Consider the following 288,358-nt stretch of genomic DNA (forward strand, 5'->3'; position numbering starts at 1 on the left):
CCACTGACCGCTCACTCCTCGATGCTGCCACACGCCCCCCCCCAGCCCATGAGGGGAGAGCGCCCGTCGTGGATTACCTCCCTGCGTGCAGGAGGTGGGCCCATAGTCACTCCGGACAGCAGGAAGTCCTCCCGATGCCAGCGAAGTAGACATGAGCTGCAACTTTCTGTCACTCGTACCAAGGTCTGCTTGTTGTGCACTGCAGACAGGCGTAGCGCAATCAGCCACCGTTGAAAAGTTCGTAAGTGCAGTAGTCCCAGCTGAATGACTGCGGTTGCTGCTGTGAGCAGTCCTGCCAGTCTCAGTAGTTGAAGGTAAGGTATCCTGCATCCTGTGCGGATTCTTGTAAGGGCATGTTGAATTGAATCCAGTCTGGTTCTGGTGAGAGTGGCCCGCATTGTCCTGGAATCCAGGTGCATGCCCACAAAATTCACAGATTGGGAAGGAACGAGGCAACTTTTCTCCCAATTGACCCTGAGGCCTAGGGCTGTGACATGGCGTAAAAGGCGATTGGCATTGGCTGTCGCCTGCTCTGGGGTTGCTGCACACAGTAGCCAGTCATCCAGGTACGGTAGCACTAAGATGCCTTCCTGTTGTAAGGGTTCTAGAGCCACCTGGATGAACTTTGTAAAGACATCGGGCAAGAGAAAAGTCCAAGGGGAGTACTTTGAACTGATACGTTTTTGCAGAAAACTGAACCGAAGAAACTGCCCGGTGCTCCACCGCAATGGGCACATGAAAAATAGGCCTCCTCTAAATCTATTGTGATGAACCATGCACCTGGTTCTATGGCTCAATCACATCTGCTGTTCGCAACATGCTTGGAACGGCAAGCGCTTTGAGGAACATGTTCAAGCGTCTCAAATCCAGGATGGGTCTGAACCCCCATCCTTTTGGAACCAGAAAATAATGGGAGTAGAATCCCTCCACATGAACCTGAGGGTCTACTTCCACTATCGCACCCTTCTGCAACAGCTGCTGAACTTCCGCAGGTAAGGGCAAGAACTTGAAGAGGGTCCTTCACTATGGTGGGGCGAACATGAACACCACGGTGTAGGTCGGCGGCGAAACTGCAGGCGGTAGCCCTTCTCGAGAGTCTCGAGAAGCCAACTGTTTGTTGTTATTGCCCTCCAGCATTGCAGCTGAAGTGTTGAAAAAAAAGCCACCACCCGACCTTGAGCAGTCAGTAGCGTCTACCTGTGGATTCATTGGTCTTGGGAAAATGGGTGGCTGCCTTGCCTTGCGGTGGTTGTGGTCGTCAGTACCATAGCCGCATCGGGTGGCGTATGGGCAGACCTGCGGTGTTGGCCATAGGGGTGCCGGCCAAGATTGTGCATTGGTGCACGCCATTTGTAGGCATCTGGTGGGGTGCTGATACGCCTACCTGTGGCTCCTTGAAGGGCGGCCGGCGCTGAACATGTTGCGAACGCGACTCGGTCACCCGCGTCCTCCTTTCCAATGCCTTCCTCCCAGCCAGCTGGCCCAAACAGGTGGCCAGGCAACAGCGGTAACTGGCGCCAAGTTGTTCGACACACTTCTGGCAGGGGTGACTGTGCTAGCCAGACCTGTCGTCTCACATGGACAAGGAGACCCAGAGCTCGCCCGCATTCGCTGGCCATTGCACCAAGTGCCTGTAGAGAGACATCAAGCAGACCAGACGTAGCAACGGCTGGAGTGGCTGTGTCCAAAGTAGAATGTAAGGCCAGGAGCAAATGCCCCATTGAGTTGCCCACACGTCCAAGTCTTGCAACCGTGTTGTAGGTTTTAACCAGCATGCCATCAGTGCGCCTGCATTCCTTGTTGGGGCATCGCACATCCTGGCGTAGGGCTTCATCGGGCGACACGATGAGAGAGGCTACACAGGGCTCCAATGCCGGCATTGATCCAAGACCGATGGTATCTGGCGCGCTCATGGCCGCCAACGTGTGAGCAGCACGATCAGGCCGAAAATTCAAAGCTGACTGAAATGCTGAAGACACAACTTCAGTGAAGTCTTTGCAGTGAGGCACGTGCACGTCCTTTGTCCCTGGCACTGAGCGGCACAGGAGGTTGGTAGGGCCCACTGGGGCCTGAGGCAAGTCCAGTTTCAACCTGGCAAGCGCCATTTTGATGTTGTCACGGATTGATAAGTGTATGGAAGATGTGTCACTTTCATACTCACTGCCACTCGCTGAGTGCAATGAGGACCGCTGTGATGGCGTTAGCGGTGTGTCAGTGGGTGGCTGACCATTGGGATCAATAAAGAGAGATTCTGAGGCTGCCACCGACATAACATCCACTTCTTGTGGCTGCCGGTGAAAGGAATCATTAAGCAATGGGAGAGTGTGGGCACTATGCTGTGCTACACCGCCAGTCTGATCGGTGTGGTCTTCAGCGGCTTTGATGACAGGATCCGATAGGAGTGCCTGCAATTTCAGAACAGTAGTAGCAAGCTCATCCATTCGCTTTTCTAACTTAGCAGAAGAAGATCTGCGCTTGGATGTCGATTGCTCCAGGTCTTCAGAATGTTTACGTTTGACACCACGCATATTGCCTGCAGCTTTAAGCGAAATCTCCGATGCCTTTGGATAGGCAACTGACAACCGGATTTGCCGTTGTTCAAGGGGCATCATGCTACACTCAGGGCAGGGGTTAGATAAGCCTCCATAAGATGCTCCATGCCCAAACAGGATGGACAGCGTCATGGCCATCCAACATGTCCATTCCGCAAAGCATTGTGTACAAAAGCAGAGTGCTCCATGTCACGGAGGTTCAGCACCGACACGGCCGGGTAATCAAGAGTCGAGCTAACGCAATTCACAATATCCACTGTAGCTAATGGGGCTAGCAACGAATAGCAGATGTAAATAGCTGTGAGCTATTATCTACACCAACAAGGGAACCCTGGAAACCAAGGGTGTTCGTTGGAATAGAAGTAATTGTTGGCTTGCCCGATAATGTAGCTTACTCACCTTCGTTGCAGCTAGCACTGGTCGTAAGTTAGCTACTACTGTCAACAAACGAAGTGACCCTGGACACCAAGGGTATTCGTTGGGAATAGCAGTGAAATACCGCTTTGAGGAACCCTGGATACCAATAGGTACTCGCTGGCAGAAATAGTGTACTTACCAGAGAAGAGTTCAGTCACTGCTATATCCACAAGCCGGTAACGTTAACGTCTCCAACCAGATCCTGGAAGCCGAGGGTAGGTTGGGAGACGCGAAGATTCCGAATCCGATTGTGTTGATAAACAACAGCTAATGGGGGAGCATGTACTACTCAACCCAAGTTCAAGTCGAAAAAACAGTTCTCAGCTAGGCGAGAATGAAAAAGAGAAAGATCATGACGAATCTGTAGGCTTATATATTGTAGCGTCATGATGTCACCAGATGACAACCAATCAATAAGTTCTCGTAGCCAATGCGTGAGCGCATGATATCTTCCACTATGTTTTCATCGCCTCTGGCGGTCTGTAACTATGAAATAGAACCTCAATCTAACAGGCTACAGATACGTATGTTTTGGTGTTGTTTTTTTCTCATGGATTAGCCTACCATTTTGAAAAAGTTTGAAAACTGTTGAAAAATAGGCAAAATGTTGATCAACTAGTCTACAAGCTGAAATTTGGTAGCCTAATGGATAGAATTGTAGACACAGAATCGAGGGGTTTGGAATTCTGGCAGCTAATTGGACGTTTTTCAAGCGATTTTGGACAGAAACGTGAAGCTAAAGACAGGCAAGCCGCCCGTCTGGCTCATCCAAACCACACACTGAATGCGTGAAACAAACACTATTGGTTGGAACTCGGGCTATCTTTGCGATTTTCCCGGAATCGTTCAAAAGTTTAAATTTTGATTCCTAGTTTCGATTCCCAGTCCACTGACTGGAAGAAGAACCGGCTGAACACCAACGAAGAAGCGCATAGTTCATAGAAGTGCATAGTTAAAATTCATGGAGAAGGTCAGAAAGCAGGGTTACCGCGGATCCTTAAAAAGTCTTAAAGGCACACTAGGCAAGCCTGATGCTTTTTCTCTACGAAACTCCCCCTCGCTCGGTCTGAAGCTCTTTTCCTTTTCTTTGCGTCTTCCGTCAAGGCTTCTTCGCCGGCTCTGCCATTATACACACATTTGCAACAATCTCTAACGTTTCGTTAGCCTGCCTCTGTGCTGTAAACTGATCCTGCTTCGGTCGGCGGGTAGGATACGCCGAACTTGCAAGTGGGATATTCTTCCTACAGGCAGTAGGGGCGGGCGAGAGAGCCTTCATTCGCCCCGTAATGAGTCATTTAACCATATACCGACTTACGAAGATGATTAATTAACACGAAAACGTTGCCTGGTGTCCCTTTAAATACAACTGAATTTTGCGAAAGAGAGGTATTAAATGTGCGTATGGGACCGCCAGCGAGTGCAAGAGAGCGATGTGATGTCTCCATCCAGTTTCGTGTATTTAAAACGCAATTGTATAAGTGACTAGGCTATTAGGCTACGGGAGGAAGTGTAGTGGTTGCAGAGTGAAGATGTTTTTCATAGTAGGCCTATGTACAAAATAATATGCCTAAAAAATATCTGTCTAAGTTATAATAGCCTACAGTACCTGTAATATCTGCCAGCAGCTTGCTTGTCAGCGTTTCCCAGTAGGCCTACTTTGCAAAAGTTGTGAAATATAACCGCATATTTTTTGAATGTCGGCGACTGCTACATAAAAAAAAAATATGTAAAGCTTCATAATGCGGCGTGCTTGAGATGAAACCAGCAGTTTTCAGCAGGATCATGCGAGGAGGACCTGTCTCTTAATTAATCAATGGTCAATGGTTTTACAATGTTTCAGTCAAGCTTTGGTTGGTTTAGATACAACTGGTATTCAAAATGTAAAGTAGTGGATTAACTTTAATTTGCTGTTCTGCATATTGGACAATAGATGCACATAGTAGGCCTAAATTATATAAAGTAGGCTTATTAAAATATGTAAATAGCTTAGTCTAACTTTGAAAAATAAGGGAATCCAGTCCAGTGCACATGTCTTTGGCAAGTAGCCCTAGGCTACTACAGACACAGGTGAAGAGCAGTCAGCCTCAGCAATAAGCAAAACCAAATATGTACAGCCAGCTTCAAAAGCAAACAGCCCAGACCCTAAAATTGGGCATTTATAGCTGTGAAGGTAATTCACACACAATTATTTTTCTTTCACCAAAATATATTTGGGAACTTCTGTAGACATCCAAAATGGGGTGGGGGTTAAAATTAGTAGGGAAAAAAAACTCTTCCATAAACAGTCATATTTATCTTTTTGCCGTTTTCATTTAGATGTCTTGAAAAGGTCTTAAAAGTCTTTAAATTTGCACTTGGAAAATGTGCAGATACCCTAAGAAAGACCGTTGGTTAGCTAGCTCATTTAAAATATCCTAAACTTTTTTTGACCCTGCCATCGGAATCGAGAATCGTTAGGAACCGGAATCGAAATAAGAAATCGGAATTGGAATCGGAATTGTTCCAATTGAAACGATAGGTGTAGGGAGCTTGTTACTTTCGTGTCGCTGGCCCTTGTCTTTTTCGCGTTATTCCTGTTTTTCTGCGTTGTTTTTTCCCAGAACCTTTGATAGGAACGGAAGATTGGAAATGGGCCTGTAGTTGGAGAGAACTTCTAGATCCAGGGTGGGCTTTTTCAGTAGAGGTCTGATGAAAGCAGTTTTTAACGCAGATGGGATATGGCCGGCCAGGAGGGAGTGGTTTATAATCTTGGTGATGAACGAAGAGACGGCAGAGATGTTAGCCTTCAGCAGTGCTGAAGGGAAAGAGTCCAGGGCACAGGTGGACGGCTTAATTTTTTTGATGACATCCTCCACTTCTTCCTGTGTGGCATCGGAGAAAGAGCAGAGGGGATGGACACTCTTAAACGGTGGGTTGGCAGTTGGGAGGGGCAGGACAGCAGTGGTGGAGAGGTATGAGCAGATAGCTTTTTGTTTGAAAAAAGTGATGTGCATGTTGCACCTCTCCTCGGTGGTCTCAGAATGGGAGAGTGAGGGGGTTGTTGATGATGGTGGAATAAAACCTAGGCCGCGCATCCCTCAGAGCTTCTGCATACACCCTCTTGTGTTCCCTGTATGCCTGTTTGTGAACAGTCAGTCCAGAGGCCTTGAGCCGCTGCTCAAGTACCAGGGTGTTGAGCGTGAGAATGAGACTGACCTGGATGTTTAGGGGGCGTGGAGGTCCAGGAGACAGCTACAGAGAGGAAGTCAGTAGAGCCAGAGGAGAGAAGTTGAAGGTCCAGGACGAGGGCATCCGCATTGATGTTTTTCAGCTTTCTGAAGTGTATCTGTCGCTTTGGTTTGGTGTGAGGGGAAGGAAAGGGCAGCTCAATTGAGATGACCGTGTGATCTGAAACCATGATCGTAAACCTGTAGGTTGCTGATGGGGGCGGAGTTAGAGATCACCAAATCGAGTGTGTGTCCCCTGGAATGTGTGGGGAGAGATCTCGTAATATTTCCAGTGTTGATGGTAGCTGGAGCGACAGTGCTCTGAGGAAGCATCAGACGTGTGACGGATGACCAGAGAGATGGGATGTTTGTAGCAGAGCAGCTTGGCAGGTTATGAAAGATGAATTCTCGACTGGAGCCTCTATGAATGTAGGGTGGCGAAGAAGTCCAAGTTCTTTAATGATGGGGATCCAGGGGTGGTTGCGGTTGTGCCATTCATCATGCTATGAGGTTATGTGCCATCCAAATGATTTTGGAAACATTATGCCTTTCTAAAGTTGCCTTTAATTTTGCTTGAAATGCTAATACAATTATATCTACTTTTAATCAGGGTGATCTGATGTTTTGCAGACCGTATTATGACCTACTGCTGTACACCACCTTTGCTGATGCCAACATGCCTAAAAATAGTCATATCAACAGAGAGAGGAACTGTAAGGCAATGCGTCATGCACGTCAGTCAAAGCCCAAAATGCAAACCTGGAAAGCAACGCTGCGTGTCAGACAAGGCACTGTGAAGCTGAGGCAGACCATGAATGGCGCGCTTGGCTGGCAAGCAACGCTGCGCTTCAGACAAGGCGCCGTGAAGCTGTGGCAGATGACGCATGCCATGCACGTCAGGAGAGGGCAAGGCGCTGTGGGATTGAGACAATGCACGCAATACTCGCCAGATGAATGCCTGTCAACGACACAACCATCAACAGCAGCAAGAGGAACGACGAGCAAAGGATGCCATGTGCCATCAGAATATGTGTCGCGCATGTCTGAAAAAGGCACGAAAACACAATCACAACCTTGCTCAGTGTGATGATACAGACTTCTTCCAAGAGGAACTTCTAATTATACCCAGTTCATAACAACAATTCAATTAGATATAGTCACCTACAAATGAAACAGAGGGCGCTTGTTTTATTTTTTAACAGGTCTTGCATAGAAGCCATAATAAGGCCATATCTGTGTATTATTTGAAGTTTTAGGCTATGGTATGTTTATTTTTTCTTCACACAGGATGTTAGTGTGCCGTGGGACATTTTAAGTGTCAAAAAGTGTGCCGTGGCACAAAAAAGGTTGAAGAAGGTTGAGAAATAGAAAGGTTACTTCTATTTTAGATAGATAGATAGATAGATAGATAGGTACTTTATTGATCCCCAGGGGAAATTCAAAGATTAATCTCCCACAAGAAGATTTTGAGTAAATTCAACCGTTTTTATCGGACAGCCAGACATTGGTTCTGACAGCCTCGGTAACCATCTTGATTTCAGCGAGTAACAAGATGACAGGCGCGGGAACAGTGCCATAAACACTTCAATTGCAACGGCGATCTCTACCAATCAAAGGCTCTGCTTTTACCGGCTTTTACACATTACAATTTTGGGTAATGTAGTACTTTTCCTGTAAATCGTGAATAAAATATTTTTTTCTCAAAACAAGGTTGATGCCCCATTAACTTTTGGCGTCTATATGAGCATGTACAATCGCTTAGTAATGTTGTAGCTGGTTTTAAGTCTACCATGGGAGGTTACGATTTTATGGCTTGTACTCCAGTTGTAAGTATGGGGAAATTGTATTGAATTCTTACTTCTGTAATCAGCAGTGGGCGGGACTGTTGCAGTCTATCGGGGAAAGGGCTAGAATGTACTAATACCCTGGAAATCCAGAGCACAATTTGAATAGACCTCTTAAGTTCGCCTACAAAAAAGCTGCCATCTTTGACATCCGGTATCTGGCGATTTTTCCTATGGGAAAATAACATGGGGATTTTGAATTATCGCACCTGTTAAACTCTCGCGGGGATGAAAAAGTCTGAAATGCAGACGTTTTCCTGAACACACTTTTGTCCTCTGCCTTCGAGTGGATATTGTGATCTCCGGTGCGTGAAGGCGGCACACTTAGATTTTTGCTACGCCTGAGCTAACTTGCAACGCAACTTGCCATAGTTAGCTTCAATTAACAACCGGATCTCCTTATATGGGCAAAGATGTCCGTTTTGGTTATTTTTTGTAGGCAAACTTCAGAGGTTTATTTGCTCAGTGAGTGACTCTGGCGATGAGTAATGATGCTCATTACCTGGAGCCGAGCTGCACCAATCACATTAGTGTATCTGATATAGGCGGGCCAGAGGCGAGCAGATCAGATCAGATCAGAACAGATGACGATAGCGCTGCGACGTTGAAGTCCGGAGACATTGGTCATAGTGTTATCCAATTGCGTCGACGTCCGGAATCAGTCAGTAAACATTGGTCGTAGTGTTATCTAATTGCGTGCAGTGATATTTTCAAATTCATGCTTGGTGCTGCCTCTCCAGTTGGGTCATTTTCATTACTTGTAGCCAGACCCTTAATCTTTCGGATTTTGGTCTGGATTTTCCAGGCTAGAATGTGCAGGGTATGATGTTCATCTATAGCCTGTGGGCCAGGTTAGGGGTAGTATCCCTAAGTGTGTTTCTTGCCCTCTTTCTCTTAGGCTACATTTACACGTGGCTGGCTATTTTCATAAATGTACATTTCACCCTCTCCGTTTTCAGAAATAACATTGTGCACACCTGTCAGTTTTCAGAAAAGTTTTCGTTGACACTAACCCGTGTATATATGTGTCAGGAGCATGCCAAACCTGTAGGTGGCAGTATAACGAGAAGCTCAAGCCCATGTTAACCAATCAGAATCCCGGAAATAGCAACAACAGCAACAAATACCTTCTTCTCTCTCTTTTGAACTGTATTTGCAAATGCAAACAGACGAAAAGGGTTCGCACCAACATAAATGTGACTGCTACTCTGAATGCATCCATCAGTGTTTCCCATACATTGACTTATTTGTGGCGGCCCACCACAAAATCAACATTGACCACCACACAATGATTTTCCAGGTTGTACTAAATTGTGCTTAAATCTGGTTAGCATCATAACCACGCTGTGCTAATTTGTTAAAAACTGTTGTATTCAAGTTAATTCTGCAAACCAACCACCACAAATGGAATTCCATTCTCTGGGAAACACTGCATCCATGATCACCATAGCCAAATGAAAATGTAAACATAGGTTGCACTTTTAGTGCAGGTGAAAGTTCTGTACTGTGACGTTGGCTGCCTAAAACTCCATTTTTCTCAGTTTACATGCAAACGTGCAAACAACGTTTTCCAAAGACCCTGTATACACATATGGTTATTTTGAAAAACGGAGACATTTCCCTTAGTTTGTGCCCTTCGTTTACACTCAAACGGAGAATTCGCCTCTGAAAACGATTTACGATATTCTTTCTAAAAACGCAGCGGGTAAATAGTAGCAGATAGTAGCATCCATCAGGCAAGTGTTAAATAAACTCCTGGTGTACTTACAAACTTTTCAATGCCTCGTTTTATGAGTAAAGAACATAGTTGTACTACTGTAGGAGTTTCGTACCATTCAGGGCATTATTAGTGGGGTAATTTACGAGATACTAAGTTGGTTCCATTACGCCTGCAGAAAGTCATTCGTTTCTGACAGCGCTACTCGACCAGGGTCCGACCAAGGGAAAACAGGTTCTGGGAGGGCGTTTGGCTCGGGGTCATGGTGCAAAGGACCCTAGAGTGAAATTACTCCGAACCATCGCTTTAAGAACCAAACCAGATTTTGTGCAAATCTACACACCTATAACTACTGAAAAATGTAAGGTTCATTTAGCAAATGTTATTTTGAAGTGTTAAAAAACATCGTTGTTTTAGAATTTCCGAACAAAAGTGGTGATAATTGGGGGTGTTACGATACATGCTCTCCGCGAAAATGAATCATGCTTGTCAATTTGTCTCCATCTCTTACTCCATCACCTACTCTTACAACTTTTGTGTATGCTTGGATGTGTGTGCCTTATATGTGTGTGTGTGCGTATGTGTGTGCCAGTGTGTGCGTGCACGCGTGTGAGTGTGTGTGTGTGTGAGTGCAATGAAATGCAAGAAAATGAAGACTGAAACTAGGGTGTAGTAGTGGGTGTTTGGGAATGAACGTTAGCTCAGAAGCTCACATTTATGGTTATGGGACTTTGCAGACGCCTTTGTCCAAAGCGACACACAAATACAAAAAACAACATAATATTTAAAATATAACAGGGAACAGATTAGAATGTTGGTGAAACTATAATAAGGATAATAGCAATAATAAACAACAATGTCAACTCAATAAATAGTCTAATAAAATAAGCAATGAAAATGAGGGAAAAAGCAATGATAAACAATAGTGTCAATCAATAATATAAAAAAATTAAGGAGAATATCAATAATAAACAATAACGTCAAATTAATCAACAGCCTAATGGAAATAAAACAATATTATACAAACCATAACGCATAAGAAGCGCTTAAAGAACTAAGTGCATGTTGAACAGGAACGTCTTTAGACCCCTCTTAAACGGCCCAAAACTACCACAGGAACGGAGAGCACTGGGCAACTCATTCCACCAGCATGGAACCACTGAGGAAAAGAGTCTTGATTTAGACCTAGTGTTTATGACTGGTCGACATAACAGACGCTCATCAGAAGACCGCAGTGGGCGGTTGGTGATGTATGCCTTGATTATTGAATTAAAATAACTAGGAGCAGATCCAGTCAGTGTCCTATAGGCCAAAGTGAGAGATTTAAATTTAATTCTGGCTACTATAGGGAGGTAGCCTGGGTGCCATTCCGAACTTAGTCCCGCCCACAACGTTTGAGGTCGGGAAGTGACTCAATTCTGACTAGAATTGAGTATGACTACGTCAGGCTAATAGGGAGCCAATGAAGAGTAACTTGGAGAGGAGTTACATGTGTAACTGATTGAAGACCAGGCGTGCTCCAGCATTCTGAATCAACTGTAATGATGTTATTACATAAGCGGGTGAGCCAGCTAATAGTGAATTACAATAGTCCAACTTGGAGATGACCATGGTTTGAACAAGAAGTTGTATGGAATCTTGTCGGATAAGGTCTGATCTTCCTAATGTTGTAAAGCATAAACCGACATGATTTTGCAATAAAAGCTACATGCTCAGAGAAGTTAAGTCGGTCAACGCCCAAGTTACGTGCCGATCTAGTTGGGGTCAGTGAAGTTGAGTCAAGCTGGATGTTAATCTGTTGGGGAATAGCTGTTTTAGCTGGAAACACCAAAAGCTCAGTTTTTGAGAGATTAAGCTGAAGATGCCGATCTTTCATCCAGGCTGAAATATCCTTAAGGCATGCAGAAATCCGGTGGGAAACGCTAGAGTCATCAGGTGGGAAAGACAGGTAAAGTTGAGTGTCGTCTGCATAACAGTGATAGTCAAATCCATGGGAGCGAATGGTCTCGCCTAAGGAAGTGGTGTAAATAGAGAAAAGCAAGGGTCCTAATACTGATCCCTGAGGCACACCTGTGGTGAGTATTTATTTCGTGTAGCAAGGACTGTGAGCGAGTCAACAGCAGAAAAAAAACTATTTAGCAAGCAGAAATGTCCCAGCCCGGTGTTTAGGATGCATCATAGACAGGTTATCTTTCATGTATATCTTCTATTAGCAAACCATCGCGTTAGCGAATGTTAGTGTTGTGGCTAACTAACTTAGCTCCTGTCAGTATGGTCAGAAAAGAATGGGATGACAGTCAAAAGAGACAATTACAGTGCTGTTATCAATTTGCTTGGTATAACCGCGTTTATGTTTCACAAATACACCAAGAATCAAACTAGCCTCCATTGCTCAACCAGTGCTAACGGTAACATTATTTTACCTATGGATATAACATTAAGCTGGTGTAATATTAATGTACCTAGAGTAAAAACCAAGCATTTCTCAGGTTTATTTTGGCTTCAAGAACAAATGGGAATTACATTTCATGTGAAAATCATCCTACCATTACACAAGCCACAAAGCTGTGAAACCGTAAGCTACTCTTGCATTGTCCTTGTAGGAAGTGAGTGAAGTGGTAACAAGTCTAGTAAAGCATGTGTGTCTTGCAGCAAGATGCTGCACCATCTGGTGGACAAACTATGGAACGCAGCAGAAATGCAGCCTAAATGAGGGATCAATATTCAGTTTTGCTTTACTGAATTTGTAAATATTTATCGGCCATTATAATTGCCGATACCGATAGTATGTTTGTGCCTGTATGTGTGTGCATGTGTATGCATGCATGTGTGTGTGTTTATGTGTGTGTGCGTGGCTGTGCATGTGGATGTGTGTGTGCATGCGTGTGTGTCTGTGTGTGTGGATGTGAGTGTGTATGCGTGTGTGTGTGTTTGTGAGAGAGAGTGTGTAAAACAGTCCTGCCTTGTAGCTCCTCATCATCCTCTACCAGCAACCCTTCACTCAACACCACCATCTACAGGCTGATGGGTGTACAGTCACTAAATGTACATATAATGTACATATAATGTACCCCCATGTCAGGTTAATCATACACATAACAATTGGGTGCAGTTCAGAGCATCTCAACTGAAGATTATAGGGGAGATTAGCAGTGTAATATTGCATTTTCCTTTTTTGCCGTGGGGGGTGCAAATCACAAATTAGTGATTATGGGCTAGGTTGATGTGAGCCCTTGAGACCAACAAACCATAAAAAAATAGTGCAAACTGCACTACATAACCTGCAAAAGTGTGTATCTTGCTCAATGTTTAGTTTATGCCTCAAAAGCAAATATTTATGCCATTGAAATTGTCAGTGCAATCAAAATGACAAGTCATGATGCCATTGTTTATGTCAGGATAGTCAAACTCTTTTGCCTTGTTGTCAATATGACAGTTTACTTTGTAAGTATTTTCTATGAACAATGCTCAAGGCAGTACTATTTTGTATTTAAAAACTACAGTTACACATTGTGTGTGGCGGGGGTTGACAGTGGATATGTAAAAATGGATATGTTTAAAGGTTTTTTTGTTGACAGATATTGTGACAGTATTAAGAAATTAATGAAAAATGACCAATACAGTAAAACACCCCTTGGTCAGATCTGTGCACCACTGTACATCTTTCTATACATTCTGACGTTCCTGTCTGTCAGGTCACATATATTTATATTATTATAATCCACAGGGAACCAGTATAGTGCATTAACCATTGAAAATAAAAAAAAAACAGCAGACATTTGTACAAAATGAGTGGCATGGATGTACTAAAGCATTGCTATTTGTTCAAGATGGGGAGAAACTGCTTCAGTGATGTGCACAAGTGATACGATTATATGGAGTTTGAACAAACAGTTTAGAGAATTACAATTCTGATCTGAGAAATGTGCCAAAGCAACTGAGAAAAACTGCAACTAAGAGGTCCAGTTCATGCATGTAACCAGCAATCAACTCTCCAACACTGCCACCTACTTCCCACACATGAAAAGTAAAAATATCTAAGCAGCAGTAAATTATAGGTCTGTCTGACCATAACCTCACTCTTATAGCCAGAAAGCTCACTAAATCCCGCTTTCATTTAAAACCTAACACCAAATCTAGTCAGTTAAGAATACCCAAGTGTGATGTTGATGAATTTGACAGGGAAATCAAAAATATTTACTGGGACCAAATCATAACTTGTGTAGATGTGGATAATGACACAAATGTCCTTATGTCCACAATCCAAAACATAACAAAGCGATTCATAAAGGAAATAGTAGATATACCCTCCCTTGGATCTCTAGTGACATAAGGAGATTAATGAAGGAGAGAGATAATGCTTTAAAGCACTCTCTCAAGTCCAACTCATTGACTGACAGGCATATATTTGTGTCCTTGAGAAATAGAGTAATAAAGGTAATCAGGGCAGCTAAATCGAACTTCTTTGTTGACCTCATACGGGACGCTAAGGGTAATCATAAACAAGTCTGGGACTGTCTGCATAAACTAACAGGGAAAGGACATAATAAAGCAACAAAGCAGCTGGAGATCAAAGACAATGGTACCCTATATAAGGAACCAGCTAAAATAGTGACTATTCTTAATAGCCATTTTGTCAATTCTGTGAGATTGACTGTGATCTCCAAATCAAAAGACATATTTGGACTGGATTCAATGTTTTTAAAGAAACATGCTGCCTCCTTCACAGGGCCTGTTACTAAAATCATAAACACCTCTTTTAAAGAGGGAAAATTCCCAAACGACTGGAAGTCAGCCATTGTTGTGCCAGTGTATAAATCAGGAGATACAACTGATATGAATAACTATAGGCCAATTAGTATTTTACCCATCATGTCTAAGATCGCTGAAAAATGTGTGGCTGAGCAAATGACTGAGCATCTTAATTAACAGTAGTCCTTTTAAACTGCACCCCATGCAATTTGGCTTTAGAGCCAATCACTCCACAGACACAGCTAATTGTTTCTTTGTGGAAAACATTAAATCAAAATTGGACAAAGGAGGCATAGTTGGAGCAATTTTTTTAGATTTGAAAAAAGCTTTTGACACGGTCAACCATGAAATACTTATCCACAAGATGTCTTATTTTAATTTCTCATCCAGTGTTACTGACTGGATGAGATCTTACCTGTCAAAGAGAGTTCAGTGTGTGAGTTAGTGGTGAGACATCACCACCCCTGAGGAACGAACTTGGTGTACCCCAGGGATCTGTCCTGGGCCCTATTCTGTTCAGCATCTACATAAATGACCTGCCATCAGTGTGGACTAGATGTGAGGTACAGATGTATGCTGGTGATACAGTCATATACAGTATGTTCATGCAAAAACTAAAGCCCAAGCTGCTGCCAAGCTCAGCGATACAATGGTACATGTACGTAAATGGCTTACTTGCTCTCAGTTGTATCTCAATGTTAAGAAGACAGTTTGTATGTTTTTTAGCAAAAGCAACACTGTATCTCACTGTGAACCCACTGTCTGTGTGTCTGGGGAGGTCATTCAAACAGTTACACAGTTTAAATATCTGGGCATTATTCTTGACTCTACCCTATCATTTAAACATCAAGTGAGAAAGGTAGTGCAAATAACCAAATATAACCTAGCGAACTTTAGGTATATAAGGAACTGTTTGACAACACCTGTAGCAAAGCTATACATGAATACTATGATAATCCCTCACCTAACATATTGTATGACAAGCTGGACCCAGGTATGTAGCACAACATTAAGGCCTATTTTATCACTCCACAAACAAGCACTTAAAGTCTTGGACAAAAAAACAAACTTTACCACTACTGTAACATTCTTGACAAATATAACCTACTTAGTTGGGAAAATATTTTAAAACACAGTGATGCATGCCTAATTCAAAGATCATTAATGGGAAGGCTCCCCCTGCACTCAGCACTTTTATACAGCAAAAGTCATCTAGCACAACCACAAGGTCTGCCTTAAGAGGGGACTGTGTAGTCCCCCTTAGGTCCAGTTCCGTTGGCCAGTTATGTTTTTCTGTGAGAGCCTCTAAACTATGGAATCAATTGCCAGTGGACATTAGAAACTCCACCTCTCACCATACATTCACACACCATCTTAAGGACTGGCTTTTGAGCATACAAAAATGTGAGCACTTCTCATAATACATTAATGTTGGTCTGCCTCTATAGTTTAGCTGTCCTGTAACCCATGGTGTATGTATGATAGATAGATGATAGGTGGTTACTTGATTGATCCCTTAAGGGTTATATGGCTGTATGGTTATATGTCTTATGTTTTAAATGTTTTATTGGAGCTAGTATTATGGCATTATGTTGTATTGCTGTATGGCAATTGCTATGTGACTTAATATGTTTTTTTTTAGCCACCATGTGCCTAGTATAACATCTTGCCAATGGACTACAGTTGAAAATTAGCCTGCTGGCTAACACTGGCACATTTACAGAAATGTTGATCAATGTGTGCTGTCCTTTAAATAAATAAACGAAATGAAATGAGAAGTTAGATGTTAGATTATTCATTTACCTTGTAGGAATATTGCAAAGAACTACAAGCAGGCCTAAACAAGAACCGTATTTCTAATCGGGAGAGATCCAGAATTTAAAACAGCAATATGTGTGGCACCCACCAATGTAACCTTGAGAAATATAAGCATGGGTGTTAGTTAAATTATAGATATGTTTAACATAAACTCCCACACCTAATATGTGCTTGTTATAAAAACAAAAATGCACAAATCTTACTGTGCATCCTAAGGCTATAGTAGTAATTGAACACATCATCATGTCTGTGAATATTGAACCTTTATATCACATGAAATGGCCCCATGCCTGTCTTAACATGTACCTCTTTAAACAAAGAAGATCACAATATTAGCACTAGAAGGTCTGCCTATAGTAGGAGCCATTCATTTATTTTGGGTTACAATATAAATAAAATGTGTTATCTTTTGTGTTAGTGTACCTTCACTATGAGTATACCCATCTATATCTGTAGGAATATTGCAAAGAACTACAAGTAGACCTAAACAAGAACCGAATTTCTAATCGGGAGAGATCCAGAATTTAAAACAGCAATATGTGTGGCACCCACCAATGTAACCTTGAGAAATATAAGCATGGGTGTTAGTTAAATTATAGATACGTTTAACATAAACTCCCACACCTAATATGTGCTTGTTATAAAAACAAAAATGCACAAATCTTACTGTGCATCCTAAGGCTATAGTAGTAATTGAACACATCATCATGTCTGTGAATATTGAACCTTTATATCACATGAAATGGCCCCATGCCTGTCTTAACATGTACCTCTTTAAACAAAGAAGATCACAATATTAGCACTAGAAGGTCTGCCTATAGTAGGAGCCATTCATTTATTTTGGGTTACAATATAAATAAAATGTGTTATCTTTTGTGTTAGTGTACCTTCACTATGAGTATACCCATCTATATCTGTAGGAATATTGCAAAGAACTACAAGTAGACCTAAACAAGAACCGTATTTCTAATCGGGAGAGATCCAGAATTTAAAACAGCAATATGTGTGGCACCCACCAATGTAACCTTGAGAAATATAAGCATGGGTGTTAGTTAAATTATAGATACGTTTAACATAAACTCCCACACCTAATATGTGCTTGTTATAAAAACAAAAATGCACAAATCTTACTGTGCATCCTAAGGCTATAGTAGTAATTGAACACATCATCATGTCTGTGAATATTGAACCTTTATATCACATGAAATGGCCCCATGCCTGTCTTAACATGTACCTCTTTAAACAAAGAAGATCACAATATTAGCACTAGAAGGTCTGCCTATAGTAGGAGCCATTCATTTATTTTGGGTTACAATATAAATAAAATGTGTTATCTTTTGTGTTAGTGTACCTTCACTATGAGTATACCCATCTATATCTGTAGGAATATTGCAAAGAACTACAAGTAGACCTAAACAAGAACCGTATTTCTAATCGGGAGAGATCCAGAATTTAAAACAGCAATATGTGTGGCACCCACCAATGTAACCTTGAGAAATATAAGCATGGGTGTTAGTTAAATTATAGATACGTTTAACATAAACTCCCACACCTAATATGTGCTTGTTATAAAAACAAAAATGCACAAATCTTACTGTGCATCCTAAGGCTATAGTAGTAATTGAACACATCATCATGTCTGTGAATATTGAACCTTTATATCACATGAAATGGCCCCATGCCTGTCTTAACATGTACCTCTTTAAACAAAGAAGATCACAATATTAGCACTAGAAGGTCTGCCTATAGTAGGAGCCATTCATTTATTTTGGGTTACAATATAAATAAAATGTGTTATCTTTTGTGTTAGTGTACCTTCACTATGAGTGTACCCATCTATATCTGTAGGAATATTGCAAAGAACTACAAGTAGACCTAAACAAGAACCGTATTTCTAATCGGGAGAGATCCAGAATTTAAAACAGCAATATGTGTGGCACCCACCAATGTAACCTTGAGAAATATAAGCATGGATGTTAGTTAAATTATAGATACGTTTAACATAAACTCCCACACCTAATATGTGCTTGTTATAAAAACAAAAATGCACAAATCTTACTGTGCATCCTAAGGCTATAGTAGTAATTGAACACATCATCATGTCTGTGAATATTGAACCTTTATATCACATGAAATGGCCCCATGCCTGTCTTACATGTACCTCTTTAAACAAAGATCACAATATTAGCACTAGAAGGTCTGCCTATTGTAGGAGCCATTAATTTATTTTGGGTTACAATATAAATAAAATGTGTTATCTTTTGTGTTAGTGTGCCTTCACTATGAGTATACCCATCTATAGGAAGCAAGATAATTGTCTATTTAAGGTGGTGCAGTGACGCGGGCCAGACGGGGGTAGCAGTTGCATGCAGAGAGAGTTATTGACCGTGTCTACCAGGTGCGTCGAGTCATGCATCGAACTTGAATCACCTTAGGATCTTTACTTTTGGACTTTAAGTTAATATTGCAGTTGTACAGTTTATTCCTTTTTTTTAAATAAGTTCATTCATCAAGAGGAAACCAATAACGCATCTCACCTTCTTCTTTTAAACACGCACCAGACTACACCCCTGCCTACTCCAAAGTAAGGGAACTAAAGTGAAAGTGCCCCCCTCCCCCTCCCCACACACACATTCTACAAAAATCAACACACACACCTAAGGTTCCTGACCACTTAATCTGATGTAAATCTGGTGAATCATCTAGAAATGGTATGGCCAGGCCAGGACTACCAAAGCCATTCCACATTATGCCACATGATGGCACTATGCCAGACATACATTTTGTAGCCATACTAACAGATAATGTCAAATCAACCAATACATTGTAACATATTTCATGTTTATTTAGCAACTAAAATTCTTTGCATCACATTTTCAACACATTTCATCATAAAAACACACACATAATGATAACGCATGATAACACATGATAACACATAAATATCTATAGCCCATGTGTGTGTGCACCTGTGTGTTTATTGATTTGGGTGTAAGTCTGTGTATATATATATATATGCTGCTCAGTCCCTTGTAATACCAAAAAAATAAACAAATGCATACATCAAGGACAATGTGTTTCGGTATTTTTGGAATCTTGAACAGAACAAGTCTGTGCATGCTGTGCATGTGTTTGTGTTTAATCTTGAAGTGAAAAACATAAAGATTTAACAAATTAAATGAATGTTCTTCCTAAAATCTTCTCAGACCTGGAGTCGACTGATCCCCTAATTGCCTGGGCAAGGATGTCTGTGATGTCTTTTTCATTCAGGACACCTCTATGCAAGTGTAGGATCAGGGCACATTTTGGTGGCAAATGGCAGCCGCTTGCTTCCACTCTCCTGATCATAAAACGAGACCTCCAGTTGGTTGGAAAAGCTGAGTGGGGAACCGCATCTGCACCACTCCAAATGATTGTCCCAAAAGGGAAGGGGAGCTCTTCCCTCTGTAAAGGCACAATGAAACCGCATACAGTATCTATTTCTATTTTATAAGGGATAATTATGCACCAGTATACAACAATATTATCCTGAGTATCAAGCAAGACCCCAATATGGATTGCCAAAACAGCAGTAGCACAGCAAACTATTGGATGCATACACACACACACTTTAAATACTTCCAAACGGGTGCTTGACTTAATAGAACTGGTTACTTATTTGTACTAAGTATAAGACCTATAAGACGAGTGCACACCTCTGTTCACCCCCATAAAGAGATAAATTAGTGCCTATAGCATGAACAGTTCGAACATCTATAAGGCACAATTAATGCTGAATGATGCATACAGGTTTGAGCAACTATGCTATTACCATCCAGACAACTTCCAGGGAAGGCCTAGCCTGGCGGGCCATCCTATCATTGAAATGTATAGTCTGGAATCAAACCATTCACCTCGCTTAATCCAAGGGGCGGGCAGAGAATTGTCTTTCAAACTGCGTGGCATGCAATAGGCCAGCGCTTACGACCATATCCGTATCGATTCGTGCGAAACGGCAAATACATCCTTCTTGAAAGGAATGACTTAAGTGCATTGTGTTGCTCAACTTTCAAAAAAAAAAAAAAAGTCCAACTCCTCCAAAGTTGGCGCCAACGCCGATTCAAACAACCGCTCTTAGTTAGCCATAGCCACCTTCCTTGTTGTTCACCGTCGCAGGACTGTCGTTATCCTGTTAAGCCCGCCTTAAGACTCTCTAACAAAATAGAGCGCTGTGATTGGATGACGTCCACGGCGTCAACCAATAGAAATCCCTATGGTTTGATAGACGTACAGGCTGAGCAAATTAATTTGCCACCGCTAGGGTGCGTCTAGATTTCTAGGCTTAGGGAAGGCCTTAAATATTTCAGAAAACAAGGCCAAACAGCAATCTGCATGACCACAGTACGGATCCACAGTAGAAGAGATGGTCCTGGTGCTAGACCTGTCACATTTGGTGCAAACATTATTAAGAAGGCCCAGACTGTTGAGCATTTCATGTGACAAAAAGAAAAATATATGAATGGGATACTTCTTATAAACAATTTCACTCACTAGAGAAAATGTGAAAACGTTTCTGCACATACACAGTCGGACTGCACCTAATTTCCCTTGGTCTTCTGCCATTTCTCCCGAACACTCGACTTGCCACTTGACAGTAAAAATAATTTTGCTTAAGATAAACTAATGGGCATGCATTTGTAGGCTCGGTAGCCCATACCCTACTGTAGCTTGTGTGTAGTGACAGTCTCAATTACTCCAATGTTTAACCTCTTGAAGTAGTTCGAGGTCTTCCTTGACATTTTACAGGAGCTTATGTTGAGAAACATTAAATTCGGTAGACAGTATGGAAACCAGGTAAACATGGATGACAGACAGCCAGGAAGGGACATGATCAACGTGGGCTGAGCTCAACGTTGAGCTCCGCCCCCCATTGAGCCCGGCCCCGATCTGCACACTGCAGCCAGGCGTACTTGGAGATGGAGACTGTCGGGATGTGACCCCGGAACAGGACGCCTCCTTAGAAACAACACACCATTCAAATAAAATCCAAACGACAGAAAGCTGGACCAGGAGAGGTAAGCTATAATTAGTCTAAAGAAATTCCAGTTTCAATACTTGCAACGAAATCATCGTAGGTCCTGTAGTTCGCTAGCTAACGTTACACCGAGTGTTTGCGCTCGGGCTTCGCTACCTGGATGGAACTACCCTCTCATAGGAACTTCATTCAGGCTTTGTTAGAGCTTCCCAGCTAATGCACACTTGCAGTAATTAAGAAACAAAGCTTCTCGATTGTCCTATACCAATACAGACCGTTAAGGCGTTAGTGGGCATAATGTATGTGTTAATGTGAATTCGGAGTGTTGTCAGTCGCCTTTCGGTGCATATAGACCTTAACGTTACCCGTTTCCATGAGTTCGCTGGAATAACGTTTAAGCTGCTGGCTAGTTGTAGAAGACAGGAAGCGGCGTTTCGGCTAACTAGCCAGCTAGCTAGCTTGCTAGGTAGCAGTACAGAAACGTTTAAGTTCTACGTAAAGTAAAACTTTCATTATTTCGTCTGTTCATCAGTAACTAGGTTGTACTTCGGAGACTCTTGGGGTGTGGTGCTTACTAGGACTGTATTTTCACGTCTGATTGTTTAGTGATTGTTATAGCTATTGCTAGCTTTTTGTTTGCATACAGATGTGTGTGCAGACTCTATGCTCATTTTTATGATTGTATGTTAGTGGAACGCATGAAATTACTTATGCGTACGCCTTATGTTGATTTCATACTCAACGACTATGCTACCAGCAGTAGGCTATAACGTTAAAGGACATGGCTCTTTGTAACCCAGCCTCCTGTTTACGTTGTAGTTGTTGTTTTCCAGGGCAAGTATTGTCATATTTTGAGTGTGATTCAGTAACTTTAAACTAACAGTAATTAAATAACTTCACTACTTGTTGGCACGAGCCATTGGACGGCAATGCGTCTTGGTACACCCATCACTTTGCACCTACTGTTGGTTTCGGACGAATTCTATTTTGGGCGCTCCACACCCATGCATTCATTGTGCCCACAAGATGCTTGATTCCTCCAATGGTCCGCTAACGAATCGCATTCAGCCGTGGATTCTAACACGCTGCCTGTAGCAGGCACTCCAAGTGTGATGTGGGTGTCTGGGTTGGCCCTTCTCTCCTGGCTACTTGTGAACTTTCAAATGAACTACGCGGTTTATCTCCCGCTGTCTGCACATTCCCCTGAGCTATTGCTTCATGTTAGAATAGATTAACGTCTGACCGGATCCATCTCCTCCACCTCGCCTTCCCATCTGTGCCATGACGGGGGGCACGTCCCACGCAATCTAAATTCCTTGTGCCCCTCCATAATGCAAACCATGGGTTGGACCAGTTGGCCTTGGCTGACTGCATGAGTGCCTGTCTCACACACCTATGTTTGACACAAAATACCCCCCCATGCTCATTTGTGCAGTGCAACAAGATAATCAGTGCCTCTCCTTGTCCTGAGTTTAGACAAAGCATCTTTATGTCTTGTGAGTAAGTGACTGAAGGGTAATACAGTAATGTTGTCAGTGTATCCTGATTTAAAACCCTTTTACCATAGTGAGTAGAAAGGAAATGTGTGTAGCATTGTGTAGTAGGTCTCTAGAGTTATGCCTGCCAGTAGCCTTGTCCAACACATGTGCAGAGAAGGCTTTCAGCCCAACATATTGGTGCTACCACAAACCACAATGGGCTCCCTGTAACCTGGCCGCCGTGACGCACAGGCGGACTTGTGGGTCTTGTGAGGGTGCAGTTGGGAGTTGCCTGTGAGTTCATGCCTCGCATGGCGTTAACAAGACATTGACCTACTTATCAATCATAAGTTCACGAGCTAGTTCATCGCCATTGTCCGCAGATAGTGCGGCCATTGTGTAGCAACTGTAAATGCAGAATGGTAACTGTGCTATAAAAATAAAGGGAACTCGGCAGCATCGCACAACTGTAGCTCGGCGCTGCTGGTGGGTGTGTGGTCAGTTATGTCAGTATTGTTTGCATGTCCCAGTCACATGCCTAGGAGTAAAATAGCCTAGTGGTGATTGCGTTTGGTCATCCTTGAAGAAATATTTTGTTTCAGAACCCCAGCAATCTTTGCAGCTGCCATGGTCCAACTTCTCAACTGGCAGATCATGGTGCCACCACCCTTGGCCCTGGGTCAATACCCAGATATATAATACGCACAAGCTACTGTATTGTGTATGAGCATCTGCCAGGTGCTCATACACAAGGTGACATGAAACATCGATAGAGAGTTTTCTTCTAGTCAGTATATTTTTCTTGGTTAGACCTAATTGCCTATTCTGAAGTGCCGTTTGTTGCTCATTGAGCTCAATGCAAATCAAACCAGCTAATAGGCTAACTGAAATAACACCATGCCAATCTCTAGGTATGGTGAAGGGTATGTGATGATGTGGGGCTATTTTAATTCCAAAGGCCAAGGTAACTTTATCAGGATGCACAGTATTCTGGATCCATGAAATAACTGGCCTTTAAAAATAAAAATCTGCCTGGGAATTTAACATAGGGGTGGCAATACTTATGACCCCTGTATTTTAAGGAAGAACATTTATTTATGATACATTATTCATTCACTAAGAAAATTGGTTAGATAAAACCTAAAACCTAAAAGTTAGGTTAGATATTTCCTCATTTTTCACTTAAGGCATTAAGATCAATTTCCAAAAGATGATTTTATATTCCTCTTTTCAGTCAACTTTAGCATGGGTGCCAACACTTTTGGCCATCACTGTAATGTAGTTGAGTGTCAAAAGCGGAGTGCGCCGCACTCATGGCGGCGCCGGTGTGCGTTGGTCTTTATGCCTCTGTAAAGCACCCTCAGCTGTTTGTGGTGTCTGGAGGAGAGCCCTCTACTGACCAGCTGACCCACTTCATATTTTGTTTGGGCCGTCAACAACTGCAGTGCAAGCCTCCATCCACTCCAACACTCATTCATCTTGCCTGGGAAGTGGGAGTGGGAAGACTGAGGGTGACTAAATGGACTCATGGGTGCAATAGTAATGTTTGGAAGGAGGCTGAGCGTGGTATATCTCCAGTGATCTTGGCTATTCTCGTCGGGCTGTGCCGGCTCATTGACTCTGTAAGATGGAGATTTTCTTGACTACTCTTGAGGACATTGATGAGGCATTCGCTAGCTGAGTTTAGTGGACGTCTTGTTCCCTCGCTGGGCCTGTGTGCTGAGGAAATTGTGTGATGGATTGGGTTAAGTGCACACAGAGTGAGTTGTGTTTCTCCCAGCTGCTGCTGCTGGAAGGCAGGGATGGTGGTCTGTGACCTCCCTGACCCCCGTCACATGCAAGGGCCTATCGCATTTCTAGGGGTAATCTCTCGCAGCAGGCATTCGCTGCGTTCCCAAAGCCAGAGCTGGTGTAAGGGGAGCAGGCCATGTCAAAACATTCACCACAGAATCTCTCTCTCGCTCTCTCTCTCTCTCTCTCTCTCTCTCTCTCTCTCTCTCTCTCTCTCTCTCTTTTGTCATTCATTTGTCCAATCTCTTGTTTGCTTACTCTTTTGCTCTCTCTTGCTAGACTGTCACATGCTCTTTTTTTGTTTGAGTTTTTTTACATTATCTTGCTATTCTTTTCCCCCTTCCTTGTCATGCAGTCACTAACCAGTTGCCTTAAAATAGAATATTAATGTAGGCTTTCTGTTTTGCAGCCTTTCTTGCAAGAGTCTATCTTGAGTTTCATACCTCCTCTGTAAAAACCTGTTATTGTCATTGAGAAGAGCTGGAGACATCAGGAAAAATCATAGTACTTTTTACTCACCTTATCAGCGGTTTAAAAAAGTACCTTTAACAAACAACACCAGAGGGAAACGCTGCCATACTAAGTGTTTATTTTGTGTCACACAATATTTAGCAGTACATTATGGTAGGATCTCATGATTGTGACATACCTAGTCTTATAGCCTGCTGTATGGTGTGATTTGTGCGAGTTCAGTCAGTTCAACACTGTGCCAGTTGGCCCATTTTCCATGACAAATGGATCAGTATCAAGCCACAACACACATTGTGTGTATAGCCAAGAAACATATTAGTGCCACTGTGAAATGTCATGACCCTAGGAAGACGGTACAGATGCTTTCCAACTAAAAGCAGTTGGTGGCTGCCAGGGCATGGGGTTTGCTTCAGTTTAGTGTGACATTAAGCCAGGGTAAGCTGAGATTTACTGGCCAAACACAGACCCCTCTCAGGGACTAGTCAGTCTGTACGTGGAGGATCTTTGCTGATTACCTCTCTCTCTCTCTCTCTCTCTCTCTCTCTCTCTCTCTCTCTCTCTCTCTCTCTCTCTCTCTCTCTCTCTCTCTCTCTCTCTCACTGTGGCCGCTGCGTTGTCAGCCTTCTGGTGCATACTGGCTGCTGTCCATCACCCAGGTGGGTGCTACACATTGGTGGTGGTTAGTGAAGTTCCCCGTTCACTGTAAAGTTCTTTGGGTGCCTTGTTAAAAGCACTATAAATGCAAGTTGTTAACTCTCCTGAGCTAAACTCACAATCAAGAGCTACAGAGAGGGACGAGATGGCAATCAGAGGTTGAATGTACTGACAGTCTGGTTGGCTGAGAGCAATTTGAATCCTGATCTTCTGACAGCCTTTGCATTTTGGGTGGCAGGTGGTCTTCATGTTTTTGGACTGTTGTGCAGCGGAGGCGATCAGTTCCATGGTGATAAGCCACGTTATTGAAACGTATGGTGATGTGCCAAACATGTGCCATTTTCTACATAGTGTTATCATACTGTATTGCATAGCAGCTGCATCATAATGTTGCCAACTGCCCGAATAAATCAAACTGGAAGAGGAAGACTGCCTTGCAGTAGACAGTTTGGAGATGCTTAAAAAGCACCAAACAAGCGTTGTGTGTGTATGTGTGAATATTTGTTTCCATCCGACCTACACCTTTCTCAGTCTGACTCTAAAGCAATGGGGGCATCATGCTAACACTGGGTCCTAGATTGCTAGGGCCCTACCCTGTTCTTCTCTATGATCCTAACAAGCTAGTCACGCACACACATCTGCATTGCCTCCTCCTCTCTGCAGACGTCTACTCCTGTCTCGAGATGAGAGAGATGTAGAGAGAGAGAGAGAGAGAGATCTTTAATGTTTACCAGTCTGGCATCAAGTGTACTTGAACAGCATGGTGAAATCATCCCCAGTTCGTTTGTAAAACGGGTTGGAGACATGTCTTGACAACTGTTTGACGTGTGCGTGGGCGTGTTTCTTTTTTTCCTCTCTCCTTTTTCCCCATTTGCATTGTGTTCCTCATCCACAGAAGCATTTCCCTGTGGAATTCTCCAGAAACAAGCACATCATCTTCTGCTACAGATGAATCTTCTCTGAGCTGAAGTAGGGTATGGGTGAGGTAAAAAAAATATATATATAAACAAGTTCGGAAAAAAAGTGAAACATCAAACCCAATGTGGAGCTGTAGCCAGAGAGGCTCCAAAAGTGGCTTATTTTAGAGCTTCAAAAGGAATTCTGAGGATGGAGAACAAAAAAGAACATGTCTGAGCCATTTTAGGTACCTCTTCAAGCTGAGTAGAGTGTTCGTATTTCTGACCAATTTTCTCTGTCTCTGCCAGCGGGCGTCTGCTGCAGTTTGTCAGCCTGAGGAGAGGACCTGTCTGGATGAAAGGACCTGGGGGCCCTCCGGCACACTGGCCCTAGTCTTGCCCGAAGAGCGGGTGCAGTTAGCACTCGCTTTTAGCATTTTAAGCAGATGTCACAGATGACACTCGATGAGAGGGCGCGAGGGCTTTGAATTAAAAAAACGTTGTCTGATAGCGAGCACTAAAAATTAAAAATAGATGGCGCCTCTTTCACATTGATTAGGCCCGTCCTCTCTCATGTCCTCAGTGACATGACTCTGAGTCTGTGCTACCACTGGCAGGAGACTACACTCACTCCGCCTTTGTAGACTTCTTGCTAATGATTTTGATGACAGCCTGCATTTAGATTTGGGAAAGCTTTGCCGACAGTAGTGCTTAGTCTGTGTCTGTGCGAGGCCATTTTGTGTGTTTGTATGTATTGTGTGTGTGTGTGTGTGCGTGCGTGTGCGCCCTCGCTGTCTGAAAGCTCCCTGCCTCCGCTGTTGTTTTCACCTTCGCCAATCCTCGCAGTCATCAGCTGGTCTGCCTTCTCCCCCGTCAGAGGCCAGAGAGCGCAGACATGATCAAACGAGCCCGCTCTGTCGTTTCCCTCTCAAGAGCTGCCTCCCCCCAAGGTGTGCCTGGTCACACACACACACACCCACACACGCACACACACACACACACACACACACACACGCACACACAGGCAGCCCCCCACACAGTTTCTCTGTCTTTCATGTCCCCTTTCTTCCTGTTCGCTTTGAAAAGTCATCACCCCAAGCACATATAGTCGTTTTCTTTTTGTTTACTTTTTTGTCTGCCCTTATCCGAAAAGACAAGACAAGGTCCTTTTGAGACTGAGCTTCTTGACTTATTAGAATGACTGTTAACAGAGACCATGGATAATTATGCTTGAACTAGTAGCTGTTATGCAGTCTGTGATATTCAGAGCTGCAACAATTAGGGAGTATTGAATTGATCAATTGTTTTTTAAGGAAAATAAATATCTGTTTCAATTTTCTTTTTTTCTCTACTCATCAGTGACAGTTAGGCTAGTTACCTGAATATTCTTCCAGTACGGCCCAAAACAAGACATTTGAGGACGCCATCCTGAACTTGGGGAAACACTGATGTAGATGTTTTCACCATTTTCCGATATTTTATAATATAAAATTATACCAAATAATCAAATAACTATTTAACAAATAACTAATTAAAGAAAACAACTGACAGATGAATGGACAATGAAAATAATCATTAGTTGCAGACTGTAGACACAACACACTATGTGTTGGAACCATCGCAAAGGAAATGCCCATCAGCTGCACTGCCACCCCTGAAGTAGTGGCAGTAGAGTTTAAAGGATGAATATGCACCTGTCCTTATGTTGATTGTAAAGCATCACCTGGGCCCATCTGAATGAGGTCATCTCAATGAGGTTGTGGTGCTGAGTTAGGCCAGTCCAGACATGCGTGAGCATCTTTGTGTGGCTTGTTATGGTGATGGGGGTTGAAAGCAAGAGTATGGGAGGAGGTTGGGCTTTTGGGGGCCTAAGTCAGCTTTTCAATTAAATATAAGCCTAACATCAAACAGGCTGTCAACATATATTACAAGCCCTTGAGAGAGGGCTAGACGTATCAGAGTTGGGGTGTCTCCTGGGGGATTCTCTGTGACAGATTGAGAAATAAAAGGGTGTGTGTGTGTGTGTGTGTGTGTGTGTGTGTGTGTGTGTGTGTGTGTGTGTGTGTGTGTGTGTGTGTGTGTGTGTGTGTGTGTGTGTGTGTGTCTACGTGTCTACCCTGCTGTCTTCTTTATTTTCCCTCTATGGAAGCAGCACATCTCTTGCTAGCTACACTTTCATTTAACAATACTATTTGTCTCCAACTGGAAAATCAGCTTGGGTTCCACTGTATTTTCCACTGATGTGGAGTTCCTCCCCTACAAACCCACGACGAGAGCTGAAAAAAACACATGCTGTCATGCATCTCTTTGCAGTCAGCAAATAACACATTTCTCTCTCTCTCTCTCTCTCTTTCTCTCTCTTTCTCTCTCTCTCTCACTCTCTCCCCTCTCTCTCTCTCTCTTTTTCTCTCTCTCTCTCTCTCTTTTTCTCTCTCTCTCTCTCTCTCTTTCTCTCTCTCTCTCTCACTCTCCCCTCTCTCTCTCTCTCTCCCCTCTCTCTCTCTCACTCGCTCTCTCTCCCCTCTCTCATTCTGTCCGCACAGCCTTCTCTGCTTCCTACTCTTCATCTCCTCATATCTTCCCTTCCTCCTCCTCCTCTTCTCTTTCTCCCCCATCTTCCTCTCTACAATCTTTTTTTTCCTTCTCATTCTTTTGAAGGCCATGCAGAGTCTGACTGTGAAAATAGGTCATTAGCGAGCAGGGTGGATGTTGAGTGTGTGTGGGGGAGAGCAGGGCAGGGTAGGGTGAGTCGCTCTGTGAAAACTCCCATGAAATATTGATGAGGACCATTTCTATTGCTGTGCCAACCTGCACAACCACTTCCATCATCACAATTGGGCTGTACCCTGCCCCCATCGGTGTCTGGTCTCTCTCTGTGTGTGTGTATGTTTGCCTGTGTGTGCTTGCATGAGAGATGGTAACCTATAATCTACATCTGACTTGTGTTGTTTTGTTTGTGTATAAACACATAATTCATTAGTCCGGTCATCTGTGTGTAGGGCGGTGGGTGTGTTGTAAGCTACTGAACAAAACTGAAATGATATTCTCACTGCTGCCCCTACTGCCTTTAAGCTCCCAGATCTCGGTAACGAGGGCAGCATCTGTCTTTGCGCTATCATTGCATGTACTGCAGCTCAAAGCCCAAACAAGAATCCCCCAAAGCCTAAAGATATGTCTAAAAGCTTTTGGTGCATTTGGTGGAGATTCATTTGGACATCGGGTGGATTAAGTTGTTTTTCCCTCTCTTCTAAAAAATAAGAAAAAAATAAAAAGCCTGAAGCCCCAGAAATGTTTGGCGGTCACATATCCAAACTGGTAATTAGGTTAACTGGAGGATGTGGATCCAGGCGAGGTCAGGAGTCATTATAGGGCCATGTTTGCGTTGGTTTGGGTTTGTGGGCTGCCAGCAGGTTCAGGCTTTCCATAAAAGCTGGATGTTTTACAGTAATGGGCTTGTCTACAACAGCCTGTTGACGGGATGTTGATATTTGTTATGTTGTAACAGTGAGGTGTCGGTCTGCCATGCACTTACTTTTGTTGTTGTTGTTGTTGTTGTTTGTTTGTTTGTTTGTTTGTTTGTTTGTTTGTATTTGTGTTCAAAACATAGCAAAAGGATCAAACTTTATAAAGGATGTTAGCGTGTGTGTGGTGTGGTGGAGTGTTCTAAAGACTAAAAATTAATGCATTAGAAGAATTGGTAGAGTGGAGAACTGGGATGGTGTGTTAACGCATCAATATGCAACAATTAGTCACCTTTTCAGATGTGTTTTTTTCTCAAGCACAAGTTTGGCACAAGTTAGGCACAATGTGAAGCAGAGTGGTTTAGAACTGTTTTAGAAGTTCTTTTATTTGCATTGTAATGAACCCTCTCTTTCTGTAGCCTTTGCTTCAATCAGCTAGCATCACATATGTCATTCCTACCAGCCACCCAGGATATGCACTATGAAGTTTTGTCTCCCAGACAGGAACACACTGCAAAAATGAAATAAAACCTTGCGCAGCATAACATTGCTGACTGTATCGGCAAAGAACACCAGTTAGCAAGCTTCTGGTTGGTGTTCGCAAGGTTTTGCATGTCTTTTAGTTAGCTAGCACGCTAGTGTGAGAGAGAGAGAGAAGCTCCAGCTGTGCTGAGCTGTGCTCTGCTGGTGTGTGTGTCCCAGCAGTGCTGCGGGAGCTGGGGGGATGAACCGCGAGGAGGCCCCTGGGAAGACTCCGGAGGAGATGTACATCCAGCAGAAGGTGCGGGTGCTGCTAATGCTCAAGAAGATGGGATCTAACGTAAGTATCTGATTGCGCACACACACACGCACACACGCACGTTTGCCGATGCGGTCACACACACACACACACACACACACACACACACACACACACACACACACACATGCACATGCATGCTGACATGCTCACACACAGACACATACAAGCACGCACGCATACACACACACACACACACCCACACACACACGACCCCCCCAGATCCCACACTGATAATATGCATGCATGTACCTCACACCGCTCATAAATCAAATAGATAGATAGGAGATAGATAGTTTTATCGTCTTTCAAGAGCTGTTTATTCCACATTGATAAATGGGCTCTAGGCCTTGTTGGAAAAGGTCCTCTGCAACACGTTTTAATGCAGTGTGATCCAGTAAACCATGTTTAGTATTTCAAATCCTGCTTGAACCCCGACCCCTTTTTTTTCTCTCCCAGGCTTCACACGTAACGTTATTTCAACAAATAAGCTGTCATGTTGTTGTCGTTGTTACTAACCTGAGCTGCTGTTGTCTGCCATCCCTCTGCCGTAGCTGACGCCCAGTGAGGAGGCCTTCCTCAGGAATTACGCCGGTGTGGTGCACAGTCAGATGAGCCAACTACCGCAGCACCCCATTGACCAGGGTAAGATACCACCCCTCCCTTTACTGAAAGGAATCTACAGGGCATCTAACCTTCCTAACCTTCTCTGCCATCCCCTACACAGATGGTCACTGTGTGTGTGTGTGTGTGTGTGTGTGTGTGTGTGTGTGTGTGTGTGTGTGTGTGTGGCTGAGATGAGCGGTTAAGTTATTTAGATTATTGAGTTGCATACGTAGAATCTTGTGAATAAATGAAGTACCAAATTCGACATTTGGAATAGATAATGGCAGCCAGATGTTAAATATTACAGCAGTGTTTATGAACATTTGTGTTAGAAATGATATTTGATCACAGAGCTACATTAGAGACCTGCTTTTTTTCTTTTTCTCATTTAATATACATATCCACCACATGGGGGCGCCAGAGTAAAATAAATGAGTTCACCATGTGCCGCTCAGTAGGGCGGAACATGGCTTGCAAAACGGCTGGGATTAGTTCCCTTGATTTGACCAATCTTATCGGCAGCCCACCAGTTTCATGGCTTGCAAAACGGCTGGGATTAGTTCCCTTGATTTGACCAATCTTATCGGCAGCCCACCAGTTTCATATGCCAAATAATCTTCAGTGGAAAGTTTCCAAGTCCCTGTCAGACTCTGTCTATAAGGCTTTAGCTCTTCTCTGTTCGCTCAGCTTGTATTTACACAGACAGAATGGTTACCACTCTCGGACCACCTTTTCTGGCTGGTGGTTGAATGGGGTGCTATATGCTATATGGTTCTTTGCAGAGGATGCGACATAGATCAAGAAAGATATTTTTGAGTGTTTATGAGCGTATCCAGACCCAGCATCCGTGGAATTGCATGTCAAATTTAGCCCCACTTTAGGGTCATGAAATATGCATGAAAGCTTGGCTCTTCGTGAGCGGCGCTGTCAAGACTCTGCACTCTTCTTTTTCTGTTTCTTCTTCCTCTTCGTTCTCTTTCCCCAGCGCAGTCTTCATCAATAATGCACAAACAGGGTTGTTTAAGGTACATATAAATCTGCATTCCTAATTGTTCTGGGAAGACTTAGTGTGGATTTGTAGCACCAGTGCACACATATTGGAAGGTTTGCTTTCTTCTGTACTGCAGATAGTACTTTGCATCTTGAAACACTGGTGCTTTTGGTATGCTTGGTTTTCATTATTATTATTACTATTTAAATACCCATTTTAATGCAATATAAGTGTAAACGTAGGGACTCAAGCAATTGTTCATATTATCACGTATAATCATGTAGAATCTTCCCGGGGAGGAATTATTTTTCTAGAAGCTTCGCTCAGTGCACCCAAGCAGTCGATGAAGACCTTCTATCTCATTAAAGCCATACCAGTGAATTCATCATCATTTCATAGGAATAAACAGGGTTATTGATTCCCTGCAGGAATCTGAATTCATATGTCCTGGCTAAATTCCCGACCTGGCTCATTCAATCTGGCCCCATAATCATCCCTCAATGTAATTGACTAGTTCATTCATTCCCTCAATCTCCACCTCAAGCTGATGTGTTGTGAGAGTGCGTTATGGCTGCCATGCATCACTCAGGTGAGTGCTACACATTGGTGGTGGTTAGTAAGATACCCCTTGTGTTGTTGTTGTTGATGGTGGGATGGGAACATTGCTGCCTGCTCCTCCATGGGTGAAATGCACTTTTTTTGTTCTGCTTTCTTTCACACACTGTGACAATGCCACAAAAACAGCCACCAATAACTGGCCATATCTGGATTTCTGTGGGCTTTTGTGTCAGCTGAACTCACAATAGCATTGATGGCCGTGTCCTTTTGTGTTTTGCACTGGTGCACAGCCCTGGTTGGGAAACACGATAAGCGCCTCATTACAGTATCTGGTCACCAATCATTGGGCTGAACTCGTCTGTGGTGTTGACCTCTTCTCCTTAAGCATGGCCTTAAATTAGAACAGCCTCTCGACACAATATGGTTGGTGTGTCGTGGAGGAGAGAGAGAAGTGCTGAGCAGGCAGTCAGGGTTTCTAGTAGTTTCCCCTAGGGAGACCCCCTATATCGTATTCTCTCCACCAATACAAATATTGATCCAGGGGCCCTAACATGAGAAGCTACTGTGCTCTTGGGAGAGAGAGAGAGCCTACCTGACTACCCACCCTCAGGGAAGCACAAGTGAAAGTCATATCTCTAAGAAGAGTTACAAGAGGACAAAGATCTAAAAAAAAACACACACAGAATGATTGCTCATTTAGTAAGCTAATGCATGGTTCCAAATACCATAACAAAAATGATGACTGTGTTTGACATTTGACATGGTACATGCAGTTCATAATTGCGTCTGCCACAGATATTCACAGACCACTAGACACTGTTATGGCCAGTGATTGTATAGAAACAAAGCATGAATGCTGTTGAGTGATTCATCCTTTTCTTCATTCACTCATTCATCCACAGTGTTCCCTCTCTTTGGGGAAACCAGAGCGATTGTGCCTCTGTTGGAGGGAGAGTGCCGTCGCTGTCATGCAAGAGTATCAAATGTTTGCCTGAGTAAATGGAAGTGGCATCCACGCGGTTAATGAGAGCCCTGTGAAAGAGCCCCCAGTTCATCTGAGGCAGGGGGACAGTAAGGCATTTGTGTTTGTCGCACAGAGAGGGGGAGGTGGCACAGTGAGGGGCCCCAGTCGAACGCTCTCTTCAGGCCCTTCCTCGCCCGCTTTTGTTGCGCCACATCCACAAACAGGCCTGTATGTGCCTGGCCGCAAGCATCGGAGGTGCTGCTTTGTCATCGTGGTAGAATGCAATGTACCATGTTGCACCATACACTGACTGTTGTAACGAAAGGAACAAGCGAAAGGAAATATTTGTGAGCGGTGGAACAGTTCAAACAGTTTTCTGAGGAATACATTTTTGTGCATCTCTCTCTCTCTCTCTCTCTCTCTCTCTCTCTCTCTCTCTCTCTCTCTCTCTCTCTCTCTCTCTCTCTCTCTCTGCTCGGTTGCCGACGAGCAAACGGGCAGAGCCTCATTTGCATTCCAGATCATTTTAATTGGCACATTAGCATACACACAAATTATGAATCCTTTAATCCCGCTTTAATTTATTCGGGTGCCTTGAAGTTGAAAGTTTTTTTTGGGTGATGATGGGTGGTGCATTTCAGGAGGAGAGGCAGTGGGCGGAAGGGTCCCTTTTCATGCCGCATCAAAATGCACAAGGCACTGCGATGACCAAAAACGCATTAAATGGGGCCTGCAGAGAATTCGACTAGCCTGCTGAAGTTTGGCCACAGCTGAACACTGCACTCACCCCCCACCCCCTATAAATGTCTCTATTGATGCCCACCACTGGAAGATGAAAGGGAGGCTACCTCAGGACTTGAAGATACAGATAAGGCACTTAAAAGTGTGGCTGAATTCTGTGATTCCCTGGCTAGGGTCTAGTGCACTCTCTGTTGTAGCAGAGCTTAACGGTATGCTAATTACTGCACCGGCCTTTCTCCCCTGCTGTGACACCTGATGTGGGGAAATCAAACCCTTGGAAAAAAACAGAGATAAGATCCCTGAGACAGGGGGTGGGCGCAAAGATGAAACCTGATCCTGCAGTCATCGCAGACCATCTGGGGGGGTCAGAAACAATTGGTGAGTATGGTGGGTGGTTGTCATGGGGACGCGGACGGCGCCTAGAAGAACGCAGCTCCCCAATGGGGAGGACAGCGTCAGCGCCATGCGGTGGCAGGAGAGGTGTGGGCCTCATTAGGTGGCCTCCAGGAAGGGAGGCAAGCCGGGGTGCAAATTGGAAAAAAGGTGGTGTGAGAAAGCTGTGGCAGCAGGCGCGACAGTTTAGCTTTTTATAGCTGCACACCAAAACATAGTGTAGGCAAGAGGTGCAACTTTGTGTTGCTGTCTCTCGTACTTCACACACTTGCATGTGAAACAATGAGACAAAAAAAGGTGGGAAGCTGAAGCATCACAGCCATCTCTGGGTCTATCTTTTCTTTTCTTTTTTAATCGAACACCTGATGTGTCAGCCATGTTCAATGTCAGTGCTGCCCCCAAAAGCACAGATGGCTTCCAAGGAGGTGCGCAACACAGACACACATGGGTGTTTGTGCTCTTCGATCGGAGGCAGAAACAATAGGACGCTACCTGGCATTGTCCAGGCTGACTCTGCTCACAATACCACACTCTCCTCATGTATCAGACATCAGCGGTTGTGGAATCGAGCCTCTTTTGTGTCCCCCCCATAATCCCCTCTGGCAGCCTAATCCCCTCCCCTGTAACACTGAAGGGACACAAAGAGGGCTCTCGCCTCGGTCACATTTCCCTCAGAGGACACAAACAGGATTGCTACTGTTAGTCATCATCTAAAATGGCAGCTCTGACATCTTCCCTCTTCTTTTTACACCTTCCCCGTCTTATTTACTGTCAAAGCAGTAAATAAATGGATTTACATTGCATATTTAAAATGTACATAGTTTGTACCTATTATTTGAACATAGTTTGTTCTCATTTTCTGTTGAAGAGTGAAGGCTGGCAGAGAGGTTACAGAGTAGGAATAGGTCGAGGGAGCCAACCTTATCCCCTGGGCCTGGCTTTTTTACGGAACTTAAAAGTGCACATGTCATGTTCTTGTGGCTGTACACGCTGGCCGGTAAGTGGAGGTGAAGTATGTCCTCAGCCCCTCTATTCATCCAGATTGTGTCCTTAACTGCGTTCTGTGATTCCCCCTAGCACAGCTGTTACACTCGTTCGATCTGCCCTATTCGGAGTGTCTCTCTTCCCTTCTCAATGGCTCTGTGGCATTTGGGGACACGTCTAAGGACCCAGTCCCAACGAACAGATTGGGTGGCTTTGTTGTCGTCACTCATTTTTGACCGTTAAGATTCTGCCTAGACCCTAAAATAGAACTCGAGAAGACAGACGTGCGTCAAACTTACATCATTGATCTGAGTAACTCAAATCAGTGTAACATTGTAATATTATTTAACTTTGTTTCATGGAATATTCTGAGAATTTGGCATTTAAGATTGTTTCGTAATTCAAGGCGATTTCAGATTTAAGAAACAAGTACTTGCTTAAACTAGGCTGTATGTAATATGCAAACTTAAGTCTTGCACTATAATTACAGTAAATATTAAACATAAGCTGCAAATAAACTGCAAGTATTCCGTAATTGTGGATTACAGAAAACGGCCATATTGCCCCCACCCAGTCTCTTCAGCAGGATGAGCACATGGTGGGACAGTGGGGTCTGGAAGAAATGTAGAGAAAGGAGGGCAAGAAAGAGAGGGAGACAGAGAAGGAGGGAGTTACTGCAAGGTGGATTGAAGCTCGCCCGCAGCTGTTTGTTCACCGGCCTAAGCAGCCTGCTGGGTGGTGGTGATGCAATCTGATTCCATGATCTGTTGCCGGGGCAACGGGCTCAGAGGGGCCTGACGTCTGTGGTGCATTGGCTGAGGGCGTGCGAGCGCGTATGCGTGTGACTCTCCGCGCTGTGCCGCGCCTCGCGTCCTAGGGAGGGGCTCGCTGCCTTACTCGTCGTTAAGGAAGCCAGGACCATGAAAGGCATGAAGGGGAAGCGTTAGCGACTAGCGTTGCTCTGCTGCCTCCAGTTTAACGCGGAGCCCAGAACAGATGCTGCCAAGACTGAAGGCCAGAACTGATGTTCACTGACCTGTGGCCAGTAGCATTCTAACCTCTGCTTGTTTCGAACACACACGCGACACACACACACACACACACACACACACACACACACACACACACACACACACACACACACACACACACACACACACACAGCTCGTTATGCAAGGTTGAGCCCTCATTACGCAACTCACAGATGATTCTGGATCAAAGAGATGCTGATTGCCAGATCGAGTCTCTGCGCGCTATGACACACTGTTCCTATCAGCTTGGGTTGGCTGCTGTTGATGTTGTTGTTGATAGGGGGCCCGTATGCAGCTCTGCTCCAAATATCCCTGTTGCTTATGTGTCGATCCTGATCCACGTGAATCCCTACACACGGCTCCTCCCATCTCCACGCTCTCAGGAACGTCCCCCTGCGCAAGCCTTGAAGAGCACTCAATAATTCATTTAACAACAGACAGACAGAGGCAGAGAGAGAGAGGCCGAGGGGACCCGCCAGCATGTTAACCATTAAGCCCTGACAAAAGTGATATCATCTTTACATTTATGTGGAATGTTTGATTTGAGCGTGGCAGAGATATGGCCAGAGAGTCTTTGAGTCATGGAGGACGAGATTGGAAGTGAAGGAAAATACATGTGTAGATTAGAGAGGCCAGTGGGTTTTATTTACTTCCCTGTTCATGTTGAGAGAATATCTCAAGGCCCTTAGTACATAAGCCATAAATCCAAGTGAGTTGATGAACTGAACTTTGACTATGACTTTGACCTATCATGTTTGTCATGTTTGGTTATGGCAGTTCATAAAAAGGCTATACATATATATGAGTTATTAACCTTTTGCTGCTGTGTTAATTGGCATAAATTATTCCTGTCACTCATCTTTAGAAGGAGGTCAGTTTTTTTTATTGATCTAGATAATGCTCCCTGGTCTACGTGGGTGATGTCTCTGTGACTGATAATCAAGGGTAAAGAGCACTGCTTATTCACCCAGAACCATCCTTACAAAGATCAAGCCATACAGACCTAGCCGTTACTGGAAAGGATAATAGAAATCATGTCCCCCACCCCCCACCTTGACTGTGATGCAGAGGCCATTCCTACCATCCCGGTGGTTGGCAGGGGCACTGTTGCACTGTGGCGACTGCGGCTAATGATTACTGGCAGTGCCCTGGGGGAAGCTGAATTATGTCTGAGCTTGGCAGACTGCTGTGGTGGTGTAGTGGAAGATGGGTCTGCAGAGGCTCTTGGAGGACAGAGTGGCCTTCACCCCTGAAGCTGGTTCCGCAGCGTCTGTAGCTGTAGCTGCTGCTGCTCCTGCTCGTGCGTGTGGACTGGACTGCGGGGACATTGTGTTCTTCCTCAGGGCCTTGTGTGGAAGGAGTACAGGATAACACCACTGGGGCAAATGCTTAGAAAAGGAGACGGATACATATCTGAGATGATTTTGTTTGTGCCTCAATCCATCGAGTTCAGTTGTTTTCTTGTACTGACATACATCATGTATACTGTGTGTGTGTGTGTGTGTGTGTGTGTGTGTGTGTTTTTTCTCCTTGAGCACGTACTCCTGGCTGAAAGCTCTGCAGTTCCCAGCGTGACAACCTGTCACCGAGGGGCTGTGTTTATTTTTGGCATCACCTTGCGAAAGAGCAGGCGGTCTTACCGCAGTCACCTGCCTGCGTGACGGAGGCGGGCACGTCTGAAGTGTGCGTCCCCCCCTCTGCGCGACAGACAGCGGGATTACAGAAGGACGTTAATCCCGCACCCAGCAGAGGGGGATTGGGTGTATCAGATTGGACCCGGCAGTCTCCTCCCACATGAAAGACGGATTGAGTCCACATGAAAGGACCCTCCCCTCCCACCCCAAGCCCACCTCCCCTCCCCCACCTCTTAACTCCTGTCCCCCCCGCCACCTCCCCCTGCGCTTATGCCCATTAAACTCAGGTCGACCTGAACTTGCTGCGGAAACCTCCTAATTATGGCCCTTTTTGATGTGCTGGGCAGACTCCTAGCCCACCGTGCAGGGGAGCCTTTTAACCAGCCTGTGAAAAAGGCTGGCTTCACTCCCCCTCCTCATTCTCCTCCTCCCATCTCTTAGCCCCTCTCTCTCCCTCCCTCCCTCTCTCTCGCCCCCCCCCTCCCTGTGTGATGGATGTGTATAATATAGTCTGTGGCCTACTTTCATCTACCTCATAATCAAATCCAACAGAGCATCATAGGAAGCATGTGCAGCCCTCTTTTTTTTTTACAGGGAAGGTGAGCAAACATTCACCTTCCCCTTCCCTTTTTTTCTACCACACACACACACACACACACACTCTCTCTCTCTCTCTTTCTCTTTATTTCTTTCTCTCTCTCACACACACATTGGAGCATTCAGCTCTAGAGCATATCCAAGTGTCTCTTGGAGATGTCAGCGACTGATTTGGCTGTAAAAATAAGACATGCGTGTGCCACCTACTCGGTAGGGTATTTTTACTGTCACTCGCCAAGCAACAGCAATTATGTGTCTAATGGACACCACCCCCCACCCCCATTCACTCCTCTTGTCAGTTTGTGATTGGTTTAGCACAAGATAATTTATAATGGAGCTGTTATGGCCACATAATGACAAAATTGCACCAAGCTCAAAAGCACATATCTTGTCAATTACGTGTATACAGTAAGTACATAAAAATGCCTATGCAGAAATGCATACTGGATGTGACATGAGGAGGATGTGGGGTTAGCATTTCTTGTCTCTGATGGAGGAAAAGCTGCGTTGCGGACCATAAACTATTCTGCAGTTAACAAGACAAGGGCCAGTAGTGAGTGATGCGTCTATTCTGAGAGAAATGATCCTGTTATGAGAGCCCCTGAAACATGTCTTGACGCCTCATTATAAGACTTTACAGGGCACCTTAGGGCACTTTAACTGATGAATATCGCTCTGTTTGACCCCAGGTGTGTCCTGTTTGGTCTTTGTGCTTGTTGGCTTCATGGACAATGGGGCAGCCTTTGTTGACTCTCTGTGTGTGTGTGTGCACGCATGTTTGTTTTCCCTGTCTGGGACGGCATTCGTAATCCAGGATTTGAATTGATTCGCTTCCATCCCTGTCGGTATCTGGCGTCAGACCTGACTGAAATCACAAGTGGGTCTGCCGTGTGCTCGCACAGGCTGTCATCCAGCTCAGTGTACGGATACTACCCCTCCTAGAAAACACACGCACACACACTCACACACTCACCACTAGGAAATAACTCACCTGCAAACGTCACAAACACACACATACTTTTTGCGGTCGGAGTTGGTGTCCTTTACGTGTATGAGAAGTGATATAGTGGCTGTCTGCCTGTTGATTGGTTCGTTGGTTGTCGGTGTTGGGTCGTTATTTTCAGCCTCAGCAAACCATCCGTCGTCGAATGTTGTCAGGGTCAAAGGTTAGAGTCAACTACTCCTGGAGCGCTGAGGGGGTTGGATGCTCCATAATGTGTGCCCGTTTTTCAGGAAGTGCCTCTTCTGTTTATGATTGGAAAGTACAGTCTTTGGGAAACAGCTTGGTGGATTATTTAACAAAGCCACTTTAAAGGGTGGAAATGAATATTGTGGCATTAGCGGTTCCCATGTGAATTTGGGGACCATGGTTTAAAAGACCAAAAAGCGTTTAGATATTGGACATGATACTTCTGAACAATATTACAGTATCCGACATGTATACTTTACTTGCATAGGTATGCTTTTTGTTTCCGGTTGATGAAAATGCTTTCATGCAGTAGTGGACACACACACACACACACACACATATACACACACACACACACACACACACACACATATATACACACACACACACACACACACACACACACACACACACACACACACACAGCCTTCCATATTTGTATGCCCTAGGCCTAAATGTTCTCTATTTTGGTAGTGAGTGTTTTTATATTTTTTGCTTTGAGGCCAAATGAGATTTTCGACAGTGGAGAGCTATAAATAGAAGAACTGAACGGAATAGAATCTTAGTAGGCTAAAGTGTATTGGACCATCTATGCCAAAAGCAGTGATGTATGTCAATCCACCAGGGCCAGCGCCTGTGAAATGATAAATAGTGTGTTGTGGGTGAGATTATCAGTGGATTAAAACACACAAACAAAAACAAAAGCCGAGCTGATCACTCGCTGACTGTGGTGGTTGACGTGTAGCCAACAGTCATAGATTCAAACAAGACTTGTATCCTCTAGGACAGTCATTGCATGATTTTTTTGTGTTGCCTATGTGTGAGACGGTTTTGCTAGGGATTAGTGTCTTTGATGCAGAGCGTGACGACTGCCTGCTCTGGCTTTGTGTTTTTTTGTCCTCTCAGAACAAGCTGAAAATCCTCCGTCATTTATCATGACTCACTCACTCGCACTATTTTGCCTGAAATGCACCGACGTGTAATCACGACAACACCAATCAATGCCTGTCCCAGTTGTATAGTCTCAATTTTCTCCTCAGCAGTTAATGTTGTTATTTTGTGTGTGTGTGTGTATACGTGCGTGCATGTGTGTGACTCCAAAACAGCCCAGAGTGTTTTGATGGAGGGTTATTATTCATATCCTCGTAGCATCAGTCGGCAGATTGGCCTGCGGCTGGAAAAAAAGCTCTCTGTCTCAGATAATAGAAATGCTTACGCTGTGATCTCTCTGCTGCTCTGGCAGGCGCAGAGGACGTGGTGATGGCCTTCTCCCGACAAGAGACGGAGGACCGGAGGCAGTGACGTCCCACCAGCCTGCTGCGACACGCCGCGCCCTGCTGTGCTGTGCTGTGTCGTGTCGCGCCTCCAAACCTAACACTGTGGATGGAACAGGAGAGTGGACGAGCGTTGGGATAGGGATGGAAGGGGGGGGGGTGAATCCATCATGGGCACTTTGCTGGGTCCTTCCACTCCTTACCCTCCCTCTCTCCCTCTCCCCTTCCCTTTCTCTCTCTCTCTCACCTTTCTTCCTCTCCTCCTCCTCCTCCTCCTCCTCCTCCTCCTCCCGATATGAACTGCCACACTAAGCACCCTCACTCCAGTGGTCCCAGGCCATGGTGATGGGGGAAGGCGCCGAGAGAAGAAATGGGAGAAACTGTTGTGAGTGCATAACCATTTCTTTGTTGGATTTTAGTCATTGTTTTGTGAGGAGTTTTTTGTTTGTTTGTTATATGTTTTGTTTTGCATCATGTATTATTGGGGCAGTGTTGTGTTTGATGTGTGTATGTCTCAGAGTGTGTGAATGGACCAACATTATCCATTTGTTTGGTCAAACTAAAGGGGAGACAGTGGTGGGGTGGGGGAGGGACTAGATGTTTTTCAAGGGTGTCCTTAGAAGGGCCGTCATATTATGTTCATTTGTTGTGTGATTGTTATCGACAGAACCAGGCAGGCAAAGGGGGTGTTTATGTGACGTGTCATGTTTTGGTTTTCCTCATTCAAATGAATGAGAAGTGCTCTTTGCATAGTTTCTTTTTATTTCACACTAAAAGCTAAAGTGCTGAGGCGCCTACAGACTGTCCACAATGAAACCGGAAGAATCCACACATAAGCAAGCACATTCTTTAAAAAAAAAAAGGTGCATACAAATTTCCTTCACAGAAAAAGTCTTTTCACTGAAATGTACTGACTTAACCTGTTTTTTATTGTATAAACAGTAAGAAAAATAGGACAATGAATGACGTGTGCCAACTGTGTTTTTTGTAACATTTTAAGAATCTGATGAATGTCTTAGTTCTTAATTTATTGTTTATCTTGTTAAACTCTAACTCCAGTGAAGGGTGTTTTGCTCATGACACAAGGCCTGATGGACTGTAATTTACAACCATACTCATCATCCTGGTCATGTTTGCAAAAATTCAGACACTGTGGAACTAGGCGTTGTATAATGTTTGATCAGTAGCCGAAAAATAAATGAATCTCCTGACTTGTGAGATGTAATTAGCAGAGTATTTAGCTGTTGTTCTTGAAACCCCAAATCAAAGCTCCACTGTGCTATGAGACAGAGGTAACTAAAGACCAGTCACACTTATTCAGAACCTCAGCCTTAAAACATCATGCACACATCCTTGCACCAACAGCAAGAGAAGCACGGACACAGTACATAGTTAGCTCCCAACTCTGTAATCTTTTAATTGTTGTAGTTATGCCAATAGCATGAAGAGCTAAAAGGGAATATCCAGAACAGTGTTTTAAACACCATTAAGTTACCCCCTGAGACCTCAAACAGAAACACTTGATAATCGTGTTCGTTAGTTAGTTTCTTCTGAACTGGAATGTCAAAAATAATTTTTCATTTCTTTTTTTTCTAATCTGCATTATATTTTTGGTCTTTTTTGGTGATGACATGGCACCATGGGCAATATTTAATGTGTATAAATATATTTTGTTAACATGCTTAACTTAAAAAAAAAACAAGTGTAACTTAATGTTTTATGAAATTAAGCATGCTTGCCTTGGGGTTTTTAAAGTGTTCATTTCAGTAGTTCTTCAAAGAATCGTGACTCATTGACCATCACTTGTACATCCCTGATATCTGCGGAAGGTCGTCCTCTTGGACATCATAGGTTTTTATCATTATTGTTGTCGTCCATTTTATCTTGTTGGCAATAATGGCAGAAATCTTGAAACTGAATGTCCTCAGTGTTATGGCTAATGACATATTTCATTTCTCTGTCAGTGACAAGGAAGTCTGTTCTTTATATGTTTACTTTTGTTTTTATTTGTTTCTAAAACATTTTTGCCTATGCATTTTTGTCCCTTAATCAACAGTCTTACTGTGATGACATCAGGTTTTGTACATTTAGGCCCAGCATCTCTAGTCTCTATTAGTATAAGAATGTCTGTTTACTTACATTGGACTTAAAGTCTAAATAATTGACAGCATGCTGTTTATGATCCCTAGTGCTGTATATCTTTTAATGTGATGGCCTGATGTTGCCTAGCTGTCGTTCTTTGGGTTCTAAAAATTGTGTTGCTTTTTTTGTATTTTGATTTTTTTTTTTTTTTTTTTTTTTTTTTTTTTTTTTTTTCATTGATAACTGATTAGTTGGTTTTTGCTATATGGCTGCTGACCATGTCTTTTGACTAAATGCTTCCAAAACCTATACCAACTGAACCATTAAAAGAATTTAAAGAAGGCTGTCATACTGTTCTGTCTTTTTCTTTTCATTAGCATTGTCTCAAATAGACAAACAACTGACAAAGCACACGTGTAAGCTACAATGTTATGGTGCTGCCGCATGCTTTGTGGGGTTATTATTAGGAGTGTGTGTGTTATGTTCCCTTAGTCACGTTTCCCTGTAGTGCAGTGTGTCTGCGGAGACTGCAGAGTGCCTGTGCTATGCTGTGCTGTGCTGTGTTAGCTTCGCTCCTCCTCCACGCCTCAGACAGCCAGGGTCTCTCCAGGAGATGGTTCATGCCGTGCCGGCCTCATAATCAGGCCATATTTTCTCAGCTTGGTGGAAGTCCCGTCATCTCCAGGCACGGGGCACCAATCAGATAAGCCTCGGGGACTGGCGTTGGCCATATCTGCAGCGGCGGTGCAAGCACAGGACTGCCGTCCTGCAGGACACGCCACTGAGATAACGCTCCATCTAGGGCCGTGTGGGAGTGAACCATCAGCTACATTAAAATGATTGTCCAAAGAAAAGAATTTTGTTTTTCTTTCCCCATCTTTTTTTGCCTCTTATCTTTTGTACTCTTCCCATTTCTTCTGTTCTTTACTTTCCTTTGTTTTATCTCCCTGGCCCTTTCTGCAGCACATTGTTTAGGATTTCTGACAAATTCTTGGAAGCTGTCTTGGCTGCTGTGGTTGTATTAATAAGGACTTTGTCAGCTCTCTGCTGCACTCAGTCTGATTCTCTCTCCGTTCATCGACTGAGAGGTATGCAGAGAGCTGTTTGCTCACACGTGAATGCCTTAGGTGACATTCATCCGCCTTAATGTCAACAAGCATGGCTCTTTTTATTTTTGGTGTGTCCTTGGAGAAATGTTTTGTTCTCAGAGTATTCCATCAGCTCGATCTTGGCAACCAATGATGTCGCGCACCAAACCACAGAAGGTGACAGTGGTAGTCTAAATCATTCAGTGTGTGTGTGTGTGTGTGTGTTTTCTCCTGAAAAGACCAACATCTCTTCTGAACGGTTTCTGAAGCCGCTTCTCACAGATGCAATAAATCCTGGAGCTTTAGAGACGGCCGGCTCGGGAACAGAGCCCAGCTGTCATTGTGTTTAAACAAGCGCGTGTCACCGCCGACTGCATTACGCGTGGCACATCATGGGCTGAGGGGTTCACCTCATGCCATGCACTTGACTTTCACACACAAGCTGGCAGAATGACCCATGTATTTCAATCTGAAAGGTAATCACAAAATTGGAATGGATTTTTTCTTCATGAAAACATTCTTCCAAGGTTTCAAAAATTGTATTATTCTGAAGTGGTAAGAAAGGATTAGACTGACTGGCTGGCTGCGGTGGTAATGAATTGGTTTGCAGTGTTGCGTGCCTTCACCTTCAGCTGAACTGCGGCCATGCTAAGCCCCCAGACTGGCTGAGGGGTGCCCTGGGAAATCTGAGCTGTGTGACTAACGGGCACCACTGGCAAACTTACAGTACAGTAGATTTGAGCACCCCCACACACACACACACACACACTCTCTCTCTTTCTGTGTATGTGTGTCTCCAATGTGAGGTGATAACTGCCTCCGGCATGCCACATTACGCAACAGTGAGGGTCTGGACATTATAGCTTAGCACACACCACTCCGTTGAGACAGCAGTCAACAAGCCGAAGCAAGCACAGCATGGGCCAGCTTGCGACTCTAAACCATCAACCCCTGCCAAGACAGTGAGAGAAGGATGTGGGGGGGGGCTTCACTCTATTTGGTTGGTTATGAGATGCTGATTAGATTAACTGAAAGAAAGGCATGGAGATGTCTTATCTGATGCAGGCCTAGACAAACTATGTCTGGGCAGTGGGCAGAAGTACAGCCCGATCGATGGTCTGCCATGTCCATTAAATTAATCTTTTTTTTTAAGTTCCACTCAGCTTTTGTAACCAACAGCAACGTTCTTGAGGAAGGCAGCTTCAGTTTGAGTAACAATTAGAGGAACTAAGACTGGATTCTTTGCCCACCACTTGCTGTGACCCTTTAATGACTGCACACAAAATGGAAAGGTTAAAAGCACATGACATCACAATCACTGCATACTTACTGCAGTCTTGGGTCTTTGTTGCCTCCAGTTAAGCATAGTCTGTTGCTGGCAAGACTATCAAGATGTGGCATTAGTCCATGTTCTCCTGAGGGTGCAACAGGCACAGGGAGCCTCTGAGAGGCATCAACATGTTTGCATTTCTAACTGAAAGGCCCCTGCACGAAGGGAAGCACTTGAGCGCACACAAAGCGGACACCGAAGCCATTGTCAGCTTGGCACAAGGTGTTTGAATTTGGAGATGTTTCAACTATCAGTTACTTGCCATCTATGCTACTGTCTTTGCACACACCATTCCACAGGCAGACCCTATGCTATTGGTTTAGCTTAGCTGCACAACATTCGAAGATATGCTGTATTTTTATGAAACGCCTCAATTTCATCTCACAACAGGACTTTCTTGTCCTTTCTAGCTTATCTTTTTATTATGGAAACTTGTCAATGTGTGCATAGGGAGTCAGACAACACATCATTACTTACGGAGCAGCATGCAATGAATTTGACTTTGCGGTAGTGTTGCTAGCCATCCCCTAATTACCGAGACATGATGCTTCTATGAAAGCATTCATTAACAGAGGCTTTGGTGTGGAAGACTTTTCCGTATTTCAACTCAGCAGGTGTCTCATTTGCATTTAGTTATCTGTTTTCCTTAATGGTGTGTGGGGAGTCACCACTGAACTGTGTTTAGTTTGGTGTACTCCAGACAGAGGCATAAACAAGGAGAACCATTTAGCAGATGATGCATTTAAGGAAAGCAGTAAATTAAAAAACAACCCAGCACCATCTAGACGGCCATCTCAAGTAGCCTGCTTGAGGCCGACTGCTACCATTTCACATGATTTGTTGGATGCTTGGCTGAAGTTCTGTCTTGAAAAGATGCGAGGGAAGCAAAAATGAATTGTATAATGCTCGGAGAAGCGAATGGGAGGGAGATATCTGCTAAATTAATCATAAGCTTAGAAGAGAGCTGAAGTGAATCTGCAGCATAATGCTGTGTGTGTGTGTGTGTGTGTGTGTGTGTGTGTGTGTGTGTGGGGGGGGTCTGGTGCAGCCACCCTCAACCCCTCCTCATTGTCCTCAGCAATGTGCCAAATGGCTTTGTTGATAGTGATGAGCCATGGCGAGCTGGGGGTGAAGAGGGATTGGAGTCTGGGCCTGTCTCATCGTGAGGGCCCTGATGGATCCTCCTCTTCTCACAGTGGAGATGAGTGGCGATGGGCATATACTGTGTGTGATGGAGATTGGGAAGAGGGAAAAAAGAGAGGGAAAGTAACACCATCTGGTCCCTCAATTTAGCCATACAAGCTTTCAGTAAACCGGTGGTGAGTTTCTCCCTACTAGTGAGCTTTTCACTCTATTTTTCATTATCTGCTATATATTTATAGCTATCTATATCTATATTTCCCCTCAGTTTTTTTTCTATTGGTTTGATAATCTATTGTTCTATTTAGTTACTGTAAAGCAACTTGTACTTGTACACATTAACTGGTTCACGGATAACAAGGTCAAATGATTTTAGATTATTCAATGGAAGCATTATACCAGAAATAAGTCACACTTTCCATAAAGGTTCCTTTAACCAACATTAGTTAATGCATTAGTTCACATGAACAAACCATGTCATACGTCAGTATTTATAAACCATACGTGACCTTATTTGTGCTTTATTCATGTTTGCTACAGTGCGTTGACTTTTGTGAGGAGGTCATTTATGTAAAGAATTAACAGCAATTCTGTGCTGTAGCTGTTGGGTTGCTAAAAAATGACAGCTGAATAAACCACAAGACTGAAGTAGCTTGTGAATATGTTTCATAATATTCCAAATTAACCACCATGTTCAATTAAGTATGAACACAGACAAGAAGACTATTAACAGTTGCCCTGGTATTATATTCAGACATTATGCCATTAGGATAATGTGCATTGAAAAGCTTTATACAATCATTACTTTGCATATTAGCCATTACTTAAATGGCAAAAGGTTCTTTATAAATGCAGCGGCTTGCAATCTGCTTAGGCACAACCCTATGTTGCTGTTAATGCAATCTCCGAAACTGTCATTCAGGTCTGACCCCCTTGTCATCTTGCACCTCATTCACTGAAATGGACCAATTATCTTCTAATGGTTGGTGGATTTGAAACTTCCAATCACTGAGGCACAATGTAGCACAGCCAAAAAGTTCGTTCCTTTCCTTCTACTGTAATTACTGGGACGATTGGGAACACACACACCTGCCAGTCAGTGTGTGTGTTTAAATTGCAACTAGTGTCTGTCTAGAAGTCTTTCCCATGCTATGTGCCTCCCACAGACTAATGGCTTTTGCTATCAGGAAGCCTTCCCACTTCCTTCAGTGGGTTGATATGTGTGTGGGGGGAGAAATTATGGAGATACCATCTGTGTTGAGAAGTAATTGCTCGGAAGGATTGTGAGGAAAAACATTTGTAGATATCAGCGATCCTGATGAGCACTCCACATGACGGAGTCCATGGACATTTTCTCCCCTCACCCTTTCAGGTATTCAAAAGCCATTTTAGATAAGCCGAAACATTTCTCTATTTTTTTTAAGATAGTGGAAAATTGAATAAGAATCTCCTATGTGAGGTCCTCTGTTATTGTTCTTACTCACTGAACAGTGCCCTGAATATTTGTTGTATAGCCTTATCTGTGATCTGGTCACTCGCCTTGAACTGAAGAGACACAGTCTGCATTTGCAATGATGATCAATTAAATATTCATTGCTGAATTTTGTTTGTTTTTCTCTGTTCAATCAAAACTAACAACAGAGTGCAGGAACACCTAATCTACATCCAAATTGTCCTAGGCCTCTTTTCAATTTCAGTAGATAATTTGCCATGTTTATGTCTAGCTGAGATTTTGAAGCAGCTCAGAAACACAAGCAGAATATTAGACTGCCTCATTATACTTTTAAAGTCTGCAGAACTGATGAGAATAAAAAAGACAAAAAAGTACTTATAAATTAAAGGATATTGACCTAGTGTATTGAAACATACCAGTGTGAACGTATAATTCACATTCAGTTGTTTTGCACTCCAAAATCTGGGTGCCTGGTTAGCCGATAACAGTTTTTCAATGGTGGTGCCAAATCGGCTAGCCATGTAAATAAATCACTGTTTTACTTATTATTTATTTAGGGCTCAATGTATCCACACTTCATTGGTAGACTTCGGGGGCCTGACATTTTAAGCGAGAAACTTTGAAAAAAGCACTGGTAGTTTACTTACAAGGCGATTTATACAGACGGTATCTTCCGCGAGAAGTTTAGCGTTTGCAGCCATCTTGAATTTAGTCACGATAAATCGAGCAACGGTAAGAATGAACAGGTAGATAAGGGATCAGATTCCAAAATAACCAGGAAATGCATGGATTCCAGCTGCTGCTACCGGAAGAAACTGGAATCCATGCATTTCCACCGAATTATTTTTGAATCTGATCCCTTATCATACCTGTTCATTCTTACTGCTGTTCTAATTTATCGACTAAATTCAAGATGGCTGCAAACGCTAAACTTCGTGGAAGATACTGTCTGTATAAATCGCCTTGTAAGTAAACTACCAGTGCTTTTCAAAGTTCTCAATGTCTCGCTTTAAAATGTCAGGGCCCTCGAAGTCTACCAATGAAGTGTGGAGATACATTGAGCCTCGTGAAATGGGTGCAAAACAGTGATTTATTTGCATGGTTAGGCCCGGATGTCGGGCACCACTACTGAAAAAGCTGTTGGTAGCATCGCTAACTAGCCAGATTTTGGAGTGCAGGGGACAAGTCGAGATGGGCTATGAGACATACGTTCACACTCGGTATCATGTTTCAATACACTTTAGGTCAATATCACACCGGAATTCTCCTTTAAGGCATGTAAAGTAGTATGTACCCACCACCCTCAATGAACAAACCTGCACAAAAATTGAACTGAATTGAATTGAATTGAATTGAAAATCTTTTTTTTATACCTCCACACACAGAGAGCCCCCATCCCATACACACCTGGGCGCTAGCCCATCTCCTAACCATAATTACACAGCAATCAGCGAAGCAGTGCCATCCGAGCCAAGGTCCAGGGCTACCTGGCAATCAGCACGCTCTATCTCTTTTTAAAGTTCACCCTGATACATCCTAATTATGAGTGAAGGGTCAGACTGAAGCGTCAGGCTTCACAGCTGATTAGGCTCCAGGACGCTCCGATGGTGTTGTGGGGGGCACACATGTATAGGACACACATGGGCCGCAAGCACAAGATGACTTGCGCTTCCATAAATACACAGAGAGAGCCTGTTGAAAAATGTTGAGTGCTATTTCCAATGCAGCTTGTGGGCTCTCCAGACTATCATTTACAGCCCTGAACTTTCACAGCTAAATATTAGTCTACCAGTTTATCGTGATGGAAGGAGATATGTTTAAGAGACTGAGCTCTGTTGCCTTAAAAAAGACAAATGGGACTATAAAATGTCAGTAAGTGGTAATCACGTGGCTCAGTGCTGCTTCTAGACTGACTGGCAAAAGGGATAATGACACAGTAGTGAAGATCGTCGTTGGACATCAGCCTGTCTGTGCATATCTTATTTATTTTATATATATAGGCCTACAAGTAAAACAGACCAATTTAGACCAAAGAGCATATGAGACTGTCTAACCATACTGAGCTCAGAGTTGTATACCACACATAGCACACACAATTGCTGTCCTTACCACCTCTGTGCACTTGAAAAGGAGAAGCCAGGAGTGATCATAGACTGTAAAAAAATAGGGAGTGATAAACTGCACGCGGAACGGGAAAAACAGAATGATACTCTGCAAGCAGTTGCCATGGCAGTGAGTAATGAAAGCTGCTACCGACTTGAAAGTTCAGAGCTGCAGTTATTACACTCTTTCCCCCTCCACATTAGATAAGGGCTTGGAAGCACAACAGAGAGGGATGCAGGTGGGAGAGGGAGAAGGGGGGTGGGGGTGGTGGTGGGGGGGTACAAAACACTGGCAGATTCAGCCATTTCCTGTGTGGAAATGTGGCTGCTACGCACCTGGAGGAAAATGGAATTGACCTGATTGAATTCCTCTGAGAAGGCAGGCAGGCAGGCAGGCAGGAAATGTTTGAAGAAGACCCAGTGGTGCACCTGAAAAGACAGACTGCTTAAGCGGGAGGTATTTCTTCTAAACAGAGTGTACAACTCAGGAGTTTTGCTGGGTATTGATGGAGTAATACTGAAATTCCTGGATTCCAAGTTTTGTTTCTATTCTTACATTAAGCCAACAGAAATCATGACAAAACCAAAAAACATCTATTATAAAAACAGTCCAACTCATCTCTGTCAATAATTACCCCCTCTGCCACCTCCTGTTTATCAGTGTAATAGATCAGCATCTGTCGTGTGGTGTGTGAACAGGAGCAGGACTCATGGTGACTCAGCAGCCTCAGGAGGAAGAGGAGGAGGAGGAGGAGGAGGAGGACGGCTGCCTGGGAACTGGCAGCGCATCTGCAGGGCACCCTGAGGCGCCCGCCGCAGAAGGGAGCTGCTGCTCCTTTGACTGGCTGACCGTGCCTGCTCTCCCACTCCCTGCCCTCCTCTCGTTTCTTTGCTTCATGCATGGCACTTAAAGTATGAATGAAATCATTTCATTGAGATCTATGGAAGTCTATTGGACTGCCCTTCATAATGGAAAATGATGCTAAAGGGGCAACGTTGAAAAAGGGGCCTCGTTTCCTGCTACACCAAAGTTACCACACAGTGGCAATGACAGACACCATTCAAAATGTCAATCCATGAGTGTGAATCTATTATTTCATGGTAAAACTCTACACTGCATACAGGAACAGAAGCAGGATTCGGTCAGTCTCTTTAGCTTCTTAGAGTGCTAGACCGAACTTGTAACTAAGGGGGAAAAGGGAGAAAAGACCACACTTTGCATAAGTTCAATTTTATTGCACAGCATATTTTTTTATTTCAGCGCAGTGCCTTCATCAGTGTGCTCCTACATCTTGTTGGTTTAATAACCCCAAACATCAACAGAACAAGTGGCCATGGCAAAGCCAGTCGTCCCCCATCACCACATCAAAGATACATTATCACGATCCCATCAAAGAAGCATTCAGCCCCATCTTTCACCGTGAGGGACGTGTGTTTACTTTCTGCAACATTATGAGATCAGTGTGTTGCCATAAGTCTGCGGGAGATGTGTCTGTGTGACGGGCCTCTTGTTGCCTGTATAAACACACGGCTGAAGCCATTTCCGCACCACCAGCTGTTCAGCTCCTGTGCAGAGAAGAGCAAATGGCTTTTCAGTTTTGCTGAGAGATAACGTTCCAGCAGGCAATGAAGATCTTTTTCACCTGCCCGGAATAACTGGGAGAGTGTGTGTGTGTCTCTCTCTGTGTGAGTGTGTGTGTGTGTGTGTGTCTGTGTGTGTCTGTGTGTGTGTGTGTCTGTGTGTGTGTGTGTGTGTGTGTGCACAGCTTTCCAATAAGTCTGGGTCAAGAAGAGCGCAGGTGAGGGTTAGAGAGATAATAATGAGATGGTCGGGCTTTGCAGAGTGGAATGCATTAAGATATAGTGTTCCCACAACACTGTATACTGTATGTGCTCATGCTTACACAGTAAAAGGAGACTTACAAAAATACAGTGTGTGTGTCCACTCAGGTGAAGGGCAGATAAAACAAGCAGAGGACAAATGTAAGACACACACGCACACACACCCAAGAGAGTCATGATCATTCTTTTTAGTCAGCATGTACAGGTTGTGTTGCTATAGTAACCATTATTCCAATATGGGGCTGTCATTGCTTCACTCAGGGACACTCAAGTCTGTCTCCTTACTCCATCAGTCGCTCCCCTCTCTGTTGATATGTTCCTTCCGAGCACGGCCCTGTTCTCTCTGTAGAGCATCTGTCTGGTATAAACGGAGACTATTTGCTGAGACGTCAGCGGGCCGAAATCAGTCTTGTCTCTGGGACACATTGGTTCCTGAGGCACCTCTATCCCTAGGCGTCCAATTTAAAATTAGAGAGCAGCTGTCCCTGTGTTATCTCATCCTAAGACGGATTCCTAAAATACCTCACCACATTTATCAAGGCGCGGGCTTGCTGGCTGACTGGCCAGGGGGAAATGTTGAGTGGGAGACTATTTCAGACGGGAGTGAGTGAGCGGTTATTTTGGACAGGTTTGCCACCATCCACAAGGCTTGCCTCTGTGTGTGTGTTTGTGTGTGTGTGTGTGTGTGCGTGTGTGAGTGCAGAGGTCCAGGGCAACAAGGGTTTTTACGGCAGCTATGGACAAGTGGACTATTTACAGACTCCCTGAGGGCTGGCTGGGTGGAAACACATGCCCAGTTCTCTCCCATGGGTGTTGGAGGGAGTGACGTAAGATTCATCTGGACACTGTGAAATTACACAAATTCCTCCATCTGAACCAACACAGCTATTTCAGCTACTACGAAGGTCATGTATTTTGAGTTCAATACGAATGCACTGTACAGATGTTGATGTCAATTTCTGACCCCAAATGTTTGAGTTGTTCTGCATTAATTTAAAATAAATATAATACATGATATCAGGAAATTACAAATCTGCATTTCACATTCTATATCCTGACCTTTCAAGACCTGAGAGTGGTACTGGGGCATTTTGCATTAATGGTATATGGGGACATTTGGTGAGGTGCAATGTGATGATGTATGAAGGCATGGTCTCTCTTCACGACCGGCTTCTGTTTCTCTGCCTGAAGCTTGGAAATCGCCTCTCATTTCTCATATATTGTGCTGGCAGCCTTGTATGAATCACTTTACGCTTCCCTCTGCTGATACTGCAAGTACACACAACCACACCTTAGAGAGAGAGAGAGAGAGAGAGAGAGAGAGAGAGAGAGAGAGAGAGGTGCTTGATGCTTGAGGGGGATCAATAATTGAAAGGTCATTCAGTGAGCCCCGGCTTGGTGGAGCAGACATGACAGATAGTGTCACTTGGGCGGCTGATACAGTGGAGAGGGATCTGCTCACCACAGCACCATCCCCTCTATTAGTCTGTCAAAACTGAATAACACAGAGGAACATATCATTTGGGTCTTCAGTGGTCGCACAGAAAAACACAACATGTTTGAGCTTTGCAGACACTGTTGCCCTTAGCAATAACATTGCATGTCTCAGGTGTTTCGCCACGCCAATAATCAGTGGAGGCAGGTGTGAACTTCCCAGGACACAAAGCAAACAGTCAATCATGGAGTGCACCGACTTTCACCATCACAGAAATCACCAACCATCACTGGCATCCATTACATCACCTCCTTGACCAAACCAACTGTCTCTTTCCATCCAGTCGAGTCTGTCTGGTAGTTAGCCTGGCCACTGCCAGACTGTCCAGACCATTGCTCTCTGACTATTTCAGTCTTCAGCCAGAACCAGCCATGAGACAATTTCCTCTTTCTGTTTTAGGAAAATGTGACATTGCCTCATACAGGACTCCTGACATGACTCATGGCTGACTTGGGCAAAGACAGCAGCTCCACTGGCTCCATCTTTCTCTGTCTGTATGACTGACTCACACTCTCTCTGAGCAGAGCGTGTGTGTGTGGGGGGGGGCATGGGGAGAAGCTGAGGCCTAGTGACAGGCGTTGGCAGCAAGTCAATGCTGCTATGGCCCGAGGCGCGGTGCTGTGTCATACCACGCCGCACCATGCCACGCCTCACCTGACTAAGCACTGACCCCCTTTAATGGCCGATGCCAGTCTGATCCACCCCGACTGGAGTCTGCTGCCCAGCCTGTGGCCTTCCACACCCAACTGCACACACAACAGAGAAGCAGGAAGAGAGAGGAGTGAGGGAGATGGAGGCAGTAGGTGGTGGAGGAGGAGGAAGCTGGCATGAGTCCCATTTCTTCTCTCTTCTGGTTTTCTGTTATATCACCCACTTTCCTCTGAGCGGTGTTGTGGGGATAATGAGTGGGCTCACTTCCTTCATCTGGACGACAGGTTTTCTCATGCGGCAAGTGAACGTGATCGCAGATGTCCCACATATTGTCTAAGCCGCTCTCTTTTCTATTTGTTTTGCTTTACAGAGCTCTGCCTCTCTTCAGATGAGGGTATCTGTGTGCATAGTCGTGCTAGGCACAGTATTTGTTTTGGTCATCCTAATTTGTGTGGTTTGAGGGAGTGTGCTTCTCTGATTCAGTCTTTGATTTTTCAGCCTTTGCCCTGACATCACTCGGAGTGTCAGTCGACATTTGCGTCTGTTTCCTTATCTGTGTGTGTTTGTGTGTGTAACTTATGTGCATGAGTGAGTAAGTGTTTGGGTGTGTGTATGTGTGTGTGCATTGTGATTGTGTGTTTGTGTGCAGATGAGTCTGTGTCTATTTGTGTATAGTGAGTGTGTGTGTGTGTGTCTGTGTGTGAATGCATACCTAGGCATGTGAGTCCATGCTTGCAGCCATGTCAGAAGTGCCCCCTTGAGTCCTTGTGCCCAATAAGAGCAGACGTGGTAGTGTGGGTCCAGCCCCGAGGCTCTATGCTGATGGAGTGGAGAGCATCTGAATAGCAGCACACCTCCATCTCAAGAGGCACCAGTCACAGGTGACTGATTGGTGACTGGAGAGTGTGTGTGTGTGTGTGTGTCCTTCAGTGGAGAACAGTCCGGTGAGCAGTGGCTGCAGAGGGACCACTGCTGGGGCGTGAAATGGTGTGTCAGAAGCAGTTCACAGAATTTCAGTTCAGCAGTTCACAGCAGTTCAAAGGTCAAGGTCTTAAAAGAACACAACTGTCAAAACCTTCCATCGGCCCTCATCACACCCCTGACCCCACCAAGCCAACAAGTTTCCCATATGGACACATTCCCATTCAGAGCCAGGGCGAGAAAGTCCTGAATGTTTAATATAGCCTGGAAAAGCAATTAGGAAAACATACAGTAAATTCTTAGTTAAAAATATAAAAGTTACAATCTACAAGATCACCGAAGGTATAAGTAGAAATGTTATGTAGGTCTCACAGGATGTACTGCCATATTTACTGTTCTATTCACTGTATATACAGCAATACTGTCAAATTAGACCTCTAGAGAAATGTGTTGCTTATGTGTGACCATACAGGAAGTTATAAACAGCACACTAACGGTGAGGAAGTTATAAACAAGTTGTTGAGACCTTCAAGAAAGAAAGCCTCAAGGAGTTGTTTCTATAGCACAGGCCATTTAACTCTTAACTTCCCATTTTCCCTGTTAACCATCTGCCTTGTTCCCACACATGCACAAACACACACACACACACACACACACACTAAACATCTCAATAGAACCTGCACATGTGTGTTCAGATGTGTTCTCCCCAATGGGACCTGCCGGCTCCTGAGAATACGACTCTTCATCGTCAACCCTGTCACACTAGCAACCTCCTCAGCTTCGCCCCTGTTGTCAAGGGACAGGCAACCCAGCAACAGATGAAGACGTTCTGCGCAACTGAGCGACTTAAGGACGTTGCCGCACTGCAGCTGAGCCCTGTAATTGGCAAGGTTGTTATTTCCCCCCCCTCACTTCTTCACTCTCTCTCTCTCTCCTACTTTCATGATCTTTGGCTTTATGTGATGTGTTGTGCCTCTGTCAGCCAGAGCCAGTGTGTTTACTTAAAAATGAACTCTCTCCCACAGCCCCGGTGCTCTCCCAGAGGCATGCATACATCGCGCAGCAATGATGAATGTTGAGTCAGGCATCACATATCAAAATTCATGTATTCCTAAAACTTCAGAACCCGCTGCCCCTACCATGTATTAATCAGTGCAGCACACCGCCTGGGTAGACTTTGCAGTGGGTCCCCTGTTTATATGAAATATGCATTGGCAAATTATTAATCAATCAAAGGAGGAAGGTTTGAATATATGAGTCAGTGGAGTCCATATTGTTTCTGCACGTCTGATTTCACAGATGTGAAAGGTTACAGTGTGGTTGGGATTAAAGGTTTGTAAAAATGATGGTGTTTATTGGCTGTCTTGTATTTGTACTGTCAGGTTGCTTCCAAACAAGCTCAGCTGTAATGTGGACAGCTGACTTATTTTGGCTTTGTTTTCTCTGCCTCTCTATCTCTCTCAGATAAAAATGTTACTCTTTTACTTTGGGACATATTTCTCTCTATGTGTGCTCTGCTTAATACATAGAAAAGACAAACTGTTCACCTTCTAAGCTTAACGAAATGCTTCTGCTGGAGGTCGTTTTAGAATTCCTAGGCAACCATGTCTCTCTTTGCAAAGCTTAATACTCCTGGCCAAACTGCATGAGGTATTCAAACTGAGACACTTTTAATTAAGAAAAAACTTGTCTCAGATAATGAACATCCAGTTTAACGTTAAGTATTTCAAAATTGAGATAAATTCCAGATCGATTATCATCAGATAGATTATTATCCTGTTTCAGGAGATACAGTAGAAATATTATTGAGTGGTTGAAACTAACAAACAAAGCAGAAATAACAGTATTGCCTCACTTAATATACAATAATTGCTATTCCATTTAAATAGCTTTAAAACTTTTTTTACGTACATAAATGGGTAATTACCGATACATTAGCACCACTGATTTTTGTGTTAATATTGTTTCTGAAATCTTTGATGGATAATACATGAGAAATCACATTATACTAATCATCCCTGTTAATTTATTCCCTCATTTGACAATGAAATTCCATGAAGCCACCAGGACGTCATGCAGAGTGCCAGCATGCTGGTGGGTGGAACATGTAGAAATTGCTGGGAAGATATGGTTATCTTTTTTCATGGCACCAAACATACATCACTCTGCTGCGAATAGAAACACACACACACACACACACACACACATTAAACATGTTGGAATGTTTTGAGGACACTGAAAGCCAGTGGGTACAAACAATGTTTGATGTTTACAGTTTATGGATTCTGAGACTATGGGATGACTTCAAATTATACAATTCTGCACAAACTTAACCATCAGCAAGTCCTGTAGTCATTTGGGTGATCTATTTTTCTGCTTTCAGCTCTCCGGTGAGTTTTATGGTTGACTCACACCGTTCTGTAATCTGTAGCCGCAAGCCGACGTGCTGACAAAAAGGCAGCCTGACAGCGCTGAGGATGAGACAGCGCGGAATTTGGGGGACACTTCCGCAGCTTAAGCTCAGCTCCCTCTCACCCAAGGAAGTTCATAAATCAAATCCTCAAATCCTGTCTGCTGTTTCTTCTACGGGGAAATATACTCTTGCACTGTGAGGATCAAAGATCCTTCTCAGCCCCATCCCCGAGGTTGGCATGAGAACAAAGTCTCTTTCTGAAGTGTTTATGGGTGTTTCTATGACCCAGGATATAAAAGGTAGCTGTGTACCCGGAGGAAGTGCCCTTATCCCGCTCAAGTCTCACTGTTGTGGCAAACACTCAGTCTGGCCTAGACAAGCTATTGTCTACGAGCATCCACAAAGAGCATTCTGTTGCCCCCATTTTCTCCAGAGGAATGGACATCTGTAGAGGCTTCGGCTTTGCTAGCAGTTAGTTCATGCCTTGCCAGAGAGGAACAAATAACCATTGTGCCACGGCCCTGCTGCCGGGGGAAGGCAGCTCCGGTTTAATAGACCCGGCAGTGAATTGAGGCTACATGAGTGTGCTCGTGAGTAAGCATTCCTCTTTACCTATATTTCCCAGGCATTACTAAGCTATTTCGAGCTGAGAGAGAGTCTTGTGGTTCAGCGTGCACAAGAGCATTGTGTTCATGTGCACCTAATTCATCAGGATTACTTCCCTCTGAAATGACAATGTGCAAAAACATCACTGAACTGTTCACCTGTGCTAAATCCCTGGCTTTTACGTCACGGGTATTTCCCACATTTACCCCAAAGTCAGTGTTGATTTTTATATAAATCTTGATGATGGGAATCACATCAGATGCAAGTCAAAGGCATGCAGAGGGTTATGACAAACCTCTGTGACCTTCACCATTTTTCAGTCAGCACTGAAATCTCTCGTCGATTAATGCAGCCCTCTGCTGTGAGCCACACAAATTCTTTCACTCAGCAAACTGTGAGCACTGTAACCTTTAAAACCCATGCGGCCGTGACTCATCAGTCTCCTGTGTGATCGCATTCCCCAGCATTGTTTTATCCGGCAGCATGCTGCAGTCAGGCGACGAAGAAGAACAGCCCTGCTCTCTGAGCATACCTTTTTCCCCTCTGTGAACCTTGCCACGCTCACACCATGGTGCGGTTTAATTAAAATTTTACTGGAGACAGACAGACTGAAAGGGAGGAGTGAAAAAGGGCAGGAGGGAGGGAGGTAGAGAGAGCGATGGAGAGAATGGTGAGAAAGAGAGTGAGGGGGGAGGAGATGCTTACTCATGGTGGGGGTCAGTGCTCTGTCTTTCTAGAAGTGCACAGTGCTTCATCAGATGTGGAAATCTGAGACCCTGATGAGAGTATGACAAATGACTGCAAAACTGCAGTTATGCACTCTTTGGGTTCCTCCATGGTTCAGTCCCATGCCCTTCTTTTTCAAATACAAAGACAAATACAAGACAAAGACTTTGGTTTTAAGTAACCATACATTTGACTAAGGTAAACACATTTGCCATGCATTCAGACATGCACCGCTATATTCCCTGCATCCAACCTGTGTGTGGTTATAATAATGTTTTGCAGTAAGAGTGAAGGTTAGAAAGTCTTCAAAGCCAGGATGAAATTGCTCTACATTCAATCTAGAGATAAATGAAATAACAATATAACACTGGCCACAAAATGATTTCCCCCCAAAAGGTTGATAGCATAGGCTATACAAACACTACCATACAAATTTTACTTTGGATAATCATCAAATCATAATATGTATATTTCAACATATTTTTTTATGTATTATCTGTTTAAGCGATGGATCTACAATAATAGACTATTTAAATGTGTGTATAGGCTAAAATGATGTAGGCTATGTGCAGCCGGACTGAAATATAGCTATATGCCTTAGGCTACGTGTTCTTTAACCCGGGAGATGATAAAAAGCAGAGCAGGTTCACCACGGATGTAGAGATCTAGATCAAAAAACAGTGCGCACTGCCCTCTACAAACAGACTTCTTATTGCCCCCCTCCCTGGGTCTCGGTTAGTTGTCTGGTTGAGCACTGGGCAATAGGCACAGCAAGCACTCCCACAATAACAGTGTTGACGTCACGCTACCACCGCTCCCGTTGGATACAGCTGCAAAACTGCAAGAGAGGGGTGATTGAAGGGAATAGCTAAGCGGCGGTGGCGGCAGCCATCTTAGAACTATCGCGGTTGCAGAATTACATCTTATGGATATTTATTTACAGGGTGAATTATAATTGATTGCGTTGACGAGGAATAGAGAAGAGTGTTTACGTCTCTCGTGTTTTTTACTTATAAAACGGGATGCAGTTCCGTAGGTATAAACCCTTCGCGTCTGCAATCGGACTGGTCCTTGGACTATTATGTGCGGTGGAGGCAACCAAAGGTAAGCCGCAAGACGCTGCGTTTATCCCTCACTGTCTCGTTCATTCAGAGGGATTGTTTCCGTGGTAAAAATAAAAACTATTCATTCGAATTATTTGCTTTCAGGGGGCTGATTTGTGCTTGATATAATAAATACTTTTTAAACCACTGATTTAGGCTCAGTGGGGATGCCGGATGGGCGACGTACTCAGCCGATAGGATGGTCTCGCACCCTAATAGGATGGATGTTCATTCCCAAAGTATCTGTGTAGCTTATAATATGTTGCAAAATGTAAAGCGCATTGGTATTTTAAAACGACTGAATTTACAAAACATTTTGTTGGCAATTTTCCCAGAGGTATGCAGGTGGTTTGTCGTATTTTCAGAATGCCATCCATTTAATAAAATCTATGCAGGAATGTCCTTTGCTGTAGAAGCCAAGCTATCTGAGGGTTCTTAATCGGGTAAAACAATATCCGTCGGCAACTCCCCGTTAAGGGTTTTGTTATTATTGGCTAACCAACGCGGTTGTGAGCCAGGGTTGGCATATAGCATACTTATTTTATTACAGTATTTATTGATACCTGCGGTTCTCACCGCTGTTAGGCTAATAGTGACATTGGTTTTACATTCGACTCGCCCCTACCCAAGTGCCAATGGCAGTGTAGTTTAGTTGTGTTTGATTTATTGTGTAGCCTAATGTCAAATAAGCCCTCAAACGAACACCATGCGGATGAAGTGATCCATCTACCAATGTACGCATTGCAGATCCACTTGCCAACACTTGTATGGTAATTTAAAAATTCATGTGTATCGCATTCTCGAGCGCAGCTAAATCATCGCAGCAGGTGCGCCAAGCCGCTCCGTAGATGATGAATATAGCGTGAAAGAGCCGTCTGAACTTAGCCCAGTGGCAGCAGGGCGGTCAGTCTCTCATCGATACTTCAATGTGGAACTAAAGCACAGAACTAATTTAATTGAATGGTTGGTGGTGCCGTGTAAATGGATTACCCACCAGCGTTGCTCTTCTCTGTTCTGTGAGGCTATAATCGAAGTTTCCATTTTCACTGGCGTTACAACAGCTAGCCCTCAAGTCTTCTGGCGCTCCCCCTTCTTTCTAAACGCAAATCGCAGGCAGGTCCCCCTCCCCCATATTTTATATAGCCCATATCATCCATTTTATTGGTTACAGTTATATGGCCTCGATACTTTAATAGAACACGGTCCCACATTAGACTGTCTCCTGTGGAAGTGGTGTAGCTAGGACTTGTAAAAGGAACATATTGCAATGAGAAGCAGCTGGGAATGAATGCATGCACCATCTCCACCAGCATGAGATCAGATAATTAAACAAATTGCTGCACAGTTGATGGTTGATTATTTAAAGCCTTGGTGTCAAATGTTGACAGTCATTCAAGATTCCAGATGACCATCTGAAAAGCAGACACAATACCTGGGTAGTTTATCCTTTTACAACAATTTTCCTGTGCCTTTTCTACTTTACTTAAATTAATCAGTTGTAATTTTTTATAGAGAAAGAACAAAACATCTACCAAGATATAGGCGTAGATAATGAAAGCATTTGGGAGAAAGAATAAAATAAGCCAAATGAAACACTGGGAAGAATAGAGATTTGCTGTTGGGTTTATGGGCAGATGACACACTCCTGTGAAGTCTGTTACTCTAGTTGACCAAATGTGTTTGCATAGCACACCTGCTTTGTTCACAGCCATTACATGGAAAGCAAGCAACATGTGCAATTTCCATATTTGGATGGTGCTTGCCTTTCTCTCTGGCTGAAAAAACATTCACTTTCAGCTCCATGGTTTGACCTAAGGGTGTTGGTTTACATTATTTGTGGTCCAACATAGCAGTCACAGAGTCTAAACATAGAGGATATGTTGTCATTTGGCATATTTCTCCCAGCAAACCTCTTCAAGGACTTGAGGAAGTGTTTGGCACGTGGCTTGCAAATGCAAATCCTATTTTGTTGAATTGGTGAAGGTGAAAAAGTACCTGGCCAGAGACATCAGGAAATGAGTATAGTGTGGGATAGTGTGTTAACACTTTAGAGATTCATTGAGGTAATAGAGATCATATTTTATTCCTTTGAAATGTTATGACTGCCATGATCTTGAAATCTCCCTGAAGAACTGCCTACCTCCAAACAACATTTAATTCAGGTGTCTGTTTTTATTAATGTATTTTATTCTTGGTTTTGATAGGAATAGGCCTAGCCTACATACCGTATTCTACTCTACTTACTGTATGTTTCTGTTCTAGTCACAGCATGTTGTACAACCCAAATTTCTGTTGCCTCAGTAAAGGAACCTCATTTTTGTTTCACACTGATCCTCAAGGCTATATAAAACTTTTTTTCGAAGCATGTTGTTCATATAAACAGATGCAACCAGCTGCATGCTCCTCTTTTGTGGCCTCCGGTCAAATGCTTGGCCTGTCCCAGTAGAGGTACAGCAATGCAAGGTGCTGCTCTGTTTGCTATCTTTTCCACACTCCTCTCAAGTTCAAGCAGGCAGCTCATAAGCAAGCAGATATGTTCATGGAGTGACTATTTCATCCCAGTTGTGTCATTTAATTATTCTCTGGAAAATTGTGATTGGTGGTATTGAAGAACCAGAGGTTAATTGACTAATAGCTTTTGTCTCATCCTGTGTACTATTTAACATACAGTCGTTGTTAATGAGTTCCACTGGTCGTCATACTGACAGGAAAGCACCCTGGACGCAAGTCTTGTGTGAAATGAACTGACCGTCCTGGCTCTCCAGGGAAATGGCTGTCCGCTCTGACATAAATCCAGGCCTGCCTGGACACATACATTAAGAAACTTTTAATCTTTAATTTGCACATTTTTAAACAGCATGGTTCTTAACACATGGAAAGACCTGCGGTCCTGAAACGGCATGGAATGGTCATGGCAACAACTCTGTCAGCTTACGCTCAAGATAACTCACAACGCCTAGCATTCACTACCACACTAAATATACCCAGTGGTTTGCATTTAACTCTCACAGAGGAATGTGTCATGGCTTGAAGTTGAGAACAAATGTAGCATGGCCGTGTCAAGTCTTTATGGTTTTGCTCAGATGCCCAGAATAAAAATGATGTTGATTTGTGTGAAGTTAACCTTCAGTAGTTTTTATTTGATTCGCTTCATCTCCCACACACACTATTTCACTGGCTTGCCTATGAGCTCCATGTTGCGCAGCTACCTCTCGATTTGTTGGCCTATTTATTCAAGGAATCTCAACAAGGGAGGAACAAAGGGGTTTCTTGGCCCACAGATTGGAGCAAAGTTGTGGAATGACAGCCTCACAATGTGTCCACTGTTACATGGGGCTTAGACATGGGCATTTTAGCTTTCATTTGTCGCCAAAGGTCGCTTAAACCAATAATGTACTATTCAGGAACTTATTAACTTGCAGGAAATGTCTACCTTACTGTGTGCGTGCCGTGTGTGGGTATGTATGAGTGAGTGTGAGTGCTTTTGTATTTGTGCGTCAGGTTTGTGAGGAGGCCGCTTTAACCATTACTAGGGCCATGGAGAAAGCTCTCATCTGTGTTATGTTGGTCACTTCCATGTAGTTGGTCATGTAGACAAGTGTTTCCTCTTGAGATGCCCTTGATAAGAAAGTCATGATGATAATGATTGCAGGCAGATAGCCGGGCAGAAATTGTTTTGACTGACAACAAACCAAGAAGCGGTATAATCATTCCTCATTAAGATATTTGCCATATTACAATATTTGAGAAAACCTCGGAAGGATAACTCGCTCTCTCTTGGCAGGGGCAGCAAATTTAATCACAACGTAATTGCAAAGATGCAGATGCAGTACAGGCACATGATGACTTTCCAATCTGAAACTCCCCTGGAGCGCTTTGTCACCATAAGAAATATTGCGCCCCTCTCTTTACTCTAGACCAAATGCGTCACTGCATTGACGCTCCATGGGAACGAGGTAACTAGAGAGCACATTCACCTGCAGGCGAGGCACCCAGTGGCCTCTACAGCCACAGGTGGGAATGAAAACCAGCTTTGTGTGCTCTCTTGGGTTCCACAGGGCCTGGGTCCTCCTCCTCCTTCGCCCCCTCCTCCTGCTCCACTCTCACTTTCACTGGCTCTTTTGTGTGGCTGGCGCTGAATGCTGATTGAGGAGCTTTCACACCGTTCGTAGCTGCCTCCACTACGCCCCACCCTTCCCAACACCCCCTCCGTGCACCCCCTCCTAAGGCCTCCACCCCCAGTGAAAATGCCTTTGCGTTGTTTGTGCGAGCCCTGATTGCCCACTGAACAAACAGACGTTTGCTTGAGCATACATTGACCCCCTGCCTGCCCTGGTGTGGCTGTGAGGGCTCCTCTGTTTGCGGAAAAGAGAGGGGGGAGGCATTGGAGGCTTTGACCAGTGGGGGAGGGATATTTTGGGGGCGCCCCCACCCACAGGTTTGTCTAGAGAGGGCCGTTAGGCTGCTGTGAACAGTCAAGGCTCTGTGATTGACGAGGGCCTGCTTCAACAAGCTCTGACACTTCTCAATTCAACCGCAAACAGAGGAGTGTGCGCCTGTATTTTTGACTGTGGACAAATTGACCAAGGGATTATGGTAGCATTTCCTGTCTTAAATCTAATTCTCTATGCAGGCGTCTGAAATGAAAAAAGTACGAGCTGAGTTTTGACAGTTTAATTAAATGAATTTTTGATGCCATCACAAAAAACTCTTCTGGGTCACGCCAGTAATGCAAAGGGGGTGGCAGAGTTATTATAAAAGAGATCAAAGATGATCTGTGGAGGAATCGCATTGAATGACTAATGCAGTTTTGTCATCTACTGGCAGCATCTTGAATGCCTCTTCGTGTCAACTGTGTTTCAATAAGCACTGTTCAGGGAGCCCATATTCCTTCTTCCTATTTGTCTACTTGTAGATGAATGTTGTACAAGGGTGAAAGGGTGCAATGATGGTGAATATCATTCCCCACTTTTCACAATTCCTTTCAAAGGTGTGGCATAGCCATTGCTTGTGGGCCACGTTGTGTGTGGGCAGGCTGGCCATTGTAATGCAGGATTAGGACAAGCCCATTGTTCGGTTGCCCATTCTCACGAGTAGCAACTTGCTCTGTGAAGACGTCACATAACTGTGACAAATTTGTATGTCGGGTCAAAGAGACGGTTCCTTTGCTGAAGAGTGCTTGAAGCCGTTACTGGACACCTGTAAAGAGGCATTCAGGTTTTTGTCTCTAGTGCAACTTGACAAGGTAGAGATCTTACGACAATGATGACCCCCTGCCCCATCCACCTACCCCCACCACCACTGCTCCACCCACCCATAACCCATTTTCACCCATCATTTGCAAACAAGCTCCTCTCTCCTATCTGATCTTTAACACCTCTCTCGATAGATCTCGCACCTTACAATCGTCAGAGGTGTGGAGCAGGGAGGTGTCGTGTGCTAATTGGTACAGATTGTTGCCATTGTGTTCACCCCAAGCAGGGTGCAAACACCATCACCTTGCAGAGTAGTGTCATCCTGACTGGAAGAAAAGAGTCTTTCAAAAATCTAGTTAAATCGGTCAGCGAGATTAGCCTACACTTTTTTTTGTTAAGCATTACTACGGATTCATTCAATACACATGTTACACAGGCTTTTCTCTGGGTTTGAAAAGGATCACAAAAGGTTGAATGCCATGTTAGATTCTCAAGTTTGGCTGACCAATAAGAAAAGACCTCTGACAGGATAAGACCGACCTGACCTGATAAACAGTATTGTGTTGCAACAGTGAGGATGTAGTACTCAAAGTGAGTATAAAAATTGTGAGTGTAGAATTGAGTTGGAACCATCAATGCATTGTAGGTATCATCAATGCATTGTAGTTGCCATCAGCATTTTTGCCAACGTTTCCTCATTCTACTGAAAGCCACCACCCAACTGATGTCTGAATAAAGCTCAGGTCAGACAACGGAACCAAGCGAATTGTGACACGCTTGGCTGCAACAGCAAAATATGCCCCATGGGCTGAACGGCCTTATCAGATTCCTCATTTCCTTTCCTTTTTTGCTTTCTTTAGGTCTCTGACTGTTTGCCAATTACCTCCTTAGTCTGTCAATGAACTGCAGACTCCTTAAATGTTCCGGTTATTATTCGGGCAGATATGCATGCATTTGACCTTTTCTGGCTTAAACCCTGACCCAACTTGTTTTGTTGATATTTTGAAACCTTAGACGTGGGAAAACAATTGGCACAGAGCAGCACAAAACCTTTCAAACCACTTCACAAGCAATTTGAGATGCATGCACCAAGCAAGCCTTGAACCTTGACCCATGAGAGCCATCCTGTTGGGGGACCACCTCCATGCTTTGTTGCGGCGTCTCTGCATTCTATGACCTTGCAAGTGAATGAAACGGGTGCACATACCATTATAAGATTAGGTGTCACTAGGTTTACATGATGGGTAAAAGGATTGCATGTCATGCATGGCAGCACTGCTACATTATCCTGACCCACCAAACCCCACTCCAGCCACCAATGTCTGTACATGACCCATGCTGTCTGACTTCAGCCCATTTTTGATCGATCATGTGCATTGATCATGTGATCACATATCAGTTGATGCATCTGCACTGTAGCAGAGCGGTGACAAAAGAGAGCGCATGCACTAGAATGCAAGATGGCTGCTGATAGGAGCAGGAGGCAGTCGCAATTGTGACCAGACGGCTCTCCCACCCACGATCAGCCGCAGTCTATGTCCCCGGAATGCTGAGGATAGCAGTTAAGCGTTGTACTGGAGTGGGGCGTTGGAGGGGGTGGTTGTGGCAGGCTTGGCAGGGGTATTCCGGATGCCTCCACTTCCACAGTGGCAGACAGCCCATTTAACCCATTCCCGAAAGCCTGTAACCACACACACACCCCGCCGACACAGATAGGGAAAGAGAGAAAAGTAAATAGTTGCCTCTGTCCCTGTCCCAAAGCCTTGCATTGTTTTTTTCAGCCCTTGTGCTGTCATCAGAACTAGGCTGCATTCTCTCCATACTCTAATGTGGAGCAAATAGCTTAGTTGGCTTCATGATAAATTAAATGAATTCATATCTGCAATCAAACAGTACTGGAGGCATATGTGGGAGTTTTGAATGATTGTGACTCACACAAACTTAATATCATCATGTGAAAAGAGGTGCTTACATGGTCAGAAAGTACCCTGATACGCTGCGTCAAAATGCTCAAAGTGAGATGTTAAAAATAGAAGTATGTCCAGAAAATATCCATGCTGTGATTATTTTGCTAAAATGTAAACGTGTGCTTCAGCATCACTGCAGTATCGGGATATTGTGTGTGGAGATGAAACAGGAAATGAGCATTCACAGCAGACCGTTTGCACCTTGTCACGCATGTTACGCAACTCTCTTTCAACCCCTTAATGTGACCCCATGCCATTCACCCATACATTGTTTGCTACGTGTTTCACAGTGCCAGGAGGATGCATGCAAATTAAGCTATTCACTTTGCCCTTGGGAGCTAAATGGATGGAGTGTAACTTACACGTCTGTGTGTGTGTGGCATCTGCTCCTATGTATGGAGTTAAGCAGTATGTCTGATGCAGTGAAGGGCTCTCAGCTCTAGCAATGGATGTTTTCAATGCCACCAAATGATAGCTCGAGGATTAGTATAGAATAATGGAAAAATAGCTTGGTTGTTTGCGTGGGCTAATTTTTCATTTTGGTCCATATTACCTGAAAGCAAATGTTTTGTAGTACGCCTAGCCTGTGACTAAATGGTTCTATGTTTCCGCCATTTTGTGTGATTTGCAGATTTTAACTGCTCTGCAGGAGTTGGCTGGCTGGGACTACTTTAGTGTGACCCTGCCATGCTGAAAGGCTTTCGCACAAAGTGCATATGAATGATAGAATTGAGAAGAAAGAGTTTGAAAGAGAGGCAGAAAAGATAAGAGAGGCTGGCACGACGCCAACCCAAACAGGCTGGCATGTGCCTGGCATACCAGGCCCTGGAGCTCTTTAAAAGTTATCAGCCACATCAGAAATGCCTCGGTAATCTTATTCACCACAGCATCCCCCAGAGAGCCACGCGGGCCGCTTTGAAGTTTAACTCTGCCCTTAATAATTATGGTCCTCATAGCCCCAGATTGGAAGTGTGTGGCCGGCTGTGAGTAAAAGGTTTGAAATGGCTGGTCTAGTCGCGTCAGGAAGAAAAATAGCAGTGGCACCACTGCTAATTTGCTCCTAATCAGGGTGTGATTGTTGGTGAGTGGGTGTGTGTGTGTGTGTGCATGTGCAGCAGATGTTAGAGTCGAGCTGGTGTGTTGTTATTCGGCTTAGCTTTGTGTGAGGTGATGTATAAAGCTATGGCTCTGGGGATCATGAGTGTGTGTGTGTTTGTGCTTGTGTGACTGCAGATGTTGAACGTATGTATTCTAGCTCCTCTCAAGAAGAACAAAGTTATAACTCATGGGTCTTTCTAGTCATTAATAACGCTTGTAAATGATCAAATGAATATTTTATTCTTTTCATGTGGTGTGTGTGTGTGTGTGTATTCCCTGACGTGTACTGTTTATAGGATTAAGGTTAGCTAGTGCCTGACATGAACCTGCTCCACACACCACCTGTTCTGGACATGTACTACAAACATGGGTATGTGCTCATAATGAGCATCCCAGTGTAATGCCTAATTGTATGCTATATTTGCCCACTGGCCTCTACAGATGTTATGTGATATCCTTACTGACATCAATGACAACATGATTTCAACTGACAACATGATTTTATCCAATGGCCAGTGATGTATATTGAATAAGTGTACCAGGTATGATAAGTGTATAGTTATTCAATACAGGGCCCACTTTGTTGTTTTAGGTATTTTTCAATAAAATTGATTAAACATTTAAACTGATTTCAAAATCTTGATCGGACAACATTGTTGAATTGTAGGCTACTATATTATTGGATGTTCATGCTAGTCAGAATCCCAGACTGGTTGTTTTTAAGTCCTTGTTATTCAGTCCTCTTTCAATGAATGAGAAGACAGAAAAACAGCAGCTTGGGCACCCTATCCTGGCACTGACCTCATGATTAAGAAAAAAACAAGTCACATTTGGTCTCCCTCCCTCCCTACCAGCCATGTGACATAGCTAACTATGCCTCTTAGGGTTTGACCCCAGGGCCTAAAGCAGATTATCCCCGTAGTCTGGCCTGGCAATCTGTCCAGAGACGGCCATCAACCACAGTGGCACACTTCAGGTCATGTGAGCGAGCCGGTGCTAAAGATGACTCATGGGCGTGGCTACTATGCTGAACCATGCCAGATTGGAACTCAGAGGCAGACCCTTCAACAACGCCCCACCACCAATCCCCCCTAAAGACTCACACCACCAAAACAGGATGGTAATCACAACACACTGGTGTGTTTTGTGGTCACAGTGTAGTATTTAGCCTTTTTGTTGCTAGCCTTTTGTTATCTGTTGGCATTTGGCTCGAGTTGTTTAAATAGATTTGTGGTTGTTGTGCCAGAAGCCATAGACTGATATCATGTCAGTTGGCTCATTATCAGTCCTCCCTTGAGTCATAACTGGGGGGCAGTGAAATTAATCTTTCAGCTGGAATCATTGACACCCCTACCCCCTTCCTGCCTCTGTTTCTGTCACGGTGAAAGATTTATTGTCTTTAAAGTCATAGCGATGGCATGTCATGAAATCTGATCTGAAAAAGCAAAGGATTAGCTACTAACGGCACTCAAAGTCACACGTACCACTTCATAACGAGCAGATGCAACGATTTCCTAGTGTTGTGTCTAAACAGCCATTTTTCATGGGCTCCCTGTGAGATGGGAGACTTTAGCCTTGGGGTGAGTCTCTGGTCCCAGGTGCATATAGCCAGCTGAATATAAGCCCAAGCTCATACATTTCCAGACTTTGCTAGAGCATGTTTGTTGCAGCTGCCAAAATCTCTGCTATTCCCTGCTGGCTGATTTATTTTTAATGTGTGGGGATGAATTTCCTTTGAAGCAGATGCTTTCATTCTGCTGCTGCTGGAGATGCTCTGTCCTCAGAGGAGGCATAGTGGTGTCAGATGTCACTGCAAAATATGCAATATGTTTTTTGTTTTTCTGCAGTTTTAAACTGATCTTTATGAAAGTGCTAAGTGCCCCCTTCTAAAATGGCTACTGTGCTGTTGTTAACAGGTCTGGGGGTCATGAGACCAGCGGGCTTAACATGGATTTCTGGGCTAGAAACCAAAAGGCATAACCACAGCTGCTGCCTCTGAGGCCTCCTGTTAAGTAGCAGCGAAGCTGAGCTTTGTAGCCTCATAAACGCGGCCAGTCTATGGGCACTTGCATTGCTATGGTTACCTGAAGGATGTGCCTTATATAAGATGGAGGCTGCCTTCTGTGGAGATCAGCGGCAAGCATTCAGTGATGTTCGGTCAGGCCCATTAGTAGTACAGTAGCAGTGAAATGATCAGTACATGCTGCGTCTGGTGCAAAGATATCAGGTTTCGCATGAAAACTGCTGAGACTCTGACAATAGGAATAGGATAGGCTGATGTCTCTCTGTGGAGGAGAGCGGTCTGCCCTTCACATCCACTGCACTGCACTGCCCTCCTCTCCTCCCTTTCCTGCCTCCCCATCCCTCCCCATTCCATCTTTTGCTTCCAGGCCTGACATTGCAGCCAGGATGTGTTTGGTAGGGAGGTGAGGTGGGGGGATTGCTGTCTGGAACTGACGTTTTAAAAGCGAGCCGGTGGCAGCACTGCTGCACAAACAACGAACAGGCCCTTCTAATGAGATCCAATACTGATCTTACACACACACACACACACACACACACCCCGCTGTGCCAGCGTTAATGCAGGGAAGTGTATACACACATACGCACACATACACACTCTCTCTCTTTCTTTTTCTTTCTCTCTCTTTCTCTCTCTCTCAAAGGCAGCTGTCAGCCCTGTGGTGCAGCTAGGATATGTCACACAACAAAAGCAAAAAGGCGCTGTCATGCCGTGTTGCAGATGTATTGCAGGATGTATTGCCCCTGGAAGATGCTTATTAAGATTATTTTCTCTATGGCAAAGAAGACTGAGGGGGAGTTCTCTCTTAAAGTTCACCTCAAGCTGTCATGAATACTATTATAATTGGATCTCAACATCTCGTCAACCCCGGGGTCAGATCAGTCACGCTGGTCAGTGTGGTCAGTCCCTGTATCCTCACGATCTGACGACTGCTCTGTCTCCTTTTCCTCACAGTTAATAAGCATAAGCCATGGATCGAGACCACATATCACGGCATCGTCACAGAGAATGATGACAAGGTGCTGCTGGACCCTCCTCTGATTGCCCTGGACAAAGATGCCCCACTGCGCTATGCAGGTGAGAGTGCTGTTTTCAAATTGTGTTGTGAATTGTGCTGTTTTTTTTTTGTAGTGTCGGTCACCGTCGTATGCAGACCCCCATGTCTCCAGTCTGTAAGGGGAGGGGGCCCTCTTTGGCCTCTGTGGAGCCCCCACACTGAGTCTGTGATGTCAGATTCTGATCTGCTAATTCACAGTAATTACCTCAATAGAACCCCACCCACTTTTTCATCCACACATCCACCCAACCACCCACAGTTCCCCCTTGGGCTCGATAAATGATCTGTCAGTCTCCATGCAAGCGAATTAATTGTCTTCTGATAGCCTGTCGTTTAACCCATTAAGTCAAGTGGAAACTAGACATCAAACGGTAAATCTAAAGTCATAGCTATTGATGGTTCAGTGCTTCTGAACAATAACTTCCTGCTGGAATCTCTATAATATGTTTGCTAATGGATCCCTTGATATTAATGTAATGTTTATGTAGCTACTGTATGTATGACTTATTTGTAGTGTTACTGTTGAGCCATTTCTCTGGTATCCAATACCCACCGCAAATGTAGACATGCACACAAGTGGCCACATAGTCCTGCTTTTGGACTATTACTGACATTGTGTTGTATCCTGAAAGACGGCTGCGGCCCCTTGACAAATTTGATCTTCATGGATTTTTCTGACAAGATTGCTTTTTAAGCTGTAAATGTCAACACTGTTCGACTGAAATGGAATGTTCCCCATTAATTTCCCCAATGAATACCAATGAATAGGCCAGCTTTAATTCATTATAGTGAAGACCTGGGTTTTGCCTTTGATTATTCTTTTGTAATACCTCTTTGGAAAAAAAGATTGTTAACACAGTCATTGTTTTTTTTTTGTAGATCTATTTTGATACACAGTAAACATCATCACATTTGTATCAAAGCTGTGATGGCTTATTCATGAAAGTGCTTTATCGGTAGAATTCTAGGGTCCAGTAATGCTATGGAGTTAGTCAGCATTTAGGTTAGCCCTCCATGCTGCCTGTCCTGGTAAAGACACAATTACCGGGCCCTGGCAGTGGTAAGCCATGTCTCTCATTAATGACATTAAGATCACATCGAGATGGCTTTGTTCCAGGGCCCCTGGTGGGTCTGCTCTTGATGCAGACAAGCAGTGAGCACTCGGCTCCTGCCGACTACGCCAACTCGCTGCCGCCACCACCACCACCACTATCACCTTTGGGCCCGCCTGCTCACAGCAGCCCTGCTTTCATGTCACTTCCAACTCCTCGGCACATGTGCTAAATGATCCTTCTCCATGGCCTACTACAGGATGCATTCATTCTGACTGATGTGGTGGTGGTGGTAGTCCCAGTCCCAGCATGGGTGTTCTGTGTTTCCTTCCGTCTTAATCAAGCCCCCATTCTACCCATCTTCAAAAACCTGCATCTCAGTGGACTTTACTTGACCCAATTTGTTTGAAAATCCACTCTGAATTTCGAATAAACTGATGCAGTCATCTTTGTTGTATTGTTTTTTTTAAGTGCTCATTTATATTCTCAAACCTGGAGTAGCTCCGTGGGGAATGTTTTTTTCCCCCCCTAACCAAACTGGGCTGGTTTGGCACTGAGGCACACCCTTCTGATCATGCGACGGAGAGCAAAGAGCCGGACGATCTGTCCCTGTTGGCCAGCGCTCCTCTCTCTGACCGAGTCACGTGGCGGTCGGGGTGACTGACGTTGCTCTGGCGCTGCACTGCCTCTCCTTGTCAGCAGATCAGCCTGGTGCGTCGCCGGCCAACACTCTATGGGTGGCCGAGCAAGGACTTGGGTCTCTACTCCGTTTGTGTTTGTGAGTGTGAGTGTGCCTGTGTTACTGCCTGCCTGCGAGCCTCAGAGGGGCCCCTGCTAGCTGACGAATAAGCACAGTCATCCTCTGTCATGCCTGTGTGAATGTGCACCTCTCTGCAGTTAGGGGCCGAGGTACACAAGTGAGGCTTTCAGCCCCAGGCCTCCCTCCCTCCCTCTGTTGAGCTCAGGTTCACCTCCCCTCCACTCTCCACCCATATTGGGGGCCACCACACTCTAGAATATTAGGGGCCTCCACTCTCCACCCATATTGGGGGCCACCACACTCTAGAACAACACAGTACAATGTCATACATAACACAAGAGACAACATAGTTATGACTGTTGTGTCTTATTATTTTATTGTCTTAAGATTTTTTTAACGATTGTGCAGATACAGTTCAAATCAATCAGGCATTTATCACCAAACATTTCCCTTTATGGATATTGTGCTGTGGGCTAGAGGTGACCTCAAGTCTAAATTGCGGAGTGGGGGTCCTTTTTTTCTTTTCCCAGACAGTTTTATCCCCTATTCTGTCAATTCTGGACACTGGCACGAGAATGCTGACCCCAGATCATCTCTGCTGAGAGGAGGCCCTGGAGCTGAATTGGTAATACGCAGCCATCAGCTCTTCATATAGGGCAGCCATTTCAGTGCATCGCTCCGTCCATACACCCTCATAAAGAGGGCTCATAAAAACCTAAATCGGCCATCATGCCCGAGATGAAAGTCAAACAGGGACAAAATAGGAACCTTAACAATGTGGCACACAGCAATGCCAGTTCCTTGTTATTATTTTCACCCTTTGTCCCTCACAAAGACTTGTTTGCTCCCAGTAGATCAATGTTCTTGGGATCGGAGTCTCGTGGCTGAGTCGATATTCTTTGTGGTTGAGGTTGATGGGAACCACCCCCCACCCCCACCCCCTCATTCCACCCTTAACACCCCCCCTCCTTTTAGTTGACATTTGGCATGAAGCAGCTGAAGCCTCTTGTCTTCCTGGAATGGCGCTGAGGTCGTCGTTAAGCCCTTGCCTGGACATTGGGGGAGGCACAAAGGCCCACATTGCATGACTTGCTTTGAACAGCAGCCCCTAATGGGAAATCCATTTTGGATTGTTGAGGTGAAAACCTGGGTGGACAGCCCGGCCAGCGAGAGGCCAAGGGGGAGGCTGGGGTAGAGGGGTAGGGGTGCCAAAGCCAGGCCTCAGCATAGGCAGCCAAGCAGAACTAACCCTTTGCGCAGCACTGTCGACGGGCCGGCTTTAAAGCCTCCTGAGCTTTAGCACAGTACACTAAACATTTGAGCTATGTTGGTTTTCAGCTGCCTTTTTGCCTTTTTTTTGCCTTTGTCTTATTTTGTTTTGTTTTGTCTGTTCATTTTGTGTGGAGGTGGTGGTAATGAAATGGTTCTCTGAGACTCAATCTAGAGCAGTCATGGCTATGAGAGTCACAAAACATGATGTCCATCTGAAGTGGCTGAATTTCTATTTCCATTTGTTGAATATCCGCATTCGTATTCAAAATACCCAAAGGAAGTCCATTTCTGTTTTCCCTTCCTGTATATATGAGGAAAATATGAGCATGTGTGCCCAATACTTGTGGAAAAGAATAACATACCCCCCCTCCTCCCCACTCACCCACCCTGCCAACCATTATTTATGGACCACTTGCTCTATATCAGTGCTCTCTGTCCCTTGATAAAAAAAAAAAAAAATGTCCTCCATGCATTCACCCTGGTCTGACGGAAACTGCAGTGTCTTTCTGTTTGTCTTTCAATGTTGCTGTGCCATTTGTATGTTCTGTCCACATGATAAACTGTCCATCCTTCTCTCCTCTTTCTTATCTTTTCTCTCTGCTCATCGGTCTTTCTCGACTTTTCTTCCCTCTGACTGATCTGGGTTTATCTTCTCTTCCCCTCTTATAGAGAGTTTTGAGGTGACCTTCACCAAAGAAGGTGAATGACGGGTTCTTTCTACTGCTTTGTGAACTGTTGTTTTGATTAACCCCCCACTAACGCAAACAAAACAAAAAGCATTGGCATTTCACACAGAAACTCCTGTTATGCTCTGTGATCTCTTCCTAGTCTTTTGATTTCACTTCTGTTTGGTTCAACTTTCTATTTTATTTGGGGTTTTTTTTCACTCACCTTAAATTTGTTGTTGGAAAAAGAACAATAACTGGATGAAAAGTGTGTTGTGGGGAAGAACGTATCTAGAAATATCTGTGCATGAGACTGACATCCATTGTAGTTTGCAGACCCTAACAGTGCTTCAGCAGTGTATTCTCCTTACGGGAAAAAATCTCTCCATGCGGGAAAAATCCACAACTAAGCATGTGCATATGTCTAGTATTACAGACAGATATGAATTCTCAGTAGGTAAAAGTAGTAATACTAGGTTATGGCCTATAACCTGTAAATAGGTTGCATTTTACAGGTATAGAGTAAGATTTAGTGGTAAATTTTGAACATCCTAAATTGAGGAATCTGAATGGTTAACCATAGACTAGTGATACTCCTTTATGACAAGAAGATTGGAAATATTTACAATATCTAAACAACCTTACAATAATTACAATATTTTGTGATGGTCTTATGCAAAACATGGCATGCTGATCTTTCAATTGTTACCATGTTATATGCACATGCACAACAATTCTGGTGATTGTTCTAAAATCTGATTCCCGAAAATAAAAAAATAAAAAAATAAAAAAAGAAGAAAGAAAAGTGGAAGTGAATGTCCAGTTTCTAGAAGGTTCCCAATGCGTTCTATCTTCTCCTGGAGCCCTGCGCCAGCCCGAAATTTTGCTGAGATTGTTAACTGATGCAAACTCTCGAAGCTTTCTGTCGATTCACCGTAGCAAACACCTCGTCTGGTCTCGTCCACCCTCCTCACCATTAACCCCTACCTGGTCACAGCATGACTGCAGCTGGTGTTTTGGATGTGGATGTCAAGCAAGTGGATATTTCTAACCCCCGGGCTCTCATCCAGTGCTTACGTTTTTTGATCACTCCTACTGTTCTGCTTTTTTGTTTGTTTTATTCTTCTCATCCCTTTGTTTCTTAAAAGGGTGTGGGAGAGTCGACATTGCACAGGAAGACTTCCATCATGCCAAAAGCCTAGCTTTAGGTGGAAAATGGCCTCTCAGTTTAAAGATTTACCCTTTGTTTATGTTTTCTTCCATTCTTTTGTCATAAATTCTGGATAACAGTAATTGTATTAGAAATAATATGTGCCACACTCCTTCATTAATACTTGTCCATCAACTATGACCATAAATGGAATATTTTAATCTTCTATTTTTCTGTTGGCTTCCTCAAAAATTCAGAATTTTCTGAGGCTGTGAGATTTTTCACAGACATCGATTATCACTTTTACTTGTTTATTTGTATTTTTCTGTTGTTTCTCTTGATTTTGTTGACTTTGTATTAAAGTATTCCTGTGAAATGCCTTTCCACATCTTTCTTTCTCTGTCTTTATTCTCTCTCCCTTTCTCTTTCTCTATTTTTCTGGGTTACTTACTGCATGTCTGGATGCAATGTGATCAAAGTGGCTTGGATGAAACACTATGCTTTAACTCGAACCCCTGCCCACAACACCCCCTCCCCTCCTGCTCCCAAATACTCACCCACCCTACAGTGCTACCAGCTTTCTTCACAGACCCCTCTCCCTCGCCTTCCCACCAGTGTACAAACAGTGTACAATCCCTTGGCTGCCAAGAGAATTAAACACAGAACAACTTTGGCTGTTCTTTATTTATGTGTGGTGTGCTCTTGTTTTCATTGTGTTATTGTTTTTGGTTGGTCAGTTGGTTGGTTGGTTTGTTTGTTTGTTTGTTTGTTTTTCCCACATGATCTGCCGCAGTGGGTAGCTTCTCTTTTGCCGTGATGCCCTCCCCAAACCCCCCCCCCCCCCACACACACACTTACCCCGCCCTTCCTACTTCCTCCGCTCCCATCCCTCTCCCCTCCTCCCTTCCCTCCCTTTCTCTCTCCCTCCCGGAGTCATGGCCACGCTCAACTCACGCCTCCTTGCTCTCCATCTTTTGGCGTACCCAGGAGAGATCTGTGGCTTCCGGATCCACGGACAGAATGTCCCCTTCGAGGCGGTGGTGCTGGACAAGTCCACGGGCGAGGGGGTCATCCGGGCCAAGGACAAGCTGGACTGTGAGCTGCAGAAGGAGCACACCTTCACCATCCAGGCCTACGACTGTGGCGAGGGTCCCGACGGAGCTAACATGAAGAAGTCCCATAAGTATGTTTTGTCAGACATGTCCAATTTATCACACCTCCATAAACCCAGGCTGTGTGACTTCAACTTACACTTACTATATTCGTTGTCTCTTTTTATTAGGAATTGTATTAGTAAATGTTAGTGTATTAGTTAATGGAAAAATAGTAATTAGCTACATGAAGATTTCCTTGGTTCAGACAAGCCAACCGTGACATAATGTGATTTGAAATCCTGGGGGAGAGAGGTTGTCACACAGATGACCCAAAATCATTACATGTCCGTCCAGCAGTTCGATGCAGGCTTCATCCAATTATCTGCTTTTGAATGAAACATGCGTCATGTCTGTGGCTCATGGCTGTACCCTTCAACTCTGATCCTCTCCCAATTCAATCTTGCACCAACCCCCGTCCCCTTTCCTCCCTGTACAGGGCCAATGTCCACATCCAGGTGAACGATGTGAACGAGTACTCACCTGTGTTCAAGGAGAAATCCTACAAGGCCACCGTCATCGAGGGGAAGAAGTACGACAACATCCTGAAAGTAGAGGCTGTGGACGCCGACTGCTCCTTCCAGTACAGCCAGATCTGCAGCTATGATATCGTCACTCCCGATGTGCCCTTCTCCATTGACAAGGACGGTAGGAGACCGGGATGAACAGGCGGGGGTGGGAAAATGTCACCCTAGCTGTAATTGCTGCCACTCGCTGGTACATTAGACATGGCATCAGTGACACTGTTGGCGATCAGGGCAATTCAGAAGTGTTTTAGTTTGTGGTGCTCGAAGCTGCACCCATGAAATTGATTTCTGCAAAGCAGTGGCCTGCTTTAAAATTCAATACGACATGTAGCTTTGAAGTGAACGCCTGTCACCTTGAGGTGTGATCTGAATGCAATGATGGGTTTTGACTCTTGGCTCAGGGCTTTGAACACAGAGAGACGGCTTTAGCTCTGCTGCATATTGTGCCAACTTCACTGAACAGTGATGTTTTCAATCTCCTGTTTCAATCTCTGATGGAGATGGAGTGCAAATACAAGATGAGGTCGGAATTTACTCATCTCCTGTTCAAACACTCTAATACATACCCAGCAGTTCCAAGAGTCAGAGCTTTCTTTTGGGAAGCCCTCTAACATGGAACCCAGCATTAGTCAGCACCCTCTGTTTCACCCTTTTCTGTTCTTATCAGTGCAAGGTTCATGCAGAAATGTGAATATTTTGAGCAGACAGTCTTTTGTAAGTATAAGAATTATGAGTTAAAATTGTTAGGTGACGGGTATAAATAGACAGGTTATGTTCAATTGCTTTGGCACTTACAGTATTCCATTCTAAGGCAACCCTACTGGTAAAAAGGAAATAACATCTAAGGTTCCTATTTTTTTTATATCAGGCAACATCAAGAACACAGAGAAACTCAACTACAGCAAGGAGCGCATGTACAAGCTGACCGTGACCGCCTACGACTGTGGAAAGAACCGGGCCTCCGAGGATGTCCTCGTCAAGATCAACATCAAGCCCACCTGCAAACCAAGCTGGCAAGGTAGCACAGGCTGCCGCTTCACTACACTGCCCAACACATTAGCAGATTTTATTTTTGCTTTGATCTTCAGTGAACCGAGGTGATCCTATCATGTAAACAGTACATAAGCCACTTAATCTCAAAAGGGGTAGCCATTTGTTTGGCCCGGAATGGACAGCAACACAGACATAAACTGAAGTAATCGTTTTATGCAATGATTTTGCTATTTTTGTTGTGTTGTCGCTGCCGAATAACAAATGTTTTCTTTTTTCCTCATCCTGGGGGGACAGGATTTAATAAGCGAATTGAGTATGAGCCTGGCACTGGGAGCCTGGCCCTGTTTCCCAGCATGCACTTGGAGACCTGCGAGGAGCCAATCACCTCTATCCAGGCCACCATTGAGCTGGAGACCAGTCACATTGGCAAGGGCTGCGACAGAGACACATACTCTGAGAAGTCCCTGCACAAGCTGTGTGGTGAGTACAGCACCAGAACGCCTCATGCCATCTCAAATTGCACTATGGCCAAACAAATATTAACTTTCTGGTTGAATGCTTCTGTCCTGAACAAACACTTCAGGGGGATTATAGTGTCACGTTTGAGAAGCTGTGTTTGGTTTGAATGATCTGTATGAGTTTTTGTTTGTTTGTTTTATCAGTAACACATTTAAAAGCACATTTATGAAAACGTATGCCTTACCAGGCCCATTGTGCAACCACTTTCGATGTATTCTGTCATGAGTCACACATGGTGTTTTGTGCCTGTCGCAGGTGCCAGTGGCAACACCGTGGAGCTGCTGCCCACTCCCAGCAGCACTGCCAACTGGACCGTGGGCCTGCCCACAGACAACGGCCACGACAGCGACCAGGTGTTTGAGTTCAACGGCACACAGGCCATCAAGATCCCCGAGGGCGTGGTGAGCACTAGCCTGAAGGAGCCCTTCACCGTCTCCGTGTGGATGAGGCATGGTCCTGGGGGCCGCGAGAAAGAGACCATCCTCTGCAACTCTGACAAGTCAGGTGTGTGTGTGTATGTATGTATGTGTGTATCTGTGTGGTTGTATGTACTAGAAATGTTTTGCTTGATACTGAATTCCTATCTTCAGTGGGTGGAAAAAGGCCTGAAAATAAAACCCACTATGTCAAGGAAAATGGCACCATCATCATGTTCTGTAGGTTCCTTAAAGGCAAGGGTCATGTCAGGCTGTGTAGGCTGCAATACTCTCAGCGGTTCATCCTCATAGTATACTGTGCAGTATCTCCCAGTCTTACTACAATCCAATCTTGTGCAAGCAGTGAGCCGTATAGTACTTATGTAAGTAGGATTACATCATGTGGACATTAGCATGTAGCCATCACAGGCTATTCTTTTAGCTAAGGCTGGGGCCAGTGATGGGATTGTGGCCAATCTGATTGTCTGTTGTGAGGGTTTTGTTTACCTTATGGTTAACTGCCCATATGGCCTAGTTATTATGCAATTCAGATGCCTTAATGTTACCAAAGAATTCTAGATGAAGACTTAAATAATTCTTTGAAAACAAATGTCATCTTGAGTGTTTTTCTTGGCATTTCAAGTGTTTGTCTGTCATACTGAATAGTTTCATTTAATCTCCTGACTTTTATCCACATTGCCACTCTTATCAAATCTTATCATGAATGCTGTATGTATGAAGCCATAACATTATTCTGGTGGTGGTTGTTGCAGAGATGAACAGGCACCACTACTCGCTGTACGTCCACAACTGTCGCCTGGTGCTGCTTCTGAGGCAGGACCCTACAGAGGCCGAGAGCTACAAGCCTGCCGAGTTCCACTGGAAGCTGGACCAGGTCAGTTCTGAGTGAGAGTTAACCATGGTGCACAGCTTCTTCATTGAAAGGTTTTTCATGGGTTCCTTCACAAAGCTGAAAGCTCCGCAGAGAACCTTTGTTGACACCCATAGAACCTTTCCTCAAAGGAATGTAAATAGAACCATTGAGGAGTCCACAGTGGAAACAAGCCAAGAAGCTCTTGATGGTGCCCTTCTCTTTGTGAGTGCACACACAGTGCCCAGTGGTTGGGTAGAATATTTGCTGACTGTGAGCAAAAGGGCTTGCTGGAGTAATTTGGCTTAAAGCAGATCCAACTCCAATCTGAAAGCAGACGACGAAACCCGTCTGACCCAAGGAGGAGATCTTAATCCTGCTTTTATTCAGCTAAAACGTTAAGTTAGGCAGTCGTGTTTTAAGCACTAATTGGATAAGGTTGGTAATTGTGTGTTCGTTCTTTTATCTTGGCTGCATAATTATTCCAGCTTCTCAAAACATTGGTAAATCAAATGAATCTTAATCTGCTGATGTTGGAACTGCATAAAGACCTAAGAATGGGATATACCAGAGCAGAGTTACTCTTTCTGGCATGTGCAGCCGATCAGAATAGAATCCACACTCGTTAAATCCTTTTTTGTTAGCATTACTGTACTTCGTGTAGGGGTTTAAATATTTCAAACTGGGAAGTGGCTGCAAAGTACAAAACTAGCCTGAGGTGGGTTCATTTCCCACTGGAAGAAAACTGCTGGGGAGGTGAGTTCAGGAAAGTAAAAAAACCTCCAAAAGTCTCTGTGCTCCCCTTAGCAGTCGGTTTGGGCTTTGATGTGGGTTTTCATATTGAAAAGCCCTTTTGTTTGAAACTTAATAAAGCACCAAATCACCCAGACGGAATCGGAAGGAAATTGTGTTTGAGTGAAGGGCCCTCTGCAAATGCAAAAGGAGGAGGGAGGAGGTGTGTGTGTGTGTGTGTTCTGCATCCTCATGCTTCAAAGGCTTGCATTTGTTTGGGTGCTCATGATGCGGGTTGCAGTTGTTTTGGCTGTCAGACAGTCACTGCGCTGTACTACTGCAGAGTGAGCTGTACTAGAAAAACTGCACTGCAGGATGATCATCATAAATTGAAGCCCCTTTCTCATGAAATTCCTTGTTAACCCCCGAGCATTTTCACCCAATAGGATGAGATGAAGAACAGTCTTCAAAGTAGATTTTATGTACTCTGGCAAGCTGCTGTCAGATTAAATGATGACTGCACAGCCACAGTTTCTACCGTAACAGGCACCATGGCACTCATATCTCCACAGAGGTGAATTTTTCAATCTGATTTGATCTTCTCTCCCTCTTTTCCCTTCCTCTTTATCTCTCTCTTTCAATCTCAGGTCTGCGATAAGGAATGGCATCATTACGTGCTGAACATCGAGTTCCCCTCGGTGACCCTGTTTGTCGACGGAGTCACCTTCGAGCCGTTCCTGGTAACCGAGGACTACCCCCTGCATGCCTCCAAGCTGGAGACCCAGCTTACCATTGGAGCCTGCTGGCAAGGTAATGCGCGGCAATTGGCTTTCGTTACTCTTTGTTTCCAGACAATGCCTCTTATTGGGTAGATTCTCTTTGTTTGTTGCTCCTGTTCTTTCTCTCCTGTAGATTTAGGTAATCCATAGAGCATGTTGTCACCTGAGGCGACATATTCTGCATGCATAACAACGTAGGCTGCTAGCGTAGCTAAGTGATGATCATTAGACGGATAATTTAATGTAGCTCTAAGTGAAATGCATTCATTGGAAAGAGACTCTTGTTTCTGGAGGCAAGAGTCCTACACACTGGATGTAATTTGTATGAAAGAAATAACCCAGGCTGTGTTTCTCAAACGTTGCATTGTGCTGCAGCCTTCATTAATGAAAGCGAGAGTGCTCAGAAATGCATTTGCATTCATTTAGCAGACACTTTTATCTAAAGTGACATACAAAATAAGGAATAACATTCCTGCAACAAATATGCTATATAACTTAACGTTTGTTGCAGCAGAATGAAACCTTTTGGGAAACACAGTCCGAAAAGTATATCTTGACACTCTGACATGTTTAACTGAGTCCTTCTTTCTGTTGGTTAACGAAGACTTGGTCTCTCCCTGCTTTTCTCTCTTCTTGTGTGTCACCTCCACAGACGGCTCAGGAGTTGACAATGAGACCGAGGCCGTGTCTGAGCCTCCCACAGGTTGCGCACACAATCCTTCCCTCAAACGTCTCTCAGACATGTCGATGCGTGTACACACACCTACACATATGCAGTGTTAACCCTTCATGCTTATGCAAGCCAGCCTCCTCCCCCAACTAAAACGACCCACACCTCGGGAACGTTTTAGTTGCTCCGAGGAGTCGCACGTGCTTCTTAACTCGCGTTAACACTTCATAGCATGAGACAGTCTTCAGTTTCGCTCGTTTGTACTTCCCTTGCTCTTTTACGTTCATCCATTTCTTTCTTCTTTTCTTTTCGAACCACAGTTCAGCTGCTCTGCCTGTTTCTGTTTTCAGGTCACAGGCTGGCTGGTTTGATACAATGCACAATAGAGGAGAAGGCAAACATTTGTTTCACTGCCGTAAACACACTAGACACGGTGTCTAGTATTTTTGGCCTGTCAGGGCTGGCCAGCACTCTGCAGTGCTACTGTGTCACCTTGAGAGAGAGAGAGAGAGAGAGAGAGAGAGACAGAGTCCTGAAATAAACTTCCTCTCAGCTCCATTGGCCAGCATGATCAGGCAGTTTTGAGTCCCTGTATTTTAAAGCCAGCTCCTGCTAGCCAGCATGACTGGGCCATTTTTAGAAACCGCATCTGAATTTTAAATCAGTATAAAAGGTACATTTCACATATGATATCGAGGGTTATATTTTGTATATGTACTCTATGGATTTAAGCCATATCAAGGTCCAAGGTGAATTGTATACCCAAGACACTAAAAAGTAAAATGGAAAAATTAGCTGTGTATGTTTATGGAATGTCAGTGTTTTTCACTCCATCTTTACCCACCTCTTCTTTGTTTACTTTGAACCATGCATTGGCATTCCATTCTGTCTCGACATCACAGTAACTCTATTGTTCCTCCATCTTGGTTGAGAGACGTGCATGTGGCTCGGGGCCAGTTATCAGCTCAGCCCATCTCATCATTTGTTTCTAAGCAAAGCCTCTGGGCAACGAACGCTCATCCTGACAGGGCACACTAACCTGCATGGCCATCAATCACGCAGGCAGTTCTTGCAGAGGTGGCATGCTCAAGTTATCAGACCAAAACAGACTTTGCCAGTGTGTGCAGGCTTTTGCTCACCATGCCCCTCTCCGTTCTGTATCATGTAGGTGGCAGTGCCCACATGGCTCAGTACTTCAGGGGCAACCTTGCCGGGCTCATGATCCGCTCGGGCAAGCTGGACAACAAGAAGGTGATCGACTGCCTGTACACCTGCAAAGAGGGCCTGGACGTGCAGCTTCCTGAAGAGGTGGCCAACACTGTGAAGGTAAGGGTCAGGGTTCAGAGGTCAGAGGTGAACATCTCGGAGAATGGAAAGCAGTTTCCCTTGTGATTCACCACCTTTCATTTAGCTATTCCTTGGAGAAAATGGTTTTGGTCATACTAACTCCCTGTCTCTCTTTCTTTTTCTCTATATTTTTAATCCTGTGCAGGTGCAGTTAAACCCCAACCAGTCTTCTCTGACCCTGGAGGGTGATGACATTGAGAGCTTTGAGAAGGTCATGCAGCACATCTCCTACCTGAACTCCAGGCAGTTCCCCACACCTGGCATCAGACACCTCCGCATCTCTACCACGGTCAAGTGAGTGGCATTTTCAATCCCGTTTCTTCATCCCACTCCTAATTCATTTCATCCTGTTATCTACATACACAAACATATATTATTTTTCTAGCTATCTATCTTACTCTCTGTCTTAGTTCAGTATTATTATGCCAGTGTACATATGCATGGGAACTTTATGCAGATTATGATGCAGAAAACAGCACTCTCAAGCTTATCATAAGTCTTTATTGCACCATGTCTTCAACATACATCCATCTTGGAGCAAATGCTTGAGAGTGCAGTTTTCTACTTTATTTTTAGTTTAGTGTGCCTGTTCCTATGGTAACCCTCCCCTGTCCTCCTCCTCCTCCTCGCCAATGTCAGGTGCTTTAACGAGGAGACGTGCATCTCCGTGCCGGACTCCGAGGGCTATGTGATGGTACTGCAGCCCGAGGAGCCCAAGATCAGCCTCAGCGGCATCGACCACTTCGCCCGCGGCGCTGCCGACTTCGAAAGCACCGAGGGCGTCACCCTCTTCCCCGAGATGCGCATTGTCAGCACCATCACCCGCGAGGTGGAGCCAGAGACTGAGACCGAAGGCGAGGATGACCCCACGGGTATGTCTGCTAATGTCCATTACATTAACGGGCAGTTATTTAGCAATAGGAGAGAGCTTGCTGAACATAACAGGATCAAAACAAACAATGGTTATGAAACAAAATGAATATCTACAGTACAGTGCAACCGGAAAGTATTCAGACCCTTTCAAGTTTTCCACATTTTGTTATATTTCAGACTCATTTTGAAATGGATGCAATTCGTTTTCAATCTACACACAATACTCCAACACTCCAACACATGTTTGTCCTTCTTTATTCTTCTCTCATCCTCTCAAAGGAACTCTGGATCTCATTCATAGTGACCACTGGGTCCTTGATTACCTGTCTGACCAAGGCCCTTCATTCTGGATTACTCAGTTTGGCTGAGCGGCCAGATCTAGGAAGACTGTTAATTGTTAATTGTAATTGTGTGAATGATTGAGGCTACTCTTGGGCACTTTCAATGCTGCAGAATTGTTTTTGTGTCCTTCCCCAGATCTGTGTCTTCACACAACCCTGTCTCGCAGGTCTACGGACAATTATCTTGACCTTGTGGCTTGGTTTTCACTCTGGCATACACCATCAACTGTGAGACCGTATATAAAGAGTTGTTTGCCTCTCCTAATAATGGCCAATGAATTAATTTAGGCACAGGTGGACTCTAATAAAGTTGTAGAAGCATCTCAAAGACCATTGATAGAAGTAGGATGCACCAGAGCTCAATTGCAAGTGTCATAACAAAGGGTCTGAATACTTATGTAAATTGAATATTTCAGACATTTATTTTTTATAAATTTACAAAACACTCCAAACACCTGTTTTTTTGTGGAGTGTTGGAGTAGTGTGTGTAGATTGATGAGAGAAATCCATGGATCCATTTTAAGATGAGCCTAAAACATATCAAAATGTGGAAAACTTGAAAGGGTCCGAATACTTTCCGGTTGCACTGTATATCTAGTGCAAGGAATCTGATTCATGCTGATTTTTGTCAAAACTAAAAAGAAGAATACTGTGGACTCTTTTTCATAAACCTCTGTGTACCTAAGTTCAAGAGACGGTGGTGTCAGAGGAGATCATGCACAACCTGGACACGTGCGAGGTGACGGTGGTGGGTGACGACCTGGACGGCGAGCATGAGAGCCTGGAGGTGGACCTGGCTCAGGTGCAGCAGCACGGCCTGGAGATGAGCTCCTCCAACGTGGGCATGATCATTACCGGTACGCCCTCCCTTCCATTCGTAGAGCCCTCTCTTTCTTTCTCTCTCTCTAGCGGCCCCCACTCACCTAACAGACCAGCTAAACTGTCAATTCCCCCATTTACTCGCTTTTTATGGTGATTTTAAACCCACCGGTGTTACATGGTGTAGAGTGATAACTTGACAAGTGTTAGCACTTCATACTAATGCATGCGAAAGAGAGATGATGATGATGATGATCATGGCACCAATTAATGCCCTCTGCTATGAGTCATCATAGATCAGCGCTGATAATGCAACGTCCTTGAGTTATGAGCGAGTGAATTAGATGAGTGTCTGACCTGAATACCGTCCTCCGACTGAAACGCTGGAACCGTTTTTATTTTACCAATGGAGGTGTGTGTGTGTGTGTGTGTGTGTGTGTGTGTGTGTGTGTGTGTGTGTGTGTGTGTGTGTGTGTGTGGAGATGAACAAAGGAGTAACCACGCTCTGGGAACAAAACCTGGTGTTGGATTGCTGGAATGCTGGCCAGTGGCAGGTCCTTGACCTGATGCATGAGAGCCTGTGCTATTTTTTGCCTGAATGCTAAGAGTGTCTCCATTTCCCGTGTGCAGGCGTGAACACCATGGCCACCTACGAGCAGGTGCTGCACCTGATCCGCTACAGGAACTGGCACACGGAGGCCCTCTTCGACAGGAAGTTCAAGCTGGTCTGCTCCGAGCTCAATGGCCGCTACATCAGCAACGAATTCAAAGTGGAGGTAGGACCCTCAGATTCTGGCATTACTAAATTCTCACGTGTCCTCAAATGAAATACAGCATAAGGGTTGTATTACCATTAGATAGGATAACGTAGCAGACACACAGTGTATTAGGCAGCAGGGTTGTGCACAACTGAACAGAACAACAGAATTGCAATTCTGCTTCCTGTTTGCTACCTCAATTGAAATGCAAGTGAAATTCAAGAATTGAATTGGAATTTAAGAGCCAGTTTCAATTCAATTCTAGAATTTTGCACAAGCCCGTTAGGCAGAAGAACAGAACAGTGAATGTGAGCTTTCCAACTGCAACCGTGTTTGACTCATGTCCCATTCTCACTGTATATGTTTGCCCCTAGGTGAACGTCATCCACACAGCCAACCCCATGGAGCACGCCAACAATGCCATGGTTCAGCCTCAGTTCATCAACCCAGTGCACCACGCCTCAGTGGACCTCTCTGGACACAACCTGGTCAATGCTCACCAAGCCTCAGGTGAACCCCTGTCCCATACTCATCTGGCCAATGGTCACCATGTTTTAGATTCACTCCACTTTTACACAGGAGCACAATCACCACTCTGAAATGGGTGTTTGAGTACATTTTATAATTCTTCCCACACTCACCGTCATCTTTTACTCAGAGGTCAATGTCCAAGCGAATGTGTAGATATGTAGATGACTACTTTGCTGAATACTGTACTTCATGTACAAGTTCTTCCTCTCATCACTGCTAGAGCAAAATGTTGTTGTTTAAAGGGAACAAAACTCAGATACCAGGAATATAGTCATCACTCCAGGAATCCAGGTCATCTTACCTTCTTGTTCATGAGGAAGCCTTGTAGTCCCCAACAATAGTTGTACTAGATTTTTTTTTTTTTGCTAATCTCTTGTTAAAGTTAATCCGGCCCTTGTAATCAAACCTGTAATCTGCTTAATTTTTTTCGTTCTAAAATTCTGCTTTCTTTTTACTGCATGCTTTTCTGCGGATTAGAGTCAATTAACATGGGAAAAGTAGGGCACATATGAAATGTTTTCGTTTGGAGCTTGTTAATGGGTGCAAGTTTAAGGATTACACGTGAGTGCTGCCCGACATCTGGATGCACCAGGAGCGTGGAGGCTAACCTCTATCTACCACTGAATATGTATTTAGTTTTGGTCAGGAGCGTGGAGGCTAACCTCTTTATCTACCACTGAATATGTACTGAGTTTTGGTCAGGAGCATGGAGGCTAACCTCGATCTACCACTGAATATATACTGAGTTATGATCAAATGCTGTTTAGACACTCAAAATGAAAAGGAGCTGCCTGTCTACGCCTTGCCCCCAATTGTGTTTCCTCCCCCTGACACACTCTCCCACCTGCACCATCTCTGACACATGCACACACCATGTCTGATGCACACTCACATGCTCTCTCTCTCTCGGTCACACACACACACACACACTCTCTCTCTCACACTCATCCTGTTCTGTCTCTTCTCCCTCTGCAGTGGTCCCCAGCGCTGCCACGGTTGTGATCGTGGTGTGCGTGAGCTTCCTGGTGTTCATGATCATCCTGGGCGTGTTCCGCATCCGCGCCGCCCACCAGCGCACCATGAGGGACCAGGAGAACGGCAAGGAGAACGAGATGGACTGGGACGACTCGGCCCTCACCATCACCGTCAACCCCATGGAGGTACAGCTTCGGTCTTCAACACAGCCACCGCCCCGCACACACATGCGCACGCGCGCGCACACACACAGACATACACACACACACACACACACACACGCACTGTGCTATTGAGGCAGCAGGACAAGAGGATTAGTTGTGTATTTATGGATGGCTGTTGGTTTAGCGTTGCTGCATCTAATGCCTATTTAAACACTGCAGCAGAGTGGCTGAGCTCTTACCCCAACAGCTGAGCTCTTACCCCACTAAACAAGCTGCTCCTCGACCGTGACAGGAGAAAGAACTCCCCATTTTAAAACCAATTCATGATTTGATCTCCTGTTGGAACACTAATTTCTCTCTCTCTTTCACTCTGTCTCTCTCAGACATATGAGGACCAGCACAGCAGTGAGGAGGAGGAGGAAGAGGAGGAGGAGAGTGAGGATGGCGAGGAGGAGGACGACATCACCAGCGCCGAGTCGGAGAGCAGCGAGGACGAGGAGGGCGCCGAGCAGGAGGACCAGCAGGGGGCCAGCAGACAGCAGCAGCTGGAGTGGGATGACTCCACACTTACCTACTGAGCTCACACACACACACACACACACACACACACACACACCTCCACAAACACTCCTGCACACACTCTCACCAACACCACCACCACCAAAACCAACCCCACCCTCTCACCCGTCAGTCAGTGGGGACCCATTGTCCCTCCTGCGCATTCCTAACCCACCTCTCCACTCTTCCTAAGGAGCCATGATTATTGAATCAAAAAAACTTAAAAGCAAAACAAGTATATATGAATATATATATAAATCTCTATATATCTGGTGTCTGTTGTTACAGATGTGGCAGATTCAGCTTCATTTCCACCCAGCCAAGGCTTCCCTGTTGTCATCTTTTAGTGGTGGTCCGAAGTGTAGGATAGTTTTCAAAGGATAGCTAAGGTCGTTTTTTTATTTATATTTATGAGTTGTTCTTTTTTTTTAAATCCCAGGGAAGCTTGGTATAGATTTTTTTGCATTGTTCTGAGCTATGTGAGGACACAACCTTGCACCTTTTTTATTTTATTCCTTACACATGTAAAGTCTTTTAAACCGGAGAATGATTTGATGTATATTTCTTGCACATTTACTGCATTACTAATTTGTTTGCCACAGAAATGCAAGAGAGAGGCTTGGACTCCTTGCTTTGTCTTTCTTTCTCTCTCTCTTACCTTCTATCTCTTTCTTTCTTTCTTTCTTTCTTTCTTTTTCTTTCTTGTGCGCTTGTGAGGGTGAGAACAGGAGAAGCAAGTGATAAATGCTTTGAACATGGAATTTGCCATAGTTACGTTTGCTCTCCTTTCATTTTCCTCTCTTTTCAGTGCATGAGAAAATAAATTTGCCGAGTCATGTGTAGAGGATGAAGTTGCTTTTTTGATATTTTGTAAATACAAACGAGACCATGTAATTAGTTTGTGTGTGTAGTGATGGCCTGAACCACGGGTTCCAAGTACAGTATATATTATAATGACACAGTAACCTGCTGTAGATTGTTTGTGTCTCAAATGCTTTTAGCATGTTTTAAAAAAAAAAATTGGCAAAACTCTTCCTTCATGCTTCTGTGAGACATTTTCTTCGAAGAGAGAAACCCATGACAAAAACAAAAACATCAGTGAGGTTTCTAGGGCAAAGTGTCACTCATTTTGTCTTTGTTTTTAAGATGAGGGCCTCAGACTTGATCAGTCTGTTGGTTATCATTTTGCTAAATCTTTGCCAGGCTTAGGAAACATGCTCTGTCGCTAAGCTTTGATGTTTTTCCACTCCTGTTATAGCCTCGTTATGGGCCCAATCTCAGTAACCACGTTGAGATGCTAAACTTGCGTACGAGTTACATGCGGTACAGAGTAGTCACACCTGCAGATGTGCAATCTTTAGAGGTGATGGGTTCAACTCATCCTGTCACCTAACATATGACTTTACTGGAACCAAGCCTAGAATTTTCCTCATAGGTGCCCTCAGCGACAATGGTCGTTCTGCCATGTTGTCGTCTTACCAAACAGATTTTATAGACCGATCGAAGAAGAGGGGTGTCAAGAATTTGAGCTTTACAAGAACCCAGTCCAGGAACAAGCACACTGTTGCTTCTTGAATGACAGCTGAAAATTGCTGTTAAACGTTGTCTGTTGGCTACACTGCAAAAAAAAAAAAGATAATGGATAGATTAACCTTGATAAAAATGTAACACTTGATTAATTTTTCATTGGTCTATCACTGTCATCATAGTAATAGCTAGTCACATTCTGCTCAGGAATACTGGCTTACCTTTGAAGCTTGTAGGCTTTTGGCAATGGGACTGTACTCTTGTGAAATTGTGAAAATTGATCAGGTGTTACCATTTTTAATTGTAAAAATTGAAATATTGAAATATTTTTTTTGCAGTTGACCACATTGCTTTATTCTTCACGCAATTGTACTGTAGTCATGTTATGTTTGTTTACATTTGCTGAACTTGTTTCCCTTCTGCTAAGTGTAAGACATTTATACAACCAATTGGGAAGATGTGTCTAGTGTTGATCTTATGCTACTGTACTTCCGTTGAAAAGTGATTGTCTCATTACCCCATAAAAACTGGACAAATAAAGGTTTACCCTACACAAAATTATGCATAGATGAAATTGTATTTATGGGGAGAACTAAACAGATAATTGAAGCAACACACAGATGTTGAAGAATGTGGAAAAGCTCAGTATAATCTATGGTTCGATAGTTGTTTTTAAAAAAAGGAATGTTGAAGGTATGCTGTAACTGAAGACGATCTGAAAACACTCCATCTTGAAGCAAGCAACCAAGTGTAATGGTCATCCGTGCTCAGCATTGTTAGGATCTTATAGTTCTGAGCATTCTGAAGACCAGTGGGTTGAATTAATTTCTGTTTCATTCTTATTTTCCTTTGCTTTGGATAAGCAACTACCCTTCCCTCGATACAGAATAGGGCCAAATAGAGGTCCAGATATAAGCTGGTGAAGTTGGGAGTGCCTTTTGCCTATCACAGCGTATTAACACAACTAATAAAGACAAAAAAAACAGAAAAAAAAAAATCACAATCCACGTCATAGTCCTGGTGATTTTGTTTTTACCTTGTTTTGTAATTATTTAATGCTAGAGTTGTTACAAATTAAGGGGGAGTGATTTTATTCATTTTTTTGTTGTAATTTGGGGATACTGGGGGTCAACTGCTAGTTTAATCAAAAAGTGAAAGTTTGAATTGTCCTAAATAGTTGTATTGTGTTCACGTTGTGTAGAGAAAGTAGGTCCATATTGTTATCATCGATAGATATTGTACTCAGTCATGTTTAAGGAAATCCACTTTTAAAAAGCTGTACATTATTGAGATGCTCTAGGCAGCATCATGTGGGTATGAATTTACCAATCTGTGTATAGTGAAAGGCCATTTTGAAGTGTATTGCCTGATTTCCTGACAAAAACAGTATGTAGAGGGCAGCATGACATTTACTGGAAGCAGCTAAAATAACCAGTTCTCTACAAAACTCACACAATATTCTTGTAATAGTCTTTCACAGACAAACACACACAAAATTAGTTGGTATCACTATTTTTCTTTCCTTGTGAAGTCATTCTAAATCCAGTTGAGGTTGCTTTGGTAACCACAGGATCAACACGTCAACCATTCCATTTCAAGTCCAGATTTGACTTTGTATGCAAAAAGTTCCATTGGGTTGTATTTTTGCTTAATCCTTTCTATAGCCTTTTTTGCTGGGTGTTGGAGGCAGTTGTCTTCTCCTATTGGTGGCCCTATTGGTCGCCATGGACATGTGTCATTATGGGATGTAATGGAACATCCATTACCCTGCAGGAGAAGCCCCAGATGAGACTAAAGTTTGACGGGAGAGATGTTAAACAAAGCATTGTCTTAGCATGAACAGCCCAGCTATTACATTTTGTGTGTATTACACATTGGACACTGGGCTTGGGAGAGTTGGCAGAGGAATAAATATACTACTGATTCTCAGACTGTCTGATTCGCAGGCATACACCTGCTCCAGTGTCATCTGCCTACCTTTTTCTTTTCATTTTATTTTGCTCTTAAAAACAGAAGGCACAAAGAATGGATGTTTTTAGAATTGTTGGATGCTCCCTTTGTGCTTGTCAGGGCTGCACTCACTCTTCTACCATTCAAAGGCAAATGATGGTGAAGTTTATGCTTGCTCATGAACAAAAATAAAGGAAGTCGAGATGGGATACAAAGTGGTCTCTGACTCAGCGTCATGTCTTTTCCCTTAAAATGCTCTTGCAAAGCTTGCAAAATGTTTCTTTCTATGGTACAGTCCAGGAATTTAGTACTTAAACTACTGTGATTGTTATAACTGCAACATACATGTTGGCAACACTGTTAGGATAGGCATGGATTGGTACATTCACTGATAAACTGAAGATGTACAAAAATGGCAGTATACCAGAATGGAGGGAGGGGCAGGGGAACAGTCTCTCAATATTTCAATTATTTTGTTACGTTTCTGGTAAGTAGCTAATAAAACAGTACAACAAATGATACTGTATGTCCATGTATGTCTAAATATCCATTGTGCAAATCTAATTTATGTTGATGTAAAGAGCTATAGTGCCCCCAGGTGTTGGAAATGGGAACAACTGCAATAAGAAAAAAAAAAACCCTGCAGCAATAAAGATGTCTTCTTCACATTAGGAAAAATGGCATTTAGGGCTTTGCTGACAGTGCACAATCTTCGTTGATAAAACTATCCCTTTGACCTCTATGGCCCTCTCTAGCTGATAACCCAAGGAATGCAATATCCTAGTTCAAAGTCATGACCTCTCTGGTCCTTTCACTATTCATTTTTGGAAATTACCGGATTGTTTTCTAGCTGCTATCCTAGTACAGCTAACTAATTAATTTATAGTCCATTTAATGCACGTTACAAATAGTGAGAACAAAAATCACCAAACAAATATATTGATGGTTTTGAAAGTGTATAAATATGATATGCATAAAACTTCGGTAACCAAGTAAAATGTCACCGTCTCATATCACAAACAACAAGATCAAAGAATGTTGCACATGTCTGTGCATGAAATGCAGTATAGCAGATTATCAAGTACAATGTTTCAGAATTTGGTCACTCATTGATCCTACTCAAATCATAGACCTTCTTGGACAAGTAATTAAATGCAATGCCTTTTCATGATTTCAAAAAAAAAAAAAAAAAGATGAAAAAAATACACATACAAAGTGCTATTTGTGTGTGCTACTCTTGCATCTGTATGCCTAAGGCATACCTTTAAGCAGCAATGTAAACTTTCATTGTTGTACCTACAGGAATCTAATACACAATCATGTCTTTGCATGCATCAAAAAGACTGTAAGAATTAGATATACAAACTCAATATCATCATGGTTTATCATCTAGACCAGCAATAAAGCTGGTGAATATACTATATGGTTTGATGGCACTTCACATTCAATATAAAACAGGCAGGAATTGTTATCCTTTTCAAAATGGACTGGGCAGTACTGTTGGACCACTTATCTGGAAATGACAACGAAATGTTTACCTAACAAAATTTAGGTAGAGAAAGGGGTAAATATATATTGACAGTTAGTCAGCAACAATTTAAAGTACATCACAATTAGGTTACTTGATCATTGTTATTTCATCCTAAGCTGGTTGACTTAAAAACTGTGTTTCACAAGCACATGGCCAAGCAAATTGTTTGTCATCTTATTTAGCTAGCTTGGTCAAATATAAACCCCAAACTTGTTCTAACCAGACTTGGGTTCAACAGTCACTGCCTTAAAAAATAATAATAATAAAAAAACTTATAATCTGTACAAAAACAAACAAACAAAATCACTAGAATTCCCAGCAAGTGAAGTAGTTATGTCTTGGTTTTCTCCACACCAGAACTCGCCAATGCCATTATCTTGTCTTCAGATCCTAGGAGAGAATCATCAGTAACAAAATGATAAGAAATGGTAGACAAATCATATAGACTGTTTCAATCATAGTCAATGGGGATTTGCTTTGGCATTCCCTACCAGACAAAATAGGTCTATGAGCATGGTTCCATGCAGCCAATAAACGGTTTCGAATCAAGTTTATTGGGAATAAACCGAATTTGCGTGTCTTGAAAACACCTTTTTCTGATTGAAATAAACCGAAAAAGGCCATATTCGGTTTACTAATAAACCATTTGCACACCCTAGCATATGCCTGTATTAAACGGAATATGCTCCCAGAAGGAAGAGTTTTGTAGGCCTGCGCATGTTCAATTCGCACAGAATTAGGATAAAATGAAGCAATTGCCTCTCGCGACACTTTCCTAATCATGGCGAAACAACGCGCACACTTTTGGAAAGACGAGGAGACAAACTTATGTCTTGCAATCATGCAAATGTCATGGAGTTCATCGACGGGAGAAAATGTCGTAATAGCGACGTTTTTAAAAGGATTTGTAAAAAACTTAATGCGGCTGGCTATCGACATACATCTGAACAAGTGAAATACAGGTGGAAGACCCTGAAGACGCTGTGTTATTCAGCCAAAAGAGAGAATTCCACCAGCGGAGATTAACTGAGTCAAGACAGTCAGACCTTTGCTTACAAATCAACACAGTCTCAGTCTCGATATGGATACCACAAAGAGCTCCAGACCAACTTACCCAGGTTGGCAGTGACCTTTTCAAACTGGCTGAGTGTGGCGCTGGCATTGGTTACTAGGAAAGTCTCATCCTCTGCAGTGAGCTTTGAGAGAGACAGAGAAAATGTTTCCAAGAGTGTGTAACTAATAGCAGTCAAAACTTCTGGCAGGTATAGTATAGCAACTCTGCTGTGTGCATCGCAACATCAGTGACTATGATAAACGTAGTCACCTTCTCCCCCAGTTTCCTCAAGGCTGAGAGGATCTCAACTTTCTGCTGTGTGTAGACATCCCGTGAAAGCTTTCCCACAATCACATCACGGTCCATCTATGAGGGACACAAACTCATTAGTTAGTAGGCCTGTAGTGTATTAGTTTGTAATTTGTCTACATGGGTAAAACATGGTGGTAAAACATCTGTTTCATCCTACCTCAGCCAGCCTTGTCCTCAGTTGCCCAGGCTGCTTCTTTGCAAAAAGTCTGATCACTTCAGGAGTCTTGAATGCCTGGCTGATGGCAGCTTGTATTGCCTGGTAAACCAAGGATATGTACCCTCGATCAGTCTGTGATAACTCTTCTTCAATATGGATATTTCCAGTACATTGTAGTATTTGACACTTACCAGTTGCATTCCCCCAAGCTCATCAACTAAGGTCATGTTTCCAGACATGAGCTTCATCAGTGACTCGTTAAACTCATTTAGCTGTTCCAGCGTTTCACTCTTGGTTTCCTCATATTCTGTGTCATCAAGATCTTCTCTGGTGAATGAAAATACAGTGTTAAATTTGTATAATACTATTACATTAATTTATTGGCATGCAGCTGGACATCATCTAGTTGACTAAAGAAGTTAACCTGCATTCCTCCAGATCCTGAAGCTGTTGCATTAACCGATCCAGCTGTTCCTCCATGTTCTGCTTCAGTTTACTGGTTTCTGATTTCCCACGAGAGGCCATTTTTGTTATGCTTGCACCTACACACACGTAGTGGACAACTGATGAGACAATGCACGGTGATATGTCAATCCTAAACAGCTTCCTTCATTGCTTTAGCTTGCTGGCTAGTTCGCACAGGATCATTTTGGGAAAGAGAAGTAGGCCAAATACCACCAAAATTAGGTCTACATGAATGACAGTTATGATAACACTGCTAGAATAATGTTAGTCCAATTTACTGTCAAGTCACATGTTTATAAGTAAACAGATTTTGAAGGACACATGCATTGCAATGGGGTTGATGAGGAAGCTGGGGAGCTTACAGTATTTTAAATAATGTATACATACATAAATATACAATCACAACGTTATCTTTGCTTCTGGGAGTGGGAAGTTGAACGAACCGAGGTCTGAACTCAGTGTTGTTACTACCAGGATACATCCTTAACCAGTTGATCTAGCTAGCGTTAGCTAACTAGCTAAATACCTAGCTTTGCCAGACTGAGTTCAGAAAGTGAAAGATGGCTTTATAAATTCATAGGGCTTAGTTCATGTCAAATTGTATCAAACGTGGAACTTGTATCAAACGTGGAAAAACACAATCAAATAAGACATGTCACTGATAACAATGCACTTACCTCCAGACCTTTCTTGACTGTTTCGTTGTGAAATGAAAATGCTAGCTTTGCACTGACCACAAATAGTGCGGATAGGTTGGAAGAATTCCGGTCAATGTCGTTTTGAAGGGTTGTAGCGACAGTCATGCACACATGACTTTGAGAACGTATGGAAGTTTTAAACGTGAAAACCAATCCGATTGATCTATACAGCAGAGTGTGTCCAATAAGAATAATCTTTATTGCATAGAGGAAGAGTACAAATGGTGTCCCACGGTGAGTTGTGCTTTGCAAATAAAACGATTTACCTGGTTTATCCCTTTCCCCTGAAATACAATAATCTTACAGATATACGTGCAGTTTAGTGTCCCAAATTATTCTTCAAAAAGTGAGTGTCCCAAAGTAAGAGGATGTTACTTTTTGAGATTCGTTGTTGAACAACCTACTGCCAACTGTGGTTGACCGCCGCGAGACAGGTTAGTTTTACCCTACCCGTGTTGCAATGTGCGAGAGGAACAGGTTCAGACATTTGGTTCGTGCGCTTGGCTGAGGAGCCGCTGGCGCAAAGCTACCATAGCGGGCTTGTGACTGAACGCCTCGTCAGAACACCTCCCTGATACCCATGCGCCTCATAAGTGCTTCGGTAATCTGGAGTAGTCGGCCCCCCGGCTCCCAGTGAGCAGAGCCGTTCGTGACTGGGTCGGGGTGCGGCCTGACACTACACCGCACGTTTGTGAAGAACCTGGCGCTAAATCACTCTAGACTTTTACTGTCTATGAAACGACCAGTGTAACCAAATATCCTCGATTACTAAAATGCCTTGGCCTCAGCTACAAGTTGCTAGAAACGCTAAGGTTAACGTCGAATCATTTAGTGAAGTTCTTGACATGGTATCCTGTAGTTACTGAAGCCTACACTTTGGAGAAGTGTCTTGTTTCTTTTTTCCTTTCATGGGGACCTTTAGTTTTAGCTCTACAGTGCGCCCTGGTGGTGATCATGATAAGATTTCATCCTGAAACTGCTATGGTATGGACTAGGAGTTACATTTGTTCCACTTTTATGAGCGACCAGTAGCACAATTTGAGCGCAGAAAAATATTTTGAGCGAGCACACAAATTATATTTTGAGGAAAAATGAAACTCGAGCACAAAAAACATGTAGTTGAGCAAACAGGAATCTATGTTGTGCTCCACAAATGTCTTTGCCTGTTTGCTAATATTAATATGTATGTGCAACATCAGCCCCTTTTCTTTCAGTTTCACTGTATGTGCTCACATAAACTGTTCCTCCGCTTGCTATGGCTCGCTCACTCAGGAGATATCTGTCGCGCTCGCTCAACTTCATCTGTGTGCACGCTCAAAACTGTCGACAGGTTACATTTGTTCCACAATTGTCAACCAATCAGAAAATTCAGCTGCTGAAGTCCGGGCTGTGTCGGGGATTGTGTAATAATTAATGAGTTTTATTGTGTGCATGCATTGAAAAATGTCAGGATTAGCTTTTTCTGTGTTTTTTTTAGGTCTTCCTAGTGCCTAAATCTGCACGATGGAGCCAATGGAGAGAATCAAAATTGTCCTGCTGGCTTGTGGTTCATTCAACCCCATTACCAATATGCACTTGAGAATGTTTGAGCTGGCTCGGGACCACCTTGAGGACACAGGTATTTACACTATGTCTTTGATACCTTAGATTGATTTCATTACATTCGCTATGTATTTGTTTTTGAATGGGACTATAAATCAATTGACTGTCACAAGAGAAAGGACGCAATTGCCTTGCCACTACTAAAAGCTAACTTGACTCTCGCCAGATGAATTTCGCTTCGCCTAGCTCCACTCGTCCATCTGGGATCGCTCCATTGGAGAGGTATTTCAGAAGGCTGGGCCTTATAAAAAATCCTTGCATATGATTGGATAAGCCACTTGTCCGTCATCTTTATTGATGTGCTACTTCAACCACTCACATCGAAGCCAACCCGAGACGCTTGCTTCCTCGATGCGTTGTCTGAATCAAAACAGTCTCACAGTCGCTTCTCTGCTACGTCACAACTATGAAACTCCCGCCCTGCGTCCTGATGGGATCTACCATAAAATCTGGTGCCGAAATCACTCCCAACGGAAGCGATCCCAGATGGATGTGAGTGGAGCTAGGCGGAACAAAATTCATCTGGCGAAAGTCAGGTTAACTAAAAGCTGCCACTACTGCAGTATATTCACATGCAAGATCATAGATCTAAACAATTCATAGACCTGTGCTTCTTTGGTTTGCTCCCATCTCAGGCAAGTACAAGGTCGTGCAAGGTTTAATTTCTCCAGTTGGGGATGCGTACAAGAAGAAGGGTCTGATTGAGGCCCATCACAGGGTGCAGATGGCCCGGCTGGCCACAGAGAGCTCAGGCTGGATCCGTGTCAACGACTGGGAGAGCCAGCAATCTGAGTGGGTGGAGACGGCGAAAGTTGTGAGGTAAGGCTTTCTTTTTAGCAGATGTGACTTGTGAGATGGTGTTTCAATGCACAAAAACTGTTGCTCTGTGATTGTATGCCAGCAACACCTGCTGGCTTTGGGTACTGTTATTATTCAGTGGGTGTGTGGTGCCAAGAGATCACCCATTGTTTTTGTGAGCACTTGAACATGTCTGCAGCCGATATTGTTATCGTGAACAACACATAGAAAGAACTCTGTAACTCTAAGAATTTCATTTGTATACACTGTTGTTGCCAATTGTTGCCATTGTTGTCTGCAAAAGTGATAGAAGTACTATTCATGGATCATTTGTACAAACTGTGTTTAGCCAAAAGGAGCGGGAACAAGTTTTAGTCTAGAACTAGTGATCTACCTACAAAGCATGCACAATCCTGGCAAAAAATGCCTGTAAACTTTTCTTACTTTTTCACTCTGCACTGTCCTGCACCACAGAGCAATTTGTAGTCATTTTACCTCAGTGTGCTTATAAATCTTATCTGTAATTCCATGTGATGAAGAAGTGATGCAAATTTGTGTAAAAAGGTGAGACACAGAGCCACATCATCTATCTGATGCTGTGTCGCTTTTGGATTCTTCCAGGCATCACCATTCGGAGTTGTTAACTACGCTGCAGAACGATGATGAGGTGGACACGGTGAAGTCTTTTAAAAGAAAACGACTAGAGGAACCTGAGTGTATGGTTCAGGGCTCCTCTGGTTGTTCAACAAGAAAAGGTGATCAAGCCCCGCTGTCATAATTACTATTGCTTGCATAAGTTGTTTATGTAAAATACAGTGCATAGTGACATCGTTCTGGACCAAGTGTTTATTACCCCATGTGTAACCTGTCTGGTGCTATGTGAAATTAGGGCACTGACAATGCAGTGTCCTAATGACCTTACAATGGGTACAGGGTGTGCGTTTGCTACATTGCTACATTGTATTGCATAACGTTCACTTACAAGAAGCATATTGTGACCTTAAATGAAAACATATTGTATTTAGTAAGAGGGGTTTAAATAAGGAATGAGAGGCCGCCGTCCATAAATCCATCCTGCACCATATATGATTTAGCCAAACGGTGATATAACCATAGCAAGATACATACAGTGGCTATAAAAAGTAATCACCCCCCTTGGATATTTTCCCTTTTACAGCTTTTATAAATGGAATTTTGCCCTTTTTTACCATAATTTACAAAAATCTCCTCTTTAATGTCAAAGTAAACACAGATTTCTACAAAGTAATGTTAATTAATTAAAGATATGTAATGCAAAATAAGTGATTGCATAAATATTCACCCCCTTAAATTATTTAGCAGATGCACCTTTGGCCACAATTAAAGCATGGAGCCTGTGTAGATAGGTCTCAATTAGGCTTGCACATCTGGATACTGCAATTTTACTCCATTTTTCTTCGCAAAACTGCTCAAGCTCTCTCAGGCTGGAAGGGGATTGGGTGTGAATAACCCTTTTTAAGTACAGCCACAGATTTTCTATAGGATTGAGGTCTGGACTTTGACTCGGCCACTCAGCCACTCAGAACATTTACCTTGTTGTCTTAAAATAATTTCTGTGTAGTTTTCATTGTATGCTTCGGCTCATTGTCTTGCTGGACAGTAAATTACATTACATTACATTACATTACATTTGGCTGACGCTTTTTAGCCAAAGCGACTAACAACATAGTAAACAGTTTAAGTTTTAGAGCAGTTCTCAACAATTTTAGGACAATTTAAAACATTAGAGGACAATTTAAAAACATTAGAGTACAGTAAGAATAAGTGCATCAGTGAGTGCTGTTTTTAACAGTTACTTGTCAGTTTGAGACGGCTGGTGAGTGCTAGGATCAGTAAGACTTGTTGTAAGTGTTGCTATGAGAGGAGATGTTCTCTAAAGAGCTGGGTCTTCAGGAGTTTTCTGAAAATGGAGAAGGATGTCTCTGCCCTTGTAGGAGCTGGCAGTGTGTTCCACCAACGAGGAACAACAGATGAGAAAAGTTTGATTGGCTTGAGCGCACCCGGTGGTAGAGCTAGACGTCGCTCGTCTGAGGAGCCGTGAAGGTCTGGAGGTAGAGTATGTCTGTATGAGGGCATTCAAGTAGGTGGGAGCAGAACCGAGACTACTTTGTAGGCAAGCGCTAGAGCCTTGAATTTGATGCGGGCGCCATAGGTAGCCAGTGTAGCTGGATGAGCAGCGGGTAACGTGCCCTTTTGGGTTGGTTGTAGACCAGGTGCGCCCGCCCGCGTTCTGGATCATCTGAAGTGGTTTCATTGCGCAGGCTGGGAGACCTGTCAGGAGGGCATTGCAGTAGTCGAAGTCGTGAGATGACTATTGCCTGAACCAGAAGTTGGGTAGCATCTTGAGTCAAGTAAGTCCTGATTTTCCGTATGTTGTAGAGTGCGAAACGGCATGACCGGGCGACTGAGGCAACATGATCTGAGAAGTTTAGTTGGTTGTCGAGAACAACTCCTAGATTTTTTGCAGTCCTGGTAGGTGAAACAGACAGGGAGTCCAATTTGATGTTGATGTCGTGATGTATGCTAGGTTTAGCTGGGAGGACCAGCAGTTCAGTCTTTGAGAGGTTCAGCTGGAGGTGATGTGCCTTCATCCATGTAGCTATGTCTGAGAGGCAATCCGAGATCCGTGCTGAAACCAAGGGGTCATCAGGTGGAAAGGACAGATAGAGCTGTGTGTCGTCTGCATAGCAGTGGTATGAGAAGCTATGCGAACAGATAATCTGTCCCAAGGAGGTGGTGTAGATAGCAAAGAGAAGGGGCCCCAGCACTGAGCCCTGGGGGACCCCTGTGGTGAGATGGTGAGGTGCAGATATCTGACCAAGCCATGATGTGTTAAACGAGCGTCCTGTGAGGTAGGATTCAAACCAGGAGAGAGCAGAACCGGAGATTCCCATGTTAGAGAGTTTAGAGAGAAGGATGCGGTGATTAACTGTGTCAAAGGCAGCCGATAAGTCAAGCAGAATGAGTACTGATGACCGAAAGCGGTCGCCTGGCTTCTTTTAAGGCTTCTGTTACAGACAACAGAGCCGCTTTGGTAGAGTGGCCGCTTTTGAACCCAGACTGATTTGGATCCAGAAGGTTGTTCTGTGAAAGGAAGTCAGAGACCTGTTTGGAGACTGCTTTCGCTCAATGCCTTTGGATAGGAAAGGCAGGAGTGAGACAGGGCGGTAGTTCTCGACTTGAGCAGGGTTGAGAGAAGCTTTCTTAAGTAACAGTGTTACCGGGCCATTTTGAACGCTGTTGGAAATGTGCCGGAGGTTAGCGAGGGCATTGATCACATGTGTGATAGCTGGAGCCGATGGTCGGGCTGATGGACTGAAGTAGACTCAGATATAGGGTCCAGCGAGCATGTGGTAGGGACGGCTGCATGTCAGGAGTCTAGATACTTCACTCGGAGAGGCGTGAATGCGGAAAAGATGTTCCAGCAGTCCCTAGAGGTTGTAGGAGTCGCGTATCTGAGTCAGATCGTTGAGTGGGCATGTAGAGAATTGACTGCTGATTGCCGCCACTTTGTTTGTAAAAAATGAGGCGAGGGTATCTGCAGTAAGGCTGGGCAGGGTTGAGTAGCGATTTGAAGGTTGAGAAAAGTTTTCGAGTGTCTGTAGCGCTGTTGATTTTGTCATGGTAGAAAGCAGTCTTAGCAGCAGTGATGCTGGCTGAGAAGGAGGTCAGGAGTGTCTGGTAGTTTTGAGGTCGCCAGCTAGTTTGGTTTGTGCCATTTCCTCTCCGCGGCTCTGAGTTTGGTGCGCCAAGCATCGGAGGGTATCATTTAGCCATGGATGAGAATGTTTGGATCGAGCTGGCCTTGTGGTAAGAGGGCACAGCTCGCCTAGACACGGTGGGTCAGTGTGGAGCAGAGCGAGTCAGTGGCTTCATTAACCTCCAGAGAGGAGAAGGTGTTGAGTGGAGGTAGACCGAGGCAACCACAGAGGAGAGGTGCGTTGGAGACAGGTTCGGATGTTGCGGCAGAACGTGACCATTGGCTGAGGAGCCGGAGGCTGTTCTGACAGGCTGACGTTGAACTGGATGAAGAAGTGGTCAGAAAGATGGAGAGAGTCACCATGAGGGTGTCTGTGCTGCAGTTCCGAGTGAAGATCAAGTCAAGCTCTTTGCCAGCTTTGTGAGTCGGGTGGGCTTTGAACCAGTTCGAGGTCAAAGGAGTGGACCAGGGCCAAAAGTCCGCTGAGCCTGGGGCATCTAAGTGGATGTTCATATCACCGGTGAACAAGAAGCGGACAGTCATGCTCAGGGATGGAGGATAGCAGAGTGTCAAGTTCGTCAATAAAGTCGCCTAGTTGGCCTGGAGGGCGGTAGATGACCAGCACGAGAGAGTTTTGCTGGGGCGATCACTGTGATGGCATGGAATTCGAATGAGACATATTTAACACTAGTTAACACTAGGGCTGAACGATTTATTGCATTTGCGATAATATCGCGATATGATGAAACGCGATTTTCAAACCGCAAAGGCTGCGACACGCCGAATATGTGACGCCACCAAAACGATTTATACTTGGCGCTTCGCCGACGCCACCCACTCTTCACATCCACCACTGAAGAAGCAAAAAACGTAAACAAGAGGACCAGCTAACAGTGTCAAGAAAGGTCTGATTAGGGATGGGCAAAGCGAGGCTTTATGAAACACTGAAACGTTCGAAGCAATTGTGCTGAATTGTTCCGAAGCTTTGAAACAATTCCGACACCTCAGAGCTGTTTAGGGTGAAACAAATCTGTCAAATGCTTCGTATTAGAGATGCAGTCTTTAAAGTTTGTGGCTCACTGTGTTACCTGTGTTCAGTCTTTGTCAAAAGCTAAGCAGTATGCCCTTGGTCAATTACTGGATGGGAGACCACATGAAGTCACAATAAAGGGAGTCTTATTGGCCACTAGTCTTCTCTAAATTTTCTTTACTATGTTTTGACCATTCTAAAAGTCACAATAAAGGAGTCTTATTGCTGCCACTTTGTGTTCTCTAAATCACTTTCTTCTTATAAAAACTCTCGATTTTTGACCATTCTGAGAGTTTAGTTGAAACTGTGTGGTTAATGGTGAAGTAAGAAAACATAAACAGATAATGATCTGAAACAATACCTTACAAATCAAACGGGATCGAACAACATTTGAGCAGCCTGGGCTACCGCGGTAAAGACACCCTCACTAACCACTACACCATCATGGTTATTGCATAAGAGAAAGCTACACTGTTAATTGAACGCTGGCACGCCTTCTGCCGACACGGTGAAATGCACCAAGGTTCACTTAACTTTGGTCACATGACATGGGGATTTTGAACGATGTTTCGAAGCAGTGATCACATGACATGGCTGTTTTGAACCACGTTTCGAAGCAGTGTTTCGAAACACTTGCGCTTCGAAGCCTCGACACTGATTCGAGACGTCGGTTTCGAAAGTCACACCCCTAGGTCTGATCAGTAGAGCTACTTTGGTTAAAAATAAACCTCTTCATTACATTTTGCTCAAACCTGCCATGTCCCTGGTTCTAGTTCATAATTCCCCTGTGCTGCTACTCTGGCTGGTAACTTCGTTCACTTTTCCAGCTGACGATTAAAAATCCACGACTGTTTAAGCTGCACAGCAGCCATTCACCTGTGCACTGGGGACTTTGTTTACTGGAGTACAATGATTTGCGATATCCAAGGGGGTTGGCGGCACAAACATTTCATCTCACAGGTAATGAATGCATTGATGCATAATGTTATCCGCAAGTAGTTGACACAGCTAACCACCAACTAACATTCTAACATTAGCTTACCAGCTAAGGCTCTAGGCTACATGCTGCTAACTGCTGATAACTTTGCCCGTTTAAAGAGTTTTTTCTCCCAATTGGCTTTGTTGTGATATGAACAAACTAGTTAATTTGCATGCATCGCGTGTTATGCTCTGGTGTTGATGCTAACCTTCAGTTAACACCGAAATGAACAGTCATTCGTCAAGATTTATTTGCGCTGCAACAATCTACAGTAGTTTGTTCTGATTCCACGCAAGTAACCTACAGAGGAGAGGAGCGGCGTGTGTGTGCATGTGCGTAGCGTATGGAGAGCACAGGACAAGGAGAAGCCGCGGTCAGTGCCACTGCATGTAGACCTAACTGTTAACTAACGAAAGAAGATCATATCTACATGAAATTGTAAATAGAAACAAAATAGAAACGCGTATAAGAATAATGTTTTCATCATGTTTACAAGGCTGGAAGTTCAACAAATATAGGTCTACTAATGTGATTAAAATAGTTAAATAAAAAATATTTCATTCATCAATCTTATTCAATGACCTAATGCCATCATAACATAGGCCTAGGCTCCAGGAAAGAACAGTTTATGTTTAACTTATCTAATTTTGTGTTGGTCATACTATAGAATAATAAATTGCTTGTCTTTGTTGAATAAGACAGAAGATAAAGAGCTTAAAAATAATCGCATCGCAATCGCAATATTGGTGAGAAAAATCGCAATTAGATTTTTTTCCAAAATCGTTCACCCCTAGTTAACACTCAGAGGTTCAGTAGAGCTGTAACGCCCGAGCCATAAAGAACGACCCATTATACTCTCAGACTATGCCCGTTCTGTCAATTCTGTTTAGAATGACAAGGCAACTACTTCACAGAATCCCCCTTTGCCCAGCTATGGACAGCAATAGTACTACAAGGAACAATAGTACTCACCTCAAAGAGTGCTCTGTGAATTGGGTAATGATAATCCACAAACCACAGAATTTCGGACTATGCCAAATACTAGTTCAGGTAGGGACTCCAGACATGTTACAAAGATTGCCTTTAACAGACAATCTCAAAGCAGCACAAAATCACACCCAGGATGATGTGACACAAATACACATAACCCATGGGTCAGAATCAATTAAAATTTCAGCTAAAAGACTTTCCCAGATTCAAAATTGGTATCTCCGTGATAATGATCCTATACTAGTCAAACACCCATTGAACAGCAGCACTCTTAATTATTCCTGAAGTAGCCCTGTGCGCACACACCTTTCCTTTCAGGGCCAAAATGCCTGACAGATAGGGCCCAATAATTCCAATAGTGTAGTAGTTAACACCCAAGTAAAGTAGTTAACAACTGAAAAGTGCTTCAGAGAAGCCTGGTAGAGCGGTAACACCCAAGATAGTCATTACACCCTCAGTGACCATGCCCGTTCTTTCTATTCTGTGTCGAATGACAGGGTAACTACAACCCCAAAACAGAAAAAGTTGGGACATTGTGTAAATTGCAAATAAAAACAGAATGTGATAATATACAAGTCTCGTAAACCAATATTTATCAGCAAAAAGGACATAGACAATATATCAAATGTTGAAAATGAAAATTTGGACTATTTCATGGTAAATATATGTTAATTTTGAATTTGATGCCAGCAGCATGTTTCAAAAAAAGTTGGGACAGGAGCATGTTTACCACTGTGCTGCTTCAACTCTTCAATTAACAAAATATTGTAAATGTTTAGGAACTGAGGAGACCAGTTACTAGTTTTAAGAGTGACATTTTTTCCCATTACTCCCCGCCGTCCCGATATAGGATTTCAGTTGCTCAACAGCATGGGGTATTCTTAGTCATTCCATTATGCACCTAATTTGACAAATCTGGACTGCAGACAGGTCATTTTAGCCCCTGGACTCTTCCTCTGTGGAGAAATACTATTTCAATATGTGCAGAATTAATTTTGCCATTGTTTTCCTGAAATATTCAAGGTCTTCCCTGGAAAATACATTGCCTGGATGGGAGTATATGTTGCTCAAAACCTGTATACATCATTCAGAATTGATTGTGCTTTGCCAAATGTACAATATGACCATGCTGTAGGCACTAATGCTCCTCCACACCATCATAGATGTTGGGTTTTGAACTAAACACTAAAACAAGTTGGATAGGTTGGATACTTGAATAGGCCCTCTCCTCTTTAGCCCAGATGAGTCCATGATTTTCAAAAAAATGGCAAATTTTGATTGGTATAAACACAGGGCCTTTTTCCATGTTACCTCAGTCCATTTTAGGCCCAGATAAGATGGTGGTATTTTCTGTATCCTGTCTCAATACAATGTTGGCTGTTTTGACTGTTACAATCTTGGCTGCAGTTTTGAATTGAGTATCAAATTGTGCACATAGACAATAGCTATCAGAGGTTTTCCTGGGCCCCAACAATGACAGGTCTGGAAACAGGTCTGGTGTTGATGCAGTGCCATCTGAGGTCCAAAAGACCATGGCCATTCAATTTGTTTTTCAGCTCTTTCCCTTGTTTGCTAAGATTTCTCTGGATTCTCTAAATGTTTTAATAATTATGTCCTGTAGATGATGAACTCCCCAAATACTTCACAATTGCATCTTAAGAAACAGTAAAAAAATACATTGTTTCATCATTTGTGCACATAGGTTTACACAGAGTGAAGAATACCCCTACATCTTTACTTCTAAGGGACCCTGCCTCTCTGGGATGCTCTTTTTCATATCCAATCGTGTTGCCAGTTACCTTAATTAGTTGTGAAATATTCCTTGTTTTGTTTTCTTTATCATTACACAACTTTTCTAGCATTTTGTTAGCCCTGTCCCAACTTTTTTTGAAACATGTTTCAAACAACAATTCGAAATTAACATACATTTTCCATGAAATGGTCAAATTTGTCATTTTCAACATTTGATATGTTGTCTGTGTCCTTTTTGCAACGAAATATGAGTTTAAGAAAGTTGCAGATTATTACATTCTGTTTTTATTCACATTTTACACAACGTCCCAACTTTTTCTTTTTTGGGGTTGTACTTCACAAAATCCATTAAGGACCGCAATAGTACTACAAGGAACAATAGTACTCACCTGAAGAGTGCTCTGTGAAATGGGCAATGAGCATTTCACCAGTTAGCAGAAAGCATCTGAGAAAAGTTTGGTCTTAAGTCTAGATTTGAAATTGGCTACAGTTGGGGCAACTTAGATGTCATCTGAAAGTTGGTTCCAGAGCTTAACTGTGAAGCAACTAAAAGCTGCTTCACCATGTTTAGTTCTAACAGCAGGTTTTACTAACAAGTATTTCTTCTGAAACCTGAAGGGTGCCTTGGTGGCCTCCCCCCATCACTTTTCTTCTTGAATGGTCAATCCATTTGTGGTGATGACCTGCTCTTGGTAGATTTGCACATTTGCCATATTCCTTACATTCCTTAAATTCCTTAGTAATGGATTTCACTGAACTCCAGGGGATGTTCAGTGATTCAAATTTTATTTTGTATTTTTGTATCCGTCCCCTCACTTTTCAATAAGCTTTTCTCTGAGTTGTTTGGAGTGTTCTTTTGCCTTCATGGTGGAATTATAGCCAGGAGATTGATTGATTGACTGATTGACCAGTAACTGGACCTTTCAGACACAGGTGTCTTTATATTACTATACTACAAATTCACTGCACTCAGGCCATTTTCAACTTATCCAACTTGTTATAGTGCTCAGTTCAAAACTCAGAATCTATGACGGTGTGGAGGTGCATTAGTGCCTACAGCATGGGCATCTTGCACATCTGGCATGGCACAATCAATTCTGAATGATGTTACAGTTTTTGAGCAACATATACTACCATCAATGCAATGTCTTTTTCAGGGAAGACCTTGAATATTTCAATAAAACATTGGCAAAATTCTGAACATATTTAAACAGTATTTCTCCATAGAGAAAGGGGATAAAGGTGCTAAAATGGCCTGCCTGAAGTCTAGACCTTTTTAAATTTGGTGCGTTATGGAATGAAAAACACCCCATACTGTACAGCTGAAATCCTATACCGTGCTGGAATGGGATAACAATTCATTCTCAAAACTCTAGCAATTGGTATCCTTAGTTCATTTACAGAATGTTGTCAAATGTGAAGCATTTGTCAAAAGGTGAAGCAGCACAGTGGTAAATATATATTGTTGCTGTCATCATTTGATGTTGCTGGCATCAAATGTAAAATGAACATATATTTTCCATTTGTTCCATTTTTTCATTTTCAACATTTGATATGTTGTCTATGTCCTTGCAGCTAAATATGGGTTTACGGGGTTTGTTTATCCTCACATTCTGTTTTTTATTTCCATTTTAACTTTTTCTGATTTGGGGTTGTAGAAATTTGCTTTCATTTTAACATTAAAGAGGGATTTTTTGTAAATTATTGTAAAAAAAGACCAATTTAAATGGATCAATATTCCACTTAGAAAAGCATTAAAAGGGGAAATATCCAAGGTGGGTGAATACTTTTTATTGGCACTGAGCAAGACCAACAGTTCACTTTAAATGGAAATGTATTTGCTGTTTTGTCCTCAGACATGCCCCAGCTGAAGCTGCTGTGTGGGGCAGACGTGCTGGAATCCTTTGGCGTCCCCAACCTCTGGAAACCTGAAGACATTGCTGAGATCGTGAGCCGCTACGGCATCGTCTGCATCACAAGGGGCGACAGCGACGCAGAGCACTTCATCCAGCAGTCAGACGTGCTATGGGAGAACCGCAAAAACATCTTTGTTACACGCGAGTGGGTAACCAACGACATCTCGGCCACGCATGTACGTCGGGCTCTGCGGCGCGGGCAGAGTGTCCGCTACCTGCTGCCGGACCCCGTGCTCCGCTACATCCAGGAGAGGGGCCTCTACAGTGCCGAGAGTGAGAAGAAAAATGCTGGGGTCACTCTTGCACCCCTGCAGAGATACAGCACTACTTCATGAGAAGGGGACAGAAGACCCAAAAGGTCCTTATGGGACCTCTCAGAAATACTTGACTGTATTCGAGTCACAACTGCCTTGTGTTATGTTTACTACAGAGCAAAGAAAACGACTGGAAGTCTAAGGCTATAGGTCTGCTGAATGAAGTATTTTATGAAATGAATAACTGGTGTTCTGGTCAAGTGGTTTGAATTCAGTGTTTCTGTTTACAATGCATATAACTGTAAAGGAAATGTATTGCTGAAGAACAGGCACAATGACCTGACTGTGACTTCTTTCTCCAGAGCCAAACAATGATAATGATCACATGTATAATAGACATTAAGACATTATTATCATTTACATTTGAATTTAGAACTGACTTTATACAGCCCTATGAAAATGATTAGTCTGACTAACTAAGAACTAACCAAGAACTAATAACTAAGATGTATGTGTGAATTGAATGTAAAAATCTGTGCTTAATTTGGTTAAAGGAACAAGTCAACTTTTTGGGAATTATGCTTATTTTCCATCAACCCCAAAAGATAAGAGGATACATATCCTTCCCCCAATTTGACACTGTTAGCCTAGCTTAGTGTAATTCACTGGAAGGGGGTTACACTAGTTAGACTAAAGCTCCCTTTTAACTATAGGCTAGTTTTAATGATTCTCTTATCTAACTCTGGGGACAACAAAAAGTTGCTGTGTTGCTGTGAAAGGATAACTCCTTTAAAACTGGAAACAATTTGATCAGTGATCAGTGCACAAATATACTCTTATCAAAGTTGTGACATGAGCATGACTTATCACCAAGTCTGATCAAGCAGATAGAGAATGGCTGAGAAATTGCAGAAATGTTTCTTATCTCTAAGACATGTAAATGACAGGCCTATTCCGGACCATCACCATTGATTACACTATCCTATGCCCACTTACACTTGATTACTTTATTCTATGCCCTCTTTATTCTACTTAAATATGATCTCCCCAGACAATGGCCCTTCATCAGTGTCCATTTATACACATTTTCCATTGAATTGCATAAATGCATTCGTGTTTCTCTTAGCAAAATAGTATGTGTTTATCTGAGCGAAACTAACATAATGGTGGTGAATAAAATGAGATCTCAAGAGAACAACCATGGGCAAAACACCAGAGAAGATAATGGTAGATTTCACAACAGCTTCCCTGGATGTTTGGGGGTTGGGGTTTGTGCTGTGCTTGTATTTTTCCACACCTGTCACTGCAGGTGACAAGACCCATCTAGCCAGATTGCTTGTTGCTGTTTGACCTGTGCTTGTTGCTGACAGATTTCATTCCATTCTTATACTTCTTTATCTGCAGGAAAAAAAACACATCTTTCATTTAGAGCTAGCCAGGTCTGTCAGACCATGTTGTTAGCATGTGTGCCAAAAACAAGTTTTTGTCAACTTGCACGTTTTGAGATTAGCTGAAAGCAAATTTGGCGTTTTCGCTTTAAATAAATGCAAAGTCACACTTTGGGAGTACATTTGCTGCAGATTTGTCCAAACTGAATTGTATTTAAAAAAAAAAAAAAAAAAAAAACATTCTACTCAGGGTACATATATAGATGCTTTGCAAGATTCCTATATTCCTATTCGTATGTTTCTTGACAACAGTTCATAGACAAGTCAGACAAGTTTATTTCCTGTTTGTAAAAAAAGTTCACCTGGACAGGGGCCACAGCCACCAGTGTCAATTAATCAATCCAAAGCACCTCCCACTTAGGTGAAGATAAAAAGGCTTTACACTGAAAGTGAGAATCAGATTCAGCAATAACCTAGTAAGGTGGTGGTCTCGATTACCCTTGTGCACACATTTTATTAAAAATGCCACCTATTCTTTGCGGGACCTGGGAGTTGATTAGCAATGTCAACTTTGATGGATACATGATCGCATTGGGTGAGTATAGTTTTCGTGCTTAATTTGTAAAGAGAGTAAAATCATGTTGGAGCACAATTTGTTTTGCATATATTATGTGTTTACCTGATACATTAGTATAAAGTAGAATGAACAGAAACAAATTCTCAGCCACATTGTCTTTGAATTTACTATGCAAAATGCGGCATTGGTAAAAAAATAAAAAAGTTACATTAACAAATGCATTATTTGATATGTTGAGTAGATGTGCACTATGCACTATAAATTTCACATTTTAATCTAACTTTAACAATTACATCATAAATAAGTCTAAAAGCATATTTATGTTATCCTAGAAGGACATGTGTGACGTGTGTAAATTAATGTGAGTAACAGAAATAGTGTATAGGCAGTCCAGATAAGCATCAACTGTCATCGTCACAATTACCGTACAATGTTTTTCTTTCCTTATAAATCAATTGTGGAGATGTTCCGGAACATTACAGCTTGTACAACAACTGTACATTGTTTTGTTTTTTTTACTATGGCAATACTATTTTTGAGTATTATGAAATTACAACCAAATAGGCCTGGAAGAATCCCTCAGTCCATCCGAATGATGGATGCAATGCAATGCATATAAGTGACTTTAAAAAATCATGATTGAGATTAAGTTTCAGCTCGTGGTGTTGGGAAGTTTCTTCATTTATCAGTTTGTAGGTACAAGGGTAAAGGATTTGTGTCCTTTGCTCTGGTTTTAACGGTACCTCTTCCCACAGGGATTGGCATCGCCATGCGCAAAATCGCCTTGAGACTAAAACAGAGGAAAGTAATAGAGCAGAAGGAGGATGTCTACATTATCAAGACCCTCACCACCTTCAGAAACTACACATTCTCCTTCAGAGTGGGCCAAGAATTTGAAGAATTCACCAAAGGCTTGGACAATAGACACTGCAAGGTACAATGAATATCCTTTCTTATATGTTCGGTTCTTTTTTTTTGCATGCATGATTTAATAATTCAAACCAAGATAATCATGATGGTCTCTGTACTTTGCAGTCACTGGTGACATGGCAAGGGAATAGACTGTTCTGCACTCAGGAGGGAGAGAAGAAAAGCCGTGGCTGGGCCCACTGGATTGAGGACGATAAATTACACCTGGTATACACAACATGACATCTTATCTTATGTTATTGCTTCCTTGTATACACACTTGTCTTCTGATGAAAACAATACCAAAATATTTTCCCTTTCTGGTTCTCTACTAGGAGCTGTACTGTGAGAATGAGGTCTGCAAACAAGTTTTCAAAAGGAATGCCCTTCCACAGGGAGAAGATTGATAAAAAAAAAAAAAAAAAAACTCTGTTATTTAAATCCATACAATAGGCTGAGGATGTAAACGGATGTGTGAACTTAATGTTCTCTATCCAAGGTGTTTCAGAGACAGGAAGCACACTGCTGTACCTACTTATAAGTGATAATATCAGGCACTGATCATATCTTGTGAGTACATGCAAAGTACAGGCAAGTCCCTCCACTCGGCGGCCATATTGCAACGCTTTTTGGGCACTCATAGGGCATCCTATTCAGCAGAAATGCGCGTGCGCAAGGCTTCACCACACCAATTATGCTCCAGCGGCGAGTTCACAACACATGATTGGCACGATGTCTTCACAACACACCATATGATTGGCTCAATGTATTCACATCACACCACATGATTGGCTCAATGTATTCACATGTCGACGTTTTGCAGAGGAAGGGGTGGGATATGTGTAGACAACAGCCATATTGGCGTTACAAACTAACCCCATGCATTTCTATGGAGGATTGTTTGAGTGCTGTGCCTCCTCATTAGAAAGTCTCTGGTACATGTGCCATCGGGATAAGATTTACACTCACTGACCTCAAGGGGGCAGAAAGTGCTTAATGTAGCCTATCAATGCTGCTGTGAGCTGAGTTAGTGGAAAAATAACACCATCCCCTTAAACAGATAATTATCATTGTGATAAGCTGCCCACTTGAGCCACAGACAATATTTGGCAGTTTGTTTGAGATTTGTTTTTTTAAGTTGTTTGGATGAGACCCATCTCTCATGTGATATTGAACAGATCTTTGTTTTATATAAAGTCCCTCTGTGGATGTAATTGTATATAATAAAGTGGAATTTAGTTGATCATACTTGCAGATGACATGGTATTTAATATTTTATCAAATAACCCTCATACATTTTCTCTCTCTCTCACACACACACACACACACACACACACACACACACACACAAATAGTTATGATTCCCATTCTCATATACTGTATGCACTCACAGTCGGTGAAGTCTGAGTGGTATCCAGTATATTTATGTTTTTATACCGATGGACTAGAAGGTAAACCCTGACCAGCAGGGTTCACTTGTGCCAGAGAATGGCTTAATATGCCTAAGTCTTAGATAATTGACAATTAGCCTATTTTGGCTATTTACTGAATCTTACTGAATATTTCTTGATTTCATTGTTTGAGAAGTAGGCTAAATGTAATTCATCAAAACATTTAGTTCAAATAATTTCACATAATTGATGTTATGGTTACTTACTGAGAATACAGACTGCATTGGCCTTGTTTTGTGTCACATAAAAAACACAGTGTTTGCAGAGCTGGTGCATAGCCCATTAGAATTGGTCATGGGTCGCTTTGCTTGAGCAAATTAATTAGGTTATTTGCAGTATGTAGGCTATATTCTAACTAACCATTGAACTAGTCAGAAGGGCCTGCACACAAATACACACACACGCATGCACACACACACACACACACACACACACACACACACACAGACTAATTACAGAACTTTAGCAACACAAATCTTGATGAAACATTGCATTGTCATTTTCTGTTGGCATATGCTCGAGGAAAACCTAAACAGCCAACAAAATGATCTCTGTATAATCACTGTATGGCATAAAAGCACTTAGGCTACGTGTATGATCATGTAGCCAAATATGTAGCAATCATTTTTAGGCCAACCTCTCAGATGACCTCAGTGGACTGCCGCATCTTAAAATCTGTCCCATGTCACGTGATTTGATATCCAAAATGGCCGCGATGGTGTTTTGACTGGCTTTGACGAATAATACTTTTGTGTTTGTTTCATTCTTCACAGAATTCGGTTAGGAAAGCATCTCAAGAAGGAAACTGTACATGTGTCTCTCCATTTATTTTAAACATTATAACAAGACAATCAAGGTTTAACGTTATTGCTCTTTGTTTGACTTAGTGGACTATGCACTTTTGGCCATTATAAGATAGCTAGCTGGCAGGCTAGCAAAATTATTTAGCTAAAATTAAAAGAAAGACGATGGAAGAGCTCAGTGCCGACGAGGTAAGGTCACTCTTGTTTCTCTCCTGATTGTTCGTTTTATTTGAGGAAGAGTATATTTATCTAGCCCCGGTTGTATACTAATTGCTTTCACAACGCTCTGGGTTTGATTGCATGTCATTGTCACCTTTTCCTCAGTCGAGGCATTGGTATTCCCTGTAAGCTAGCGTTAGCTTACTAGCATGATACAGTAGCTTTTAGCCGAAGGCTAAGTTAGCCAGCTAAAATGCTCTGTGTTTGAATTCGAGGTGAAATACGAGAGTATTCATAGTAGGATTTGGGAAGTTATTAGATGATATGATACACCATATGGCAAAATCATGTAATAGCAGTATAATGTCGTTTTAAACCATCGTTAAGTTGCATATTACATAGCTCTTTGCTTCCTAACGTTTGTTGCCCATGAATTGGTCATAGCTATCGAGCTATGCTAGCCAACGCCAAGAGACAAATAAACAAGTCGATCTTTGTTGCATTTTGGTCGGCTACGGGGTAAATGTATTCTTCGTGGAGTCAGATTCTCTAAAAAAATGACGGGGGAGCATTTTCAGCTGCCATGTATTTTCTTAGTCACATTTGCTTAGGAACCAAAATATGTTTGCCTGCGAGCAAGCTAGGCAAGTTAGCCAGATTTCTAAGAATTGTTGTGTCTTTTGATAGGACATGTCACGATTGACAAGCTATGAACTGTAGCCTATTATTTCCCAATAAACGATTTGACTGTGATTTGTTCCATACGAAAATGTTATCACGATTACACACTCTGAAGGTTTACAAATTCTGCACGTCGCTTGAAATATTCACCTTCTCGTGAACTAAAATACTCCCGTGCAGATGTAGAGTCGCAATATTTTCTCATCTAAATAAAAGCTTAAACTGAGACATCCCCCTTTTTTTTTTTTTCTTGACATATCCAAATGTAGTCAATTCGTTTTCCGATGTAGGTGCAATGTGCATTATTTGGTCTTTATTAGGCATAATTTAGTGACAATCATATTTACTGAATCGATAATCCTTTATCATGAAATTATGAACCATTATTATTTTTGCTTAATGTACGTGAGAGGAGTGTTATGCTTGCTCTGTCACCTTTCTATTCCTATGTAAAGCATTTTACAGAAGTCGACCATGTAGTCTATATACTAATATAGGCCAAATAGCAGTTTGGTGGATTTTAGTCCTGAACAGCAGAGGAATGTTGTTTTCTATTGTTTTGCCCTAACACTGATGGCCTTTTATGTAGTTTTCCAAGTGCTGAAGGGAGCAATGACTTCTTTTACTTTGTTCTCTTACCTTGCCACATTAGGACCGTGTTGTACGGAAAAATAGGCCAATTCTGTAATTGAAAGCAGGTTCTGGTTTGCATAAACAAAATGATCACCCTTTACCTCTCCCCCAGCAACATAGCAAATAGGCCATGTTTTGGGCATTGATCCGGAGATGTGGCTCTGTCTCTCGTGGCGCTGTGGTAAAAATGGCAGCTGATTAACCTAAACTGGTCCTTGTGTGTTCTGCAGATCCGCAGGAGGCGGTTGGCGCGGCTGGCTGGGGGGCAGACATCTCAGCCCAGCACCCCTCTAAGCACGCCCCTGACGTCTCCGCAGAGAGAGACCCCTCCGGGTCCCCTGCCCGGCCCCTCGGGGGCCCCGCCGCAGCCCATGCCATCTGCTCCCTCTCATACTCTGGGCCTGAACACCCAGAGCATCACCACACCTGCCACCTCCCCGATGGGGGCCTCAGGTAAAGTGCTGCAGTTGGTTCGTAGTTCGTAATTTGTTTCGTAGTTCGTAATTTGTAGGCATATTGAATTTAATCGATAACCGAAATACCATTAGAATAGATACAGTTGTGCTCATAAGTTTACATACCCTGTACATACACATGCTAAAGTTGACTAAAAAGAGGAATAGAAAATCTTCTTTTGGAAATTGATCTTAATGTCTTAATTTAAAAAATGAGGAAAGATACAACCTTTAAGGACACCAATTTTCTTTGTGAATGAATAATGTATCGAAAATAAATAAATGTTCCTCCTTAAAATACAGCACTGTTGGCCTTTGGAATTAAAATAGCCCCACATCATCACATACCCTTCACCATATCTCACGATTGGCATGGGATACTTTCCATAAGATCATCTCTCAATGCAAATCAAACCAGCTATTAGGCTAACTGAAATAAAACCATGCCAATCTGTAGTTATGGTGAAGGGTATGTGATGTGGGGCTATTTTAATTCCAAAGGCCAAGGGAACTTTATCAGGATAGTATCCTGGATCCATGAAATAACTGGCCTTTAAAAATCAAAATCTGCCTGCCTCTATGGGAATTTAGCATAGGGGTATGTACACTTATGGCCCCTGTATAGACCCTTTCAACAAGGTAAACAAAAACAATGCTTGAACGTTCTATTTGGGCCCCAATCTACTTCCTCTGCATTAAGATAACATATGGAATGTTAAAAAGGAAGTCTTGTGGGGCCAACTATGATGCTGATAATGGAACTCTCTTGAAAGGGTCCATTTTAAGGAAGAACATTTATTTAGATACATTTCCAAAAGATGATTTTTTTTATTCCTCCTTTTAGTCAACTTTAGCATGTGTATGTACAGGGTATGTAAACTTATGAGCACAACTGTAAGTAATCGTGTCATGATGTCCCCCTTTTATTTGAGTGGGACTCTCTTAACCACATTTTCACTACTACCTGAAAGTGATTAGTTTATTTATTCTTATTACCTTTCTGGTTTTGCATGCCGTTGGCATAGCTCTCAGGTTGCTTTTGTGGCCCCTAAGCTGAAATATATGTGTTAGGACGAAAAAACCCCATTCAGTGGTTTTGTCCTTCTCCGTCAGTTCTCTGGTTCAACCTGTAACAAAGGGTATATTTTGATGTGAAGTAGCGTAATTCACGTTTGTGTTTGTTTCCAGGAATTTATTGTATTTCCTCTGTATCAAATGTGATCGTCAGAGTAGCCAATTCACCATTTGACGTCATCTTCTCTTTTCCCCATCCCACACACAGAGCAAAACTGCTTTTCAAATATGTGATTTACTGTCTACTTAAGTAAATGATCTATTCAGCTCTAATGTCTCGCTACAGTATCTCCACCTCTGTTGTGAGCAAAGATGGTGCAGAGACCCTAGGATGCTAATGAATCATGCATAAGAGATCAAAAAGCTGACACAGGGTTTCATATCGGAGCCGCTGGCCTTGCCTGCTTCTTTGCTACAGAAGTATCGTGTTTACATAGATGCTTACAGCACCAGATGAGCAAAGTGCATGTAGGGAAATTCCGTAGGCAGAAGATGTTATCAGCTCTCAGCTGAAGCAGAGGTTACCTGCTGCGTCCTGCTGGTGAAGGATGACTGTGTCGTCTCTCTGAAGGGAAAGTGCAGAGTCATACTGTACCAGGCTTAGCACCTCTCTCTCTTTCTTTTAGTTCTTTCTTTCTTTCTTTCTTTCTCTCTCTCTCTCTCTCTCTCTCTCTCTCTCTCTCTCTCTCTCTCTCTCTCTCTCTCTCTCTCTCTCGTGCCGGTGCATAGTTCAGTGTAGGTCGATTGGATGAACTGGACCTAGTTTCTCACATGTCTAATTGTAGAATGTTGATCAGACCTGTCATAGTAAGGCTTTCAGTTGAAGCTCATATCTGTAGCATAGGTTTGTCGATAGCGTGGCTCTTGCTCTTTCACCTAATAGGAACACCTGTTTTATACGTTTATTCAGACTAGTAATGAGAGACTTTACTCAGTGTTTGACAGTGACAAGTTATCTACAGAATAGTCTTTTCAAATAGTAGCTTTGAGCTTTTGAGTAGAGGTAGAGCAACAAATAAACTTCAATGTGCATAATAGTGTGTGATGCTTTTGCACAGGCCTCTAAAACATCCCATGGTGCAGGTCTACCAGTTCTTTTAGCTTGTTTAGCTTGTTTGTGTAGTTGATCTGTACAGTCCACGCTTTACATCAGGCTTCATGACTGTAGTTCTAAAAAAAAAAAGCATCACTGGCTGCGCTTCTCTAGAATCTACACGAGGACAATAGAGCCTGTTCTGCTTTTTTATTGCCCTGTGAACTCCACTCAAAGAAGAGCTCAAGAGATTTCTAGAAAACGCTGGGTTATATGCAGGGGGGTTATATGCTGGGGCAGTAAGAACAATTGAATGCTATTGTGGAAAAGGATTTAACATTTTTTAGAACAGATGATCAGAGAGTTGGGGCAGGAGTAGGCTAGCAAGAAAAGCCAGAGTGTTTAATGTTTAGAAATCCATTGGCTAATAAACAAATGGGGATGGCACAGCTGCAAAGACAGTCAATGCTTTTTAGGATGTTGTTGTTGTTGAGGATAGAAAGCCATTCACTCAAAGCAGCTAAAAATACACTTAGGATCGATTGGGGCTACTTAGCCGTTAGATGCATTTAGATGCCCTTGTTTCTCTGGGAGATCAGGTCACTGTGCTCAGATGGCCTCTGGACTTGTCAGTGTGTATTCTAAGCAAACAAGACCTGCTTTTGTTGTCTTGGAGGTTGCCAGGTGGCTTGTAGAAAATCTCCCGCTTTCAAAGAATGTGTAGATAATTTTTATGTAACACGGTAACTGTCTTATGTGTGAAATCTTGATCATGTGCCCAGAATCCAGCTATATTTATTTATATTAGCTGGATACCTCTAGACATGGATATGTTACGCTTGTGAGATGTTGTGACCCTGGTCTTGTGCAACTCACTTGTTTATGAAAATCCCACAACACCACAGTGTATTATTCTTCTTTTATACACTGGCAATAGTGAAAAGCTAATAAAATTAAATATTATGAATACCTGGCTAGTGTGTAAGAGGCCTTCACTGTGTGTGTGTGTGTGTGTGTGTGCACGTGCGTTCTCACAGGGGTGGCGTATCGTAGCCAGAGCAGTGAGGGGGTCAGCTCTCTCTCCAGCTCTCCCTCCAACAGCCTGGAAACCCAGTCACAGACCTTGTCCCGATCCCAAAGCATGGACATTGACACTGCCTCCTGTGAAAAGAGGTAAGCAGCTACAGGCCCAAATGATGTGGTTTCAGTAAGAGGCAAGGCAGGGAGAAGCCCCCGATATTACGATACTAAAATGTGAAGGACAGGGAGATGGGAGATGGGACAAGATAACGGTTCAGCAAAACAAAATACAACAATAAATGAAAAACTAAATAAAAACATCATCCTTGGAATGCACATGTTGTGGCAACAGTTGCATTTTAGTGGTGATGAGATGAGCCCTTGGGTGAATGCACAAGTGTTTGTTTTCTTCGAGTGCTAATGTGTCCTAACTTGCCCTCTCCTCGTGTCTGTCCCTGCCTCTGCCAGCATGTCCCAGGTGGATGTGGACTCAGGAATTGAGAACATGGAGGTGGAAGACAGTGATCGCCGAGAGAAGAGGAACCTCTCTGAGAAGGTTGACACCCCTTTACCACAGATTCACCAAAGCTTCAAAGAAAGCAGAGTGTTAAATAATCAGTGGAGTACTTTGGTTACTCTTTAGTTTTTTTTTAAGAATGATATCATTTAGAATGTTTCTGTTCTATTTTGATTATATGGCATAAAGAGTTAGTTGACTGACTAGCCTTCTCAAATACCGCTATGCACATTTCCCCAAAATTGAGAGTGGATTAAAAAATTTTGAAAGGCACATGCAGTAGCATAAGTGTCAACTATCAGTGTATACGTATCAGCTACCTTTCACACTAGTGAAACACAGTACCAAAACACTGATCCACTGATTTTTGAATCAGTCTGATACATTTAGCTTGGTATAACCATACTCTGGTGGGAAGGTTCCTAAAGACATTCAGAATGGTGCTCTGAGCTTAAGGCTTGGATAGCCAATATGCATGACAGAGGTTTCCTATCTGGGAGAGCATGCAGGATTTACTTTAACATGTTGCATTATGTCATTTCCTGCCGATACTGATTAAAGTAACACTTTGATAGTATAGCTGACATAAGTATAAGTAAGTATATACTCTTTTGATCCCGTGAGGGAAATTTGGTCTCTGCATTTATCCCAATCCGTGAATTAGTGAAACACACTCAGCACACAGTGAGGGGAAACACACTAATCCCATGTGATTTTGTCATCTGGCCATTGTTTCAAAGAAAACGCTAAGCACAGCACCATTATCATACAGAAAACCATTCATTTTAAGGATCATTTTATGAAATCCTGATGTAGGTAGTCCTGTACATGGTCTGGTGCGTGCAGCATCGGCATGAGTCTTGCCTCACTCTCCTGCTTGTTGACTGTGCCTGAGCACAGCTGTTCATATTAAAGATTGAACCAATCCGCTGTTGGCTTCTGGACACCAGCGTAAATGTCAGCCTCATAAATTGCACCCTATCAACACCACCCCTCTGTCCATGCGCTGGCGCGTAAACAGCCACAGCCAGTATTGTGAATCAAGCGCAAAGACTAATAGTGTGTGTGTGTGTTTGTGTCTGTGTGTGTGTACCACCCCCACCCCCACCCTTTTTAGGAGTCCTCCTCTAACTCTGATGTGTCGGAGGAGCAGGCCCTGCAGCTGATCTGTAAGATCCTGCGCGTGTCCTGGAAGGAGCAGGACCGCGACGTCATCTTCCTCCCAGCCCTGGCCGCTGAGTTCCAGCAGAAGACAGCCCCAGCCCCAGCCCCAGCCCCAGCCCCAGCCCCAGCCCCAGCCCCAGCCCCAGCCCCAGCCCCAGCCCCAGCCCCAGCCCCAGCCCCAGCCCCAGCCCCAGCCCCAGCCCCAGCCCCAGCCCCAGCCCCAGCCCCAGCCCCAGCCCCAGCCCCAGCCCCAGCCCCAGCCCCAGCCCCAGCCCCAGCCCCAGCCCCAGCCCCAGCCCCAGCCCCAGCCCCAGCCCCAGCCCCAGCCCCAGCCCCAGCCCCAGCCCCAGCCCCAGCCCCAGCCCCAGCCCCAGCCCCAGCCCCAGCCCCAGCCCCAGCCCCAGCCCCAGCCCCAGCCCCAGCCCCAGCCCCAGCCCCAGCCCCAGCCCCAGCCCCAGCCCCAGCCCCAGCCCCAGCCCCAGCCCCAGCCCCAGCCCCAGCCCCAGCCCCAGCCCCAGCCCCAGCCCCAGCCCCAGCCCCAGCCCCAGCCCCAGCCCCAGCCCCAGCCCCAGCCCCAGCCCCAGCCCCAGCCCCAGCCCCAGCCCCAGCCCCAGCCCCAGCCCCAGCCCCAGCCCCAGCCCCAGCCCCAGCCCCAGCCCCAGCCCCAGCCCCAGCCCCAGCCCCAGCCCCAGCCCCAGCCCCAGCCCCAGCCCCAGCCCCAGCCCCAGCCCCAGCCCCAGCCCCAGCCCCAGCCCCAGCCCCAGCCCCAGCCCCAGCCCCAGCCCCAGCCCCAGCCCCAGCCCCAGCCCCAGCCCCAGCCCCAGCCCCAGCCCCAGCCCCAGCCCCAGCCCCAGCCCCAGCCCCAGCCCCAGCCCCAGCCCCAGCCCCAGCCCCAGCCCCAGCCCCAGCCCCAGCCCCAGCCCCAGCCCCAGCCCCAGCCCCAGCCCCAGCCCCAGCCCCAGCCCCAGCCCCAGCCCCAGCCCCAGCCCCAGCCCCAGCCCCAGCCCCAGCCCCAGCCCCAGCCCCAGCCCCAGCCCCAGCCCCAGCCCCAGCCCCAGCCCCAGCCCCAGCCCCAGCCCCAGCCCCAGCAACCCAAAAGATGGTGAGACAGGGGACCTGAGCGGGCAGAGAAAATCAGCTACTTGCTTTCCACTGATGCATTTGATGGTCTTATAGGCCAATTTCAAACATCAAGCCTATGTGAAATTTGGGAAATGGGATGTTTGGGATGTACAAACCAGAACTGCAAGATTGTTTACATAGATGTGTCTGATACACTGGACGGTCCTGTTTGACACCTGTGTAGCAGGCTGCTGGAAAGAAATTGTGATGCTTTTGCTCCATACCCTGTTTTGTCTTTACCTTACCCTTTCCCCAGTCTACTCGGATTTCAAAGATCTCATCGGTCAAATCCTGATGGAGGTTCTCATGATGTCCACTCAGTCACGGATCCACCACAACCCCTTTGCCAGCCTGACCGCCACGTCCCAGCCAATCACCGCTGCCAAATCCCCCGACCACCACCTGACCCTGCAACCGCCCTCCAGTCAGGGTAGCAGTCCCATGATGCCGTGTGCTGGCTCCTTCGGTGCCGGCTCTCTATCCAGGCAAGTGCAGCTCTTTGGCCAGACAGGCCCAGTCTCTCTTCTGATGGCTTCTCTGGCCATCCACATTCCTTTGTGGTCAGATTCTCTGTCTGTCCTTGCCTTTCATTACAGTCTTGTGGATGTTTTTCACCACCATTTCTTGGCTTATTCTTACTTGTCAAACTTTAGTTAGTCTACTTTTGTGTGTATGTGTGTGTTTGTTCTGTTTTCTTCTGCCAAATATCTTCTTCACTGTCGTTTTCCAGTCTGTATGGGTGTAGTCCCCACCCTCTAGCCCTGAACCCAGCCCGAATGAGTGCTCCGTCGTCCACCTCCACCACTCCCACCACCCCTCTCTCCCCCCCCGACCCGCCACCACTCCGCCCAGCAGCCCTGGGCTCCCCCACCTCCCCGCTGCCCATCTCCCAGCGATACCGGCCCTACTCCCTCAGCTCCCCCTGGGGCTCGGCCTCCGCCCTGCCCCCCAGCCCCAGCCCCAGCCCCAGGTCCACGTCCATGGGGCAGGGCCCGTCCTTCAGCCCGAGCCCGCTGACGGCCTCCCTCAGTTCCCCCCGCCAGTGGCAACCGGGCTCCATGCCCCTGCCCCTGCCGCCACCCAGCTCCCCCAGTGCCAGGGCTAGACGGACTGCCCTTGCTGCCAGGATGCCCTCTAGGTACCACCTGATTTGTATGTGCTGTGTGAGGCAGTGGCAACTAAAACGGCTAATCCAGTTGATGAGCAACCCCCCCACTCCTTTTGGGCTTATCTGTAGAGATGGAGACTGAGTAATTTGTACACAGTCTCTTGTGTTTACTGCACCTAATTATTAATACCCAGTGATGTCCTGGAGTGTTGATTATTTGCTTAAAAAAGGCAACAAATTCTTAATGCTTGTATACCTAACCCTTTCCCCTTTAAGTAAAAGGAAGACATTGTAAGATGGCTTTTCCTTTAAAGGTGTTTTTCACAAAGCAGGATCTCCACAGGACATTCAGTCTGGATTTTTTAGAAAACTTGATTTGTGAAATGCTCCTTAGACATTATTATCCCCCAGCTAACACTTCAGTACTAACACAGCTGCTATGAAGGTGCCTATGGTGTTTTGCTAAGTGCATGATTTGAAAATTGTCAACAACAGAAATAGTTAAGACTTCACGTATGCTTTGAAAAGTGGCCAATTTTGGTTAAATTGTGAAAGTGTTTTGTGGATGAATTCGAGTAACACTTTAAGGCCTGATACTGTGAACCGATTTGAAATGGATATATTACGATAGTCATTTGGTAATGAATGTATTTCATGTATTAAGGGCATCATCATAAGAAATAGTCCCTTCTCCTATCTCCCATCATGCTTGGCTCCTTCCCCCTACTTGTTGTTTTTCCTTTTTTCTGATTTATGGTCTCCATCTTTCTCCTGTTCTGTTATTTTTGTCATTTGTCGCTCCTGCTCGTGTCTGTCTCTCGGTCTTTCTCTCTCTCTCTCGGTGACCTAGCCCCTTCTCCCTCCTCTTCTTCGCCCTCTCCGACGTGTCTCCCGACAGCAGTGATGAAGAACTGGAAGAGGAGGAGGAGGAGGATTTTTCTCGGGTGCAGTTTGGCTCCAGGTACCGGCGCGGTGCTGCCTGCTCACGTCCGAGAGCGTCGCCCCTCCTGTGTGTGTGCCATGCATGCTTTTGCGTGCTGCCTGGCCACTAACAGAGCTGGTGTCTGCAGCATAGTTAGCCTCCACATTCAGGCACGTAGATAGTGGGTGTGAATAGTCCAGTTCCTTGTATAACCTTAGGTGTGGGCTGTTGGTAGATGGGTCCAGTGCAAGGGTCTGTTGCCTTGGACTTCACAAATGTAATTTAGTTTTGAGGATGTCCCTGCATAATAGTAATGCATGTGCACTAATCAGATGTATGCAGTGTGATGCTCTACTCTTCTGTTCCACATTTGTATGTAGACTTTTAGTATTTATATGTTGAGCCTTTGAGTAAGACTTTCAGCATTTCCATGCTGAAGTAGACGCCTTGGTAGACATGTTCTGTCCAAGGACAGATTCAAGGGTGCTTGTCTGTTGCATTGGCCTTCAGAAGAGTTTGGTTGAACTTTGTTTCATGTTTGAAAAGCTAGCAAAGCCCCTGCATTTCATATAGTCATGGTCAAATCAGTTTTTTTGGATGGTCTTATGCTGAACAAAGATCTGCATAGATGTCAGTTACAAAAATACAAATAAATGACATTTTTATGAATTTGACATCTGTTGTATTAGGCTGTGGACATGAACAAATATGGGCTGATGTATTATGCATTGTGAGGTGTCAGAACAGGATTCTGCTGGGGTTTGTTGGATCAGTAACACTACTAATGCAGGTCTGGTATGCCTCTGCTGTGAAGTGAAGCATTGCATCTCATCTTCTCTGGCCAGGCTTCCAGCGTGCCTGTGAAATCCTCCACTAACCACGCGTTTGTCACAAGATCTCGCCGTTCCGCAGGCGTTCTTGACGTGCCTTTGTTTATGCGGTGTGTGTGTGTGTGAGAGAGAGAGAGATGTGCTGAGGCAGACCAGATTCCACTTGTAAAGCAGCTCCAGAAAGCCTCGACATTTCCCCTGCGTCAGAGTGGTGTGTGTGTGTGTTGAAAACCTGTGATTGCAGTCAGGTTTTATAAAACCTTAGAGTGTAAATTAAGTTGTCTGACCGTGATCGTTGGCTGTTGTGCAACAACAAGGCTTTGGAGGATTTGTTTACGGCACAGCAGGGAAAAGATGACATTTTCCCTTTCTCTCCCTCTCCTTCTTTCTCATTCTCTCACTCCCTCATTCTCCCTCCCTCTCTTCTCTCTCTAGGAGGCCAAATACACTGCTTCTGCTACTGCTGTGTGTTTTCCCCCTGCTCTCATGCTCGTTTGAGTTTGTTTGTTTGTTTCTTTGTTTATTGTTTTTTGTTTTGCAGCCTGGGTGCCTCAGGAGGGCCGTCAGTGTCTGACTCGGGCAGTGACCGCTTCACCATCGAGGCGTGCAAGGAGACGGAGATGCTGAACTACCTCATTGAGCGCTTCGACAGTGTGGGCATGGAGGAGAGGAAAACCCCCAAGGTAGGGAACGATGGCGGAGACATCACATCTCCAGTAGAAAGTGCTGTGGTGATGAACTTTATGACTTGGAAGAGAGCTGAGGGGAATTGATATGCAGAGATGGCTGGTTAATGTAACAGCAATTCCCTTCAGTGTGCAGCCAGTCACAGGGATGTTCCATTGTCTTGTTTAAGTAAACACATAACATGGTACCACTGAAAGTGAAACCTGTGTGTGTGTGTGTGTGTGTGTGTACCTGTTTGGCCTCATGCCTGTCTGTGTGTGTTCTCTCTCTGCCCCGTCAGATGTGCAGCCAGCCTTGTGTCAGTCAGCTGCTCAGCAACATTCGCTCCCAGTGTATTTCCCATGCTGCTTTGGTGCTGCAGGGGGCCCTCACCCAACCCAGGTCAGTCCCCAGCTGCCCCTCCACATGGGGGCACATACGCTACCTCCCACCAGGAGTCAGCCCACTGGGCCAACTCACCTGCTCTTTTTCTCAGTCTCTTTGGATTTTAGCTGTTGGGGATTTATGTGTGTGTGTGTGTGTGTGTGTGTGTGTGGGGGGGGTGGTGGTATGTGGGATTTTTTCAATTACCTAAATACTGTACAGACTTTGATGTTCTTAATAACTTTTATGTGTTTAGACATAGAAATACTATGTCTATAGTAATGTTATATGTCTGCACCTGTGTGTGTAAGAAAGTGGGTGTTTGCAAGTTTGCACCGGTGTTTGCAAGTTTGCAAGTGTACACACAGGGACTCTTTAAAAAGGAATCCCTGACAGCAGCGGTGTGTGTTTCCCCGTGTAGGGCTCCGCTGCAGTCGTCGCTGTTGGTCCCTTACATGCTGTGCCGGAACCTTCCATACGGCTTCATCCTGGAGCTCCTCCGCATGACTCACCAGGAGGAGGAGGTGTTCAAACAGGTGTGTGTTCTTCACAGCAGATTAGGGAAGGAGAGAAGGATACAGTGATGTGGAGGACACTCTGGCTGTGGTTTTTATTAGTAATATCCCCCTCTCCCTTTCTTTTTCATTGTCTCCCCCCTCTCTTTCTTTCTCCCTCTTATCTCCCATTCTTCCTGTCAGTTGTTTTTGCGCTAAACACGCTAGGCTATATATGCCCCCTGCTGTTTAGAAAGTCTTAAGATGTGCTTATGAAAGGGCAGCATCTCTTTGTCGTGCCAGTCAGAAAGATTTGTCTGCCTTTTCTCTTTTGCTCCGCCTTGCCTTCTAACGGCTCCCCTGCCGCGTTCTCTTGTCATCCGTCTCTCTCCCTGCAGATCTTCGTGCCCATCCTCCAAGGGCTTGGCCTGGCGGTAAAAGAATGTTCCTTTGACAGTGACAACTTCAAGTACCCCCTGATGGTAAGCAAAAATTTTTTTTTTTTTTGTTCCGCTCACTCTGTAATTGGCTGCCTTGTTCTCCCACCCCCCTACCCCTACACCCCCTACTCCTTTTGGGTACCATGCCAACAGGGGTGCTTATGCGTCTAGCGCCGAGTGGTGCGAGCACAGTCACCTGTGAGTAAAGGCGTGAGAATAAGTGTGTGTGTGAGGAGGTGGTACCTGTGTGTGTGTGTGTGTGTGTGTGTGTGTGTGTGTGTGTGTGTGTGCGCGCGCTCTATAGTGAGACCTGTGAGTGTGTGAATGCTGAAGGTTGTCTCAGGAAACACGCCGACGTCTCCGTGCCTGATTCAATTCTAGCATTTGGATGCCTCAAAGCACCATGAAGCAGCAGAACAAAGAAGAGATACATTAGAAAGATGGGCTAAGATGGCTTCTGTCTATTCTCATTCAAGTCCCAGAGCCCTGCTGTGAATGTCAATAAGTGGGCTTTGTAAATTAAATCTTGGGAATTAAAAAGCAGAGCGAGAATCTGTCTTGTCCCTTCTAATCTGATCTTTTGTTTTCCCGACAGGCTTTAGCTGAGCTTTGTGAAATCAAGTTTGGCAAAACTCATCCCATGTGCAATTTGGTGAGTGCTGACAACGCAAAAAAACTTTTTTCATCATCATTTTGGGTGGAGATAATAGCGCACAGGTGAATCTTTACATTACTCTGTGTGTGTGTGTGTGTGTGTCACAGATCACCACTCTACCGCTGTGGTGTCCGGAGCCATTGAGTCCTGCTGGGGGTCGAGAGGTCCAGAGACTGTCCTTCCTTGGAACATTCTTCAGCCTGTCTGTGTTTGCAGAGGATGACGTGAGTTACTCTTACTCTATATCTTTCCTTTAAAGGACAACTTTCATTTCAAGAACAACCTACAGTCTAAATTCAACCTCGCCGCCATCTTGCTAAGTGAAGGCCAAGTCATACAAGTCGATTACCAAACGCCACACAAACAACTGTCAATGGACGTGAAAGAAGTTTGGTAATCGACTTGTACCGACTTTCTTCTTACAAGATGGCAGTGACCAGAGTAATAGTAAGGTAATACACTGACTGCACAGACAGTCCTTTTTATACCCTTTCTGTACACTTACATAGATAAAATGACTTCAGTTTGTCTATAGGGACCCTCTCCACATCATCACAGGAGTGGGATGATGTTTTGAGCCTTATCAGCGGCTTCAAGTAACAAGCTTCCCCTATCATTATGGTCTTTCTCAAAACTACTCCGATTAACATTGTTTTGGTTCCCCATGAAAGTTTACACTCTTAATCATTCAAAAATAGAATTTGTTGTTCTTAGACCAGAGTTGTCCTTTAAGTTGTATGCTCTCGTGCAGAAGGTGCAAATGACTTGTCTGTTCACATCCTGTGTGTGTATGACTCCCTTCTGTTACAGACCAAAGTGGGGGATAAGTACTTCTCAGGCCCTGCCATTACGATGGAGAACACGCGTGTGGTCAGTCAGTCCCTGCAGCATTATCTGGAGTCCGCCCGGGTACGCCCTGCAACAGGCGCGCACACACACACACACACACACACACACACTACTCTGCATATATGTACCCTACCCATGCACTCACCCTCTTAGACACTCTTCTTCTGACTAAGGCTTTTAATGAGCTCTCTGGAGTAGTGAAAGTAAGTCAGCTGATCCCTTTTCCTCCTTCACCCATTTGAATCTTTCAGTAGTAATACATTATCACTCCCTGCAGCAAAAACAGGTTTTGTGTTTGTTTTATATTTAATACATGATCTTTGACTCCTACACGATGCCTGGTAATTGTAAAATAAATGTGCTGTGTGTTTTTTTTTTTTTTTTTCCTTCCTTCTTCTGGACGTCAGGGAGACCTTTTTAAGATCCTCCACAACATCCTGCTGAATGGGGAGACGAGGGAGGCCGCCCTCAGCTACATGGCCGCTCTGGTCAACCGCAATGTGAAGAAGGCCCAGATGCAGGTGGGCAGCGGAGCGCTCGCACTCATTGGCTCTCACATTTATCACAGCGTTCTCAAAGTCAACACTTTTCGCAAACACAGACCTGCCAACCTGTACGCATTTTGCGTAGCAACCACGCATTTTCACATCAAAATACGCTGCTACGATTTTTTACTTAAAACTACGCAAAACGAGCAGACAACCAACTTCTCCGGAAAGCTCCTTGTGCATGTGAATCTCCTGCTAATATATTTCATGCGACGATGAGATACAGTGAGAAAGTGACAAGTGAGAATGACAGGCAAAGCATAGTGGCCTTTATGTTATTTTTTTCTTCAGCCAACGGTGGGTTAAATGAAAGACTTGATGAGGTGAGTTTAACAAGTGTTCACTCGCAAATTCGCGTTCCCCTAGCTGCCGTTTTGCTGTGAAACTGAAAATATTCCACTGAGTGCGATTGTAAATTCACCTAGGCCTAATAGTTTGACTATGTCTTGGAAAGTTATTACTCAATTAGCATATTTTCAATGTGTCGCTGATAGTTAAAGTTTTCATAACTAAGGCGCTAATGGAGCGCGGACCTTTCCCAGGCAAAATGCAGCCATTAACAACGAGTCTGAAAGTGGACCAAGGCGAAATATTTTGAGCTGTTCATTAATGAGTGTTCAATTAGTTTTTTTCTTTGGAGCATATGGATCCTAGCCTGACGAGCCAGACCCACATTAAAATGTAGGGTCTGGACACACCGTTCGCAGTGCTCAGTCCGAGGGGCGGGATAATCAGTTGTCTTTCAAATTCCCTCTGCACGCAATAGGACAGCGGCAGCGCTATGAGTCCCATGCGTTTCCCACCAGCCGAGCTAGTTGGCTAGTTCAAACGTTTGCCTACTTAATAAAAGCTTAACTCGTGTCACACTGTTCGCCAGCAGCGACATCCATCTTATTTGTTTTCAAGTAGTAGGGAATTCAAGCCAAACCGTTGCAATTCTGCCATCAATCATTATGTGAAGCCCACCTAACGACTCCATACACGATTTCATTGGCCTGATTAAGTTTCGATTTCTGGAGCTCACAAGCCAACGGAGAGTTGCTAGGCTAGCCCTGGCAGCAAATGTAATTTGCGGTCGCTAGGGGCGCGTCTAGATTTCTAGGCTATATGGATCCTTCTTCTTGATTATTTGCGTGAGTACAAGTGAGAACAAATAATAGGCTTACAGACGGAGATCGCGCACCTATCACTGTAGTTGGGATAATGTAGGCCTAATCATTGCAGCCTCACAGATGGTAGAAAGTCACCGCGATCAGAAAGAAACTTGAGTGCACGTGCAAGTGAAATTCTTTAAAAGCAATCAGTGGTTTGCATTAGTCAGTAGGTAATAATTGAACAAAGAATGTTTTTTTTTTTTTTTTTTTTACAAATAAACAAGACATGTAGGTTATTGTGAGTAAAGGGATGGACTACACACTGACAACAGCAGATGTCCATAAGCCTCTATCTACTGTAGCCTACATCCAGGTGAGTTAGGTATGTTGGCATAACAGGGGTGATGGATGTATTTCTTTACAAAATAAATCTGTAATAATAATGGATTGAAAAGATGTATAATACCAGATGATTGAATAGGGCCCACATAAAAGAAAATGGACAACATACCCACATCAGTGCCTCAGCCCAAGTGGTTTTCATAGGTCAGGATTATTAGGCTCTAAAACAGATTGTCAACATTATAGAGCTATTGTAAAAGATTCAGTTTGCACTTTCAGGAACACATTGGATCCCATTTAGATAGATATTCAACATTAAAGATGGGTTGCTATCCAAAACGTGTCGAGTATGGCTATGTCTGTTTTTGGCTGCATGCATGAAGGCCGACGTGAGCAAATTTTTTTTTTCTCGGCTCGAAGTGCTACTCAAAAAAATTCTTCAAGGTTGGCAGGTCTGCAAACAGCAGCTCTTTTCACAAAAAGTCTCAAGTCAAACAGTACTATTCAATGCATATTTTGATCAGATTCGATTAAATAGGTTTATTTGGTTGTCTGGAAGGACATATTTAGTATGTGAATATGCTATGTGTAGTATGGGAAAGAGACCTGTACATGATGGTGCATGTGGTGTGTGGGCCTTTACCTTCACACTGTTGACCGATGTACTGAGATGAGCTTTTCACTCATTCTCTGCCCTCTGTCTCTGTCGTCCTCCCTCCAACCTTCCCCCGCAGACGGACGACAAGCTGGTCTCCACGGATGGCTTCATGTTGAACTTCCTGTGGGTGCTGCAGCAGCTGAGCATGAAGATCAAGCTGGAGACGGTGGACCCCTTCTACATCTTCCACCCCAAGTGTCGCCTGCAGGTCAGCACCGAGGAGACCCGGCTCAAGGCCACCATGGAGGAGCTGAAGGGCTGGCTGGGCGAGCTGCGTGAGTAACACAGCCACCACACGCAGTGCTGATGATGATGATGATGATGATGGGGGGAAGCATAGTGGCTAAGGAACTGGGCTAGCAAGCAGTAGCCAGAAGAGTTGAGGGTTCAATTCCCGGCTGCCACTGTCGTGTCCTTGACCAAGAATTCCGGCCATATTTCACATAGATCTCTGTTTCTCAAGGTCACCGTGTACTATCGGTACAAAAAAACCTGTGCTACCTAGCTCGAGTTGCTGCAGCCAACAGCTAGAGAAGCCAGGCAGCTACAATGCTACAGTCTGGGGGGCATAATCATGGAAATTCTCCTCTAACCCCGAGATGCTCTGGCGAAACTGGCCCTTGTAAGAATTGATGTAATGTAATATCTTACGTATTCATTTGGCTAAGTCACTTCGGATAAAAGTCTCAGCCAAATGAATACGTAAGATACTAAGATACTGCCCGTCATTGTGATCCCCATGCAGTATTTGACTCGTTCAGTTCACGGCTTCTCATGCTCCATCAGCTGTGTGTTCAGGGTGGACTCTGGTGTTTTGCTGTACACAGCCCTGGCTCTGCAAATGGGAGAGAAATATAGAGACTCAAGTCAGTACTGCCACGAACACCTCCAGCAAATTAACACACTGCTTCAAGAGCGATGAAGTGTGGGCTGTAAATTGATTGACCGTTGAGCTCAAATGTCCGAAACCTTTAGCCAGAGTTGTGGACTCTTTGTGAATAGGTTGCAGTGCTCAGCAGATAGAGTGTGTGTGTGTGTGTATAGATGTGTTGCACGGTTTCATTTTTCTGTAAAAATAACAAAACCAAAAGAAAAGAAAACAACAATTGCTTCCCAGAAGGTATTTGCTCAATGTTCCTGGCCGTCAGTTTTAAATGAAGGCTGTTCTCTCAACAGCTTTAAAAGAGATCAATTTGCCTGCGCCATTATTGGTCTTGCTAATATATCTGCAACCAAATACTGACCTTGGCTCCCTGAAAAGCACACTTGCCTTGTCACTGAGTAACTGAGAGGGCCGTGTACTGTCCTTGTATTTCTGAAATATTCTCTTCCTGTTGGATTTGCTGTGAAAGCCTTGCTTGTCTGGTGTGGCGTTCACAGATGAGAACCCGTCCAAGTTCTCGGAGCCAAAGTTCCCCACGGAGTGTTTCTTCCTGACTCTGCACACGCATCACCTGTCCATCCTGCCCGGCTGCAGGCGCTACATCCGCAGGCTCCGAGCCATCCGGGACCTGAACAGGTACACACACACACACACACACACACACACACACACACACACACACACACACACACACACTCTGCCCCGAAGGCAACTCCTGTCTGTATATCACATCACAGCTGCACATTTAGAAAAGAAAAGGCGTACGGAGATGGTTTTGATATGGCTCTTTGTAAATCTCAAAAGATGGCCACTGTTTGTTATTTAATCCACATTGTGGGGACAATGTGAAGGTTGTCGGGCAGCTTTTCGATCAAAGGGGATTATTTGCTTGCTCCAGATCAGTGGGGCACTCTGGTAACACAATGACCAGATTAGCCAGGAGAATTACACGGTGTGCTCATCCACTACACCTTCCGCGCCACTCAGTGCCTTAAACACACAGCCTCTCTGGGTGATGCTCACTTAAAAGTGAAAGTTCTTGTTTAGTATTGTGTACACAATGGCTGTCTTGACTGAACACAAAGTCGTAAGAGTCTCATTTGTTTGTACTACTTGCGCACTACAAAAGCTAATGGCCATGTCTACGAGGTTGTGCTTTGCCTGAGCGAATGTACAACCATTGTTCTCATTAGGGTAGTCCTGAAGGCTTGCTTCATAAAATAGACCGCACAAAGCTTGGGCCATGTAATACAGAGCCTGTGGTACTCCCATAGCAAATGGACTCCCCTGAAGTCCCCTCACCCCCCTCCTCTTGCTGTAGTGGAGAGAGAGGATGTATTATTTTTTCCTTATTAATCTTCTCCTTAGGGCTCTGTTAATGTAGCATTGTGTCCAGACGTCTCCTGAAATAACAGCTTATATGGGTTAGCGCTGCATTAGTGGCAGCCGTTCAAGTCCTCTGCTCCACAACACTGGCCCCGAGAGGAGAGGAGAGGAGAGGAGAGGAGAGGAGAGGAGAGGAGAGGAGAGGAGAGGAGAGGAGAGGAGAGGAGAGGAGCGTTCAGATTTCTGGACATGTTTTTCCCTTTTCTTTTTTTTTGTTCCCTCTTCTTGCCCACTCATTATGCAGCTTGCTCTCTAGAGCCACTAGGGCCCCCTGGTGTCTGAAATGCCAAATGCACTCAAGCCAAACAAACCCCACACAAAGCTAATGACTTCTCTTTGAGACGTGTGAGCTGGGTGGGTTTTCAGCCACACACTCGGTGTGATAGAATGTCCCCAGGGTTCTGAAAGTAAGAATGTGTGTGTGTTACAGGACGGTTGAGGAGCTGAAAAACAGCGAGAGCCAATGGAAGGACTTACCCCTGGCCAGTCGCCACAGGGAGATGCTGAAGAGATGCAAAACCCAGCTTAAGGTTGGCCAAAGAGTTTCTTTCTTGTTGCTTTATTCAAAGTTATCTACATTTGCTTATGGGATAACTCAACTGCGTGTTCAGCGTGGTTCTTTAGTGGTTTGAACATGCTTGTGTACCCGTCTCTCTGTGCAGAAACTGGTGCGCGCCAAGGCCTGTGCAGATGCCGGGCTGCTGGATGAGAATCTGCTGCGCCGATGCCTGCAGTTCTACAGCATGGTGATTCAGCTCATCCTGCGTCTGGTGGACCCTGCCTACCCCAAGTGCGTACCACCTCTGCTGCCAGTGCAACACCTCTCTGTGCTTTCCTATGGCGCTCGTCCATTTACAATTCAATTCAATTTCAATTTTATTTGTAAGGGACCGTGTGCAATTAAAACATAACATTTATTTTATTTATTTAATATTTTTTTTTTTTTATTAAATGTAACAATTTGATGCATTGCACCAGAGTTAGCTTTTGGCTAATTTACATCTGCAAACGTGTATATATCCTATTCATGTGCGGCACTGGCTAAATCCTGTTCCCATCCTGTCTGCTCCAGCATGACGCTGCCTCTCAACCCAGAGATTCCCAAGAGCTTTGCAGCGCTGCCTGAGTTTTACATTGAGGACGTGGCCGAGTTCCTGCTCTTCGTTGTGCAGTAAGTTATTTTCCTGTGACAGTCATTGTACACAGGAAATAGCAAATAACATTACCGTGAGCCGAGATGGGAGACCTCAAATAAATAGGCAGTCAATAGTAAAACGACTCGTCGACTAAAACAATTGCCGTCCACTAATTTTCATGGTCGGTTACGTTGACCAATCGCGGCAGCACTAGCAGTATGTCTTAAATCTGTGCCTGCTGTTTCGACACTGACTGTTTGTCTGTGTGTCCTTGCGTCCATCTCGTTTGCAGGTACTCTCCCCAGGTCCTGTACGAGCCTTGCACTCAGGACATCGTGACCTTCCTGATCGTGTTCATCTGCAGTCAGAACTACATCCGCAACCCCTACCTGATTGCTAAGCTGGTGGAGGTGCTGTTTGTCACCAACCCGGCGGTGCAACCCCGCACTCAGCGCTTCTTCGAGATGATGGAGAACCACCCGCTCGCCATCCATCAGCTGGTCCCAGCTCTCATGAAGTTCTACACTGGTGAGAAACACATTGAGTTGCCTCGGAGGGATGCAGTCTGTCTACACAGAGCAGACAGTTACTGCTGTAAATTATAATGTGCAGTAGAATATATATATATATTGTATAATAAAAATATCAATCTATAGTTAAAGTATTAAAATAATAAAGTTGCACTAGGGAGAATGGTCCTTGCAAAGTTGATAAAAGCCTCAGCCAATTAAATAAGACGTGTATAAGTATAGTAAACTGTAATAATATTCTATACACATGCCATTTAAATAAAGAGGATTGTTGTAACCGAAAGTAACCCTATGTTGTTAACGTGCAGATGTGGAGCACACCGGTGCTACCAGCGAGTTCTATGACAAGTTCACCATCCGCTACCATATCAGCACCATCTTCAAGAGCCTGTGGCAGAACATTGCACATCACGGAACCTTCCTGGAGGAGTTCAAGTGAGTAGGCCATGCTTAGGTCACAAAAATATGGCACATCAAAGTGAGACACGAGATCCAGTCACAGTCACAATCACAATCAATCAAGATGCAGAGTTTAATTTGGCTGTATACAGGAGAGAGGTAGCCTGGAGATTCCACACTCAAATCCGAACTAATGTAACGGCCCAACTCGAGGGGCGGCATGCATTTGAAAATGTACCAATGTTTACTGACTGATTCCAGACTTCGACGCAATTGGATAACGACGACTAATGTTTACTGACTGATTAGTTGCAGCGCTGTCGTCATCTGTTTAGCTCGCCTCTGGCCCGCCTATATCAGATACACCGATGTGATTTGGTACCCCACGATACAAGGGAAATAAGTAATGAGCATCATTACTCATTGCCAGAGTGACTCGCTGAGCAAATTCAAATTGTGCTCACGCGAGAACTCTGGATTTCCAGGGTAGGAGAGAGGCATACATGCACAATGCACTTCAGAATATGCGTCTCTGACTTGACTCTGACTGAATTATCCAGGGTTTAAGTACACAGGGGCAAAGGATAGATAATCATACAGTAACATCCAGGCTACCCTAATCAATGACGCCTATGGCATTTGACGCAAAACAAACAAGAAGTGATGATAACCCTGGCGCCTTACATTATCCATGGTTGGGACAGATATCATACAGGGTCATGAAGTAGGAGTGTACTTTTAGTGTCAAAGTGACCTACTGATGAGAAATGCAGAACATCTTGAATTTCCCCTGGGGATCAATAAAGTATCTATCTATCTATCTAACATTAAACCACATATTGGAATATTGGACCTAATGCTTTATTCCACTTTCTCTCGGTGTGAAATGGCATATAAGCCAACACTAAAAGAATAATGCAATTTAAGTCGAGCGTAAAACATAAATGAGAATCCTAATGTTATGAGGCATTATAAAATGAGCACTCACCCCTTAGTTTCTGCTTGTTTCCATGTCCGCTGTAGCTCTGGAAAGCAGTTTGTGCGCTACATCAACATGCTGATCAACGACACCACCTTCCTGCTGGACGAGAGCCTGGAGTCCCTGAAGCGCATCCATGAGATCCAGGAGGAGATGAAGAACAAGGAGCAGTGGGATCAGCTGCCCAGGGTCAGCACCTCTATGTCCACTCTGCAGGAGAAAGACTGACCTGCACTCGAGAACCTTAGCAAGAGTTTATATGTATCAGACAGTTTAACAGACTTAAACATGGGTGCTGTTGTATAAATAATTACACACAGAATTTTAAATATTATGCTAAGTGAACATTAATTTTGGCTACCATAGCTGTTGTTTGTGCTCTGATTGATGTTCATGTGCTTAGGGGCAATGTAGAAAATATTCACACTACCTCCAACTGATTTGGTTACAAGCAAAATTGTGTAGAGTGGGTTTGCTGAGAGTTGCAGCTAAGGCGTTGCGGCATAACTGTAATCGTCCGTCTCCTGACCTCCCTCTCTGATCGGTCCCCAGGAGCAGCAGCAGAGTCGGCAGTCCCAGCTGACCCAGGACGAGCGGGTCTCGCGCTCCTACTTGGCTCTGGCCACGGAGACTGTGGACATGTTCCACATTCTGACCAAGCAGGTCCAGAAGCCTTTCCTCCGACCTGTGAGTAACCCACACACACACACATCCTCTGCCCATTCAGTACCTGTCAGAGTCAGCATGGTCAGCTGGTTAATGTCGTGGTGTTGGGTGTATGAGCATCCTGCTCAGTTCAATAGTGTCTGGTTGTGTCTGTGTCTGGTAGTCTGGCTGTCTGGAACTGTGATACCGGGTGAAAAAAGGACAGTGGAATTTGCTCTTGATCTTTTGCCTCTCCGAGTGGCGACAATATATAGTACATTAATGCTGCCCATACAAGATTTGACACCCTCCCACATGTAGTCACAGTCTATGATTTTGCAAAGACTTTTCAGCACCTACAAGACTGCACCTAGATTCCTTTTAGTTATTTCTCATTTTGCAACAGGAACTCGACAAGGCTTGTATAAACAATCTGTATCATGTAATATTTCGATCGTATTTCCGTGCTTCATAGCATTATCTATCACTCATTGACATATCTTACTGTAAAACTACTGTTTTTAAAGGCCAAATGTGTAGGCTGCGCATTAAAGTTTCTTCCTCGTTCAGACGCTTGCTGTAGGCCTACGTGAGAACAGGAAAGTTTCCGTTTTCTTTGGTCTGATAACTTCGTGTTTTGGCTTTTGACCTCTTCAAGAAGTCCTCATATATAGGCTATCCACTCGAAATTATTCTTAAGAAATTTTAGCGAGGAAAGAGATTTAGCAGAAAAAACAGCCACCTAAACGGTTGTTGCAGACCAGATTCCTCGCGGAGATTTCACCCGATTCAAAAACATTATGCATTAGGCTATTGTTGTCCTCTTCAGAAGTTGATCGAACATTATAGGCTACCTCAAGTTATAGGCTACGAATGCCTCAAGAGTTTTACCGCCTGCGTGAATGGAGCATTTAGAAGCTGCGTTGTGTAGTTCGGATATTTTCAGATTAAACAATAGAGATTCTGAATGTCGGCAGCCGGTTCAGTTGAAACGACACGTAGGCCTATCTTCATCAGCATTTGACTACGTCCCATCTGATTGCTCGTCTTCTTTGCTGTCGCTGTCAATCTCGGTTGTCCGTTCTCCAAAGAAATCCGTAGCCAAAGATCATTTACACTTCACCAACTTTAAAGATGGTTTTCTCAAAACTTGTTTTTTTGCTGAGACGAGAATAGCTTTCACATTTTGACCAATATCTCTGGTTTGGCTAAACGGAATTGAACAAATGACCCCTTGTTTTAAGCCCTAAGGTCTGTGAATTATGAATATCCAATAAACCCATTTTTTTCTGCAACACTGGACTCATTTTCCCCGTGGTATGCCCCATATAACATCATCAAATTAGATCACATTATGCCTCCATACACGTGACCAGGTGTAGGTATAGTGTTAGTGTATAGGTATTTTCAAGCAGGTCATTTTCTACATGACACAAAACAATGTTTCCCATTAAATGTAGCACCCTGCATCCAAGGGGAATATAGAAACAGAATGATGGGCCACGTTGCACCCTGATTTGCTGAGGGATTTATAGTCCCCAGGGAAAGTTGAGCTGCAGAAGGGGGGTTCAGAACACAGGTTTTATTTAGCCAGAGAGGAAAAAGAGATAGTGGCAGAGGAAGCGGAGTTGGGAGGGGTGAAGGGGAGGGAGAGCGGACACGATTGAAAGTGAGCTCCACCAACACGCCAGTGCTTGGCTGTGAGTCTGTGGAAAGAATGCAGCTGTAAAAGTGCAGCGGTGTGTGACTGACGGGTTGCCTGTGGTACCCCCCCCCCATACAGGAGCTGGGACCTCGTCTGGCTGCCATGCTGAACTTTAACCTCCAGCAGCTCTGTGGACCCAAGTGCCGTGACCTGAAGGTAGAGAACCCCGAGAAGTATGGCTTCGAGCCCAAGAAGCTCCTGGACCAGCTGACGGACATCTACCTGCAGCTGGACTGCGCACGCTTCGCCAAGGCCATTGCTGATGACCAGGTGGGCTTCTGTTGCTTTAGGCCTTTTGAAAAACAGTCTGCGGTTCCTCCCGTACTGAGCCGGGTTACCATTGCAACAACACGTCATCAGTGGGGTAAAACTAACAACAGTCTAAGTGGCCCAGGTGAGAGGTAAGGTAAATTGATGAAAAAGAATGTCATAGTTGCAAGAAATCTGTGCAGACCGGTTTAGAAATCCACACGTGAAATAAAAGCTCTCGGAACCCGCCACTACTACTCCGGACACATTTGAACCTCATCTTTTGAGTTTTGCTTTCCTCCCTGAATGAGGAATACATTTTGGGGGAGCAACGGCCCAAAAAGTCTCCCTGTCAGCAAACTCCAAATATTGCATTGCATGTGTCCTATGGAGTGTAGGTCCTGAGAGGGGGAGGGGGGATAAATGCTGTGTCATGTTATCCCTGAGGCTTGCGGAAAACAATGCAAAGAGGCTGTTTTATGGGGAGAAAAGAGGCTGTTTTTTGGGGAGACTTGCTCATCCCCTCACCTCTCTCCTTTACACTCTCTCTCTCTCTCTCTCTCTCTCTCTCTCTCTCTCTCTCTCTCTCTCTCTCTCTCTCTCTCTCTCTCTCTCTCTCTCTCTCTGCCTCTGCCTCTGCCTCTGCCTCTCTCTGCCTCTGCCTCTGCTTTCAGACACGTCATCCGTAGTATAAGCAGAGCTTTGTCAAACGGAGGGCCAACCCTTCGGCTGATTCAGAAATGATGCTAACATGCTGATATTATGCAGTCATATGTGTGAACGACACTGACGCACATTAACAGAATCTCTGTGTGGTTGAACACGCACATAAACAGAATCTCTGTGTGGTTGAACACGCACATTAACAGAATCTCTGTGTGGTTGAACACGCACATAAACAGAATCTCCATGTTATTCGCTTCGTTCAGTCACAAGCTCATTTACATAATGTCCGTCGGAAATACTAGAAGGGAAGAAGTGTAACAGTCGGCTAAGTTAGGAATTCCAAATGACCGGTTATGTTGTTCAGGTATACGGCCCAACCGCTTGACATCCACAGAACATGCAGACTTATACGTAGGTCTGAAAGCAGCTGCTTTGTTTCTCTCTGCTTATATTTTTTTGTCTCTTTTTCTCCCTGGTGCAGAGGTCGTATAGCAGGGAGCTGTTTGAGGAGGTAATCTCCAAGATGCGCAAGGCTGGCATCAAATCCACTATCGCCATTGAGAAGTTCAAGCTGCTCTCGGAGAAGGTGGAGGAGATTGTGGCCAAGAACTCCCAGTCAGAGATGGACTACAGTGACGCCCCCGATGAGTTTAAAGGTCAGAATGACCTCTGTGTCTGACGGTCTTCCTATCTGTCTCCTATCTAGTCTTTTGTATCCCCTTTGTCTTCCTGTCACTCAACTGGCACACTGGGTCTTTATCCTCACCACAACCTGCCTGGTGTCTGCAGAGAGGTTGTATAGGGAGACATGCCCCATATTGCACCTCTATTTAATAGGTAAAGCTCCAGTATGGTATGCCCTCCCCTCACTGTTGGAGGTCTCACTAAGTGGAACCCTAGATTGAAACACCACTGGTGATCCCACAGTATTATTTTTAATCCCTGTATAGAAATAGAATCCTTTGCCATGACCGCTTTCAAGTCAAGTTGGGTTAGGGAGCAGGGTATAAACATAGCTTACTTCTCCGATATCTAGATCTCTATCTATTTATGTTTGGGTTAGTTCATGTCATACATAGGAGATGGCTACATTTTTTTGCAATAACATTTCACTATGTCTTTTAAATCATATCTATGTGTGTGGTGAAAAAAATATATGATTTCCTGTCGTTTGAATGAGGATCTAGAAGCACAGAGGTAGGCTCTAGAAGCACAGAGGTAGGCTCTGTGCTTCTAGATCCTCATTCAAACAACAGGAAATCCTTCTGTAATGTGAATTCATAGCTGTAGCAGCCTGTCAGCTGCCTCAGGCCGGTGATCTGTGCGGCAGAGCTGTGGTATCAGTCCTCTCTCTCTGTCTGTGTCTATAATAGACCCTCTGATGGACACCCTGATGACTGATCCGGTGATTCTGCCGTCCGGCAACATCATGGACCGCTCCATCATCCTGCGGCATCTCCTCAACTCTCCGACAGACCCCTTCAACCGGCAGGAACTCACAGAGAGCATGCTGGAGTCTGGTAAATGACATGGCGTACATACAGAGCCTTCAGAAAATACACACACGTTTATTAACCAAACACAAATCTGTTATTACGCTAATAACACAAACATGTTATCCTTACTAAAGACATGATATTGTGTGTGTCTAGAGGTACTGAAATACATACATAGATCAGTGTATGTTAAAGATGACTCATCTTTGATGCATAGAGATACTCCGCTAATACATATTTTGTGTGTGTGTGAATTCTGTGTCACAGTGCCAGAGCTGAAGGAGCGTATCCATGCCTGGATGCGGGAGAAGCAGGGGGGCAGATTGTCTTAGTAAACCACATGTGACCATCAGTGAGGGAGGTTTTCACCATGCCAGAATTCAACACCAAGCTATGAGAAAGAGAGAGAGAGAGAGAGAGAGAGAGAGAGAAAATCAGCTAAACAACAGTAACACAAAGGAAAATATCCTGATTTCATTTCCTTCCCTTGTTTTTTTTTTCATTGAGCCATTGTGTTTTAGGCTCCTGGGTCTAAAACAAAAGCATAATAAAAAATTAGACTTTTAAACAAAAAGTTTTGCTGATGACTTTGTATATATATCGGCATATATACATATATTTAATTGAATGAGTACCAGGGGTTGCTGAGAACTTACGGAAAGTGGTTAGACTGCCTCTTAATTGGATCTTAAAAGAGCCCAGCATTTTTGTTGTGACATTTACAAAGTAAAAAGGCAACTTTATTTGTGCATTTTGACTGATTTTAACAATGAGGTAAAGAAAAGGACACTGATTTTTACTGGATGGAAGGACTGTTCTCTTTGTTGCCCATTTCATCCTACTTTGCTTTCAGTATTCAATGAGGTAAAACAAGATGAGTAGATGTGGTCTAGAAAATGCAAAACTGGCCTTTCCACACGGTCAGGCGGCTTCTGGCTGGAAAAGTGTATTTAAAAAATGTCCTGAAATCGACTGCCTAAAAGGGGATCGTTGTTTTAACAAAAGTAAAAGGTTGGATTTGATTTGGTGGCATTTTGAAATGGTCAGTGCAGCTCTGGAGTGACCAGCAAATGATGTGTGGTATTGAATGTTTTACCCTGTCAACTTCAAGTCGCCATGCTCATGACTGAAGTGGCACCTCCATGCGCCGACAGAGTTGGACCATCGCAATGATGCTCGAGCGTGAGTCCAAGGACCTCATCCGAGTGTGACGCATTCGTACAGCATGACCAGCATTAGAGAACGATGCGCTCACACCAGATGTCTGTCTTCAAAACTGTCATTGATTTCTGTGCCCACGCTGAAAATGGTTCATCAGATCCTGCTGTCCATACCCCCACCCCCACCTTGGTTATTGAAATCTGTTGTGAAGTTATATGGCCGAGTCCTATTTTTTTCACCTCCCTCCCCTCAATTTTATTTAAAAGAAAGAGATTACAAAAGTTAAATTGTACAGGACCTTGCTTCCTTTGCTACAAATCTTTTTTTGGATTCAGGACTTTGAAATGTAATAAATGGTGATGCACACAGACTTGCCACTCTAGTGTCATGCTTGTTTTTTAAACATGGAATCATGCGGGGGAATTTGTCAGTGAATAAATAAAAGCGCTCATGTGAACTTTTGTTTTGGTTTTCCACATGGTCTCATTATGGTTAAAGATGAAAGTAATGTGTTGTATCCTTTGAGGTGGGGTTAGCCCAGTGGTTCTCAAAGTGTGGGGCAGGCCCCACTAGTGGGAATAGAGACATGACAGGTGGGGTGCAAGGAACAGGAAGACATTTGTTCTTTTGTGCCTATCTTTAATAATACCTTTCTTTTTTGACAAAAAAGATAATAGATTCAAAACAAAATAGCCACACACAAACATAAGTCATGTACAGACCGACATATTAATTAAAATAACATCTGATCCAGCGGACTGAGACAGGAAATGTAGACTAATGTGGAACCAAGATGTGAAAAAAGTACTTTAACATTGCCATTTTGCTGGGTTGATGGGGGTCAAAGTGGGGAATGACCGAAAACGTTTGAGAACCACTGGGTCAGTCTATTATAAAAATGCTGGAGTGTAAAACATTGGGAAAAAAAAATCTAGAATGGTGGAGTAGGCTACTTTTATAATTGTCTATTGGTAGATGCTTAGGCCTAGTCTAGTCTACATACTTGGGCTACATTTTCATCTGGAGTTTAAGGGTAGGCTATCACTAGGCAAATATTTTACATTTCTGATATGGGTTATCAGATAAAGAACATCTCATACGTTTTAACATAAAGTGTAAGGTTTTTGAAAACACCAAAGAACTCCGGTTAGCATACACTTTCCTCAAGATTCTGCCAGGTGGCGTATTTTCATACCACAGACAGACGATCTAGTAATAATGGTGCGAGGGCCGTAAGAAATCCTGCAGTATTGCGTCACGACGAAAGTATCAACCCTTCATGTACTTTGAAGATAGTCATTGGATGATGAATACAACGCACAAGGACAAACCCGATACAATTGGTTTACCCAGCTGACAGTCAACACGGCGAAGCGAGAGTTGACGTAATCTTTTCAGTAAATCAAGGCATTCAACCATCTCCATAGCTAGCTAGTGAACCGATCCACCAGCACCGCTCATCTCGCAAGGAAAAATAACCTTCGGCCGAAAGCACCGAATGCAGTGGAAGCCCGTATGGTGGAGAATGAAGCATTGCTATAATGGGTGTATGTGACAAAAACGGAACTGTACAATCTTTTTATGTCCCTATACTCTGATTATTGATCTAGACGTAATTCAGCCTCCAAATCCTGCTGGTTTTCTATGGTGTTCTAGTCTTTTCTCGTAGATCGTCTAAGGTGAGTAATCTCTAGGCCTATTTACTTACCCCTCTAATGAATTTAGACAGAAACACTTTGTCAAAGATGCATTATTAAGGTTATAGCTATATTTTGTATTGCAGCATTGTTTGCAAGATGGCAGGGAGGTGTTTTGGGTCAAATGCTTAGGAACCATATTTGTCTCCACGGGATGTAAGCTAGGTTAGCTAGAATTGTTTTGTTTTTCCTCATATTATTCCTGTGCAATGTTATGTGACGTTTCATGTAAATGGTGCCCCGTCAAGTTGTTATGCTATTAAGGGCGTTGAAGAGTTTTGTGGGGCTAAAAATATGATGGAAATACTGTAATCAGATGAAATCTTAACCTCAATTGCATTCCCATGTTTAATCGTTAAAGCTGTTGTGTGGATTTGCAGCCATAGATGACTTATAGGTATCAACATTTGTTTGAAAATCACCGGCGCATGAAGTTGCAACACTGTAGCCATAGGCTTCTATTTTGGCTAGCCTACCGCAAGGCGACATAGGATCCTACAGATTTCCTCTCAACATCTGTAGGATACGTATGTTACAGGCAACTGTTAAACACAGGCCTACAATCTGGACTGTAATTCCACTGGCAGATTAATTCATATTAAAAGATGCTTTAGTTCTTCTTGCAATGGCAAATCTGAGTGTTATTGTCTGGTTAGCCTAGCCGTTTCTTCTCCTGCCCAAAGTAGTCGGATTGAATTTCATGGGCGTAGCAATGCTTTAGGAAGGGAATGTCTACAAGGGCACAGGATCACAACATCTCTTTTCAAGAAGGTTATCATGAGGGTTTTGCTAACATTATTGTTGCAAATGTAAAGAGATTGGGGCTTACAGCAGTAGGAGCGTTTGAGCAATGCAAACTCGAGATTTATATCCCAAAAGACAGCCGTCAGTTGAGGTCAGTTAGGTGATGAATTTGCGTCTTGCACGAAAATATTCGTGTTTACATATATGGATGATCATCTTGTCAAATATCTACAAGCTATAGTCTGTATAGCCTGTGCCGGCAGTGCTTAAATGGAATGTCCAGATATGGCCCATCCCTGCCTGCCGCAGGTTAGCGGCAGCCATGTTTACGAGTCGAGCCAGAGAAATACAGTTCGGGAATGGAAACGAGTGAGAGCAACCCACAGATCCCAGACCGTTGTAATGTTACATACAGATCAAATGAAGTGTGTGCAATCCTGCTAAATAGCCGTACTGGTTCTCATTGATAGCAATTTCTGCTCAGTGTGTTCTCGCATTCCTTTGGTCTTGTTGTCCCTGACATGACAGTTTCATGACACATGGGGCTACCTGCATTCACTATGTGCCATCATTCATTGTTTATCGGGCCTTTGTGTTGACTTTTATGCATAGACCTACGGTAACTTTCAACTATAATAAACGCTGATTTAAACACAATTCAGAAACCCCAATAATGCAGTTGTTCGGCGCTTCAATGCTCTAGTGAAGGATTGCAGTCAAGCAAGATTGTTGAATGTGGGGGGGATTATTTGCTGCAGGCCCTTGGTGACATTTTACTGTTATGGCACTTACTGCTATAGACTGAACCTTATTATGTGTATAACTGTGTAATTGTGTCATAACTGGCTCATTTAATGATTTTGTCGATTGTGAGAAAATCTTAAGGTCTTCAAATTTTTTTTCCTAGGAAAAGCGGAATAACCCGGGTGTGAAAACCCCACAGTCGCAACCATGTCTGGGGCCTCGGTGAAAGTTGCGGTGAGAGTGCGCCCCTTCAATTCGAGGGAGACCAGCAAAGAATCCCAATGCATCATTCAGATGCAAGGCAAGACCACCAGTAAGTGCCCTCTCTATTATCCAAACACAAATGTTTAAATGGGCTTTGTTCTTTCTCTTCTGCAAGTAGTTCGAACTGCATGGATTCAAAACATTGCACAGCCCAAAGTAAGACAAGCAAGCCTAAGAAAACCAGAATTAATCAGAAGAGCTGTAAATTGGGGAGAAAAAGGAGAATATCTCCAGTTTGATGCTAAAAGGCTGTGAAAAAGATCCTGTGAATTAGCCTCCCTCCTCTCTTTGGAAAGAGGAGGTGGAAGGAAAGGATTTGGTGCCGGAGGACCTCTGTGTGTCAGGAATGCTGAGCTGGTCCATTTTGAAGCCACTTTCTCACCTCCCCTGGCTGGCAACCTTCCACCCTGTGTGTGTGTGTGTGTGTGTGTGTGTGTGTGTGTGTGTGCTGAGAAACTCTTGAATCACAATTCAGACATAGTTGCTGTCAAGGGTATGTCATTGTTGATGTCTAAGACACCATCTGCCCTGTGCCCACATTGAGATCAGCCAATAAAGTTGCTATGTTAGCTTCTGGGTGGTCATGAGGTCATGTTATATTTATATCCTGATCCTTTGTATCCTGAATCATTTAGTCAATAGATGAGAATTTTGGGAGGTGGAAGTACTCCTGTTGAAATAAAGTCTTGTGATCCATTTAATCTATTATTAGACGTCCACATCAGAATCAGTATAGTTGTGTTAAGCTTGTATCTATCTATCTATCTATCTATCTATCTATCTATCTATCTATCTTATCTATCTATCTATCTATCTATCTATCTATCTAAGCACAGACTTTATATTTATGTGTGCCTCATGTTGTTGGCTGAGGATGGGAGTCTTTGCTGAGTGACCTAGGTGGAAAAACACATGTAGTTTGATGAGCCAGGGTGGACATACGCAGCCATATGACGTGCGTTTGAAGTTAGTGAATCATCGTGCCCACCCAGTATGAATCATCAGCTAGAATCTGTACTGGCAAGTGCCATATAATGCAGATTTCTGCAGTCTGTTTATGGTTTAAAAATATATATTTTCAATATATTTCTTTTGCAACTAAGACCGTAGACTGTATAACTTACAGGAAAAGTCATATTTTAATCACAAGATCCACAAGAGATAGTCATGCTCAAGCATTTCCTCTCATTACAAGGTTCAATAATCTGTGCCAAATTAAACCTCATTGTATCAATGTGGATGTTGAGTTCCAGCCGATTTTGGTTCCTTATAACACTTCAGCAAAGCATACTACAATGCACACGTGTTTCCTTGTAAAATGTTCCCTGCATTGAAAGTGTCTGGTAGCTGGTGGAACCTCTCTGTGTCCCAGCAGACAGGCTGGCCTGCAGTAGAGGAGTCTGATGCAGAGGTATGCATGCAGGGTTTGAAGCAGGGCGGTGAGAGCCTGCGAGGAGAGGCTGCAGTCCTTTCTAGCTCTTCGCTTACGGTGCACGCAGGCCCCAGAGTAGAGGAGAGTTGGCCCTGGGCCCATACCTTTCCTCATCAGGACACTAATGCGGAAGGTACACCCAGCAGTGGTTTGTGTGTGTGTGTGAGCGTGTGTGTGTGTGAGCGTGTGTGTGTGTGAGCGTGTGTGTGTGTGTGAGTGACTGTGTGTGTGAGTGTGCGCGAGTGTGTGTGTGTGTGAGAGAGAGACTGTTGTGAACATAAATGGTTGTGTGTGTCCGGGTAGAGGTCTGGATGGAACGAGGACGAGTTCCAGGTCATGTGACCGTGCTGCATGCTCACATTCGAGGTTGTGTGTCCTTGCAGAGGTTGGTTCATATCACTGACTATAAGCACATTCTACCAGAGGATGCCTGAGCCTAGCAGTGTTACTAGGCTGTTTTGTCCCGACAGTGTTACAGTGTTACAATGGTGTTTTGTCCTGTTGCATTGGTTAGGGCGAGCTGGCTTAATCCTCTGAAATCATAGAACCCCTTTCAAAACAAGATGAACTTTGACACAAGATGAACTTCTTTGGTCCATTCCTAAATGTGATGACCCTTGGGGGAAAGTCTCCCTGAAATTGAGAAAGCAAACTGCACATCCTTGCGACCTTGGGTGCTATTGACCTGGTGCCTTAGTCGTGGTGGTGGTATTGATGTGTGTTTCGAGGCCTTGCTAAAGGCTTGCTTCGCTTAAAGCAGGAAATACCCGCCAAAGGCATGTTTGGTGAGAAGCAGGAAATACCTCAGCCTCACTTGTGGTTTAAGGTGCTTCACACATCCTTAGAAAGTTTCGATTAGTAGGCCAAGTTTGCGTGCAAATGTTTGAGTATAAAAGAGAAGCACAGGTTTATGGATTGCACTTTGGAGGGTTTGCTAAATTAAAAATAAATTGCTAAAGATTGAAGCTTACTTCAAATGGACGTGGAATATTTTTTCTAAAGAAAGACTGATGTTGACTAGCTCTTGTGTGTGTGTGCCTGTGTGTGTGCCTGTGTGTGTGCCTGTGTGTGTGCCTGTGTGTGCCTGTGTGTGCCTGTGTGTGCCTGTGTGTGTGCCTGTGTGTGTGCCTGTGTGTGTGCCTCTGTGTGTGCCTCTGTGTGTGCCTGTGTGTGCCTGTGTGTGCCTGTGTGTGCCTGTGTGTGCCTGTGTGTGCCTGTGTGTGTCTGTGTGTGTGTGTGTGTGTGTGTCTGTGTGTGTCTGTGATGCCTTTTAGTCCTTTACTGTCATGCTATTGGATTTCTTGTGTGATAGTGTGAGGACAGAATGGCAGCCTGCTGGTCAGTGGCTGGATCATGGCAACTGTTTTAATCCCTGCAGGAAATGTGTGAGGACCATCCTCTCTCTCTCTCCCTCTTCTCCTCCTCCTCCTCCTCCTCCTCCTCCTCCTCCTTTACCCTTTGCCAAACAATATGGGTGTGTGAGCCTGAATGGGGGATGGTAGTGGGCATAGTTGTGGTGAAGTGATTATTTGATTAAGTCTGAGGGTCTGATTTCAGCCCACCCACCCTCCACCTCCCCCACCCCTACTCTCCAAAACACTCTCTTCCAACTTTCCCTCAAGCCAGACCTCTCTCTGACTCTCTCTGCCCCCCCACCCCCTCTATCTCTTTCTGTTTGCCAGGGCAGTGTCTGCTGAGGACTCCTGGTCCCAGCAGAACTAATGTAATCAGTGTGGAGTGGGATAGTCGTGAGGGGCTGCCCTGTGCTGAGGGGCTGCCCTGAGCCCTGAGCCATGGATGGACTCTCGCTGGGGTCAGAGCCTCCAGTGCCTGCTCATCCCCTGCCGCCGCCTTATGTAACCCCTCCTTGCGCCCCAGCCTGCTGCTGCCACCCAGTCCCACTGGTGGTCTGTTTTGGCCTATTTAGAATATGTCGAGCCAGTGCTCCCATTTTCCTCCACACAATCAGGTTTTTCTGGTGGTCCAATGGAAGCCACGCGCCTCTCTATTCCACCTTTGACTAATTTGGAGGCTGGGTGTCCATATAAGAAAAGGGAAGAAAACATAATTGCATTAGGGATGTCTGGGCTTATGACCTTTTTAAGAGGGTCAGAATGCTTCATTCTGACAACACAGCAAAAGCCACCATTTTCTATTGAGTGGAGACTTTCTCCATCTTTGGCAAATGGAGGTACAAGGTGATCTGACAGCTTGTCTGCTGGGAACGAGGACTACCTGAGAGAGAGAGAGGGGTGGGGGATGTCAGCAAAAGAATGGCTCTGCCACTGATGGACAGCCAGTTGTCAGAACTGGGATGAATGGAGCATGAGTTGGTGAGTGCAGACGCCCAGCAGGCTCAAGAGGAGTTGTGTTACACGCTAGAGAGAGAGAGAAAGAGAGTGAGGGAAAGTGAGAGAGAGAAAAGGTGAGGGGAAAGAGAGAGATGCCCTAGGGAGAGAAATAGCAATGGAAGGAATTTGGTGATGGGCTGGAATATGGACTGAGAGAAAGTCACATCTCAAGAGATGGAGTGATTGTCACATCTCAAGAGATGGAGTGATTGAGAGAGGTAGACAGAGAAGGTTATGTGGTGAGGAGAAGGAATATGAATGCAGTCCGATGGAAGGTTATGTCTTTATATTGAGCTGTCAGTGGACGCGTGTGCTCGTGGGCCGATTGACCTGATTAGGCAGCGTAATCCCCGAGCTCGGCTGAGGTCGGCTCCAGGCGCTTAATCCCCCACGAGCCTCCCAGGTGCCCGAGCAGAGCCGCCCACACTCAAGGTGTTGCATTCCTCCGCCACCTCGTCCACCGTCACTGTCCCCACCGCCTGCAGCCACTACATAAGAGCATTCCAGACCTAGTCCAGAGCGAAGCCCGTATTCAGGTTAGCAGGATGTATTGGCAGACAGTGGAGCACACAGTTGGGGCCTGACCCAGACTTGCTGAGCTGTCCCATCTACAGGGCAAATGGGGATGGAAATAGTGGTGGCTGGCTTGATCCTGAATTGTAATGACCAACCAGAGATCTGCTTGACGGAGAAAGAATGTGTCTATACTTAGAGGCACGTCTATCTGTCCATACGTCAATAAAGGGTGTGAATTGTTGCTATTTAAGGGCTATAATTGATTTATTTCACAAACGTTGGGTAAGAGTGTTATAAATCATTGTTATAGCCCGTCACCTGTATCAGTGCCACTGACCTTTTGACCTCCAATGTCTCTCAAGACCATTTTAGGAGAGCTAGCTAAGCACAAGTATTTCAGCATGTTGCAATGGCTCCTTTTTCAAGATCAATAGTGACATTTCCTGTTTATTCGTGCTAAAGTCTTTGCCTAGATCCCCTGTAATTGCCATTGAATAAGCAACATCCCATATTTCTATGCACCAACACTTCTGTCACAGATGCAGATATTCTGTTTGTCTCCATCCACCACGACAGGACTGTTACGTAAGCGAGAATGCAGTGTATGCACTGCATATAGAGGTGCCCTAGATTGCCTTTACGCTGCTCTAAGTCCAGACCCAGCAGCTGTGTACCTTCTCTCATGCTCATGGCTGTGGTCATTGTAGTTTATTATTACGCACCTCTGTGTGGGCTTGGTCTGCTCCATCAGGGTAATGGTGGGGTTTCATACTCGCGTGTGTAGCCCCATCTGTCCAACCCCTGGTCCTCACGGTCGTAACTCAGGCTGGGTCTAGCCGGGGTCAGCAGCCCTAAATCCAACACAGTGCTATGCGAATTAGATGCTTGAACTCTAACACGGCCATTGTTTGGTTTTATAGTTGGATACGTAGCAGGGCTGTCGTTAATCTAAATCTAAATAAATACTAAAAGCAATGTAAATGGTTTTCTTTATATTTTCTATTTTCTCAGTCTGGTTCTCATGCCAACTGGAATGCCCTGTCCTGAAAATTTAGTTGGATTATTTAATTGCTGAAATGCTGAAATCCTTATGAGGAGAACAACATTCATTAGATGAATGGGTGACAAAGTTTTTCTCTGTGCTGTGTCCAAGCTAAGCCTAAATTAGCCTGGAAGTCTCTTCCAAATATTATTTGACGAGCGTATTAAGATGCCTAAATCTGCGTGTGAGTGAACAGTTACAGCCCCTCTCTGCCTCACCCTCACTTACTTTCTTTTTTCTCTCTCTCGTTCTTGCCTTGTATGTTGTCTTGACTGCAGCCAGCTCAGGAGGGTTTACAACTGTAGTTATGAATGAGGCACAAGTAAAATGGCAGGAGTTATTTTGAGACGCCTCCTAATACGTTCCATCTGAAAGAATTGACACACATTGTGACCATAAAATGCATGATCATAAAATTATGATCATAATAGTCACACTATCATAGCTCAGGCATGGATACTATCCCACGCTCTGAAATGTAACTGCAAGAAATTCTGCATCTTAAGGTGTTTTTTAAGGTGTTTTTTCCCCCTGTTGATTAATGCTGATGCTCAGCAAAATAATATCTATTAGTCAGTCCTCTCTGGCTGTTTTAAATACACATGACTCTGTGCTCATTATCAGCCATCGGCCTTCAGCCGTGCTCTTGATTGCGGCTGCACTGGCTGTTCTCAGACCTGTGTTGAAGACGAGGCATGAAGGGGGAGGGGGAGATGCTGCACCGAAGTGCCGAGCACAGGCGCTGTCACGTGCACAAGAGCGTGAGGCAGCATCACTGCCTCATGGCCAGGAATTATGGGATTTTTTTCCCCCTCTTCTCTCTCTTGCTCTCCCCCTCCTCCCCTCTTACTCACTCACTGTTTCTTCTTCCCTTTCGCTGCAGGGGCAGTGGTGTTTAAGGCACACACGCCAGTGGAGGCTAAATGAGATGAGATTAGATTGGGGGTTACAGGGAGCTTCGGCCCTCAGAGGACTGCTGGATGGGGGTGTGTGGAGAGGGCTGCAGATGGGCCCAGAAGAAGTGCATCCATCCAGTGTTTGATTAGTATCGGCTCAGCTTTTTGGCACTGCCTTAGCTCCGCTCCTCACAGACATAGACACATCAGAAATGACTTCAAAGGACCCAGCGGAATTTGCCTTGGCTGCGCCCCCGGCCGAAGTGAAATCTATTACCTGAATTAATAAGAGCAGCAAGCCAGGCCAGCGTCCAGCCCGTCTCCAGTGAGATGGCACAACACCGAATAAATCTCAGCGCTTTTAGTGTCCCCGTTGCCAGAGTACAAGACTGGCCCTCAAAGGAGAAGCCGACCGCCTGGATGTTTCAGACTTGATAGTAAATAAAATCTTTGCAGCTCAAACTTGCAGGTCTTGCATTATCGTTTCCCCATTTTATCCCGATTGATCTTGTTTGATTTTTGTCCATTTGCAGAATGATGACAGACTCTGATAGATTAATCCGATTGTGCATTATCTGATTGATTACATGTTCTATTGCAGTGTGTGGCTTGGTAAACCTTGAAGGGAGTATGGTCACCTAGATGTAGTAAAGATCAAATGTAGCTTTTAAAAACAAGCCTCTGGCACCCAAATTGCGGCTTACGGCCCACTCGCTCTTTCCTAAGTCCACTGTCCTCTGTGTAAGCAGCTTAAGCACACAGAATGAAGGTGGGTGTGTGTTTTTTTTTTTTCTCCCAAAACCAAGTTGTGTGTTCATTAGACTTCAGGACTTCAGCCCTCAAGGCTGTGCTTGTTACCTAAGAACTGAGAGATGGCAGTGCAAGTCTCCTCCCTTCTCTCTTTCTCTCCTCAGTCCTCATCTATCCATCCACTCAATCTATCCATGCATCTGTGTTCTTGCTGATACCCATACATCTTTTCCTTCCCTCCCTCCCTCCCTCCTCCTTTCCTCTCCTTCATTCCCTCCCTCCCTCCCTCCTCCTTTCCTCTCCTTCATTCACTCCCTCCCTCCCCCTCTGTGGTCTGGCCAGTGAATGAGTAAGAAGCTGTATCAGCAAGCAGCAACAGTGCACACAGGCCTTTGTAATCCAGGCACGGTCTTCGGTGAGCTGCACTGGCATTCATTCTCTATTATTCAGCAGGCGCGGAAGGCCAGATAAAGTAGACACATTTTCATTTTCCCTCTCCTTCCCCACACACTCAAGGGTCATGGGTTCTCTGAACTTTGTTTGGCTGTTTTAGACCCGTTGGTGTTTTACACAACTAACACACACACACACACACACACACACACACACACACACACACACACACACACACACACACACACACGCATACATGCATACATATTTGTTTGTGCAGAGCATGAATAAAGTCATTATCTATGACCTCCGAAGAAGATTTTAGAGGGCCATATGTGGAAATATTCTGTTAGTTAAAATGTCTGCCTGATGAAAAGGAGTAATCACATGCTGTTCATGCTGAGCCCGTTGCCTATGGCTACTTAAGACACACACACACACACACACACACACACACACACACACACACACACACACACACACAAAAAGACAGAGACAGAAAAAGAGAGAGAGAGAGAGAGAGAGAGGCACACACGCAAACAAGCATCACTTCCGTTCACTGGAGAACAAAGTAATTAGTCATCTGACAGCTAGTATGCTCGTTAGCGTGCTTGTTTCCCGGTCAGCTCAGAACCATCTTATGCCACGTTGCCACTACAGCTTCCCTGCTCAAATCCCCAGTGTAGAGGAAGCGCCGATACCTCCATGCTGGCCATAGGCGGGGTGGGGTGGGGGTGGGGTGGGAGTCGGGTGTGTCATGGGTCACGCTTTCACTGAGAGTGTCTGTTCGACTCGGGAGGCCCAATCACAGAGCAGATTGGGGTCAAACAGGTCATCCCTATGTTAGGCAAGGGGCCCTGTTGTGGAATCTCATGTTCTAAAGAGCTCCTAGCTGTACATGTGCAACAGTAACATGCAGCGTGTGCAGTCAGTCATGTGACTTTGGCTGGTGGGGATGTTTGACTAGGAGGGGAGGTGAAGGCGGGAGGGTCTGTGTTGGGCAGAACAAAGAGGGGTGACCTGTACAAAACCAACAAATCTGACCGCCATCAACGGGCCTCTCCCCTAGCGCACTTTTTCTACAATGACCCGCTGACTCGGTGTGCTTCCACAAGCCCATACAGGCCTCAGATCAGTCCTGGTTGAGCGACTAAAGTCATACCATCAACTATAGTGGTTGTAGTAAAAGCATTAGAGAAATTCCACACAGGTCGTTGCTGTTTTGCCTGCAGCGTAAGCAGGGTGTATTTCTATGTGTGTGGAGGTAAGCCAACACCCTTCATATGGCGTGACATTTCAGATGCACAATTCTCAGGAGATAAAAGCCCTGTGGTGAGATTGTCGTCAGATGTTGGGTAGGGAGGGAGAAACCTGAGGCTACCGTGAACCTGTGCCCAGAGAGTGGGCATGTGTGAGGTGAATGGCCTTTATCAAAATAGACTGACACACTGTACTTCTCCCATGCTCCTGGAAAGTGTTATATTTAGAGCAAGACACGGCTCGGACCAGTGCACTGGAAAGGTCTCCTGCCACGTGGATGCATGTCACAGACATAAACAGACACACACACACACACACACACACACACACACACACACACACACACACACACACACACACACACACACATGAACATGAACATGAACATGAACATGAACACACACACAGGGAAGAGGCAAAAGAGGCGATCCAGCACATTCTACAGACACTCTCCTGACATGGATGCGTTTTGATCTGTAGATGTGTTGGGTGTCTGGGGCACCTGTCAGCATGCTGCTTCCTGGTTGGCGGGAGTCCACAGGAGCGTGTGTGCTGTTGTGTGTCGGCCCAGCGGAGCTGTAAACAGCTGAGATTTGGAACATGTCCTCAGGAAGGATTCCAAGACATCCTCTCTGTGACAGATACCCGACCACACCATACCCTGCTCTCCCCTGGAAGGTGTAAACCACCCTGCATGCTGTTGTTTACTCAGGGGGGGAATGGGTTCGAGTTTGCCCTCTGTGCAAACACTATTTGACCGTTGTGAGCATGTGGGGCTTTGGCTTTTCATCGCTTGTTTTTAACTACTGCAGGTATTTGTTTGAGTGAATGGAGAAGAGGGACATTGAATTACTTTCCCGTTAATCAGACCGGCTAAACAAAAAGCCTAGTTTGGCCAAGAAGCTACTATCAGTAAGAGAGACCTCTGCAATGAACAATCCAGGAACTTTGCCCTGGAATCTCTCTAGGTTTTGGTATTTCCTCCTTTTGAAATGTTCTTCCCCACATTTACTAGGCCTCTTTGTGGACTGCACACATGGACCAAGTGGACCACACATTTGAGTGTTTAGGCACCTAGCCTACGACATAAAGACATAAGGCACCATTCCCTTGCAGGAACTTGTAGGATTTCAAGTGGTTAAAATACAGGAACGACCCACTACTTGGTCCTTTTTGTCTTTTGGTTTTCCACTGTGGTGCTGGAGACATTTCTCCATTTCTCCATAACATTTCTCCAGCAGCAACAACAACAACAACAACACAACATTAGACTGTTAAACTAATAATTTCTAGAAAATTAGTTAGGCTTACCCTTGAGGTTGAGTCGACAGTTGAATATAAATTTGCACTCGATTAAATGGCTATGGGGCCATGGCAACTGTAATTACTTGATAAATTGCTAAATACCAGAGCCAGTATGATAAATTAAAGCCTATATTTCAGCTGCCATTTTGGCTGTGTTCATTCAGTGGTGGTTACCGCAACAAGCTATAATTTATTTTGCTCTATTCAACATGCAAGCAAACGACTCTGAAAGAGGTCCTACAGGGGCACTTCCTTCAGTCTGAACATGGACAAAGGTGCAGGCCACCAGAAAAATGTCCTGCAAGTCAGGAAGGTTGTGGGGTACAGCTCTCTCTCTTTTCTCTCTCTGTTTCCATCTCTCTCTCTCTCTCTCTCTCTCTCTCTCTCTCTCTCTCTCTCTCTCTCTCTCTGTCTCTCTCTCTCTGTCTCTCTCTCTCGGTCACCATCTCTGCCACCTGCCGCTGTATAAATAGCCAGGCCTCTGCGAGTGGGAAGCTGGGACAGTCCCCACTTCTCTCTCTCTCTTCTCCTCCTGTCCTCCTCTCTCCTCTCATCTCACAGTTGTTTTTCAACAGCCATTTTCCCCCTTCTTTCCTGGCCTCTCTCTCCCTCTCTCTCATTGACTTGCTTTGAAGCAGCCATGGCCTCACAGGTTATCTCATGCTGTGATTTTATTCTTTGTAGCGTATCTGTCGGCTAGTTTGATCCTCTCGTAGACATCACAGACAGGAAAGGCGCCCCACCTGCCGCTCCCTCTAATGCTGTTTCTGTTTTGCTTACAGCGGCCATAAAGCTCGTTTTTTATGACTCATTAACCGGTGGAGTCTTTTTAAATGCACTCTGTAGGAATGTCAACAGAGGAGATAAGAGCTGTTATGGGGAAATATTATCAATGACCTGGTTCTTCACACATCCTAAATCCTCCCGCTTTTTTGAGCTATCTCAATCTTTGATTCTCTCTCTCTCTCTCTCTGACCCACTCTCACTTTCTCTTTCTCTTTCTCTGGGGAACCGCTCACCATCGAGACTGCTGGGAAAAGTTTTAGTCCCCTCTCGTCTGAGGAAACGGGGCCAGGATGAAGCCTTGTCATAACAGATGAGCTCACGCTCCGCTCTTCAGGCCCTGCCTCGTCCCACCACTGCCCTTGTCTCCCGCACTCCTCCCTCGTCCGCGCCATTGTCCCTCTCTCTTCCTGTTACTCTTTCCCTTTCACACCCCCAGCGGGACACGGCCATAGAAGCGGACCGAGAACCCTAGTGGTCAATGTCAGCAGAGACCCAGTCATTTTTAGGGCTTACCAGAGACTTTTATTTTAAACCACTTGTTGAAGGTCCCTAATTGGTCAACTTGATTAAGTGAGATGGTGTCATGATTAGCTGACATTTCATTTTTGAAGCTTAACCTCTCTGCGGTGCCAAATTTTTATTTGGAAAAACCAACAGCAACTTGTCTATGTAACTCAAGAAACCCCCCCACCCACTTCCACCTCTATCTTGAGTGTACTAAAAGCGGACTGATATCATTTCAGTTGTACATACATCTGGGCCATTTGCCGAGGACAAGGTTGGAGAGGTGATTTTTAAAGAGTGCTGAGGTGCCGAATGTGGATGGAGCTTTATTTGGTTTGATTGAGTTGCCATATGGAAAGTGTAGGCCTCGTGGGGTTCCGACACAATGGGGTTCTAAAGGTTTTGCTGCTGTAGCCTTTGGGGTTCTGACACACACGGATCTCTATGGCCACCCCCTCTGTTTTGGAGATGTTGTGTCCAGACTACATGGTGTGACAGCAGATCAGCTGTTTTCTCCATGACTCTCTGTGTGTGTGTTTGTGTGTATAGCAGTGGGTCAGCAGCTCATTTTAGCTTAGCGTTTGAGTGCCAACCAAGAACTCTGCCACCTGTGCGGGGAATCGGTAGGGGGCCCCTGGTCCCCGGACCGTAGGGCCCGCTGCCAAAGCAGCCCCGCGTCCGGCACGCCGGGCATGTGGGTCGGGGAGCTCCAGCACAGCTTGCCCTCCCTCTGGGTTTCCTCCTGGAGGGGCCCCCTGTGTCCATATGGGTGTATCGGTGTCCCTGGAGCTCAAGCTGTATCCTCAGTTCATATATTATCATATATATCATCTCAGCTGCTAATTGGTTTTCCAAGTGGAGCTGGGCATCTGAGAGATTGTGTGTAGAGAGAGAGAGAAGGATAGATTCTGAAGCATGGGAGAAGGGGGTTTTCTCAAACCCTAAAGGTGCCATGTGTAAGAATTGAGGTAAAAATATCCAAAAAATGAGCTACACACATCAAAAGAATGAGAAGAAATAAGGGTGATGATGTCATTAAAAAAATGACAAGGTATAGTGCTGCAGAGATATCAACCTGAATTAGCATGCTAAATTACTAGCCACAGCCCGACAGGTGTCATAATACCAGTTTCGCCATGGGAGGCGGTATGGGGCAACATAACCGCCAGCCAAACTGCAATACACGGTTACAGGGTAGACCAACTCACTTTCTGGAGGTATACTGCCCCATCTTTTATGAAATGTGGAGTATGAATTGATTTTTTGGTGGACATTACACATGGCACCTTTAAACTACAAACCTTATGTCACCACAGACACACACAGACACGCATGCACACAGACATAAACACACGCCCTGAGGGAGGCCATTAAAATACCTATGCCTCATGGTAATGCACACTTGCTTATTATGCTTGCCTTGCCCAAGTCTCTAATCTTAACATGCTCTGGATACTTTTCTAAACACACTACTTCTCCTCTGTGTCTTTCATGAATTGATTTTTTGGTGGACATGTTCCCTCTCCGCAGGTTTAAACTGGCAAACCTGTTTGTTACCTCAGACACACTAAGCCCTGGCATCCCCACTATTCTCAGGTCACCTTGCGCCATCCGTGGAAGACGACAAGCTTATCGCCATGCTCTGGAACCTAACTCCGAGTTATTTAGTTATTTGAGGGGTTTGGAAGGCTCTGAGGGTTGGTTCATGGTTCCCTTCTTATGTTTTTTCCAAGTATAACTAGTACAGAGCTGGTAAAACGCCCCCCTACACACCTCTACAGTTATAAAAGAAAGTGAAGGCATCGTCCCCCTTCAAAAGAAACGATTCTGTTGTCTAATTGATGGATTTAACTGCGATCAGGATTAGGTTAGGCTACACCTGATTTTAAAAGGCGGAACATTTTTACCGCAAAACGTGTACTGTATCATGTAGCCACTCTGCGTCTTTTTATACCGTGATAATACCGAAAACCGTGATAATTTTGGTCACTATAAGCGTGAGGTTAAATTTTCATACCGTTACATCCCTAGTGCACATCTGAGCTTGCTCGCCTGTCCTTGCTTGGCACAGCAGGACCAGATTTGAGTTCTCTACACGCACGTGCACGCGCACACGCACACGCACACGCACACGCACACACACAGACACAGGAAGATTGTGAAGTGTGAATGCAGCATGTGTGTCTGGAAACTAGAGTGAGTGAGTGAGGCAGAGGAGGGAGAGGAGGTGGAGAAGCATGTCCTCCCCGTGGTGGTTTGGAGACTCTTGCTCCTCTCTCAGTCTCGGCTTCGCTCTCACACTTGCAATCGCACTCTCACTTCCCTCTCCCTCCCGTTCTTCCCCCACCCTGACAACTTGTGTGTGCAGTCAGGCCCAGTTAGTTAGGCTGGAGAGTGGATGATGGTGGGGGGAGAGAGAGAGTCATGTGATCGGCTGCTACGACAACCATTGGCCCATGCAGCGGATTGGGGTCAGGACACTGTTAATGGGCAGTAGATGACACATTGACACGTACTCTGTGAAATGAACATAATGAAGGGTTCTCCACTTAATGGTGCATTGAGGACAAGAGCATAGCGGCCAGGTGTGCAACCTGAATGGCATTGTGTTGCAGTCTCTGCTTAGCACTGTTAGTTCTATTAGCACATAGCGGTTAGTATCATGTGGTCTCTGTGTAATGAGGATTGCATGTCCATTTTAAGGGTACTGCTAACCACATTAAAGGCCTAGAGTATTTTAATGAGGCCCGACTGTGCTTGGATTGTGAGCTGATGTGGCTACTCGCTAGTTCTTATTACATGGCAGTAATTCATAGTTGTTGCTGCAACAGAGCGGGAGTGTGTGCAGCTTGTGCATGGAGTTCCCCCATCAAAGAATTATGGATGTCTAGAATGCTAAGTAGCTTAATGTCTAAGTTACAAATCCTAATGCCGTCGTTGTGTGTGTCTCTACCATGTTCAGTCAGCTTTAGGGGATTTTTAAGGCTGAAAATGTGCTTTAGCGCATAATTGCATTATAATTGTCAGTAAACATAAAAGCAGTAACTTTGAGTGGGGAGCCTTTTGGGCAAACCTTGCAGTGTGGCTTTGTCGGAATGCAGAGTGCTGCTGTAACGTTCAGCCCCCCACACACACCCTCTGCGACGTGGAAGTTGCTATGGTTACAAGGGTTCAGGTCTGCTGTACCTGTTGCCATGGTTGAGCGATGCTTGCGAAGGGGATGACGCAGATTGTCACAAAATGAACAACACAGGTCTGGGGTGCATTGTCCGTGGGCCAGACTTGCCAATGCCAGCTGAATGTCCAGTGAATCTGTTCCCCCAAAATACATCCATTTTGATCCACTGTTTTGTTTTTCATGCATTCTAAAGAAAGTGTGTCATTGTTGACCATGTGTTCCCCCATCTCCTCCAAGTCCTTCATAAGGTATAAGTGATTGAACAAAATCCATCAGTGGCGCATCAGTGCAAACTGCCCTTCACAAAATGCTACTATAAACTCTCCATCATACCTCCATTTCATAATGCGGATCACATGTTATGGCCAGAGAAGATTTGGGCTTTCAGTGTGTTTCTACTCATTAGCACATACAGCCTCAAATCAGTGTGAGAGAAGGCCCACAGATCTGTCTCACCATATTTCATCTGATTCTAGATCAGTCGATCAGAGGGCACATCGAGCAATGTAGATTTGTGTAGAATGACTGCAGTCACCACTACTGACTCTGCATGGCAGATGGAGAGAGAAAGAGACTGAGAGAGGATGGTGAGCGCAAGCAGATCGTGTGAGAATGAGTGGGCAGGTGCGTCGTGAGCATGACTCACCCCCACCAGCAGAGGAGAGGAGAGGAGGAGAGGAGAGGAGGGGAGATAAGACATGTCTGACAAACAAGCGGGATGAGCTGAATACAGAGAGATGAGGCAAACCTACAGCAACGCCAACTGAGGGAGATTTTACAAAGCATGACTGATAGACGTGTGTGTGTGTGTGTGTGTGTGTGTGTGTGTGAAGAGCAGTCACCTCATTCCTTGTCTACTCCGTAGTGTTGCAGTGTTGATGTGCAACAGGGGAAGTCCCATCATTTTGGATTGATTGATGTTCTTGATTGATGTGAGAATCTGACCATGAAACATGTGAAGTGACTGTCCGGTCCTGTCCTGTACCCTATCATGGTGTTGGGCTAATTTCCAGTTCCATCTGCCCCCCTCTGCTTACTGGCTGTTTTAATATGGCTGATGATGAAGAGAGCTTGTCCAGCGCTTGGTTTATGGTCCCCACACCCATCCCTCCCACCCCTCCCCTCCACACTCCTTTTAGCCTTGGCCTCCATGGGGTTTTGTTCTAGGAAAAAAAGAGAGGAGCGGGGAAGGAGGACAGGACAGCATAAATCTCTCCCACCTGCTCCTGCCGTTCCCCTCTCCTCTCCTCTCCTCTCCTCTGTGCTCATGCAGGTCCTGGGTCAGAAGGTGAAATCTCGCCAAATTTAGTGCCGCGCCTCCGCGATCGCACCCAAGCCCCAGAAAGGCAGCTGAGCCCCAACCTGCCCTTTCACCTGACCACGAGTGAGACTCACTGGAGCATCAACATGCTGTGTGTGTGTGTGTGTGTGTGTGTGTGTGTGTGTGTGTATGAACACACACACCTGTGTGTGACCTGTTCGAGTGAAAGGTCGATACCCGATCTCCTGTCGTATGTTTTGCATTATTGATTACCTCGGGGGGTGGTGGCCCTGCACGCTGTGGCAGGGGGGGGGGGTGGGGGGGGGAGTGTTAACGTCATAGAGGCTGCTTATTCCCCAGCCCCATCGAACGCAATGCACTCTCCTCCTCTTCCTCTCGAGTCCACTAAACAGTCATCCGCACTGGCCGCCCCTGCCCCTCCTCCTCCTCGGCCTGTTCTTCATCATTTCATTAGACGGGGCAGCAGGTAAAGAGAGGAGAGGGGATGTAGAAGTAGGCGTAGTCATAGAGAAGTGGGAACACGTCAGGCTATTTTCCAGACGGCTTCGCCTGTCGCACTCATGTGCTCTGTTTGTCGCTGGGTTGCTATTGCCTTTTTGTTTGGCCCGTTGCTAGGCCCCCAGGAGCGTGCTCATCACATTCGTCAGTCTCTCCTGTCCGTATATATATTTCTTTTATGACTCTGTCCCCCTCCCCTCTCCTCTACTCCGCATTTCCAATCCCAGCTTGGACAGTGGTGGCATGCATGGCAGTCAAGTCCAACCCCCCCACCCCACCCCTACCTACCCCCTTTTTCTACACACACACACACACACACTCATGGTCACACTCCTCTGCAGTCTGTCAGCTGGGACTTCAGTAACAACTGCACTCTGGCTATATATATCTCCCCGACGGATTCCTGCCAAACCCAGAGGCCCTGTCGCGCTGCAAGCCTCTCTAAGCCCGCTGGCCGGCCGGCGCAGAGTGCTGCAGCTCTGTGGGCAGCAGGGATGGCATAGCTGGCGCGGCCACAGATTCCAGTTCATTAAGGAGTGACTGAATGGGTGGCCCCTTTGATGGAGGAGAGGGAGGCTGGTGGACAGTATAGGAAACGCTGGCTTACCACTGCCAAGTGTACACACACATGCATACACTCTCACCGAGAGAGCATGCTTTAAGTTACATAGTGTACAGTGACTCATACAAACACACACACACACACACACACACACACAGTCATACAGGCACTTTCATATACCCTCTGATCCTCACAAACACCCTCCCCTCCCCCAGTGATCTCACCATTTCACAGCCTCTTGTCCTCAAGGGAGAGCACTCACATCTCTCTATTAACAGCACATGCGTACAGTGTAGAAATCTCTCACATAGCTTGCAAGGCACTGAAAATCCAGTGCCTCAGCTAGGACATCCCAGCACCCACTATTCCTTACAGCCCTGATTCCACTGCCCCTTGTTGAGCTAAGCTCAATAGTCCCCAGCCACACAGGGCCTCTCGGTTCCTGAAACTGAAGCGGTGTCATAACATCCTCAGGGGCCTAAAATGAAAGTAGTCGTTTGTTTACCAGTTGAAGTCATGCACCTGTGGTTTTCTCTCTATGTGATTGGTAGCCTTAAATAAACATCAATGCCAGGATATTCCATGCCATGCTATCTGGCAGCAGTCTTTGTCATAAGCTGATCTACATCCTCATTCTTATCTTGTTAGGGCAGTCACAGCATATCAAATAGCAGGTAGTTGATTTCTATTTCGTTAGATATCATGGTAGCACATTATGCTTCCCTATTTGGTATAGAATGCTTTTGATTCTGCTTCTACTGTTTAAGGCATGATTACCATGGAGGGGTTCTGGCTAGTATGTGGTCAGTGTGGTTCTAACATCTCTGGGATGTCAGTGGTGTTGTCTGTGGTAGCTAGCTGCCAAACAGAGTTGATGACATGCGTCATTGATTGAATGCCTGTGTCCTCCATCTCAACCTTGTGTTTCTTTTTCTCTCTTCCAGCTATCCAGAACCCCAAGAACCCCAAAGAAGCAGCCAAGTCCTTCAACTTTGATTACTCCTACTGGTCACACACTACTGTGAGTCTTAATACTTCTCTCTGATCTGCAGTTCATCTGATATTTATGTTTCCTTACCTCTTAGCTGTTAGCATTAGCGAAGCTAACACAAATGCCATTGTTATTGTCATTAAACAATCTCAAACTGTAATGGAGACTCAACATCTGTGTTTCTCTACCTCCCCTGCAGCCGGAGGACCCCAGCTTCGCCTCACAGTGCCTGGTGTACAATGACATCGGCAAAGAGATGCTCCAGCATGCCTTTGAGGGCTACAACGTCTGCATCTTCGCCTACGGCCAGACGGGCGCGGGCAAGTCCTACACCATGATGGGCAAACAGGAAGAAGGACAGGAAGGCATCATACCTCTGGTACTGTTCTGAGTCACACTCACAGATGCAGACAGACAGACAGACACTACCCTACACACATACAGACATGCCACATATATGATCCTATAATGAATCATACTCATGGAGTCTGCATTGGAGATACACACACACACACACACATACACTGTGTGTGGCTCTCTTATATAGATGCAGAGATGTATGTATGTTCATTTTTGCACCTTCTGTTAAGTCGTTTGCTACGTCTGAACTCAGCGAGCCAGTGTTAGTCACAGGGGAACGTTTCTTTTTCCGCTCTGTTTGTTAGTTCTGGCTCTAACTAGCCGGCTCCCATTGTGAGTGGGCTGCAAGTGTGGCTCCCTCCAGCGTCTGAGATATTTTTGTGTCTTATCGATCGGGCTCTTTATTTCTTCTGTCGTCTAATGCATCCCTCCTCTCCCCCATCCCCCACCACCATCCCTCTCTGCTGCAGCTCTGCGAAGATCTCTTTGAGAAAATCAATGACAACAACAATGAAGACATCTCCTTCTCGGTGGAGGTGAGTAGCCTGTGTACCCCCACTCCCCCTTCAGTATGAAAGTCTGTCCTCTGCCCATGCTCTTAGGGCGGCATCGTTGCCAGGAATGAGTCCCAGCCATGAGGTAATGGTGCCTTTCTCAGGCCGCCTCTCGGCCGAAAGAGATTGGCTGCCGCCCATGGCATTCGGTGGACCGAGTTACATGGCGCCATTCAAATGCTAATGGCCCCAACATAGATAGATGTGTGTAGACATCCTAGCCAATATATTACAAATTAAAATGGCTCTGAATCAAAGGTTTGTGTGATTTCTTTATTTAGTAGTGTGTGTGTGTCTGTGTGTGTGTCTGTGTGTGTGCCTGTGTGTGTGAGTGATGCTCTGGGCAAAATACCACTGCTGAATAGGAATATTTAGTTTATTTTTTACTTTAACACCGTTGCTGGGTAACAGATGAATAGCAGGCTGTTGTTGACCCCATGTCCATATCTCTATGCAGGTCAGCTTCATGGAGATCTACTGTGAGCGTGTGCGGGACCTACTCAACCCCAAGAACAAAGGCAACCTGCGTGTGCGCGAGCATCCACTGCTGGGACCCTACGTGGAAGGACCTGTCCAAACTGGCTGTCACCTCCTACACCGATATCGCCGACCTCATGGACGCTGGAAATAAGGCCAGGTAAAGAGAGCAAGATGGAGAGCGAAATGGGGAGAGAGAGAGAGACAGATATGGAGAGAGATTGAGATGGAGAAATCAGACAGGGGGAGAGAGTTCTATGAAGTGAGGTTTGACAGAATGTTCCAGAAGAAGACATGGAGATGGACACAGGCAGATAGTTAGGCAGCTTGTTTGACTGGTTCCAGTTTGTTTGTTTATATCCCTCCTTCACTACTTGTAGGGTGCAGATCTAGTGTTTGTTGTTGTTGACGTAAGGAGTGTTCCTGGAAAGAAGCTGAATATTAAGTAGGCTGCCTTGTTTGTTCCTGTTGTTTTGCGCTCATTTGAACTTCAAGGGTGCGTTCCTCATGCTCTTACTGAAGAAGGGAAAAAGGGGAAAAACAAGCCGCAGTGTTTGTCCCTGTGTGTTGAAGGCTACGAAACGAGGCTGATTTGGCTCCAGAGTGGCGCTGGCTCTTCAGCCAGCCTGAAGCATTGTGCTGCGCCAACGTGAATACTGATACTGCAGACTGAGGGGCGAGGTCACAGAGTTCGTACTCCTCTCGGGATGTGCTGACAGACTTTACCTGTGTCTGTTTGTTTCTTATGTATGAGAGAGAGAGAGAGAGAGAGAGAATATTTAATCTGCTTTGCTGAATCACAATGTGTGTTTGTGGTAACGTGGCAGGTCACCCTCTCAGTGCGTCCATCACAGCCTTATCCCTGTCCCTCCTCCCACCGCCCGCCAGTGACCTCCCACTCAGGACTACTGTCCTCACCTCCTAAGAGAACATCAAAGCTTCTGACGCCTCAGTGTCTGTGGACACATCATCACTGAATGGACATGAGTCAGGCCCTGGTAAAAAGTCCCCATCTTTATGTGGTGATGAGGAGATTATTTTACCGGGGTTGATAACACATGAGTGATGTCCATTAGGTCATGTCCCGTTTTCATACTGACATAATCCGTCTGCTGGACAGGGCAGGTTTCCCCATCAATAAGACAGGTGTTACTCTCTCTCCAATGACCTATGGCTTGTTTACGTTTGTGTGTGTGTGTGTGTGTGTGTGAGCCTCCCTGTTCTTACAACTCAATTTCTGCTCTTACCCCCCTCCCCCAGGACGGTGGCCGCCACCAACATGAACGAGACCAGCAGCCGCTCACACGCTGTCTTCACCATCGTCTTTACGCAGAAGAAGCACGACAACGAGACCGACCTCTCCACTGAAAAGGTCAGACACCGCTCCCCCGGGCCACACGCCAGGCCTCTGGCATTTCTGTCCAGCCTGTGTTATTTCCCCTTCTTGCACTCTTAGTTGGGTGCAAAATACAAATCTGCCCCCAACAACCACCCCTCTTCTCTCAGTCAAACCACCACCACCACCACCACCACCACCCTGACCTCCACCACCTTGCCTGTCCCACAGCAGCATAGCAGAGCTTCCCACTCTTCCTGCCATTGTAGGGGTCATTGTCTGGATGTGTGGCCGCACAAAGCAGCGCCTGTGCTCTCAACGCACACGGCAGCCATTGTGTCAACATGTCACTGCACTGGCCGCACTTCAGGCCTGAAGGAAACTATTTCCCTCTGGTTATAATGACAACATTCCCCCTGATCTGGGAATAATGTAGAGCTCCCCGACAACGCATAACCGTCTCCTGCAGAATGTCAGACCACAAGGTTCACCTCGAGTAGTTCACAAACTGTTGTTGTTGTTTTGATCTGTCTTCATCAAACTGCTATGTTAAGGTTTGTAGGATGTGATTGTTTTCATACATCACCTCAATTTGTGAAATTTCACTTGAGGGGAAGGTTAAGTAGGAGTCAAAACCCTTTTGTTTTACTAGATTGATCTGACCTTTAATTATTTTCTTATTTGACCTGCAGATGCATTGACAGGTTGATCTCAAGATAAATAGAGAAATGGGGTGTGGCGTGTTTGTCGTATCTCTACCTTTGTGTCAGTTGCGTTTACATTGACGGCCTCCTGAACTCCTCTTGTTTCAGGTCAGCAAAATCAGCCTGGTGGATCTGGCAGGCAGCGAGCGTGCTGACTCCACAGGAGCCAAGGGGACAAGGCTAAAGGTAGGACTCGGAATACAGTTGCAAGGCCACTTCCTTACGCGGGAGCTCCATCTAGGTGTGTGTGTGTGTGTGTGTGTTCCTCCACATTCCTGTTTACTGTAGATCTAGGTATGCACCACTTCAGGTACGTTTAATGTAGCCTTAATGTAACCCATGTATTCAGACATAACAAGTCCCTTCACTAGTCTCGCCCTTGTTTAATCACCACATAAGCTGTCCACACCTTGTTTGCTTTACATTTTGTTAACCCTCTTATTATAAAATCATTTGTTCTTACATAGCAGTGCCTTAGTACTACTTGTTTGTCAAGATCTGCAGACGGCCATATGACAGGAAGCAATTTGATGTTTGTTGTAGTATTGTTGGATCAAACACGAGGTCATGTTAGTGGTATCTTGGTAGCTTAGGGATATGTTTGTGGTTGCCACATGGTTATCACCCAGAGTGGAAAGCATGAATAGAGATAATAGTTAAATAGCAGGCTGCTAATCATGTTGTTCTTTGGACTTCACAGGAGGGAGCCAACATTAACAAATCCTTGACCACGCTGGGGAAGGTTATCTCTGCACTGGCTGAAGTGGTGAGTACCTCTCAAGGGAGTCTGGCCTCTCAGCATGAGCGAAATGTGCGTGTGTGTGCGTGCGGCGCGTGCGTCGCGCGCATGCGCGGCGTCGCGTGCGTAGCGTGTGCATGGCGTCGCGGCGTGCGTATGCAAGGCGTGATGCGATGGATGTGTGTATGTGCATGCTTATTTTTCCTGCCTGTAACATGGACTGCTCTCTCTTTCTCTTCTCTCTGCCAATGCTTTCCCTGCTCAGGATAACTGTACCAGCAAGGTAACCCACCAAAATAAATACATAGATAAATAAATAAATAAATAAATCCCTTCATTCCTGCTCTCTGTACTCTCATAAATCTCTGACCCTCACTGCCCCCACCCCACCTAACCTTCATTATGTGTGACACGGTGACCCAGAGTGTGACCCATAGAAGAAACATGAAGATGAGCATGGAGATATGCCATATATCAACCCATCACTCTCTTAATGCATTTCAGCCATTCGTCTTTCTTCTTAACACTGAACGCTACAGAGCTCTGGCCCTGTAATCCACTTCCATTCCTCTTGCAACAGAGAATAAAGGCTACATTTTGTGTGTGTGTGTGTGTGTGTGTGTGTGTGTGTGTGTGTGTGTGTGTGTGTGTGTGTGTGTGTGTGTGTGTGTGTGTGTGTGTGTGAAAACAGAGCAAGAAGAAGAAGAAGTCAGACTTCATCCCTTACAGAGATTCTGTGCTCACATGGCTGCTGCGGGAGAACTTGGGTAAGAGAGGAGATGGAAAAGAGTTGTGTGTGTGTGTGTGTATGGGGGAGGGTAGCTGTGGTTTTGGCTGAGAGAAGAGATGTGCGAGATGAGAGCCGTTAGCTGCTATTCTCCTTATCAATAATCTGACCTCACTTCCACATCTGCACTCAGCTCTGCCTTTCTCCTGCAAAGGGTTCTGTACATGTCTCCTGTTGGTTGATGTTTTGATAATGCAATGCAGTAGTATTCTGCCAAATAGTCTGTCAGCACAGATTCTTTATGATAATATTTCACGTGCTCTGACTGTATGCATGCTATCCATCCGGTGGCATTCCTGATTTGACGCTAGGTTAAGCATTTTGTTTTTGTTTGTTATTATGGTAACCGTGCAGTGCTTTGGAGTGACACAGGGTTAACATTACTGTTGTGTTTGCTTAGGTGGAAACTCCCGAACCGCTATGGTGGCTGCGCTCAGTCCGGCCGACATCAACTACTTAATTTAAACCCTCAGCACCCCAAGGTAAGCCCCCCCACGCCCTGTCTGTAGAGCCCTACTTTACGCTCTACTTTTTTACCTACAGTCCGCTGATCTTATTCTCTGGCGTTCATCAGTTCTTAGCCCCCAACTGCCCCGACTGAATTGACGGATCTGTCAACACCTCTCTCTCCTTTACCTTGCCCACAGGTATGCAGACCGTGCCAAGCAGATCAAGTGCAATGCAGTCATCAACGAGGACCCCAACGCCAAGCTGGTGCGCGAGCTCAAGGATGAGGTCTACCGCCTCAAGGATCTGCTCCGTGCCCAGGGCCTGGGCGATATCCTGGACAGTAAGTCGGGCAGCAGTGCCCCCTCTGTTGGCCCCAGGGCCTCATGCCATTTGGTTGGGGAGGCGGGAAATATAGAGCCATCACAAGCTTGGTACACACTGGCAAGGCGCTCTCTCTTGTCTCACCCTCTTCCTATTCTCTCTCTCTAACTACCTCTTTATTGTCAGCGTCTCTGATGTGCTAATATCACGTCTTCCATTCACCCTGCTTCCTGACTGTCTAAAGACCATCTGCATGAGACTGAGAAACACTTAGTCATGAAAGAGCTCAGTTTAAGCTGTTGACAGGATTTTTTGGTCCTCATTGTTATTTGATAGAGGGCCTTTGGTCAAAGTCATCTAAGTGATAAGAAGTGGAACTCATTCAGGTTTATCTGAATTCTAGAAGTCAGCAATACAGCATAGTCTTGTTGAAATGTAGATGGAACGTTTAATATTATACCGTTTATTCCTAAAGTCTGCATGCTACAGACAGTATAGTCTCATGTCCACCCTCCTGCTCATCCTCTGTGAGCTGTTGACCAGGTGTGGACAGGTGTGTGTCTCAGTCAGCCATTCCTTGCTCTGACCTCTGATCTCTGACCTCTGACCCTTCTCGTGTTCTGCCTCGTGTTTCCTCCTCCAGTGGACCCAATGGGGGATGAGTGCCCGGGAGGTGGAAGCAAATGTGTGTATAAGTGTGATGGGTCTTGCACCATCGACCTCTCGCTCTCGCTTTTGCACTCCTGCTTTCTCTTTCTTGATCTCTCTCTCTCTCTCCCTCTCTCTTTTTCTCTTTCTTTCTTTCTCTCTTTCTTTTTTTTTCTTTCTCTTTTTCTTTCTCTCTTTTTCTCTCTCTCTTTCTCTCTTTCTCTTTCTCTTTCTCTCTCTCTCTCTCTCTCTCTCTCTCTCTCTCTCTCTCTCTCTCTCTCTCTCTCCCAGTAGGCTGATCATTGCTTCTGGCCCCTCTCAATGTGAACCTCTTGGCTTTGCATGCCTTGTTCACGCCCATGCTTTTAGCACAAGGAGTCCCAGACAAATGACTAGTGAAGGGGTTTGGGGTGGGAGCGGGGTTGGGGGGTGGCTGCCAGGCTACTGTAGCATGCCCCTTTGATTGCTTAGCGCTTGCTCCAAATTGAATGCTGTACTTTAAACAGTATGACAAGATGCTAGTTGTATAGTCCCACAACACAGATTATACTTGAATATTGCTATGTTACTAATCTGTGCTTCTGAAGGCCCCATTTAACTATTAGCATTTTAATATTAATATTAATATTTAGTGTTTGGTTGGTTTATTGGTTGTTTTCCTCTTTCCCCTGTTTGTTCTCATTGTCCCCCATTTTATCCCTATAACCTCCTCTATTCAATCTTTGTCTTTCACCTTTTCTTGCCAGTGAAGCTTGTGTTGTTATCTCAATTGTTCATTGCAGGTGACAATGTTAAATCTCTTCTGATTTCTCAAATGGAGGCAATGAGCTACAGAAGGACAGGTGCATTTCTTTGCCGTGCTGAGTTTGGCTAGACTTTTAGAGGTAGTTTTAGAGCCAGTTAATGGTTAATAGTGTGATGTCTGGCCTGAAAATGGTATGTCTCTGTTAGCGTGCTCTCTGAGATGATACTGGCAAAAGCTTTGTCCTTTTTGTTGTGTTCTTCCCCAATTATACCTGTCCTGTTTCTATTCCTCTGATTCCTCCATTGTTATTTCCCTGGTTTCTCCTCAATTTATCTTCATACACATTTCCGAAGGATATAGCCTTAGTCAATCCTTTCCATTGGAATACTACAAGGCGTTAGTGCCAACAAAATGATATAAATGTGTATACATCTGTCTGGGAATTCTTGATGTACACCAAGCAGAAAATGCAATTGGTTACCCCCCCATACTCTCATCATATGCTAGAAAAATGGAACAGAAAATCAAGCCGTGAAACGGTCATACTGTGGTTGCCCCCTTCTCTGGCCACCTTCTTAGCCACTGTAACAGTACACTTATACATGGCTGCCCAGTGGTCATGTCAACCCGGTTGTTTTTCCGGAGAGTTCCATTTTTTCCGAGAGACGTCTGAGTGGCCGCATTCCCGATGATGGTGAATGAAATGACAGATGTTGAAACCTCAGGGCTCTAGAGGGAGGTTTGGCTGTGCTAAAGCTTGTCCTGCTCACCTGAAATGCTTTAAAGGCTTCAGTGTCCCAATGCTGTCTGGCTGCTGCGAAGCGATGGTGGGCACAGTCACAGTTAGGTGTGCGTGTGTGTGTGTGTGTTTTGGAGAGAGGATATTTGACTGTGTGTGCCTGTGTGCAGGACCAAGACCTCCCTGCACCAAAAGCCTGATGTTCTGCAGCATGTTTTGTTTTTGTCCCCTTCCCCACCCTTTCCCCTTGGCCTCTCTGCAGCCTCATGCCCCCTTCTCTCGACAGAGTGTTGGCAGTTTTCACCCAGGCCAAAAACCATGGGGCAACATTAGGGGCAGGACTTTAACACTGCATTTTCGCCCCTGAATATAAGCCCCTGGCTGTAAAAACTCCTCTGTAACGTACACCTGTAAAATGCATTATTTTCATGAGGTTTTGTTGAAGGTCAAACCCATACATTCCTCAAATTTGCTAGTTTTGAAAACTGGGTGAAAACTACTGCCCTCCATTGCTCTCTTGTGTTTGTTTGTTTGTTTGTTTGTGTCCTTTGCCGTGAAACTCTGTGTCTGACCATGGTCTCCTCCTCTTGTCTCTCTCTGTCTCTCTCTCTCTTTGTCTTTCCCTCTCCCGAACCTCCCTTATTACTGTCTTCCACATTTCCAAACCTGTCTCCACCTCTCCTTGTGGATCTTCGCTGTGCCTTCCCTCTGTGTCGCTCAGACCTGAAAGATATTCACAACAGTCAGCATAGATACTTACTAGCCTCAGAGAACCAACGCCCTGGCCATTTCTCCACAGCCCCTATTGGTTCCCTGACAGCCTCCCCGTCCTCTGGCTCGCTCTGCAGCCAGGTGGGCCTGACGTCCGTCTCCAGCATCCAGGAGCGCATCATGTCCACGCCGGGAGGAGAAGAGGCCATCGAGCGGCTCAAGGTACTTCACAGACCCCCAGTAGTCCATGGCACCCTGGTGTCCCTTCAGTAGCTTACTGATCACATCAAATAACCTGGTGCTAGGATTTGGTGACGCATCGAGTTTGGTGGGACTGATTAGAACTGGGTCTCACTCACATCAAAGAATGGGTTTGTGAGTACTGCTGAAATGGGTCGGGGTTATTATACCTCACAAAAGAACAGGGTCGTCCACTTTGCTGCATTGTGTATGGTCACAATTACAGGTTAAAGCTTACAGTAGCAACCTGCCTTATGCTCATGATGGTCCATGAAAGAACCTATTAAGTAAGTAGTGGAAGGCTAAAACACTCATTGGCATGGGAACGTGAACCTGATGAAGCAAATTGCGAAACGCATTGTTCACGCCAAATAAAGTCAGCAAAATATTCCCTCCAGTGTGTGATGTATACTACTTTTTGGCTTATTGGCATGGCTTTAGATATTCTTCCACAAGTGTGGAGTTATGTGGTGTTCTTGGTCTTCTTGGTCGGCCCGGATGAGATCTGTTTAAATGAAGATCTCTCACCGAGTAGACAGCTGATTAAGGATGCAAGGGGTGCGCTGTATCACCATGGTAACCTCAGGGAGATGTCCCTGGGCTGATCTCTGCTTACATTGCTGTTGTGTTGGCAGATGATTTGTGAAAAGGCTATTAGTTCTCTGAAATGGAAAGGAAAGGAGTGACCAGTTACATATGTCATAATTTCCCCCATATAGTGGTTGATTGGGTTCTGGGTTTTGTCCTTTTTCATTTAATCAATTTAGAGGAGGATCTTTTTTTCAAATAAGTATGTTGCTTGTCCTAATTGATATTTTAGTCATAATTGCCATAATTGTACGCTTTTCTTGTATACTGTCATTTTATCTTTAACTAGCTTCCACTCTTGGTTTTACTCATCTATACCTCTTGTTGTCGATGAGAGGGCAAGGAAATGTACAGCCATTAGGAGCTGCAGTTTCCATGGATACAGCGGTGCACGGCACTCAGTCACCCAGTGACGTCAGCTTCCAACGCAGTCAGGGAGGAAATCAGACGAAAATAGACCTGGCCTTCGTGGCTAAATGGACAGAGAAAAAAAAACGTGTAAATGGACAGAGAAAAAAAAACGAAATTAGAAAGTGTGATGTGTGCAAAGTGTCCTCTTATCCCCTTGGAATACAAGAGTCCAGTCTGCCATGATTCACCACTTCCTATGAGCGAGATGACGCCTTTAATTTGTGTTTACCAATTCCGAGTTCCTCTTCATCAAGTGCCTGTGTCGGTAATTAGCAGCGGCTCTCAACATGACATTTGACAACCCTATTCTCCCTAAGTGGCAACTGTATTCAGTTGTCTACTCAAAGCCAGCACACCAATCGTTCATCCTCAGTCAGAGAAAACCCCGGCAGGTGTAAATTATTCACATGCATGTGGTCTAGTTACCCTTATATGGAGGGCTCAGATTGATCATGTCATGGCACACATATTTTCAGGCTAGGCACATGAAAGTAACATGCTGTTCCTTCCTGTGGTTAGGAACGTCATTAACCACTCAAACTCTACAGGTTTCAGTCTTATATAACTTTGGATCAGCAATATGGACGAGGGAAGGAGAAGCATCCATTTTAGTTCATAGCGTCCACCACTCTTCTCTGTAAACGTGCGGTGAAAAGGTGCTCTAGAATTCCTGGTGCAGCAGATAAGGCTAAGGATAGCAAACAATGCGGCCTTCCAGGACAACAGATGGTTTAACCCTTTAGAAGAGGATCCAGGATGGGATGTAGCTTAGTGTGTTCAGATTTGCTGCATGAGGCCAGATGGCCCCTGGCTCTTCCCCTTAAGCCAGAACAATGATAGTGGAACACAATGGAAGCGCTTGAAGAATATGCACCTATTTCTGCCTGTCTGAGCAATTTAGACTTCAAGTTTGTTGTTTCAGATTTCCCCCCAACTTTATACAGGTCGGATGCAAACTAAACCTCTCAAAATTAGCTGTTTTCATTTTAGAATGTGCCCAGCATTCTCCTCAGTTTTATCACGATTCATTGTCAGATGCTCTAGCATTCAAAAGTGCGGTAATCCTCTTACAATGGTCCAGGAGCTTTTACTGTTTACCAGTGAATGCTTTATCTAGAACTTTCTGCTCAAGCTTACTGACTGTTGAACCTTGAGTTAGTGTCTCTGCCACTGCAGAATGCACTGCAGGAAGGTTTTGGGCAACTGGACTCTGATGGAGGGTGCAGTGAGTCCAAATCAATGACTCTGCAACCCAAGATGGGAACCGTTCTTTATACTCGAAGGAAAACTGCTGACTGCTGAGTTATTGCATTTTCTGTCATTTAGCTACAGCTGCAGCTTACCCAATACACAATCAACAACTCAATGCATAGGCAAACTGCGTAGCAACTGTATATCCTATGTTGTATAATCATTAGACCGTATGTGTTATTGTTATCTTTTTTTGCACAGGCCCTCTAAACTTTGAGGTTTGCCCTTGCCTTAAGTGCAACATTAAAAAAAAAACAATTTAGATAACAGCAGATTTGAAGGGCCAAATGCTGATGCCTCTGTCACCCCCCCCCCCCCGTTCCCATGCAGGAATCAGAGAAAATTATCGCAGAACTTAATGAAACTTGGGAGGAGAAGCTCCGCAAGACTGAGGCCATCCGAATGGAGAGGTAAGATGGACAAGAGAGACATGGGTCCCCTAGTTTTACATGACCGGACCTGCCGTTTTTTTTAAAAACCTGCTGTTTCCTTTTGTTGCAAGGGTGCACCTCCTTCCATTTAGAATTACTATCCCGACTGTTGGATTCATTTAAGATGGTATGACCGACTTAAAGGAGAAATCAGGCAAAGTTTCACATAGATCTCCATTTCTCAAGGTCACCGAGCACTGTCAGTATGAAAAAATAAATATAAACCATCGGTTTTACCTAGCTGGAGTTGCTAGGTTGTTGAGTGAGCTTACAGGCAGCTGTGGTGCTACACTCTGGGAGCATGTTCATGAGCCCCCATTTTCATGCCCCCAGAGTGTAGCACTTTAGCTGCCTGGAAGCTCGCCGCCGCTGCCTCTCTCGGTCTGTCCCACTCCAGGGTCACTACTCCTGCCCTGCCTTCACAGGCCCAGCTGGTGCCTGTCACTGCCTGGCTCTGTGGGCTGCTGCAGCAGCACCCTGCATTACACCCTGACCCATGCAGAGAAATGTACAAGAGGAATACACACACTCACACCCGCACACACACACCCTTACTCTCTCACACACACACACACACACACACACACACACACACACACACACACACACACACACACACACACACACACACTTAAACAAGCATATATACATACACACACTCAGACATACAGTATGTCATTCTATGCATGCTATGCAAGATGGTTGTGTATTTCTTGGTGCCTTCAAATGTCACCAGGCATTATTGCTGCTCCCTTTGACTCCACACCTCCCGATGAGCGACATAATCCGTAATACAGTCACTCGGTCCAGACGGGGTCTCAGAAGAATGACAGCACTGGGATTGGAAATCGAGTTTATTCTTACGCACCCAGGCACCGGCATCTTTTGTTGACATCTGAAGCTTCCAGTGTAGCACAGGAAGCAGCCGGTGTAATTTGACAATTGTAAATGCCACACAGGATAATTAAATGTCATGTTTCTTGCTCTCTCTCTCTCTCTCTCTCTCTCTCTCTCTCTCTCTCAAAATGTTTCTTCTTCAGGGAGGCCCTCCTGGCTGAAATGGGCGTGGCAATCCGAGAGGATGGGGGAACGCTTGGCGTATTCTCTCCGAAAAAGGTAAAAGGAGCTCGCTGGGAAAAGGCGATGGTCAAACCTAAGGTCTTATTTTCTGTAATTTCTATCCCCACAAGATATTTTCCCTGGAAAACCACTGCTAAATAAGAATGGCATACAATCAGACGATGATACTAGTGCTGTCTATTGAGGAGGTGTTGAGTTGGGCGGCCTCACTAACCACAGTCTGCCCATCAGCAGTTACCTCTCTCTCTCACCGTGTATATCCTCCCCTCAGCTTTCACTGTCAACTTCCTTCTTTTTGCTTTCATCACTTCCCGTATGTACTCTTCTTCTCCATGCCCATAATTATGTTATAGCTATATCCCGAAAGACCAACATCACTGTTTGGTGAAGACTTTGATAGTTTTGCAATGGACAAGGTTAGTGAAGTTACTGATTTCCCCTCTGTGTGCAGTCATAGGTGTTCTAGATGACCCCATAGGTTAAGATTCTCTCCCACATTAGAGCAGTTCTGACGTGGCTGTTGTAGAGGTACTGAAAACCAAGCATTTCTAAGACCCTCCAGATCCATAGGTAGTGAATGTTGTAACTAGGCAGTGCTCGAGGGGTTGTGCTCAGCCATAACAATCCTCGGGTATATTTCGAGTTCTCTTTCAGAGGTATGTGAAAATGAACCCCCTTGTTCTTGTTTCACAGCCATGCCTGACAGTAACTTAGAGGCTGAGTATGTGAAGGAGATATTGTGGAAGAAAGAGTGACTGTTCAGAAAAGGTTACATTATTGTGAGGAAAGGTGATGAGAGAGAGAGAGAGAGATCAGTGGGGGGCAGTAAGTTAGTAAGTAAGAAAGATTGAAAGTGGGTGACAGACACAGAGAGACAGACCAATAGATGGATGCACTTAGTCAGGCAGTGTTCTTTGTCCCCCCCATGTTAGGTTTGCTAACCCATCTCACGTACAGGGAAACGGATGCGTCAGTGTGTCACATAGCTGTGATTTAAATCATGAGGGTGCACAGTTCTGTCATCTCATTATCTACCCCAATAACCTTCATCCCACTGAGTGCTTTAGTGCAGTCAACACAATATTACACACTCCTATCCAGATCCACAAAACCTGATGACTCACCACTGTTTTTTCCCCCATCTTTTTTGCTTTGTTCTACACATACTGCCTTTGTGGACTGTTTTTGTTTGTCCTCTTTTTTAACATTTCTTTCTTCTTCTCTATCTCATTTGCTCTCCTGCATTCACTCGCTGTCTGTGCATCACGTAGCTTTTCGTAGAGAGACCATGTGATCTCTTCGCAGACTTTAATGGGGTCTTTTCACCCAAGAAGGTTGGTGGCTTTAGCGGAGTTAGACTGGTGTTGTTTACAGTGCTTTTGTAGAGTCTAAGAAAGAGTAGTTCTGTTCACCTGTGGAGATCCCATCCTGTGCAGTTTGTGTCCCTGTGGCATGAGATTGTTGTCAAACATCTTTCATGAACTAGTCTCTTACACCCCCTTCCGAACTCTTAGACTGTCACAATTTAGTTTTTTTTTAGTAGTGTCAACTGTGTTTAGAGTTGGGACTCTTGTTAACATTCACTCATGTAAATATCATCCGTTCCAGGACCACAAACCTATCTTTAAGCAGAATGTTTAGTGTCTAGTGGGCAGTTGATGTTTGATAGCTCAGTATCAAGGTCAGCACTGCTAAAAATGGTCTGAACCCCTCTGATCACCACCCGGTATTCTTCCCTCTCTGCAGACTCCTCACCTGGTCAACCTGAATGAGGACCCGCTCATGTCGGAGTGTCTACTGTACTACATCAAAGATGGCATCACAAGGTATCCAGCACAGCTCAGGAAGACATATTGTAATACCTACCTTCAATGGCAAAGCAGCTCATAACTTCTGTAATTCTGAAATCCCCCAAATGAACGTCACTCTCATCTCTCGTGACTCAAAATAGAATACTTTCATTGTGGTTATTACCATTTCCTGGGGACTACTAAACCCCGTTTGCAGGGAGCGCCTTTGAAATCCACCTGGGATTAGCCTGAAAGGGCTACATCAGCCACACAGCCCTGATAAGCTGAAAGGTGAAACAAAACCTTCAAAAGTTTCAAGCAGAACTTAAATTGACTCTTATCTGCCAGGCTTAAATTGGCATTTTTATGCAGCTCGCAGGGGCTTTTTGGAAAAGCGTGTCGTCTTCTTTTGATGGCCTCTTTTGTTCTTCCTCCTGCCATCCTCTCCCCTGTCAGTCTTCTACCCTCTTGATAACTCTCCCTGGAGGATGAAGTGAGCACGCAGCCCCCCCCCCCCCACCCCCGTCCGTCCGTCCGTCTCTAAAATGGCTGCCTTCCCTCCTGACAGGGTGGGCCAAGCTGACGCAGAGAGACGCCAGGACATTGTTCTGAGTGGAGCCCACATCAAAGAGGAGCACTGCATCTTCTGCAGCGAGAAGAACGGCAATGGAGATGGTAAGAAAGAAAACAAAACTATAACACTATAAAAAAAAGAACTGAAGCACAGTTTGGGTGGGGCAGTGGTCAAACGGCAAAACAAAACTCAAGTGGGGTTGGGTGGGGTCGATGGAGTGATCTCAGTCATCTTTGCAGTGACCTCACAGTTTGAGAATGTTTTTATAAGATTGTCCCAACGCAACACACTTGTGGTTTTTAACAGACCGTTCGTTTTCAGTGGAAACTATGTTTTCTTGAATGGTTCTTTTAAAAAAAAAAAGAGGCCAACACATGAAAACCAAAAGAAAACTTTGTTGGAATACCAGCAATGTTCTCTTCTACCGACTGACATTGAGAAATACAGAGAAATAGAGGAATCTGTACACCGCATGGATAATAATGAATGGGTTGTTTTGGAGCCTCTTGTGTTGAGTGTTGAATCTGGCCTGCTTTACCCCGACCCTGAAGGCTCTCTTTGTACTGCAGTGATCGTCACGCTGGTGCCTTGTGAGGGATCTGAAACTTATGTCAATGGCAAACGTGTCATTGATGCTGTACAGCTGCGGTCAGGTAGGTCACCTTTATTTAATAGAGATGTCCATACTCATACGTACTACCATCTCCATCCTCTGATTCCCAATCCAATGCGGCATAAATCCCAAAGCTCACTTGAGAATCTTAAGACTCAAAAGCTGATGGCAACGTCTTAAGTCTCTACGAAGCTGTCCTAAGAATCTGTCTGTTCACTCTCTTCAAGGAAACCGCATCATCATGGGGAAGAACCACGTATTCCGCTTTAACCACCCAGAGCAGGCGCGCGCTGAGAGGGAAAAGACCCCATCAGCTGAGACCCCCGTCGAGCCTGTGGACTGGACCTTCGCCCAGAGGGAGCTGCTGGAGAAACAGGGCATTGACATGAAACAGGAGATGGAGAAGAGGTATGGCTAGTTTTGATATTGCGACTGTTAAATGACCAACATAAATTGTGGTCAAGGTCAAGGTTGTGTTCGCTTTGGCCTTGGCTCTGTGCTCTCGGTCTTCTCTTACATTGTGACATTGCAATCTTCTAAACGGGCTTCAATACTTCTGGGCAAAAATTGCAGAAGAAAACCTACACTGTTTCCTTTTGTGTGTAGATTGACTGAAATGGAGATCTTGTACAAGAAGGAGAAAGAAGAGGCAGACCAACTTCTTGAGCAACAGAGACTGGTAAGTTCCTATTCTTCAGTGAACTTCTGCTATCTGATATGATCCCAAAAAAATGACAATAGCCAAGAATAGCATTTTGGTAGCTCAAGAAGACTGATCCAAAGTGGTATAATTTTTTTGTGGAAAGTGACTGTAACTAAGTCCTTTTCCACATGGGACCTGCTGCGTCCATCACTGAAGTCCTTGTGAGAGGGAGGGGAGGGAGTGCACTGATGCAGGTCATTCTGCCTGTGTGGAGAATGATTTCATGAGTGGGTCGCTCAGCATCTTAGTCAGAGCCTACCCACTGGCTCTGATGTCCTACCAGCACTAATTCTGCACTCTGATTTCTCTTGACTCCCTTAGATTATAGTATTTATGTTTGTGTGTGTGTGTGTGTGTGTGTGTGTATGTGTGTGTGTCTTGAGAGATTGTGTGTTTTTTTATTTGTGTGTGCTGTGTGTTAAGCACTCCTCTCTCAATGCATGGCTGACTTCTTTGCATGGAGTTCCACTCTCTCTGAATTGTTAATAGCTGTTAATACGGGTGACAAAGAGGGTCAAAGCTTATACCTCCTTTGTTCCCAGAATGGACTGATATTGAGTAATCAATGCCAAAGATGAAGATTAGAAATTGGTTGTGGATTATCATCAAAATCCTGTTGATTTTCTCTTAGATTTGAGACAGAACCTTGCACAACAGCATCTGAGAATAAACTAAATACGAAGTCAGGTTTCAATTTGTACTGAATTGAAAATGTAAGCCTTTACACTGGCTTTTTCAAATGGGAACGGAGCTCCCGCTCATAGAGTATTGCTTTGGTTCCGTTTGCTGCTTTTGCATGGTTTTTGTTTGTGTAGCATGTCCTCTCTCTTAACCGATTCCTGATTTTCTTGTTATGAAGAGGCCTTATGTCGCTATCCTAGTGTCACTGCGTTTGTGGCTTAAGACTTAAGTTGGGTTGGTTTGATGACAAGTCTGCTTTTTTTTTTTAAAAAGTCGTTGTTTTAGCTTAGCTTTCTGTTTTTCATCTTGAGTTCTTAGCTTCCCAATGCAGTTGCCGGTGTTTACAATGCATTGTGATGACGATAACCACAGATCTCTGCTGTAGTGTTCTTATTTTTGCCAAGACGTAGTGACAATGTGGTTTCTCATTGGCTTCTGCCGGGCAATTCCATGTGTCGTCCAAAAGTCTGTGTCGGGGCCGGATGCAGTGGGCACGCAGCCACGCACAAACACATACATCCCTTCAGGGGTCTGTTAAGTCAATGATGACAAGCACTCCAATGCTATGGTGATTTTTCCTCATTGTCTTTGTTATGCCCCCATCCCTTCAAGTAGAAACACAACCTCCACCCAACACTACTCACTATCTTCACTTGAGCACCACACGATGAATGGACCCGTCTCCACCCGTGACCTAATCGCTGCCACAAAAAAAGGCCTCCACCTGTCCTGTCCTCTTGACAGCATCTGCTCGATCTGACTGATTTTGAAGTATTGTGCCTTGCCTACTCTGCACGAGGGGAGAACCAGAAATGAGAAACTGCATTTTCTCTGAACTAACTTCCTAACTGTAGTTGGATGAAACCGACGCTTTTAACCAAAAAGCTCCAGGCTGCCCTGTCTTCTAGCTTCTTCACTTCTTTTCTCCCCACCTCGTTTTTCTCCCCCTTCCTCCTCCTTCCTCCTCCTTCTCCTCCTCCTCCGACCCCCTCTAACGTCTCATGCAGTTCTTGTGTCTTCTAACCTCACTGCTATCGCTAGATCCTCTCTATAAACCAGCTCTTCTTTCCCAAGGACTTCAAGTCGGGGGATAAGCTCTCCGAATAAGATCAGCTACCCTTTTTTGCATGCCCTTTTTCTGAAGCATGTTTTTTTTGAGGGTGGGGTGGAAGTTTAAAAAATGGAGGAAAACAGGAAGTACTCAGAGTACCTTTGCAGAAGTGAGGCAGATCATCTAGCCCCCAGGACATGCCCCCACCTCCTTTTGTTGACTTTTTTTTTTGTTAAAACCATTATAGCCATATTTGCCTTTTACGTTAATATTAATATGTAACTTTGGGAGCTATATTGACCGTATTGTTCAAAAAATATTTTCCTTGCCTTTTACCAAAGCTTTTAACAGCTTTTTATATTCCTCTTGTGTGGGTGTAATCTACTCTCAACCACACAATGTGTGTTCATATGAACGGATTTAGTTTAGCATGTAATGTATAGTGTAGTATAATGGCACACATTGACTCGTGTTTTTAAATGAAACTAAATTATCTAGTCTCTACTTAAGTCAGAAATATTGGACAGCTATCAGTTATAAAGAGACCATAGAGTCAAAAGATTTTTTTGCAATCTACAAACGCTTACTATAGATGATAACATTTCCATAGCCCCTCAAAATTTTTTAGGCTCCCATTTTACATATTACTACCTGTTTCTATTAAAATCAGCTACATCCTTTTCGTTTGGATTTCTCCATGTTAATTTCCCTTTTTGTTCGGAACTTTTCCCCTGTTTTTGTTTTGTTTTTGTTCTGTTCCCCCTCAAGGACGGTGACTCAGATAGTGGCGATGACTCTGATAAGCGCTCGTGTGAGGAGAGCTGGCGACTGATTACCTCCTTGCGGGAGAAGCTGCCGCCCAGCAAGCTGCAGACCATCGTGAAAAAGTGCGGTCTGCCGAGCAGCGGGAAACGCCGCGAGCCCGTCAAGGTGTACAAGGTCCCGCAGCGGCGTCGCCTCACCAAGGACTCCAAGTGGGTCACCATCTCGGACCTGAAGATCCAAGCGGTGAAGGAGATCTGCTACGAGGTGGCGCTCAACGACTTCCGCCATAGCCGGCAGGAGATCGAGGCCATGGCCATCGTGAAGATGAAGGAGCTATGCGCGACGTACACCAAGAAGGACCCCAACGAGCGGGACTCGTGGCGAGCAGTGGCGCGGGACGTGTGGGATACAGTGGGCGTGGGTGGCGATGAGCGCATCGAGGATGCGCTGCTACCGCCTCCGACCAACGGGCGCGGCACACTCGGACTCGGACTTGGGCTCCCCGACATGGGCGACCTGAAGGTGCACATCGACAAGCTGGAGGATATCCTGCACGAGGTGAAGAAGCAGAATAACACAAAGGACGAGGAGATCCGCGCACTCCGCAACAAGATGGTCAAGATGGAGAAGGTGCTGCCTCTCATCTCCACCGGCGGTGGCGAGAGCCTGCTGGACAAGCCACCAGTCCAGGGCCGTGTGCGCAGCTCTAGCGAGGGCAAGGCTCCGGTGGAGGCCAGGTCGGACACAGGTCCGTCAAGCCTACTCCGGGAAGCGGACCGGGCAACCAAGACTGGCGCAAGAGGAGGAGGAGAAATTGGAGGAGGAGGTGGTGAGGAGGATGAGGAGGCAGGCCAGCAGCGCAGCCGGCTGCGATGGATGCGTCAGGAGCAGGCGCGCCTCAAGAGCCTCCAGCAGCAGGAGATCACCCGGCAGCTGAGAAGGCAGAGCGGCCCGCACCGCTTCATCCCGCCCGAGGACCGCAAGCTGCGCTTCCCCTTCAAGAGCAACCCCAAGCACCGCAACTCCTGGAGCCCTGGCACGCACATCATCATCACTGACAGCCAGGTGATCGAGCTCAAGGTGCCCAAGGACGACTTGCCGGAGGAGGACGGTGCCTCCGGAGGTGAAGGAGGATTGGGAGTCGTCATCAGGGAAGGAGGAGGAGGAGGAGAGCCCAAGGAGAGGCGGCAGATCGTGGTCCAGTCGCACCCTCCGCCTCTGCCCAGTCCCAGTCCCACTCCCACGCTTCAAAGGAGGGGCAGCCGAGACCTGGAGCGGAGCCAGAGTCACAACGAGGGCCACAGGCACGGCCACCAGGGCCTGAGGCCGCACGAGCGGGGCCGCAGCAACTCCCTGAACAGCCGCCAGCGCCCAGTCAGCTACATAGAGTCCAGCAGCAGCAGCGGCGACAGGAGGTCCCAGCAGCAGCAGCAGCAGCAGCAGCAGCAGCACCACCACCACCACCACCACCAGCACCAACACCAGCACCAGCCACGGCACCACCAAAACCATCACTATCAACACCATCAACACCATCAGCAATACCAGCCCTACAACCACAACAACAGCAACAGCGGCCACTTCCAGGGACAGCACCAACTCCAGCATCAGCACCAGCACCAACACCAGCATCAGCAACCCCGCTCTGACCAGCCCCCCCACTGCAACAACTTCCACACTCCGCCCCGCATGCGTCGGCAACTGTCTGCCCCCAACCTGAAGGCCAGCAGGGAAACGACAGTGTGAGAGCAGAGGACCCATCGCTGAGTAGACTGGACACAGGGCCCAAGTGCTGGATTAAAGAATCTTTACATTCAGACATATACATATTGCCACACATACATGTGTTCGCACACACACACACGCATACACACACACACATACATACAGTACACGCACGCACGCACGCACGCATGCACGCATGCCCGCCACGAACATGGCCACTATTTCATAGAAAGAATGAATCATTACTGCATTGGATGGCTTGTCCTCATTGAAATGAATCCTGCTACAGCTGTAGCTTTGTTTTGAACAGTCAGTTTTAGGTGTTTTGCTTGGTTCTCATTGCAGCAGTATGCGACAGTCTCAGTATTGCCATATTGATTGTTGCTCTCCCCATTCAAATCGACTGTTACAGTTGTTTCGACTCAAACAGCAAGTGAGTGCTCAGTTTTAAGGGACGCAAACAAACAGGTGACAAACAGGTGGGGTGTTGCAAAGCCTGGATTATTTTTAAAATATTTAGGATCAATGTCACATTTGTTTTATTTACTCCATGATTTTTTCAAGTGATTTTCATCTTGATTATCACCTGCATTGTCACCCACCATTTTGATGTGTTTTCCTCCTGAAATAGTGGAGTTCTGATTGATGCAGCAGGCATTCAAGAGCAAATACTTCGATATTATCACTAGGTGCTAGAAGCAGGTCCTGCTTTTGTTGAGACAAGTCTACTCATTTCAATGTTATGGTCAAAATTGAATGTTCTTGCTAGATTCAATCATTTTTGTCCTGAAGATGTCCAAAAGATGCCGTAATAGCTGCCCAAGAACTTTAAGGAAAGAAAAGCCACAACTTAGTGTTTTTGAATGTTTGGTATGATCATATTGTTGCAGCGATGCAGCTTATTCAAATGTGTGTCTGTTCACTTGTTTCTCCTGACAGCTATTGTAATTAATTCACTGTAGTTACTGATACTGGTGGCCTAATTCAGGAGGTCTTTTTTCAAAAGATAACAACTGAGGCTAGACTCATTGACTGAAATATAGGAATGCTATGAGCTGGGAATCTGGCTTATTGAAGTAAATGAAGGATATTGAGGAGGTGCTTAAGGCAAAAAAACTTTTTTTTTAAAAAGTGCCTTAGCAATTCGCAAATGTATCGCTAACAGTAGTCTTCCCAACAGTTAAACTAGGCATAGAGATGGAGAACTCCCACACTGTTTTTGTATTCTATCCTTAATAACTGCCAGCCATGCACCACACATAGAATGTATGACTAAAGTGATTGATTTAGGAGCCTCAAAATTCCTCACCTATAACTACCATATCGGTGTCATAGTTTGTTATCTGATCGTTAAATCGTTTTTGATTGATAGGAAAATGACTGATGCTGAGAGACATTTTGTTAGTGTTTATGTTGGGATTCTGAGGTTTGACTGCCACTCTTTTTGAAGATTGAAGCATAGTTTTTACCCATTCACATGACCTAATGTTATATGCTCCCTGCATCCAGTGTGGCATTTATTAGTGAATATGTCTGTTATAAAGACTAGATTTTTAAAAAGAGAAAACTAGACCTCACTCTAAGGGAAAGAGATGACTATGCTAGTCATGGTTTGGTTCACATTGTTGCCTCTCCACTGTCTGGAACACCACTATGAACTGTTATGCAGGGGGGGTTGGCCATGCTGTTCCCATGGAGATGTAGGCAATGTTCTGGAACAGTCTACTGAATCCCCCACTCACAATCAGCATGATTTGAATCACATTTATTTTCTGTGGCGGAGGGGGTGGGGGGGGCTCTCGTTGAGGGAGCGCACAAAACAGGGCTTCCCAGGGGAGGAAGTCTAACAGAGGGTTGCCATGGTTTCCAGAAACTCCTCTCCAAAAACTTTGAAAGGAAAACAAGACAAGTCTATGCACGTCTAAAGCGTGGAGAGCAAAGAGTTTTCAGGATGAATGAATCTTTTTTTTTTTTTTTGGGGTACTTTTGAATTATCAAGAAAGTTTAGATAAGTTTCACTGAACCGAGTGAATAATTTGCCTGTGCTATGCCACTGTCTCTTTCACATGCTGCAATCTTTCTCTTTATGCTCATACCCACCTTCACCTTTGGACATGGTTTTCTTACTCACTAGCCCTCGTCCAAAAGCCGCACAAATGACTTTCTTCTTTCTTGTGCTCAAACTTAAGCGTAACAGCCAGCACATAAATATCTGTGTCCATATGTGGAGTACCATAGCCCCCACACACACAGTTTAACCAAAGCTTGTTTGCTGTGAAGTGAGGTCCAGTAGAAGATGAAGGGTTAAGAACCCAGCTGCCCTTATTGCTCCCTTGCTTTCCTATGCTGCCTTATAAACATTGAACTCCAGTGTTTCCCTAATCATTGATGTTTTAATGATTGCGTCTGGACCACTGCTAAATCGAACCATGTTAATGATGATAAGCACATTATGCTGGACTTTTTTACAAAGAAACAGACGAATCAATACTATTATGTCACAGTTAAGATGTTGCCTTAGTTGCTTCTTCCAGTGTAGTGCCTCAAAGGACACAATGCTGCTTTAGCATCTCACCCAATCTATGCATGGCTTCTGAGCAAGACTACATAAGCGCTTGGACACTCGCAATCTGACTATCTACGCATGCCTTTCAGTATGTACTGTATGTTTCCACCCCATGAAAAATATTGCCTTTGATAATGAACAATACTGTGTTAACCGGTGCTGAAGGCCACTCCAAGCACAACCAGGAGGATGCTAGTGCCCTTGTAAAAAATGAACAGTGATATTGTTCTTTTGAAAGTATATATATATATATCTATAATATACTTACTGTTCAGTGTTTGTTTGTTTGTCTGACTGTTTACCACGAGGCAAATCGAGTGCCTCAGGACGGCCAATGCCAAGATGCTTCTGTGAAAGCTGCCAGAGCACTTTTTTGTGCAATGAAACAAACTTGTTCACAAGGACTTCTGCTGGGTTTAAAGGCAAAACACAAAGGGTGTCAGCGATTGTGTTTCACTATGTGCTGAGTATACACTACAGACATTTTTGACTGAAAAAAAGGTTTTGACTCAAATAAACTGGCATATTTGAATTGCTTTGTGTATTGGTGGTCTTCATCAGCTAATTATAGACTTTTTGAGGTATACTGCAATAATTATTATTATCATATATCATATTCAGTTTCCCAACCTTGATTCACTCATTATTAGGCCTATTTTTGAAGGCCATTTTGAAGCTGGTAGACTAAGTTAATACACCCGTGTGTCCATATTTTCGTTTTGTTAAAAAATCATATGCATCCATTCCTGTACCACTAGTAATGTGAACGAGCACAGGCTAGCTGGCTAGCTTACAACCTGTTTTTCCCACCATAAATAAGTGGATACTGTACACATTTGTTTAGTTACAGCACAGTGAAAACGTGTGTCCTTGTGCCTCTCATCAAACAGTTGCCCTTTATTTGTGGTTTTGATCAGACTGAAGTTAATTCAAAGGCTTAATTACCCATCTTCATTTTATACTTGTAACCAAAGGTTGTACCAGTCAGTGCACACATACTTTGGCCAAATTGTATCCAAAGATGTGTGTAAAGATAGCTTACTGATGTCTTTGGAATCTAGGTAATGTTGGTATAGTCGGTGGACTTCAACATGGATGCTGATCTGACCCATATTTCTCGGCGAACTCTGGTTGCCCAAGATTACATTCTGAATTATTTAGTTAGGGGCGACAAAAATACTAAACTAGACATAATGAAATAAGACAGAAATAAGAGCCTGTCCAGAGAGTTCAAGGCATAGGCTTACTGCCAGCAGCCTAATCAAGCCACCATGGTCTTGGTCAGAAATGATGTATTAGCTCTCAAGAAATAACTCCCACTTTCTGGTTTCTGGTCCAAAGAAAATTGCATTTAATGTGAGAACAAGTACAGATTTTTTTACTTTAAAAAATGATTGCACATTATTACTCATTCCAATGGCGGTCCAGTGGTAAGCTTCAGTGGACCCAAAGCACTGCAGATCCAGATAGCTGCTAGATATCTGTGTAATGCTGTCCTTATCGTGCCAAACTATGTTGGATGACTGCATAGTAAACAGCCTCTCAGATGGTCCCTTTCCCTCCCATGCCTACTGCTTCCCTCAGAGTCATGCCTCATTAATGTCGCATTATGGTAATTAAGCGTCATTAGGGTCAGCCCTAGTTCTGCCACAGTGGTCACCATGGCATCGTGCACTGTAAACAGGGCCTGTGCTGCTGGACTGGGCCCATCTTTTCTGCAGATAGGGCCAGTGTCGCGGGCAGGAAAGGGTTAACGCCCTGGAAGCGAATCAAAAGGCCACACTGTTGCTGCCAGAGCTGAACAAACAGGATGAGCTCACCGCCGTCCCGCCTGGTGACCAAGTGATGGGAGGCGTCCGAGGGGGCCCCCTCCGGGTTAGACGAGCGATACACAGGCGCAGTGCAAACCACCACTGCCGCCACCACCACCACCACCATCCACCCATCCATCCACCCTCCACAGCACGGCTTTCACATGATCTTCCTCACCATTCACATGTAGTCCCAGAGGGCTGAGAGCAGAGTTGGTGCTGGGGAAACTGTAAATTGACTCTGGGTAGAGTTCTGTTCAACATTGCTGAGCCGAGTTAGTGGATGAGCTTACAATGGAAGAGAATATGTATATTATAGTATCAGAAGTGGGCTTGAAAAGAGCCATATTCCAAACCTGAATTAAAACCTCAGCATGCACATAGTTAATAATTAAGCGTTTCTTACGAGTTATGGTTTGTATATTATATTATAGTATTTGTTTATTTTCATTAGGCTATTTATTGCATTGACATGATTGTTTATTATTGCTGTTGTCATTAATGTGGTCTTACCAACTTTTTAAAACTGTTCACTGTTAATTTAACTATTGTATTGTTTTATTTGTAAGTCGCTTCGGACAAAAGCGTCTGCCAAATTCCATAACCATAAGCATAAAAGGACTTCTCCCCTAGTTACTGATTAGTTTTAAACCGTATTGGCAAGAAAATGGAGCCTCTACTGTATAAACTTGTCAGGTTCAATACCAAAGCCCTCCAGCAGAGCTTTCTGACTAATTGTTGAATGTTCCAGAGGCCTCTCCGGCTCTGAGCTGTTGTGTCTGTTCCCGTCTGTACGGCCTCTGCTGGCCTGTGTGCACTGATGGGCATTGTGTTTGCTTCTCTTTGCACCTCTGACCACGCGTGTCCCACAGGTATATGAGAGCAAGTTACAGGAGCTTCAGAAGCAGGTGGAGACCCGCTCACTCGCGGCGGAAACACCCGATGAAGAGGAGGAAGAGGAGGAGGAGGAGGAAGGTAATTTAAAGCCTAGTCCCATCATTATCTTTCACAACACAAACAAATCGACAGCTCAAGTAACATATTTTTCTGACAGATAAACTCTAAAATGATTCCAAACTAACAACCCAAAAGCAATGATGAGGTTACACACACAATTTTTAGAACTGGACTCTATCACACCTGTTTATTTTTGGCCAAGTCAGAAACAAACTTGTCAATGTTTCGGCTGCATGGCCCTCATCAGAGCAGGAAAGAAAAAAGATTTTGTAATTTAGGTTTAGCACCACACACAACTACTGGGAAGGTGCATCCTCTACAACAGACAAAAAAACAAAAAACTCTAAAAGGTGCTTGTATTGCCAGATGTAGAAAATATTAAAATATATTAGTTTAAACGCAATAATGTTGGGAAAAAAAATCGATACAGAAATACATTCAAAGGACAGTGATAACATTTTATCATAGCAATTTCAATTTCAATTTAATTTCACTTATAGAGCGCCAAAACATTACACATGTCTCATGGCACTTTACAGAATCTTAGACAATCAGAGAAAAGAAATAAGCAAATAGCAAATAAGGAATTAAAAAACATTTGATCTAGACTAACGAAAAGCCTAAGTGCAATTATCGAAGGACCCACCAGTGATACAATTTACTCAATACATTTGCCAACTTAATGCTAGTGAACTGCACCCGCTCCAGAGAAGAGAGAATGGTTTCTATTAATTACAGAATATTTAACTCTTTGGGTAAAATGTGTTGAATACTAATTTAAGGTATTTAAGTGTATATGTGAGTTGATAAGGGTCAGCTCATGTGGTGACCCCATTGTTGCAGTGCCGTGGACCCAGCATGAGTTTGAGTTGGCCCAGTGGGCCTTCAGGAAGTGGAGGTACCACCAGTTCACCTCGCTGCGCGATCAGCTGTGGGGCAATGCTGTGTACCTCAAGGAGGCCAACGCCATCAGTGTAGAACTCAAGAAGAAGGTATGGCCCACACATCACATGCCTACACCCCATCTTATATTGTGAAATGCATTGCTAAACACACCTGTTACACTACTGTAAGAACATCATGGTTATGCCAGGCCTCTATGGTTACACCAAATCAGATTCTAAACACAAGCTACTGTGGATCTTCTAATTTATTAACTAAATCTTTGTCAGGCTTTTGGAGGAGAGAAATACACCCTAGAAGCATTAACTGCTTTTTCTCATCAGCACTGATTGATGGTTGGAGTCCAGACTCTAATGAATAGAGTACCCCACCACCATCCAGTCCCTGTTAGTTGGATTTCTAGATCATTCCGCCTCGCCCCTTCTCCCCTCTCCTCTGTTTCACTCTTTCCCTTTATGCTGGAGTGCCAGTGATATATCCTCTGATTACTGAACATGGCAGCTTCCGGGAGCCAGGTCATAAATGTCAGACAGAAAGTAAATGTTCTCGTTTCCCCACCGTGCTTTTCGATCCCTTGCTCTGCTTGCTTTTTATTTACACCCCGACCTTTCCCCCGCTCTGGAGATATTACCTCAGAAGACCTCCCTAGCAGCAGGCAGAGCGAAAGATATTTCATGGAAGTCAAAAAGTGCCTTGTGCTCTGGGGTTTTGATTCTGAGTAGTGTGATGACAGTGTGGGTGATAGGACTTTTAAAAAAAATGTATTTCTAAATTTGCATTTATTCATATGGATGAAGTGGTTGAACCGAAATGAGGCCGAATAGAATAAAGCATTTAAAAACTGAAGGATTACCATGGGGAAGGTTGTAGTACAGTTTCGGGTGCAGCAAAACTGCAGAGAGTGAGAACACTCCATTTTGATACATCAGTGTATACAGCATCTCGAGCCAACAGCTAGATTCACACAAAACACATACTCCTGAGCAGGTGAATGAGCTAATACAATTTCTTCTCTTTTTCCCCAATTTGTCTGTCTCTATCCTTCTCTCTTTTTTACTATTTGTCTGTTTCCATCTGTGTCTGTCCATCTCCCTGCTGCCCCCTCTATCTTGCCCTGCTGCCCCCTCCATCTTGCCCTGCTGCAGGTGCAGTTCCAGTTTGTGCTGCTGACGGACACTCTGTACTCGCCTCTGCCCCCGGAGCTCCTGCCGCCCGAGCCCGAGAAGGACCGCGACCTGCGGCCGTTCCCCCGCACCGTGGTGGCCGTGGAGGTGCAGGACCTGAAGAACGGCGCCACGCACTACTGGTCGCTGGAGAAGCTTAAGTAAGCAGAGAACGGCTGGCCTGCACCCACAGTGGCCTACGCAGGCCTGCACTTCAACAGTGTCTCTGTCTCTTGTCAATTCTGTTTCTTGTCAGTTATTTTCTGCGTGCATTGCATTCCTGGCTCCTCTGTTTGGAGAAAGGCGCTACACAAATCCAAATTATTATTAATACTTAATGAACACATGAGTGAGCACATGAATGGTCAAAAAAGGCACATCACATCCAGCCATCAGTTAATCTGAGGTGCTGGAAAGAAATCTGAGTGAGACAAATGAAAGAGAGACTCTCCCAAATTATTATTTTTTTTTTTTTTTTTTTTTTTACCAGCACATGTGGTAAACATTAAAAAACATTCTACACTTGAACACACACACACACAGCCCAGCATTCAACACTGTACTTGGCCCATAACTTTGAGTTTTGTGGAATATGCCTTTGACCCTAACCATATTAGTCTAATTGCAGAATGAAGTTTCTCCCCCACAATGGCAGCATTGAATTACATTTAAAAGCTATGATTTATACGTAGCCATTTAGCAGACAGTTCCAGCTGTAGCCATTCATTACACTTTCAGTCTGAAAAATGCATTAGTTCTTTGGCCGCTGGGAAACCGAACCAGTGACCTTCTGCCAGGCTCAGTCTGACTCTGGCACTCCAGATGTAAATTTTCTGTAAATAAAATCCCTTATTAAAGTCCAGTCTGTGTGACACTGACCCAACCATGCTCTGCTGTGGGTTTGCAGGCAGCGTCTGGAACAGATGCGTGAGATGTACGACCGGGCGGGGGAGATGGCCTCGTCCAACCAGGGAGCGGAGGAAGGCGGCGAGGGGGCACTGACGGGCAGCGACCCCTTCTACGACCGCTTCCACTGGTTCAAGCTGGTGGGCAGGTAGGACTCTGCTCGCTATGACCTTATGAGCCCTATGATTTGTGATGCTGCTGAAGTCGTGTGTGTGTGTGTGTGTGTGTGTGTGTGTGTGTGTGTGTGTGTGTGTGTGTAATGTATTTACTTAGACTCTAAGCGTAAGCATGTAAGAGTGTTTAATGAGACACGGAGTCAGGGGTGGGTGGTGCGCTCTCCCTTCTCTCAGGCAGAGGGGAGGAAGGAGAAGGGGGGTGAAGGGGGGGTCTTCATGAATCATTCATTAAGCTCATTTATCCTGCAAGCCTTAGGTCATCTACATCCACCTCTTTTCCACTCATTTATGTTTATGTATACTGTATACACACACACACACACACACACACACAGTTTATAAATAATAATTTGCTTTGTTCAGTTTTGTGTTTGCCCCTCTTATGTTGTTGTAGTTGGTGTTTTTCTTTTGACTTACTTTGTTATTTATACTTCAGTTATTTTGTTTTCATTCAAGGTTTCATGTATTTTTTTTTTTAGTTTGCCCCTCTGTCATTGTCATTTTTTATAAGCACATATGTTTTATTCAAGTATGTTTATTTTGAGTGTCACTCTTTGGTTATTTGTCTATTATTTCTGGATTCTTACATTGCCCTGCCATTGTGTTTTCATGGAGCATCCATATATTTCATTAGAGCACATCTCAAACTCACACATCATATTTGCTCTGCCATAGCTATGTTCATAGGCACCCATTTGTGTTTTTTAAATTAGAATTATATTGTAAACTATGGTTCCATTTAAAAAAAAAAAAAAAAAAAAAAAAAAAAAAACACTGAGGTCTAGGAGAATATGACTACTCTGTGCTAATGGAATGTTCTTGAATGCCAGTTCTTTTTTCCATGTCTGCCCCTGGGAAGGAATGTCCATTTGCTTACATGCTTTGTGACCGTTGATGAGAGCTCCGTCTGTCTGTCTGTTAATCTCACTTTCCTTCTGTCTGTCTCTCGCTCTCGTACTTTTTCTTTCTATCTGCCTCTCTCTCTCTCTCTCTCTCTTTTTCTCTCTCTTTTTGTTTCTTCTAACCACTGTTGTTACTGCTCTGCATTTCTGTTGCCACCCCACCCCACCCAACACAAACCAGCTCCCCCATCTTCCACGGCTGCGTGAATGAGCATCTGGCCGACCGCACGCCCTCACCCACCTTCTCCACGGCCGACTCGGACATCACTGAGCTGGCCGATGAGCGCCAGAGCGAGATGGAGGACTTCATGGATGACGAGGCCTTTGTTGACGACACTAGTTCAGACGCTGGCACCGAGGAGGGCTCGGACCTGTTCAGCGACGGCCAGGACCCCTTCTACGACCGATCCCCCTGGTTCACCCTGGTGGGAAGGTTGGTGCCAAATGGGCCTGTGAGGGGTGGAGGCTGGAGGGGGTGGAGAGGGAGGCTGAGGGAGGACAGGGAGGAGGCACTGGCTCTTCTCAAACATAAGGTCAAGCCCATATTCAGTACATGTTTGCAGCAGCAGCAGGGAGGGAGTTGACCCATAGGTCAGTGTTGAGAGTCAATGCACTGGTTTCATCCATAGCCATACAGCAAAACTCTACACACTACTTTTAGCACATATGTTCTTAACTAAGGGAAAATCATACACGTGTATACTAAAACACATTTAAAAATGTAAAGTGAGACATGTCCCAGGTTTGAATGGGAGGAAAGACCACTACACACCATTAGTGTCTTAGTCCAGCCAGAAATACATCAGGTCAGAGCGTCAGTGGCAAAGTCAGACAGAGCGGAGATCAGAGCTGGCAGTGCCTCCCCTCACCCTCACCCCCCACCTCCCCTTCTGTTGTGCCCAGAGTGTTGCTTCATCCCATCCCCTCGTCCTCGCCAGCTGCATTAACCAGTCTCCATCTGTGTGCGTTGGGTTGGGCTGGGCTGGGCTGGGCCCTCTCCACTCACACACTCATCCACGTGTGTTATCCTCATTGGTTCTCCTGTATCTGTTACTCATCGTGTTTCTCATCTATCCTGCTTTCACATCCATGTAATATTATTTTATTTGCTTTTATGTTTTTATATACAGTGTATATATATATATATATATTTATATTGTTGTGTTCTATACTGATGTCATTGGTTTCCATTTATAAAAGGCTATTTTGAGTCTCTTGAATGATGGACAGAGAAATAGAGAGGGAGGCTAGAGAGAGTCGTGTGTTGTAGCCTTCAGTGCTGTCATCATGGGATCTGCGTCACTGTGACTTCACTGGTTTGGCAGTGTGATAACTCTTTTCTTCTCCTCTCCTCCTCTCATGGCCTTGAATCTCGTGGGAGGAGGGGGATAGTACTCTCTTTCTTTCTTTCTCTCTTGCTCTCTCTCTCTATCCTGCGCTCTCTCTCTCTCTCTCTCTCTCTCTCTCTCTCTCTCTCTCTCTCTCTCTCTCTCTCTCTCTCTCTCTCGCGCTCATATCTCTATACTCACACCCACACACATACACACTGTACAAATCACTTCACATCCGCCAGTGTTAGTGCTATGCAAGCCTCTACTACAGCTTTGTTACCAGGGAGCATAATAGCTTGATTTGAGTAGCTTGATTATATCATCAACAGACTCAAAACCTCTTTTAATTATGTTCACCTTATTTTATTTTACTGCTTTTTGTTTAAAAACATCATTTGCCATACTGTGTCTCCAGTTTTTGCTTGATTTGTCTAGACCTGTGTACAGCTGTTTTTTAGTTGTTCTGTTAATCCATTTTCCCAGTACGCTCATGGCCATTCTAATGAAATGACTTAAACGATTGCTTTGCCCTTTCTGTGACTGGGTTTGAGTCATCGCAAGTAACACGTAGATAGGCTACATCTGTTTGTAATAGAGTCTTGTGTCCTAATGAGTTTGTTTCTTTGACGTGCTCTAACTTCATTAGAGTAGAATCTGATGGTGTGTGTGTGTGTGTGTGTGTGTGTGTTTGTGTTTGCACATATAGCTAAAAGGCTTTCTCTGCTCTACCTCCTCTAGGGCTTTTGTGTACCTGAGCAACCTGCTATACTCAGTCCCCCTGGTGCACCGTGTTGCCATAGTAACGGAGAAGGGCGACGTGCGGGGCTTTTTGCGTGTAGGGGTCCAGGCCATTGCAGGTCAGTGCTGCTCATTTCACGGTGGACACTGAACTTATGTGGATAGATTCAATGCGGCTATATGAAAAAGTCTTTGTATTAAACATGTCTAGATTTTTTTTGGCTGTATTCGGCTGTATATAACTTTTTGGTGTTGGCTGTATGTCGTTTGATTGTATCCAACAACATTGTACTAGATTCTAAATATATTCAGGTAATACATTTCAAAATTAAATATTCATCACTGAAAACTAGCCATGAAGCAATTCTGTTTTGTGAATGAAAATGTACATCTTTCAGAGAATAATTAGTGCAGACAAGCAGTGTGGTTTATTGTTTTGTTAACTCTCCACAGCTGATGAGGAAGCTCCAGACTATGGCTCAGGAGTAAGGCAGTCAGGCACAGCTAAGATCTCCTTTGATGACGAGTACTTCAAAAAGGTGAGTAGGAATGGCCAACTGTTTATTGCCTTTAAAAGTAATTGGATCTTGTTTGTAACATATTCCATGGCATTGTTTTCCTTATCCAAGGAGCACATTGTGAAACACTTCAGACAGTAATGCAGAACAATAGAGGGATTGAGGCTTTTTCACTGCAGAAGCGCCCCGAGTAGAGTTCACATAGGTTCAGGCCTCTGTCCTAAATTTCAGTTGAACAAGTAGATCCTGACATTTCTATTAGCCTGTGCTGCTACCCATTGACTGAATACTTTATCACTTGTTATGTCAGGGGACAGCTGGGCCAATTTACTATTGTTTAATACTTCTCTCTTTCTCTGTCTTTCTCTCTCTCTCTCTCTCTTCTTTCTCTCTCTCCATCTTAATGTATTTCTTGTGGACTTTCACATTCTCTCTCCATCTCTCTTCTCCTCTGTCTCTCTTCTTCCCTCGCTTCCTCCCTTCACAGGCCGATTTCTCCACCACGGCCATGACCCGCTCTGGGATCTCTCTGGAGGAGCTGCGCATTGTGGAGGGCCAGGGTCAAAGTTCAGAGGTCATTACACCCTCAGAGGAGATGAACAGGATGAATGAAATGGGTAGGTGCCTGCTTTGTGTGGTGGCATGCGGGCAGATGTCCCTATTGAAGGCCCAGACATTGTCGTGTCTTTGTTTGATTAACTTTATGAGACATGTGCGAGACATGCAGCAAATAAAGCTCCTAGTTATTGTAATGACGTGGGGGGGGGGAGTGCAGGTGACCTTAAAAAAGTCCAAAAGTTCTGTGGATTTTGTTAAGTGGTGGTCCTGTCTTCGTACTGAAGTATAGGTTGTATCATCATAAGTTCTGTGGTATGTCTTGTGTGGTGTTGCTGCCATGTTACCACAACGAAGAAAAGCGAGTGACGCCGCAAATCTGCTCCTCATATGGCCACTCAATAAAACATGGCCAACATGTATTTTCAGCTCAGGAACATGATGAGTGTGCAGTATTTCTTGACTCAACGTTTCAGTCATGCCGGCTGGTTGACCGTGCATAAACCTAACAGCCCAAAAACATGTTTTATAGTTAGTTAGTTAGTTAGTTAGTTACTAGTAGGTACTTATATTTACATTTTCATCAGCTTGCATTCCTTCCTTTTAAATAATTTGTTCATAATGTTCATACCAAAGTAATAACTAATGCATCTAGAACACTGATTTTACAGACATTATGTACTTATTTATTTTAACCTTAATAAAATACTTTGATGATCATTTCATGATCAGTTGATGATGATCAGTTCATATTGACCTGCTAGAGCATTATATTAGTCTATCGTGTCTGGACTCGTGTTTCTGAGTTGTGTGTTTGCGTTTGTGTTGTGTCCCCATCAGACCTGAAGCTGGGCAATGTGGAGGGGAAGCTGGTCCATGGCGAGGGTCTAGCGGGCCAGCTGGAAGTGGGCAGCATCTTTACCTTCCGCGTGACTGTCCTGCAGGCTAGTGGCATCCTGCCTGAGTACGCCGACATCTTCTGCCAGTTCAAGTGAGTCTGATACAATTGTGATTCCATCTTTACAATGTTTTTCTTCTTGTTTATGTGTGTCATATAAGATACTGGATGTCTGCATTTTCACGTGGATAGATAAAGTATCTATCTGTCTGTCTGTCTCTATTTATCTATCTTTCTATCTTTCTATTTCCACTGGCACCATTGCTATGGCAACCCATTATCAACAGTGTGTTCAGGTGAGGTGTTATTTATTATAATGTGGTAACTGGCCTTTGGTTCTGTCCTCTCCCGCAGCTTCCTACACCGCCATGATGAGGCCTTCTCCACAGAGCCCCTGAAGAACACCGGCAAAGGCACCCCACTGGGCTTCTACCACGTCCAGAATGTGAGTGACTCAGCCTTTGTGCCTGCTGTGTCTGTGAGCGTGTCGAAGAGTGAGAACTTCAGAGAGAGAGAGAGAAGAGAGAGAGAAGAGAGAGAGAGGAGAGAGAATAATCCTGAAGGAGGAATGAGAACTTTACAGAGAGAAAGAGAGAGAGTTCTGAAGAAAGGGTGAGAAGAGATGAGGGAGGAGGAGGAGGACGTAAAAGTGTGAAGAGAGGAATGGAAAAACACCAGGAGCATCAATATCCCTGCCCTGGAAATGTCACCTCACTACACCCAAAGAAAAAAACAAATCTGTGAAGAAGTGGTTTGAACTGTGAGGCAAGGGCAGTGTTTTTATATAAGCAGCTTTCGGCCATCACCAGTGTTTTGGTGTTAGATACTCTCTGATCCCATGTTATTAATCTGGGCGCCAAGGTGATGTAATCCCTGTTGACCTGAGCTCTCCTCTGCCCCAAAACAGGTCTCTGTGGAGGTCACCGAGTCTTTCATCGAGTACATCAAGACCAAGCCCATCGTGTTCGAGGTTTTCGGCCACTATCAGCAGCACCCGCTCCACTTCCATGGCCAGGATCTCCTCAGGTAAGGCAGCCTGACCACTGTATCCCACAATACAGCACACATGGATCTGGACATCAAGACCAAACCGGTTAGGGTCACTGCGGAGACTAACATCAGGGCTAAACGTTTCAGAATTCAGGCATGGGCCAGACCATGTATGATTTGAAAATACATCATTTTATATATAGTAACGGATTTGAAAATATCTGATAACTTCAGGCACAGGAATTGTCCTTGTCCTTTCCTTTAAGCCCTTCAATATTGATAACTATCCTCTGCCCATCTCAGCTGAAAAGAGAGAGCTAGACAGCTAGAAAAGAGAGAGCATGGTTAAGTAGAAAAAGCATCTGTTGTGGTTAGTGAACAAGTGATAAGAACACTTCACATTCCAGTGGAGGTTTGCTTTGATGTTTTGCATAAATATGCATCCCTATTCCTCAGATGGATTCGTTAATGACCTCTAATGAGTCTTCTTTTTGCCTCCTCAGCCCTATCCAGTCCTCAAGGAAGTATTACCCCCCACCAATGCCTCTGTCCAAACCAGGTAGGTCACCAGAGCCTTACAATTTTTATTTTTCCAAAACACACTTTTATATAAGTATTTTTGTTATCTCTGCCTGTCCAAGTATGGAAATTTGAAAAAAGGACCATGTCCTGCCCCTTGTGCTGTTCTCCAGCCAGAGCAGTGGTTACGGAGAGGAGTGAGGAATGTACTATTTGCATAATTAAACACATGCTTTGAATAATCCCGGCCCCGAGCAGTCTCTCCCATTTCCATGCTGAGCATTATCATAAGTAATTACATGAGTCATTAAAGCGGGATGAGGGCTGAGATCAAGCGGTGAATGGGCAGGCCTCTCCTCTCCTCTCCTCCCCCTCCTGGGCACTCCTGATCACAAAGGGGGGTTCAGGGCCGCAGGTTGTGTGAGCAGGGGGAGAGACTGGAGCAACCCCAGCACCAGAGGTGGCAAAGCACGTCAGACAATCAAACACAAACAGAAGGGATGTTGCCTTAAGGGCTAGAGCCTCTCCTGTGTAAACTCGATTAGCAGTCAGGGTGGATGAGTTCACAACCTTAACAAAAACACCATCCAAACAAAAGTGTGATGACTGTCTACAGTCTGTGATCTCATTGGTACATGGAGAGCCATACCAGGCGCTACATTAAAAAAACAGATATGGATTCTTTCTCTATAATTTTCTGGACTAAATGCAATACCCTGGAACATAATTATCCATTATCACTACCCTTTATCTCCATCTTTATTTTTCATTTCATAACACTTGCATGTTTAATGTTTTTGTTTTCCTTTTTTCACCCCCCTCCTACCACCCTTTTCCATCACGTTCAACTAACCCCACATCCCCCTCATGCTGCATGACCCCCTCCGCCCACGTCAGACCACGCCAGAAAGATCGAGCTGATCAGGTACCTGATGAGCGGGTACGTGCACGGGCAGGTGTTGGACACGCTCTCGGAGCATGCCAACGCGCTGGCCTCCACCGCCGTGGCCAGCCTGGAGGACGGCGCCGACCAGCTCTCCCACTTCCCCTTCCTGCCCGTGCCCAACAGCCCAGCCCAGGCATTGCCTAAGCACGATGGTTGGTACCGCTTGGCACACTCAAGGGTGTAGAGAGAGCGAGAGCGCGCTGCCCCCTGTGTAGTGCCACCCCGTGATGTGTGCTTAGTGTACCCCAGTGGCTGTGCCCCCAAAGGTCCCTGTCCCTGCTGCCCTGAAGTAGTTAAGCCGTATGGCGGGCATGAGAGTGGAGTTTGTAACAGATAACGCCATGGCTGTGATTCCTTCCCTCCTTCCCTGGCTGTGTTAGTTAAGAAAGGAAGTGAAGTGATAAATGCTTATCCCTTCTGTCGACTCCCCTTCTCAGCTGGAGGTAGTGGTAGATATTAGCATTCCCACTGTTGGCAGCTGTCTCGTGTCATTGTCACAGAGTCGCTGACTCTTTGATGTCTCGTTCCCTCGGTAATGCCGTTTGATGTCAGATGTTTTGTGCAAAGGAAGCTGCCTTCTCCGTGTTCACTAGCTCAGTTGGTCCCCAGCAGATGCAGGATTCCCTCGTAGTCCCCAGCGAGATTTCCAAAGAAGTTGTGGTGTTGTAATGATTCTGTTTTGTCGGCGCGACGACTCCATTACACAGGTACTGCACTAGAGATACTGGACGTTAAACCAGAGGGTTTAGTGTGGCTCGCTAGTCAGCTGTCCACATAAACCACGTCAGGACACATTGATTTTGCTGGGCTGCAGACCGTCTGTGGATCTGATGGAGACTAATAAAAAGCGCCTGAAGTCATTTTCTTTAATCCCTACCACCTCCATCCACCAGCCACCATAACCATCCATTTCCCTTCTCTACAAAGCACTTTGGGTGGCTTGAAAAGTGCTACATAAAAGCAATATGTTTTTCCCCCGTTATCTCCCATCTCAGCCCCTCACGTTACTCACCCCTTAACAGCCAGAGATGTGCTTAGGAGCTCTTTTCTGTCTGTCTCGGAAATGGCCCGACAATGTAGTGTGTAACAGCCAGTATGGATTTTGGCAACTGAGTCTCGCCTCATCAATGTTTTAATCAATTAAGCTAGGCAGCGTGGTGGGCTGGGAAGGGTTTGCGGTGTCCCATGTTTCCACTGGGTTGTGTGACCCTTGCTGACCCACAGTCACAGCTCCGTCTTCTCCGTGGTGGGTAATGCCATCGTTTTCCCTTCCTGGTTGGGTTCTCATGCGCCGTCTCTCCATCTATCTCCCCAGTTCCTGCTACCAAGCTGAACACCATCAGCAAGTCCAACCTGGGCCAGTGTGTGAGCAAGTACGACCTGCTGGTGTGGTTTGAAATCAGCGAGCTGGAGCCAACTGGAGAGTAAGCATGACCTGATCCAGCGCCGGTCTGAAATGAAATCAATTCTGCTCTTCTATAAATGGACTTAACTGACATAACTTCACATTCAGTATGAGGTCATTAAAGATTTGTCGTGTGTAATTAGTTTTACTTGTGTCTCATTTTTCCAGGTACATCCCAGCTGTAGTGGATCACTCAGGTGGCTTGCCTTGCCATGGAACTTACCTGCTGCACCAGGTTAGTACCCCCTAGTGGAGGGGAGGACACATAGCATGCACTGTTACACAAACATCTCTGGTAGGGAAACATCTCCTGCACTGTTATACAAACATCTCTAGTTGAGAAATACAATGGTGTGTGTTGTGTTCTTTAGGGTATCCAGCGTAGGATCACGGTCACCCTCATCCATGAGAAGGGCAGTGAGCTGCACTGGAAGGACGTCAGAGAGCTGGTGGTTGGTGCGTATTACCTGTTGCACCCATTTTTTTTCCTCTCCGCTCTGTCTGTGTGTGGATAGGGATTGATAGTGAATAGCACCATTCTGTTTGGATTTCTGGTTTAACAGATCTTCATCTGCCATATTATGTATACAGTAACATAATCAAATGATCTGACTAAGAGTATATACAATGACTGATAAATTGATGCTTGAACAGGTCGAATTAGGAACAAGGCAGAGGTGGACGATTCTGCAGCAGATGCAGTCCTATCACTCAACATCATATCAGCCAAAAACATCAAGTCCTCTCACAACTCCAACAGGTACTCAACACACCTGATACGCACTATTAAAGCAGTCAGTCAATTTCAGTGGACACATATAGTGTTCAACAAAGCAGCAACCTCTCTTTATGGGTCATTATGCCTATGCATTACACAGTAAAGTTATACATTAGATTATTATGTTTGTGTATTGTATATAGAACCAGGTGTCCTGGTAGTTGTAAGAACTGCTGTTGACCGTTGTAGTTAGACGGAATGCAGACGGAATAGATTTTGAATAAGGAGGCGAAATAATACTCTGAATAATTGCGTTGTCGTGGTTAATTTGAAACAGATGAAGTCATATATTTCTATTTCTATTTTTAGTAGCGCTTGTGATTATGATTAAGATTAGGACATTTTGTAGTGAGGCGGAGACATATTTATATCATCGTGACGGTGGTCCAGAAAGAACAGCACAGCAAAGGTCCTCAGACAAGAGAGACACCTGGTGGTCAAAAACCAAATTGAACATCCATTTTTTTTCTGACGTTGTTTATCATGTAGCCGATGCATCACCATCCATGTGCTTGTCTTGTGTTTTGCCTTTTTTCTTGTGTCTCGCTTATGCATTATTGCATCGTATGATGTTTTGTTTTTATCTATTTAATTTGATGCAATTATTTGCTTTATTTAACATTTTCTGTTGCCTGACATGTCTGCTTTTTGACTCTTCCTTTCTTTTCCTTTCTGTTTCTTGCTGCGGCTGGACTCTTGTTTTTGCTCAGGCTCTGTATTGATAAGGATATTCCTAGGTATTTGTGACATAAAGAACTTTCTACACAAAGTCCTTTATGCTCCTTCCCAGACCTGATAGTCGTACTAGATGTTTTGTGTAGTTAACCTCTTTTAAAATGGCAGCTGTCCCTTTGTGTTGCAACCATGTCTTTTTGCAGTGTTGGTCACTGTCCGTTCAAATGCTTTTGCCAAGATTGGCAATCATATAAGTGGAATACTGTGCCATTAACACTGATGTAGCCATTTTTTCACAATCAGTAGTTTATCATATATTAGCTTATAATTTGTGCTTGGTAATAAGTGATATGTCTGCATTGTAAATCAGTTGTCTGATTGGTTCTCTGTTGGTGCTGAGACATTCTGGACATGCTCAGTAAGGGGTGAAGGGATGGGGGTGGGGTGGGCTGGCTGGCTGACTGATTGAGGATGAGTCATCAGCACAGAATCCATCACTTTCACCTTTAGTTGTAGACAGATGCAGATGCTCTCTGCATGTCTGATCAGTCAGTCACAGACCACACACACACAAACACACACACACACACACACACACAGGTGCACAGTAACTTATTTAAAACCTGTCAGTGTCTGTTTTTGACAGTTACAGATTTCATTGTTGCTTTCTCTCTCATGTTCCATTTTAGACTACAATCCATTCCCTTTCTCCCACACCCATATGATTACCCAAAATGACTCTCAGCATTACAGCTTAATGACTTTGCTGGGTGTGTGGCTTCTCTTAGAATGTTAATGTGCTATAATGGTCACGTTGACTAGAAGCCAAGGAGTGGCAGTGGTATATCTCTGCTAGTACTGTTAGTGATAATAGGCTCACTCGTGTAGCAATAAATTGAAGAAGTGAAGACTCTTTCAAAAGAGAGGTTTTGTAAAAAAAGGAAATGGCTTCCTTTTTCTCGAGTATTTGTGCTTAAACCTCACAGGCTTCCTTGATGAAACGGCCTCATGAAACGGCCAGCAGGCAACTAAACGCCACTGACTGTGGCACTCTTGATGCCTCTGAAGTACCAATCATTGCCCTTACCATTAGTACCCTTTGCTGTTCTCAGTGTTTTTAGTCCTTTTAAAACACTGTTTATAGTGATGTTGTTTCAAGAAACTTTCAGACAAACATTGATAATCAGATGCACTAACCCAAAGACTTGTGGAGCAGACTATCCCCCCCCAAAAAAATCAAGATCCATGTCTAGACAAAATAATCTGAATGTTTCTTCTGTGGTCTCCAGAACCTTCTACCGCTTTGAGGCCGTGTGGGACAGCTCTCTGCACAACTCTCTCCTGCTCAACCGTGTGACTCCATACGGAGAGAAGATCTACATGACCTTGTCGGCATACCTGGAGGTCAGCTTCCTGTTCCATGGGCCCATCACATCTACACACATTAGATAAAAACTTAAATCAACCATGCAATAACTGAACAGCTTCTTGTGGGTCTTATAAAATGCAGTATCAATCAGTTGTTGTTGGACGGCCTTGCACCTGGTTTTCCCTCCTCATTGTGATCCCATACCTTCATGCTTCTTTCTCGTATACACTTCTTCATGTGTGTGCTAATAAAGTATGCTGCCTCCCACAGCTTGACCACTGCATCCAGCCCGCTATCATTACCAAAGACATCTGCATGGTGTTCTACTCCAGAGACGCCAAAATCTCCCCTCCCCGCTCGCTGCGGAACCTCTTTGGCACAGGCTACTCCAAGACTCCCGACTGGTAAACGAATCAATATCAACAGAGATCCACTGTATTTTTTCTGCACTATACAGTCCAAGCCCAAAGCCTCACCCCCCTCCCCTCTCTTTTTCTCTCCCACAGCAACAGAGTGACTGGTATCTACGAGCTGAGCTTGTGCAAGATGTCTGACACAGGAAGTCCAGGTAAGATCCCTGGCCACTAGTGGGTTATTAAGAGCGGTTCACACAAAGAACGATATCCATAACGATAAAGCAAAAAAGTATCGCTCTAGCTTATGAAAATGTGCACACATAAACTTTAAAGACAACATGAAAAACAATATTGTTGGGGATCATTGTGAGGGCAATTTTGAGAATGATAAATAGCTGACAGCCAATCAAAATCTATCAAACTTTAGACGTTCATCAGCACAAGGAAAGACTTTCCTTATGGTTTGTCAGTGTGAACGCTCATTCATTTCCTCAATAGGTGTAATTAATCCTGAAATTAATCGTCATGTGTATGTAATATTCTACCGTAGGCATGCAGCGAAGGAGACGGAAGGTTCTGGACACCTCGGTGGCGTATGTGCGTGGGGAGGAGAACCTGGCGGGCTGGAGGCCTCGGGGACAGCCTGATCCTGGAACACCAGTGGGAACTAGAGAAGCTGGAACAGCTGCATGAGGTCAGAGGTCACACACACTATATCATCCAGTGTTCATAACGTCTCTCTTTGAAACTCTCCTGCTCTCTAATGCAGTGTTTCCCAAACTTTTTTTCTGGGGACCCACTTTTTAAAAATGACAGACCATCGCGACCCATTCACTTCAGAGCAAATAATAGCGCCTACTAGGTCTGGCCTACTACCACTACAATTACAGGGATTGGTGATGCAGTTCCTCAGTTTCCCACAGTTCTGCAATCTCAATTACACATGAAACTACGGTGGCGCATTGCATTCACATGACAAAAAAAAAAAAAAATCAGGTTATCTCATAATTACGAGATAATATGTCAATTATGAGATACTATCTCATAATTACGAGATAATTATCTCAACGAGTTCCTTTCAAACCTTTAGTTAGGATTCACTGTAAAACTAAGCAGACCAACAGAGTACATCTCAGTTAATTCCTTCGATGTTTTGTTTAAGAGCAATCATGTAGACTAGCATTTCAAGTTACAGAATAGAAACCAATGTGTTAGCTTATGGCTAATCTTTATGAGAAATCCCATAGAGATGCTAACGGTTAGCATAATCGATAAAAGTAGATATTTAGAGCCAACTTCAGTCCATTTACGAAAGGGTTACATAAGACGAGTTTTCTCTCAATATAATACGTGTAGGAAAATATGTGACTGTTTAACTCATCAATGCCACTTGAACAAGTAGCCTAGCTGCACAAAATATACTAGAGGCCTAAATAACTATCTCATAATTATGAGAGAACCTGTTTTTTTTGTTTTTTTTGTGATGTGAATGCAATGCGCCACCGTATGAAACAATGTTAAATATTTTCAAAGCTGTAAAAAGTTTTGTACAAACACACAACCTCAGCTTTTTCTCATCCTGCTTTGAGCACAGTTGTGTTGCATTTTGAGCATCATCAGTGTGGAAAGTTGGAAATGACTACCGAAAAGATACGCCTGTCACGGTATATTGTGACCGGCTGTGTTGTAAGAATGGAACTATAGGCTTTTGCGCAATAGCCTAAAGATAATGCGCCTTTATTGTAGTTATTGTATTGTTATTGTAGTTCATGAGGTGGAAAACGAGAGGAAATAATAGCGTTTAATAGCGTTGCTGTAGTGTGTTTTAAATCCGAAATATTAAGGAATGTGAGGAGGTTGCTATTAACTTTAAAGAGTGCATCTACAATCGAAAATATCTACAGCCTATTACGCAAATTGAATAGTCATGTCTGGTATATGCATGTCTGCTTTAGTTGACAGCACGGTAACTAGATTTTAATCAGTCAAGATGAAGAGCTGGTGTCCGTTAATGTTTGTGCAAAAAGGCTGATTCATGTCCCTTGCATTTTGCAACTGCGAGGTCCATGGCAGGCGCCCCACAGAAATGTTTCATTTTGCGAGTGAGATGTCCACGCTGTCCCCTCTGCGACGCGTTCGCCCCCCAGTTTCAGAGCTATTCTAAATGCAAAATTGCACATAGGGCCGTGACTGTAGTTAGCAAACTAGATCCTAATAGAAAACTGTTAGCTTTCCTGGCTAAATGGTATAAGTTAGGCCTATTACACAACATAAATTGTGCTGGCGACCCAAATAGAATCTCCTGAGACCCACCCGTGGGTCGCGACCCAGTCTTTGGGAACCAATGCTCTAATGCACACGCGCGCACACACACACACACACACACACACACACACCATATCACCCACTATTCATAATGTCTCTCTTTGAAACTCTCCTGCTCTCTAATGCACACACACACACACACACACACACACACACACACACACCAACACTATTCATAAAGTCTCTCTCCCACCCTCTAATAGACACATACACACACATACATGCATCTCTTAAATGTACACTATGCAAGATGTTGTGCAAGCATACAGCATAGACGTAGCGAGTCGTGCAACTTCCAAGAACGGCGGCCCGACAAATCTCGCGAGAGACATTACCTTGTCAGTATATATCTCTTTGGAGATAGTTTTTGCCTGTTGTTAATCCTTCACTTCCACAACAAAAGCATTTTCATTTTGTACAGGGGGGATAAGTCAAGAGAAGTTTGATATTTACTACAGCAGAGTAAAATATAAATATATCGTGACTAGAGGGAGCTCAGTTTAAAGTAAATATACCCAAACCTGCATAGTGTACCTTTAAAACACACAGTGAATGTAATTGGCTACTGCAGAAACCATTGTCAATCAGTCCAGAGAATATTTGTCAAAACTGAGTGTAGCACACATAACTGTGCACACACATACGAATATCTATGTAAAACTTTTCACATTCTTTACACTTGTCACTCACAGAAACTAGTGTCAACCAGTCTGGAGTATTCTGTTCGACAATATGGCACCATGCAAGACAATAATGATTCTTTCCATTGGCTGTACTGTGCTTAAAACCATATACAATCTTCTATCATTCACACCCCTCGTCCATGCTCCTGCCCCGCCCCCTGGTGTTCTGTGTGTGCAGGTGGAGAAGACGCGTCACCTGCTGCTCCTGCGTGAGAAGCTGGCTGAGACGGCGCCCCACAAGTCGCTGAGCGAGTCGCTGTCGCCCAGCATGAGCAGTGGCACCCTCAGCACATCCACCAGCATCTCCTCGCAGATCTCCAGCACCACCTTCGAGAGCGCCATTACACCCAGCGAGAGCAGTGGCTACGACTCGGCCGACATCGAGAGCCTGGTGGACCGGGAGAAAGAACTGGCCACCAAGGTAGGGGACAGTTGTAAATGTTGTTGTTGTTGTTGTATCACATTCACAGAGATGAATGAATTCTTGTAGAATAACGTATACATAATAGAATGGGCTAGAATCTTGTCAGTAATGTCTTGACATGTATCAATCTTATTATAGTGCCTGCGTCTCATGACCCACACCTTCAACAGTGAGTACAACCAGGTGTGCAACAGCATCAGTGACTGCAAGGTATGTTAGAACGGCCTCACAGCCAACACCACCATCAATCCTAGTCAGCATCACCTATCCTGATTAAGACTTATTCTCTCGCTGTATGTCTCTTTTCTCCTGTCTCCATTTCCCCTTCCCACACTCTCCCTCTTCTACCTCCCTCTCTCTCTTGCCCCTGCGGTCTGCCTCCCCTCTGCCAGCTCTCGGACATCTCCCCCATGGGTCGTGACCCCTCGGTCACCAGCTTCAGCAGTGCCACCCTCACCCCCTCCTCCACTTGCCCCTCGCTGTCCGAGTCTCGCTGCAGCTCCACGGATCAGAAGTAAGCAGCCTTTCCCTGCACGTACAACACACACACCCACAGACCTGCCACTGATTACCACTTGCTTAAGCCCTCAGACCAATGAGTGTCTATTTCTGAGAGTGACATTCTACTTTATTTAAAGGAGGCTCAGGCAGCTGACTTCATTTAAAGTTGCTCAAAGTAACATACACAGAACAGAACATAATTCCATATTGTCACATTGTGTTTTGCATATCATCTGAAAACAAACACCAGACTAGAGCACAGCATCTGACAGTGTCCTACTCTCTTCCCTTCCTGCTTTGCCAGGACTCCGGAGAACAACTCCCGCGCTTCCAGCCCTGGCTGCTCCGACTATGAGAACTTCCCCATGGTGCCCACCCTGGAGACGTCCTACCTGGCCCGCGCCGGCAAGCATGAGTTCCTCAACCTGGTACCCAACATAGAGGAGATGAGGCCTGGGTAAGCAATCCGCTAATGTGGCAGAGCATATTTCCTTTCAAAATTGTGTATCTGTGTATAATTATTGAACCATCCATAGCTCACAGGGTAGAGTCTGATGTTATCTAGCTGAGAATGCTGAAAACATTTGAGTCTTCCTAAATGTTTTCTGGCAACTTTCTCCACTCAGGGCGGTGGTGTCCAAGAAGGGATTCCTGAGCTTCATGGAGCCGCGCTCCAACTCGTGGGTGAAGCACTTTGTGGTGGTGCGCCGGCCCTACGTCTTTATCTACAACAGTGACAAGGACCCCGTGGAGAGGGGAGTGCTCAACCTGTCCACGGCCCAAGTGGAATACAGCGAAGACCAGCAGGCCATGCTGAAGGTGAGAACAGGACCCCACAACTGACCTCGTCACCCAGTGGCTATTATTCACTCCAAACTGATCAAGTCATCAAGTCTTTCTTTCATTTCTCGTATCTGCTGTGTTCATGGACTCTAGGAAAAAATGTCTGTGATCTCAAAACATTTTTTTTTGTCCTCTAATAACAGTACATTTTGTTTTTCACGTCCTGTTCTGCAGACTCCCAACACATTTGCCGTGTGCACCAAGCATAGAGGGATCCTGTTACAAGCCAACAACGACAAAGACATGAACGACTGGCTCTATGCCTTCAACCCACTGCTGGCAGGAACAATAAGGTAAACGCTTCCCTAAGTGACTGAATGAAGAACAATGAGATAACTATTCAGTGGCACAGGTATTGTGGCTGCTTTTGGACATGATCTTACAAAGCCTGGTCTCAAACACCATAAGGAAAGAAGATACTAATAGGGCGATATGGGAATAGGTTTGCAGATTGTGTATGATTTATGTATCATGGATTCATTTTTGTTTTGTTTTGTTTTGTTTCTCCTTGTAGGTCAAAGTTGGCGAGGAGGCGTTCTGGCTTGATGAAGAACTAACAGGCCTCCTCTTACTCTGGCTGGCCTTTGAACATAACAAGTGTTAACACTTATTAATCTTTGTGATTATTGACGTTTTTTTTTTTCTCTCTCTTGTACGTTGACCTGTGGCTTAAGTCTCTACTCCAGCAAATGAACTTTATTTTTAAGTTCCAAAATAACCTGCTTCGTCCTCCTCCTCTCCCCCTCTTCACTCTTCTCCCTCCTCTCTCGATTTCTCTCTGCCCTGCCTTCCGTGTTTTCATTTAGATTTGTCCCTGACCCCTCCCTCTTGTTTTGGCCCTGTTACATTATTTGTCATAACAGGAAAAGAAACCTTCTAGCTAGTAGCATGTTGTAGTAGTCTATTTGTGTGTGCACGGTTCTTAAGAACAGACTTTCTCTTTGCTCTTGTTTTTTTTATTCATCTGTAGAGATCGTCCTCATCAGTGTTATCCGTCAGGCAGAAACCCTCGTCTGGCAGCATGAAAACAGCCACAGTGCTCAGGGGAAGACTTAGGTTTGCTGACTAAAAAAAAAAATCTGAAGGGCACTATCAGTACCCGCCAACACCCTCACTCATTATTGATGAGAAGTCTGAAGGAGAAAACAATTAAGTAATTATAATAACAATAGTATAAGGAAAATAAGAGGGAGGGAATCCGCTCGCCCCTATGTAAAATGGAGTGTTGGCGCATGAAATGTTGCTGCTAGTGATATTGAGTAAACCTCATGGAGTCTAGCTTTTACATCAATAGATCATCTAAATTGACGCGCTGAATTAGGAGATCTAAAGGGGCCTCTATCTTTCTCGCCAATGTTACTGCAACATTAAACTTGCTATGCTATACAAGCCTCCCCCGGTGGCATAGGTAGCTACCTGATCCTCTCTCCCTAGTTTGTGTACATATTAGGGGAAAGGGGCACCGCGGAGTGTTTCAGAGGGACAGCAGGTTTGTATGTTCATCATTGTCGCATCCACTTTTCCCAGACACTTTTCATTGAACAGACTCCCTCTACCCCAGTGCAATTGAGCTCCCAACCCCCCCACCCTCACCCCTCCCCCTGCCCCCAAAGCCAGGTTATCAGCGGTGCGCTCAACATCGTAGACATTCAACTTGCATTAGATAGCGAAACACAAACGTACAGAAGAACAAAGAGGAAAAGACTGTGAAGGGAATGTCATTTGTACATACTTTTCAGGATTACTGTGCTTTAACCACTACTTATAAAGACCTGACATTCCTTTTGCACTTATGCGTTTTTTCCTTATCATGGAATATTACTGATGGCGAAAAAGTTGGGATCAAAGTAGCTCATCCAGTGGCAGAAATATGACTTGACACCCCGAGTTGTTGATGATAGTGGGAGAACTTCTCAAAATATCTCAGACACCAGGGATTTAAGGACCTGGCAACTTAACATGTGCTTGTTATTTCATTGAACATCATATTAACCTTGTAGTCAGGATCTGAGAGATTCCCTGTTGACCTGTGGTATTCTCAGGCCCTAGTTAACCCCAAGTCCTAATCCCCTAGTCTGGGTACTGTACCAGGGGCATCAGGCCAGATTTCCAGATTTCCTTTAGAATATACAGTACACGACAGACCAGATGACTTAACAGCAAATTCCTTGATTTATAAGCATTCTTGAAACTTATCCTTGTATTTCCTTATTGTACTCATACTGTTAATTTATTTTTTTATTAACACCGTTGTTTTATACTACCCACTCATTCGTTCAAGTAATCTGCAATGAAAGAAAAAAAAACTTATGTGAGAAGGGCATTTTCGTTCCTTTTTATCCAGTGATATTTAATGTTGTTTTGCACATTTAAAATGCTCATTTACCAAGCATAATGAAATAGTAGATGTTCAGGTGGTCTCAGCACTGTCTGGTTAGAAAAAAATGGGATTTCTTTTGAAGTCGCTAATGCAAGAAGCTAATGCTTAACTCTACTGTAGAGTGTCTAGTGTGGCGGAGTGGAGTGGAGACAACAAAATGGATGACCAAAATGCTCTGAGCTTATTTTACTATTATTTTTTTCTCTGAAAATCCTTGCTCTGAGTGCCATGTGGATCCAGCACCTGAAGCTGAATTTGTAGTTTTTATGTGGTTTGTCTTTATTCTGTGCCACATGAGAGATGGTTTTTGTGAGGGGCACAGACGGAGGTTGCAGCAGGACTCTGGCCAGCCAACCAGTAGGACCTGCATTTCAAACCTGACTGTCCTGATTGTATGGATATCTAAAGGCACCATCTCTTCAACTGGCCACACAATTCAGCCGCAATTTACCCTGTAAAAATCAGGGGGATTGATATGCATTGAATCATTGAATCTTTTGCAGTTGTACATTCACAAAGACATTTTATACAGAACAAAGATGAAAACAGCTGTTGGTTTTGACCATGGGTTGACCAGCCTAATGGCTCACCAAGCTGTTGGATTTATTTAACATCTGTGGAAAGTGTTTGCACTGAAAATAAATTTTCTCTCAAATTGCATACATTTTAAGGTGAAACACTGTTCATGTGGCACCGAAGCAAATCTATGACGAGCATGATCTTTGAGAACAGTTTGAAAAAGCACCAGAGCAAAGAATTTCAAGGGTTTTGAATGGCTTGGGTTACTAATGTGTAGTGGACATTTCATTGACTGTATTTATTGTTTTGCATTGTATATATTAGTTTGCAGCTCTTTGCACATAATAAATGGTTCTAACTAACGGATCAAATCAAACCTGCACTTGGTTTCAGTTGTTTCTCACAGACGGTGTGGTTGAATGGGAAGGGGTGAGAGTGGTAGCGTGCTGTGTGACCGGTTTAGCCCATTCACGTGGGTTCTGAATGTACTTTAAGCGTTGACCAACTCACAACATGGAGTGGCATAAGCTATGATGGCACCCCAGAAATGGATCTCTTCAGGAAATGTTAGGCTTTTTTTATTATTTGAGTGCTTCCTGTCACTGAGGCCTATGTTTTAAACCAAACAGTTGAGTTTTTTATTTTTACCATTCAACAGTACAACACCTTGCTAGATTTTATTTTATTATTGCTGGGCCGTATTAGAAAGGTTTTACAGGGAGTGCTACTTTGTTAGATTTAAAAAAAAAAACTAATATCAGGGAGTAATAACGTATGAAGATTATATCAGACTTTGCCTAACTGTACACATCAGCAGCTTTATATCATTGCTTTCTTGTCTCATCTGTCACAATGCTTCCCATATTGCCTTTGGAAAGTTAAAGTAGCAGAAAAGCATCCTTTTCCCCTTCAGAAAAATCATTTAGGACAAAAAGAAAAATAAATACATAAATAAAATCGTACTTTCCCACTGACTTTGAGGCAAACAGGATAAAATGTAAGACGTTAACATTGTACATTATTTGTCAGATTGGCTTCATTTTCAGACTTATTTTGTAAATATATCCTACATGTTGTTTGGAGCTTGAATTAAAGTGTAAATATGTCTCCTGTATTTGTAATAATTATAATCCATTTGCTGTATAGCTTAGACGTGTGATGCAGATATCTTAATTCTGTGTATGGTAATCTTGCACCATTGAACTGTTTAGTGAATGAGGTAACAATAAAAGTACAACCAGTGCATTGGCAGAATAATAAACAAAGTTGTTCTTGTCTCATTATTCAAAGCACTCTTGGGCTGAAACAATTAAGCTTTCCTTTTTCTTTTAGGAAAACATATAGAAAGTAAAGAAAAATCCGCACACTCAAGTCTTTGCAAACAAGTTTTTTTACTCTATGTGCAAGCTTTCGGTCAGATGACCTTCTTCAGGCAGAGTAAAAACACATGTGAAAAACGAATCGGATTTTTCTTTACTTTTTATTGAGTTACTTGTTAATCCAGCACCTCAACAGATGAGCGGTGATTTTTTTTACCTTTTTAGGAAAACATAGACCCTTTCAAGAGAGTTCCATTATCAGCATCATAGTTGGCCCCATAAGGCTTGTTAAAACATTCCGTATGTTATCTTAATGCAGAGGAAGTAGATTAGGAACCAAATAGAACGTTCAAGCATTGTTTTTGTTTTTATTGTTGAAAGGGGCTACATTAGGATAAATTGGAGAGGGGGACTATGAGCAATGTGGGTTGATGCATATTTTTTGAGTATCACCAACCCACATTTGTTTATGTGTAAGAAAGACACTAATAACTAATTTTAACTAATAGTCCATCAATTAGGGCATTGAACCATTGACCTATTTCATATCAATGGTCCTACAAGAGAAGTTCACATCAGTTCACAAGTAGGTCTTAATCTATATGGCCTAGGTTTGATGGGTGGATACAGCTGGAACAATATTGAGAGGCCATTGACCAATGAGATTTTTCAGTCGTCTGCTCAGCATGCCTGAACCAATGAGACAACGAAAAGAGACTGAGGCTGTTATGCGTCATGTGACAGCTAGGTCTCTCTTGTTGCGCTTGCATGGATGTGGGATGGGATGTTCTTGCTAGCCACACCACAGACGTGCATTGGTGCTCTGAATGAGGAAGTACGGAAAGGAGGGTGTATTACAAGTAGCTAGATCCGTGTGGGATAGTATCACTTCAAGACGGAACCCATCAGCAACCATGGCACAGTGAGTATGCTGTCTTTGGTTGCAATGTGATTTTTTTGTCATATATTAACGTATGGCATATGCAACCATGTTCTTTTCAATAATCACACTGACAGCAGTAGTTAGTGAAATGCCAGCTAACATTAACGGAGTTTGGCTAACATCAAGCGAGTTGATTGTAAGCTAGCCTTTAGGCTAACTTACTTAACGAGCTTACTAAAGCAGACTATTTTGAAATAGCTACACGTGAATTTACGTTGTGTTACCCGTTTTGCGCAATTTTCATTTGTCATAAAATAAACCTTGCCGGCAAAATGTAGGTTAAATGTGCAAATCGGATACTCAGCCACATTTCCGAACGAGATCATGCGATATGACTTCAAAACGTGACAGAGCGCATCTTTGGGGCCAGAGTAGGTTTTTATATGTTGATATCCTTGTCGGAATGGAACAATAACTACCTTTCAGAAGCTTCCTGAAATGCATTGGGTAAAAAGATGTGAAGTGTAGAGGGAAGACATATTGATAATAAATATAATGTATTAACAAACCTATTGATGTTGGTGATGGATATATTTGCAAATGTCTAATATGTTAAGATGTTGGAGCTCATCCATGATTAAAACCCGCTGTCGTTTAGCCTGGGTCTTGTCTGACCATTCCATTTATATTCATCGTGCCAATAATAATGATGAGCAAGCATTACAAAGTAGTTGCGATAGTTGTAGGTAAACTTTCCTACTTTGCTGACAGTTGTGTTTGCTGGAAGTTAATGCATGTTTGTTGCTTTCACAGGGCAGATATTGCTTTGATTGGCCTGGCCGTAATGGGTCAGAATCTGATTCTGAATATGAATGACCATGGTTTTGTGGTAAGTGAAGAGGCAAAGCTATATTGCCAACAAGTGTCCCAAGTCGCATCATATTCAATCATGGTCATTCATTGAAAGTTGGCATGGCATTTTTTGGGACTATAGTCTTACTTATTATTGTCCTTGCTCAGGTCTGTGCATACAACAGGACGGTGTCCAAGGTACACGACTTCTTACAGAATGAGGCCAAAGGTACCAAGGTTATTGGTGCCGAGTCCCTGGAGGACATGGTGTCAAAACTGAAGACCCCACGCCGCATTGTCCTTCTGGTCAAGGCAGGCCAGGCTGTTGATGATTTCATTGACAAACTGGTAGGTGGTGCAGCTAGCAAGTGGCATCCAAAGCTGTAATGTTTGTACTGCTGATGATCCTCTGGTGACCTCATCATTCCCTCCTCACAGGTTCCTCTTCTGGAGGCTGGCGATATCATCATCGATGGGGGGAACTCTGAATACAGAGACACAACAGTGAGTTGACGACAACATTTAACGTGAAATTTTGAATATGTTAACCTCTTTCTTGCAAAGACGTGAGCAATTGTTTTGTGTTTTTTCTCGTGCTGTAGCGCCGTTGTCGGAGCCTCAAAGAGAAGAACCTGCTGTTTGTGGGCAGTGGAGTGAGTGGAGGGGAGGAGGGCGCTCGTTATGGACCATCGCTGATGCCAGGCGGCCACAAAGAGGCTTGGTGAGTACTAATATAATGACATCACGGACCAGACGGCTAATTACAATGTTGTTAATGAATGGTGTCTGGAAACCGCTGCAGAGAGCTGTAATTTAGTTAACTGTATGGACCAGTTGCCATATTTGTAGTAAGCAAAATATGTTTTCAAGCAATACGATTTTGTTTTTCTACAGGCCTCACATAAAAGATATCTTCCAGAGCATTGCTGCCAAAGTGGGAACAGGTGAACCTTGTTGTGACTGGGTAAGTACAGTAGTGATGAATCTCTAAGGGTTTCATATATTTAAGGCACAGGAGGGGGTTGTTAAATTGAACTCTTCTGTCACCATTGCATAGGTGGGAGATGAGGGAGCAGGGCATTTTGTTAAGATGGTCCACAATGGCATTGAGTATGGAGACATGCAGCTTATTTGTGAAGCCTACCACCTCATGAAGGACGTTCTGGGTATGGACCATGACGAGATGGCACAGGTAAGTCACGCCTCGCATATCTTCCGCAATCTCAGCCTTTTGTATAGAATTACTTTCTGACTTCCTTGTTCCTTATTGTCTCACCCGTAGCATTATTGCCTTTGTGTCATTGTGTAGTTCGTGTTTCTGCCACCTCATTCAAGATTGCGTCACAACTTGTGTCTCGCCCTCTCAGGTCTTTGATGACTGGAACAAGACAGAGCTGGACTCCTTTCTCATCGAGATCACGGCCAACATCTTCAAGTACAAGGATGCCGACGGAACCCACCTGCTGCCCAAAATCCGCGACAGCGCCGGGCAGAAGGGCACAGGGAAGTGGACCGCCATCTCAGCACTGGAGTACGGCACCCCCGTCACCCTCATAGGTATGGTGCCACTGCCCCAGACACCTAGTGCCAGGCTGTTTAGTGTAACCACTGCGGTGGCTCAGGATAGCCAGTGCGATTGGAACGTGATGAATGAGATGGCCGCCTCCCCCTAAGCAGATTGAGGGCTTTGCTGGTCACCACCTCATCCTGATGTGACATAAGTGGGATTTTCTGGACTCTCTCTTCTTGCGCCTTTGGCTTGTGCTGTGATGCTGGTAGTGTCATAAGTGACCCTGGCTGTGATGTCAGTGATTAACACACAGTGTCCCTAAACAACAAAAGTGGACACACTGATACACTGATCCACCTCCCTAACGATGTCTGCCCCAGCTGATAATGTTACTCCTGACCTATGCCAACTTTTAGCTGTAAATCACTCCTCTAAGACCCCTTTCATGCCCTGAAAACTTAAAAGTATGAAACTTTAAGAGATCTCCTGACCTGTGCATATGTGCAATTATATGAATAGGTATGCTGTGTTAACTGGCACCCGGCTTACATTAGTAGTGCATGAGAGTGACCCCTCTACAGGGTCTTCTGCTATGCAGCACTATGTGCTGGAAAACAAAAGGCTGCATTGTGCTTAGAATGCCAGGCTGCAGAGAGGGTCTGTTTGTGGCAGTGTGAGAGAGAGAGAGAGAGGGAGAGAGAGGGAGAGAGAGAGGGCAGAAAGCGAGCAGGCAGGCGGGGACTGTGTGTGTGTGTGTGTGGCGTTCAGTAGGTTGCATTCCTGGGAGAGATAGGTGCTTAGTTCATGGTGACTGGGTGTTTTCTCTCTCTCGCTGTTTCTTTCTCTACACTCAGCCTGATGGTCCCTTATTCATTCCCACTTTAACTTTGCATCATTTTGGCATTACTGTGTTGGGACTGTTTTTGCTGTGTCATGCTTACTGGCTTTTCCTTCACTTATAGATTAAGACCTCCATTGCTTTGTTTAACTGTGGCTCACCCATTTCTTTACAATGGCCTGAGAAGTAGTGCTTAGTCACTGGTAACCTTAATCTTGTTGGCTCCTGAGCGGCAGTGACGGCGTTTGTCATCTTGTGAAACGTTGATTAAATATTGAAGCCCATGTGTGCTGATGGTGAAGCAACCCCTTAATGTCATCTTAATGTTGAAATGTCCACAGACTGGGTCATCAGTCCAGCTGTCCTCAGTAATTTCCCAAGGTTATGAAAAAGTTGAAACAACACAAGGCCAAGTCCCTGAGTATGATGTTTACTCTGGTACTGAAGGGTAGTATCTGGTCACAGAGGCATGGCCTATAGCCCCTCTCACAAAAGACATGGTCATCGATGAATGGACTGATGCAATCATATTGTTTGTGGCATTGTGGGCTATTGTTTATGTCCCTGACTGTTTATGTCCCTGCCTGAATGTTTACTTGCACAGTGGCCACCCATGCTCTGAAATGAGCCCTGGGGCTCAGTTAATAACAAAAGATGACCTTTGAGAATATGTCATATAATACGTCATATATACGGGCTTCAATGGCCTGCAGAGCAAATCCCAAATTTGCCGAAAGGTCGTATGGGTATTCCCAGGCTTAAAAAAAAATACAGATATTCGGAGAATAAAGAGGGTTACTTAACACTGAACTCTGCTTTTTCAGATTGAGAGTGTTGCCACATTCTGAGCTGACTGAGTTTTTTTCTGTGTGTGTCCCAACAGGAGAAGCTGTCTTCGCCAGATGTCTGTCCTCTCTGAAGGATGAGCGAGTGGTGGCCAGCAAGAGCCTCTCAGGGCCCCCTGCGTCCACATTCAGTGGGAACAAAGCACAGTTCCTGGAGGACATCAGGAAGGTACTGAAGGACTCAGATTTGGCCTGTTTCCCTTTCCCTTTAAGGTCTTATATTTTTGTAACATTTTCTGGGCTGTGTTGATCTGAAATTAAATGTGTGTGTGTGTGTGTGTGTGTGTGTGTGTTCCTCAGGCCCTTTACGCCTCCAAGATCATCTCGTACGCTCAGGGCTTCATGCTCCTCCGGCAGGCGGCCAAAGAGTTTGGCTGGTCCCTGAACTACGGTGCCATCGCCCTAATGTGGCGAGGGGGCTGCATCATCCGCAGGTGGGCAAAGCAGCACAACCCTGTCCACACACATACTTACAACTCCGACTCTCAGAGCCTGTGAGGTCCATCGGAAGAGAGACATGTGGTCATTCAGTAAATCACATGCAGCCATGAGAAAGGCACACTGACTCGGCAGACGGCTCCACACCTGACAGACATGGTGCAAGTTAATGACTTACTGAGAGTGAATGGAGGACATAGACATACTTCTGATTGATAGCTCATCAGAAATACAATAAGTATTGTAAGTAATAAGTATTTATTCAGTATATGCTAAATATTGTTGCTAGTTATTATTATCTTGTAATAACCAATGTATTTTTCTATGTACTTTGGTTTAGTCTTTTTTTTTTTTTACAAATATGAGTGAATAGAGCAACTTTGTAGCTGTGAGGAAGTGAAGTGAGAATTTACTGACACAGTGACACAATGAGGGAATATTTGATTTGGCCTTCCTGTTCTGGTGTGATGCAATGTAGTAGGAGGCCTACATGAGGAAGTAAGAAGAGGCATGTCTAGAAAAGTCATAGGCAGAGAAGAATGTGGAAGTGCTGGCTTTTTTGTTACAACATGAGAAAGTGTCCCTCAGTCTTATGCCCACGGTGCCCTTGGTGTCTGTGAGAGAAAACGACAGAAAACAGAATGCCATTCACATAGTGTTCCTCCATCTGTACACTCGGACTCCTCTAAATCTGCAGTTCTCTTGTTTTTGTCTCCAGTGTGTTCCTGGGTAAAATCAAAGAGGCCTTTGACCGGGACTCGGAGTTGCAGAATTTGCTTCTGGACACCTTCTTCAGTAATGCGGTGCAGGAGTGCCAGGTAAAGAAGGGGAAGCAGCCCAACCCTCACTATAAATACCACCAGTCCACTCACCCGATCAGCACTTGGCAGCTGCCACTGTAAATACAGAGACTGACTGTCCTTACTGTGAAGAAGTCTGTTCAGACTTGTACCTGTAGTAACTAATCGTTGGGACTGTAAATTGGTTGACCTTACGTTTGACATTCTTTGAGTGGTGACTTCTCAGTGAAAATATGAAAAAATAATTGTTGAATTTCATTCCAGTGTTGAATTAAGTGTAGCCTGCAATACATATGTTGTTGAACACTTGAGAATGTTCTGAAAGGGATGAGTTTGATGTTCCCATTTTCATTTTGTGTGTGTGTGTGTGTGTGTGTGTGTGTGTGTGTGTTTGTGTGTGTGTGTGTGTGTGTGTGTGTGTGTGATGGTGCAGGAGTCCTGGCGTCGCGCTGTAAGCACCGGAGTGCAGCGGGGAATCCCCATGCCCTGTTTCACCACAGCCCTGTCTTTCTATGATGGATACAGACACGACATGCTTCCAGCCAACCTCTTGCAGGTAAATCACGTAATACACACACACACACACACACACACACACACACACACAAAAAAGATAAGGGCTAACACCAAAAAGCCCCTCTCACCATATGGCAGAGCGTGGGGCTTAGAAAGTGTCACATGATCAGTTAGTCATAACTGGTGATGGTGTTTTCTAAGGGGATGGGTCATTTGAGGGCATAGTAGTGAAATTCTTTAGTTGAAGGCAAGAGCCATAACCTTGTAGACAAAATTCTGAACAAACTACTATGCTGCTGAGTCAGTATTTGTTTTGTCTGTTGCTTACTTTGTGTATGTGTGTGTGTGTGTGTGTGTGTGTGTGTGCGTGCGTGCGTATGTGCAAAACCCATTAGGCTCAGAGGGACTACTTTGGTGCCCACACCTACGAGCTGTTGTCCAACCCTGGGACCTACATTCACACCAACTGGACAGGCCACGGAGGAACCGTCTCCTCATCATCTTACAACGCCTAAAGGGGCGCCAAGAGTACTTAAACGGAGAAAGGAGTCAAAGAAAAAAATACAGCTTCCACTGAGGATCAGAGAGATGGCGCTAGGAATCTGACATTCCTACTCTTAAGGAACATGCATCCAATGAGAATTCCACCATTTTATCCTTATCTGATTGACATTTCTTAAGGTGTGTTGATATTGATTCAGAGATCTATTTATGACCGAGTGGACAAAATCATAGTATGTACACGTGTGCAATGTAAACATTCCCCCTAACTCCTCAGTAGTGTAGCCAGACATAGATAGCTTTTGTAGGCCCTCCGACACTGGAAAAACATGTGTTGGAAGTTCAGGGGGGTTTATTTGTGTTTGTGTGTGTGTTTGGGGGGCATTAAAGTGGACACACACACACACATACACATAAATACGCACACACATTTGTATCTGCTGACAGTCTATGTTGCTCCAATCATGTTTGCCCCAGAGTTCACAACGTTAACCCTGGATTACGGTTAACCATTGCACTGTATTAGGCTAAATAAAGACTTAAATCCCTTCTAATTAGCTTTTGTCCTCTTCACTCAAGCTGCCTCACAAGTAAACAGGGTTTCAGGTTTTGTATTTTTGCTTGGGTCTTATCTACCATTTTTACTGTTCAGTTATTTTCAGCTACACATGACCAGCGTGGTCTATATATGTACCAAAGGAATTCACTTTACACTTATTGTGTTGCTTTGAGTGTATATGACATTTCAGGAACCCTATATCTCTTCTTATCTTTGACCATCATAGACTGAATAAAACTTTGTTGTCAAACTTCTTTGCATAATTTAAAAAAAGTTATAATAAATATGGAGTGATATCTTATACTTTATAATACCATGCTTGGAAAATATACAGGTATACAAAATTTAAAAATGATATAACATTTTATATTGCACTATTTGTTAAGTTAAAGTTTTTTCCTTAAAAGTATGGATAGAATGATATTATATTATTTCATTGAAATCTTGTTATAAATTGGGTCTATAGCTGTAATGGTTTTTGTGCCATCTGAGGTTCTAAAATAGACCCTTGTCTGTGATTCAGTTTTTTTGATTATGTAGTATAAGGTGTAAGCAGAACTTTAACCAGAAGATGGCGCTAAGTCATATAGCATTAACAACAGTGTCATGACATCAGTGCTTGGAGACCTTTGACCCAAATTGTATTTAGCTGTTAGTGTCTTACATTCTCTGCTGATTATGTCCCTTCTACACAAGGCACTATCAGTAATTAAATGTAAAACTGCTACTGCTGCTGCAGCTTCAACTACTAGCTTAGAAAAAGAAGATGCAGTATATCCCTCCTGCACTCTGGAATTGAGTGGAGTGCTTTTTATACCTGAGTCTTTGAGGTGAACATCAATATGTCTATTGTATAAAACTAGTAAATGTACTTGTGTGTGTGTGTGTGTGTGTGTGTATACTGTATATTAGTGTAAAACTAGTGTAATGGTTTAATTTCTCCTAACTAATTGCAGTAGATTGTCATAATTGGCACTATGTTCTTAATATGTCGATGTAATGTGCCTTTTTAAATTGAAACCAAGGGAAGTGTATTGTGTGCCAGGTAAAAGTCCATGGTATTCAGTGGTATAGACTTCACCTCAGATGGATTCACAGTCAACTGTCAGTGGCTGTACAAAATGAAGACACCTGCAGAGGAAATGCCAATTATTGAGCACCTATTCACAAGCATGTGAACATTCAGAAGCTACTCTCAGGGGCTGTATAGTTTATGGCTTTATGGTTATGGATTCTCTTGACTAGAATGAGTATAAACAATATTTTCTGTGAGATATTCTGTTTTATCAGGTCAACTTCACAGGATAGCTTACATTGAGTCCAGTTTACACCAGATACTTCACTTGCAGTAGTTTTTTGTTCTAGCACCGTTTATTGAAAATGCACTGACCACCTGTTCTTTATGGTCACCCTTTGCAGAGGTATACCCAATATGGCCCTCGTGTCTGCTTTCTCTATCCTCATTTGCCATTGTTCTCTCCTTCACCTATTTATGTGTATTCCACTCAAGAGAACATCCTGCCCACTTCACAATCAAGACACAAAACCACGGTTTCGACAAACAGCTGTGATTTCTTTGTAAGGACAAAGTACATCATGGTGACAACATCACATTGTGTTCTCCCACACTTCACCAGTGGTCCACTTAGCACTGTCTTGCTGTTTCTATTCACCAGCTTGTTTTTGACTACCTTCCACCCCCCAACCTTTGCTTTGTCTTGTATTTTGTTAATGCCCTGTCTGCTCTGTTAAGTTTAAGTCCACACACACACAAACATTTCCAATTAGTTGCACAGGAAGAAGCATCTCTGCATTTACACCCGTACAGGAATAAGAGACTTGGTTCCACTTAATGATGTCAGGTGTCCTGAAGAGAATTCACAGGCCTGGCCTGTAAATAAAAACACAACCTTGTTAAGAGCACTCAAATGGCTGCGTGTGGGTGGATGGATGCTGCTGAATCATCCCTTGCATGAGGAGACGGTAGCAGGTGAAGGGGCAGGGGGGTAAATGGACACCAGCCTGCTCTGCTCGATCAATAATGCATAGGCTGCTGCACTGTCAGAGTGAAGTCTGCCCAGAACAATGAACTGTGCTTCTCCTGAGATACATCCACGACCCAGTGAAATCATCCACAAAGACCGCCACCTAACTCTCAAAAGGTGCTGGTTTGTATATATTTATTTCTGCATCTCTTGAATATATGTAATATATGAATATATGCTATTTAAATCTGCCACTGTTGATAAGATTAGATGTTTTGATAATGTGATAGCATAGCCTGATGGCTCTCAGCATTGCATTTGCTACTGTTACCAGATGATCACGGTTTTTCTTGTTGTGAAAGAAAACATCCCTTTGATAAGAAATTAATGAAACATATCTCAGAAGACACTGAATAACTTATTTTGGAATTAGGCTGAGTTAACTTTCTTCTGGTTAATAATGGAAAGGACTGACTCACTTTCCTATTACTTATTCATGATGAGGGAAGTTATGTTGAATACATCTGTCCCAGCAAGAGAAAACTGCTACACTGTATTAATTTATGTTCCAGCAAAACACTGATGCCTAACAACTCCTTGAAATGGATAACTAATCAAATATTCCTAATGAATCTCCACAGCTGTGTCAGAGCTCCTTGTGTGAGGGTCTATAAAAACATGGGAGTACTCATCAGAGTAGACACTTGTTCAGTAGCACAGAGTGCCTGGATCACCATGAGAGTGTTGACCAGCATTGTCCCTCTGATTCTCATCGTGTGGTGTGGAGGCCAGACCGGAGCACTGCCTGTGCAGGAGAAACCGCTAAGCAATCAGGTGGGTCCACACCACACTTATGGGAATAGTCCCCTTTCCGTTTGGCGAGAATTAAAGCCTCATTTACTGTACTGTTGTGAAGACTATTAGTTGTTGGGTGGTGGTAAGGTTGCAGTCAGCAAAGCAGTATATTAAGGGCAGATATTTGTTATTTAGACACTACATTCTACCCATTATCAACATTTTTATTTAGTTTTGTTTTCTTTCTTTTCTCCTTAAGTGGATTGAGCTTTCTGAATTACCATAACATTGTTAATTAAATATATCTATTCACTATTTATTGCAAGAATGCCTCCCATTTGGTTTGATCTTTAAATCTGCTTAATGCTTTTCCCAGAGTTTGGCTGTTGAGGAGAGGATGCTGCTGTTGAAGATGTTGGCTGGCCTGACAGAGAAGAACTTGACAGAGGAGAACCTGACCAGCTACGACCATGAGGGTCTTCTGAACGGTACCCTGAAGGAGACCTCTGTTCCGACCCCACAAGAGCGCTCGCCCTGTAAGAACTTCTTCTGGAAGACCTTCTCTTCCTGCTGATGGGGGGGAAGAAAGGGTTAGCGAGGAGAGGATGGCTGTGGGTGCACCTTGGCAGTCCGTGTCCACTCTGGATCTGAGTGGAAAGCATGTGACTAACCAGCATCTACTGCTGGAGTCCTTTGTCTTCTGTAACTCTGTGCATGGCCTTGCAGGACCTTTATGTTTTTGCATGGATTTGGTCACATTCATGATTGTCCATGGTGAAACAGCATCAAACTGCCATCATCCATATGATCTGTGTATCTCATCTCTATAGTTCTGTTTTAAATTCAAACTCCTTGTATGGTTTAACTGCTTGGATCAAATATATCACAGAAACTGATCTGACTGAAATCAGACCAACTTTGAGGTACCATTACAAAGTAAGTTTGCTCAGGCATGATAGTATTTCCCATCTCCATCATGACATTTTTCGAGAGGCCTCGAACTAACTGTTTCACTCCCTTTTAAGGTAGCTACTGGGGTCCTATTGTACCGGCCGCCATCAGAAATTAAATGTTTTACCCATTCAAAGATTCAACTACTTTTGTATCATCAAAATGTAACACTGTTTTGCTAGTAAACTATAATTAACATAACAGAGAGGCTCTTACAAATGTACTTGACAATTATTTCTACAGCTTATCCAAACAAAATCTAAACGGAGAAAATCAACAAGCAGTTACAAAGTTAAATGTTTATTTTATATTTTGAAGGGCTAAAAATAAGACTTGAAATTCAATACATTATGTGATGGCATTCCTGCAGAAATCTTTTATTAGCCTCTCCAAAAATCCAAAACTTGCCTAAGAAATTCCAATCATACGTTATCGACTTCCCAAAGACAGGCCTAGAATCTCAGACCATTTGACTGACTCAACATGAACATTTCCAACCACAAGAGACAGGAAAGTTCTACAGATTACTTTATGAAAAAATATGCCTTTGCAACCTGCAAAATCTCACCATTTTAAATTACAATAACCAATGGCTGTACTGTGATGAGAAATTTAACCAAAACATTACTGAGAAGGAAAAAAAAAAAAAAAAATAAAAAAATGTCTTTCAAAAGCAAGACCAAAAAACATTATCTGGCGAAATACAGCTGAGAAACAATAAAAACAATGTCTGAAAACAGAATTTCCGGGTCACGGAGATAAATGAGTCACTGGAGTGGGACTGATTAACCAGACATTGACATTCCGCTCCCATTTTGTTTTTACCCCAATTTTTAAAAATCCCTTTCCGATGATTATCAACCCATCCCCACACCCCCCCTCCCAAACCCTGCCCTTCGCATTTTAAAAAGGGACTTGCTTTGAGCTCCACCCAATTTGGAAGTGTCCATTTCAAATTTCATTAAAAGGTTTCCCCTGGGAATCTTGATACATGGATGCGTAGAAGTCCCTTTTCAGGTATAAGGCATTCGGCAGCGTCTCCATAGTTGGATCATGTTGGGAGAGTCGCCCACCCAACACAACACCAACTCCAGTCTTCAGCTCCCCGAACAGTGCCTTCACTCTGGGATCTGATGTTAATCTGGGTCTGCGATGTCCAAGGTCCCTACACATGCGAATTAAATAAGTTTGGGCAGTTCAATTAATGGAAGCAACAAAAGAGAAGGAAAGAAGAGAACCACAAAAGGGAAAATCACAAGGCAGAGAATAAGCCGATATCAAGTAGTCGTAATACCTATTCAAATTCATTTTATTTGAGAGTTCCCTTTGATTTCACAAAACATATAAAATGCATTCAAAAACACACTAAACAAAAGCAAATATCAATAGGGATTCTCATAACTGTCACCACCACCACACGGCATCCACCATGTGCACACTGAAATAGCTCTCGTTCGCCACACCTCTTCACATTCGAGCTCAAGTTCACCCAAACAAACACACACCCCAGACAACCCCCCACGCCCTTCTCACAAACAACAGCATCACATCACATATTCACACTAACAAGCGAGTAACAGGGAGAATATAAGCACACGCCATACAACATTCACATCAGATTATATGTGTATATATATATATATATAGGCAGAAAGGATACAAATACTTAGAGATTTTTCTTAACAGTCCACTACATGTTATTTCTTTTGTTATATTCATTAACCTGTCATATTAAGAGATAATAGAAGGGAAAGGATGAAAGATCATAGAATTCTAAAGTTGAAAATGTAGTGTCCTTCAGCTGGTCCTGGAAGAAGGGGGAAAAAAAAAAGGAGAAAAAAAAGCACTCGTACTTGCGGATCCCGCTCACACTCGCTCAGACACAGTTTCTTCTCACAGCCTCCCAGTTCTTTTCACACTTGCGTTCACTTGTCTCTCTCTCTCGCTCTCTCTCTCAGTCCGTTCGTTCATACCCAGTCGCTCACTCTTCGTCAACCAACAATCCATCACCACCATCTCACTCATTGTTCATCTCAGCAGAATTTTTTTGATTTGTTTTGACAGACTTAATCCTTTTTTTTTGACTCAAGCATCCATTGAAAAGGGGATAAAAAGGCAACACCCACCGTCTAACACAGTAAATGCAGAGTGAAGCTGTGTTCTTTGATGGCATAGCATTTACACATGGGAAGAGGGGTACTGATACTGAGCTCGCTCGAACATTGCGGCCAACGATGGGCTTCTTCCAGGGAAATTGGAAAAGAGGTGATGAACTGCAGAAGAGATTTGTGAAGGCTTCACCTTAAAAAAGCTTCAAACAAACGAAAATGCAAAAGCAACTACACACAACAGAACTCAAATCAGTCTCCGAATGAACTGACCAAGGGTCAGTTTATAATGTTTTAAGTTACATTATCTAAAACATGAACTTGGAAGGGCAAAATTAAATTTGATTTGAGTGTGATTTAAATAACTTTGTCAGAAATCATGTGACGTACATAGCAAAATAAATTAATGTAATCACTGAAACCAAAATTAATGTATCTAAATACATTTAACCACGCCACAACTTTTCAACCACTCTATATAACTCTTATAGGGAATTAGTTAACAAGAATACCAACATTTTGTTTTATCTTTTACAAAACTTCTAGGCATCTTTTTGAAACACAATGAACATAGCATCTAACTACAAATAGCTCTCTCACTCTCCCTCTCTAAGTACTTACCCATGTACCATATAATCTACAAATTTGAATACTTTCAGAAAACAAACTCAAATCAAACAAAAAACAAACCTCTCTACATTCCCCAGCTAGACTTAGTCTCCATGCTAGACCCAAAGCTAGAGTTAAACCCACTGCCTGAGGCAGAGTTGGTGCCCGTGCCCCATCCCAGGCTAGCTGAGCTTGGGGTGCCATAATTGCTGTTGCTACCACTATAGGTCTGACCCTGCTCACGGCTACCAGTACTCTGGGCAGTGGCGTTGGCGCCGGTGGCGGGTGTCTGGCCCTGCTGGTTAGCCAGCATGCCCATCATGCCCCAGCTGCTCTGGAGAGCTGCCTGCGCCGCCGCCATCATGGCTGGGTTCAGGCTGAGTGCCCCGAAATTTACCCCGCTATTGGGACTGCGATTGCCAAACCCCTGCCCCCCAAATCCAGCCCCAAAACGACCCCCACGATCCATCATTTGCCTACTATTACTGTGCTTCGGCTCAGCGTTGGAGATGTGGACACTGGTCCCCTTGATGATCAAATCTTCACCGCACAGGGACTGAGCAACCTACATGGAGGGGAGAGGAGACAAACACGGAGACAAACACACACACACCAAGACGCTTGATCATTACACAGTAGAATCAATTCCACAGACAAACTTAAAAATAATAATAATAATAATAATAGTAATCAGGTGAATTCTAGTGCAACAATTGAACTTACCTGGTCATCAGCAAAGGTGACAAAGGCAAAGGCCCGGAAGGGTTTGGGAATGAAAACATCTGTGACTTCGCCGTACTGAATGAAGAACTGTCTTAGGTCATCAGTAGTCATGTCCTCTGTGCAGCGGCCAACAAACACCTTTCTGCTCCTCATGGGCTCATCTGGGCCAGCCTACAGCACATCAGTACCATTCATATCACCACACGATCCATTATCCACTTCACACCAGCAGTAGAAACAGAAATTGGGTTTGAAAGTGCTAATAAGTACACAAATATCCTTCATTTTTGTAGGAAATGTACTAACTTTGACCAATTTCATAAAAAATGCATTGTGAAGTCAGAAAATCCAGGACATTCTGGATAAATGTTTGCAGAAAGGAATACGAGTGTAATGGAAGGAAAGGCAGGTTAGTAATGCAGCCTACTGTACCTTAGAGTTTGGCAGTTTGCAGTCACACCATCTTCCATCAATCATGTGCCGCTGGGACATCACTTTCACTTGGGTTTCATACTCAGTGAATCTTACAAAGCCAAATCCTTTGGAGTTGCCGGTTTTAACATCTCGTTTGACCTGTAAAGCATTACAAGTAAATCACACACTTCTGTCCGAGTATACTCGTTGCATTCCCTCAGAGTTAACATTACAGTGCGGAAGGTGAATCATCCTACCTGAACCATGATGACTTCACCAAATGTAGTAAAATAATCCTTCAGGTCTTGTTCTGATGTTTTCCAAGGCAAGCCGAGGACAATTAGATCTGAGGTCTTCAGGGGGCCCCTCTTTATCTTCACAGCAGAAGCAGCATCCATCTCGTCCATCTTCCTCTTGTTATCTGCGCAAGAATGACACCAGAATACATTTAGTCTTCATAGAACAAATTTATAATACACTTTTATCACAGAAGAAAAAACAAATAAATAGAAACAAAACAAAACAAGAATCTGCGCGTTTTAACTTATAGCGACAACAGCGCCGCAGAAGTAACGTTAGCAACCATTCAACAATATGGCCCATCTGCTAGATACAGGCCCCAATACAAAGGACGCAAGTTCATTTGAACGCAACGTTGACCCCAAGAAGCGACAGCTGTATCAGTATTATTTTGGCTGAAAACATAATAAAATTCACTCTACCTTTGGGGTAGTTGACGACATAAATTAGGTTGCCCCAGTCAGCATCGGGTGCGTGGAGTACTCCTTCAACCAAGCGAACCCCTCTCATGCATTGAGAAACAGGGTTTCTGTATCGCAGGCCGCAGGCTCCGGGGAACTGTGCAGCCACAGACGACAACAAAACGGTGCCATCGTCTTCAGATGGAATCTCCATTGGCTCCTCGTTTTCATCCTCAGCAACACGAATGTAACACTCTGCCATTTTGAAAATAAACGACTTGAAAAGCTAGTTAACAACTTAAAACCCTCTTTCCTTAACCGTACGGGTTGGCCTGCCACTCGATCCTCCGCACTAAATTACGCGAGGGTTGCTGGTAGCTAACTGGCTAGCTTGCTAATTTAAGCTACACTGCAAAGATAAATCGTGCAAATAAATGAAACTGTAGCAGGCAATGCTCGTCTTTAAATAATCACTTTCCAGGTCGCTGTTGCGCGGACTGGATATCTGGTTGCAGTGTGTGCGTTGAACGAGTCTCCTTCATAAAATTCTACCACCGGCGGCCATGAGAGGCATAAGCCATCAAGCTAGGCGGCTAACAATGACCATGCTTTCGAAATGAATGGCAGGATATTTTTCGCGCTATTTACCAGCTCACGAAACCAGATAATTGTACGCTTCTTTGCAGGAGCAGCGGTGCAAATCTGAAACGATTTTGAACGCAATCTTGATACGAAGGTTGCACAAGTTTTTCAGCGGGTTTGCTGCATTCAAAGTAGAACAACGGAGGCAGCTTCTCGATTCGCTCCCTAAAACTTCTAACAAAATGGCCACCCTTGTGTCATTGAAGGAATTACATCATCATTTGGGGAGGTCCCACTGTACAAAAAAGAGGGTTTGGCTTGCAGCATTTTCCGTTTTAACCAAATATCTAGATTCTTAATTGTGAGAATGGAGTCATCATATTCCAGAACAATATAAAACAATATTACAGACTTTGGTCATATAGAAGAAACTGACCATTCAAGATACGCATTTTAAGAACAAGTCTGTCAACAAGTCAGTCAAATCTGACCCAATGAAATTCAAATGACATGAACGCGGTTATATTAGCAACGGCGGTCGATGTACGTCCTGGTTTGATTTGTATCGACGCGAAAAACGTATGGTAGGCCTACGTCACGCTATGGATGCGCAATTTATATTGAGGCAGTATAATAATAATAACTACAAGCACATTTTCAAAGATAAATTAATGTTTAATCCATTATCCTGTATTTGTTAAACATATACAGGCTACACCAGTGGTTCTCAAACCTTTTCTGTCAATTTTCAAGCCCCACCTGACCCCATGAACTCGGCAAATGGTAATGTAAAAAAAAAAAAATTGGTTCTACTTTGCATTTCCTGTCTTGGTCTGCTGGATAAGATGCTATTTTATGTACCGCAGAGCGGTACAAAATATGACCGCCGCCAAGTCCAGCACATTTTTTCCACAAAAATAAATCACGCTGAAAGGCCTATATGATTCTAACTGTCTCACTAAATTGCATTATCCACACTCAATTCTCACTGGTATCTGCTAGACAACAAGTACCAAAACATGATTATTTCATAGATTTCACATGTAAAATTCATGTTATACAACCCCACCCCCATCTTGCCTGTTCATAATTCTGAGAAATTCTTGAATTGTGTGCATGTGTGCGTGTACACGTTTATGTTTATGTGTGTGGGTGTGTGTGTGTGTGTGTGTGTGTGTGTGTGTGTGTGCGTGCTTGTGTGTTTGCCTGCGTATGTGTGTTTGTGCATGTGCATGCATGCGTACATATGTCTACTGTGTGAGTATGTGTCATTTGACTATGTTAGGTCACAGATACCTGCGATTACAACACCTAATTTTTCCTTTTTTGTGTTTAACTAGGTGGTGCTATACATGAAATGAGTGGTTATGGAATTGGTTGACATGGCCCCTTGAGATTAACATACAAAAAAAAATGGTCCTCCTAAACCTTATGGTTCTCGAGATATTCACAGAAAACTGTGTCTGCCCTACCCTCCTTTCGGTGGGTGCAGTCCAGCGGGGGGGCTACAGATCAAAACGAAAAACTATGGTTTCATGCTATCCATATGGGGTTACATGCCCACCAAGTTTCGTCTACCCGGGCCTTTCAGTGTCCCGGGAATCCTTGACGGAAATTTGGACATGCGAAAAAAAAAAAAAAAAAAAAAAAAAAAAAAAAAATCTGACCTATATGACCACCGCGCATATGTCAGTCTGTTTATGACTGTTATGTTTGGGTGTGGCTATTTTGTTTTGAATCTATGATCTTGTCAAAAAGAAAGCGGCATTATTAAAGATTAACAAAAAAAAGGCCTCTTGTTCATGTCTCTATTCCCCAGTAGTGGGGCCCGCCCCACACTTTGAGAACCACTGGGCTACACCAATAAACTAACTGGCTAGGCTAGGCCTACTCACAGCAACACCTCTGGTTCTTTGTAGTAGGCCTACTTGTGATTTGTCAAGACAAACACAGCTGGTGTGGAACCCCTTTAAATGCTGATGACCCATGTCTCTCTCAACCATTGACTACATTTGTGTGCCATGGAGCTATCCGTGTCTGGGATTTTCATCATTTTCTTGTAGGCTAATCTAAATATTTCTTTGTTGTTACTGAAATGCTGTTGTATTGTTCTTTCATATATTTCATGTTTCATTTCATTTTATTCTTTAAGATATTTTGTGTCGGCTGTGTCAGGATACCCACTGAGTGTTGAAAACAGGGATTGGATTGCAGATTCACCTGTTACAGTCTCAGGTAGGCTATTTCCTCAGTGTTTAAGTTTTATATTATGATATGTTGATTATTGTTTCTATACATTGTAGATATAGCCTATCCAATAATCTAAACCATTTGTCAAAATGTTTTTCACATATAAGTGATAATTGCTCACAAATCAATTGTTTCTATTTAGATTTGTATTGTTTCACTCATGAGTGCATTTACTTTGTGTTGGTTATGATCGCTGACGACCTTTGTAAGTGATACATATAGTTTCACAATCAGGGAAAACACTTGACGTATTGCACACACGGATAAGTTAATGTTTTTATTAATGGCTAGATTTAGGAACACCTCCTTGACAATCAGAGGAAGAAAAAGTATGTGTAGACACAAAACACATCTTTCAGTCATTTCCATCCTTAAATTGACGTTTCATTTTTAAAACTACACCACTTCAGCACATTCTACTAACATTTTTTTTTCTGTGGGTAGTAACTGGACCACACTAGGACATTTTGTAATATGTTAAGTGTGATGTCGAAGAAAGCAGAGAATTATCATAATTTTAATGTAAGGTGGGTATTTGAAATGCAGTTCTAATGTCTGTCAAACATAAGTTCAGAAACAGCTGAGCTGGTTGAATGTATTTACAGAGGTAACTTCACATATGCATCAAATCAAGTAACAGCCTACCAACAAAATGTCCACATACAATTTGAATGTTATAATAACTGATATACCTATAGGCTAGTTGTGAAACTTAAGTTTTCCATCTAGCAGTTTTTGTCCATTCCAACACATTTTTCAGAAATATGCTACAAAAAGTAGATTATATATGATGAATGCAACTTACTTAACCAATCTTACTTAAATTATGTTAATGCAATGAAAAATAATAATCACTGCAAATATTGTATTGTAGCCTACATATACATTATACAGTACATGTATGTATTCAACCTTATACTGATGGCGAAAAAAATACATTTCTTTCAGATGTCCACTCCAACTGGTCAATGACCATTTGCCATGATTTTTTTTTTAATCCTTCAATGGATGTAGATTTAAAAACAAAAATCGTAAATAATGATAAGATTTAGTTTTAAGACCTTGTGAAACAAAGCACTTACCCAGGTTGTGAAACTACCCATGTATAGTAAGTCTACTGATCTTTGTGTTTTTTTATTAATCAATTGTGTAGAGGGAGATGTTGAATGCTTCTCAGAATACATGGAACTTTGGATCCACAGAGCGAGAATAGAGGGACTGAGGCTATGGCTCTCAGGCATGATGCGATTTCAGGGTTAGTGCTGCACTCACAATCATAACTGGAATCTCTTTTACGAGGTTGTATGCCACATTTTCAGAAAAAGGTTTCTGCTTTAAAATTCATTGTATCTGAAGAGTTTATTCATGTCATTGTAATATAACTTAGTAGTTCATATTTACATTTATTTATTGTATTTATTAATTTAGCAGACGCTTTTTCCAAAGTGACTTACATAGGTCAATTATATTACAGGGGCATGTTACATTGTCCCTCGAATAATTTGGGGTTAAGTGCCTTTCTCAAGGGCACAACAGTAGAAGCCGGGAATTAAACCCACAACTTTTCTGGCTACTGCATGCTGCCCAGCTCCTTAACCACTACGCTACCCCCATATAAATTTATGTGTATTACTTTTGGTTTAGGCCAATATGGTCTTTATTGTTAGTTAAACAAGATGTTGCAAGGTTATTATCCTTCGTAGATAGAGATACAATTGGTGTTAATAATTATTGCCGCTAATTGCAGTGTTAGCAGTGCCCTGTTTTGCATCTTCACTATATGCTAGTTTAGTTCTCTGCATTTAATTTTAGTCAGTCTAGCTTCTCTGGACCAACTGAACCAGCAGCTGGCTGCATGTGGATTTGCTCTTCATAAGGATCCGGATAAGAACTACATCTTCAGAGTGATGTACAGTGGTTGCTTTGTACAACTTCAGGTGAGATAGCTGTGGTGGCCCCTTTTTTCTATCTCATTTTCTATGAGAGTCATTCTAATGGAGTGTTCTGCAACTTCAAGTAATAGAAGTTGGTCATCAAAATGTGAGACCTATTTCTTTTGTTCATATAAATGTTTCTGGCTTAGACCAGTTATTCAGATTTCACTGTTCTGTCCTTCTTATGACAGAAAGTGTTATATTCAGTTGAATATTCCTTATTCTCTCCCCCACCCCAGCATGGCAGCTATGTAATGGAGCTCAATTTGCTTAAGAGAATACACCGTTTTGGGGGGAGATCACACAACTATGTCATGAAGTGTCCAACAGCTATATCTCTACCAAACCGAGAGCATATCAAGTGTGACCCAGCCTTTATACAGGTGTGTTTTTTAACTGAATATATAGTGTAATTATAATTAACAAATAGGATTAGGATATAATTAAATTATTTATTCATTATTCATTTTAATTAACTATAAAGGTGACCAGGGAGATCCCACTGGACAGCTGGAATAAAGAGGTATGCAAAGAAAACAGTGTGTATGTATGTAAAGCTTTTGGTATGGGATATTGATTTTGGATCAGGATTTTATACATGCTTTCTTAGCTTCAATGGTCTCTTGCTCTGAGGGGAAATCTTGTGGTTGCTCTGGAGGATGCAAGTCTTATACAAGTAAATGTAGAGCGCAGACAATCAAACATCACCGTTCAAGGCCGAAGAAGAGAAATCCTCAGGCCTATTTTGGTAAGTAACTTTGTAATGGCATCCTAGATCCACATATTGTAGGCCACTAATCCAATTTAAATATAATTTCTTTGTCCTTGTTTTCAAAATCATTTTCTTCTAAGTGATGATAAATTCAGACTATGTTGGCTAGATTGTATTAAATATAACAAAAAAGAAGTAAAATCAACAGAAATTAAATGCAATCAAATGAAATCAACTAGGCCTACTCAAACGAATTATTGAGAGACACTAGATTTTCTCAATTCACCCCCTTCAGAATGACCAAATATACAACTGTAGTTTTTTGGAAAGGTGGCCATCTAGTGACCATTGAAAGAAATACAGCCGACCTGTATTCTCAGGGCAACAGCAGCAGTAGTGTTACTGTATTAGATACATGGCAAAAGTTTAAATGTTCCGGTTATTTCAAATCAGTATGTGTTCTTCAGATAATGGAAACCAAAGGTGAATTCCTACCTCTCAAGCTGGTCAGTGGACATTATGCATACAGCATGGAGGCTACTTGCCCAGATGGTTGGTAAACATCAAACTACTGAAAACATCACTGCAGATTAGGGTTGCCACCTGTGTCTGACAAAAATCCTGGACATTTTGACCATCCAATCGGCCTTTTTGTTTGTAAGCAACGGTGCCTTTCGCTACTATCTAACCCAAGATAAAAACCTCTAAGCGCATTCTAAGCGACAATTGTATAGCTAAAATTAGTAAGAATGACAATTTCTAGTTATTTGTTTAGTTAATTGCTTTATTTAATAGCAGATATTTATATTTTCAACAGTTTTTAGTTGTGGACACCTGGGGGAGTATTGAGAAAAAAGGGGGAATACATAATTAGGTTCTGCTTTTTTGCTTATGTGGAATAAACTTTCCTTTCTCTGTCTCTCCTTGTCCCACACACTCTCCGTCTCCACCTTACCATTTCTAATGAACCTCCACGGTGCGTGCCCCCACCACCACCACCCATGTTATGCTACGTCATTTTTGTAGAGCCAATAAGGCTGTGCATACGTTTATGGACGTAGGCACGCTTCAATTAAACATCATGTACAGGAAAATCCTGGACAGGTGGCAACCCTATTGCAGATACAGCTGATCATGCATTCTAAAATACGACACAAGACCATGAGACATGTTTAAGCCACTGCATATGCCATTATTTGTGTCCAAGGGATGTGTTAGATTGTGAATTACCATTGCAGTGTCCAGGTCTGTGACTGAGAAGACAGTGCTGCACATCTTCAAACGGCGCATGGGCTTGACGAAGAGAGGAGGGAATAAGAATGAGACCCTGACCATCAGCAGTGTGGTAGTGCACCAGACAGACATGTTTACCTGGACTGAGAACAGTGACTTTGTTCAGCTGGTGATCCCTACCTCAGCCATACAGCACAAGAAGGTATGTGAAGCAAGGGCCCAGCACATGAGATCATATACAGAGGCCTTGTTTAGGAGAGCAGGGATGTCCCTCTCGATTTTCAAGAAGCTCTTGTTTAGGAGAGCAGGGATGTCCCTCTCTATTTTCAAGAAGCTCTTGTTTAGGAGAGCAGGGATGTTCCTCTCTATCTTCAAGAAGCTCTTGAGGATCGAACTCTTTCGAGGGTACCTCCTCTCCTAACACTTCTAACAACCCAACACCTAACATGCACGTACCCTGCACTCTCCCTTCTTCCCTCCTCTGCCTCCTCCTACCACTTTCCCCTTTGACTACACTTTGACTGTTACTTCTGCACTCTCATCCTCTGCTAATAGTATTGATTGATGTACTGTAGTATTAATCGCTACCTAAGGTCTCCTCTTCATTGAAACTTGAACGTTATTCCTCATTTTTTAAGTCACTTTGGATAAAAGTGTATGCAGTGCTAAAAGAGTAAATGCAAATGTTTTAAGTAAAGCTCCTGTGGTGGTGACCTTTTTTTTAAATCTCACACAGAGCTGTGCAGAGGAAGTGGGTAAGGAGTTCCTGCAGCCCTTCTTCAGGGTAGATGTGGTACTTTCCTTTAAAGAGACAAATCACAAAATGCACTGGACCATGGAGAATACACTGCCATGCATGAGTGAGTATACAGTTCTTAAAAATACTTTTGACTGACTTTCGACTAACACCGCAATTGTTAACCTACTCCACAATGCAGAAGAGCTGAAATGTTGAATTTTTCACTTTGTGTGATTTTCTCAGGATCCAGGTCCGTACTCGTAGAGTCACAGCATTCCTCCACACCTGAATTTCCCCTGACAGTTTTTCCTACACAGTCCATCGTTACTGTACACCTTCATCCAAAGCTCTTGAGTCTTGATGGGATGTTTACAGAGACCTTTCCCAAGGGCACCCCCTCTTTGACAAAAGCAACAGCAGCTCCAGGTAAAAACATGGCCACATCTGCAATGCCTGTCACCCCTAAATTTCAATACAATCAAGAATATTACACAACAGCAAAACCTACAGGAAGCCAACATTCAGATGTGAAAGGCAGTACAACCTTGAAGACCAGCCAGGCTTTCACAAATCAGCAGCAAACCCACACCAGTGCCTTTGAGCATACTGAGTCATCCCCAGTAGTGGATGAAAGTGCTGTGAGGACACAAGCCATGAAACAAACATCCGTAGGAATGGGTCAGACACCGGACAGAACATTGAGTCAACAGTATGACCCACAATTCCCATTCTCCGCAATGACCCATCAGTCTCCCCAGGAGTTCTCAGCTTCTCCACAAACCGAGGAAAAAGCAAGACCCTCTGAGACGGCTCTAACAACTCCAATAGCAACTGTGAGAAGTAATGTTGCTGTCACATCAAGGACAACACATACCGGTAATCAGACTGCTGCTTTTACTGAGACATCATCACTGGAGTACATGCAAAAAAATCATGGTCCAAGATACACTGATGATCAGATTGGTAAAAAAAATTCAAACATTTTGTTGGCTTACACCAAGTCAGCCAGCCAAGAGCCAGACAAATCCATCAGTACATCTTCACAGACTACTGAGACTATTACTTCTGAACAAGACTCCACCACTATGTTTGCATATGTGTCACAACCAGTGACTATCAGTGTGACACAAAGACACCATCAAACAATGTTATCATTGGCTCAGACCACAGACTGGACATGGGTGTCCAACACAGATTTGCCTTTTACCACACCATTTCAACTCTTAACTGTACCTCATCAAAGTCCACAGTTCCCCTCTTCCTCCGCATTTACTGTGGACGAAGTGCAGACCACAGAGGTGGGTTCACCTTCTTCAGCCTTGCATGCGCCACAGACGGAGCTGAGGGAAGGGGCAGCCAGCACCACTTATCCACAGACCCCTGGGTCCTTTAAGGGTTTCGTCACCAAGCTAGTGATGGCAACCACAGATCAGTCAGATGCCCCTGCTGGGCCTTCAGTCGAGCAACTGCATCCTGGCAGCTCAACAGCTGACTCCCTTCAAACTCTTGTTCCATCACGTTCTTCTGTGACCAAAGAACCTAATGGAAGACCCACGGACGTGAACGAAATCCTGCACACAAGTACACCTGCAAGGAACAGTCCTTCTTTTAATACAGAGACCCACTATGAGAAAGAAAGAAGTGCAGTCACACCATTTAGCCAGCTTACATCCCTTGACAGCAGCCCCCACAGGTCAAAAATGACCACAGCAAGTCTACTGTATGGGAACACAAGGCAGACAAAGGACACAAGAGCAGTATATACACAGCAATTGACCTCTTCAGTGGAACACCATGGATCCCCCCAAGTCCTCAACCATTCAAATGTCCCTGAACCACACCACTGGGCCCTGTCCACACCTACACACTCGCAACCTGAAGATGAGGAGATACACTTTGAGACAGTACCAACTGGCCCAAGCAACCTAACTGCACAGGCTGAGATCTCCATCAGTGACCGAGCATCTAGTACTGTTCGTTCTTTAAGCCCTCAGCCTTTGAAAGGTACCGGTAACGTCACAGACAAACCAGAACTAACCTCACTGCAATCACAGAAAAGCCAGTTGCACACATAAACAGCTCCGTCCCCTCATCCAAGTTTCACCCTTAAGATAAACAGTGGCGCTAAATTTCAAGCAGGCCACAGATCTGAAACAAAGCAGAAACTCAAATCATTCACGTAGATAAAAAAAAAACATGACCTGACCTTTTTGCCAGTTGAGCAAAACGGCAACAACAGACAGCAGGTTCTCCTCACCGCTGCCGTCACAGATGAGTGGGTGGCGACAGTCGCCACGGTGATGGCTGATTATGACAGCAAGCATAAGCACGGCTATGCCTCTCTACCAGCCACTGCCTGGGGCAGACATTCACCAAAGAGATTGGGGCCAGCAGTTCAGTAAATATGTCTTCGTACAGCATGTCTGCACATGAAACAGATTCAGGACACCTTGCACAGAGCAGATCAGGATTGCCTGATGCCTGTATGGCTTCCACAAGAGACTTGGCATAACACAGCACAAAGATGCAATGGCATTTTAAAAAACAAGATTATTTCTGCTGTCTGTGGACTTTGTGATTAAATGATATTGATCATCGATAAAGACAACAAAGATGTTTCCAATAAGGTTGGAAAAGAGAACAAATCAAGTACATCTAAGCAGCCATTTCCATTCACATCTGTGTAATCAGTTGGAGAATAAACTAAACATACCGTAACCACTAAATACCTAACCTAGTGTAATGCATTGGATGGAATAAACACTTACTTTTTTCTTCAGAAAAAAATGTACACATGCAATCATTTGGGTTGAGTATGAGCCATGGAACGTGCATAAACACCTCCTGGGCCCTGTTTGGGATTCAGAAGAGTGATGGTGGTAATAGCAGCATGCAGCATGCCTAAGATACTCTAGGATTCCTGTCTACATACATTGCACAGAAAGAGAAAAAAGTGGAACATTTTCTCTGTTGTTCTACTTGTTTTGCAGTGACTGTTCCTATTGAGCTCCAGCCGTTCTGAATCTTGACTGCAGAGGGTGCCATTGTTCATGTTTTCAGTCATTATTTGAGGACTGACTTCACACAACTTTTAATTACAGGGCCTTCTTTTCAATGTATATTTTCACAAGAATAAAACATGTTTGAAGATTTTGATGCATTTTGCCCAGATACTATATATGAAAACCACATCTATCTATCTTTAAATTACAGATCTTTCAGGAGACTGTGTGTTTCCGAAGACAGTGTAGCTTGCCTGGCGGTGAACCTCAGCTGAGATGTATCAGGGAAGCGCAGTAGGGGAATCTGACTCCAAGGGGCTTTTTGTCCATGCTTGAGTAATTTCAATTACTTTGGCCAAATGGTCGGGTATTTTGAGTGCAGCCTTGAAATTCCACTAAGATATATGCAATAGGGAAATATCTGTGGGCATTACTTATGGAGACATAATGGTTTCAGTACACCTGAAACACAATTTGAGTGAACCATGGCACCACCTGAGACTGGACCAAGTAGGGTCAAGTATCTAATTGGCTATTCATTTTGGCTGCCATATTCGGTCAACACCACTGAAGTGCAGAAAGGTGTTTAATATTAATTCATTAAAGGTACACTATGCAAGATTTTCACCTTTACGAAGCCAATTTGATGGTAAACGAACTAGCTATAGACCTAGCGAATTGCTACCGAGAAATCCAGCCATGCAACTTCAAGAACGGCGGCCCGACAAATCTCGCGAGAATCGTGAAACATTACCTTGTCAGTAGATATAGCTCTTTGGAGATATTTTTTGCCTGTTGTTAATCCTTCACCTCCACAACAAAATCATTTTCATTGTGTACAGGGACATAAGTCACGCTAAGTTCGCTATTTACAACAGCGGAGTAAAATATAAATATATTGCGACTCTAGAGGGAGCTCTACAGTCGCCAAAAATACCTAAACCTGCATAGTGTTCCTGCATAGTGTACCAAAACAATGGTCGCACACGAAATGCTGTCGATTTAATTAAGTGGACTTATCAAAGATAAATCGCCAGTATTTGGTGTGCGAGTTCATCCTGGTCTGACTGTAGTACTTCAAGCTGGAACTACCAAACCCGCCTGGCCTTTGTTTTGGGGCGCGACACCCAATTGACTCTCGCATTAAGCAAAACAAAGCCATCAAAAAGAGGTATGAGTGTGTCTGTGTTTCTATGCACGTCCAGTATAGGGGTAGGGGTTGAGGATGTTTTGCTTGTCTGCGACTGTTTGGCATCTGGTCCACAAACTGGTGAACAGGAAACTAAACAAGACCACCAAAGACCACCGCTATCCTTTGCCTTACATGTGACTAACCGTAGACACTATATTATCTGTGTAGACTATGTGTCAGCCTTTGTTCAGTGGCACAGTGTCTTTCATGTGTTGGTGTGTGTGTTTTTCCCCCATTTTTAAAAATTCTATTCAGAGCATATGGTTTGCACATCTGGGACACGCTCAACATGCCACCCCGAACCCCACGCTGCTGCTGTGGAGGGAAGCACACACGCCTCTCAGATCCTGCGTCTCGCTTAAAATAATTATCATCCTGTCACACCACGCTTATTTAGAACACTCAGGTTAATACGTTTCAGAGGTTCATCTGCTGCACAACATATGGATGAGGTGTGTGTGTGTGTGTTTGGGGGGGGGGTCGTTTAGGAAAGTTTACTCTTACCTGGCTGGGATTTGGCGGCTTCCAAATATAAGTAAGCCAAGGACCAAATCTCCAGATATCCTTGGCCTTGTAACATGCGGTACAGGTCACAGATTGTAATGTTGTTGTCGAGGATCTCTGCCTCTGGTCACAGCGTTGGTTCCCCACGATGTACTTCCTCAAGTCCTCCCAGTGGAGGGAGAAGAAGAACAAGCGTGTTTAGAAGCAGGGAGGAAGGGATGGAGGGATGTTATGGAGAAAGAGAGAGAGACAGAGAGAGGGAGAGATGGAGAGAGAAAGAGAAGGAATGTGTGTGAGAGAGAGAAGAAGAGAGAGAAGAGAAGAGAAAGAGAGATAGAGGGAGAAAGAGAAAGAGGGAAAGAGAGAGGGAGAGGGAGAGACTGGATTGGGATGTAGGGGCCCAGCGGTTCTGCGCTACCTCTTCATCTCACTTGCCGGGTAATTACAGAATCACGGGTCAACCATGCATGTAACCACGGTGACGTTGCACAGTAGCAGATGTGCTCATGGCATTATCGAGTGAGCACGTGAAGGTAAACAAAAACAGATGCAGCTGGTTGCTAGGGACTCTCGCCAAAGTTGCGCGCGCTTGCACCCCTAATTGTTCCCATGTGTGCTGTGGTGGGATCAGTGCTGGAGAAATGACTTGCATGGCGGAAGTGCCATGTTTAAGAGATGCCCGGCTTTCTGAATGGGAAATTTGTGAATGAGATTAGCGGTGGTGGTTTTGCTTTGAGGGAGGGGGGGGGGGGGTGGGGGAGAGTGTTGCCTACTGGCATTACCCTTTCTCTTGGTGAGGAAAAGGCTGAATATGCATTTTTCCCTCCCTGAGCCTGCAATAGGCATTGGTGGTGAGCAGAGTAATTCAGCTTCCCCACAGGCTTGAGACTGTGAGAATATCTCTGCCTGCTCTCCCAAACACTGATAGTATTTACATGTAACGCAGAAAGGTTTGTGTCTCTCCATGCGCTTAGCAACCTTCTCTGGATCTAATTAGTTCTCAGTGCACAAGTGATTCAAGTAACAGAATCCATGGTATAATATGGCTACAGTACTATATGTATGCTGAAGGTTTGGAAATAGATTTTCTTTTGAAACTTGATCAGGCATACTGAAGATGGGGAGTCAGATCAGTATTGCTCTATACTGTATGTATTTTGTGAGAACCAGAGCTTGGAAACCTGTTTTTTATATTTCAAATGAGGTGGAACTGCAACAAACTGCCCACATCACAATGAAGTAAGGAAGTAGTTCACAGAACAGTGTTTTTGTGCAGTTTCTGTTAGTTCAGATACAGTAGGTCAGCAGTAAAAATAGTTCCACTAAAGTTCTACAGAAAAGTTTCCTTATACTAGTCATTCATAGAATGATATTATCATGTCAAGTTATCTGTAATCCTCCATTTCCTGTTGATTACAGGAACAGTACTAACGTATCCTACATTTCCTTCCTGCTAATGCAAGACCAAGTATTATTTTTATTTATGAAAGCACTCAGTGGAAAACTGTAATAGAAAGTTCAAAAGGTCAAACCATTGTTTCTCTTTCTCATGTCAGCCTTCCATTTTGGCTTGCTATAGTGGAGCCAGATCACATTTGTCTGCAATATAATCACTTTATTCTTATGGTGTAAAGGATACTCTACTTCGAAATCAAATACCCTCTCTCATCTTCTAAAGTATCGTCCAGTGTTTGTCTGTTTGCATAAGGCTGCAAGAATCTCCAAAGGCTGAGGCCTTGTTAATTTGGGTCTGATTCTCATACTTGGACTCCTGAACTCTGCTTGGTGTGAGTGTGTGTGTGTGTGTGTGTGTGTGTGTGTGTGTGTGTGTGTGTGTGTGTGTGTGTGTGTGTGTGTGTGTGTGTGTGTGTGTGTGTGTGTGTGTGTGTGTGTGTGTGTGTGTGTGTGTGTGTGTGTGTGTGTGATACTGTACAGTGCCAGGGAGGTCTCACTTGGCCTGCAACCAGGTCTGCAGCCCAGATGAGAAATTGAGGAAGGGGCTCAATTTCAGCGATATCCTGTGTGTGTTAACCATCTGATTATTCACAGGCGCTAATTCCCCTTTGTGAACACGTGTGTGCGAATGTGTGTGTGTGTGCGTGCATGTGTGTTTGTTTGTATTAATGACATCCAGGTTAACAAGACGCTTGGAGAGCCCTTGAAAACACAACTTAAGCCTTTTTTCCCCCACTGATATTTTGATTAACAAATGATTAGCTCGCCCTGCGCCCGTCGCCATCTCTGCGCCAGGCTTCCAGACCTGCCCGCTTCACCTCTCCTCTCCACTCCTCTCCTCTCCTCACCTCCCCCCCACCCCCTCCTCATGCTGCTTGCCTGCCATGCAGCCCCCTCTGCCAGCCATCCGCACCTCCTCTCTCCCTCTCATTAACCACAACTGTCAGATCCTCCAGATGACGAGCAATTAAAGCAGATAATAAACGCTCGCCATCAATTCCTGCTTGTTGTTGTAGCTGTTGTTGTTGTTTCTTGCTGTTGATGTCGAACAGAGAGGGGTTTGGGGGGAGGGGGTTGGGGTGTGGGGGGTGATGGGGGGGATACAGATTGGTGGGGGCTTGTTTCTTATGCCACCTATGTGGCTGCCTTTCCCGGCCGAATTAGTCTCTCGCAGCACTTTGCCAACACTAACAAAGCCCCCTAACTGCTTGGCATAAGGCAACAGGCTGATAATGCCCGCTGAATGTTCACAATTAGATCTTAATCAGAAGGCTGCTCTTTTATCCGCAGGCTTGGGAAGAGCGCAAACAAAGACGGCACAAAGTGCCAAGATAAAATACTACTTCTTAATAATCATGTCTCGCAGAGGCCAACAGAGCCCCGGTAATCTACTGCGACGCTGCACACACACTAGGGCGACACACTGCTGAGGACTCGGCTGTTAGCTCTTGCATTAAGCATGACGAGTGGCGCGACCACATCTCCAACAAGCGCCTCTCCTGGGGATAGAGGGGAGTACATGACTGAGTCGGTGTAGCTGTTAGGGATCCTTTTTTTTATGTCACTTTCTAGTAGCGTTCCACGCTTGTGTTGGGGATATGTCACCAAAGTCTGCCAGTGTAAATGGGCTGTCAGGTTTGTGATGGGCATGCAGAGATTCAACTTCAAAATGTGCTTAAATGTTTGGAAAGCATTCAGAACAAGTCACGAAGACAAGAGCTTGACAAGGCCTTAAAAACAATAACACGACGCACATCTCCTGACACAATGGCAAAATGTTACCATATCCATTACAGGATCAGTGCAGCTCTGCCAGGAAAATACACATGTTGAAACCGGCCCTGTTAAGAAAAAGACGACCAAAAAAAGAAAGTTAAACATCTGATTTCCGACTTCTGTGGAAAAATGGACGCACCTTTTGTTTTGAAATGAAAATTCCCCGCAAAAGACCCCTAAAACTAAACAAAATTGACAGTCACAGGATTTATTGTCTTTTCATCCTTTGTTTTCGGACAGCCGTGTTTGCGTTTTTGCCATGGAAACGGAGGAATTATTTACTCTTAACCTTCGTTTACAATAACCTTCCCTTTCCTGACAAAACAGGGGAGGAAATATTGGGTCAAGCAGCTTTCCCTCGTTTATCTGGCAAAATCAGTCTCAGTTTCAGGGAGTGTGCACAAGTATACACACATACACACACTAACACACACACACACCCTGTATGAACTAAGAGTCACACGAACACACACACGCACACACATGCACTCAACCACAATTAATGATGGACTGGAAAGTCTATTTTTGAGATGTAGTCATCCTGTTTTTGGTCATCTTTAGGAAAGAGCTAGGAACACTTGGAACCCGACAGGGGGCAACTTCTCAGATGGTCCCTCTTGGGACAGTCGTCAGAGAAACAGGGAACTGGCCTTACAGAATGGGACTTTTTATATCTGGGCCATTAACCTGTCTAAAACGTGCACTTCTATGTTTATGTGTATGGTTCTTTTGTCCAAAGTGACTTACAATGGCATCAATAAACATTACATTAACATTCAAATTAACAGTTTATAATAAAGTCTTATGTCTTAAATAAAAAAGCAATTATTAATAAACTAAATAGAATGAACAGAATGATAACAATCATAAACATAAACCGTGAGGGAAATTAATTAGTAAGAAACAATAATAAATATAATAATAATAATAATAATAATAATAATAATAATAATAATAATACATTTTAATACATTTTATTCGTAGAGCGCTTTATCATAAACTCAAAGCACTGAACATAGGGTAAAATAGGGAGGCAATGCAGGATTAAAAGTAAAATTAAATAAAAATTAGAAGGCACACATAAAAGTGTACAGAAACGAATAACTATAGAGGCTTTTTGAAGAATAGAAGTATAGGTAACTCTGCTACCTATACTTCTATTGTTAATATTTCCTTGCATTTAAAATGTGACCAAATGTACTCTTGATGCATGCCTTACCATAACATGAGATTGTCAGCACAGACAGAATGTCACATACATGTGCCCCCCCTCTCTCTGTATGTGTGTTGTTTATTTGTGTGTATATATTTGCATGTGTTAGTTTGTGTGTGCATGTGTTAGTATGATAGCTGCTACTGAGGCCAGCAGTTGAAGCACTAGGTGGAGACAGAGAGAGTTACATCAGTCACACACACACACACACACACAAACTCGCCAGCCTCCATGTGGTCTGTTGACTTGTGACAATGGATTATCAGGCACTGGTGTTTCATATTTGCAGCAAATATATACCATAGAGAAGTTAAAGGGAGGACATTCCTCCGCTCTCGCCGAGCTGTGAGGGGATTGATAATGTCTTACAGAGCCAACGAGAACAATTAATAGCAGGAGTGCGGACAGATCCGCAGGGACGGCTGAAAGAAAGCCTCCCTCTCCAGCGTTTTACCCACGCATGTGTTTTGTTTACGGCCCTGGAAGCCGAGGACGAAAAGAGTGCGAACACAGATGACTATTCGAAACAGACATGGTGACATTTTCAAGGCGAACATCAAAACAGAACTGACTGAGTGGGTGAGATGAGATTTTGAAAAGTTCAGAACATTGACACCAGTCTTACCAAGCCATGCTATTGTCAGTGAGGTGAACCTTTCACATTTTTGCCCCTGTGTTTATGCGCGTAAGCACCTACCAACTTTGCTGGCATCCCCATTTGTGTGCTCGTGTTTTAGGGTTTTCTAGGGCACTCTGCTCATTCTATATACATATTTGTGCATATCATGCATACTTAAATGGCACATTATAACCTTACTTAAGGCATCCATTATTATCCCTGTGTGAGAGTGGAGCAGGCAATCGCTGCATTCAAGGAGATGCCCTCATCAATGGCATATTTGCACTTCTTTGAATGGAGTAACTTAAGTTACAACCAGCTATTTTTCTTTCAGAACCAGGCTAAGAATACAGAACCTTTGTTCTGTATGTTTGTACCTTTGTGATACCAGCTTTGGATGTACAAAACACATTCATGGGGTGTTTTTAAGGGGAAATTTTAGAGGTGGTACCTAGAGAAAAGCTCAGATGTTCAGGAATAGTACCCTCGTGCCTGTTTTTAAGGAATAGTACCCTCGTGCCACTAGATCACATGAATCCTGTTACATTAATTTAATTCAGGATACTTTGTTGGGAAGGGTTCACATAAACAGCCATAACTAAAGGGGAAAAAAGCTTGACAGTTTAGATGAGGAAGAATACGCCTAAAAGCATGAGGTGAGCAGAAAGTGCATGTCACAATTAAATGACTTAATGGCCAAGGGTCCCCAGATAGATCACATTCCATTTGCATCAAGAGTCACTATAATAAAGACTTTGTAAAACTTACATTGAAATTCAATTAGGGTGTTGAATACATAACCAAAGCCGTGAAAAATGAACTCATAGGGGGGTCCCTTTTCATTTTTGCCCCAAGGCAAAAGAGAGCATTAATTTAATACATTCTGTGCCTTTGGTTTCCGTGTGTGCATTTGTTAAGTTACCACACATTTCCTTACTAATGTACATAATACAGTAGGGAAGTCTGCCAAAGGACACATCAGACAAGATGAAGGAGGAGAATGCTACTGTTCCTCTGCCCTAGGTTTTATGTTGGCTTTGTTGCACTCTGTTTAATGGGGTTGATCAATTATACAGTTAAAAACAAAGATGAGTGGATAAATATGAAACAAATTATTTTTTGACATTTTTTCTCTTTGGAAAACTATATATACAGTATTTTCTGATCACCTCTACTTATCACCTCCAGGTGGTATAGCCTAAATAAAGTGTATGTACTTCTGTTGCATGGCAAACTCTTAATTGTCTTGCCTTAATGAAGACAAAAAGTTTTCCTCTGTGTTACAGTTGCAAATATGCAACACTTTCATCAACCCAAGCAAACAAAAACATGAACCCTCAGATCAGCCTCTCACAAAGAGGAGCGAGCTAATTAGCGCATAACTCATTAACAAAACCTAAAAAGCAAATATAGGTTTGCGTGAGGTCAGTCCCCTTTTTACCCCACATAATGAATTACAGAGTAATTAAATTGTGTGAAACGCTGCAAAGAGGAGCAAAGTTGTTTGTTCCACGCGTCACAAATAATGAAAAGAGCAGGTCAGCTGTCAGGAGAGTCAGCTCCTCCCTGTGCTCCCTCAAATGAGTTCACCCGTGTTTGGAGATGGCTTTGTTGTGCTTATTGGTAATGGCCATAGGGCAAAAAAAGCACAGCGACACTCTAGTGCTATTAACTTTTTTTCCTAGTAGTCCTGAAACCTGAGACTAGCCGTTTTTCCCCCTCCAAGAGATATGTGTCCGTTATGTTTAGATTAACATGTTTTGGCTTGTTTTGCTTTCAGTTGTATTGTTCTGTGGAGTATTTATGTTTTGAGGTCAAGTAGCTACAGGATGGAGGTTTGATATGAAGGATCACCACACCATTTTAACTTGAGAGATTTCTTTATGATAAAAGTAAGTTGTAGAAGTTTGATTTCACCTCTTAGAATTAATCAAACTCATTCCTATGTACCTTTCTTTGCATTGATTTGGTATTCCCTCCTACCCGTACCTCAAGTATATGTACAAACATCCGAGGACATATATCACACCCTAAGCAAATCCATGGGGAAAAGTACCAGCAGATAAAAGTGCTTCCCACACTAGTCTCCCCTCTGCCAAGATGGCAAATCCATTTGACTAGCTCAGCTGCACTATGTACATGTGTTTGAGAAACAAAGGAAAACAACACATCCATTTTCACAAATCTTTAAAAACAACAGAATAGGGACTGGCACAAACAGTGCTAAAGTGGAGAGGGGGAAGCAGGAGGGGAGGTTGTTATTCCAGTGAAAAACATCCATTATTTATTGTAAAACTATGAATGTAGAGACGCTTTCCCTTGTTTCAGCGTGCATTTTTCCATTTGTCTCTTCATACTAAATTTTTCAAGGCTTTTTTTTCACATCAGATTGATGCTACTTTTAATTACCGACTTTGCACAAAAATCACATCTGACATGACTTGGTTGGAAAATTGGAACATTTCTGAAAGGGGGGGTCACCTGGGAAGGGGATGCATCGAAAGAGAGGAAGTCTCGTGAATGATTAATGTTCTCCCCGGAAATGTGACAAAATCATTTGAATTAACAAAAAAAGAAGCAGCGCCTAATTGAAAAGTTTTCATTTATTTATATCTGATGTTAGAGAGCTTCTTGGGCGCCTCTGCAAGCAGCTCAGCACTGTGGCCTTAGGAGGAGAAGGGGGAAAGAGAAACAAAGAATAAATGGCCCCTACTTGAGTGCCTCTTCTTATTTATTTATTTTAAAACAGAAGGATACTCCGAGCATCATCCAGATTTTGCCATTTGGAGGCTGAAATAATGGATGGTGTTCTCATTTATATTTGATGCCTGCATGTTGCGAGGGAGATAAACATGCTGTTTGAGATGTTTTTCGCCTCTGCTGGGTTGTGTACTCCCACTACAATTGCGTGGCATATATACAGCGAGGCTCGACACTCACGGAAGGGCATTCGACTGAATGGCAGAAACTGGGCTTTCCAGTAAGACGTGATTCGCCCACCTCCACCATCACTGCTGCTGCCGTGTTCCTTTTAGCACTGAAGTTGTTTATTGTGTATGTTTCCACAGAGGATGCAACGCCCAGAGAAATGTTTTATTGATGCTGATAGAAGCCAGGCAACAATGTTGTTCTGTTGTATGACCCTCTTTTAGTGAAGATCTCTTCTCATCACCCATATTTAATTCCGTGTCCATCCGCTGAGGTGCGTTCGGACTAATGAGCACGTCTGATTATTTGCAATCATGTTCCACCCCTTAAACTTGCTACCATGGGGGCTTCCGAATTCACAAACCTGTCTGTCTTGCTTGACTTGACAATGGGAACAGTTCTCATCCGGCAGAGTGCATTAATTCCAGCCACTGAGACCAACTACAGTCCCACTAATAACATGTGCAGGCTCATTTTTAATAAGTCATAATTATGCCCAGGATTTGATTGGGCATCTGTGCCCTGGAAGATGGAATATGTTGTGTGGGCTTGATGGTAAAGGATATTGCTTGCTGTTCATACATAATTGAGAGCTCTTGAATGTCAGACCAGTGGGAGGAAAGATCTGGTAACCCCCCCCACCACACACACACACACACACACACACACACACACACACACACACACTACATACACTACATACATACATACACACACACACACACAGATACATACATACACACACACACACACACACACACACACACACACACACACACACACACACACACACACACACACTCACACACATTCACGCACACACACACCATCAGCTGGTAAACAGCTTCTTTCCTAACCAGCGTGAATGTGTGGGGAGAGACATCTGTCCTAAATTGCTGGAAAAAAGGTTCAAACACTTCAGCCTGCTGATTTCCAAACAGTTCACAATATGAGAGCTGTGGAAAATTTCATTCATCTAATTTATTGTCATTATTTTGGGCCTGGCTAAGGTTATCTAATCGTTCCATGGTTCCGTTTCATTTGTTCAGCCAAATCTACTGCCTTGTCAAAAATGTGTAGTGATTTGTGTTATGGGAATCATTGTTTCATGGGAATCATGTACATAGACAAAGCTTTAAAGGTTTCCATTTAAACAAGGTGAAAATGTGGACATAAATCTTGGTTCAGAATTCTGGTAAAGCAGCCACACTGACTGAGACATACTGGTGATTTTTTAACCTTAAATAAACAGCAGGCCTGCTTGTGCTTGCCAATCATGCAGAGACTTTCTATGGAGAGTATCACTGCTGTGTCTGTGTGTATGTACATAATAGGATAACTCCCTGACAGGATGTGTGAATAAGACAATTTAGTACCTTGTATCATACATCCCCCCATTTTCACTTTAGCTTTCTTTCTCTCACTTACTCTCTTACTCTCCCTCCTTCTCCCTTTCTCTATCTCATTCTCTATCCCCCTCTCCCCCCCACCTCCAACGCCACCATCCTCTCCTCTGGAGGTCTGTGTGTAAGAGTCGTCCATAAAGAGTAGGCCTAACTGCGTAACTCAATGAAATACGGGAGCAGACAGGAAGCTATTTATTTCCTTTTGAGCCACAGTCTGTGCTGAGATAAATGGCCGGCTGCCTGGCGAGCCAAGAGCAAGCTTCATATTTTTGATGTTTTCGTGTGTAATGTGTTATATATTTTATATGACCCATCTTTATGCACTCCCCTTTTTGAATTTTCTCTTAAAGCTCAGATGCAGTTATTGATGTGCCCGCACCGGTGTATTATGCATTATTTGTTAGTAAGCACCATTTTTGCATATTGACGGTAACAAGAAAATGCGTGTATAGAAATTCTAATATAAATTGACTTATGTTTGGAAGGCCTGCTTTCTGCTCGCTAAGCTCTTCTGCGAGTAATATATAGTTCTTTAGATTGCTAATCCTGGGGCCCAGCCTTAAAGAATGCAGGCTGATAAAAGGAGCATCTGTGGACCTTTTGCCTTTTAAAGACTTTTATCTGATAATACAGGAAGTGACAGATTGCATCCTTTCCATCACTTTGTTGCTTTATGTTTCTTTTTTTTCAAAGCCCAAGGATACAAAGAGATGTATGATGAGGATAAAGGGGTGGAATTTGGAACTGATATAGCAAGGCTGGCTGGCTGGCTGGAAGGCTGCTCATCTGTAATGAAGCCTGTTTGCTACATTGTTCTGTTCCCTCATTTGGACTGACGAGTATTTTTTTATGATTTAATTTACCCTTTGGAACAGGGTAGTCTAACAAGATGATGCATATGATGCCACGGCACTTTTTGAAAATACCTGATGTCAACTATGGCCTTAAACACTACTCTTAGAAAACAAAGCAGAGCCCCATCATCTTACATGTTGATGTGGTGTATTATAACATATATTTATCATAACATGTATATGAGCATAATTCAAAAAGTTAATGTTCATCTTTTCTTTCTCCTCTCTGTGCTCACTGCTCTGCTCTCTCTGAAGGTCCACACAAGGCTAAAAAAGGATGGGCAGGAGCTGAATCCTCAGCAGCCTGTTTTTGTTTTGATGTGTTGGCCTGCCACTCGTGCTCTCCTTGCTCTATGAACAATCCTGCTCCTGTCGTCCCCACTTTGTGCATTACTGTCCAAGCTGACATGGCCGCTCACATCAGCATCCTGACCAGTGCTCGGCTGAACTGAAGGGGGTGGGGTGGGGGGGCGGGGCTGGTGGCGGTGTTGGTGGTGGACAGCGCGGGACGCTGCTCTTACGGGAGAAAGTGATGACATGGAGTTCGTAAGTATATGGGGCTAGTTCTGAGCTTGTTGACCTGTTTTTCCTTGCCTGTTCCTTCTGGGCGGATGTGAATGTTACAGAAATGAGGATGCTATTTCATCTAATTAGAAGTAGAATTGGAGATAATAAAGAAAAACAACCTACCAGTGTGCATAGGAGAACTAGAAATAAGAGGCCTGCAACTAGGCCTGCCTTCGAATTCATACTTTGGGACTTTGACACTGTATTCTCTATGCATAAAGATTTTACAAGATGTGCTTATAGACAGCCTGAAACGGAATCGGGCTCTTTGAATCTGTTTAGATGATTTTAAAGGCAGAGGTGGGGTGTGGGGTGTGTGTGTGTGTGTGGTGTGGGGGGGTCTGTGCGATGTCTGATTTATGGTATCTTTCGCTTTCTCAGGATTGATGCCGTGCTTTTTTAGCCCTCGTAGCTTTTTACTGCATCATCTTGCATCCAGAGACATGGCTCTGTCCCAATAAAGAGCCTTTTAACGTTCGCAAGATTTTCTATAAACAAAAGGACAAAAAGCCATTAAAAGGACTTATGTAAATTGCTTTCACTTCAATTTGATCCAAGCTGAGTTATGTTATATACTTTGGATAAGAAACACAGAAGTGTCTGCCTAAATAAACTGGAAAAAAACAGGGATTTTTGCACAGAGGAGTTTTGAATCACAGGGAAAGGACACAGAGAGACAGGGGGAGAGAAATAGAGAGAGAGAGAGAGAGAGAGAGAGAGAGAGGGAGAACACAAATCAGATTACCATTTCAGACCTTTTCCCTAACTCTTGGTGCTGATTGGATTTTTGGTCACAGTGTTTTTAAATAAAAACGACAGAGTGACAACAACAGAGAGGGAAAAGGCAGGTGAGGCCACATGGAAACATCAGCTTTAATTGCAAGTTACACACGCCATCCCCAATCCCTGGGTCCCTAATGCAAGCAGGGTGGCTATGAGCTTATCGTTCGGACAAACAAGACAACCACATCTCAACTCAACCACTACATGTGGCAGGCCAACACAATGTAACACAGGGCTGTAAATTGAGTGATGTTTGTAAAACGCGACATTTCTGCCCAGTAAGCGTTTTTCCTCGGACGCCCCTGAGTTTTCACGGATACAACTCAACAGCCTGGCCCTCTAATGCACACCGACACTCTGTTTTGATATCACGGCAACATTATACTCTCCGTTTTTTTTTTTTTTTAAGTGAAAAAATGCTGTACTTAGAAAGTCGAAATTCATAAATACATTTATGTCAAACTGCACTTAATATTGATTTTGTTAGTGTTCAGATTCAATAATAAGGTACAGACTGCATGCATATTTAAATAACATCTTCATTTCTGCATCTCCTAATGGTCTCAGCCCATCCACACTCAATTTAAACACAATTTAGAAACTATAATGTATTGAAAAATACTGGGATTTAGCAATAAATCACAGGGAGAATATTACGGGGCCTATTATAAGATAGTTCAATATTAGCCCCCAGAGGGACTTGCACAATTAGATTCCTGTTTTTAAGCTGCTCAATTATCCTCCTGTTATCATTTCATGTGAGTTTATCCTCCCACTACTCCTCTGAAGTCATTTTCTTGGTAGAAAAATAGCTAAATGGTAATAGCACATGTACTGAATTACACAGTTCCTTTAGCAGAGACAGAGAGAGGTAAGAGTCACGTCTTGATGTCTCATTGCATTGATTCTGTTATCATTCAACCACTAAGGAACATGCTAGTTCCTTTGCCACCTTCAATTTTTCAATGTTGGCTGCCCAGTCATTCACACATTAGTTTAGGACTAATGGAATAGGATGAAGGAAGATAATACTTCAGAACACTTATGCAGGCCTTAACTCACATCCTGCTGAACAGGGAGCCATTTTTTTTTGTAAAGTTTAAAAACAAAAATCTGCAACCAGAGTCCTAATTCACAAGTTATCTTTCAATAATTTAGTTGTAGTATACCCTATGGGGAGACATAAAAGTAATATGAATAGCTAATCCAATCAGCCAGAAAAGACCTCTAATGTAGGACATGAAAGGTGCATATAATGTTTTCATTAATGCAATTAGATCATGTTATGTTAGGCTATGGCTTTTAGCGCCTTGCCATCGGTAGCTACACTATCACTGCCACTTAAAGGGCTCTGTATGAACTGGTTTATTTCACAGAGATACTGTATATGCAAGCTGTCACACACACACACACACACACATACTCATGCACTCACACAAAAACATTGTGTTCTTTCTGAATACTTCAATAATAGCTTAAACTAAATGAGTTACTGTATTCCATGGATTGTCTCGATCACGTCAGGTTTACGAAGCAAAGCAAGTTAAGTAAATCTCACAGAGTAACCCATCCTCATCTTCTCGCATTTAAAAATGTGTAACGTTGATCTTATTCAGTCCAAAACTACAGTATAGTCCTGGGCCCAGTTTCCCGATAACGACGGAGACACGCTCTTAAGAGGGGTTTCTACGATTCATCTTACAATCGTTCGTTGGGTTTTTCCGACTGTTTCCCGAACATGCTCTAGCGTGAACACGCCTGCACTGATCTTAAGATGCTATTAAGGGGAGCTGTCCACGTTAATAGTTTTGAAATATCCTCTAATTTGATGGTGATGTCAGGTGACTTCACGCCACAGCTATAGGCCTACCATTTAAACTTCGGATCTACACATTAATTCACATCAATACGAAATATTTGTATGCATTCTTTTTTTAGAAACACTTTGACATCTGCATGTAAGCATCCCAAGTAGACTAGGTTATATACCACACACATACATAAATAATTGTAATTATTTAAGATTAGATTGCACCATGCAATACTTTTTCGCGGTGTCACTTAAGAACATGTTTGAAGATAAGAAAGAAGTCGAGTAAGAAAGTGAGGAAATGGTTAGGCTTAGATTTTGATGCAGTAGGCTACAGACTAAACCACATGTTCCTTTCTCTGCTTTTACCTCATAGGCCTAATAAAATATAGCCTTCACTATAGCAAAGATAATGGCAAACTATTCTGGCAACGTCTTGTTTCATAACTTGATTGCATTTTTGTCTGCTTTTCATCACATTATTATGATTATCACATATTATTATTAGCCTACCATTAAATAGCTATGCTATTTTGCACGCTAAAATCTGATTCATTAGGTAAACACAATAAAGAATGGGAACGTAAGTTGGATTATGTATTCTAAGTTGTAATTCCTCTGTAGGCCTATGCCCTGTTGGTGACCTCAGTGAGAAGACTAGCCGGTAACGAGTACTTAGGCGGGTCAATATAGGGTTCAACGTCAAAAAAATTGATACAAAAGGTTTTTTAATGGATTCTGGTACTGTTGGACATGCTAAATAACATACTAAAAATCGAGTTAAATCTGACCTTGGGAAAGGGGTCATTTTCAAAATGGCCGCCAAAATGGCTGTCAACAGGTTAGAATGGCTATATCTCAATTACTATTCAGCCTACAGGGGTGAAATTGATATCAAATGATGGTCAATTTAAACAGGAATAGGATTTTAAATGTTAAAATTGAAAATGTTTCAATGCTCTACCTTTTTCAGCCATAAATTAAAATCCATGTGTTTTAATACAGAGCAAATGCAATACAGGATTATTAACCATCTCCATGGCATGGAGGAAGATAAGACATGTCTTAACTGGTGTTATATCTCATCTAGAGGTTATATGCTTTTAGAAAATATATGGTTTGGGGTGTTTAATCTGTTTTGCCTGGACAATGTAGGCTAAAATGTATCCCCTTTACACTAGATTCACCTATACAGAATAGGGGGCAATGCATTGTTCATGGCATGGAGGAAGATGGGACATGTTTTAAATGGTGCTATATCTTATCTACAGATTATATGCTTTCAGAAAATATATATTTTAGGGTGTTTCATTTGTTTTCCCTGGACTGTATATGCCAAAATGTATCGGCTTTACACTATATTTGCCTATACAGAATAGAATATGTATTATGCTTGGTGTGGAGGAAGATGGAAATGTTATTTTGTTGATTAATGTTATATTTCATGTACAGGGTATATGCTTTTACAATATGTAGAGATAGATAGATAGATAGATAGATAGATAGATACTTTATTGATCCTCAAGGGGAAATTCAAGAATTGTAATGTAGAGTTTGCGAGTAAGTGGCTGTTTTATGACTTTAATGAACCATGACCCATGTACTGTATAGGCATGTTGTATAGGCATGCATTGTATAAACTTTTAAACTATATGTGTAGATCAATAATTGTTGGCATCATCATTAGGTGGAGCTAATTAAACTGAATCTTAAACTATATGCAAAAAGTAGATCAGAAATAATTATTATATCATTATTCATCATCCTCTGACTCTCTCTGAAAAAAGGAACTTGTGTGGATTGTCACATTGTTCATTTGGACAGAGCGCTCCACAGGCATTTGGTCTTGCACACGCCAGGTTCCACAGGCAGCAGTGCAAGGTAATCCATATCTTCTACACGAACAGCGGAGTGTCTTGCAGAAATGCACACAATTAAGAACAGTTGTCTTAGCCTGGCGGGCCATCCTATATCATTGAAATGTAGCCCGCCTTAAGACTCTCTAACAAAATAGAGCGCTGTCCACGGCGTCAGCCAATAGAAATACCTATGGTTTGATACTAGACGATACAGGCTGAGCAAATTAATTTGCCGCCGCTAGGGTGCGTCTAGATATCTAGGCTACAGTTGTCTGTCTCTGTACTTGGATCTAACATGAAAGAGTATTTGATTGAGGTTGATTCCATTCTATTCGGTAATCAGTATCTGAAAGCTAAACTGAGGGAGCGGTAGGGGAATGACATATGTTTCACAGAAGGGAAAGGTTTTGAAGGCATGGTGACACTGAGAGAGAAAACATCATGCATCCTCAGGTCCTACTATAAGAACACTAAAAAAGGTGGAGATGAAGAGTCATCAGTGACCTCTTAATCTGATAAAACATGAAAAACACTTTCCTAGGCTGAATAATGCTTCAGATATAGCCAAAATTAGCCTCTGGTGGCCATCTTGGATGCCATCTTGAAAATTCTAAGTCTTTGAAAATGATGATCTGATACTTTAGTGTGACATATATGATTCAGTGACCGCTAAATCTGATTAAACACGAAAAACACTTTCCTAGGCTGAAAAATGCGTCAGATATAGCCAAAATTAGCTTCCGGTGGCCATCTTGGACGCCATCTTGAAGATTCTAAGTCTTTGAAAATGATGATCTGATACTTTAGTGTGACATATATGACTCAGTGACCGCTAAATCTGATTAAACATGAAAAACACTTTCCTAGGCTGAATAATGCCTAATAGCCAAATTTAGCTTCTGGTGGCCATCTTAGATGCCATCTTGAAAATTATAAGTCTTTGAAAATTATGAACTGATACTTTAGTGTGACATATATGAATCAGTGACCTCTAAATCTGATTAAACATGAAAAACACTTTCCTAGGCTGATTAATGCTTCAGATAGATAGATAGATAGATAGATACTTTATCGATCCTCAAGGGGAAATTCAAGACATCCCAAATTAGCTTCTGGTGGCCATCTTGGACGCCATCTTGAAAATGACCCCTTTACTGAGGTCAGATTTTACTAGATTTTAAAGTACATCTAAAGGCATCATAATCAGTTGAAAAACCTTTTGTATCACTTTTTTTGAGGTTAGGTGTTTTTTTTTTCATATATTGACCCGCCTAACTCTGGAGCACTCGTAGATCTAAGAGTTTCACAACGCTCTTTAGCTACGATGGTTTCGGGAAAGTAAGAGACTTTACGACGCTCTTAGGCTTAAGATGCTTTCAGGGAATGCTTTCAGGGCCTTGTTCCACACCTGGAACGGGAATGTTTCCTTTACACGAACGGCTCGGTAACGCGACATTCCGGGAACTTCTACGGGGCCGAACGGAGTACCTGCCTCAGGCCCTGTCCACACGGAGACGCTTTTTGGGTTAAACACACAGGTTTTGTATCGTCTTGGCCGATCGTCCAAACGAATCCTGTAAATGCACTGCCCGAAACCACACTTTTTTGAAACCTGGTCCCACTGTGGAAAAATCTGAAACCGTAGCGCTTGCTAGTTCATTTGGACGGCGAAACCGCATACTTGCGTATTGATGATGTCATCGCCACGCCTCAGCTGCCCTGGACTTGACACTTATAGTATTGCCTAACAATACTAGTTTTCATACATGACATTACCTACGATTACACTCAGTAGGATAAATATCACAACTGGTGCTGCGCAGCGCCAATAGCTTATCCTGACTTCGTGGACTGAACAGTGTTTTCCCTGTGTTTTCTTGATGCATTCTAGCTACTGTCAGTGACGCGAGAGAACTAGTCAGAAGTTATTAGGGAAGTGCGGTGTAAGTTTAAATTTATTTGTGCGTAGTGCCGGTGTCATTCATTTACATGTCTTACAACATAAATAGATGCATTCATAGTCTAGTGAAGTCAGATATGAGCATACAAAGACACTTAGAACTCATGTTAAGCCTATGGTAGATGCGCAGTAAATGCGAATGTGCGATTTGATGCAGGCAAAAGTATCTGACTGTTACTAACGAAGGTATTATAGCAATATTATGTGCCGACGGAATAGCCTAGAACTTGGGTAGGCCTAGTGTTTAGTAGCCTATGCACTTGCGGTGATAGCCAAAACTCACGTGAATCGCAGACTACTACAACTAAAGAAAGTAAAGGAGATTATTTGTACCTGCATTAGCCAAATAAAGGACGGGACTGCACCCTTCACAAACCGTAAAAATTAAGTTTATTAGTTTTACAGTTGACTACAGTTGACAGTTCACTATCAGTCCACACAAACAATTCTGGTTTCCTTGCACTAGCCATTTTCGTCGTAGCCTATTCTGTCTGTTTGTATAGCCTACAGTGCGCAAGCTTTGGTCAATTTCTGTAACAGAAACAGTGCCACCTATAGGCCTGGGATATGAAGTAACGTGTTGAGTCGTGTTGAGATGGATCCGTTTGGACACGAATATACTTGATACGGTTCAGGAGAAGATGGAGGGAAAAAAGATCGGTTTGATACGTGTGGACTAGCCCTCAGGGTAGGTACTTTTGTGCGGCCCTGAAAGAATTCGAGATGTAAATGAGGTGTGAACATCAGTTCATCAGTGAGACATCAGTTACAGCTAAACTTAGGTTAGGATGTTAGGATGTTAGCTTGTTGAGTTGAGGTAGCCAACACTGGATGAACAAATGGCCGCTAAAAATAGGCTTTTACTGATTAGAATTTCGATGGTATTCATTTAACTTTAAGCTGAAGACAGGGAAGCTTGTCTGACTCATCCAAATCACTCACTGCATGCGTGAAAGAAACAGTAATGTTGGATCACAATAAATGAGGCTACCCAACAATAAATCTACACTGATAAGAGAATAGTAGCGAGGTTTAATTGATAGAAATTCATTTTTGTGAGTCTATGGAAGAATGTGTTTTAAGTCTTATTGTAGATGAAATGGCAGAGTCAGTGTCACTCGCTCTGTAGTTCCAGAGGGGTATATTCAGGACCATGGATACAACTTTGAAAATGTTCATGAAGTGAAGGACAAGACCAAAACAAATAAAAGAGACTCGGGCCTGTTGACATTTATTGTGAAAAGGAATGATACATAGAGAGATCATAGACAGATGTAGGCCCTCTCCAAGCACACATTACAACCTCAGATATGTCCAAGATATAAAGACCATACTCCTTCCCCACATGGGCACAAGCTTCATCACCTTTTACTGCTCTGAGCACTAAAGAGAGCTATTGTGAGGCAACTTGTTTGAAGAAGTGAACTTGTTGTGAACCGAACTGATTCATCATAATTTATACTGTATATGTGTGTGTTTTTTTTTAGAATAGATCCTTTGATGGTAAGACTTACTAAGATTTTTTTGAAAAAAGGTTGCTCTATCATGCAGTATCACAACTGCCACAACTGCACAGTTATGAGTATACAGTGCCTTTCCTAATCGGTTCCAGAAAGTGTTTCTTTATCTTTCAGATAGATCTCAGACTATGGAAACCCTCTCTTTCTCTCTCTCTCTCTCTCTCTCTAACATGGCCATACTAGGGTACTGGTACCTCAGTCAGGCTAAACTAGGACACTGTGGAACTGCTGTGCTCTTGCTCTTCCCTGTGTCGTGCTCCCAGCTTATCCCGCAGCTGGGGATGCAGAGATCCTCCAGGAGAAGGCTCACTCCTTCCAGCAGGCAGCTGACTCTGGTTTTCTCGCTGGGAGCGCCGTGTCTTGTAGCACGGTGGTGACCTCTCTCCACCCATGTGGTTCCTGTTAGCAAATCACACATTGTTGTTGACGCCTGCCTGCTGTCCTGAAGTAAAAAAAAAGAAAGAAGTGAAGAAAGAAAAGAAAGAATCAATCTTCCACATTAATAACTGGCTTTTTGGAAGCAATTTTATTAATCAGTGTCACACTCACACGTGTGCTTTTAAGGACAGGAGGCCCTCGAATGCGAACCATCTCCAGATGCTTTGCTGATACTCTGTCTGAGACTGGAGGAGGCAGGGGTCTTGATAAGTAGAACATGAGGACTCGAGTGCCATATTTCACCTCAGCCTGGTCCAGAAGCTAAAAAGTTACTGTTCTGTTCCAGAGAGAGAAGAGAAAGTCCTGTTGTTCCATGGCCTCATTGCTCTTCAACACAGATCTCTCAAAGCTTGTCTGAAACACACATATGTATTCAGTCTGTGTGTGAAACATAACAAATACAAAAAAATTGTTGAGAAACGCACCTCATGGCAAATGCACTTACTCCAGCACAACTGCACACAGAGGGCAAAGCTGCATATCTCTGTGTGCCACTAACTGTAGCACAGAGTGCAGTCTTGAGCAATTGTCTAATTCCTCCCCAAAATGTCAGAGCACTGACATGATGTACGTGCGGCGCGACTCCGGTGCCCAGTGATTAGTCAGGAGCGTATTATGTAAAGATGGCCTGGCTCTGAGGGCTAATGGGCCGCCTGTCTGGGTAAGTTATGGACGTAGCCTTTTGTGCGGGGGCCCAAATAAAGGCCCACCTTTTTAATTCACAGTCACCCACGGTCAGGCTAAATGGCTGATAGAGGAATTGGAAAACCGGCGTGAACCACTGCACAGATTCACACACTGACTCACACACACACACACACACACACACATGCGTGCACACACTCTCTCTATTTGTTGTTGGAAATGTAATTTACTTTGAAAAGTGAATGGAGCAAAAGTTTTCAGGTTAAATGGGCCCAGTCACTGTGTTTGTTTTGTTTGTCGAGACGACAATCTCTATACAAATATCACACATATGTAATATCAAACACACAGGAAATGTTTTGCTGATGGTTACAAGTGATTGGCCATATTATTAAAGGCTATTGAATGCCAAGATGTGTAGGAATTTAGTTCTGTTAATTTTTTATTTGTGTTTATTTCCAACCACATGCATAGTGAGATACGCATTTGCTTCCAAACGTATCTTTTCCCTGTGAAGTTTGTGCATGCATGGGTCGCAGGCCATGTTTTAAACATAACTGATCTGACTGGATTTTTAAAACAGTGTTTTACATACTCGGCACACAGAGGAATAATACACGTAAAAACACTTGTGTACATGCAGACCCACTTCGCATGCAGTCAGTCAATAGAATTTCTCATTCCTCCACCATCAACTTAATGCACTCTGCTTGAGAAGCTTTCATGTTAATTGGGCCTTGTGTTCCAGCACAGACTCTGGAAACATAGGCGCCTAGTTACGTCTTCTGCCGTCAAACACTGATTGTGAATGTTGCAAATTTGTGATTGCTGAATTTCTGAGCAGCTCCTTGCATACACCACTTCATTTTTTCGCTTTCTGGAGTAGTTTATTAAAAATTGATCATTCTTTGTAATGGCCTCATTTCTGTCAGTTTTCATATTTTAATCCGGTTTTGTGTAAAATAAGATACATTAATCAAACGCGACAGAACACACTCTTAATGTAATCATGCAAGGGAATATGAATTGCAAATGCCCGACTAACCACCCACCACCACCTTAAATGTACTTCCATTAATGTTACAGAATGAAATAATCATGACCATTTCAAACAGAAATCGGTTACAAGCAAAGCCATGGAATATTTAGAAATTTGGTTTGTTGAAAATTGTTGAAAGGGACGGCTTGGCGTCAAAAGGCGCTCATGGAGTGCCAGGGGTGGGGGTGGGGGTAGTGATGGTGGGGGGTGCCACCGTGGGACACGGCATCGACACAAATGCGAGGTGACTTAAGTGCCGCTTAGGCCACTTCCCTGGCAATTGGGACGAAACATCGTTTTTCTGTGTCGAGAACAGAGGTTCTAGCTTTGCTTAAGTTATTCTGCTAATGGTGCAGAGCCGGTTCTCCCGGCCTGGGCCTTGTTCTGCGGATTGACAGCTCAGCGCCCAAGAGATGCAAGAGAGAAGAAGAGTGTGGCTTTTATGTTCCTCCCGGCTCCTCCTCCTCTTGAATTGTTACAGGGTTGAGATGATGCATCGCCCCCACTGTATGCTTAATGCAGTGCTTTGCTCAGACTCAGCAAAGTGCATCACTGATGCTTTGGCAAAGGTGCAAAATGGATGCTCAGAAAGCAAGAGAGAGAGAGAGAGGAAGTGAAAGAGAGAGGAGGAAAATATACACAGACTGCATCAAACACCTGCAGTTGCTTACGCTTGTACAGCAGCTTAGATTCATAGCAGCTCCACCTGTCTGCTTTGTATGCAGGTGGCATCCGTTCCTGACCCCTCTGTTTTGCATTGTGACCATTTAATGGTGAAAAGTTAGCTTTGTCAGGGCAAGCTTTGCACCTTGCATTCCAAAGACAACCCCCCAACCGAGAAGCACCTTTCACAACAAGTCAATATCATGCACAGAGGAGAGGGGTCCATAATTAGATTCATTTGCGTCCAGGATCAATGTTTTCCTAGACATGTGAGTATAAAGTAGCAGCCCACATTAAATAATCATAACAAAATAGAGATGCGTTTAGGAACAAAAAATAGAGTGAGGCCCCACATAGTGCTCATAAACAGAAATCTCACCGCAAGAAGAAAAAAAAATCTGGCGGGATAAATATTTAAAGACACTTAAAACTAAAATGGCTCTGATTGAAATTAAATAAATAAATACAAAACATAAACCGAAGCCATTTTCGTGAGAGCGGCCTGCCTTGGCCAGGCCTGGAGAGTGCGGTGATCTTTTAGAGGGTGCGCTGGCCACACTTAAAGTGAAAAAAGCAGGTACTTCCTTAATGTCGCGCACTTGTTGGAAATGGCTGATAAATGGATTTCGCCCATTATTTGCCTGCCTAAGTGAAGTGAAGGAGGAAGCTTGGTGGAGAGGACAAGCCCAGTTATGACTGATAAGTGTCTAAAAGCTAATGAAGGCTGTCGGGGCCAAGGTCAATGGCTACCAGCGAGGTGCCTGTGCCACTCTGATGTCCCACAGCTTAAATATAGCGGAAATATACATTGAGCTTTTAACACCTTGAAACATGGGTCTGGAATATGAAATACGGACTTGTAATGGCTTTTTAATGGTGCCCCCCCAACCCCTCGTCCTGGCCCGAGATTGGAAATCAGAGGTGAACCTTGATATCACTGCACTAAGTGCTTGTAATGCGCCATAACTTTTTCCCCCTCAATGTTGAGTGAGACTTGTTCTGCATAGAAGACGAATGTGCCTCGCCTGTATGGTGTCACGGAGGACCAGTGCACCAGTGTACAGAACTGTGTACAACATTAGAGGATGACAGGCATGGGGCCGCACATAGACAGCACTGAAGTGGTGGTGGGGTAATGTATAGTGTGTCTTGGGATCATGGACAAAGTGCGAATATTTCTTTAGGCCATTTGTATTTGTCTGATGTTCCCTCACTATGCCCATGTGACACACAGACTTAGATGTATCACAGTTGGGAGTCGGGACCCTCTGAATTGATCAACCCTAAGGCCTTTGGTTGACATAGAGTAGGTAATAAACACCTTCGGTCTTATGACTGACAGTGACATTGCTCAAAAGTTTACAATAAAGACCAAATGAAGCCTTAAAATGTTTAACACCAAAACATACAGTATATGACACGCACATCTGTTTTATTTGAAAAGAATGCTCCGATACAACTCACTGACACAGCAATAATACCATGTGGCTCTTTGCTGATCTGCAGTTTTTTTTGTCAATTAGGTAGTCAGTCAACAAACCACAACTGACCACAGAGTGTCAAAGGGATGCTGTGCAGTCCTCTCCACCCCTTGCCTTCTGTGAAGTGGCCTCACGTCCCCACCGCTCCTGTGCTTAATGTCCTCTAAAGACCTATATTACACCCCAATTAGATGCCACTCTTGTTTCCTTACATCAAGGGCTTGACTCTGCTGCCTTGTCACCCTTCCTTGGCCCAATCAATTTCATTACTCCGGTTACAGGCCTGCCCAGATAGAGAGAGAGAGAGAGAGAGAGAGAGAGAGAGAGAGAGAGAGAGAGAGAGAGCTGTGCCCTTAAACTCCAGCTCTGAGCTCGGACAGATCAATACCCCATGCTCTTGCCAAGGTTCCATTTAAAGTTCATTTATTTCAAGCCATCATATAAAACAAGACAGAGCATCAATGTGGCCCCCACTTTGTTTTATTTGACGGAGGATTTCCAGCGTGACACTTGGGGGGCTTAGAGTGTGAGAGGTGTGTGTGTGTGTGTGTGTGTGTGTGTGTGTGTGTATGTGTGTGTGTGTGTGAGTGCAGAGGTAGGACATTTTCCCAGCATGCTCCAGGACAGGTCAGGTTCCTGTTTGTTACACACTTAGCATATTATCACTGGATAGATATGCTAGGTCATCACCACAGTTGTCGCTTGGAGACACAAGTAAACACAGAACACATGAAGTGGATGGCGGAACTGATGCTCAGCTAATATTGCCTTTGCTTGGAAATCAGTAACAGTCTCTGGGTAGGCCTTACATATGGATTGCTCACTTGAGAGGTTTATAAGGTGTTTTACTGGAAGACTTCATGAGAGAGGCGATATTCAAATCATGTTAATCTCAACCTTTTGAGAGACTTCCTCCCCTCAGGACTCCCTACCGTCTGTATTCACCGCATGAGCTTCACCACAACTCCTTTCCATTACTGGCCAATAAAATACACCGAGACAGGTTAATGACCAAACAATCTCCTAGAGTTTTATAGGAACCAGCCCATATCAATTCAATTAGATTTTAATTTGATTATTATTATTATTACATTTATGCTCAAGAGTTTCTGCGCAATTTATTGTGTTCGAGTTGTCTTGCAGTTGCTCAAAATCAATATTGTGGCTCTAACAAGAGATTGTGTAGCGCCCACAAGATCTTTTTTGATACTCTAAAACCTGTGACAATACTCTCCGTTTGCATAATGCCATTTTTGTTTATCTACATGTTCAGTGGTAATAAGAGTCTTACTATTGCATCCTGTATTGTTGCTATACAGTTATTGATATCACTTTGTTTACCTCCTGAAATAGATTCATTATCAGACATATTTCAGATCTACAGATGTAACTCAAAATGAAACTTCTCATCAATTTGTGTTGGTGTGTTTGTGAACTCGCTGCTTAACCCCATCTGAAACTACTTTAAAAAGTAAAAGTGATCATGAACGAAAGTTTCTTTTTTCACTTGCACGCAAGAATAGAATAGCAATCTAGAATTCTTTGAAGAGCTAAAAAAGTTCACCGTAGAGTTTGTTCCCTCCATGGACGTCTCTCTGAGACAAAGCAGAGTAGTTAATAGTTAATTTGTTTTAAGTAGTAATGGCTTAGGGATGATCCTGTCTCCTGAATTATGCTTGCGAGTACAAGATGAACGTTATCTAGTCCTAGACAGCATAGTCTGCATTTCTGTTTTGTGAGTGGCTGGCAAAAAAATCTGATTTTCAGATACAATAATGAATTATATATTTTATTTACAGATTTGGTCACTGTTTAGTCACATCTCTCATAATGACAAATAATGTTCATGGAGAGGTCAAGAGAATGGACGGAATCTGTCTTTTCCATCATTTCCTTCTTTTTGATGGAATTCTGTCCTTCTTCTTCCTCACTTTTTCTTTTGTGAAATCCATCATTACATGAACTTTGCTCCAAGTTTCAACCACCTGTTATCCTGTTATCCTTGGACTGAATGAAACATCTGGAGTATGACCTGTTATCCTTGGACTGAATGAAACATCTGGAGTATGACACGGCTGCAGCAGTTGAAAATGCATTTAACTTGTGCGCTCGCGTGCACACACACACACACACACACACACACACACACACACACACACACACACACACACACACACACACACACACACACACACACACACCATGCTTCTCTCCTCGTGCTGTTTTTCTTCTCTCTCCTGAGGGTCAAAGTTGCCGTTTGTGATTTGGCAAAGGAAGTGGATATTTGAGACTTTCCAGTTCATTGCCTCGTTTCAGCCACAGGAGTGTGTCAGAACAGCATGCAGCAGCAGATGACTGAACCTCCTCCAGACTTTTCTAATTTTTGCAATGGCCCCCTCATTTTCAAACGCAGCATTGTACGAGGTGCCGTTTTTCTCCTTACAGATCTTAACCGACTGTACAAAGAGCCACAAGTACCCTTAAGGCATGCTGAGGGGTAAGAATCCTTAAAACACCACCTGAGGAGGAGGCATAAGCATCCTTTTGAAAGCTGGATGGGTGGCATACACACACACACACACCAGCAGGCAATCAGCAGCGGCAGTAGTGGTTAAGTCACCGCTACCTCGCAGGCTCTGGCTTGGCTTGGCGTCGGTGGCGGCGTTCTCTCTGGGAGTGATTTCTTGCAAAGCCGGCCCAAATGAAGCATCTTGTTTTAATCAGCGACTCTGGCTGGGGTGCCAGCAGCGGGAGCTTGGCAGCCGCACGCATCGCGGGCTGTGGCACCAGTACAAAATACACAAATATTTCCACTGTAATTATGTGTCAAGTTAAACAAGCAATTGAGGCTGGGACTGGATGTGGCCGTGGAGAGGCAGGGGCACGGTGCCGTTGGACGTCCGGGGACAGAGCAGGACCCCCAGCAGGATAAATTATGCCGTCAGATTTTGATAGGGTTTGAATTTTGTTCCAGCAATATAATGGACCACAGTGTAATTGTGAATGCTCAGTGGGTTGACTAACATCATGTGGTGTTGGAGTCTTTTTGAACGAGGAAGGGCTCTTCCAGTTCACAAGATACACTTCAAAGGTTGGGTGGATGGCCAAAAGGCTAAGTAACTGTGAGATCATCGACTTGTCTTTCATTCTGTGGTTCCTATTTTTTTTCTTAAAGGGCAATTTGTTAACCGACTGTGGAATTAAGCCTCTGAGCTGAAATGTTATAACCACCATAGTTTTGTTTCAGTCCATGTCAGAGGTGGCGAAGAAGTTAAAAGGGCAACTGTAGGACTCAGAAGAGAGGATTAACACACACCAGGAGAAGACAAGAGCTTCTGTCAGTCATGAATGGCTTAAGACACCTTTCCGAAGTGATATTAAATCCTCCCAGAGGCCCACACAATAAACATTTTTACATTTATTTCAACAGTATTATGAAGACCTTGACATGCATGAACAGCAATAATGGCCACCTACATAAACTGAATGGACACAGAACTGTCTCCCAGCAATCAAGTTATTGGGATCACCATGTAAGATCCCAGCCAGCATTTGTGCAGGTTGTTCCTGGTATTTTTTAAACATTGTCAGCTGCTACATCCTGCCCTTGCACTGCAATGTTGCGAGGAGACGTCCCTTACACATATGGTGCCGTCTGTGTTTTGCTGCCTAAAATCAGCTTTCTGAGACATCTCAGTTCCCGCAACCACCTCCCTGAGCCCCTTCCTTAGTGTGTTTGTTGTCAACTTTTATTATTCTAGGATATTTTTGTTTTGCTTCAAAAAATACTGGCAGCTCTCTTGTTGTGTGTCAAGTGTGCATTGGCATGGGACTGAATGGAAGAGTGGGACATTTTTAGTTGAAAGTTAGATTCATATTCTTAGTTTTCTTATTTTTTTATTTAAAGCCTTTTTATTGTTTGTGATGAGCGACGTATTCCCTCCTGCCCTTACCTGGGAACAAAGACTAACTTCCCACGCAGCTGATACAGATGGCGATAAAGGTACTTGAGAAGCAAAGTATGTTTCTTTGTTTGATTAAATTCATTGTTTAGAAGTTCCTTTGTGTATTTTGTTGTAATTATGCTTTCCCAAAGAACTCAACAATTTCCTCTTCTACAGAATTAGAATTGTCCCTGAGTCACCCTACAAACATTTTCACTGGTGGTTTTTAGCAGTTGCTTATACACACAAATTGGCACAGGCATCCCATAATATAGTTTAATGCATTCACTCCAAACTACAGTTTCCTGGTTAAGCAGACCTGGACCTTTGTATATGAAAGTAAGTCGATTAATACATTTCCCAATCCCAGCAAAAATACAGGGTGTGACATTTCTACTGCGTCTAACGAAAAATGACACGAAGACACATGCAACAGTCGACGTGTCCTAAAGGGTAACAAACAAACAAACAAACCAACCCGCAATGTGTGTATTTCATGAAAATGTACACGGAACTGGCGGTTCATCCAAAGGTTAAATCACTCACAGTTACCAGTAGGGGGCGCTTTAGCTATACATAATTCATGATTGTCGAGAGGGAGAGAGAAGAATGTCCTTTCACCTCCAAGAGGAAACTTGTTTGAAACGCGTCTTGTTGAAGTCATCACAATATTTTGGCAGGTCCACAAAAGGGCGCATCAGTTGAATGGAATTAAACAGGACTTCAAGGGCTTGCATTTCTGAGTTAAGAAAAAATAACTAAGACAAAGTTTTAGAGTAGGCTACGAACTATTTCATATGGTTTGTTTAACAATGTTTCGACTATCAGATAGCCTAGACTAGCCTATATTGTGTAAAGTCGAATTTGTATTTCACAACTAGGCTATTCAAAGTATGTGCGTCCGGTTTTATTGTATTCAGCTTTAAAACATGTCAAATATATTGCGTTGTTGTGACATTGCAGACCAACTCACTGAAATTAAGACACCTGATGTAGAGTTGTCTATGCTTATTATAGCCTAAACATGCTTTAAAATGCAGATTCTGTCGAATCGTTTATCAAACGATTAAACGTAAACGTTGACATACATTTATTCTTCCTTTTGTAACATTTAGTAGGCTATAGTTGAAAACTTTCTTTTGATAAAGCCATTGACGTAGGAGTGCTTCACTGAAACGATTAATGGAACAAGCGCTTATGGTCGAGGCAGGGTCAGGGTCGAGGTGTGACTCAAATTTCGTTTCATTTGCACAAAGACAGGCAGACGCCCGTCCCTAATGATAGTCAATATTATTAATGACAAAGAAAGGATCCTTTTAGGACACAGGCATACGTAAACTTGCCTGTCTCTGCTTAAACTTGCAGAACAGTCACTGTGTATACTAAACACAGCAAAATGCTGATTTGCAGTTGAGGAACACTTTATCAATATAATGAAAAGCTACGACTTCAAGGACTCATCCATTTTACAGTTTATACCTGTATCGTTTGAACCTGCGCGAATGCTCTGCAATTTCTTTACTCAAGGAGATGAAAAGAAATACAAGTGTCTCTTAATAGTTTTTTTTTTTTGTTCGGCATCATTGTCTTTATAGAAAATGAAAAGCCTCCACGATATGATAGCATATCCGTGCGTCCCCCTTGTATTGGGCCGTTCACATTTAAACAATGTCGAGGTGATAAATTCAAATACAAGTCTTATTATTTTTATTGTTATTTTGCATTTTCTCATTCCCTGCCTCGCATCTTTGGTCACCAGATGTGTCCCACACTGAAGAATTATTTCTCATCCCCAGAGTCAAATAAATGCAATCAATATGAGTATTGCTCTCAGGCCCTGAAATATTACATTAATGCTCCATGTGGTGACATTTTAGCTGGAAATTTCAAATACATCATGAAGGTTCAAATTAATATTTATCAGTGAGGGTTTTTTATGGTTTGCAAAACAGTATTAGCGTGAACCCATATTATATTGTCCCCTAAGCATGTCGAAAAATGCCTTTCACAGTTGTGGCCTATATTTAGAATAACCGTGTTTTCAGGATAATGTTGTTAGCTTCATACAGCGTATTTAGTGCAGTCTTTTTAGCTTAATATTGCCTCAATCGGAAATCTTCAATGACTATGCTTTCCTAGCTTATGTGAGAAATGTTTAAGGTCATATCAGAATTTGAAATCAAACTATATTTGGAATACATAGGCTACCCTTAAACTTCTGTAGCAACTAAGTGATGTAAAGGTGGGGAATGCTCTGCATGACTGGAGTGAGTCATCTGTGCCATCTCCCTTAACAGAAGATAAGGGGGGGGGGGGCAGGTCCATGGGGAGGGGGTCATTGAGACATGCATCTTACCTCCAGAATTATTTATTTCACTATGTTAAACAAATTGCGATTCCTTTGCCTGCTGATCTGAGCAAAAAAGAGCAGGAAATTCATATAAGATCGATTTTTCGATCTGTGCTTGAACTGTCTAAATAAAGACAGCGTCACAGCAATGCATCTGCAAGCCATCCAAACTGCACACGCACGTTTTAGGGAGATTGTTTTCGCCGCTTAATATGCGTTCTGTTCAAGGCTTCTCAAAATAATCCTGTCAGTCTAGGGAAATACTATGCATCTTGCACTATTGGGAATTGCATCCTATCATTTATGGATCTGTTTTAAATTATTCTTGTCATTGAACCCAAATTTATGCTGCCATTGATCTTGAAGGGAAAATATTAAACGATTTGGGGTTGGTCTTGGATGACCCTCCAGGTCAAGGAGATTTTAACATTGGTGTTATTGAGCGTCGTGTCACGCGTGCATCTCACCTGACGCTCTGACCGCTCCTCCTTTGTCTTACTTGATTAGGAGGCTATTTTGCTAAACCCTGCAAGAAAGTGTCATGCGTAAATAATGCTCTATTTTGTAAAGGTCTGGGTTTTTCTTTCTGAAGTCATGTATGGATATTCATCTGTGAAGATATTAGAGTCTCTCAATCATTTTGTATTTGCTGTTATCACAGTAGACATTCATATTCTTTCATAGATTAGACAGAGCTGCCTATGTATCAATGTTGATGGGATTTAGTCACAGACTTGTCAAGTCTGGACTTGTCCAATATGTGCTTAAATGTATGTTTATGACTGTGTGTGAAGTAGAGATTTATGATTGGCATAAATTCTGATGATTTATAATTAATGTTGAAGAGAAACTTTACACACAAGCAAGACATATCTCGTGTCAAGATGTACTGATAGTGCTATGAAAATAGTACAGTATCACCCTCAAGTGAACTTACTATTTTAAGGGATTAGATTCCATTCTGTCATCCCCACCATTCCCAGCTGAGAGCTGTTCACCAGAAATTCCCATGCATAATATTCCTGTGCATAATAGCATCGATGGAATCATATCACCTGGTCACGGTCTTACCACAAAAGAGTGTGCAAAGATCACTAGTGGTGCTAGAGGACTGGGTGAAATGCCTGATTATGTTGGAGACCTGTTCTGTGTTAAGGCACTCTCTTCCTGACCCCTTCCATACTACAGTCCCACTGGCTGCAGGCTGGGCCAGGCTGCAGTCCCTCACACCTCAGCCCCTCAGGGCCGGCTCACACCCAAGCAGGTGTTACAGCTCCACGGCGAGCTCCATGCTCCCCTCCGTGGCTCGCTGATGGAGAACATCTGGAGGGCTCCTGTCCAGGGGCCCCCGTCTCTGCTGTCCCGGGTCTGACCAGGCGGTAGTAACCAGCAGCGTGGCATGTGTCGACACATGGCTCCCAGGCCCCTGAGGGGGGGGGGTGTGTGTGTGTGTGTGTGGGGGGGAGCACTCTCTGCTACCCTCCACTGGCCCAGGCCGCCCCACTGTCACCACACACACAGGGCTCCCATATGTGAGTCTGTTGGGTTTGTGAAGCTCCTACTCCTGATTTGTAGGAGCAGGAGGGGAGAGGGAGAGAGAGAGAAGGACAGAGAGGGAGAAAGAGAGAGAGAGATGGCGGGAGAGACTGTATCTTAAGAGGCAGGGTGGGTCCGGGTGTTGTCTAAGGACATGGCTTCAGGGGATCCTGTGATCACGTTTCACATCTGAAAAAGATGCTTGAGATGTCAGCTTGTGCGTCAAGGAGAGGAGAGGTTTCATCATCGCGTACGCATTTTGCATTAGCGCAGGTTATTTTAGCTGCAACAAGTAATGCATAGAGTTGTTTGGAAATCCATGCAAAAAGTCATGCATTTATGCTTTATACATACTATCCATATATACTCAGGAAAGACACCACTCCCCTGCTGGAGGAAAATTATGCATAGCTTACACATTTTTTGCACATTGCATGTTCATGTTTGACTCCCACCAAAACTTTACTGTGGATATTAAAACTATATGTATACACAAATGGTAGTCATATGGATAGCAACAACTTTTATCAATATATGGTTATTGACAGATAATATACCGATTGTAAGCTTTAAATTCATATTGAATGCCTTTCGGTCACAACTCGTTGAATGTCTCTGATCCCTTTGGTACTCCTTTCTCTGTTTTTCATTCTTCCATTCTCGTTTAATTCACATTAATCTATTTCCCGCTGTTTAAAGTGTGTGTGTGTGTGTGTTTACACCACAGAGTTTTACCAATGTCACCAAAATAAGTAAAGCATCAGAAGGTGAAATGGGGATGCTGGTCGATGGAAGCGTAATTAAGTTTCATGTAGAAAAGATAGCACTTTTAACCAAGGTGAAAGAGCCCTTGAGGCAAACAAGCTGTTTTTCGAGCATGCAATGTGTTTAAATGTACAATCCAGCATAATCCAATACCAACGGGGCGTCCACTCTTTGTTTGATCTTGTTCGCTTTGATTACTTTTGGGCTGGAGAAAAATATGAAGATATCATTGAAAATCACTTTAGATCACACTTTCATTCTTATTTCTTCCTGGTCCAACCGGAATGCAGTAAATGGACGGATCTGCTGGAACCGTAATTCTAGAATGCATCCATTATTCTGGCCCAGATCCGGGCCAGATCTGGTCTGGATCAGGCATGCTGCACAGCCCTCTGTTCAGCGCCACGGCAACCACTCCATTCCAAACAGCCCCTGCAGGAATAAAACAGTATATAGAAATGTGTAATGCTGGGATTTAATTTTCCCACTACTATCCATTTGTATAATATATGAAATGAAGCCCAAATTAATTTGCAGCTGGGCTCTAAAGTAACAATGTAATCTCAGTGTTATGGCGGAGTTGCAAATGGATTTCTGTCTCTTGTAATTTTATAAGAGGCACTCTGGGGGTCACCTTAAAAGATGTCGCCATTTTTTACAGCCCAAAGTATCCTGCAGCCTGTCAGCAGAGAAATCTTTGCAATGCAATCTGTTTTGTGCCATCGATTTGTACAGTATTGCATCTTGTCATACGGTATCCTTGTTACGTTGGCCAGTATTGGCAGAGATGACTAATTTTATACCCAGATGTCTATAATAAAGTTGAGGGTATCTGCTTACCTACGCGCAATCTGCTAGTTTGAACTTCCTGACTGGTGCAGAATGTTTTGAACCCAGCTAAATGTTAGGGGAACGTCATTACATGGCAGGAACCACATGCTGGAGGATCTCTGCAAAATGAAGAGCATCAGTCTATTTGTGCCCCACCACTCAGATTTCCCCTTATCTGTGTGAGTAAGGTCTAACCGCTCCAAGTGTCTCGAGCTAATATCGGTGTTACATTCCACAGCACAGCACAACATCACACGGAGAGCCCACTCCTCTGATCACTTGCAGGAGAGTTGGAATATATAAATATATATATTTACACAGAGCTACCGCTTTACAAAATAAATATGATGTATTGACTACACATCATGTTCCAAAAGTCTATCACAGACATTGAAATGATAGGGAAGTTTACGGCAAGATCAAATGAAGTCAAAGCACATAAGGCACATCATAAAATCTGAGATTTTATTTTTAATGTGAGTGTGTGTATGTGTGTGTGTATGTATGTATATATGTATGTATGTGTGTGTGTGTGTGTGTGTGTGTATGTGTGTAAGGAAATCAATGAGGGTAAAGTGTCCCCAATGGTTTCCGCCTTTATCAGCAGATCGAGTCAACGAGGTGAATACCCATCTAACTTTGTCTGCTCTTGTGTGACTTGGCAGGCATGGGTGTATAAAACACAAAAAGTGTTACATGAGCACTAAAAAAGTCATCAACTTTCACATTTCTAAATGAGTGGTTCATCTGACACTGGGCTGCTTCCCACAGCACCTGTCGGGCTATCTGTCACCGGCTGCGATCTCCCCCATTGCCAGAATATTACTCCTTATACTGCAAATCCACTCAGCATTTCTAGAACTTTTCATACGTCACTCGATCCCACCCAAATATCCCATGGGCCATAACTCAGTAACTAAATTTAGGCAATATATTAAGACCCCCTCATGCCAGCCCCTATTGCCGTTTGCCTTTTTTTGGGAGCAAAGAGAGGCATTTAACCTTTGTGAGATAGCAGCAGCTGGTGTGTGTTTGTGTCTATGTTTGTGTGTGTCTGTGTGTGTGTGTGTGTGTGTGCGTGTGTGTGTGTGTGTGTGTGTGTGTGTGTGTGTGTCTGTGTATTTTAGTGTGGGTTGGTGTGAGTGTCTTTGTGTGTTCTTCCTTGTTCAAATGACAATAAAGTGTCATTGGCTGAGGTCATTTCGCATATATAGCCTGCCATGATTTAAACACTTTGTACAAAACGAAACAGTATTTCATTTTCTTCTTCAGACAGGCACAGACAGAGCTCGGTTGATTTACATTTCTGTTAGTCATTAGAAAAACAGTTTTGGGTTTCTGTGAAACTTGAAAGGGTCTGAAATCATTCTTTCATTTTTTTTCTATTCACAAGCCAAACTTCAGATCTGTGGAATGTTTGTGTCAGGGACACGGTAAAAGATTTGAACCCCAAATGTCTTGTCCACACATTATTTCAGTAACTTTCAGTTTTTTTATTTTAATAGTTAGTTCTACTGTTATATGAGTAGTAAAAGTGGCTTAGTAGTCTTATACTGAAGCTCTCTCCCTTCCCCTCCCCTGTCACTTGTCCCTTTGATCAGATGGCTTGTTAATTTCATCATTTCAGAGTTTTATGGATTTTCCAGTTGCTGCACTTTTCGTAAACAAGCTTTTCAGCTGACCACCCCTCCTCTTCATTCCTGCCAACCCACCCACCCCTCATTCATACCCCCTCACTCCTGTCCACATATGTCAGCGTTTTCAGTGAAGGAAGAATCTGGAGCTCTGAAAGTTTATAAATAAGCCTTCTATCAAGTTCCACAACAGGTGTGACCTCCCTGTGTCCTAAAACTGAACACTTTCAATGGGACGATATCTGAAAAGAGAGGGGGCTGGGGGACAGGGGTGGGGTGGTGGTGGTGGTGGTGGCGGTGGTAGTAGGCCGAGAGGGGCAGAAGGATTTACTGCTATCTGAAATAGAGACATTCACCAGGCACATGGTGTACCTTTTGTACTCCGGCCTACATGTTCAGTCCCCAAAAAAAAGAAAGTCGTGATTTATTTGCCAACTTCTCTCACTCACATACATAGGGGGCAGCATTGTTGACCCCTTATTACGACATGGTATTAAACGGGCGCTGCGTTGCCAACATGGCAGCTGTAGCTAGGACTGTCGTGTAGTGAGCGTGTGGACTCCACCGGAGAAAAGCCTCCAGGATAAAATAAAGAGTCTATCAGGGGAGCACTTGAGATTTAACTGGGCTCTCAAGGATCCTCACCTAGCATGTGGTCAAACCAGATGTAGCCTAAATACCTGTCTCCCCTCCCCTGTCGTTTCATTACGAGAAAAAAAAAGTCCAACCACCGTCCATCCGTCTGTCGCACAGTCCTCAGCGAGACGCAACTTTACCCCAGAGAGAGAGAGGGAGGGAGGGAGGGAGGGAGGGAGGGGAGACTTCTGGCTCAGGCTTCCCTCTGGTAGATAAGTGCTGCTGCCGCGTTTCTCTTCATTGTGTCACTAACCAGCTTGCCATGGGCGCCAGCATTGTGCATATTCCACAACAGTCCTCCTGTCTTTGATAAGGATGACGACGGCACATAGTACTTCAGCAATATTCAAAACAACACATGCATACTACATAACTTTGTGACAACCACTACAGTGAAACAATCTTTATGGATGAACAGATGATGATGTTTATTGGAAACAGGGATGATGCCACAAAAATAGAAATATCTAAAAAAATCATAAGCTACATTCTCAAGATGATTTCAGGGCCTCTATCCAATGCTCAGCTTCCTAAAGCTTCCAGAGCTCCCCCTGGCTATAGCCCAGAATGGATAGGTTAAATGTTATGAAATGCTTCTATCTACAGACTAAAGTAGTGAGCCTCTTGCCATATTGTATGCTCATTGGGCAGTCAAGGGATGATAGCGGTTCCCAGTCTGAGATGCATGGACTGGACTGAGAAGCCCTCCTCTTCTCTCCCTCTGTTCTCTCCCTGATTGTCAACCGAATCACATCTTTGGAAGAAACGCAAATTGTTGATAGAACAGAGACTTGTTGACTTGCTTTGAAATATTCCATTCCATCCTATCCCTCATATGTCTCCACTCAGCCAACCATGTCTGATGTAGGAGACCCAAGTCCCCACTCTATCTATCACACTATCACACTGTCATTACTTGATTGCACTGATGCTACACCATAATATCCCTCCAATGTGTTTTGAATATTAACATGGATACTTACACCTACGTATATTGAGCGGTGACATACAATTTGTATATGTATCCTGGTATAGTTCATATTATAAACACAGTTGCCTTATCAAGAGATAATGATGTGTCTATGAGGATTTGCATTCATGCTTTAGGCTATTGCAGCTAAGGTTATTCTTCCACCTAATTCTCCTAATAATAGCTTATGAGCTTTCGGTACATGAGGGGTAGCCAAAACTATGCAGCAGGAATGCAACTTCACCAGATAGGCAAGGCACTGATGCAAACACATGAGTTTCGCATGTCATAAAATGAAGACAGCACTTCTTGCCTTTCCCCTCCTTTTTTTTTCTTTTTGTTCTCGACATAATTCCATTTCATTTTCATGCGATGTACACTCTCAGCCCATCACAGTGGCGGCGACATTATCAAAATACATGCCTCACTTGTTGCCACATATCAGTGCCAGACCCAACAATAGGGTCTCATTTCCATTGGCGCTGATTGAGTTTGAAGCACGGATGGATGGGCGTTCGCCGCGCTGGGCCACAGGAGAGCACTGGCGGGCGCCGGGCGAGGCTAGGGGCCGGCGAATGAGCGAACGAACAAACAAACGCCTGTGGGCAGAGGGAGCGGAACGCGCGTCAGACAGCTGAGGGGGACAGAAGCCCCAACGGAGAAGTGTAGATTAGAATACTGGAACAAGTGTAGCGGGCACAGTGTAGCCTTTGTCTCACCCCGACCAACCTCCGCTCCCAACCTCCCCACAACATCCCAGTCAAGGAGTGTTTCAGCGGGCAAATAAATATTTCAGACTGAGGTGTGTGTGTGTGTTTTGGAGGCCCACTTTCGTCCCCTTTGGGCATCTGGCCCCACGGCGCTCTCAGACGGGGACAGGTGCAGTGGCGAGGATTTCGTTTCTAAAATAGCATTTCGCGTTTTGCTCCCTTCTGGAGACCCTGTCTGTGAGAAATTCTCATGTAATCATACACCGCGCTCTGTGAAAAGTTCCACAGTTGATCCGCGGAGACATATGGTGGCTTAACCAAAATAGAGGAGAGGACCCAGGAGAGGTGGGGGGTTTGAGAGGGGTTTGGTAGATTAGTCTAATAGATTTATGTCTAAGATAAAAGACATATTTTCAGTTTTGGGTGAGAATGAAGCAGCAATGACGCAGTTAGCTATTTTCTGTCAAGAACACATAATCAAAAACAAGCACAATGATTGGCATTTTCTGGGGAAAATGGCAAATGGAATAGCACAGTGATGTTTTCCATGTAGAAAACTCTTATTACATCTACACATAAAAGCTTTGAATAGATTTGCATACAACCATGAAATAACTTCAGTGGAGGAGTATTTATGGTAACCCTCAAAGCACATTCGTGCAAGTTGAATATATCAAGTTTCTGGAAAAATGTTCTTGCTCATTTTCAAATTCCATCAAATTCTTCATTAAATTCCATCAAATGCATTCATCTCAGATGTATCTGAAGCAAAAGCATTTTCACATCAAAACTGACGATTCTAAGGACAAAGTTTTGCAACTGAAAGGCATACATTATTGCTTCCTTTGTTCGATCTGTGCTTTATCTCCAGGACAAAACAGGCATCATACACCAGCAGCCTCTCTGCTTTTAATTGTTCTGCGGGCGAGAGGAATGCGGTATGAAGAATGCCAAAGTTACAAGGTCTCCTCCACTGTTAAGCACCATGAAGGAAAGAGCTGTGATATTAAGACTAATATCTTTGACATTGTCTTGTGATGGTTGCATTAAAAGGCCTGTTTATTTTCATCATTAGAGAAGTGTGTTGTCTCCTGAACAAGCGGGTCGAGCTCACACTCCCTGCAAGGCTCTGCTCTGCTTCTTCTTCTTTTTTTTTAGTTTTCTCCATTCCAGTCATCAAATGCCGTCTGCAACATAATGAGAGATGTGGCAATTAATTTTCTTTTAATCAAGGTCGAAACGAAGTAAATTGGGACAGCTCTGCAAGCCCTCATTTTCTATTTTTGCAGTGATGCAAAACAAATACGATAAAATGATGGCCCTCCTCACCTTCTGTAATTAGAAAGCGTGAACGATCAGAGGAGGATGATATGTGATATACAGTACCTCCAACACCCCCACACACACACCTCTTCTCTCTCTCTCTCTCTTTCACCCCCCCTGAGATCCGATTCCAGCTCTTTTGAAACAGATGACCATGTTTTCCTCCCTGCGCTCTTAATTCTCCCTGTCTTTTCCCCCCTCTCCGCACACACTTGGGTTACAGACAGAGGGAACGGCTCAACGTGACATTGACTGCTGTGTTGTTCTAATGCCTCTCAAATCTTATTAAAGACCACGACTGCAAAGGACCTTGCTGACTCCACACATTTCGATTAACTATGTTGTTTCAGTATCCCACAAGCTGATTAAGAATTTATTAAAATTAGATTCTAAACTCTGTGCCCAGATATCTTATTAGCACCATATGGTCCGATGACGAGCATTGTTGGTTGACAGTATTATTAAATACATTAATATCATCCATATTAGTTTTAATTAGCCGTCTCCCATTGAATGAATTATATTTTTTCTGGTAATAGAAGTATTCAAATTATGGTGGTTATGCATGGGAAAATATTTAAATGGGGAAATGTCCAGTTTGTGTACATACTACACAATAAGAAATATAAAGGTAGGCTACTTAAATGGTTCTTGACATGGAAGAAGAACCATTACTGTGTTGAACCTTTACATGATATGAGTTGTTCCTCATGTTTTTTTGGAAAGATTATGTGTTGAAAAGTTTGTTGGCCGAATGAAATGTGAGGATCCTTCTCTGTTTTCACCATGTTTTGATTTACTGATGCTGTAATGCTCTGAAAAAGCCCCACACCTCCATTTCCTGTGTAAGTGATTGAGGAAGTAACCACCTACCTGTTATTGTGTGCACCAGACAGACATGTAAATAGAGTGAAAAAACAGATTGCTGCATACGAGACACGTCGGAATATGCTGACACGTTTACCATATGTTTGCCAAGTGCCATATTTTTTGGATGCAGTCATTAGGATGCATCCCAGGCGTTGTCCCTGCACAAATCTGTTTTATGGACGACCTTAAGGTCCACTGTATATCTGCTTGGGCATGTCTCTGTTCGAACACAGAGGGGCTTTTAAAGCCTGACGTAATGCCGCTCGCAGACTTACACTCCGTGCTCACCCATGGAGCAAATCTTACACAAGACAGTGGCGAGAGCATTAACTTCAAACCGGTGCTCCGGATGGAAACAGGAACAGCTGTCCATATCGTGGACAACCCCCCCCCTCCTCCCCCACTGCACCCCACCATCTCTTCAGCCTCCCCCCAACCCACCTCCTCACCTCACTCCAATTTCCCCCATCACCTTTCAGAAATGCTCCCTGTTTACTGAACATGGGCAGCTGCCATCACTTCTAGCTTCCATTGTGGAGACAGGCGCCTGTTTCTAGAGGACATTTGTACATGTCTTTATCTAATTAAGGTGAATGCCAGTTGCCTGCCCTTCCATGCGATGTGACTGGGAATCACAGTCGACCTTGATCTCGCTCCCTTTGCCGGATGACTGGGAATCTTACAGAGGGCAGCTGTTTGACTAAAGCAAAATGTCACTTTCCCATTAAAGAGAGGGAGAAAGAAAGGAGAGAGAGAGTGAGAGAGAGAGAGATGCAAGGGGGAGGAGGAGGAGAGAGAGAACTTAAAATATTGACATTTTCTGAATGAAATTGTATTTTATAGATGAGTGTACACTAAAGCACTATGAAATTTAAAATATTGAGCTGAAATCCAGTTATGGGCAATATGCAAGATATACCTATAGCTTTTTATGAAATTGCACTGCAGTGAATTGTATTTATCATGGCATATGTGTCACAATATGTGATGAATTTGACAGACATATTTGTTCTTTGGGAGTCGAGTTGGGCATCACGGCTGCTGGCTCTTTCTGCAAAGCTTTCCTTTGCAGCAGGCAGTGACAGAACATTATGACATCTCTATGACATTTCTCTATTTGAGAGTGCATGTAGAAATCTGTTTAAGACTGCGTCGGTGTCAGTGACCTCTACTAAATGCAGTGCAACTGGACGGATGGAGAGTTGAGCTGCGCCTTGAAGCGACCGTAGCCTATGGTACGTGCGTAACCGTAATTGGCTCACAGAAGTGCACACTCACACATATTGAGGTTCCAATCCACAAAACAGCAGTTATCGTTACCAAGTCTTACACTTCATCAAAACATAGTAGTTAAATGATTACATGTGAAACAAAAACAGCAACTATACCCTGCAATGAAATCTTGTACAGTGGCAAAACAGCACTCTATAATTATTTTTATCCCACAAAAGGAAGCAAGAGTATAAAATAATTTGGTCCATCTACAAATACTTATCATATTCAGACAAACACTGTGTGAAATCCTTATTTGCTTTGTGTATAGATTCTGTTTGACTTGTGTAGCTAAGGCTCATCATTTCATCTCACTGCTGCCATGGAAATGACATTAGCTGCAGGATATCCTTCTTAAAACACCATTTAATGACCTAACGAAGAAGCTCGAAGCAGACATTACACTTACACTCAGAGCAAGCCAACATATCCCTTAGAATACTTGTTCAGTAGTCCCAGAGCTTAGCACTGTATGAACATCCAGCATAGGCCTCTGACAAACGTAAAGGATATATTTCAAAAGGCTTCCACAAGTCTACCTCGTGCTGATCACACTGCAATCTTCTTATGTGGATTTCCCCTGCAAAGCATCCAGATGTCTGTGCATAAAAATGTGAAAGGTTATGATCAATTAATGACCCCCCTTAATTGCTTTTGTTACAACGTAGATTTTATTGCTTGTGCTCATGTTGCAGGAACTTGCCATTTTTTAGAATGCCCTTCTTTTCATAAGATTAGACAATCCATACTTATGTTGTGCTGTTTTGGTAGTTGGTATAAAACAGACTGTATTTTGGTCATACTAGGTACATTTTCCCATAGTGTGTTAGTGTGTAAATTTTTATTTACAAATCCCACCATTACCATGTTTGCATACAATGCACGAAATGAAGATGTGAGAACTAACACACTAAGATTTGGGAATGTGGACTGGTTAATGCCATGAGGTCTGCATCCAGTCCAACAATAATCCAAAACTGGAAGAAGAATAAAATTATCAAAACCTTGCATATTGTTAGGAATGCACAACCTGTTCAGAGACCCTTTGATAAAGAAGGTGAAATAATTGCACTAAGTGGTCCATCCATACAGTATGGCTTTTATAACCTTGTGCTATACTTTGTGATTAGCTTTTAATGTTTCATAATTAGTAATGGCAATGGCAAAGGAGTCAGTAGGCTTGGGGTTTGTTGGGTCTGCCCTTGACAGCAAACCTAATGAATCAATGCATAGCAATAAATGTACTGGATCATTACTGAATCAGAAGTGATCTGCAGGATAATCTATTGATTTTTGGTCTTTCGTACCCCTTTATTATTCTGTATTGCAGTATTGCTACATCAGGAGAACTAGCTGATGGATGTGCTACCTCTCCCTGCAACCTTACACCAGTGATATGTTGTAGAGTTAAACGGCCTGGATACTCATCACCAAAATGATTTGATAACGTCTTAAATGGGGGGAAATGGTTGTTCTGCATCAATATGTGTTTTGGATTTGCTTGTAAGATAACATTTTAATCATAAATGAATTAAGAAATGAACAAGAAATTTGATATTGCCTGTCTTCATCACAAAATACCCTACACATTAACGCTCAGTTCAAACAGAGCATTTTGAAGTCTGTTGACCCAGACAGTTTAAACCACAGGACACGATCAGAGCCACAGAACATGACTGAGCTACATCAACATTAAATATGTACGAATTGTAACCATACCCCACTCCCAATAATGGGATGGGGATTTGAACTATGCACATGTCCTCTAATATTTATTAATGGGTACATTTGAAAATTTTTTTATTCAGAATTAATGACTGAGGGTGTGAGAGGTTACTCACTGCTGAGAAAAGTTAAGATATTACATGCTTACAGTGTCCAAAATGTTAGCAAAAAAAATTCTTATCCATATTGAGCAACCATAAATCCCACTCACTTTAGAGCTATGAACGTCTAACACTCAAATATATTGTTTCATTAGATTCCGATGTTTATATTTATCTAGAGCTTCAGGGAATTTTGTGGAGCCCTGTTGGAGGTACATTTCATGCAGTTTGATCCTCAGGTATTTTGCAACGAGCATGAAGGGATATGTACAAAAAGTCTTGTTTAAGAGGATGCAAGCTTTGCAACAGCAAGGAAGCATATCCATCAGAATTGAGCTTGTAGGGCCTACGTGAGTGTATAAATACTGCCCACTCCAAACTCAGAGTAACTTAAGAGATCAAAGAGCTACCTTGCTTGTTAGTTGACTGCTGTTATTGATCCTTGCCTAGATTCTTTATTATGTATAGCAGGACACCTCACAAAACTGCTAATTGGCAATAATCTGTTTGCCAATAGTTCACAAGACTGCAGAATTTAGATAAGGGAAAGTTCGAGTTTAAAATACATTATCACAGCGTCTCTGATGCTGCTGGGCTGTGTTCCAGAAATGCCCTCAGAGGCGTCCTATGGCCAGAATATTTTGCTGTAAGAACAGAGCAGAGAGGCCTGAATGTGTTATAGGCCTTATAACAGGAATAGCAGTTTTCATATACTTCTGCTTTTGACTGAAAAACGCACATTCACACAGCTGTATTTGGACAGTAAACTTATGCTGTTTCATAAGTTAGATAAAGCATATGACAATAAGATTTCACTTCTCTCTGTGTGTTCTCAGGATAGACAAGTGCTGATGTAAGGGGTCAATTTAACACACAAAGCGCGCACACACACACACACACACAAATGGGTGTATTTTTCCAAAAGAACTTTCATATTTGACAAGGGAAGTATGTCAGAAACTGGACACTGTTTGATATGTGACTTTATAGCTTAAGCTTAACATAAATTGACATCAGTAGATAGGCTAGCCAAATCTCTGATCATCAAACCGTAACTTTCATGTGAAATGTATTTTATATTAACTGATAGGCCTACTGCAAGTAACTATGGTCTGAAAGACTGGAATGAGTGAATCACAACCGTACTCCGTTCCAGCTTTTCCGCCTCACAGCTGCTAAACTGAGAAATTCAATTAAGGACTCCTCTTCCCACTTTGAAGCGGTCTCCAGGGCAGATCTTCCGGGCGACTCGCACTATGTTAGAAATAGGAAAATGCAATAATAAAACAAGAAAAACTGAAAAAACCGAGGCAACTTTGATCACGCATGCTCTCATGTCATTCACCTTAAACACACATTTCACCTAAATTGAGAAAGTCACCGAAAGACGAAGAAGTACAGGTAAGAGTTTTCATTTTCGCCTCAACTATCGCCTTCAGTTCCTCAGAGATGAGTTAAAACGCTAAAAGCCAATAAAGTAAATGGTTTTGCTTTAGTCGACTCAGACCCAAATGACCTTAACTTGACGTAAAATATGTGAATGTATCTCGATTTTATGCTCAATCAGTTGTCCTTACGGACGATAGACGCCACCGGACCCCTAGCCCTTAACTCAAGCATCAACGAGCGGTTCATTTCAGCGACCCGGTAAATAAACCTTAACGGGTATCACTTGTGTAATGTACTTGATAACTTAGCTATTGCAAAGCTGAGACTAAACCATCAAACTTTAACGACGAAGTATACGGCTCCAAAAGAAAAGTCGCTTCAATCCCCAAGTTGTCAAGAAGTAGCCTGCAACTTCATGTTTGTGTGTTCGTCTCTGGTTACAGTCTACTCAAGCATGACAACATGAAGGCACGTTGTATATCAGTGAACAATAAATATATTTTTCCGTGCGTGAAACAGCGCATTGCTTTTGTTATGAGATTAAAAGTACCGGGCAGGTTTTCTAGCGTCAATCCTTTTGAATCAGGACACAGGCAGTACAGTAGTCAAAACTGTCAAATCAGACAGTGATTAACTCAACCCAGGGCAAGTCTCTCGGCACCGAGACAGGCGGTGTTTTGGATTGTAGTTAGGTATCCTTCCCTATGCTGAATTTTGCGCGTTAAGGTTATCGACCTTCGAGATTATATCTGTCGTAGCCTTGCTTATTCACTAACTTTACAGGTGATTGTGTAAATCGAAACTATACCGATGTAAATTCATGTGAATTCAATTTGTGAGACTACAACATGGTCCTGGCTACAGTTCTTCATATTTCTGTCATCATGACAGCACGACGCACTGAAACTATATGTTAGTTGATTTGCCGCGTGTAAATGCGGAAGTTTACCGAACTTCAACGTAAAATGGTCGGCATGGTCTTACGAAAACTCGGATAAATTTATCAGGCTCTTCGTGGCGTTCCTGTAAACTGGCTGTCGTGAAATGTAGCCTAATAGTAAAATATTACATCAAGTTTGCTGTGCAAACCTCATACCCAGTAGCTTCTATTCTGTCTCAGTCAGATAGACAATCTATCTCAGGCAAGTAGACACTAAAGTTAGTGTTGAATAGATTAACTGGCTACTCCCCGCTTTATTAAATTGCTTTTAACGTAAGGAAGAAGCCCACCTGTCTGGGCTTCAGGCTATTTGACAGAGAGCGTTTCGACAGACTGTATACTGTGCAGCTATAGGCTACATCGATACAGTGAGCAACTTTAGTAACCTATGAGATGGATAAAATGTTCATATTATTTACCGAGAATGAGATGAAGATAGATGTTATACAGATAACATGTAAATTTACAAAAAGAAATGCATATACTTTAATATTTCAACAGAAATAACAAAAAACAAGCATGTTAAACATAGGCCTAAAATGCTCTCCCCTTCGTATATTTACTGAAATGAAAAGAAAAAAAAAGTCTAAGCACCTCACCTCAGTCAAACACAGACACACACACACACACACACACACAAACAGAAAGAGGGAGAGAGAGAGAGAGAGAGAGAGTTGAGATGAGAGCTTCAGTTTTGTGCTTGTATCAAAGGTCAATTTGATTGAACATTAAGTTACTTCTAAAACACAAGTTTTCTCAGGAAAGTTTCTGAATCGTCTTGTAGAAAGTCTACACAAAATATTATTTTACTTTTCCATAAGTGAATTGGTATCTCAGATGCATTTTTGCTTTCTCATACCTGTTATCCTCCTTTTCTGGTATTTTTTTGTTGTACATCTTAGGAGGCATAAACAAACCACTGAGTGGTTGTGACCTAAAGGTATTGTTCATGATACATGATTTGCCTCAATTGTGGATAGTGTATATCTTCTAATACAGTATGTCTTTGTTAATGCATGGTGTTGCTATCCTC

General features: G+C 43.7%; 10 protein-coding genes across 35 annotated transcripts in view; 8 read left to right on the forward strand and 2 right to left on the reverse strand.

Moving 5' to 3' along the window:
- Positions 1–21,233: 21,233 nt before the first annotated feature.
- ctnnbip1 (catenin, beta interacting protein 1) lies at positions 21,234–44,259 on the forward strand. 2 transcript variants are annotated; one of them, XM_048241710.1, is made up of 4 exons: positions 21,234–21,360; positions 30,774–30,891; positions 31,425–31,515; positions 41,802–44,259. In XM_048241710.1, exons 2-4 carry the CDS (start codon positions 30,796–30,798, stop codon positions 41,858–41,860), a joined length of 246 nt encoding a protein of 81 aa, XP_048097667.1. In that variant the 5' UTR covers positions 21,234–21,360; positions 30,774–30,795; the 3' UTR covers positions 41,861–44,259. The 2 variants fall into 2 exon arrangements, with proteins under 2 accessions (XP_048097667.1, XP_048097668.1); XM_048241711.1 differs by having other exon boundaries at positions 30,777–30,891.
- A 16,191-nt stretch (positions 44,260–60,450) lies between these two features.
- On the forward strand, positions 60,451–93,743 carry clstn1 (calsyntenin 1). 7 transcript variants are annotated; one of them, XM_048241683.1, is made up of 19 exons: positions 60,452–60,785; positions 72,022–72,144; positions 75,878–75,907; positions 78,011–78,206; positions 78,614–78,822; positions 79,570–79,719; positions 79,980–80,174; positions 80,469–80,717; positions 81,403–81,524; positions 82,880–83,042; positions 83,664–83,714; positions 84,850–85,007; positions 85,174–85,322; positions 85,668–85,900; positions 86,929–87,099; positions 87,692–87,837; positions 88,194–88,329; positions 89,326–89,510; positions 89,873–93,743. In XM_048241683.1, exons 1-19 carry the CDS (start codon positions 60,704–60,706, stop codon positions 90,065–90,067), a joined length of 2,943 nt encoding a protein of 980 aa, XP_048097640.1. In that variant the 5' UTR covers positions 60,452–60,703; the 3' UTR covers positions 90,068–93,743. The 7 variants fall into 7 exon arrangements, with proteins under 7 accessions (XP_048097644.1, XP_048097640.1, XP_048097645.1 ...); XM_048241684.1 differs by having other exon boundaries at positions 60,453–60,785; positions 79,989–80,174; XM_048241687.1 differs by lacking the exon at positions 83,664–83,714 and having other exon boundaries at positions 60,451–60,785.
- Positions 93,744–94,463: 720 nt separating this feature from the next.
- Positions 94,464–97,823, reverse strand: lzic (leucine zipper and CTNNBIP1 domain containing). Of its 2 annotated transcripts, none has more exons than XM_048241706.1 (7): positions 97,721–97,823; positions 97,003–97,120; positions 96,770–96,905; positions 96,579–96,677; positions 96,380–96,475; positions 96,170–96,251; positions 94,464–95,445 (listed from the first exon to the last, which is right to left on the reverse strand). In XM_048241706.1, exons 2-7 carry the CDS (start codon positions 97,101–97,103, stop codon positions 95,387–95,389), a joined length of 573 nt encoding a protein of 190 aa, XP_048097663.1. In that variant the 5' UTR covers positions 97,104–97,120; positions 97,721–97,823; the 3' UTR covers positions 94,464–95,386. The 2 variants fall into 2 exon arrangements, with proteins under 2 accessions (XP_048097663.1, XP_048097664.1); XM_048241707.1 differs by having other exon boundaries at positions 97,003–97,141; positions 97,721–97,804.
- A 75-nt stretch (positions 97,824–97,898) lies between these two features.
- On the forward strand, positions 97,899–114,326 carry rbp7a (retinol binding protein 7a, cellular). Of its 4 annotated transcripts, none has more exons than XM_048241701.1 (5): positions 97,899–97,975; positions 99,219–99,359; positions 99,979–100,162; positions 100,763–100,896; positions 110,488–112,979. In XM_048241701.1, exons 2-5 carry the CDS (start codon positions 99,245–99,247, stop codon positions 110,880–110,882), a joined length of 828 nt encoding a protein of 275 aa, XP_048097658.1. In that variant the 5' UTR covers positions 97,899–97,975; positions 99,219–99,244; the 3' UTR covers positions 110,883–112,979. The 4 variants fall into 4 exon arrangements, with proteins under 4 accessions (XP_048097658.1, XP_048097659.1, XP_048097660.1 ...); XM_048241702.1 differs by lacking the exon at positions 97,899–97,975 and adding an exon at positions 97,989–98,175; XM_048241703.1 differs by lacking the exon at positions 97,899–97,975 and adding an exon at positions 98,504–98,725.
- A 1,486-nt stretch (positions 114,327–115,812) lies between these two features.
- ube4b (ubiquitination factor E4B, UFD2 homolog (S. cerevisiae)) lies at positions 115,813–144,382 on the forward strand. 3 transcript variants are annotated; one of them, XM_048241679.1, is made up of 30 exons: positions 115,813–116,118; positions 117,633–117,855; positions 121,002–121,137; positions 121,453–121,540; positions 122,619–122,753; positions 123,755–123,767; positions 124,044–124,272; positions 124,518–124,925; positions 125,746–125,856; positions 127,189–127,330; positions 127,615–127,715; positions 128,119–128,233; positions 128,590–128,673; positions 129,227–129,283; positions 129,394–129,510; positions 130,097–130,195; positions 130,543–130,656; positions 132,854–133,052; positions 134,158–134,296; positions 135,477–135,576; positions 135,709–135,836; positions 136,119–136,217; positions 136,475–136,710; positions 137,021–137,147; positions 138,135–138,279; positions 138,643–138,777; positions 140,519–140,710; positions 141,837–142,011; positions 142,729–142,875; positions 143,119–144,382. In XM_048241679.1, exons 1-30 carry the CDS (start codon positions 116,095–116,097, stop codon positions 143,181–143,183), a joined length of 4,083 nt encoding a protein of 1,360 aa, XP_048097636.1. In that variant the 5' UTR covers positions 115,813–116,094; the 3' UTR covers positions 143,184–144,382. The 3 variants fall into 3 exon arrangements, with proteins under 3 accessions (XP_048097636.1, XP_048097637.1, XP_048097638.1); XM_048241680.1 differs by having other exon boundaries at positions 125,794–125,856; XM_048241681.1 differs by lacking the exons at positions 124,518–124,925; positions 125,746–125,856 and having other exon boundaries at positions 115,814–116,118.
- A 1,024-nt stretch (positions 144,383–145,406) lies between these two features.
- kif1b (kinesin family member 1B) lies at positions 145,407–214,194 on the forward strand. Its single transcript, XM_048241712.1, is given in 51 exon segments — positions 145,407–145,691; positions 147,361–147,510; positions 165,161–165,237; positions 165,407–165,586; positions 166,038–166,103; positions 166,579–166,686; positions 166,688–166,758; positions 167,859–167,970; positions 168,747–168,824; positions 169,339–169,404; positions 169,643–169,660; positions 170,069–170,144; positions 170,565–170,646; positions 170,812–170,954; positions 171,579–171,620; positions 173,789–174,000; positions 176,599–176,678; positions 177,740–177,815; positions 179,526–179,605; positions 180,138–180,244; positions 180,713–180,796; positions 180,984–181,164; positions 181,363–181,435; positions 190,931–191,033; positions 191,859–192,007; positions 193,064–193,242; positions 193,989–194,135; positions 195,247–195,498; positions 197,135–197,253; positions 197,588–197,673; positions 198,140–198,269; positions 199,048–199,198; positions 199,460–199,550; positions 200,013–200,131; positions 200,599–200,654; positions 202,876–202,984; positions 203,134–203,200; positions 203,337–203,421; positions 203,620–203,725; positions 205,708–205,822; positions 206,058–206,191; positions 206,294–206,355; positions 206,694–206,775; positions 206,777–206,837; positions 209,330–209,572; positions 209,714–209,785; positions 209,968–210,089; positions 210,381–210,533; positions 210,703–210,895; positions 211,094–211,212; positions 211,434–214,194. Coding segments are annotated over 50 exon segments (5,466 nt in total). The 5' UTR covers positions 145,407–145,691; positions 147,361–147,404; the 3' UTR covers positions 211,477–214,194.
- Positions 214,195–215,920: 1,726 nt separating this feature from the next.
- On the forward strand, positions 215,921–222,874 carry pgd (phosphogluconate dehydrogenase). Its single transcript, XM_048241692.1, has 13 exons — positions 215,921–216,059; positions 216,834–216,909; positions 217,041–217,220; positions 217,311–217,376; positions 217,475–217,593; positions 217,767–217,836; positions 217,930–218,064; positions 218,240–218,429; positions 220,104–220,234; positions 220,366–220,499; positions 221,222–221,321; positions 221,737–221,859; positions 222,215–222,874. Exons 1-13 carry the CDS (start codon positions 215,965–215,967, stop codon positions 222,332–222,334), a joined length of 1,539 nt encoding a protein of 512 aa, XP_048097649.1. The 5' UTR covers positions 215,921–215,964; the 3' UTR covers positions 222,335–222,874.
- Positions 222,875–224,958: 2,084 nt separating this feature from the next.
- sst6 (somatostatin 6) lies at positions 224,959–226,949 on the forward strand. Its single transcript, XM_048241709.1, has 3 exons — positions 224,959–225,041; positions 225,506–225,698; positions 226,036–226,949. The coding sequence occupies exons 1-3, from the start codon at positions 224,965–224,967 to the stop codon at positions 226,231–226,233; spliced, it is 468 nt and encodes a 155-aa protein (XP_048097666.1). The 5' UTR covers positions 224,959–224,964; the 3' UTR covers positions 226,234–226,949.
- Positions 226,895–232,018, reverse strand: tardbpa (TAR DNA binding protein a). Of its 3 annotated transcripts, XR_007193387.1 has the most exons (7): positions 231,187–232,015; positions 230,722–230,885; positions 230,483–230,623; positions 230,051–230,221; positions 229,808–229,892; positions 228,737–228,883; positions 226,895–227,775 (listed from the first exon to the last, which is right to left on the reverse strand). XR_007193387.1 is itself a non-coding variant. In XM_048241694.1 (6 exons), the coding sequence occupies exons 1-6, from the start codon at positions 231,425–231,427 to the stop codon at positions 228,789–228,791; spliced, it is 897 nt and encodes a 298-aa protein (XP_048097651.1). In that variant the 5' UTR covers positions 231,428–232,015; the 3' UTR covers positions 227,902–228,788. The 3 variants fall into 3 exon arrangements, 2 of the variants coding, with proteins under 2 accessions (XP_048097651.1, XP_048097650.1); XM_048241694.1 differs by lacking the exon at positions 226,895–227,775 and having other exon boundaries at positions 227,902–228,883; XM_048241693.1 differs by lacking the exon at positions 226,895–227,775 and having other exon boundaries at positions 227,902–229,892; positions 231,187–232,018.
- A 54,219-nt stretch (positions 232,019–286,237) lies between these two features.
- The window catches only part of casz1 (castor zinc finger 1), a 183,468-nt gene continuing 181,347 nt past the window's right edge, over positions 286,238–288,358 (forward strand). For all 11 annotated transcript variants that reach the window (XM_048241665.1, XM_048241675.1, XM_048241676.1 and 8 more), the window contains exon 1: positions 286,238–286,397. The gene's annotated coding sequence lies outside the window, so the exon portion shown is untranslated. The remainder of the gene's footprint in view (positions 286,398–288,358) is intronic.

The sequence above is a fragment of the Alosa alosa genome, chromosome 4 (genome assembly GCF_017589495.1).
Source record: "Alosa alosa isolate M-15738 ecotype Scorff River chromosome 4, AALO_Geno_1.1, whole genome shotgun sequence".
Taxonomy (NCBI): Eukaryota; Metazoa; Chordata; class Actinopteri; order Clupeiformes; family Clupeidae; genus Alosa; species Alosa alosa.

Bases quoted from the DNA above. Each gene is read 5' to 3' on its own strand.
- ctnnbip1 (XM_048241710.1), top strand. From the start codon at position 30,796: ATGAACCGCGAGGAGGCCCCTGGGAAGACTCCGGAGGAGATGTACATC. The intron at 30,892-31,424 runs GTAAGTATCTGA...CCTCTGCCGTAG, and splicing joins TCAAGAAGATGGGATCTAAC to CTGACGCCCAGTGAGGAGGC. The intron at 31,516-41,801 runs GTAAGATACCAC...CTGCTCTGGCAG, and splicing joins GCAGCACCCCATTGACCAGG to GCGCAGAGGACGTGGTGATG.
- clstn1 (XM_048241683.1), top strand. From the start codon at position 60,704: ATGCAGTTCCGTAGGTATAAACCCTTCGCGTCTGCAATCGGACTGGTC. The intron at 72,145-75,877 runs GTGAGAGTGCTG...CCCCTCTTATAG, and splicing joins TGCCCCACTGCGCTATGCAG to AGAGTTTTGAGGTGACCTTC. The intron at 85,323-85,667 runs GTGAGTGGCATT...CGCCAATGTCAG, and splicing joins CGCATCTCTACCACGGTCAA to GTGCTTTAACGAGGAGACGT.
- lzic (XM_048241706.1), bottom strand. From the start codon at position 97,103: ATGGCCTCTCGTGGGAAATCAGAAACCAGTAAACTGAAGCAGAACATG. The intron at 96,678-96,769 runs GTAAGTGTCAAA...TTGGTTTACCAG, and splicing joins AGCTTGGGGGAATGCAACTG to GCAATACAAGCTGCCATCAG. The intron at 95,446-96,169 runs GTAAGTTGGTCT...ATTCTCTCCTAG, and splicing joins AAAGGTCACTGCCAACCTGG to GATCTGAAGACAAGATAATG.
- rbp7a (XM_048241701.1), top strand. From the start codon at position 99,245: ATGGAGCCAATGGAGAGAATCAAAATTGTCCTGCTGGCTTGTGGTTCA. The intron at 99,360-99,978 runs GTATTTACACTA...CTCCCATCTCAG, and splicing joins GGACCACCTTGAGGACACAG to GCAAGTACAAGGTCGTGCAA. The intron at 100,163-100,762 runs GTAAGGCTTTCT...GGATTCTTCCAG, and splicing joins GAGACGGCGAAAGTTGTGAG to GCATCACCATTCGGAGTTGT.
- ube4b (XM_048241679.1), top strand. From the start codon at position 116,095: ATGGAAGAGCTCAGTGCCGACGAG. The intron at 136,218-136,474 runs GTAAGTTATTTT...TCTCGTTTGCAG, and splicing joins TTCCTGCTCTTCGTTGTGCA to GTACTCTCCCCAGGTCCTGT. The intron at 140,711-141,836 runs GTGGGCTTCTGT...TCCCTGGTGCAG, and splicing joins AGGCCATTGCTGATGACCAG to AGGTCGTATAGCAGGGAGCT.
- pgd (XM_048241692.1), top strand. From the start codon at position 215,965: ATGAGGAAGTACGGAAAGGAGGGTGTATTACAAGTAGCTAGATCCGTG. The intron at 216,910-217,040 runs GTAAGTGAAGAG...GTCCTTGCTCAG, and splicing joins TGAATGACCATGGTTTTGTG to GTCTGTGCATACAACAGGAC. The intron at 221,860-222,214 runs GTAAATCACGTA...AAAACCCATTAG, and splicing joins TTCCAGCCAACCTCTTGCAG to GCTCAGAGGGACTACTTTGG.
- sst6 (XM_048241709.1), top strand. From the start codon at position 224,965: ATGAACTGTGCTTCTCCTGAGATACATCCACGACCCAGTGAAATCATC. The intron at 225,042-225,505 runs GTGCTGGTTTGT...GAATCTCCACAG, and splicing joins CGCCACCTAACTCTCAAAAG to CTGTGTCAGAGCTCCTTGTG. The intron at 225,699-226,035 runs GTGGGTCCACAC...TGCTTTTCCCAG, and splicing joins AGAAACCGCTAAGCAATCAG to AGTTTGGCTGTTGAGGAGAG.
- tardbpa (XM_048241693.1), bottom strand. From the start codon at position 231,427: ATGGCAGAGTGTTACATTCGTGTTGCTGAGGATGAAAACGAGGAGCCA. The intron at 230,886-231,186 runs GTAGAGTGAATT...ATTCTTGCGCAG, and splicing joins TGTCGTCAACTACCCCAAAG to ATAACAAGAGGAAGATGGAC. The intron at 230,222-230,482 runs GTACAGTAGGCT...GATGTGCTGTAG, and splicing joins GCAAACTGCCAAACTCTAAG to GCTGGCCCAGATGAGCCCAT.